We start from the raw sequence: 225,798 nt of genomic DNA on the forward strand, positions 1-225,798 counted from the left end.
CGCTCAATCCGCAGAAGAAAAAGCGTGATGGGCGAGGGTGGGGATTTAGGAAGAGGTAGATTTACTATCAGACGGATTTCATTCCTCGAGGGTTTAGGCTTTCCAAGCAATCCTATTACCAAAGTCAAATGTGATTTAGGATCTTGGCCTTACGCCGCTCACCGTGAAACACCATGGGCGTTTCGTATCTCCTCGGGACAGATACCAACCGCGGTGCACCGGAGTTCTCCAACCAGCCGCCACTATGGGCGTTTTCAGGACCGTAGAAGGGATTAAATTTTCAAAGCACTCGCCGATACCAGTCCGTTCCATTTTAACCGCGGACGATATGGAGAACCGGAGTTGGAGCCAGTTTTCGAGAAAATGGCGACGCAGCTTCTACCATGGAAACCAGTGAAATATGATTTTCGATACGAGAGAAATTATTTATGGTTCTAGCTCGCCGTGGTCTTGGCCGAGGACGATGCTTTTTCTTTTTCTTTTTCGAAGCTGAACAGGGAACGACGTCCGTTTGGGGGACTACATCGGCATACGGAGAAGCACCTAGTTTTCGAGAATCAGGAGATTTTGAAATTTACAGTGATCGTGCTAGGAGAAAAGACATAAACGTTAAAACGAATTATCGATGGCATTAATGGACTATTACCGGTCCATAAAGCTATCAAGTTCTCGAGAATCAGGGAATTTTTAAATTTCCAACAAGCATAATAAAACGGAAGAATACGGAATGTCAAATGGAATCGACGATGGAGACAACGAAAGGATAGAATTAAGGAAACGCGTCTTGGAACAGAGTTTTTTTTTCAATTTATAGCGTCAGCGTATATATAGATCGAAGTAAAGTAAATGTATCGATGTATATTCATCGTGGAATCGTTCTCGCTACGGCCCTGCTGCCTTCGTCTCGTTTCAAGACGCGAGAGAGCTCGAGAGCACGAGAATGATCGTGCGTCAGGTTCGAGAGCCTCGCTTATCCGTATTCGCCATACCCGCTATTATGTAGACGATAATGGTCCCCGCATAAATATTCACGCTGGCGATGCCCATAAATGCTACCGCTGTATCGTGTTGCTCGTATACTATATGCACGATGCAGCGACGTACGCGTCGACGATCCTCGAGGACTTGCAGCGTGTATCGGGCATCCTGGATTCGACGATCAGGACCATCGATCGCGCGGTCGGAAATGGTATCCCTGTCTCGTTGTCGCGTTCTTTATACCGTTAATCAAAGACGTTTACGCGTTTCCAGACATCTAATTAGTTCTAATTAGTCCCAGCTTGAGTTTTACGTAGTGAGACTTTTTTTTAATGAAAATGATTCTTTTCTTAATAGATACGACCGCGCTTAAATTGAAATTACCGGACGACAGAGTGAAAAAATGTTTAACGATCGAATAAAGAACAGATATTCCTGGTTTCTGTCGCGTTAGTTCATATGCAGATTCTTTTTGGAGGAAAAATTTATCGGACGTGGCGGAGGATCTGGCTATAATTTATGGCGGATCATTTCGCGGAGATTTGTTCGTCAACTCCACGGGTACCTTGGACGAACGATCGGCGACGATCCCTCGACAGTTTTCGCGTTTCGTCCGATCTTCCACGGGGAGTAATCCCTCGGCCGATTGTCAGAGCCGCCCTCGAGCTGCCTCGCCACAGGAACACGGGCAACGGGATCCACTTACACAATTATCTACTCGCGGGATCTCCTTGACGGCCAGTCGCTCATCGTTTTACTGCTCGCTGCTCTTTCGCCTCCTCTTTTTTTAAGATTCCTTTTTTCAACCGGCTTTTTAACGTCTCGTCCATCCTACTTCTTCGCGCGCGCCTTTTTCATCCGCCCCGTTTACCGTTTTCTTTTCTCCGATGCTCCTTCATTTTCTCCGGAACGTTCTTAACTTTTCCACCGATTCTCCGAGTTAGCTTCGAATTCGGGCGACTCGATCGACCAGAACGAGCGTCGAAGGATATTTCGAGTCGCAGAGACTTTAAAACTCGTCGATTGTCTTCCGCGATTAAAAATCGTAGCTCTTCTCGTCTCATAAGAGCGGACTGTTGCTTTTCCTCTGCACAATTTTGAAAGGAAACGGAGGAGCCAGAAAGTCGAAGCAAAGATTCAATTACGCAGCCCCGTCTCTCGTCGAGTGGGTCGTCTTTCAATGGAATCTCTCAACCGTAGATAAGGAGCTTTAACGATCTTATTCCGTCTAGGAACACCGCGCTCTCCGTTCGAGTGAAACGAGCATTAAAGCGACACACCCGGCAAAAGCGATTCGTGGTCCTCGATGAGAACTGGTTTCGAATAATTTGTAATGGCGACCGAGACCGAGTAGAGTGGGTGGGATTTCGACTTTTCCATTGCCCCTTGGCCCTCTTATCCCGTGGGAGTGGCGAACTATTTTACCCGTAGAAGCTACTTTGTCGACGACGTTCCAGCGTTCTGTTTCCTCTCTTCTTTCCATTGCTTTTTTTCAAACTTCAAAAGTGGCGGCAGGAAGACACATATGGCTTTGGTAATTCCTTTTCTCACGGACGATTTACTTTGAAATATTTACTATACATTTTTATGATCGAATACGTCACGGAGATACGGGCTGCCTCGAATGCTCCAACACCCGAGACGTTCTCCTTCTTTTTCATGGTGCGAGCATTAGGAAACAGAATGTCCGATTAGAAAGATATTCCTGTACGAGTGAAATTGTTTCAGTTTTCTAACGAATTTCGAGCGATTAGGCACTCTTTACTGTTGCACTTGCACGCAACAGATGTCATACTGTAGTGAAGAGATCGAAGAAGAAACGGATGAAAGGTAGGGTTAGTTGAATTTCGAGCAAAGGAAATAATAATAATAATTGATCGATAATCAAAATGATTCCATATACCAAAGATACCGACGATTACAAGGCGCGAAGATGGAAAGAAATTAAAAGGAAGGAACTTTTCGCGTTAGCGTTGATATTCGTATCGCGACGATGTCTTTTTAGATCGATCTTATAAAAATCGGTTTCTCAGAATGTAAAGGGACGTTGCGTGAGATTCTTTCAACGAGTCTTTCAACGCGGAGACGCTGTTGTCGAGCCTTTTATTTCACCGCGTTTGAATGCGAGTGAAACTGTCTCGACCACCGAGAAAATCCCAAACAACCGACAAAAAGGGTACGAGGAAATGCTGCAGCCTTTGATGCTGGAAAGGAGGGAAAAAAAGGAAGGCTTTTCACCGACCGACCAGAACGTAATCCCCAGCAATAAACTAATTAAGGTCATCGGGAACCTTTCGACTACCTATTTTACTGCCGAATGGTCTTCGGGCTGACGGATGCTTCGAAATATTTCCGGGTTAACCTCAAAAATCCCATCCCTTGCCTCCGCGCAAACATTTTAGAAGAAGAAAACGAGGACTGACGTACAGTGGTACTTAAAATTCGAAAGTTGTGATCGTTTCTTAATAGAACTTCTTCTTGCAACTACGAATTCCCATGACTCTTATGAGATACGCTTCTGGCAAATTTTTCTCGGTATGTTAAACTCGATAAAACGATTGGGGATCGTCTATAAAATCTTCCTATTTCGAACGGTTGGGCAAAAACTTGCACGTGGAAATACGCTGCTAGTAATAAGAACGTATTTCATTCCGAGAGTTAAATAGGGATTCATATGGATGCTCCTAACGCGGCCGAGCAATTAAAGATCTTGTTTAATTCATTTGTACTTCTCATTAGTGTGCTAATGATATCGACACGTACAGCATTCTTTTCTTTCGTAACGTTTGAAAGATTCAAAGTCTTTTAAAAATTCGACTCAATTATCGTGGATTAATATATCGACGAGGTTTCATCTGCTATTCGTGTCCACCTCTTTACCTTTAATTTCAACTTAGGAGAAAGCTTGACATTAAAAAGAAATCTTTACAAAATCGAAACGAGAAATCACTCGTATCGATATCGACTGATTCTTTCCTAAGGATTTCTCATTAATGGCAAAGTGCGATTCGATCGAAAATTAGCTTACCGAGTGAGTCGGTTCGAACACGCGTGGATGCATTCAACTTGAATATAGAACGTAAGGACGACAAAGGTGCAGGAAATGTAGGAAGAAAAAAAAAGGGTAGAAACTCGAGAGAAAACGAGGTGAAATCGGGCATCGGTGGTTCGACGGCCGGTCGATTATTTCGCCGAACGAAGAAGGGTAGCCAGTCGTTTCCACGCAGCGCAGAGAAGCGAAACGAGAACAGGTAAAACGTTCGCGGTTAACACGGAAACCGGCGAAACTCGAATCGGTCGTGTGGAAAGACATCGTCGTCGCGTCGAACGTCGTCTTCGTCGCCGTCGTCGCTGAAACGATGGCTAGGAAGGACTAAGTGAGACATCAACGAGAGGCGATAGTCGTCGGGGGAGACGTAGCTAGGTGTGGACATACGTGGAAGATCGAGAAGAGTGGCGCGTTTAAAAGGATTTACGACGACAACAAAAATAATCGTTTAACAGGAAGAGAGGGAGAAAGAGAGGCGGTCGTCCGGCGCTGGATGACCGGTCGAACGGTCACCGAGTGTCTATTGCCCATCAAACGACCAGTTGAACGAGCACGCTTCGGTTGGATCGACTTCCGTGAAACAATACTCGGATTGTCATTATGTTGGTGATTTAAAGGGCTGTTCGCTGCGTTCGTCAATCAGAATCTAAGGATGCACCGGACGTTTCCTTTCGTTTGTTCGATGGACGTTGGAACAAAATGTCGAGGTTTGTTAGTCGCTACTCGTGGTTTCGTTGTAAATTAAAAAGCTTGGCGCGTTGATTCGCGATTCGACGATATAGCATCCGTGGCGTCCGGTTTCTCGAACGAACACGGTTTATCGCGATCCTTGCTTATCGAATCAGAGCAGATCGAAACGTTTGATATTCTTTATTTCTTTAATAAAATTGAGGAACGAGGATAGAAGTATGTACAGAGTTATTCTTTGACACGATCTGGTCGTATAATTGCTATGCTTGTATGATCGGTTACGTATTACGCTCGCCTATTCAGTAGTTAATTTGGATAACCATAGCGTCTATGGGTGATTAGAATAGAAGGGTAAAATTTCTGTATGTCGTTCCATGTCGATTGCCAGAGACTGTAATATTATTTTCGAATGCGCGAAATCGACTAAGATTCTCTTTCCTCAAAAATGGTCGCATAGTTTGGACATCGTTTATTCCAATCAAAGGAAGCATTCGATATCTCTCTTCTTCGATAGAACGATAAAATCGATCGCTGCAAACGGTCGAACGATTCCCGGGGTAAGGCGAACGTTATGGTGATGGTAAAATATTCTGGAATGCGGACGAGCGATCATGGCTGTCGTTTCCTCGATTTTGCGATCTTCGTGTTCGACACGAAGGGATGCAACGACGAGACGTAAGTACCAACGACGAGGTATTCAAGGGGTTGAATTGCGGCGACATTTCCTCGAGTGTTGTCCACGATTCTCCCTTAGCAATCTCCGTTTTAACAGTCGAGGCCGTTCGCTACGTGGCCCTGCTATAGCACTCTAAAAGGGCTGTTCCATATCGGAAAGTTGCGTTTCTGCGGAATAAAAAAATATATCGTTACGCCTGATTTGATGTGACAATTCGTCGCGATCTAACGTCGTTTAACGTGCCCATTCGCGGCTCTTCACCGCGATTTTTAACGCGTCAACGCGTCGCGTTTCCCCGATGCTTTCTCGAAATTCTCGAAACTATCGTTGCACGATGGTTGAATTACATTACCTTATAAACTGATAACGCTGCGGGTGTTTCGGTTATTTCGTTTCATCTGAAAGCGACAAGGATAATCGCGTTGTAAAGCAACGTGTAAAGTTACCCTTTAAGACAGCGCGTTATCTTTGCTCTTCGAGATTAGTTTCACCATTGTTGAGAAATTCTGAATACGAAGTAAAACGTAACGATTTGCATTTTAGAATCTGTAATTTTTAATTAATTAAACTTTCGTAGTATTTTTATTCCGCGGTGTAGCAATTTCCGACACGAGCCTTTCTTCCAAACGAGAAATTTTCTCTCCAGATAATAGGAAACATATTTTAGTACGGAGAACAGACGACGTTAAATCTTATTTCGCAAAGATCTGATCAAACACGAACGGAATATAAAAGAGATGTAGCGGGTCCCTGCGAAATCTGGCGCGATCTTTCTACCAGACTTAATACGCGCAATGTTGGTACAAACGGGAAATATCGCGTAGCCAAGAGGCAAGATTTACGAGAGGAAATAGAAGTTACGAAGCAACCCTTATAGGTCGCATGTGGTCCCGGTTTTGCGTGTGCGTTTCTAATATCCGGAGTGTTCCCTCGGTTCGTGGAGCTAGCTTTTCGTCTTCCAGGCCCGGACATTACTCGTCTCGCCCTATTTTATTCCCCCGGTCGTTACCGCCCTTAAGAATACAAATCCCACCCCTGCGTGGGATTGTTAAGACAAATCTTCCATCTCTTATTTGACGTAACAATCCAGTCCTAACTGAAACCGTACCCGTCTCTCAGCAATGCACGACGATATCTTTTCCGGAACGTTTTAAAAGTTCTAACGTTCCGCCAGGAAATTCTGTACCGATCGTTTCGGAAAACGTTTCGATGTAATTTTGTTATCTTTCTTCGGCTCTTTTTCAAGAAATCTTGCCAATTCGTCTTTCACTTGGGAGATCGTTTTTGTTTAAAGGTAAACGAATCAATTTCACTGTTCCTCGTCATACGCTACGTAACTGTGGTTTTATAGTGAAAATCTCGGTAGAAGATGTTCCGAACGGAGAAAAACGCAAGCTAGAGCGTGGATAAACGATCTTTCTCTCGGATCGGAAAATGGATATCGCTGGATACATCTAGCGGGCCTAATTGGCGTCAGTCATCCCCTATCGTCGGAAGGGGGACGAAAAAGAACGTGGCCGGAGTTATAACTATAAAACCAAGCGTCAAGCATAATAAACCCGACTCGTTAATGGTATCGCTAATAGAATCATTTCGTTCGTTCCGTACGAAGTAGGTCCTCGAGCGTGGAACGTCGTTTTCGCCTTATCTTTCGCTTCGTTCCTCCTGTTTTCGTGATAAGATGAAAGCTACTTCGCTATGGAATTCGCTGACGGTTCTCTCGGTTCGGTGTTCTCTCTTCCTTTTTCTCTCGTATGACGAACAGATTTCGAAATCCGTTTGATAATATAGTACATACCTTCGCGGACGATTAAAATACTCGATACGTTTCCAAGTATTTCATTCAGATCGAATGTAACGTATTTCGGCGTACTTGGCGCGAATTTTACAACCTTTTTCTCAAGTACACGCCGAAGAGTAAATATTTTACCTAATTATTCCACAGCGTTCGGACCGGCCGCGGACACGGCGACTCGATAATTCTACATTATGCAAAACGTTCGCCGCTGCTTGGCGAATTTGTCACCAAGCAAAGTTACGAAAATAGATAAAGAGACAAAGTGTTCGGAGAATGGGACATCGGTCAAAGGGCGGTCGTCGGAAATGGACGTAAATATCCGTAGCCTGTTACCGAGAGAAACGTATCGAGCAATTCGAAAAAGGAATAATATCGGCGAAAGCAGAAATAAAAAACGGAGGACAATGTCGGCAGGGGAACTATGAAACCGAGAGGAACCGAAGAAGATACTCCTGGTGAAAAGAAGTACAAAGGGTGGAAGGAACACAAAGAGGAGAAGTTGCAACTTGCGGCTATTCAATGTCGGTGGTTAAGCGTTATTATAAGCGTCGTGATCTGTACGAACGACGTGGCTCCTTCTCGAGAGAAACGCGTAGACGGCTCTTCTGCTCGTATACTCAGCAATGATTTTACGTTTACGCCCTGGCTATCTACGCTGGCAACATTCTGAAAACGCTGATGGTAGGAGGAAGTCGGAAAGAGGAGGTTCAGAGAGCGGAAAGGAGAGGTTAGGAAACGTGAGCTGCTGCGGCGACGTGGCGAGGAGAAGACAGAATCGCCGAACGGACGGCAAAATAGAGAATAAGAAGAGAAAAAAAAAGAGAAAAAAAAGGAACGGATGTGGGATGGGGTGAAAGGGAGAGACGGGGTGGAGAAGAAGCAGCGGCGGGTGCGAGTTGGAAGGCAGAGGAAGGCTTTATTTTATTTTAATGGCGCCGTAAGCTGGGCAGCGCGTACCAAAACCAAGCCTCCGCTTCGTCCGGCTACGTTCGTCATTCAAACTCCTCCGTTTGACACGACTACTACGGGATTTTGTCTCATCCCTTATTCATGAGAGATTTTTCTTATCCGTCCTTTTTCTCCTCTCTCCTCTCTTTTCCCTTATTCAGCGGCAAACCTCGGGGGGTGGATCCGGGATTACTCTACTTGCGCGGATTATTGCGTTTTTTATCACCGAGATTAGAGGAGGATCGTGATGCACGTCTTGAGGGTACCTATGTGGTACCGCCAGTGCTTAGAGGAAGTTTGGTAGCTTTCTTTGGGTTATCAGGTTGTATCCTAAACCGACGCGAAGATTAACTTATCTACGCGTACACTGGAAAACGCGTAGAACTTTAAGCTGATACGCTCGATACATATACGAGCCAACTCAGAAGCTGTACCGATCGACTATGCGATGTTCCTGCGATGGATAAGCAAAGTTGTGGACGTTTTGGAGAAATCAAGGATCGATTATATTCTTCTGACCTATAAGGTCCAGCGAAAGTGCAAGGAAGATCGAAGGAAACGGAACTGCGTTATTCGATAGAAAGAATCGTCGAGAGAAAAGATCTTAGTGTCGTTATCCTGCATGTTCGACGTTTCGCTAGGCTCGGTAGAATCGTTAACAGTTTCATCTGGTACGTGTAAACGTAGCACGGTATTCGACGAGTTCTTTGTCCTCGCGTTGGCGCACAGCGGAGGCGAGTATACGAGATTTTCAATTAATGTTACTTTATGGGACGGGTCGAGTCGAACCGTGTCTTCCTCGATTTTTGTCGCGTTCGTTTTCTACCGACGCGTCGGGGGAATAAGGAGATACTGCCAACTCGTGGAGATAACTAAGATGGCCATGAATTAAGGCTGGCTGACACGAGGCTATCCGAGGGCGGACTGGATCCACGTTGTTCGTGAGGAGGAACGAAAATGATTCTGAAAGCGACGCCAACGAGAAACTAAGGGGGATAAGAAGAAATACAGCGGTGCTGTTAAAAGAACACCGTACTGCATAGGACGTCCCACGGAACGATAAACGTAATTCTACAACGTCCACATAAAGGATTATATTGATTACCGAGCTCGGATTCGCCGTAACGACCGTGTGTTTTTCGACGTCGCGCGTTAATTGGAGGTCCTTCAGAACCTTCGCTACTTTCCTTTTGTCTTCGCGTACGGTAAGATAAAGTTATTTCAGTCGCTTTCTCGTTTCCGACGTTTTTTCTTGCTGGCTGTGTAACGCACGCTATTTTCTTATTTTTCCCTTATTATATTGCAGACTGATAGCGGCTTATAGCGTACGAGAAATATGATTATTTTACGCAAAGTTCCAGTATGAATTTTATGTTGTGGCTTAACCCACTCAGGCGACAAAAGCGCATTGTTCGCTGTTTCGCTCGAAAAATTGTTCCGCGACTTGAAAATAACGTTTAATCGGGAACATTTGGAATTTAATATCGAGCGAAATGAAGTCTAAGTGTCGCTTGAATTATTAGGTACCGTACATTTACAGCGATCTGTTTATATAACGAAGACCTCGCAGGTCAGGATTATGCAGCGAGTTTGGTTATTTTTCCAGTTTCCCGAGCGTCGCATACCGATATCAGCTGCCGGTTCGGCTGGAAGCACTTAGAGTTTCAGTAAGCGGTAGTTTATGAGATCTTAAACAAGCTATGAAAAAGGTATACCGCGAGGACGGCTCGGCCGCGAGTAGATAATCGTGGAATATAGTCCCGCGCTCGTGATAAACCATACGTTATTATCATACGAATTACCATAGTTCCTTTGATTACGATCACGAAGAAATCAATTCCACAGTTTTTGCTATAACATCTAGCGATATCGCTTCTCGGTATTACCTCTCACGATCTTTCATAAACGTTATTTCTTTCAATAATATTTACCACGCTGAGAGATTAATCATTTTCTCTAAATATCACATTCACCTATCATAAACTCGTCCAAGAAATACGAAGATCACGGTACATTTGTGTATTGATCCTCCGATGTAATGTCGCTTTACGATTAAACGGGAGGATTTTAAATACGAAACGATCGAAAATGAAAACAACTGTTGGTCCAAAGAGGCAAGATCTTTTAAAATTACCCGATAAGTTCTATTTCTAATATTTTAATATTACAACGAGCCATATTAAAAAAATTTTAGATGGCTGAAAAAAACAATGTGCGAATTTGAAAAACTGCTATCCTGAAAAAGATAGAAAACGTGAGTTATAACCACCGTAGTCCTCGCGTACAACGTTTAATTATATATTCATTACGAGAGAGAATCGCTGCGATCTGTCCATTGTCTCGCCCACGTTGGTAAATTCAAGCATGCTGGGTAGCTCTGCCATACTCACGATCGAGTATCCCCCTGGTAGGGGTTGACGTGTCGTTATTTATGCTTCGCGGCTCTCAATCCAGCCTCCGACGACAGGCACAGCGGCATAAATCCCCCCGTTCCCTTGTCCTGCCTTGCCACGCTCTCCGCCATCATTGGCTGTTCCTCCGTTGGTTCTCCGTGTTTCTGGCCTGCGATACAGCCTTACGGACTCTCACCCTTAGCTCTCCTCCCCCTGGCTGGTTTCCCTGTCGTCTCCGGCCATGCTGGCGTTAAACAGAGACACCAAGAGAGAGAGAGAAAGAGAGAGAGAGAGAGAGAGAGAGGAATGAGGGAGGAAGAGAAACAGAGAGAGAGCAGGGAAGCGAACGCAAAATCGACCCAACTTCAGCCAACCTTCGCCTACGACCACAACGACCTCGTGGAACTGCAACGCCCGTTGAAGGTTCACCCTGAACGATTCGCGAGCCTCGCCTCTATCCAGCGGAAATTTATAGCGAGCTTCACGAGTCCCGATATCGATCGGTGCAATATTAATAAATTGAAATCGGTGGAAGCAGCACCGTACATACAGGAGAATATAAGGCGAATATCGCAGGTGAAATTTTCGTTTATACGCTCGCTCGGACGCTCCTCTTTATATTGGGTGCGAATGATATTCGAGTTTGTACCAACGAGGACGATAAAAAGGTTTACACGCCGATTTATGGCGGCTAGTCCGCGGGGCCGGAATTATCGTCGCTCATTAACCCATTAAACGCCGCCGTTTCGTGTTCGAGAGCGGGAGAAAAAAAAAATTCGTTTAGAGTAACGCTCCTTCTGTTGCCTTCTCCGCGTTCCAACTCTAAATGGTTTGATCTTCGAACGAGGGTTGAATTCGATTTAAGCTCTGTATCGGAAACATCGTTCGACGGATATTTTCAACGGAGAATTCGGCGAAAGTCGTTGCCTCTCGTTCGTTTATTCGACGTTTAATTCTTCGCGGGCAAATGGACGCGAACGGGGTGTCGGTATCTCAGCCACGTGACCTTTGCCTTCGTCGTTATTTCGCTATCTCGTTTCCATGGTCTGTTAATTAAACGGCGGCAGTATACGGGGTTGAACCGTGGGACGAGGTTCGATACGGAAATTGCTTGAATTCTCATCGCGTTCGGCGATAGGAACGATAGGGTGGGACGAGGAAATGGACGGGGAGAAAACGAAGAGAAAAAGAACAATCCAGATCGCAAATACGATGGCTATGTGAACCCGCTAGGAAATAGTAAAAGCAAGGATACGATGTCAGTCGCGAACGAGATAACTCTTTTATGCTTCTTCGGTTCGTAGCGCGGTAAAGTTTTTACTTTGAACGACCAGACTCGACGCGTGGAATTTCCGCGGTGGCGAAGTCGAATTTTGCTTTCTTTTCCATCGTCGTTCCATGGACCAGGAATACTTGGACCTAGGAACGAGCGGAAAGATATCTTGTAAAAGTAGCAAGAAAATGAAATCCTCGTATTTACGACGGGAATACTGTATCGCAACGCGGACGATAAATATTTTTGCAGCAGGACTCGATGAAATACGCGCTCGCGAGGCGTTGGAAAAGGGGGTCGGTGACCGTGAAATTGAAAAAGTTGCCAAGGCCCTGGAACACCAAGAGTGTCAGCGTTGGCAGGAGGCGGCCATCGAGCTCTGTAATTTACGTTCATAAAACCCCACGAAGGCTCGGCCGAAGCCTGTCGAAGGGAATACCATTAGTCGGTCGTGAATTTATTTTCATTTAGTTACGAGAAAATTGCGCGCCACTTTTATACCCTACGTACCTTCTTTTGTACGCTCGAAACGTGTCTATCGATACCTATGCTCGTGCCTTCCGTTTGCAAGAATCCTGATTTTCCCCCGAAACGATCGATACGAGCAAATGTGAAGAAATTCTTCGAACATCCAAATATACTTCCGATACATACTCTCTTCTCTTAGAAATTATAAACGATATACGGTTGAAACAACGATTCGAATGTTTCAGAGGCGTCTGTTTAATCGAAAGAGAAGAAAAGAGAGAAAGAGGCATCGTGATATCGGAGGGTTGATTCGAAGCGGTCCTGTATGACGCACGCAACGCACACAGGATCACGATGGAGCGACGGTGGTGGAAATAGAGGCAAGATGGTATCGCGAGAGGGGCGACAGAGGAGGATCAGGGCGGACGTCCATCGGGACGAGGTGGGTGAGAAAGGGGAATGGGATGAATTTGCGCCGTGACAGCCGCGCAAGGGTGCAACGACGCCGACGCAGGATCCACGGAAACCCGGAACCGCGGCTGGGATGCCCGTACACCATTTTCGCTCGATTCGAGAAGCGAAGACACTTTTACTTATGTCCGATCGCTTGTTCCGAACCTATCGCCGTCTATCCTCGGTAACGTCATAAACTTCGCTAGTTATTTGCCAGCGGTTCTCGTGTCGTTGTGTCGCGTTGTTCAAGAGGATCGTTCGTTCCCCGAGTTGCTGCGGCGAAATCCGGCGATCGACGCTTTCTGCTGTTCAAACGGTGAGTGTTTCGAGTTTCGTTTCTTATTTGGCTAATATCGGGTCTCGAACATTTTCCGCTCGTATGTATCCACGCGGTAAAAGGGAATTTTGGCTATCGAATGAATGAAAATAATATTCTGCTTGTTGCAGAGTAAAAGAAAAGTAATAGATGGCAGAGATAAATCCGAATAGACTTTTATTACGTACGTTAACTGTCCATCGACAAATTTATACAAACAGAGCTCTTATCAATATTTATTTCGAGAATTTTAAGCCTTAGATCTTCTCAAATAAAGGTTTAAAACATCGTTCCATACTGTGATAACACTGTAAATTAGCGAATAACGCGAGTAAGCAGTGCTCGATGACATAGACGCATACAACAACAGTTCGGTTCGTGATTAACGATAATGACTATACAGGAGAGAAGACGTCGCCACGATACGATCGTCTGCGCTGAATTTTTTAGACGTAACTGTACTTGACCGTCGCGTCGGCGTCCATTACTTATGGTAGTTGCTGGAGGAGAGGTTACTGCTCGAATGTGCTCGCCTGGAATCGTTTTGACGCAAAGAAATACGTAATCGTTTGAGCTGGTAGATTTCAATCCCGCGCCTGCAACTCTTCGATTCGTTATTTTTGTTTCTCAACCGGTGCAAGCTCCGAGGACGCGGACGCGAGTGTGTTTCTTCTCATTCGACCGAAATTTATGTCACAGTAAAGGGAAATTTATCTGCCGTCAAATTCGTACGCATTAAACGCGTGTACGGTGTCCTTAGCAAAGACTACTTAATAATTTTTTTACAACCAGTCGCCGGGTATTTTGAAATAAAGTTTTTAGAAGAGCCACGTTGCTTTCGAACGATTTTACTTCGTTGTTTCTTATAAATATTTAGTATACACTGATCGAAGAGATCAACACCTTTCAACGTCGATAGATACTCTACCGAACGTTCATTCGTAGTCGCAATTACGTTTGATCGATCGTGATGCTATTATAACAGATTATGCAAATATACGATACATCTAACAGAGATTAATGCCGCGCGTAAGAGGACGGATGGATCGTAAAGTTTAAGATGCTTGCAAAATGAGCAAATATTCCAGATTCGTCACATTTCAACGATATTCAGCGTCGTCTTGTGCCATCGAACGCTACGTAAGCTCAGGTTAAGGGGCAAATATCGTAACTCGATTTAACTACATGTATCAATAACTCGAGAGTTTCCCGCGTAAAGCGAGTCTACTAAACGTTGTTCGCTCTGCGAATGTGCTTGCAAACTGTTATGGAATTATAGGTGTTAAATAATTCAGTTTCTACCACACCGACGCGATCGAAATATCTCGAGTTCAACGTTGAATTCAAGTTTCTATATTTATCTACGGTAGTATCCAATTTCTACTGGATCGCAGAAATCTGTAATAGTCGATCGAATATCTTTAAACGCCTGTCGAAGCATCGCGCTTGATATCGATCGACAAGTAGCGTATTTAATTTTTACAAGGTATCGCAAGTTTTCTTAAAGAATCCGAACGTTCAACATTCGCTTATTTTTTACGACGTTAATAATGTTGGGTCACGTGATGTTCTATATGCGGATACATCACACAACAGGTGTGATAAAACTTAACACTGTGCACAATGGTATTTGACAACGTTCTTTCACCCGCTGCATCGGACGACAGTGCCGCGGCAAGAAAGCAAAAGTACGCGCGTTGAAGTTCGGCGAATGATACATGAGCATCGTTATCTTTTACAGTGACAATAACTTTGCTTCTAGCACCTGTTCCGCCGCAGTCACGACCGTTTAATCGACCAGATTACGTACGCACGAAACGACCGGCCGCTATCGAAGCAAATCGTGCAATAACATGTCGTAAAAACAATGCGCGTTCAATGATACCCATTGTCCCTTCGCGAACATTTTATAAATCAGCGGAAAAGGTTTTACGAAGCTCCGAGCTGAATAAAAGTTTTGAAAAATTCGTATTTTCGCTGTGGGTACGGTGCACGATCATTCGCACGTTTTTCCTAAAACTGTGGGACGTTTCACCGAGAATCGACGTGGCCGGATTTCACTTTCCGTCGTGAAAACTGTAGCATTTCGGGCCGCAGTCTTTTTTTCTTCCTTTTTTTTTTTCCACAAAGGCGGAAGCACTCGCACGACGAAGGCTTGTCTAAATTTCTACAAGGTCGTTCTTTATTCTTTCGCCTCGAATCTCGGTTTCTCTCGAAATCCGTGACCGTTTCCGGCAACAGTTCAACCGCAATCCTTTCCTAGGTAGCAGACAATCCATTCGGTTTGGCCACTGTTCAAGAACGTTTTATCGAATGTATCGAGGATAGTTTCACGGAGAAACCTCGAAGCAACGCGAACCGTTCAGAATCTATACCAATCAGTTCCATAAAGTATGACATTTCTTTGCTTAAAATTTATGATTATTCGTGGAATTTTTCGCGATAGGTAGATCGCGTATCTTTATATAAATTTACATTACCGCGAATAAAATTGAAGCGATGGATCCTAAGCAGAGATTTCTTTCGCGTATTAAGCGTTACAACGAGTTACTTTGTCTATTTTACTTTCAAATTTCCTATAAATGCGTACATATCTTCATACTTGTAGCAAGTAACCGTATAAGTGTAGCTAAATAATTTATTTCTTGAGCAGTCGGACCAATAATCCGAATAATAACATTGCAGGCTTATAAAAAGATCTTTGAAACGACAAAGACGCGTCTACTCGTGATAATAAATGTCTCGGAAAAGTGAGTCACGCGTCAAGAGTTACAGAGACACCGAGGATTTGCTATTGCATTCCAAAGTACTTGACTCGACATAATGCTAATGATAAAGCCGTTCGAGATCGTTCACGTATTTCGAGCAACGTATGTAACGTTGAAAAGTGCCTGGAAACGCAAGAATACATCGGAAGAGAGCAAAGAAACGGCACGTGCTCATTATGCCAGGCACTAGGCGTCAGGTGAGCGACGACTTCGAACAGCAGGTGCAGGAGACGCAGGCGCTACAAAGGCTTCGCGTTTTCCATTCAACGTGAATAGGCTCGCGTGTGACGGCAATAATGAAGTTGCGCGCTTATGTTAATTAAGAAGTTAAATAGAAATAGGCGCATAAGCGCGTTCGCTCGCGGGCTTCGTCGCTATCTCCGCCGGTACGGTTAATGTTCCTTCGGTTAGACGCGATAAGTTACGCTCGCCAAGTGATAATCTACCGCTTTAAATCAACCCATTTATATTTCATGTCTCGTTTTTATGCAGTCCGCGATCGCTGAATTGTCGCGAATCGATTCCTTTTGACGTCTCAATCGCCCACTCTTTCGCACGAATCTATCGTAAATAATTGAAATTACCATTCATTTTTTGTTTCTCCCATTTAACGTACCTGTCGTGAAAAATCGAGTGTACGTAAAATTCAAGTTAATACGGCGAATGACTCTCCTTATTTACAGCGGAATAAATATTCGACAACCTATTAGATACTTACACGTTACTATCGATAAAGAATATTTGCCGAGATCCACTAAGTGATCGCTCTGAAAGATGAAAGCGGCTACGGTCCGGCACGGAGAACTAGAAAGAGTTTGGGGCACGGCGCGACCATAATCGCGCGTTTGAATGCAATACCTCCAGAAAAGATCCGCTGTCGTAGACCCGACACGTAACGTTTGACGCGGTGCTTAATAGATCGTAAAGAGGGGTTGAGTATCACGATAAATATAACAACTCTCGCTGTTTGTATCTTAACGTTTCATGCTTGACCGCTCGTACCTACGCAATGCCAAGCGATCTACCTAATTCGCGAATAACCCGAGCATTTCCGCATAGAGCGTATCCACGCCGCGAGTGATCTTCTTTCTTTCGTCCGGCTGAAATCTTGTCGACTCTGTGCAGACTCTGGTTTTCTGCAAAAACCATGGCGACTTTGCGCGTTCGTCGAAGAACTTCCGAACCAACTACGCACCCCTCTTATTTGTTTATCAATTAATTTCAGGTACGTCTGCGATCCTAATCGTCTTTGGAGTTGTTAAAGCTTCCATTAACCGGATAAGACACAATAATCGTAAGAAAGATTGGCGCGATTCTACCGTCTTCTTCCAGCGAACGTTTTCCCGAGACGCGACTAAAGTCGATACGCAAACATCGCGAATTTCGAACTTTAGTGCCGTGTAATGCCCGTTTGAGGAAGCGCAACGATCGACTACTTGTAAATTATAGCGTAGAGAAGAGGTTGTGCACGCGTGTCTCGCGTATCCTGCACGTCTGCGTGCAAGATGAGCAACGAAGAGGAATAAGAGGGGATGCGAGTTGTACCCGGGGCTTTGGCTGGCTCCGAGAGATCGATTCGGTACCCAGCACGAGGTAACCTCCGCAGCTTGCTTTCCCGTATCGTCGCTTCCCCCTCTTTTTCCTCGAATCTCCCTTTTTCTCTTCTCCGTATCAGCACTCTGTCCTCTCCACGACCAACGTCGCGGTATTCGCTGTCTTTTTCGACCACTCCAATGTTTTTCTCCGATAGATCGGAGCTTTTTCACGACAGTTTTAACGATCGACGGCGTGTCGCAATGTCTAATATTTTTTTTTAAACATGCTATGATAACATACGAACTTTTATTTTCGATGTAATCATTAGGACGATTTATAACACGATCGAGAATCGAAAACATCGGTAATCCTATTAACGAACTATTTTCGGTATTGTAGTCACGACCGTAGAAGATTTAAATCTTTATCCTTATGGATTCTTAGGTCAAAATAGCGTCGGATATATTTACAAAGAAATTTCCGTGTGTACGAACGATACGTGTATATGACTCCTTTGTATTTCGCATCCAACTCTACTGGATATGTAGGCGCGGCCCGTGACATGAGACAGAACTGGCTCGTATTTTATTTCAAGTGTCAAACCCCCTCGCGAGCTCGAACTCTGCGTGAGAGCGTTCCGTTCGTTCGAACGTTGAGAAAGAAAGAAAAAAAAAAAAAAAGGAAAAACAGCAACGCCGACATCAGCGATGGCGCGAATAATAAAACCGATGAATGTGTCCGAGACAATGTGTTCTTCCTAGTGCAGTCGATTTAACATCAAAAATAGAACGCGATACGACGAGAAAATACGCTGTTTAAAAGAGATTGTCGCTTTCCTCGACCGATTAATGATCGAAGGTTTTTTTATTAGAAAGAATTTCAAGTTTTAGACGAATGGCTCGCGAGTAGAAATAGAATTCGTTAGCCGAGGATATAAATATCCACCCTGGTCGAAAGTCGATTCTAGAGAAACCACACCCTGTGGAATAGACATTTGCGTCGCCTTCGATCGGGGTTGGGTCGACGTTTTAAGCCCAACCTCGAGGTAGTTAGAAAACAGGTTTGACTTTTTTAAAATTAGTCGAGCGTGGAAAAGGTCGCCATTCCAATCACGGACGTCCGCTTTCGAGCGTGAGCAGGGATCCACAGGATCTAGACGAATTTTAATGGCGTCGATTAAGGGTCGTCCACTTGCGCGCGTTAAAAATACATCTATCTTTTGGTTACAGAAAATCTATGTCTTTATTTAACGTTGACACGTGAATATCTCTACTCTTCTACCCTTAAAATCGGGTGATTCATTCCCAAAATACAAAAGGACGGAATTACGTTCTACATCTGTCGTTCCGTCATTTACGTTTAAACGAAAATCGCCGTCCGTACAACAACACTATTTTCGAAATCTCCTATTTCTGCCATTTACGTTTTCCATAATTATCAATCTTCGATCGATCGCTTAATTCTTTACACCGAATCGATTATTAATAATCGATCATTTATAAACCTTCAAACGTACTTTTCATTACATACCAAGTACCTGTGTACCTACTTGAATTACCTTGTGGAATCGATTATCAAGATCGCATTTGTCATGTCTATAAACTTTCAAGCTCGCGTTTATATCGACTTGGGAAAAGAAGCAAGTTAGGATCGACGGATGCTCGATCGATATTCGATCGATTTAATTTTCCAGGATGGGTTTTTAAGATCGGATACATTCCATACGCGTACAAACGTTCGACTTAATTTTCAATTCTTTGAAGATGTTTCAGAATCGCTACGTAATCGAACACGCACGTACTTGGTCGTTTTCGCACACCCGGTATACAGAGCCGATGGAACAGCAATCGGTGTATCGGTGGTGGGGTGGATTCCGGTCGGTCGTAGCGATGCGACGCGATGCGTCGAAGCAAAAGGTTGCTGATCCAAGGAGCGAGTAGCGCCAGTGGTAGGGTGAAACGTAACGCAAATGGTGGGGATCGGTATTCGAAGTTGTTCATCGGTTGTTCGGTCGTGGTGGTAGGGAGAAACACTCCGGAATATCGCGTAGAAAATGGAAGAGAGAGGGGAAGTTGAAAGAGTGGGGCGTAGAATCTGCGCGACCGAACAACTGGTTCAGTGCGCGGTACGTCCCATCCAGAAACCATGAGTCCCGTTTCACCAACGTGGTCCATTGTTATGCGCTCGAAAAGTAACAGCGGAGTACATTGTTGGCGACACGCAGGCGCGCACCTCTTCCTTTTGTAATTCACGTTCTCGTAGACGCGCTGCGGTACCTTTGGCAAATTTCTTTTTCCCGCGCCGATCCACCGACGAACGATAGCGGAAAGCGCATCTCTAGCGACCGCGATATCGCCGCTTCTGCCTTGCCCCTCTTTCTCCTTTCTTTTCTTCCACTCTCTGGCTCTGTCTTTTATACTCTATATCGGGTCCTTGATCGTCGACCATTCCGATAACCGTAATCGTTCTTTTCGACGAAAATCGGAGTGGCCTTCGTTACGACGATACCTTGTTCTTTCGCGTGAGTGGCGGCAAGTTGAGTGACAACGACATGGAAAAGGTAGTTGGACGATAACTGACATTTCGGACGAAGGATCCGCCGTGTAATGTAGGTTTACGAAGCAGATAACGCGCGGGTTCGCTCATCGTCGATTCGTTGTTTCGAGAAATGGCCGGGACAGAAGTGTGAGTGAGAAACACGCTGTTTGCAGTGATACGTCGGCCCGGCTGTGATCTTCTTGGAATATCGACGTTCGTCCGTTTGACACGTGGTCCGATGGTTCGTCCAGCAACTCAGGGCTGAGGTAATCGTTCAAAAATAGTATATACCGCCTTTAAGATAAGAAATGTATATCGCATCAAAGCTTTCTCCATGCTCGAATTTAATCGAATCTTTACGGATTACAGCCTTTCGTACAATAAACTGGCCGTAACTAAACGTTCCTTCGCGTTGCGTACGACAACATCGTGCGACGATAATCCCGCGGCAAGAGCAAACGAACGGCAACGTTGTTTCACGCTCGAGGTGTTAACGTGGAAACAACGCTCTGTCGCGTAAGACCGCCGCGAAGAACCGGTCAAACTGGTGACAAACATCGAGAGGACGATCGTAGGTGCTCCGCGTGTACGCGCCACGTGTCTCTCTTTCGTAACATGTAATCGTATTATTAACGGATTCGCCGCTGATAATTTCCACGAAGGTGCGAATTCTAACGCCAACATCGCCGGATGTGACCGCGTGCGGCCAGCGAGAAACGAAATTGACCGATCCCAGGCGTCGCTCGTCGCTGCACCTCTGCGTTAGACTTTCTCATCCGCGTGTTTGCTTTAGCAATTAGGCAACAGTTCCGGAGATAGGATAGAGTCACTGTGTAAACCGCCGTCGTCGAATCTCTACGCATAACGGAACGTGCTTTTTCGTCGATCGCCACGCATCTCTTGCATATTCCTTGTCCTTTGTTTCTTCCATTCGCGCGATCGAACTTCGACCACGGAAAAAATAACGTAGCATCGAAGTACGCGATACCGCGAGTTTTCTTAAAAGCGGGCTATTCAAACAGAATTATTTGGAATTACTTTCACGACCTCTGGTTCTCGACTCGAAGCGTTCCTTGGTAGCTGTCTTCTTAACGATGGATGGCCAGGTCGCTTATAAGGCTAGCTGTTATTTTCGCTATACAGATCCACTCTCAAACAGAGTTGGACTTCATACTCTCACTCGGCTCTTCAAATTGCCAATTTCTCTTTACGCTTAATTCTTGATCTTCGATATTTATAACATTTCTCTGCCGTATCTAAGTAAGTTACGTCGCACGTTAGGTAGAACGTTCGCAGGATGAACGAATCTCCATCCACGTTCGATTTCTTCGGTTCCGTTTACGAAGATGTAAGATATAAATCCGCGGTCTATTAACAATGTGCAGAAATATGACATAATTGAATTCGCAGCGCTTTGATTTACTGGACGGTGTCGATTACGCATTGTTTAAATCGTATACCAATTATCGCGAATTCTATCGTCGATTTATAGCCAAGCGGTCTGCTCGGCTCGCGATAGCGATTAATCGGCGCAGATCGAAAAATATTATCGCTCGACCTTCCTTTGAAATTACATTCAGCGTCGATTCGAATCGCGTTTCGCGATACTCGTTGCTATCCCGGATTTTTATTGCCGTCTGACGTCATCCGTTCGCGTCCGCATATCTCAAAAACCGTATTTTTCTTTCTCTTCTTCCTTCCAGCGTATTATCGATGCACACGGCCGCCGATAGATTCGGCCGATCGCCTGCGCGTTTAAACGAGAATGCATGAAATCTTTATTGCCGTATGGCAATAAATGATATATCTACGTGCTTCGTGACGGAAATTATCTTCGATCGTTGCACGCAAGACCGTCTGATACGCCAACCTTGCTTCGTTTCCATGCCCGAGCGTCTTCGATCTTTCTCTTCTTCGAGTATTTTTCGAAACGTCCGACGCTACGGCTAATTTTTCCAGACTCGCGATCGACGTGGTTTGCGCTGTGGGTACGTTTTCGTTACAGGAAGAACGTCGTTGATCTCTGGCAGGGTCTACGAAAACGATGATTCCATCGTTTCCGTTTTATCCAAACCGACGTATCCCCTGACACCGGACCTCTGAATTATCGTAGGAAACTATTAGCGTTCTTTCTCATAGCAGAGCCCGGTGTAGTTACGTTTTCGGTTAAACGGTTCAACGAAACTGAGCTCGATGAAATTGTCCATTTTACAGCGTGGAAGGTCGAACGCGTATTCATCCAGCTCGCAATGACGCGCCACGCTTTGTATGAATGTTTCACGAGATCGTTTTATCGGATATCGCGATCTCCGTTTCGTTTCGTTTCGTATAACGACCACTGTAACGAATCTAGTCGCAGTTTCTCGCTAATTTATATTAATTTAACGGTGGATAGCGGCATTGGGATCGTTTCGCACGAAGCTTCTTTTATAGGAAAGTAAAGGACGAAAGGCGGATAATTGGAACGGGTTGTTGGCCGATTAACGCGATTAAGACTAGTTTAAAGGAGCCGGTTATACGACGGTGTATAGGAGAGATGCCAAGACGATTTGTTTATTTGCACATTTTTCCGACGTTAAGTGGTAAAATGATTTGTGTATGCAAGCGGCGCACGCGACCGCGGCGTTAGGCCGGCTGGTATCGGTAATATATTTGTAGCTTCAATCTCCTATAGGGTCATTCGTGAGGATTTAAAGTCAATAATCTCGTTACAACTCACTACCGTTCACTTTTAAGAGAACGGTATACATAACTCGGTGGTAAGAGACACGATAAACCTTAAGTGTCGGTTTGCACGGTAATTCCTTCGTCCGTAACCATTATGAACGGTCGTTATCACATTACCTATTGACCTTATGAACAGGTGAACGATGATTCTTGTTTCTCGTCCCGCGGAACTCCAGCGTCGCGTAAATGAAATTGTTTGGTTCGGGTCGCGCCAACCTTCCCTTTCGCTGGCTACCGCCAATTCCTTTTTCCAAATTTATTTTTGCAATATACCGCGCTAAATGTAAAATCGAAATGTGGCACCGTAGCGTTAGCCATCGAATTTTTCTATGGCTTTTCTATTTCGATCTTGCCATCTCGGTTTGGCAAAGAGACGCGAAACGTTTTACGAAGACGTTCGACGCAAAATAGACACGGGGCACCAGGTATACCGATAAACAGTCTTTTTATATTTTATAAATTTAGAAATTAGATCAGGGATATTTTTGAACGTTAGGGAAACGTAATTGGGCGAATCCTTTTTGCATTACCCGTGCCTGTTGCCTATGCGAGTAAGGACGAAACAGGGTCTTAAAAAATTGTCTTAAATGATCGTCGTTGGAAGTAGAGTGGAAATTTGTTGACCAAATAGTTAACGGGAACATGGTGAATGAATTAAGTATTGACCGAGCAAATGCAGCAGGCGATACTAAAAATTTACGACTGTTGTCTTTGCGTTTAGGATGCACGAATCATTCGGCTTGTGTAAAGATCTTACAATTTTTACGGCGGCCAACAAACAGGTGCAGGCTTGGTTTACCCGTTTTCTTACGGCAGTTCACGAGTTTACCGATCTAAACCTGTGTTTTTCAGTGATATACCTAACCGTTTCGTTAATTGCTCGTAAATCGTATATGAGACCATAGGTGACGCGCGAACGAAACGAGCCGTTTCCTAAAACGACGATGCGATTATCGCGCTGATAATTTCCAACTTTGCTCCATTTTCGTCCAAACATTTCGAATCAAAATTCGTGAAAAGTTATACGCGTCTTTACTCTCTGACGGAGATATAGGTTGCGTTGTTCGATTCGATTTGTTTTCCGCGATGGAGAAACGATCGAACGAGGTTAGGGCACGCTCTATTCGAGGTGGCAACGGCCATGTTGAAATCCATGATGGCCGCCCTTATTTTTCGTGCGGCAGAGCTTAGGTCCATGGAAGTGCTGCCAATAGCTTTCACGATGGTATCGTTACTCACCCCTTCCTGCAACCTATCGTTTCTTCGCTAGCGAATCCTTTCCTACTTCTCTTCTCCCCACTTACTTACTTCCCCACCAACGGAATCGAACGCGGCGGCCATCATGCATCGTCTGCGCGCGCACGCCACGTCCGCCGTTCTACGACGTCGCGTCCATTCTACGGTCGAAGGATTACGCTTAAAACTCGCGGCAGAAAAGCTCGTTATTCATAATTTTCTTCCTTGTTAGAAAGGCTGTTTTAACGAGTTCGAGGATTCAGAAAATTGGTGCTTGTTATTGGAAATCTTTATACAGGTTTATGTTCGTAGAGTCTGTATAGCATTCGTTAATTATATTTGCTCGCGTTATATTATGTATAAACAAACGCGTAGATATAAATCATTATCGTTCGCGCGTTAAAATTTCCATTTCGCGTTGTCAACATAGTTTCCTTGATTAATCACGGTAGGTTATATTTTCTACAAAAGTACTGCTTGATCGATATAACAGGTCGCTGATATATCGATGCTAGGAAGCCTAAACACCGCGTTATCTTGGATCTTTTCTTCGATGAATTCGTCTTTGTCCCACTCGATCGACGTTTAGCGGAATGTTTATTTAGACGCGTTCGTACAATGGAAAGTAGCATGTCGGATACTTAACTTTCGTCGATAATACCAGTTTGCGCAAGTAAGAAAACAGTTTATTCAAGACGCGATTGTTTTCCAAGATACCGACGATTTCGAATATATGTAGACAAAACAATTTCAGCTGTTTTCCGCATTTACGTAACGTAAATTTATCCACGGTTGGCAAAATTTCTGTAACATTTTTCTGTACGACGATGGTAAAGCAGATCAAATTCCCTGCATCGACTGTACAGTCGTTCGAGATACCGGCGGCAAAGTTGGAAACGGTTGGAGCAGACTCCGCTAGGAGTGCTGCCAGAGAATCGTATCGTTCTCCGTAAATCGATAGCGATTTTTATACATACTTTTGTACAAAGCATCGTATCTCGTAAATAAAAATTCGTACGATGCAACGTACGTCGAACGTGCCTCTGGTCGATCCTTTTTATTAAATGGCAAATATTTTTAACGAAAGAACGACACGAGTTTTTGCGAACAACAGTTTCTCGTGGAATACGTCTTTCGCGTTTCAAATTATTCCCTGTTAATGCCGCGATAAAACACGCGAGGTCAGAGTTTTACTCGCAGGTGCAATTACCCTCGAAGGTCACGATCTCACCCTCGCGTGCCCTTCCATTTAGCAGGTCGCGACGAAAGTAATCTCGTCTTCCGACTTCTTTTTCAGAAAGGCCCCTCGGCTATTTTTTTCACAATTTTTTTTTTTTTTTTAGTAAGCCAACGCGCGCACAGTCGTCGTGGCCGGGTGCATCGCAAAAACCTGCCGACGTTCGCATTGATCGTAAAACGCGGTGACCATGGGATAGCGGAGGCGGGACCGCGAAACAGAATCGTCCGGGTGCTCGTTCGTTTACGCTTCGCGATATCTCCGAGTCGTTCGGTCGATCGCAACGTGACAAATTCGAGGTGGATGATTGGCGCCGCGAACGTGACTCCGATTGCATACGCTGTAATCGCGCGATGTCGTTCTAGACGCACATTACGATTAAAACATCGTGGCTGAAACGTCGCATAGAGACGACCTTGTCCATGAACCGGTACGATCCGGACATCGGACCGTTTGCCATTTACCTTCGCCCCAGGCCTCTTTCCGACGTCGACGTTAATTTTCATCCGAGCTACTTGACGATCGGCTCTCCTCTCGCGTAATTACGCTTCGTCCTCCTTGTCTCCGTTTCCTCCACTATGATCCGGCCTCGACGTTTTTACGCCGATTCTCCGCTAGTTAAGCCGCACCGAATAAGATCGATCGAAGAAAACGCAGATTTGGTTCGTCGGATCGCAAACGTTCAGCGTTGTTTGCATCGATCGTAATTAGCAGTGATTTCCTATACTAGTTTAGTAGTATACAGTTTCGTATACTACTTCGATGTAGAAAATTCACTTGGAATTATCTCGGGCTTCGTCCTCGCGCATTCTTCCGGATTTTGGAATAACTCTATAAGAGGAGATTCCTTCAGCGTCGATTTGCATAGATAGATACTCGAGGCAGAGTTTAATCGTATGATTTCACGTGACTCGGTGAACAATCGGCGTTGAAAGTTGCCAGGATCCGGATAGCGGGACGCGAGTTTCGAGAATTCGAAATGCGCCGCGTCGTATCCCATGACTTTCCACCCTATTTCATTCTATAGCGGTCTGGCTACGTGTTTACCGTCGACATTCGCTACGTGCATACTATACACGTACGAAGGTAAAGAGTAGCGGCCATCGATTTCTGCTTGCTTTAGAGACGCATGCGTGGTTAACGTCGGCTCTGCACTCGCGAGCGGTCGTCGGGTCCTCGTTCCGCCAGCTTCTTTTCTCGCTAGACGGCTAGACGATCGTTCCAAGATCCTGTACCGTGCTATCGGCTGAAAGACACGATACGAGTTTTTAAATATGTAGATGCGTGCTTGTTCTCCGATATCGAGGGGAATTTTTATCATTCAAACGTTAAAGTGCTTTCTAGCATTCGTTTTAATGGCTGTTTTCAAGGACCGAGACTTTTACGAAGCAGCCGATCGGCGGATCAGCGTGTAACTCAAGATCGCATTTCTTCATAGCGCGCCAAAGAAGGGATCGGCGACTTAAAAACTCCCCATCATGTTCCATCGGAGATGAAACTTCTCCTCCAATTGGTGGTTCAGTGTCCGACGCGACAGCTCGCTGTAAATCGGCTGGCCAAAAATTTAGACTCGTACTTTTTCAGATTTCACCTTGTCGAATTTAAAGAGTTCCACGGTTGACAATTTTCTCTTCGTTTATACTCTGTCCTCTCTGAATATCCTATCAAGAGAGAAAGAAAGAAAGAAAGGAAAGATATACAACCCTCGTAATTTACCAAATCGAGATTTCTACCTAAATCGGTAAAAATGTTGGAATTAGGTTGAGATTAGGCGAGGGTTAGGGAGGGTGGAAAATTTCCGACACTTATTTAAACCGAGAACCCGTTCCCGCTGACTGGATAAGAGTAATCCCGTTCCCCAGCCAGTCGGTCGTTCGTATTATCTGGCCATCTTTATTCACCCCCATAGCCAGGCGGATCTAATGGTGGAATCGGAGGGAGGAGGACCAACGGAGGAGACTAGGTTGAGGAGAGTTTTATGAACGGGCACGAATCTCCTCATCAGGCTCTCGCAGAATCCCGGTTACCTAGGGGTTGGCAATTGTAGGGCGGGTTTCTCCGTTGTTCAGCGATCGGAAAGGGAGGGGCGAGGAGGAGGGAGGGCGGCACACAAATGAGGCAGCTTGATTCCAATTATTCAGTAAATTAAATACGCAGGGGGTTGGCCTTTACGGGCGTTCCCGCGAGTTCCAGCGTTATTGTACGCAAGGGTGAATTTCACGACAGGGTGGTACAGAGCGACGGAGGAGGGAGCAGGAGAGAGACCGAGGGAGAGCGAAAGGGTTGAAACCACGCGATACCATCGCATCGTACGACAGGCGCTCGCAGCACACCGGTCACCCCTATGTTATCTACGGTTAATACCCTCTTTCGGGGGCGGACGAGCAGAGGATCCGCGACATTTTCGGTGAAACAACCAGCTCGATCCCTTCGATAGCGGCTCGCTACGTGTAACCGGAGTCACGAGGCTTTAAAGTTAAATGCCACTCGCCGGAGGGACCGTGTCCCCTTTCTTCCATGCAAGTTTTAACCAAGCTTCGAACGAAAACAGTCGGAAGCAGCAAACTCGCGCGAGTTTCTATTTCGATTAACGACGTTGTCTACAAATTTTCATATTTTTACTAACTGTTTTACTGGTTTCTTCCGGTTATCGTTTCAGCTACCGGATATTAACGATGCGGATGTCACGCAAACATCTCGGGCAAGTTTCTCCATTTACACGTTGTTCGAGTTGTTCTCGCGGTACGCGCTAACGATTTGTTAAAAGATATTTCGAAGACGACGATCGCTCGCGCGGAACGTCGACTGTGAGATAAAATGGACAGAAAAATGCAATTCGTTGGATTCGCTGGATACGTTCGTTTCCAGGCGAACGGGCATCGGTTCGCTGACGTCTCTGTTCGATTATACAGAAGTTTCTCGGATCACCGGTTAGCGGCTTTAATTCGTATTTTCTTTGGGGACTGCGCTTCGTATTTTACGACCACGTATTTCTCCTCCCTATCTTACGGTTAGAGACCAGCCGGGTTTTCCATCTCCCTCGCCGTCGCTCTTTCTCTCCGACCTACCGCTCCTACGTCTCCTTTTCCTTCTCTTTTTCCTATCTTTCCTTCTCCTCCCTTCGTCCTTCGGTCACGATCCCTCTTCTTCCCTTTTTTTTATTTTTTCTTCAGGGTTTCGTTCGATGTTCGCTCCACCTTCTCATGCCGCGCGCTCTTTTTCGGTTCCACCCAGGTCCTCGTCGTCTTTATACGTCCCCCCTACTGCACGATTCCACGATCAGGTATCCGGACGAAGGCGAGGCTGGCTCGCCGTGCTTGGAAGGGGTTGAAGATGCGGACGAGATACGAATACGATTCGGACGTTGCGTCGTTCAGATGTTCCCTGTGATACTGGAGACGTTGTTCGTGCTATTTGTCTTTACGTCGCTTCGTATAGCTGACATAGCGATACAGTGAATGTGCGAATGTACGATATATCGTTGATGGATACCATTAAGATCCTCTTCGTCGTGATCAGAGCTCGCGAGGTTAATTAAAGCGGCACGTGCTCCTTAAGCGCAACGGGCGGCAAGTTTCGTTTGGAAAAAGCTGTTTGCCTATCTGAATTTATTATCGAGAGATAATAAATCCGTTCGTCTTTGTGAAAATTCGGCATACCGGTTTATCGATCAAATTTTATTAATCAAAAATACGAGAATTTCTTAATTAAATTTATCGATCAAACTCGTTACGCGACGAACCAGCGACATAAAGCAGATATTTAAATGTCTTTTTCTAGAGCACCTCTCGTAACGTTCTCTCCACTCTGTATTCCATGTTTCCTAGCATTTCTCGTGGAAATCGTGCAGAGACCATCGCGTTCGAGAGGAACAGGAAGCGAGGCGGATCCGATAGTTGTAAAATATGATCTAGAAGCGGAGACAGTATCCCGGTTGCCACGTCCGGAGGGTGTGTTTACCGACCTAAGTTTTCACGTAATTGTACTCTCGTGGCATTCGGTCCATCGCGTTTTTTTTAGGGGAGGATGCGATCATCGGTATCGGGGAGTTCGAGGGTAGGCGGGATCCAACGGACGAAGGAAAGAAGTTTATAATCCATAACGTATCCGGTTTGTGGACGGAGGCCGAGGAACGAATGCGTGCAGAAGGCGAGACCGCGTCTTACGTCCCTTGGAACGAGGAATGAACAACGACGCCATCAAAATATCTCGCGAACAATGTACAATGGATGGTGACATTCTCCGAAAGTTGGAATCAAAGTTGGAAATTCTTAAAAATACTCGTGAATTTTCTCCAACTGTAACTCGCGTATTTATTTTTAGATTATTATCGGTCGAGATGTAAAGTACGAAGCGGAGAGTCACGACTTTACTCTCTGCCATCGTACGTTTCCATGGCTTGAGAAATATAATCGATCCCTTTTACCAATGACGTAGATAGAAACGTAGTAAACGTAGAACGCTGTTTTATGAAAAACACCAGAGCCGTACGTTAAGCGTCGCGAGTTAGGGACAGATATCGTGTAACAATTGTTCGTTAGCATACAGGTAATACGTTACAGGTGATAAAACTTGGATGCACAGCGAACGTGTTAAATTATAAAAAATTTACGATAGAAGCATCATCGTCGAATGGCAGAACGTTCGAAGCGCGAACCCCCTGTTCGCGATCGCGAGGCAAACAGACGCGCTTACGTATAAGCGGAAGGTTCTCCATTAAAAATGGTGACCAAGCCGCGAGGAACGTTCACCAGGATTTCGTGGCTGGTCGAGCGATAAACTCTCAGATTATCTCGGTTCTGCCTCTTTTACGTTGCCTCTCCGTGGATAGGCTCTCAGCCCGAAGATACGTTGCATTCCAAGGGACAGTTAGCTCGTGCGTACCAACACGAGCGTGACGGAAACAGACTCGGCACCGTCGTATATTCGAAAGAATATCTCCCAGGTTGTACGCTTATATCGGTTGTTATACGCCCACAAGTCGACCTACGTGTGTACGCGCGAGCGTGGAGCCGCTTCCTCCGTTAAAATACGCGTCGCGTTGCAGATAAGAGGAGATTTTGGTAGGCTGGCTCCGGTCATCGAGAACCCGATTCAGCGGTCGTCGGCTGATTTTTCTTTTTCGCAATGGCCTCGGGTCGAGCAACTCAATCCGTAACGATGCGTTTGTTTCTCTTCGCGGGGCTGATATCGCGATTATTCCGCGAATCGTTCTCCGTTCTTCGCTCTGTTTCTTACTCCACGCACCTTCCGGCTTGCTTAAGAAATTACCGGCTTCTCAATTGGTTTGTTCAACGAGTTATCGAGACGTTTAAGGCTGCCGATGTTTGATCAACGACGGACGATAGGTGTGCAAACGTTTGTTTAGCGAAAGGTACGTCGAAAGATCTCACGTTAGAACGGCAGAAGTGCGAAAGAAGGTAATAAAGGAGAGCTGCTAGTTTCTGGAAAATTCATGGCGGATTTGTCGGAGCATAGACGGTCCAAAGTTCGCGCTCGACGATTCGTTAGATCGTCGATGCTCTTGGAAACGAGATTGCGGAACACGGCTGTCCGCCGGTTCACGACCGCACACGTAGCAAAATCCTCGTCCCTGGTGTTTCCATACTTTTATCACCGACGGCCTCTCGGATTTTTCGAATATTCCATCAACGTACGGAAGTCGTATATTACGAGCCGAGAATGTACGCGCTGCGAAGGCTGCCGAGCGTGCCTCGCATGCTACCGATTACTTTTTTCTTTGCTCTTTCGTCCTACCCCGAGTAAACGAGCTACCCAAAGAAATTCTCTCTTCGCGGCGCCCTTCCTACCGGCGAAGCCCTCCATTCCCATTCCTCCCTCCGCCCAACCGGATCCTTCCCATTCCTTTCTCGATTTTCGTCTACCTGAATTTTAATGCCAAATCGCTCTTCTTTTTCAGTTTCCTCCCCCGTTCCTTCCTTCCTTTTTCTCTTTCCATTGCTTTGGCGAATTCGCGGCACGAGCAAACATGGCCAACCCTCGGCTCGATCTCTCACCCGCGATATTCTTAAATCGTACGCCTGCGTTTCTAGGCTTCTGTATCTTTGAACGAGCAGACAATCCATCCTTAAGCGTTACCCTTGATCTTTAATAAATCTATCTTCGATTCGCTTGATTTTCGCAAGGATTGATCTTCCTATTGCTGCGTTACCGTGTTAATTAATTAGACGCAAGCATAGTAGTAACTTTCTTTGCCTCTTATCGTTCAGTAAGCACGACTGTAAAAGTTTCATACTACCTATCAAGATGAACTTAGCTATAGATGAAACTAATAAATAGAACAGTTTATTGCATTTATGCATTTCTGAGTATATAAGATCACAGTTTCGACAGAGCAAACAAACGGATCTTTGCTACCGAAGATCTATTTTTGTGCGATTACTCGATCTCCAGTGATTAAGCTTCTCGCCAGAATCAACTAATCGATAAATTGAAGCCTTCGATCGACTAGACTTTGCGGAATTGGTGAATTTCTTTCGCAGAATTGGTTTCGGATGGACTCCGAGGTCGTCCTGCAAATTGCTTCGCTTATAATTAGCCAAAATGTTTTGCTCCTTTTATGTCCGGTCGATGGTCATCGCCGCTGCGGGAAGCAAACGAGGAAATGGAAAATTAGACGATGTTTTCGTTCGAGACGCCTCTTTCGTCTCCCCCGTCGAATCCACAGGGTAGATTCCTAACTCTGACTAATCTGGACGGCAAAGGGGTTGCAGAGTGAAAGTAAACCGAAAGGGGGGGAATCGATATCGAGGAAAAGACGCCGGGCGCCGCCTACCGTCTCGATGAAATGACGTTCGACCGATGAAATCGCGCGGAAACCTGATTACTTCCGAGATCACCTGTTAAGAATCGGGTGAAATTCCGCTTTTTCGAGCGTGCTCGAAAAATTCGGTTTACTTTATTTCCGAATTGCGCTTTAAATTTATTCCGGCCATGATTTTCTTTCTAACTTTAAAGAATAATCGTAAAAAACTAGCGGTCGTGAAATTCATGAAATATGTTTTTTAACGAAAGTAACATTATGATCTTCTTGGAAGCCAAGGTTTAAGAATCCGGTTTATAAACATTTCTTTCGCAGCTTCTAAAGAATCAATCGTATCGTGTCTTTTGTAATTCCGAAAATATTAATCGCCATATATTTCCCTGCTGCATTTAGCGAAAACTTGCACGGTAACAAGAATATTCCATTGGAAGAAATAATTTGCAGTCTTTGTTATCGCAATTGATCTAAACGATGTTGCGTTCTTCGGACAATCGAATAACATTGCACGTGACAAAAGAATTATTTTTAAAAGCCAATATCATTTGGGAATACAAACTTTTGATTAAAAATATGACGATTTCAGTTCCTCTTACTACTTTTTATCGTTTCCAAATTTTTCATTGATAATACTTCAACGATTTACCGTTTCGTCGATAAATATTCTGCCAACCGTGGTCCATCGTAGGACAAAAATCTTGAAGAGGAATGCCATCGAGTCGTTCCGTCGGCATCGAACAAGAGGACGTCTCGGTACCGGCGGTAAAATTTCCCTGAACGCAGGATCCGTTTCGAATATCCCCTTCGAAGGCCAAATGAACAATCGAAACGGGGCCCAGTGTCCGTCCAATTTTTTTTTCTCCGCAGAAGGTCTTCTTCCGTCAATACTCCAATTTTTTCCAAACGTCGGATATCAGCCGGGACTAACGAAGATCCAAGGCCGTGTCGTAACGATCTCCTTTGATTTTTTTTTTTCCCTTTCGTGCCCCGGCACGTATTTCGTGTCCTAAGAAACGAGGTCTGCTCAGTTTTCGTCTCGTCGCCACGATGAGCTGACGCGATCGCGAATCCACCCACGCAAGAATCAAGAGACAGTTTCGCGTCTTCGATCTCTGTAAGTCATCCGACGGACTCGGTGCCACGCCATTTTACTTTCTTCGTGCTTGGTGCGCTCATAGCGATGGCGACTCGGTCGAAGGTAACTTTTATTAGCTGAATATTTTGCAAGCTGAATATTTTACCGTGTTCTCTAAATCGATCTTCTTATCGAAACATTTTTTTCAATCGACGATCTATGCTTGTCATCAGCTGCGAGGTAGTCGTTTTATTTTTAACGTGTAACGAAAAACGAGGAATAGTTATCTCAGACAGCTAGAATATATTATTCAACTAGTTTTTATCCCTCCACTTAACTTTTACGCGATACGCCGGCTATCTAAAACTTCTCGCGCTGCTCGATCGAGTTGGAACAACGTTTTAAAGAAACCATGATTAAGGGGAATTAAGACAACGACTATATTGCTTCACCCTCGTTAGTTTTATGCGAACTTTCTCCTCAAAGCATCGATATACAGCACCAAGTAAAAATAAATCCAGGATGGCGATTCGTCCACTTGAAATTGCCTTTGTCTCCGTGTAAAGTAATTTCTTAATAAAGTTTACGAGAATTTTTCTGATAACAACTTACGGTTCTCAAAGTACGTAAGAACGAACGTAATTTACTCTTCTCAAGTGCATAAAAACTTAAGCGATTGATTTACTTTAAGTTTATTCCGCGATTAACCACGTACAAATAAATACAATACGTCGTTTATGGTTACGCGAAACCTGCCCCGTTCGTTTCTTCCATTGGAATCAATTCTCGATCGTTATTTCTTTTTTTTCCTAACGTAACAATCTGTACTAGTTCGAGGTGAATTATTCGCTGGCTATTTTCGTTCCGATTCAAAGGGCCTTCGTTATTTTCTTGATTTATCGCTCGAGAACGTCCGTTTCTAGTTCAAGGCTCGGAATAGACCGTGGTCCGCCGTAATCCGGCGATCGGCCAGCAGCCAGACAGCATTGCGCGGCCGCTCGTTGATAACATTACGGCAGAAGTTAACTTGGACGTTGTCCGGTTACATCGCGGTCGCTCGTGAAAATGTTTGCGTACGTTTGCCGAACCACGGTTTACGATGTGTCGTCGCACATCGCGTAACGCCCGTTAGCTCGGTATCGCTAATAAACCCGCTTAACTGAACGCGAATATGTCGCGTTATCGAGGGAACATTATGTCCGCGTTAACAGCGGCTGCGCAATGTGTCGCTGGTTGCATTAATCTCTTATCGACCCGTCTCTTTCTGGCAAATCTCGTCAGTTTGCACCGCCAACTTTGTCTTAACGATTCTTGATTAACAGCGATGACGCGTATTGGTATGAAAGTTAAGAAAATACAGTGACTACACAATGTATTACATAGCGATACACCATCGTGTTTATTATAGCATTTGTATACTAATTAGTCAGATCCAAGCGTAGTAAATTTCGTATCGCTTTAATAGCTATTTTATATTCGCCGCTGTTACATCCTGTCAGGTGTAAAATATTCAACTACTGTGCATAACTTATATTTGATAACCCAATCGATCGAATAATTCCAGATTTAGTGGATAATTTCAAGTTTATCGAAGAATCGAATCTTAGATTTTGTTACGAATATATCTACGTTGAATGTTCGTTAAATATTCGTATCACGAGCGTTGTATGGCTTGATAATTATGTATAGGGTTATGGTCACGGTGTATGCGTATTTTTAACCAACTGTCGCTTCGAATCCAAACACCCAAATGCACATATTAAGAACCTGTACGTCGAATCTTGTTCCTGTTCTTCTTCAGAACCGCGGTTTATCGCAACTTGCACGCACTGTAACCATAGCCTTGGATAAGGGATTAAGAAAAATGTCGATTAACGCGGTGAAAAATCTAATCGTTGGTCACTTGTGCGGCGCAGGTTTCCCCATGTGGCGAAGAAGAGTTATCGCTGTTCGTTCACCGCCTCACCTACGGCCCATCAAAGGTGAGTGTGTACGATAAAGAATAATTTATAACTGGCGCGGAAGAAGGATACTTAATTGCAACGGAACCAGTCGAATACGAATCGCGTGTCTGGTAACGAACTTGGTTTAACGCTAACGAGTGAAAAACGCATCTCTCTTGGAAGTACGAAGCAGATCGCCGTTTGACAAAACGTCTGCTATACGATGTAACTTTTCCATTCCCGATCGAGGGATAAATTGCGAGTATTAAAACGAACGTCGATCGAAATCTGGATTATGCTGATCACGCGTGGCGAATTCTGTTATCTGTCGCAGATCGGTTCGCGCGTTTCGTCGCGTGTCATTCGTTAAACGCAAATTTGTCGACGTTGTTCGCCGTAAATCTGTTTCGACGTAAACGCACTGCTTGGTCGACTCGTGCATTACGTCGTCCGACATGATTAATACGCGTATCGTAAAATTCTAGCGGCGTGCTCGCGCGACGACAGCGTTCGAGGCTGCCTCCGTTTCGCCTCTTCCGACGGTCTAGGATCTCACCAAGAGCGAATAGAAGCACAGGATTAACCGGGCTGAGCGTAATTTACTGCTCGAGCTTTCCTCGTCCAACTAGCGCGCTATTGGAAAAGAATTACAATCGCAAGCGTATGTTTATAGTGGTAAATTGTTGGAATATCGATGGAGGATCGAAACAATTTTCCGGAAGAATGAATGGGTTGCACTCGGAAGTCTTAGACGGCAGTAACTTCGACGCATTAAATGCGCAGGCTATTTTCTGGTGCACCGGTTAACTAGATTTTGTACCTGGCGAGTAAAACCGGCAAAATGTTTGGAAAGTATCGTATCGTGCGCAATTTACTCGAACACGCATCCGGCGAAAGTTATGCAGGGAAAGAATACATAGGACGCGAGGCTCGTCCAAATCGATGCTTCCTGGTGATTATAGTAATCTAGGAAACGAAGATGCGAGCTTGCGTGCAACGAAGCTTCTTCTAACGTTGGAAAATTCCTTCGAGGAATCGCCCGACGCTGAAAGCCTTTCCTCGATCGAAACGAAAATGAAATTAAACGTTGAAACGTTTGAATTAAAATTCTAGATTTCCTCGATAAAGAGTTCTCCGTTTCGTAATCGTAATCGTAAGGCTTTTCATGTTTGCCGTCGTTATTCCTATCGAGTAAAAAGATATATAAATGTTGTATCAAGTTCGGGCAGATGCGAGAATATGCTTGCAGGGTAAATTTGCGAGAGACGCCACAGGCAAAAAGTCGACACACTTGTAATATCTTGTGATGAGAGAAAGAGCGTTGGATATATCGCGTCTTGTTATAACCCTGCATGTGTGCCTGGGAAAACAAGTTAGTGGCTGCTGGGCTGTCGCTGCGCGTGTCGTCTGTGGAGCATTAAGGCAACAACTGTACGAAAAATTACGTTAAAATGTTATATCGATGATACGTTAATTCTTATAAGCGCAATGGAAACAGGATAAGGTACGTGCCTATCTACTTTATAGTTTAACGTGGTTTCTAATTAATTAGTAAACGCAGAATAGAATATAAGAAAGAGAAACTATTATATATGGCGCGGAGAAGACGCCACTTTACTAACGTGTCATTTTTAAACATTTTGCTTGATTTCGCGCAACGAAAGCATAGGAACTCTCTCTGTTTTTTCGTAGTATACGAGTGTGTTCTTATAATAAAAAGATAAATCGTTTTTAATTAATACGAGACCAAATGTGTTATTAGCTGGTAACCAAAAATGATGGCGTCTCTCCAAGAAACTCGCGGCGTTCCTGTTATTGTTTCTCGGCGGTTGGCGTTTATTAAAGTTGCATTTTACTAGCCGTAACTAACGACAGATATTAACGGAATTTTCACACGTAGCTGTTTCGATGCCGCCGTGACATTTACGCGGCCTCCGCTTCCAACTGTTAATTCGTCTAATACATGCCTTCTCTCACTTTCCTCGTTTCGTTCTTTCATCTTTCAACGAGGTTTCAGTTTACCTTCTCAGCATCACGAAGTAATCTTCAAATTTCGTCACGCGTTCGCGTCGGATAATTTCGAATCTTCGATCGAGCTATGAATATTCACAAGTACGACTTAATTTAAAGTTGAAGCTACTTCAAGAGCGCTGCTCGATCGTTGGCTGTAAAAATATGGATTGAGTTTTTGCGGCAAGAATATAAAAAAAGAGAGGGAAAGTCGTACAGGCATTTCGTTTTTAAACATTTATACAGATTCGAAGGAGGACTCCTCCCCTCCGAGGTCGAAGGAGTGGAACAAACAGGTCCGCGAAATTGAACACATGTGCCTACCCGTAAATTTGCAGGGACACACCTTCAAGGGTTTAGGGCTTCAAATAAGGGCTGCTGGAATATGGTATTAGTCAGTGCGTTATATTCTCCGCCGGCGTCAGGTTGTGTCACGCGTGCCGGGATTTCGTGCTTCTGCGTGTGTGCCCGCTCGTACTCGAGGATCTGGATTTCTATCTGTGACGATGCGATCGAACAAACTCCTGTGACATTCTCAGATCGTACATCTTGACTGGAAGATACAACGAGCGAGCTAACGATGTCCAACGATGGAAAACGCGACTGCGAAGGTAACAAGAACGTTACGTATTATCGTTGATCGACAAAAACCGGTAACGGTGATCTTGAGCTCGTACGACTAAAGTCTTTTTACTCTCATCCCATTTGTTATTCGACTTCTTATCGTGGAAATCTCGACCGTAAACTTGCGTTTAAGTAAAGTAAACTATACATCGAGCAAAGTCTAATAATTTGAAGTTGCACGCGCCAACTTGAATGAAATTTATACGAGGGACAGTTTTTGGAGATCTATTTTTTTATCTGCAATCGTCCATCGAAAGACGAAACGAGCAAAGTTAAGAGTCGAAACTATATTTCGTGCAACGTTTCGCAAACTATAGAATACATACACTGGTTACAAAAAGGATTTTCCGCGAAAAACGAAGGTGCGTGGAAATACTTTCTGCAAGCACCGTTGATCTATTTTTTCAAACTCGCTCGAGATCGCTGTACGAATCGGCGAACAGGGAAAAGAACGTCGATACTATGGATAAACTTTTGTTTATCCTTAAATCATCGCGACCTGCACGTACGTGGTAATATCATCGAGGTAGTTGGAAAGTATCGTGATAAGCTGACGTGGTTTATTTATAGCCAGTCGTATCTTCTTCCCTTGATGCCAGATTCATTAAATTAATCCGAGGCCCTCCGGCGCTATGACGCATCGTCGTATTATTCGCGTCACAAAAGCACGCGCGTCTTAAAGAATCCTGCGAGTTACTCGCGTCGCAAGGAAATTGTTTCCCATAAATGCATCGTTATCCATCGTTGTCGACAGTGCAATTATCCGGACTCATCCGAGATGGAGTAGATAACGCGAAGTTAATAATAATAAAAAAGGAAAGATTCGCGCAATCTGCATGTTTATTCCGAAGCTGGGTTCCAGGTTCGTGGACTCGGATGGATCGCGATGCGATTGCAAAACTACCGATTTGTTGCATGCGTTGCATCGTAAAACCGAGCAGAAAAAATCCACTGGCCGCTGCCTTGCGATATTTACGAGCTAACGCGCGCGCGATTGTATAAAATCCCGGTTTCGCGTACGCTGCAAATTACATTTTTTTTTTCCACTCGCCGACGGAATACCGTGTATTGTCTGACTTTCGGAGAACTGTTACCGTAACCCTTCTTTCTTGTCTGCTGCTCCGAGTTTTCGGTATTTTTTTAAATGGAAGGTTAGAAAGGTAACTGGGCTCGTATGCTTATATAGCGTTTGTAAGCTGTACGATATTAAGATTCGACGTGTTACCTTTGTTACACGCGCTGCAAAATATTTCACGGGTCTTCTTTATTCTTACGTAGCGGCATACGCGTTATTCGTGAATTAAGATGCACATCTCGTTTATCGTCCAGTTCGCGTAACATTCCGCCATCCGAAGCTTGGCAAATAGGTTTGCTCGTTATCAGCACAGATTTCCACGGTTCGCGAGCAGAGAAATCGGAAGGAGAGCCGAGTTACGTGGCACGGCGTAGACAGGATTTGCAGGTTTTCGCGTGCGTACACGCATAAGGAAAAGAAGAGAGAATGTCAAGAATCGCCAACCGTTATTTACGGTCGCGTGCGCGTGCGAGAGACGTTCGTTTTATAAGGCGATAAAGACGAAACTCGAGGTGCGTTGTCGCCGCGTGAGAAAAGGATATATCTATATAACGTGGTTGAAAGTAGTCTGGAACGTGCGAGCTCTCGATGGTTGCTCTTAACCTGGAATTTCTTATTAATAGACTGCGAATGCGTTTATACGAATTCATAGTTTTATGATCATAATTGAAAGAAATGAAATCTAAGCAGAGATTCGTTTCGCCTACTCGGTATTATTTGGAATGTGTTATACGAAGACTATAGGGGGATAAACGCAGTAAATAATTTTAATATCCAATACTATCGTACTAACGAATTCTATCAAAATTGTCTTTTTGTTTGATTTCAAAATCGAATTTGCATTTTTTCCATCCTATTACATATTTGAGAAACGATCGGAATATTCTTCGAAATTTCGGTCAAATCATTTGACGTTCGACTTCGAGTCGCTTGAATTCCGGCAGATCGAATTAATCCGATCGAAGCTTTATTCCACTTTTAGAAGTGCTTCCGTTTGCTCGCGAGCCGTACTCGCGCGATACGTACGCTAACAGCGCATTCATCGCGGGTATTCGAGCGTGTCTCCGCGACGGTCGTCGCCACGGTCTCGCGCTGTCCCACGAGACGGCTATCATAAAGCCATTAACTTTATTATACCGAGTCATTAACTTAAATATTACGACTCACGTGTCGCAGAGTTTCGGCCCAGCTGATTTATCGCAGCAAGGATTTCATGACGTAACGGAACGGCGCGGACTCTCTCCAATCGCGTAAAACGTTCACCTGGAGCGAAACATTCTTCGCGGATGGAAAGGAATCTCGATAAAACGAGGAGACCAGCGTGTCAAGGAAACTCGCAATACGTGCCCAAATGTGATTTGTATCTTTTTTTCAAATAGCCTCACGCTTTATGTCCGTTGCTTGTTTCGTTTTGTTACTTCAAACGATTCTTTTTATTAAATGGTTTGACATTATGAGCGGAATTTAATCGAAGGATTTATTTTACTTAATGTTTATAGTCTTCGGCTCGTTTATCGTTGATTAATGGTGTCTTTCTAACTGCACATTCCACCATCCTGTGTTCTATTCAGACCACCATATTATACTTAGCCTAAGTGGTTTTCTGACTGGTCGTTTATTCTATAAATCTCAACCCTCGTCGTGATTCGATCTTCCTTCGTATCGTCCTCTGCATGAATAACGTCGTTTTACGATACATTTCGCGGATATTTTTCCATCCTACCTATTACCAGCGAACTTGCCATTAAACGAGATTAAGTCTTCTCATCCACCGTCGTCTCTCGAACTTTTTCTTGCCACATTTGTTCGACTCCGTTCTGTCATCATTGCCAATCGTTCTACTTGTTCGTTGCAATACGCTCGTCGCTCGGAGACAAAGATCGGGCATAGTTTTCTTCGAGAGAGGCAAGGAGCCGTGTGCAAAGTCGGTACAGCGTGGCCACGTTTCACAAAAACGATATATCAAAGGAGAAACGAAGCGAAATGGACGATGCCGGTCGGAGAGAGCCGTGGAATCGGACGAAGGTCATGGCGAGGGTCGAGGAGGAACGACTAACAGAAAGGGTTCGGACCTGGCGCAGCGAGATTTTATATGAGTTTCGGGATTTGAAATGAGAATTTACGGGCGAGTGAGGAACATTGTTTCGAATAAGATGTCTCGACCTGTGCGGCGTCTATTCACCACGGAGGTAGCTCGCAGCTCGAGCGGAAAGGATGGCTTCTCCAAAAGTAAAGGAGGATACGACGAGAAGTTGCGAGGAAAGACGAGTCGGAGGAAGGAAGGCGAGAGTTAACAAAGTGTAATGAAACGTTGCTAAAGATCGGAGAGGAGGGAATAAGCGCACCGGTGAGATTGAGACAGTTGAAGCCACCAAGGACGAGGGAAGACTTGGAAGCAGGGAGAAAAAGAAGGCGAACGAAATGAACAGGAAGACGAACGGAGAAGAATATCGCGATGGTTTTGCTCGTCCAAAGGATTCTTTTTCGATTCGTGGTTATGCGGCCTCATAAACGTATGATAGAGATTAAAGACGAAATAAGACCGAGAAAAGAGCTTGCTCGGTCGAAAGAAGCGAGGATGAAAGACGAAGAGGATCGAGAGGGAAGAGGCAGACGAGAGGAGTTCGACTCGTTTACCACGAGCAAGGGAGAATACGGCTCGAGAGTAGAATCTGGAGGGGATTCCGAGAGGGAGAAATAAGAAAAAATGGTGGTTCAGGGTAGAGGGAGAGAGAGAGAGAGAGAGAGAGAGATCTAGGGGGAGAACACGCTGGTGAGAACGAAAAGAGACGAGGGAATGGAAGAGCGGAGTAAACCGACAGAGTAAGCTTCTCGGTAGGAGGGTTCTACTTCGATTCACGACTGTGTGAGCCTATAAGTATGTAAATGGGGAATATTATTTCGATGCGTGTGAGTGCTCTCCAAGTTGAGGCACGAAAGAACGCGGTCTGCCAGGGAAAGAGAGGAAGAGAGATCGGCCGATTGCACGCGCATGCGCCTCAACATCTTTATGAACTCGTTATTATAGCAAGCAGCGGATAATCAAAGAGCGGTTCCTACGCACGGTCGCTGCTCGTTGTTAGAGGCATCTTCTCGTTTCTTCGTCCCTGTTTCTTCTTCCTTCGTCCTATCTATCGATTCTTCCTTGCTTCAACGGCGAACTCAGTTACATATCGTAGGCATTTCTAATTTTCAGACTCCTTCGTCGGTACAAAGTTTGCGAAACTTTAAATAAATATAGCTCGGAATCTGTCGGTCTCGAACTACGTAACTGAATATTCGCGGTATGCTTCTGACACCAGTACGATCCAATCGCCGACTAAATTCCCTAGTCCGAGTAAAGCTCGCGCGTTCTGCGAAACTGCCAAACTCTTGTCTCGCATTTAGCAGCAAGATGGCGGACAAACATTAAGGGAGCCCTTAACGAGGAAAGTTTTCATTACGCGAACCGTTTGAAATTAAGACGATCCGCCTTGTTTCGCCGTAGTTTCTTGCGTCTTCTTGGTTCGCCCCTCTGCTCCCCTCGGTTTGCAACCTTTCGCCCTGTTAACCACCACCCCTTCGTTTCCACATAGCACGTCTCGCAAGGCAACGTGGTCGTCGGTTGATGCTTCTGCGGCGGCGTTCGTGGAAGCGGTCGCCATGTTCCCGCGCGAGGTCGCGCGAAGGTAGGAGGGTGTTGGATGCTGACGGAATTCCATTTCAAAGCAAAAAGGTCCCACGCGGGGGAACGTGCGACCAGCGTTGTCGGTATTCCGTATGCCGTGTATTCGAAATACCACGGGGTGTCGTTGCTACATACACGCCAACACCCCGCCACGTCGGCCATGCATTTTTCAAGCGAACGTCGCCCACTTGGTTTCCCATCAGATACAAACCGCCTCTGGATAGATACGATCTTATTAAGGGGAGAATTTCTAGCTGCGAACGGTCGACACCAGTTCCGAACTTAAAATAAATATTTTCATTCATCGAAATGCAGGCTTGAACGAAGACGCGAGATGCTGTTTGTGAGAGAATACTCTCGTTTTTAAAGTAGGGAGAGCTCGTTTCGAACATCTTTCGAGGAAAAGTCATTTCTCAAGTTGTCTGCTCTATTCTCGCTCGTATAGACCGACGAATATTAAACAAACCACTGCTCCGCTATTTGTTATTCTACCGTTACCCTTCAACCCACTTTCGATCTATTCCTACCGCCGTCTTATCTACGACTTTACGGTCATCCCTTGGACGACGACGGTGGTATCCATTTATCGAGTGGAGGCTCGGCGAGTTGCAGTTAAATAGCGGTAAAAAAACGAGCAGCTGTGCTTAAACAACGACGTTTCCTCGAAGCGGTACAATCTCCAGCCAAGCGAACGCATTTTAAAGTCAGCTTGCAGGCTTTCTTCCCTTCGAAACGGTTAGGAAACGACGCGGATAGTCTGTAGCGTTGCTCCGACGGCGTGTTCCGGGGGATACGGTGGAGCGGGGGTTGCAGCTCTCTATTGATCCGTCGGAGAAACGTTCCCGAGGGGTGGAGCTCCACTGGCCGTAGGGTTGTTTCAGCCCTTCTACGAAAGCAGCCAGCCGATTGGCCGAGCCGGGGGAAACATGGCCGTCGGATGTACGTACCGGAAACGTGACCGCCTCGCCACGCTCTCGTTCGACCGCTTTCCTTCGGCTTTTCTTCGTCGTTCCTCCTTGTTCGCGCAAGAACCATGCTCTTAGGCCGCTCTGCCGCGAAACTGGCCGACCGAGCAAACCCCTGCTCGTCCTCTCTTCCCCCTTTCGGGTTTTTGCGAAATTTATTACAGCGATATATTCGCATCCATTAGATAGCTCGGTTCCTGCGCCTGCATTCTGCTCACCCTTGCCTCCCGTTTTCTCTCTACCTCGCCTTTTTTTCGCCTGTCTTCTTCTTCTTCTTCTGTCTCGACTCGTGTAATCAATTACCCTCTCGTGGATTCGGATCGTACGGTTTTTCTACCCGCTACGTGCGTTCAATGTTCTCCTCGAGATGAGTGGCATTCTAACTCGATTCGCCGAGGACGCGAGAGAAAAAATTCGCAAGTTGTAATGTGATATTTGTCTGCCATAAGAATTTGTCATATATTGTTAGGATATGAAATATGGGCGATTAAAGTCCAGACGCTCGGAGTTGTGAATGTAACACTTTCTTACGTGATCTGAACGTATTTTTCTTTTACGTATCCTTCCTGTCCAGCGTCAAACATTCTCTTCGAACAAAAGCGTCGTACTATCACAAGGATAGAGCGCGAGGCATTGCAACGATTATCATAATTCAAATGTTAATTCGTCTCAGGAAGATATATCGTTTATTTTATCAAGTTTCTTTACCAGAGTTTTTTGAATTATTTTCCTATTTTTGATACTTTTCCTTCTAAGTATTAGATACTTGATTGTCTTATTTGCTCGTTACTACATGAAAGATTAACGGTGTCTCGCAATATGTAACGAACTTGGTTATTCTGTGTAAAATCGAATTTTAAGATTATCGACCCGTCCAATCGAACTTCTGCAGTTCGTGAATTCGTCGTTGGACGAAGCATCGAACGAAAGTTCTGCGGCTGTTAACGAGCAACTGATCCGACCCGGTGAATCGTCCGCATAATTTCTGGCGGTTAAGCGTGTCCGCGGCACGGCAGGCACGCCATGCAATCGGAACTAATGGCGAAAGCATTAGCGACGAATTGTCAGAGATATACACAGACGATATAACGTTGAGAGACCATAAACTGGTCGTAGAGTCTTCTCGTTGCGTACTTACGTACGTGTGCACGAGTGTCGTTCGTACAACGGTTTCGTGCACGGATACAGTCGTGCACGTCGAATATTCGTGAACACCTGTGCACGCGTCTTATCTACTTTACAAGTTGTCACGGATTACATCGTCGTGAAGGTGTTTAACGCTTTCCCTGCGAATAACGCGTAATTTAGAATGCGACGTGCCGTTCGTTGTCTCGACATAATTAAACGCTACGTTGAAACTCTGGAAACGGCGATGAAAGTGCTAGAAAATGTGGATTCTTTTAGAATACGTAAAACAGAATTTAAAAATCGTTGGCTGTAAGTGTACGATAGGAAAGTAAGCGAACATTTTGATCGTATTTGCCGAAACATACCTATTGGAGGAATTTCCGTTAAAATTGCTGGCAAAGATCGTGATAAATGGACAAACGAAGTAGTCTATAGGCAAAATGTTGTCCAAAAGTCGCAGAATGATAAGCGTTTAATTCGCTTTAATTATTCGATGGAATTCAGTCGTCTTGTTTGCCGCGGAGGCCGTAAAAGGGTGAAGGGGTCGAGGATCCTGGAGGTTGCTCAGACAGCAGAAGGAAGGAGAAACTCGGAGGTTGAGATGCTTTAGCCTTTGGGGGCCGCGGTCGATACTGCGTCTCTGCGAGGAAAGCAGTGTTGCCAACTGGCTTGCCTGGAATTTGCACTTTCTTACCAGGCTACGTTACTCGCCACGTCTATCCTTTCTCAAACTGTATAAAAATTGTGTTCGACCAAACACCAAGATATATTTCGTATTGTGTAATTTTTCCAAATTTTATCTGATAAAGATTCGCATTGGAAAACGCGGATATCTCGTTAACGTTACCTGCAAAATTGCCAGATAGTAGAAAATTAGAGCGCCGTGTAAATCATTCGTGACATTACTACAATAGCGATCGTTCAGGGTCGATTTTAGATAAGCAGCGCATTTTATAACGTCTCGAGAGTGGTGTTCGTTCGAGGTCGGCCGCAGAAAAAACCGCATCGTGACAAATCCAAGGCTAAACATAGTTTCGACAAAGGTAAACAGTCGTAAGGGTTGAGCTTTTCCCTGTGACGTTTTTTGCATAACGTCGAGTCGACGAAAGTGAAAACGCATTAGTCGGGCTTTTACGAGGTGATCGTGGCCCTGTTCGCGTTCAAACGGCCTGTTTCGACCGGAACACAAGAATATGCGGATTATGGCTTTCCGAAATATCCCGGTCGACATTGAGCGAGTTTAGGGTGCGAATGACCCTCCAGCGGGGGTTGTAAAGCGATCCTTTCGTTTCGCTCGTCGTTGGAATCTTGCATTTCGTAGCCAACAGCGATTATACGATACTTTTGAACGATACGATGGTTTATAATGGAAGACGATGCGATTGATTAAAGAATACAGCGAGCATAAAGCAAGCAGAGAACGGGGGACGACGATGTGTTTCCTAAACATTTCGAATATCAGGAAACGAGAGAATCTTACGGTGGGAGCACGTGCTCTAGCTCGTTCACTCTCAATTTCAATGTGTTTTTATTGCGCCTCTTAAATTCACATTTATGAGCTCTTATGTTCTCCCTGCTTCTCTGGTCTGCAACAGCATGCCAGGAGTGGACCGAGTCGCGAACACCGTCTAGCGTATCCTCGTGTACCGAACAGGAATCAGCCGGCGTCGATTTAAACAGCCGATAATCGCGACGAATACCCTCGACGGTAAACATAAATATCGTAACGCGCCAACAACAAACTCCTGTCGACCTTTTCCGTGACTCGTAACATCGAATTGACACCTATTGACCATTGATCCATTAAATGGCCATTGATGCATCGTCAACGTCCATCTCCAGCTCATTTTCAATTGCCTGGAGCGTCTTGCGCACACGTAGACACTGTCGTTTCGACGCAACGATGAGAATGTTTTCGAAACGTAGTAGACGTTTCTAGTATACCATGAAATATATTTAGTCTAGATACATTTTAATTCCATGCTTTTGGCTGTTTCACATTTTCGAGGGATTTACGTAAAACGTTTGGCTGTTTCGGTATACGAAGAGATTAGCGATGGGTTTCTTGGGTACGTGCCCGGTATTCTCGCCAGGTATACCGTGGTTTTATGATTTCCTTCCTAAGGTTGTAAATTTATCAAATCCATAGCCTCGAACTTTGTATTTGAACGGTTGCTTTGACGAACGATGATCAACGATAAATCCTGACTTTACAAACCTGCCGAGTGCCATTATTTAAACGCGGTGGCCGTCTATTTAAGCCTAACCGTCCACAGATTACACTGCTATAAAATAATAAACATAAAACACGCGGCGGATCGACGTTAAAGCGAGTAGGCCACTTCTCGCGCACAATTAAGCGGTCAATTTTTTATCGTTCTCTGCCGTTTGTTTCTTTCAAACGCGACAAAAAAGAAGGCTGTCTACTCGATTTGCATATACATATCTTTATCGAGTCCCTGAGAGTCTTTAAATAGCACACAGTTTAAATTGTACCAAGCTCGTAACGTATTGAATTATTTATAACAGCGAACGATTGAATTTTACCTTAATCTCTTGAAAGAAGACAACGTGTATTGGGTTTCTCGTAATCGTTCGATGTTGCGCTATCCATATAAAAAATACAAACGAGATGGATATTGAGATTTAATAGTCGCTATTATAGACTGACGATCTTTAGGCAAATTTATTCTCTTTGTTAATACGATTGAAGAAGTATCGCTAAATATCATAACGGGGAGGTATTTTTACAATGAATCGCGAATATTCATAGAATTGAAAAACGAGGAGACTCCTGTCGCAGAATGAAGTATTCATGGTTTATGTTTTCCAAAGTCCGAAGCAGGGAATTTTCTTGATAATGACGTTATTCGACGAAAACATTATCGCTATCGTGTTCTCGCTTTTCTTCTTGATAACGGTAACAGATCCTCGTGGTTAATAATTTCGTTGAATAGAAGCCTTGTCGGAGAGCGAAGCAGGCGATCGAAAATAAACGAGCGGCCATCATGCGACTGGAGTAGCAGGGAACCTATTAAGATATCGTGGGTTGGACCTGAAATCTCGACACAGCCAGGGCGAGCCAATCGCTGGAATTAACATTAAAATCCGCACACGGTCCGTGCCAGTGATTCTTTCGAAATTCCTCTTCACAGAGAGCTCCGTTTTCCTTTTCAACCGTGTTAATTGTACGCCGGTCTGGGAAGGGCAACGAATATATTTGACACTTTTATCGTTTGGCCGATAGCCTCGATACGAACGAGGAGTGTTCCTGTATGCTTTCGTTAGAAAGAAACAAGTCGTCGAACATTCTCCGATGTTCTCTTCTTTTACAAATATCGGAGGAGAATGCGAGACCAACGAGGGAAATTCTACTTTATATTCTAAAAGATCAAATTCAATGCAAATCGAAAAATCAAATGCAAATTCTTGGAATCACGAATTTGGGGATGAAAGTTAGATGATCCACAAAATTGAACGTCTGGTTCTCCTAAAATTATTATAGCGCCAAATAGATAGAACGAATTTGTTTAATTTGAGAGAAGAACTCTCGTTTCTTATCGATCACTATGTATTGGCAGCTTTTGCCGTCACTATAAGGCTATGTAAAAAAAAATTAAGAATTCGGCGATGAGAGTTAAGTAACTGACGAAAGCGCGTGTATTATGCCAGGAATAAGAACAATACACGTATCCAGGATAAACGCTGACATTCCATGTGCTTTGCGGACCGTTTATGCCCGTTCGAAGCGTTCCGCAAACGGCCTCGGATATTTTTACGAGCAACGCGGAGGCATCGGAGAACGGGTGGCGCGTTCGCGGTCCGATTCGCCACGATACCGATGATGATTACGATGCCCGTGACGATGAAGAAGATGACGATGATGATAGAGATAATGAGCGGTCTCTGGGAGCCGGCATCGCGGCGAGAAAGCGCCAAAGCACCGCCAATTTCGACCGCTAAACGTTTCCGAGAGACAAGCGAGTTCAATCAATGGCGAGAGAGCCTTTGTTTCGCATTTGCGGCCTCCAGGCTGGGTAATAGGCAACGAAATAAAAGCGACTAGTGACTCAATCAAGCGACGTTCTACGCTGCGACTCGCGCACTGGCCACTCGTTTCCCTTCGCAATTAGTTCGATTCTCGAGATCTTCCGTCCTCGCGATCGTGGAGGTGGATTGGAAGTCTCTCGTTTTCCGAGAAATCCTGGCAAACGCGTTCTTCATCTTGGTAAAAGGTTGGCAAACTCTTGGCAACGTTCGGCAGGTATCGCGATAAAGGTTAATCTTGGCAGATTCGAAAAACCTTGCTTCACAGATAAGTAATCTTAATCGTAATTATAAATTAATTACCAAAGAAACGTGTAACCGATAAAACGAAATAAAAATTGAGATCGACTATGGAAAATCACGGCAATTGATCGTGGTTCGATATTTTCTCTTCGGCATTAACATAGAGAACAGAAACGTTAATAACGCGAGTCTCGGTAAATAGGATATAAAACTTTTAGTAAGATTATACGAGAAAGCGAAAGGGAAAGGGAGAGAGGGAGAAAGGTGAAGGGCTCGGTTAGTATCGCCAGAAGGGAAAGAGACGGGCTAGGGGTTAGTGGAGGCCGAGGTGATCTGTCATCGACGGTCGCCGGCATTTTACAAAGTACCTACAAGGCCTGGCCACGTTGGCCGCAGGTGCTACACAGAAGGCAGTCCGCAGGTAGATACGGTGGCTGCCTGATTGGCCTGCTTCGACCGTGTTCCATCCTACGGTTTTGCGACGCTAGCGTGTGCGAGGCAAAGAGAGGCGGTCGTTATTACGTGTCGCTCGCAACAAATCCGCTCTCGGCCTGTGTTCTGTCGGCTTGGCGAGAGATCCGACCGTCGCGAGACGCGGCGACCAGCGAGAGAAAGCGAGAGGAAAATAGAGGAGAAAGGGAGATAGAAAAGGCCGGTACAGTTGAAGCATAGTAGTAGATCCCGTTGGCCGCGGTACCTACCGGCGATCTGGCCTGGGCTGCACGCATAGTGTAGACCTGCCAAGCTTTGGCAGCGAGCTAACTCGTTCGCCTGGCTCGCCTCGCGTGTATTTCCGTTCCGTTACGTTCGCCAATGCGTGTATAGAGCTGTAACGTCTGTTCGCTTCGCTACTCGCCGCCGCGCCGGCAGCCGCAGTCGGAACTCAGCCAACGCGATGCATCGCCAGATTCGCTAACGTCAGGTTCGCGCGTTTTCATCGCTCTTCGCCTCGATTCCAGTCTCGCGGCTCTTCGTCTTGTTCGCTTTTCTTATCGCGAATCGACGCCACTTTGTGCTTCGTCCTGCTTGGTTCGGCGAACGATCATTCGCGGGACATGGGTCGTTGCTTCGCGAGTTGCACGTTTCACGAGTATACGGTCCGTATAGACGATCTAGACGATCTATACGATCCTTAGATCAAGCAGCGACAGCGAGGGCCGCGGTTCGCGAACCTCGATCGTGCCAGCGTATCGCGTTACAGTGAGTGCAACGCGGAAAGCGCTACCGGCCCGACCACCGCCTAGGTTATCGCGTGTAAAAAGTTGAACACGAGTGTCCGAGTATAATCGGTAGGAAGGGGAGGAAGAAACGATGAAAGGAAGCGTTTCTCTCGGGATTGGATCGTGATTCGAGGCTGGTTCTTCTGCTTTGGAGCGCGGCGAACGAGAGAAAAAGAGAAAGAGAAAGAGAGAGAGAGAGAGAGAGAGAGAGAAGCATCGGTGGACGAGCAAAGTCGAGGAACGAGCGGCACTGTCCGATGTGTTTGGCCGGCGGCCACGTTACGAATCGCTTGAACGTGCATTGGATGTTTCAGCAGCTGGAAAACGAGACGGCATGGACTAGCCGCTCGGGCCGTGGAAACCCTTGGAAGGGAAAAGGGCAGCGGCATCCCCTCCCTCGGCCCTGCAACCGTCGCGACGCTCGACGACGCTGCACCGTCGTCGCTTCGCAACCATCTCATCGCCCTTGTCGTTTCAGCCGGAAGGTGAGTCGATTTCTCATTTCGTTTCACCTTGTTTCTTCTGGATCGTATCGCGAGAATTACAGGGATCTACGTGATACGCTTTTCTCTTCCGTTGCACGACATTCTTAAAGGCGTGCATTACGCGTTTTTACTCTTTCACGACTCGAATTACGCGAGCTATCGCTTTCTCCTCGAGCCGGGCATTACCGATTCTATCCTTCTTAAAGTCACGAAAATAATTGAACTGCTCGAGAGAAGCAGAGTCGTAGGTACGTAGGAAAATAGCTTGGAATCTCTGTCGAATTTTTCGACTGTCTAAACGGAACCCCTATAACCATCATAATCCCATCGAAACGCGAGATTTATCTCCTTGGAGGGCAAAGTACGCATCCGGAAGCTTCGAGCGGTTCGTTTTTCCCGCGACAGCGCAGCGTTAAGAAAAAGAAATCCCACGTCACGTTTCTAGAAGGCGGTCGTCGTAATCCGAAGATTAACGGTCGGACACGTCCGCGTCGTCGATGTCGTGGCGTCTTTTCTTCGTCCATCCTCCTCCTAGGATGGATTTAATGCGATCCAGCGGGGCTTTGTTTTATCATCGGCTATCAGCGGCTATATTTCAGCGAGGTTAGCCGTATGATCTTCATTAGGGCCCCGGAATTCCCGCCACGAAAAGGCAATTTCATTAAACGCGGCCGAAAGAAAACCGTATGTGTAGGAACTATCAACGCGTACAGTTCGTTCCGGTCCCTCTGCTTTTACGATCGGCCGATGGTGCGCGCATGTTCAGCGTTATTTTACTCCTTTTCACGCACGCACCGCACACGCCATCCTGTTCCACGTGCACGCGCGGCCATGCCCCTGAAACTTCGCGAATCAACCGTCCAATAGATGGATAGTTTTACGCAAAAGCTCAATCAAAGTTTCCCGCAAATTACGTTCCTTTGTGTCTGCCGTTTCGACTTTACCTTCTCTTCTTGTCTTTTGAAATTTATGAAATAAACGTACAAGAACCTTGTTCATGGAGTCCATGGAGTAAGAGTCCATGGTTAGAGCCGTATGACTGACGGTAAACTTGTCTATTCGTTGGGAAGAATTACGCCTTAACCGTTAGTCGTACTATTCGTAGAGATGTCACTTTCCACGATTCATATAGACCATCTTCAGATACGTATTTACAAAATAATCAAATTTGGCGAATTACAATATCGGCGAGTCGCATGGTTAACTTGACTCAAATAAGTCTACTTTACACTGTCTATAATTTCCAAGATAAAATCTTTCCTCCTCCACGTGTACCCGCAAAATTTCACGATCTCGATAATTTCGATCGTTATTTCACCAATTACATACTAACTTCGGAGCCGATCGGCGAGACCTTGATCGACGAAGCAGAATTTCGAACCCACAGAAAACTCTGGCAATCCGTTGGTCCAAAGTCTGGTGCCCGGTACGAGAATAAAGACGCGATACAGCGACGTTGCAACCGGGTAGACTAGATAAAATACAAAATTTATGGAAAACGAGGGGAAGAGAAAGGTGAACGTTGCAGGTCGGAGAAGCGAGATGGAATCAGAGGGAGAGGACCAGCCTGTAAACTGGCGAACCGGCCAGCACTCCCTCGACCGACGCTCAGAGGAGCTCCCAGATGAATTTGAATAAAAATGGGACGCGTGACGAGATGGAATAGCCAAGGGGCGCAGGAGTAGGGGGATGAAGGTTGGAGAAGGAGACAGAGAGTGTTCCAGGGGTGGTCGAATGGGTAGGCGGTTACGGCGCGTTGTGTTTCTGTTTGTACGAGAAAAATGGATATTCCGATGTACACCGTTGCCATGTATGACTAACGTGTTTTTACAACGTTGGTTTATGTCGTCGCGATGAAAACACCGATTCGGACCAAGCTGACTCTTCTCTTACCTTTTTGTATTATTTGCCGACAGCAAGCTTTGCTTTCTATCCGCTGTATAGATAGATGGAAGAGGTCCGACAAGTTCGTCGAACATTCTCCGCTATCGCATCGACAAAAATTCTATATCGTTCGATTTCCTTCTCTTTTTTACGGACACCCGATTCCTACACGATAGTTTCATTCGAACAGCAACGGAATAGAGCAACGCATTCATCGACGCGGGTGGTGGTCTAATTTGCTTGTAACAAAGTAGATTGGAATTTTCTACAAATTTCGATACAAGTCGAACGCGTGTTACCGCTTCGATGGATCGCGTACAATGCCTGCTGCGTAACTACGAAGGAGAATTTGCCGTTTTTTCGAAGCTTTTCTAATTTTCCTTTCATTTATACGACGCTTGGTTCTGGTCACCGCGAATTTGACCGTGTGCGGGCGTGTGTCGTCGCAAAAACTTATCGATTTCTCGTTTTTATATCGTTCGCTATACCGTTTCGATTTTATCGTGAACGGGTTGTCCGATCGAGGAGGTCATGGGAAACGTGTTCAAAGATGGAAACGATTTTGCGGCGCGCGTTGAGAAGCATGGCCGCCGTCGGACTATGGCGTTCTCCCGCTTTCGATCCGTTCGTTCCTCTCTCGGTTCTACCTCCTTCGGCTGTTCCTTTCACTCGACATCCCCACTTCGGGCAATCACGATTTGGTGCGAACCTACGAGCGTGCACCAGGGAATCCAGAACCCAGCCCAGGCCCGACCTAACCTGATCAACAGCCTCGTACAGCAGTACCTGTAACGCTGGATCCTGTCCAACTTATTCTTCGGCCAATTCCCTTACCGAGCTACGCGTCTTTTAAGCTTTCCGAGGGAAACTGCTTGGTTTCTCTCGGATTCGATAAAAGTTACACGAATCACAGCCAACTTACGTATTCGTAGAACCTGCAAACATCTTATTCCTTGGAACAAACGAAACATCGTTTGTCTATGACGGAGACTCGGCCTATGGCCACGGTAGATGCGCGTTTTGACAGATACGTCGAAGAAACGAGGTATTTATATACTGGCTATGGAAAGTATCGAGACACGTCCTTATTTTCCAACGACGCGGTATAATAAAATATTTTTATTTTCGCGGTATGAAAGTCTCGCGGTCGTACGAGATCGCGCAACTCAGACACCAAATCGTATGACGTTTAACGACATATTGGCACTCAATCGATCGGTATGCAAACGTTACGGTGTGTCGATACTCTTCGTAGCCGCTGTATACAGACTCTTACAAGCGTAGCATCTCTGTCTTTGGGTGTTTCGTTCGTCGGAACAGGAATTCACTGCGACCATCGCTTTCCACTTTATGCAGGACTCTATATTCCATAGAATGGTATAGTCGTATCGGAATTGAGAAAGCAGGATCGATGCGAAGAAGGCGTTCGTGAAACGCGATGCCAACGCGGAGAAATAGAAACGTTTCGGCCAAAGGAGAGACACATGTGCGAGAGAACGAGCACGGTGTTACCGGGTTGCCCACGCACGCTGCAAGCCGAGCCAGCCATTTTGAATTCCAGCAGGCTTTCTGCAGCGGCCGAGTCGGAAAGGGAGGGAGCCTGCGGATACGGTGTCCTCGTCTTATTTTTCAGATGTCAAAGGACCGAGGCCACGAGGCAATATTGTTGATACTTGATGTTGCAGCTATATTCGAGGGCTCGACTGCTGCGCGCTCTTCTTGGCGGGAGAGCCGTTTTCTTTTCTCCCGTCGATTCTTTTTCTGCCAGCTTGCTTCGCGCTTTCCTCCGATCTTCTTCCCAGACTTCTCCGCTCTTTGTCCTCCTCCAATTCCTCGAATCGTGGCTTTGAAATCCAACCAAGTAGCTACTGGCTCGAAGAAGACTCGTCGCTCGATGACCGATCCACTCGATACGATAATTCCTTTCTCGAGATTATCAAAGTTTCTATCATTAGAGGAGCGGAAATGAAAGCCCGGCTGACCGAAACTGTGCTTTGTCCATGTAGAAATTTGGTTACTCCGAGCAAAGTCGAAGATCGAATTTTAAGACGTGGAAGTTTAGCCGAAGTAACTCTTCACTTCTGATTCTGTGATCGCACAAAACAAACGATAAGAACCCGGTTAACAGGTCGATGGAAGCCGCCTCGTCTACCGAGTCCCTAAATATCTGTTGTTTTACGATGAAGAAAACGCTGCTAGATGACAGAGATTCAGAGACGAGCATAAACGTAGAGACGCGTTTAATCGTGCCGCATACGGAGGATGCTAGATCGTTTCCCGTTAGCCTCGATAATGTAATGGCAGCTAGATGCACGGGTGTGAGAAAGAGAGAGCTTTGGACGCGTCTAGAGCACAGCGTCGCCAGAGGTGTCGGATATCTTCCACTTAATGGCGGCTGCGATTTGGCGGAGATAGAGAGCAGCCCGAGTACGAAAGCTCGCCGCTCGCGCTCGTCCACTTAATCAACCGTACGAGCCGCAATATTCATAACTTACGGGGTATAATGTCGTAAAGTTTATCCCACGTCCGTGTTTTTACGCAACGACCTCGAATTTATTCGAATTCCCCGTGCTTCTTCGGCCACCATTTTCTGCACGAACCGCGCGCGTATTCCGCTTCCACGCAGCGACTCTTTATCACGAGCTGTGGCCTCTCGCGCTTTCCACGGTACGATTGGTTAGTCCTTCCTCTCCTTTTCTCTTCCTCTTCGCTCCTTAACGTCGTTTCTCTTGTTTCTTCCATGGTTTCGTGTCTAATAAGCCGCGGAATTTATTTTCCTCGCGACGAACCTTCCTCGCCGTGCTGAGCTTATTACGCGTCTCGCGTCTTCCACCGGTTCGTTTATCAGAGCCGTTCGAATTTTTCCTCCTTCGGCTTCCTCCGTCCACCACCTCGCTCGATCCTCGATACTCGTAATTTGTCGTTCGCGTAATTTATCGTCCTTCCAATATTAATATCGCTGGAACCTGTGTCTAAAAGAGATCTTCGGGAATCGATCGACCGAAGCGTCAAGGTTATCTCCGTATCGATATACTCCATAGGGTAGTTTTTCCTAACCCTTGTAAATTTCAATCCGCTGCCTCCCCCTCCTCCCCGGTTTCTTTCTTCAGAACGACCCTACTTCGTGGAACTTTCCTATTTCGTCCTTGGAGAGATCCTCGCGAACAGATGCCATCATTTAGGCCATAGATGCTCCTAGCGAAACCAGACAATTCTTCCAGTTCTTTTCTACGAACTCGCCGTCAGAATAACGAATTCTAGTCCATTTAGTGAAAAATTACGAGAGCAACGGAGCCAATAATCTTTAAACGCATCTATATCTTAACACCGTTGCTCGAATACTTTTTAATAATATTTTTCGCACTCGTCGCTAACGATTCTTTCGCTTCTCCCAATTTCTTTGGAACTAAAATGATCGGCGAGGAAGAGGAAATTGAGTCGAGGGTGGTCCGAAGAACGTAGGATTAATACGTACGAATTATCGTCGCACAGCGTTTTTCTTTTTTTCGATACCAAACAACGCCTTGCCGGGATTGTCTTGAAATAAAAGTTCCCGCAAGCAGACTCGTCAGCAGTCATCCATGGTTCCGTTCATCCTCCATGAGGTGGAGGATGTTCGGAAAAAACGGGGGCGGTGCGAAGATCGTCGGAGAGGCTTGGGGTCTGGTGGAAATCGCACGGCTGCCACGAGAGGCCGTGTGTTCCCGACCGTCGACTGATTATTTACTCAACGAGAATAGACTTCTATATCAACTTCCTATGTTTGGGATCGCGCGCGCGCGCGCATAAAACCGGCGGATCGACCGGCCGATCTGTAAACGTTGAATTTTACGAGCGACGACAAGTTTACGCGAATCGCTCGTTACCCGCGCAACTTCTCGGCTCATCCTCGCGATACGATCGAAGGAAAACGCCGACTATCTCTTTATCTGACAAACTTCGGAGATTTCCCATCGATATCGTTCGTTTTCTACAGGAACTGATTCGATGTGCCTCTAATTGATTTGTAATTGTAAATGTGATTTCCAATTTTATATACAAGTCTTATCGGCTGTCGTTGCGTTTACGAGTTACAGAGATATATAACTTTTTAAGATCGACATCGTGCGATATCCACGGTATAGCGAATAAATTAAATTAATCTCGACACGAATCCGTGTAAAGAGATCGATTTAATTTCTACGATTAAAATTCTCGATAGAACGATAGGGTTACGCGTGGATTACAGAGGATCACGAAGGATCTGCTTGGAATTAGAAATGAGATAAACGGGGGGTAGAAAGCTTTCCGTGCGCGCGTTGTAAATATACAGAATTTACGTTCATGCAGCGTGCTTAAGGTTGATTTACACTGGACAGGGTATAAGGCAGAGCGCAGCGTATATACTACTATCGTCGCTGGACGCGTTGCGAAGGAGATTAGAAATATTTGGGAGCGTTCCATTTAAACGGAGGGCTCACCGATGGCTGACCGAAAAACGCTAGAGTGTCGTGCATTGGACAGTTAGTCGCGAGGTCAATTAACGGGGGGAATACTAACGTTTAACGATCGTAAGGATTTTAGATGCTTCACATTAGCTCGATTAACGTGGACGTTCGATTTAAGCGCGCAGAGAACGACGAGGGAGGCCAACGTGGAAATGCCGATCTCTCGCGGAGTTGTAAAACAAAATTCAACGAGGTTACAGCTGTGAGATGTTCGGAGGAACAAAAGTTGGCACGACAGCTTGAAAACCACTGTTTCAGCTGGTCGAGCGCCGGATGCTTCTAACTCGAAGCTACATCTCGTACTCGGCCGTAATTGATCGCGAAATTAACTCCGAGCCAGATGCCAGTTCCTCGAAAGAGCCAACCGCATTATCAGCGACAATTATCGCGCTGAGAATTCTTCCACCTGTTTTTCTTACCGCGTTAAGGGAACCTATTATCGTCGAGTTTCAAACTTTGCGGCTCTAACCATGGTTGTTCTGGCGTTTAACCGGTTTAACTTTGACGAATTATAATTTGACGTAAAAATAGAAAAAATATCGTATGAATATATAAAAGTATACGCATCTTTGTCTATAAGGTATCGACAGGAAAATTGGATTTCTTTCCTTCTTCGCCTCTTTTGTTTGTCTTTTCTAGAAGCCTCGTTTATTTGCTTCTCTCGAAGAACGTTTATGCGTCCGCCTATTTTCTTCGCCGGGAAAATAACTTTTCATCTTCGTGGAACAGGCCTTTTATTTATATTACCTCACCCTTTGCCGTCGCAATACGGGTAATGAAACGGGGTTGTTTTCTTTCGGCCGACCTTATCGACCCACCCTTCCCTGCCTTATCGATTCTTGGCTAATGACCTTTCACGTGCTTCGTACGATGGCGCTACGATCGAATCTCAGCTTCGAACCCTCCCTTTCACTCTGCTCTCGCCACCCCGTAGTATCGAAAATATACAATTTATTTAGCTCGAGAAACACAAACCTTTATAGTTTATTCTGCATTAAACGGAACCTTCGCTCCTTGTTCTACAAAGAATATAAAGAATATAAAAGTTATGGATAAAACGCATTTCCCCCAAATACTTTCATTTACTTAATCTATTGCCCCTCGAGGGGACTGTCCATTCAGGGCGACAAATCTAACCTTCTAATCTCGATAAAATATTTTCGGAAGGTGACAAAAGCATTACGCCTAGACACACGGTATAACGCGCAAGGAGAAAAAGAAACATAATAAATCGCCCTGTATTAAACAAACGACCTAATTGATGAACGGTCGTAATCAGAGTATAGCTATATCTTATTAAAACGAGACGTAAGAAGGAAAACGAAGTAGGATCGATGATATCGCAGGATCGAGCTGGCTTCGCGAGATTCCATCAACGTTGAACGAATCGTAATTCGAGCGAACGCACGTCGACACGGTCGAGATTCAGCGGTGCATATAGGTACACGCGGTTCGCAATCGCGTCGTTCGTCTTTTATGCCCCGACTTCCATCTCCGTTCCATTTACCTTTCAGAAAAGATTTCATCGCGGATCTCCATCCATTTTCCGTAACAATGATTCCGCCCTTTGATTCCCCCTTCTCGCCCAACCGATCCCTTCTTTCGTCCCGCAGCCAGTTCCAATGACTCGGCTACGTTCCCATCTTCCTCGCTTCGACTAACTTACCGGCGGAAAAAATGCAAAGTAGCCGATCTCAAGGTTATTTATCGCCTGCCCTATCCCTCTCCGCTTCTACCTTAAATCTTAACCCCTTGGCGCGCTTTCGTATAATCACGTCGTTCCGGACGAGGCACGTTTTTCCCATTTAAATCTGCTTGCGTTTGACGGCGGATTTTTGCAATTCCATTCGCAATTGCATCGTCGAGCGAAATACCTAGTTGTATTATTTTATAACGTTCTCAATTATTTCGTAAACACAGAAAAAACAGAGTTCTTTCGCGGCTATTGTTATTATTAATTCAAGCTAATATTAAAAATTAACATGAAAGGGACAGAGTAGAATCCCCGATGCTATTCGCCGTTTCATCCTACGAGCCTTTCTTCCTCCGAAGCTCCTCGATCGTTCGTTAAACGATGTATCGCTTGTGTAGTTATGACATTTGGTAATTTATTTGCTTTGATAATGGGTATCGCATAGAAACGTTCGTTTATCGAAAACCATAACGATAAATATATCGTCGTGGCCAAGATAAAATATAGCCAAACGTTACCTATTTTGCGATAAAGGCGAAGGGCATCGAATGCAACAAGTGCGAAGATACGACACTCCCTGCACTCGTGATCTCTGCCGATAATCCTGCGAACGTTTCATCGACCACACAGCCTTGCAAAAGACCATACTCCTCGATAGCGTTTCGAAGAACCGGATACTCCGCAAAGTACCTTCGTAAGAATTCTTCTCAGCGTGCATATTGTACAGCAAGCATGAACGACGATGTCTCTTCGCTTAACCAAAGCTTATTCCGTCAGTCCGAGATAAGTTTCCCTAGATAATTTGACATTTTCCGAACTACATAAATCACACGTGTATTTTACCCACGTTCTGCCTGCCCATCTCTTTTTCTTTTTTTTTTTTTTTTTAAGAGTCAGGGTTTCGTTTTACGATGAACGATCTCTCGAAGGATACAAAACGGGCGGTCGAGTGGTCGAAGAGCTCCTTCTCCGCGTTTCCTAGTCGCGTCTGGAGTTTTATCGAATATGATCGATCGAAGCGAGCAGAGACCAATAACGCGAGACGTTTTCAAGCGGTCGACACCCGAATTCGAGGAGTCGCGCGTTTCCGTTCGTCTTGGGCGCTTCACACCCTTTGGAAACGCAACTAATCGTCTCTGTTCCCTGTCGTTGCAGTTATCTCCAACCTGGAAATTCGTTCACGCAACGAAAGAACGTTCACGCGGTTGCTCGAACGTTTTCAAAGTTCCTAGGATTATTTTTAAACGACCGTGAGATGATTAATTAAGAGAAGCTGAATTCCGTTGTACGAAGGCGAGGTATTTCCGATGAGAGATAAACGTCAAATTAGTTAAGATGTCTCGAGAATTAAGAATCGAAATTAATGTCAACGAATGAAACTCTTCGATATCTTCTGCATAATGATGAACTCTGCTTAATATTTATGAGATTAAATTACGTAATATAAAATATTTTCTCCACGTCGGTGTATATATTTTTAACAACCATAGATACGTACGTATTTTCGTTGAGATTTAGAATTCGACGTTTCATTCAACGGTTGCTCGTCAGTTTTGCTTTTATGAATTAAATTCGATGGAAAATTAAACGAGTTCTCTTTCTCTTGGCGGCTGGACGTTCGCATTTCGTATTTCAGGCGCACTATCTATTCTCTGATCCGTCTGCGGCGACTACGATCGAGTAAACTTTCGCGAGCGGTACAGCTGAACGGCAAATGTAGCGATCTAAACACAAATTCCTGGTATGTAAACGCAGGCTTTTCTACGGTCTGATGCAACGAATTCCGTATATAAAAAGCCTACTGTCCAATTGTCGACGATCAAGCGTTTACCGTGGCCTGAAAAAAGTTTCTCCGTTTAAAAAATGTTATAACGAAATTCGTAAATGCGCCTTGTGCGACAATTTGCAGCAACCAGTGACGTAACGAATTGGAAATTTCGAGGGAAAATTTCTCCTTCGTTATCCGATCCAATCTCTGCATCTAAAATAAAGTTGCTTAAAAATTGTTTGAAACAATTGTACGGATTAAAACCGTATAGGTAAATTGTACGTATCGGACGTCATATCCATTTCTCGACGTAAATGGAAACGGTGGGACGAAGAAACGGAAGAGAAGCGAAGTAGCTGGCGCGCTGGCATAAAATAAAGTCTTATCTAAATTCTTGGACGGATTGCGAGGTGAGATACAGAGGAAAAAGGAAAAAGGGGCGGACGTCTGGAAAGTAGACATTTTACTTCCAAGATGGACGAGCGTTGGAAAGGGGAAACTACGAACGAGAAAACAGAGGGTAAAGCTGGATGGATTGAGATAGAATAAGAGAAAGATAGGAGAGGGGACGGAGGATGGAAGGAGATCCGCAGGAGTTGGGCGAGATAGCTAGGGTGGAACTGGCTGACTCTCATTAAGTTAAATTGTCTCTGAGGATGAGCTTCCTTAATTACTTAGCCCGGCTCGCCATCCTGCTGCCTCCCCTCGTCCGATGTCTCGCCTTTTATTCGCGCATACCGGCGCGGATACAAATTTTATTCGCCGGACTGGATCCTCGTACGCGCTCTTCGTCGAATGCCTTCTCGCTGGTCCGCAAATACCTGAGGTCGAATCGCAATTAAGAAGGAATGAAAATTCACGGACGTGCTTTTTGGGAGGTCGTTCCACCTTCGTGTTTTCTTCTCTTTTTCTTTTTGCTTGCAATTTATGCTCGTTATTTTCTGTAGAATTTATTTTAAAAAACGTTCTCTCCTTTTGAAAATTCCTTATTACGACAATCTAAAAACAAAGAGGAAAAGAAAAAGAAGATAGAAAGACAAAGTTTGGACAGTTACTAAAGAAGATACTAGAATTATTCTTCGTTATTTTTTGGTCGATGAGATCGGATGCACCGGATCTTAGTTTCAACGCGGAGGAAAGGGGATGCGGCAGGGCGAGGCAAAAGAGGAGAAGAAAGAGCTGGAGGTTGGGGAATGAGCAGCAGACGGAGGTAGGGAGGTTTGATAAGAGGTGGAAACGCGGAGACGAGGAAGGAGAGCTGCCTCTAAATATGCTAATACCCTCGACGCAGGGTAATGAGTTCCTCGCGCCACCACGATTCGCCGGACTGCTATGCATATATATTCAGCCATAAACACAACTTAGATTACTATATGTAACGTACCAACCGCCGTAGGGTGCACGACTTATTGGTTGCTCGACGGTATTTTCTCCTTCCTTTTTGTTCCCGCGACAAAGCGTCGTGGAATCCTCTTTGCGATTTGCCTTTGACAACAAAGGGGAGCAGCAAAATATTCGTTTTGTTACGATACCGAGAATCGTGTTTTATCCAAGGCGTTAAGTCGTAACTCCGTCGTTGGTAGGTTGCGGCAGATGTTGATACTGAAATTGAAGAAAAATTTAATGGTTAACACGATTGAAATTAACTCTCGATCGAAAAGTAGTCCCGCAGTTGCTTACCAAAGTCTCTACCCATGTAATCGATCTTTTGGTCGAGTTTTTGAAAAGTATTTCACGAAAAAATGGAAATCCGCTTCGAAGAAATCACAGGTGAAATATCGAGGAGCATAAACGGACTCAGCTTGCCTACGGAGGGTTAAAAATTCGTTTGAATTGTAAGGAATTATTCGCGATATATTGCATGCAGACGTTGTTAGATACCGGACTTACAATGTTCGTATGTAGCTAGTAAAGTAATGTCCATGCGATCGATTTCGGAAATCGATCCGTGGGTCACGTCCACGAAAATTGTAGGGGCTTGAAAGCGGATCACGTAATTTCCGCAGACTTTTAGTTCTGTTCCTATATCCGGGCCGCCATCTGTCCCTCATGCCTAGTCGTCCATCCCATTTTCAATTTCCACCACGTTCCTCGTTTCCTGCTTCTGGCCTAGCCGAACTCGCTTTCGTCATAGTGGAAGCTCGTTCTATTGGCTCTGCCGGAGATAACTGCTTTATGGTCGTTTATACAGCCTCCAAGGACAAACAAGAAACATTCCGTTCACGGAAAGGAAAAATTGCCGCTTAATAGGCCCCGATTCATCGAGCCTGTCCTTTTAGTCCTGTCGAACAATTAAAATTTGTAGAATTTGTAAACCTGTACAGGAACAGACGGTATTGTTCAAAAGAAAGAACTTTATGGCGTATTTACGGTATAATTGCAATTCCAATTTACTTCGTTTCTTTGAAACTGCTCGTACTTGTCCAGCAAAACACAAGTATACGTATCTTCGATTTAACTAAATTTCGATCTAGGCACGGCACATTTCAATTTGAGAATCGGTTGGTCGAAAGCGACGCGACCATCGATCGGCCGGTTCATCGACTACAAAGAGATTCTATTTCCAAAGCGTATGAGGAAAGATCTGAAGCGATGGTAAATTCGAAACGTCGCCTCGACTTTCAACGCGAAACGCAGTTGGCTAGGACGAAAGCGAATCGCAAACCGCGCCAAGTCCGCGACCGAGAAAAGGTTGACGCTGAAGCGAGGATCGAGTAATCTAGGCCACGCATCTACCGGCTTAATGGAGGTTAAGGAGGAATAAATCCGTGAGCGACGGAACGAAGAAGTCAGGGACACGAGGTGGCGCGTGGCCCGTGCCACGACGATGGATCACGATGCCCCGGGAAAAACTAGACTAGGCGTTTTTATGGGCCATCAAATTACGCCGACCACCTCATAAAATGTTTAAGCGGGCTTCTGTGCAAGACATTCAACCAGTGACTGGGCTAATGTCCTTTGGCAAAAGTGCATCTTTCCGTTTTCTACCTGCTACGTGTCCTTTGAGTCGATTCGCTTTTGTCGTATGGCTTTATTCCATCGCTTTGACATTTTCTTCCGTTTCTGTGTACTTTGACGAATTACAGTCTGGCACGTCAAAATCTACGGATACTGTTACGGAAAATTGAGGAAAATCCTTGCGTATGTATGCATAGGATGTTGAGCAAGAAAAAAGACAATCGGTATCCCAAAGAATACTTTCTACGGACAAAACGTACACAGCCTTGTCTATTGTGTTGCGAGGCTATTAATAGAAACATGTCATAAAAGGAAAATCGAGCCTTAACGATGCCAGTACGAAGGGATGTGTAAATGCAATTCTTGTATTGGAAAGAGAAATAGGGTGTATTAGAAGAAGAGAATCGGTTCCACGACGATAAACAGGTAAACTTATGTATCGTCGTAATAAATAATACGGATTATCCCTAAACAGAGAACAGTCCAACGCGTATTACAGTTAGTGTCGCAATTTCTCTTGTTCGTTCGATATGCTTACCGCTTGACTCACGAACCCGAGTCTCTTCTCGAGGTACGCGTTGCATCGATAATCGACGACACGGCGAGAACGAAGAAACGAACGAGGCGGCGGACGCTTTTACGAACTGCTACGTGATGGTCGAGGGCCATCACTGGCAACGCGCCGCCATTAAACGCGCCAGAAGAAATCGGGAAGTCGTTCCGCGAAGCGGTACCAGTTTGTCAAGTTCCGTGGACATTGAAATAGAGACATCAGCGCGGCCAATGAATCCGGCAGTAACAAAGAGAACCAGCGACGAGAAGAAGGGACAGAAATGGTTGAAGAAAGATAGAAACGAGGGAATGGCCGGGAAAAGAGGGGCTTGTGGGTGGAAGACAAGTCTCTCACTTGACTTTTGCTAATCCAGTGTCCGCGAGGTTGTGAATGAACGCATAAACGACAACGGCCTGCGTGAGCAACGGCGCCGTTAATATCGCGTGACAAGAATAAACGTCGGCCATAATTCAATATTGTAATTATACCCTCGTAACAGGCTTTATTGTGCCGATTAATATGCGTCGTTAAAGTAATTGCCAGTAGCGCGGACTACTCTCGCACCTATAATAGCCCGTTTAGCCATCTTAGACGCGGACATAGAGGATTGCGACACGCGATTCCCAATTTGCGGACGTTCTTCGCAGTTGTAACGCCGATTAATCGATTCGAACAGAGAGGCATTCGCGCGTGCTGCACGCACCCGGAACGTCTTTATTTACAACCAGTTATATATTTCGTTCATGGCCTTCTTAACGTCCTCTTGTACGTACGCAGACTCGCGAACGTATTTGGTCGCTTGTAGAAAACTTTTCTGCGAATATCTACAGCAGGATATAAGGCGAGACGGGAATTTCCTTCAGTTGCAGAATTCGCATGTTCTTTATTCGCGAAAGATCGAGGCGAATCCTATCGCACAGCCGATTAGATCGCCAATTAGATATTTCCAGTTTATAGTTGTTACGTCGCTGTTGTTTCGAGTCGTTGATACGATTTGCCGAGGTCCACCCTATTCTTTCGACAAGCATGTTTAATGGGCGTAAGTTGCAAATGAGTATCACATAGCTGACTGTGTCTAGAGGTTGAAAGAATCTCGGCACTTTGATAACTTTATATAGTATCGTTTGAATCGAGCTATAGGCGACTGTCGACGATCGTCTCGAAAATCGGAAAGTCTTCGGAGTCACGAGATCCGAATAATTCTGCGGTTTTTCCAAGGCAAACGAGAGATTTCCGAAAGAGAGGAAAAGAAGACGCTTATCGTTGATTAATCACGATCGTCCACTCTTTACCTTGTTACTCGTGAAATCGACTACTTTGTCGGACGGTTAATGGGACACCGTGCCAGTTTCACGCCTGTTCGTGGAAAAGGCGGTCGTGGAGCAAAGAAGGCTGGGCGGATCGCCGTTTCGAAAATGTCGCATCGAAAGAAATTTATCTTTATAGAAATTCTTTTCAGCCCGTCGACAAATGGAAATTAATCGGCCGCGAACGCTTCGAGAAATGTTCTTTTAATCTTACTGTGCGTTGTAAATAATAAACTTTATCGCTTCGATAAAGGTAGTTAAACTCGCGTGGTCCAACCGACTACGGTTACAATGATTTCTTTAACTCTCGCAGGATGATTATGGAACATGGTAAAACCTTTCGAACACACTTAAAATAGAGATTATTAGATAGAGCAAACCATATAACGTCGAAATTAGTATACCAGACAGTTTTCAAACTTCTGTTACGTAATTCTCCTAGAATCCTTCCGTCCTTCGACCATCATCATCCGCTCCGTGCTCAAAGAAAAATCGAAGAACCGACTAAAGATGGGATATAGGAAGATACACGAGAAATTCGCGGCGCTGAACATCCGCAATTATCGACTGCCCCCGAAGACACGCGGCACGGAAAAGGCAAGAAAGCAGAAGAGGAAGAGGTCGGTGCGGATCCTCTTCACGTTCTCATGACGCGGCGGTCGTTTTAAACGAGGTTCGCGCGTCGGGACCACCCACCTCATGGAGCTGGCTGATTATATATACCTCAATTTCGGTCGTTCTCGACGTTCCAACTTCGTGGCTCTCGCGGCATTTCATCGGGTAAAAATCCGAAAAGCGAGAACGGTCGTGAGACTTTGGGCTTGGAACGCGTTTTAAGAGATTACCACAAACTTCTTCCCCTTCTACCTTTTTCTGGGTGCTCATCTTCCTCGTTTTTTTTTTCTCCCTCCTCGGCCATCGAATGGCGTAGATGTATTTCTGGATCTACTAATTGGTCGTAAAGGAAATTATGTTCCAGCCTCGTCCTTTCGAGCGAACTGCGCTACTCGCTGCTGCGCGGGAAGGACTTTGACTGGATCCACGAATTAGATTCTTTGTCGAGATTTCTTCGCGTTCGACAATCCCGTTCAAGTATTGTTCGCTAAACGAAGGTTCCACGTTCGAGACAGGGATTTCGGCAATGAGATTTCCACCGATAATTTAAAATCTGGCTATTTCAACTTGTAGAATCGGTCGACAAATTAAGATCGCTGCCAAGATTATGAATTAATGCCAAGACCTTTCTTGTCGCGAATCGAATTTAGGTAAAAGACGCGAGACTATAAATAAAAGTTTTTAGATCTTGAAAACCAGTGATAAAATAAACTCAAAGAAAACAGAATACGAGATAAAATTCCTTCTAAGCGAGCTCAAAGAAACTGTCTGATCTCAATAGGATTTTCAAACTCTTGGTCGTGAGTTGCAGAAAGAGGTGTCTTGTTTTAGAGAAAAAATCATTTCCTTCGAAGAATTCCATCGAATTCGTTGGTCGCGCGTGCCGCGAGTTCGTCTACGAAATTCTACCCCGGCGCTGGTTAACCGTTTGTTGTTGGGCGGCTATGGTGCTGCCGGTGGTGGCGGCGACGGCGCTGGTGGTGGCAAATATATTATGCCTCTCGTAAAATTAAGTTTTTACGATCATTTTATGGTCGCGCGCGGTCCGTCGATGCTTAGTACCTATAGGTGTGCATTTCTCGCAGCTGTGCTTTGCGCGACTCGGCTCGTGTCGACTCGTCACAGACCTCTTTCATCATACGCGTCACCGAAACATTGTAATCGTTTTCCGAAACTCGGTTGCCTCGTCCCGTGAAATCCTCGGTTTATTCGATGCCGAAAATATCATTCTCATAGTCAGCTAGATCGTGGTTGTTTATCTGGGCACGAACTTGATGCAGAATTAGACCAAGCACTATTTCCTAGTTTCCCCACCAAGAATTAAAAACATATGATTTCTGTTACGTTCTTGGAAAAACTCGATTTCTAAAAGTTCGATATCTCCGAATATTTAGAGAATAGAAAGGTAGGAAAATGAACGATTAAAGAAATATCCAGAGAAAGATATAGGCTTCAACGGTCGTCGTAGCGTTAATAAAAAGGCTGTACCTCTTTCTGCGTGCAATATTCGAAATATTCTAAAATTACGTAACGCCGGAAGTTTCGAAACGTTAAAAAATTGCATACTTACAAGATAAGACAATTTTCAAGAAAGAATTACTATCCACTGCACTATTCGAGCCAATACTAAGGCTTTTCAACGAGTTCTTCTATAAAATCGAGAACACACAAGCCACCTTTACCCCGTAGCAATCTTCCAGTCCAGCTTTTATCGTCGTAGACACGTCGAACGTTGAAAGATGCGAGCTACCGTTTAACGAACGAACGTGTCGTCGAGAAACACGGTAAACTGTTTGATCGGGCAAACGGTCCGAGCGACAAGGGTCAAATGAAACCGGTGGAACGCGTCGGGCGCCTCTCTCTCTCGAGGTTTTGGGGTTGCAGCTTTCTCTTCGTATGAAAAAATTCTTGGGTCCCGATCGGAGAGGATTTCACTGAAAATTCGGGTCACCACCGGTACGTACAAGTCTTGGATCAATGGAAATTCTTCGTTTGTGAAAGTTTCGAACGACTGCCGGTCAACGGAGAAGCAAAGGGAGCAACGTACTTATAGTTTGTCCATTATAAGAGCCGAGCTGCGGAACTCTTGGTTGAAGTTATGCAACGCTTCCAGACGAATGTTAAACAATATAACGATAATAGGAAATAATTTTGGATTCCAACAAAATTGATTTATGAAGTAATAACAACGATAAATGCTGTCGTAAAATATTACGTATGAACTGCTCGAAACAATTAGGCGATCTGTATATTCTCTTTCAACTATTATCTTAAAGTCGTGCAAATAACAATTTTAGGATATTTCGTTGCTGTTATTCATTTAATTTATACAACGAAATTCTCTAATTTCCTCGGGCAATGTAGTTTCCTATATCTTTTGTTTTTCTTGGAACGGACAGACGGTTGTTATCTGATATTAACACTTTGAAGACCAGAGACGCGAATTCGCGTCTTTCATTTTCCAACGGCTGGGGACCGGAGACGCGAATTCGCGTCTTACATATTTCATGCGGTATCCTATAAAAATGTTAACTAGCGTTAAATAAAACAGTAAAAGGAGCAATACACGCTATAAACAAAATGTTACGAATGTGTTTTTAAAATAATAATACGAATAATATGAAATCGTTATCGATACATTAGATGTAATATCGGTCGCTTTGAATCTTTCCGATCGCTCGGAAAACACGCGGCAATTTAAGCTACAAGCCGGTTGTCAGGGTGTTAAGGAACCGGTAATGTCAACGAAATGTCAACTGAACTTTTGACAAAGATGAACGACGCTCGAATCCTCGAATCCGAAGATAATGAAAATTTCACGGTTTATAATGTCCTTTATCGCGTCAGAAAGAATTATTTTTCAAAATTTGAATGAATAGATCTTCTTTGCATCGGAAGAGAAAATAAAAGGAATAAAAACGACTAAACTTGGAAGGATAAAGCGGCCACGTATCCTCGCGTGCACCTTTCGAGTAATTCCACGACGGTTATGGTGTTTACGCACGGCGGTGAAAGCCAGGATTGAATGCTAAAGAAAGGCTAGGACCAAGCGAGGGGATCATATTATTTTAGTTGAATTATTTATAGAACGTTGCAGGAAAGAGGCACGCGCTTCGTTGCCCGAGAAGATTTCACCTGAAGAAAAATATACTCGCGCGAAGGGGCGAGATAGAAAGAGAGGAAGAAAGCGGAAATAGATGTGTCCTCGCGAAACGAGAATAGAACTTGAGACAAAATTGTGGCTGATCCAACCTTCAGATTTAAGGGAATACTCTCGGAGAGACACGAGGGCCGTTACGAAATCTCGAGGGTTCTTCTCCCGCAGGATAAACGTTCGTTCGATCGGTGGCCGAGTTTCCCAGTGTTGCGGTATTTTCGCGTATCTCTTGAAAAGCTGGCCGAGACACGAAGGAATTCGCCGATAAATTCGAGCGAAAGGGTGGAGAAAACCGGCCGGGGCTGGAAGCGAGATCGAAGGCTTGGCATCTGGATATCTTTCGAGGCGTGGTTGCGATATAACCTTCTCCATCTATGGCATCGCTTCCGTGCCTGATCCTACGATAGCGATATCAGTCTGAAAGTGTCTCGAAATCTTTTCCACCCGATATACGACTTAATCTTATTTAACGCTGTATCGACTATCTCTCAAGCTATCAAGACAAGTTTCGTTTATTTTTGTATAACGAAAGTAAGAGGAGGAAGAAGAAGAAGAAGATTCGACTTACTTGAGAGAAATCTGACAGTGGAAGAATATCAGAATTCTGGAATGCAAATTCCACGATGTTCGAAAGGTTGCCCTAACCGAACAAAGTCTAAATATAGCGTGCCCGAATAAAGATAAAAACCAAGACGCCAAGAGCTTAAAACTCGGACGATTAGGTTGCAAGAACGCGATACATTGTAAAGTTGACGGTCGGAGCAACCCTTGTTTCCATCAGCGTTATCATTGGGTCTTCGTCCGAGTCTGGAAACATCGAGGCGGTTTCTCCATCACGGAGGACTTTATCTCGGGCCAGCCGACGATAGAATGCAAAACAGTGTCGCAAAAACAAGCTGCAGGGGAAATCGACGAGTAGCCTGAGGAGGAGTTAAAGGTGGAGAAGGAGGAGACGGAGTAAGGTAAAGGAAAGTTGGCGGACAGAAGAGGGAAGAAAGATCTTGGGAGACTTTGCCTGATGAGGACGGTTCCCATGACGACGCAACCCCAGGAACACGAAACGGTCTAGCCATCCTTGACTCAATACCGGCTCGCCATATACTCACGTAGCTCGCATCGAACCTCACCACCACTTCTTCGGTCTTCAAACCCTCTTAAGCTCTGGCTGGTCCCCTGCCCCGTCCCTCACCCCCTGCCCCCTCCGCCCACTTTCACCGCCACGTCCCTGGCCAAATGGAATATCCCACGCTTATACTTTGTTCCATCTGCGGGTCCATATCGTCCGTTCGCGTGTACAACGTACACGTGTGTACGTGGTTATTCGTGTGAGCGACGGGCCGAGCACGGAATACAAACGATCGAGCGTGCTAACGGAAAAAGAAAAAAGAAAAGGAAAAGCGCGAGCAGACTCGGAATTGCGGCATTAAGGGAGTCGCCGAACTTGGACGTGTTCGCCTTTTGCCGATTCGAACACGTTTCCTGGGAAAAGAGCGAACGTGAGCGAGATAAATCGGCCATCACTGGGATAATTAGCTTCTGGTTCTTTGTTATTCCTTTCGGAATTTGCGAGTAGCGATTGCATCCGTTTGAAAGGTTCGATTTAGGAGAAATACATAAGCCGTTTCTCGAACATTGTCCTCCTTAGATCGCATGCTTCATGGCCCTATTTTTCTTTGCTTCGTCTTATCTCGATAAACTTGCTTGACTTTTCACCGAGAATCGATATCGAGTAATCCATCGTTTTATCGCTTTGTTTGAAATATCGTGTGACTTTTCGCCGTCGAAAATATCACACAACGGCGTAAAAAAGTTTCTTATCTGGAGAGGGCGGTTCCTTTCTAAGGTACTCGGGAAAAAGTTCTATGACGAGGGTAGATATTTCGATCGATATTAAAGAAACACGCCGTTTCGAAATACCAATCTACGAATGCTCCACCCTCTAATACATCTTAAACCCAGAAACCGTTCAAGCATAGAGAAATTATCGAACAAAATCGCCAATAATATCGATCTGTCAAACGATTTAAAAAACAGCTCGAGACTATTCTTGACTCGCATCGAATATTTTTCTCTTCGAAAATTCGAAAATCTAGATTCCATCTTCGAAAACATCAATTCGCGAGTATATGACGGGTTCTGGAGATAATTGAGCACAAGAAGGTCAGTCGACGTTAACTCGGGTCAGCGTGGCTCGGCTAGTGAATCGCAGGGAGAAACCCAGACTGGGAATTGGAGGTCTGGTCGGTCTCGTAGAGCGCACGCCACTGCCATGTTGGAGGCGAATGTCGGAAGCGGCGTTCGGGATTGGTCGCGCGGCCATATCGTCTGCCTGTGGAAACGAGAGGGCGTCCCGGTGCTGGCGGCGTTCCACGCGGAAGGCGTCCCGACGCCCTGCTAAAAACGGCACGCGTCACGTCACATGGTTATGGGACTCAACCCCTTTTCCGCCCCTCCTGCCAGACGACCGCCAGAACCAGTTCACCGAGTCGCGGAGACGACGGGTTTCGACCCCTCGCGGCCAACGCGATATATTCCAATTCTCTCGACAGCGATTAACGAGCATTTTGCACGCTGCACCTTATGGCACGGTTGACTACCATAAACGATCTATGTCGAGTTTCAGGTTGCAATTTTTGAAGAGGCAAAGAGGCGATTTTAGGGGTAGCAGAAGGCTGAGTAGCTGTACGTACGATCGATGAACATTTGCACGTTCGTTAGGATCCGTGGAAGGGTTGATTTTTATAGATAATCTCAGCCTTGAATTTTTGAAGGAAAGCGAAGATGCTAAAATAAAGGGGTAGACGGGTGGGTCATTGTATTGAAAATACGATGAAGTGCGATGTTTCGGAGGTTGAAAAGGCGATGAAGAAGCACATGTTCAACACGAGATACAATTGAATATAAAAATTGCTTTCTTACAAGAGAGAAAGAAAAATGGAAAATATGATTTCTTCCCCTATAGTTCTCGTAAAATATATCGAGGTCGTTGAAGTTTAATGCGAAATGAGGTTGAATAATGTTCGAGCAGAAAAAAGAGAATATACTTTGCGGATGAGTTATTATTAAAATGTATTCGAGCGAGGGATTTCTGCTTGAATGATTTAATATATAATACATATTTAAAACATGTCAAAGTCTATTGGAGTTTTCAGTCATATAATCCAATGGAATTAGATTAAGTAAAATAAAAGTTGAAGCGTAATCTCGGTCATTTTCAAGATACCCTTCTAAAAGCCGGAGTTTCCCCGTCGAGTGTAATTTTGCAAGAAACTTTTTTCATGATTCGAGTTTCGTAATCTCTCGTAAGGGGTTTCCGCGTAATGAGTGCAACCCTTTCTGTTGAACTTTTAGTACCGTTGCCTGGCGTGAATTAAGACTGCCATTGGCTCCTTTGGGATCGGATTTTTTTTAATTATCTTAGCTGCGTTATGCCTCTTTTTTTTTTGAGTGGAGCCTCGGCTCCTCCTACCATCTCAGAACGATAAATGACACGCAGCTGGTGCCCATCGTTCGAATAATCTTTTTTCTGGAATATTTAAGATTTGATAAAAAGAAATCTTTGTATACGTTTTGAATCGGCATGGAAGTGTTGTATCTGCACAAGTCTGTATTTATTGGAAAATCTATCTGCTCCGTATAAAACACCCCTATAGGATAACGAGGCGATAAATATCGACCCATTACAGCGACAGAGGGTGTTATCGAAAACGTGCGTTTGAGAGCAATAAACTTTGAGGGTAATAAATTTCATTGTAATCCACCGGTCAAGGTTAAGAATCCTATATTTTTAACAGCCGCTCGATAATTCTTAACTATCATCGCACTAAAGAACGTAAATCTTACGAGGGTTTGTTTAGTTTTCTGTCCGTTACTCTTTCCAACTAAATATCTAAAGAATCCTTACCCTCTTCTTACCCTCTTTACAATAAAAATATACTACCTAAAACCTCTGTCTTTTGCCTTTTTCGATTTCGTTTAAGCTTCTCGCATGGACTACTCTAAAATTTGCATAAAGCCGGCAACATTTCGTTCGACTTGCGATCGTTGTGACAGCGATGGCGCGTAATCGTCGAGAATCATGGGATTTTTAATTCGATTACACAGCGAAATGCGTGCTCAGGGCTGAACTGGACGACGTAAATGGTAAATGGACGGCTTCTGCGAAGCGTTTCATAGAAATGGCATAACACAGCTACCCCTCGCTGGGGTTAGATACGGCAGGGAAGCAAGAGCTTTCTCGTGTCCGGCTGTTGCGCACCCTCGACCAATCTCTTCTGTACACACCGATGTTGGCTAGCGTGTTTTTCACGCGACCACCCCTTCTCTTCGCCCTTACTTCGCTCCACGACGATAATATTCCTCGTGGCACGTCCTGCCCACATTTCGCCAAGCTTTACCATTACCATCTCTCTCGCTTTCTCCGTAGATCCGTGTCGTTCTACCTATCGTTTCAAGAAACTGGTCGACCTTTTGTATCGCATAAATGGTCCGGATTTGTGTATCAACCGTGGGGATAAGATGTTTGGCTTTCGAGAAGGAAGATCGTGACACGGTAGTTTGTTGGGAATCATTGTGTAGATACGTGTCGAACAAGTCGTTTTCGGAATACGAATATAATTACAAGCTTTTCTGCTACTTTCTTACAATTTATTATTTTATATACCGGGTAATTCCTTTTATCTGAATTTATCGGGAGATAAACAGTTCATACAATAAGAATTCAATGATTTTCCCTGTTACGTACTCTCCTACTATTATATCTACGTAACTAGATTCAATTCCAGTTTGACCAGACACTAGCTGTAATCTGGTTCGAATTTTTATGTGATAATTTAGATATCTATTAATTTATCGAACGGTATCTGATTAAGATTCAAAACATACGGACTTGTTTTGATTTCAAACGATAAAGATTGAATCGATATGGAAATGCTTAAAGTACTTCGTTGCGAAAATATTTTCCTTTACGTCTCATGGTCTCTCTTTTGCACGCTGAATCGACGTGTTTCCTCTCTCGCTTCAAGCGTCGTTCACAGGTCCGCCGTAAACTCACCCCCAGAGATTTGGCTCCGCAGACACCTCCAGAGAGCATTTCCACGTTTTCCACCTGCAGTCTCGATTTCGATATTTACGTTCAGCGCGGCGAATCGAAATTCATAGGCACGCCCATGATTGAATTTGCCCACCTGAGAAAAGGACCGTGATGGACTGGATCTCTTCAAAATGTTTCCGTGCATTCGACTTTTTGTCGAAAAAATGAATTTAACAATAAAAACATCACCCAGTTGCTTTGACCAAAATGACGAGAAACGTCATCGATATAGGAACGCAAACATGTTTTCGAAAGTAGCAAGCTAACAGACCGTGTTATGAGTCCGTTAATGTCGGTACAAGGTACCGAGCTTTATACCTGGAGCGATATATATTAAAAATATTTACATAGAGTAACCTTAACGGGATATAGGTATCACAATATCAATATGTGTTTCCTTATTTTCTGTTTCAGGCTGATGTTTTTCTTTGTAAACCTGTAAATAAAAGGCCTCAAAGTGTACGGCGCCGTGGAGAAGACGTTTCACCCGTTCGAGCTGTGCAGCAGGTCAGTCAAATATTTCTGGAAGCGTCGATTGTTTCGTATAATCTCGATCCTAACAGAAATTGGACGACTTATTGAAAAATGTTCTCTAGATTTAAAAGATATATGTATCATACGTAGTTACGTATAATACTTCGATAAAGTTGATCGAATTCCTCATTCGATTCGTGTTTGATTTAAATTGAGTCTACGATACTAGCCATAAAATTATAAGATCGTCGCGAAATATTATTATTGAAATTTGCGAGAAGAAAGTGGCACAGATAACGCGTTCAGGACGAAGGTAAGACGCGTGGGAGTAACGTAACGTGGCAATCGATCCGAGAGACGCGATATCTATAAAACACTTTCGATTGGATGTGTCACCATTTCATGGTGTTTGTTAATGTTTCAGGCTTTCCCGCGTGTTCCAGCCGGGAACACTGGCCGGTATACAAGGTGAGTTGCGCACGCGTCTATTTCTGTTATATTCCTTTCTTTTCTTCTTGTTTAAATGAAACCATTACTCGCCCACGGTACGTTCGATAAACGTTTCAATCCTCTTAACATCGATCTCTAAAATTCGTTTTATCGAATTTACGAACTCGTTGCACCTGGAAAATGTCCGATCGCAGTGACACTTGGCAATCGACTATAAAACGATTTCTAAACGAAGCGACAAATACGCTTGGATATTAAAAACAAAGGGAATCGACGCGCGAAACGACGAAAAGGAGCGAGGGGCACGAAGAAAACAGCGATATCGTGAATTTTTAAAGCGATACCATCACCTCCGACGCCTCGTTCAGACTAGACGAGTTAATTCGTCGCTTGTAGCCGACCTCGAAACCTCGAACTAAAAAGTCGACGATAACGTACTGTTTCCTGGCTACGTACTTGCCGTAAACAGAGGATTGTATACAACTGCGTCGCACTAAAAGCTACTAAACCGCGCATACTACCTATAAATGGGCGGGTTGCTATAAAGCCCATTCATGATCGCGTCGTCTGTACAACAAACGTCAGGTGGCTCGCGCCTCCCCCGCGATTTATCGCACTTCTATTCGAACGAGAGTCTCGTGCTTCCTATGTACTTCCTACGCAAGCACAATAACACACGACCCCGATATCGGTGCAGACAGTGATTCAATATATTCTACTTCAAGTAGTGCATTATTTAAGCAAGAATAAGCGAAGCAACGATATTATTGACTATTATACGAAGGGAATTGATTTTGTTGGTAATCTTATAAAATTAGATTCGCCAATTGGCTAGTTTTTATAGCGAAAGTTTTAATTTTCTAATAGATATTGACGCAAGGAGAAGAATAGAATCCTAATTGTATGGCTCAATACTAAAATTATTTAGGAATAGTACGGACAATGTTATTACGGGAAATAGAAAAGTATCTTACATTTTCTTTCTGGAGTTTCATCTCTGTCAACACGAACTCAGGACAGTGATATACAACATATACAGCTTACAATGTTCTCTTCGACTCTTATTTCTGTTCTCGGTAAAATTTTCTTTTATTATTCGTTACGTTACTCTAATCCGCTGAAATTCTCTAGCAACCCTCGCAATTGCTTAACTGTTATCTTTTTTTCCATGATTTTGTGTGCAAACAGTTAGGACAACTCGTAGTCAAACACACCTTTCCTAATTACCCTCATGTCGTAAAAGTCTTCGTATATTGAACTTATATTGTTCTTTTTCCCTACATATATGGGAATATTCCCTGGTGTATATTCTTCCAGAAATGTTGCCCCGGTACTACATTTTGGATATCCCTTACTGTAAACAGGATTATTCCTAAATTTACTTCGGTAAGGCTTGGAAATGAAAAGCTTTGACAGTAAAGGTTCCGATTTTACGTATTGTGAAACTCAATTGCATAATTAAGAAAACTCGGAAAATTCCGATTCATAATTGTTTTACGTACTCTTCTCGTAAAGTTTATGTTTATGCTTATGCTGGTGGATGCTTATGGACGATCGTGACCGTTTAGAAACGAAATCAGCGTGAACACGTCATAGTCGTGTGAACGTTGGAACTCAAAAGAGAAATTTATAGATTTCTCGCGAGTTATTGCATCAATAATAAACTCTCGCTAATGGATCAATTACGTAACCGAAGGCTATCATCCATTTGTAGGTATTCATATCGGAGTCAAGTTCAATCACCTTTTAACGCCATCGTTTATTACTAGTTTCAAGTTCAATCTGTTCATAAATAGTCGGAAGAAACTTCTAATGTCAAGTTTACTCGCGTCGAGTATCCTATTCAAATATATTCATGTGCCTTCTGTCGCATAACTTGACTCAGGATTTTTTTATCTACACCTTTGTTGCTACGCAATGTTAAGACCTTTCCCCTTCCGTCATTAAAAAATGCAAATCGTATAGTGTAGTATACACGAAATGTCCATCCGTGAGAATCAACTCTTTCTCATTGGCTCTACTTATCTAAACGCTATAAACCATATGTATTCCAGTTACACGAACAGCTTACTCCTCGATGGATTCAGATAGACGAACAGGTTCTAAAGCGCAAAGTTTTGCTCGATCGCAACTTAAAATTGACACGGTTGCCTTAAAAAGGCTCGATGATAGACACCGGCGTATAGATTTGCCGATAAACCTAATGGGCGTTCGAATAATTTGATAATTTGTTTGCCGATTAAGAAGGCGAGGAGCGATCTAGCGGCGCGCGAGCCTGATGGACAGATGGAAGGCGTATGTGCCACCGGAGTTGTTGTCAGACCGTTTTACTTTACTGCCCCATAAAAGTACCGAGATTTAGACTGCAATACTGCCATGACGTATTGCCGGCACTTGTGTGCGTGTGCACGTACACGTGTCGTTACAACGTGTGCGTCGATTCACGCACCGTAGTGAGATCGTGGCGGTCGCGAGACATCATCCATTGCTCCTTTCGCGCGTGACGTCACGCGTGCAGAACAGCGGAAAACGGTCGAAGACTCGGTCATTCGACCGCGCGACTCCTTGAATCAATTCTCAGTGTGCTTATGTCGGAGAACGTGGCCATTAGGATAATTATGTTCGCGCGTCTACGAGGATTTCGTGGACGTTGATTTACCTATATGGAACTGTAACATATTACGATTACGATATCTTTACTACTTTTCGCGTCTTATCGCGGCAATTCTCTCGTTGTTGTTGAGTTTAGATTCGATGCATTGGAAAATATAAAGTTCGAACTAAAATGAATAGGTGCGGTGACTATTTGGAGTAAAAATCAAGACGATAGATAACTCGGGCAATTCGAACGATTACTCGGTGTGGAAGCGACATGATTGTAAACAAATAATTTAACAACGATAACGGCTAGTCGTTATTCCACCAGATAATGGGTATCGTAAAAGACGCAGTGTTCGATGACGGAACTTGCCGAGGATCGACAAAAGTTGCGACCACGAACGACCGCGATATAAACATAACAATCGAAATAACGTTAGTCCTCGAAAATTGAATTATTTCGATTTAAAATATCGGACAGAAGCAAACGATGGAGAAAGAGAAAGACGAAACCTACTTCTTCGGTTAAGGACGAAATTTTACGAGCTGCCGTGTTTTGTTTATCGCGCGTCGGAGGCGCGAAAATTTTGATTCGTGGTAACCCGAGGGACGCGAAAATTGTAAGCGGAATAGTCGAAGAAGCACCTGCTGTTCGACAATTGGATTACGACCCGGTTCGAATCGTTCCTCTCGTTTTATTTTCGTTCCTTCCTTTAGCCAAGAGTCGTGTTCGCAGCGGAGAAAACGTTTGGAAGTGCGAGAGAAGTCGCTCGCGCGATATCGAGATTTTCGTGAAGAGGCCCGCGTGTATGCGTGTTTCGCTGCGTTTATGCAGGCTGATTCTCGCGCGATGCAGAGAAGGAAGAGAGGCAGATTAGAGTGCGATGGGCGAGGGTAGGAAAGGGGTTCGGGGCTAACGGCTTGGCAGAGCGCAAAGTGGTAGGGAGAAGAGAGACGTGTCCGTCCAGGGTTTGGTTGTCAAACGATCCGAGAGATCGCGCTGGTGTCGCTTTCAGCCCGTTTACGCGTCGAGCCGCGGGCAGAGCTCTCAGTTGACGCTCAGTTCGGCTCAGCGAGGCCAGAGAGAAGAAAGGGAGTCTTTTCATGTGTGTAAACACCGCGCGTGTGTGTATCATCATAGTTTGCCACGGTTTCACGGCGACTGTGTGCCTCTCTACCTGAGATATTTAAACCCACGATACTTCTCCAGGGATCTGATACCTGACTTTTCGGGACAGAGGAAAAAAAAAGGAAAGAGCGCTGAGAGAGATACTCGGTCCGATCACGAACGTACCGTTTCTCCTGGCCGTGGTGATCCTTGACGCGAGTACGTCTACTGGGACTTCTGCGATTCGTGGATAGCGCGCCTCTCGCCTCGAGAACGGCCGGATAGAAGAAGAAAACACGTCGAATCGAGATCGAAGGATATTTAAGGATATTAAGGATAGGGTGAAAAGGCGAGAACAAGTGACTGGTGGAGACGAAGTGCGCGCTGAAGTGGACGTCGCGTGTGTATTCGAAGAGAGTAATGAGCAGCGTGACAGTTTCCTTTGAGGAAGGAGAAGGGACGACATGCGGCTCGAGCATGGTCCGGACCGAGACGACGATAGCAAGATCGGTCGAGCAGTGAAAGAAACGTGCTCGTGCCGTACGGACGACGTGACGTGCTCGGTCCCGAGAAGACTACGATTGCCAAGTGTCCTGGTCGCGATATGTTTCAGCCGCGTACCGCTCGTTGATCGTTTCGAGCATCCATCGTCGCCGGTGACGTCCGGCGATCGCGAAATTACGTGGAACGCGCGAAACGAGATCGACTGATCGCAAGAAAAAGAGACCGAATTAAAATTGCAGTTTCACGCCCACTGCGCATATTGTTACGCGTTAATAAAATAAGAAAGCTGCAACGACTTATCGGCTAGATATATCTCCGAACGATCGTTTCTAAAGGAGTGTTGTGTCATTTTTTGTTTTTGTTCGTTCCAACGTCGCGCGTGGCGCACCATCGTTGGACCTGATCATCGTCATCGTCATCGCTGTTCGATCACTGGATCGTTCGAACATCGATATCGGAATTCGACCCGCTGACCGATCCTCATCGACGACGTTTCCGCACGTGGCTCGACCTGCTTGCCGCCCGTCAACTTCGATCAACCTCGGTCGTCGTCTTGGACGCGTTGTCGCGGTGGTGGTGGCGGTGGTGGTGGTGGTGCATGGACCTTTTCTCGACGGATTTTCTACGCATTTTATCGCACCCCTGGGCGCCTCCTTCTCTGTCTATCCCTGTCTCGCTCCGTCCTCCTCTTTCGTTGTTCTCGCTCTCGCGCCTTCTCTTCGTCTCTCCTTCCCTCGGTTTCTCTCTTTCTGGATTGCCGTGTGCCGTCTCCCTCCGCCCCACGCTTACCTACCCCTCCACCTGTCTGCCGCGCCGCTGCACACCCTCTCTTCCCTCCGCAAACCCTACTCACACGATCACGTACACCCGTACGATTTTCCCTATCCCCACCTACCGCGCGTCTTCTCTACCTTCCGCACGCGTTTTCTTTATTTATTCCGCGATTCCACGGAGCAACGCAACGCTTCGCACACGATGATACGCGCGACTCTTCCGTCCTCGCCTTTTTGAAATCGCCGTCTCGCGTGCCAATTCGTGCACGGGACTCGCCGCGGTATTTCCAACTGGTCCCGCTCCCTGACCATCGGTTACATTTGTTGCCGATTTCGTCGGCCACGCTCGACGAGACCGTCTCGTAAAATCGACGCGAATAACTACCGCTCTGCTGCTTCTCTCTCTCCCCCACCTCCCGCGTCGCCGTCATTCTCGCGGCCTCTGCCGTTTTCTTCTCTTTCTTCCCCTCGTTCGCCCCCTACTCCTCTTCCTCCCCCTTCTCCCCTCTGCCTCCTCTACCTGCTGCTCTTTCATCGCGCACGGTGTCTCGTTTTGTCGGACTAACGTTACTCGGAACGTCATATCGGCTGGCTCGTGTCCGTCCTTGGATCGCATATGCACGTCGTAAACGCAACCGCGTGAAACGACGATGCGATCGCGTTTGCCGGTCGACTGGTGAAAAATCGATTCGGTATTCCCGCGCTTGGTCTGCCACCGCCTCCCGAACAACGCCGACGATCGCGAACGGATCGGCCACGGAATCGACCGCGTCGCGACCCTCGTTCCACGTCGACATCGCCACCGTCCCGGGCGTCATCGTTATAACACCGGCAATCACCTGTCATCATCTGCACCATCGCCGATCACGTGGCTTGCTCGACGGCGACGCTGTACGACAATGTTCACGCCGCGCCGCTATGCGGCACCGGCGTGGGCCACCCTGGCTCCGTCACGCCGATGGGGTCAGCCACCGGAGCGGGGAATTCCACCGGGGTGACCTGGTGGGCCATGATGAACGGTTCCCTCTACGAGGACAGCCCGCCACCGGTCCCGCCAACAGCCTCCAGCCTCGTATCGATCCAACAACAACAGCAAGCAACATCGACACCAGCTTCCCATCAGCAAGCCACTACACCGACCTCACCAGCTGCACCGGCTTCCTCAGCTACGAGCGCGCCTTCGGCTCCAACAGCCAGCGCCAGTTCGACATCGCCGAGCGCCTCCTCGGTGGCGAGCAACAGCGCGCCAGGCCCGCTCCATATACCCGCCAAGAGGTTGACCGCCACACCAGCCGCTTCCTCTTACGGCGAAGTCGGCTGCGTCGAGTCCACCGCCGCGCCCGCCGCTGGACCAGCGGGTGTCATACGTCATTCGCATTCGTCATCGGCTGGCTCCCAAGGAGGTTGGAGTTACAGTCCCCATCATCCCCAGGACTCTCATTACTCGTCTGCCGCAGCCGCGGCTGACTCCCTCAATCATCACCAAACCTACGGGGGTAACAATCCCCCGACCTATTACAATCTGGCGGCCGACCCTACCTCCACTTCCGGATCCTCCAGGGACAACCGGAAAGCCAGCACGCTCAGCTTTTGGTCGCCAGCCGCGGCGACAGCGGGTTCCGCCGTCACCGCCGGCTCCACTTCCGACTACAAGTCTTATAATTCGGCCGGTGTCGCGACCACCAGTTCCTCGACCGGGGCTGGCTCTTCCTCCGTGGCTACGGGCGCCACAGATCCGGCCGTTTCTTCCTGTCATCAGAGCTTCTCTCAGAGCTGGTGCAATTACGCACCGTACACCACGGCTAGGCATCATCATCCGGTCGACACGGCTGGCCATCATCATCCTCACTCGCAAGCCGGGGTCCCGTATTTGGCGCCGTCCGCGGCGGACGACCGAGGAAGGGTCACTGCCGCGATGGTAGCCGCCGAAGGCGCTTTCCCGCATGACGGATACGGCGGCCTTAGGAATTACGGAGCGCCCGAACCTGTTACCTCCAGTCCGTACCCACCTCCAGGTAAGCATCGACTCTGTCCTCTTTTTCATCTTTAATCTATCTTGTTTCCTTCCAGTAAGATCTGCCACTCAGGTAACGTATACGCGTATGTTCTACATACGCGGAAGATTTTACTTTTCATTCGATAGAAGTAGGTTCTAACGTAACCCGTGAACCGCGTAAAATTTGTTTGCTCGTAAACGCAAGGTCATCCACTGTACGTGCTCCGGCGAGTCCGCAGGGAAACGAAACGTCGTCCAAAAGTCACGAGATCGTGCTTCGAATCTCTTCTAGCTCGACCTTGAAACGAATCAGCGAGAAAGAGAGAGAGAGAGAGAGAGAAACGAAAAAAGGAAGATCGAGAGGGATGTAGAGAAAATTTAAATGGTCGAGATTCGCGAAGATCCTGACCTGTCACACTAGCGATTCAGTCATCGTTCATTCACGTATTTGGTCATTCTCTTTCGTCCCCACTCGACGTCCTTTCCTCGAGATCCTGGAACCCATGAAACGTCGCATGAGCAACAACGAACCACGGCAGGTTTATTGGCGGCCGTAACTCGTAAACTCTGGCGTGCGCCTCCGATCAGCTGATCCGTTCCATGACCCGTGCAGCCGTTCATTCTTCTCCTACTAACGGCCATTCTCGCTTTCCTTCTTACAAATGCTATCGCCAATTTCTTTTCTCGTATCCATCCATCTTTCAATTCGCCCTGTTTCAGCTTTTAATCCGTTTGGATACTTTTTGCCCGCTGTATATCTACGGAATGTCCGTAGGTCCTTACTCGGCTACTTGCATAACCAGTCAGAAGTCTGTCGGCGTTGAAAACACATGCAAACGTACTGCTGACATATTCAATGCCACGACCGAATCGTATTTTCCTCGTCGCCAAAGAGTCGTAGCAGAACGAAAAGATTGGCTCGGTTTAAAGCTACGAGCTGGAGATTTTGATCGGCAATAGGATATTATAGAGGTCGGTGGAATGTACGCGCGTCGCTCTTCGAAATCGTAAAGAATAGGAAAATACGAGACACGGTAGTTGGTCATACGGGCAAGCTCGGCCCGATAAACGAGATAACGTTCGCGTGATCCTCTCGACTCTCGGCCCCGAAGTTAATCGTATGCGTGGTAGGGAGGTGCACGCGCAGGCGTGCGATCCATACAAAGTAACAGAATACGAGCGCCGCGTATAGTTTAACCGTCACCCAATAGATGGCAGCTCCATTATCTTTGTTCGTCTGTCTGGTATACGAGAACGCGTCGTCGCGGCATCGTCTTCAACGCAACTTTTCCCGAATGCCTCCGACCAAACGCGGTTTTTGGACAAGTTGCACGGACCACGGCAGCTGCCGCTGTTCACGATCCGCCGTTCGCAACCGACCAGATAACATCTTCCTGGTTGGGTAACGTTATCTTCGTAAGAAGACCGGTTGCAACGAAACGACGTGCGCTCGTCGTTTAAAAGCCACTTTGCAACTTTAAACGACGTCCTATGTTTCGCTTTTTAATTTATCGCGCGCTTTTCGATCCTCTTGGCCGTGTCTAATTAGGGATATTTCAAGTTACGATCTGATCGCGCGAGCCATCATTAATCGTACACCGTCCTCGATGTTTTATCTTTCCAGTTTGTATTCGCTTAATTTCTGATCGAGAACTCGATTCGTCCTCCTTCGAGATTAACGCTTTGTCTTTCGCGTTAAACCGTTCTCCTAAATTGATTACAGCAGACAGTCGTATCTAGATGGTCAGGGAGGGAAGCTTTCGTCGCGTTGATATCAGTAAATCGTGGACAGCGGTTGTTTCGAGGGTTGGCGCGATAACCGTAACACGCTCGTTGCTGGCAGCACGCCTGCCGCAAATCGATACGTCATTTATCCCGCAGTTCCGCGTGCCCCTTTACAAGTCCCTACTGTGCATCGACATTCGTAAGAGTTCCGACCTTTGTTAGAACGACCGGCATATTCGGCGATACATATTTTTCTCCCGCTTATGCAATCACGTTCGCGAAACAAAACGAACGAAAGCAAAAGTACATTAAACGAAATACGAGAGAACGGGAACGGAAACGGAAGAAACTAGCATCGGGAAACGATAGAAACTACGGGGCATGGGACAATAAGAATTAGGACGGGAGAAACGTATATAGAAGAGGATAGGCGAATGGCTAGAGGGAGGATATTACGTGCTCTAATAAGATAGGAAGAAAAGACGTAACTCGGATCAGCTCTCGAATCCTCTATAAAAAAAAAAAGGAGAGTCGAGAGTGTTTGGTACATTTTTCCCGATCTTGCTATGTTTTAATCAACCGTTTACGATAAGACGTTTCTAAAGTTATGGCCGAGGAGAAGGATGAAAGATTTTCTCAAAAAAACGATAACAAAGAGCAAGTCTTTAAGTTCGACCGCCGCACGTTAAAATTTATTCGTCTCTCGACGATCGCGCTATTTCAGTTGTAAATAAACTCACCTATTTTCGGTTGCTTTAATAAAATTCCTGGTTGGAACGTGTTTGTTAGGAAATAACAATCCCGAGGAGGACATAGGGGCGTTTTGAGAATCGAGACACGGTTGTGAATAACGTCGATGAGATTCAACAAGGGGAATAGCAGGTGGGAAAGTGCAATTTAGTTGCGCTCACGAGCGTGTAACGTTGCCAGGCTCACGAGGCTGTTGCATTCGTAGCTTTGCAACGATTACTCGCCATCGTTGTCCGTACTTGGGTTAAAGATAGACGGACAGGCCGACCGCTTTCGTAATCCCTTCGTTTCATGCACGCTACGTTCGAGTATTGGGCGACCTCTTCCAAAAAGACGTTATTTATATCTCACCTTTGCTACGCACCTAATTTACAAGGACTTTTAACATCGGCAATCTTTTTTTATAATAGATCTATGTCGAAGAACGAACGATAAGACAATGTTTCGATCGTACAGTAACTTTTATATCGCGAATCGAGAAAGACGGAACGTATTGTACAAATGAGATTATTACTTTTGACTGAAACACAATATTCAAATTAAAAACAAAAATTAAAAAGAGAAAATTATTTACGAGAGAAACGAAACTCTTTTTCTTAAATTGGAATTTATCCTCGATTCCTGGAAATCGTTAGACGTTTTAATTAGCAAATAGAAAAATCCGCGAGGCAAACGATCGTGCGATTCGTGCACGGTCTTGAACCACCGCTGCACCGGCTACGACGAGAAATGTACTAACAGTAGCATGTTTCGCGTTTCCATTTCATGTTTTCCGCCCGGTTAGTATGCCCGGTCCAATTATATCGGCTGCTCGGGCCGTCGCGTCGCGTCGCGGCGAACCCTTTGTGTAAGTATGTGCCTCACGTATTTACACGATACACGCATTCGTCAAACGTACGATGTAGCCGCCAGGAAACGCTTCGGCTGTGAGTTTCACGATTTCCTCACCTCGCATCCTCTTAATCCTTTTATTTTCTGGAATTGTTATATTTGTTGCGTCGATATTCGTCATACGAATTTCAAATCACAATTTTCTTTCTTCTTGCGTTTTCGATATTTTAAAAATCGAATTAGCGTCACTTCCACGTTTACGATGCTGTACTCGGAAACCAGTTTAAAACTCGTACCTAGTAAATGCAATTATTATCCTCTCACGGAAAATTTAATATCGACTATAACTGTACCAGTTTTCCCTCTCCTCGACCGGAGCACGATCGTGAAGAGATAATTTTAAATTAATTAACCCCTTCGAGACTATTGGAAAAATACATGCCAACGCGAACTTCAGTTCTTACCGAATAAGTTATTTATGACCGCTATTCGGAACGTATTTCGCGTAGATAGCGTCAGGTTCATAACATAACGTGAAAAATTGTGTAAACAGTGTGTACTATAAAAGACACATGGGATTATATATCCCAACTTCAAAAATACGCTTGGCCTTATCTTTTTTAACCGCCCAACATACTACATTGAATATTATTATATCGCGTTTCTTATTGATTATTGACGGGAAAAGGAAAATGGTTCGTTTCGAAAGGGTTAATTCTGAAAGCCTATATAAATATCAATAAAGCATCACTCACGATATTGGAATATACATACGTTAATTAATACGATCACTCGAGTATTACGCTTATCGATTTAAATGCGATTTTTTCCTCTCTTGTTAATGTCAGCATATTCAGGGTACTAATTCCAAATAGTAAACAGATCAGTTTATCCGATGAGAAATCGGGAGACGGTATTAGAGTATCGATCGGTCTGTTTGATTCGGTTTATAAGACGTAACTAGTGTCAATAGGAATCTCGTTCGGAACAAAGACTAACGGTGTTATATAGTTACGCGCCGATACGTCGACCAACGAACCGATGTATTTGCTCTCGTTTCTGTCGGCTTGTACGGATCTAATAATTCCACGAGCCGCAGAAAAAGGGAACGGGTATGGTCATTTTCTTTGTCCGAGGCACATTGGCGCGCAAAACCGAGAATATGGTAGTTGCTAACGAGTAGCAACGGATCAAGTGGAAGATACTTTGATCTCATATAAATATATTATTCTGAAAATTTGATTACTTTCGATGAGCGGAATCTCAATATCGAAGCAAATTTATTCATCGGCTATATTCCTAGCTAGCAACTAGGTTGTTTGTTACCGGCAAACTAATTGTGTTAAGTGATGTGGGGTTCCTCCCCATCTTCGTTGTTTCCCGCAGGTTCCCTGGCGGGAGTCGGCGTCGGTGTCGGCGTACCCGGGATGGGCGTTGGTTGCGGAAGTTCGAACCCCCTGGAATGGACCGGTCAAGTGACGGTACGAAAGAAACGCAAGCCGTACTCCAAGTTCCAGACGCTCGAGCTTGAAAAGGAGTTCCTGTTCAACGCGTACGTGTCGAAGCAGAAGCGATGGGAGCTCGCGCGCAACCTAAACCTAACCGAGCGACAGGTGAAGATTTGGTTCCAGAACCGACGCATGAAGAATAAAAAGAACAGTCAACGGCAGTCGCAGCAACAGAATAACAACAACAGTAACGCTAACAACGCGAATCATCACACGGCGACCGGTAGCCACCACCATCCGAGCGCCGCACATGCGCCACCCTCGAGTCACCACGTGGTCGCGCAGGCGCACCACGCAAACGGTTCCGCGAAGCATCATCAGTGACCCGTGGCCTTCTCTGGGGTCGTCTTTGGCCATCATCATCATAGCCATGGCTCAACGAACGGTTGTGTCGGAAATGGGACTGGAACCGCGACCGGGACCACGACCGGGACCGGAACCGGGACTGCGAACGGCACTGGTCATTCCGGTGGCCACGCGAGTCTGGTTACAGGTCACAGCCACACGCTTCACGCGCCCCAACCTCAAACGCCTCTGCCGACCCACGCTGCCGGTGCCTCCAACACCGTCACGCCCCCCACCGCTGTCGTTCATCCTCACATTCACGCACATGCTCATCATCATCAGTTGGCGCACGTGGCTCAGCAGTATCCTGCGCTTCTTCATCAGACGCCTCATGGCCTGGCTGCCTGAAAGCGAGATCTTTCAAGTTTTGACGCCCCAGAGAAATCGTGGATCGGTCGTGCCGTCGTACATGGCGCGACTCTGCAACGCAACTTTTCACCACCACCGTCGTCGTCGTCAACACTGGAAATCGGCATCCACGATAACGTCGGTTAGATAGATATATACCAGCACATTTATCTAAATTCATTTAGCAGCTATGCAAAGACTGCCTATCACTTGTAGGGAAAGATAATGTTTCGCGAGTAGTATATTATTATTATTATATTTTATTATTATTATTATTATTATTATTATTATTATTATTATTATTATTGCCGATCATCGTCATCTTTATCGTCACCCATGTTTATTATCCAACGAAAGGAATACTGTTGTATAGAATAGCATGAGTAATTACGGCGTCCTTGAAACGTCAACCATCAGACTCTTTTCCCGCATGTCGGTATCAGGTGTTGGTCTTCTTCGAATAGTGCGCATTACCATATGCGGCACCAAGCAATCTGTCCAATTCGTAATTCGGTAGTACTTCCTCCAATTATATATATATATATATATTATATATATAGTAAAGCAAATTAGTGTCAGTGTCTGTCCTTCCCCATCTCATCAACCTTTATCTCTAACTGGATGAACACCTTCTGTCCTCCTTACTCCCAAGCTCCTCCTCTTTCAACACCGGTCTCCACCACTTGCTCGAAACACTCGATCGTACGTTTGCTTTGTCTTGTATTGTTCAGCTCACGCGGTCCATCGGGAACGATTTAAAGAAAACATCGATCGGTGACGATTACGCAAGGACGGTTCAAGAAACGACGACATTGGATCCCATGGTTACGACACTACGATTCGCCTAGGATCACAGCTGGGAAGGACCTCTTCCTAGAGGTAAGTCTATCGAAAGATCTATCGAAAGATGTATCGAAAGGTGTATCGGTTATTCGTTTCGTTAAATTTTACATTTATTTGTTCGACACGTGAAATGTCTACTGTCGCTACTGTCTGTGATCTCGCGGAAAATACTAATATTTGCAGAGACGACCTTGATCGAACTATGGTTATCGTGTTTCTCGACGCGATGTTTGTCGCGTATTAGCTTAATTCGTCAGTGTACTTTGTCGTTTCATGGGATTCAATGCGCTTCTCTTTTTCGACATTTCAGCCGAACAGTGGGACGTAGGCCGATTTCCGATTCTCTACTATCCCGATAAAGATTAGCGAATTCGATTTGCGCATGTTCGCTCGATCGCTGACAACTTGCAACAGGGTGAAACGATTTAGATCTAAACTTTAGATCTTTGTAGATAACTTCTGTACTTCCTGTTCGTTTCGTCCTGCGGGAGGCCATCAGCTAGGAAATCGTTAATAGAAATCAGAAAGATCAAAGTGAGAAATTAAGACTGGGCCCGTTCGTAATTCTCGATGCAGCGACTTGCGAGGACAAAAGCGACGAAAGTCACGGCTGTCTCGCAAACAATTAGGTCGAGGATGCGTCTGAGGCGGACCTAGTCCAAAGCAACCATGCGTTCGAAGAATTAGTCTAATTATGTCCAGAGTGTTGTATTCGCCTACCAAGGATTGCAAACTAGTACCTATAATTCTTATATTATATGTAAAAAAATCGATTTAGATTTAAAGACATACATTAGTGGACTGTGGAGTACTATTCCGAGACTGAGTTTAGGATATCCGTTGTGTAACTGGCGATAGGCCAATGAGCCCCCGCGATTCATAAGAAATCGCGATGCTCGATCGATGGTAAGTTTCCATTTTTCCCCAAAAAAGGAAAAGGGATCGTAAGATTGAACAATGTTTTCATCGAGCCAAAAACAATTTGTTTGTTAGTCATTTCGATATTATTTATTTGTTGAATGCGAAATTACTGTTTTGTTTGGAAAAATTCCAGAGTTTTCATAAATATGTAGATATATAATACATCTATCAAAGAATCGATTTATCAAAAGTCCAAATTTAAATATTTTCCTCATCGAGCGTTTGAAATAATATCCGTCCTTGTATCTACATATAGCTATCGTAACTCGGATTTATCGAACGTTCGAAAAGTCGACGACACTGAAGAAAATTTAACGTGGAAAAGCTATCGTGCCAGGTGCCGAAATTCCACTTTCCAGATTCGGGGACGGATGTTATCTCGGCCAGCCGAATGGAAAGGGAGCGACTGACTCGCGAGACGAGCGAACCAGACGGGCCAACAAACGAAGTCCTAAACGCGGTCTTTAACTATAAGAGCGAAGAAGACGTAGGGTTTACCTTTTAATTGGTACGTCAGCGAGTAAGTAGGTAATTTAATCGGATGTTAAATGAAAATAAATATCCCAATGGATCTCTATTCTCTAAGGTGCAACATTATCTAAATTATAAGGACCGCTGAATGAGTGTGCATGCCTACGGTATATTACATATACATACACGCGTATTTTCCGAATGTTTTGCGCGAGTGTGCGAGCGCGCTCACGCACCTATATCCCTATATACACTTGTGTGCGAGTTTGTGTATGTGTGAGCGAGTAAGTATGTGTGTATGCATGTGTAGCGTAGGACAAAACCGACGAAATGTAAGCGCGGGCTTTACATCGAAGAGAAAAATCGATGAAGAGAAAGTAGGACCGGCGAAGATCGGAATTTCTTTAGAAGTGTAGGAGCGCGCGCGCGCGCGCGTTGTGTACTTGCGAGCGTGTAGAGAGGGAGAGCGTGAGCGCGGCGCGTGAGTGGAATGTGTGCGAGAGAAGAGAACGACGAGACGCAGAGCGATAGAGATTGAGAGGAAGAGAAGATGCAGAGAGCGGTAAAGTGAAAAACAATGTTATAAATAACGATAAATAGATGCGTGTCGCGAAGAGGATGGAAGCAACGAAACAGCGAAAAATATGTATTGTAATAATTAGAGTAACTTTTAAACGAAGGAAAAAATGGAGAAATGAAATGTACTTACACACACAGAGACATAGATCTGCGCACGGAAATACACGCGAAACACACTGTGAGATTGGATCTTTTATAGATGATATATAGGTTCCGCCGCGACTACTATTAATACATTAATTATGTAACGACGAATAAAGTATTGAATACACGAGTATAGATAAGATGGAAATAGAGATCGTATAAAAAGAAAAACAGAAGACAGAACAGGAAAATTTCGCAAGGGTCGACGTCAAGATAAATATTGTAATCGGCGCATCATTAGGATTTCAACGTGAATTATTGATTGTAATTAGTTACTAATTGTTTTCCCGCTGACGATCTTCAACGCGATTACTACGATTATTATTATTATTATTATTATTATCATTATTACATCATTATTATTATATTATATTATTATATTAATTATTATTATTGTGAGCGTCACGTTAATATTATGTTATTGTTTTTATTGTGTGTTGTTTTGTATGTACCTATCAGCCAATTACGATCATGATATTATTATTACAAAATGGTAACGAAACGAATGGGCCTACAGGTATACATGTACGCGGAAGCGCACAGCTCGACAAGTATACAGAGGAACACGGTTTTATTAAATCTGACTAATTTTTATTTTCTGCGGGATAATCCTCGAATCTGCATCGAATAGGCTACTTCGACTAACGAAACAGTCGATATTCCGATTTTTCGACTAAGTTTCCCAATTATTTTCCCCTCTGTTATGTTTTATGTTACCTTTTTTCAAATTTTTCCTTTTTGCTCAAACCCGCCGCGGGAAGGTTTATATTAAATTTGACTTGTTTCGGAAGCTTTAAGACGCGTTTAAACGAGAATCGACGAGCTTTCCATCGAATTCATTTTTGCGAGAACGATCGACGAGGATGTTTCAATGGAGACAATTTGTTAAGTCCTCGAGTAATCGAGGAGATGGGAACGAGAGAGAGAGAGAAAAAAAAGGAGAGAATGAGAAAGTGTGTGTGTGCGTGTTTGTGTGCGCGAGAATGGAACGCCAGGCAATCTCGTTTGCTCGAAGGGGAAAAAGAGGAAGAAAATGTTATACATTGCGAGAACGCGAATTTATTTTTTTTATATTCAAGTTAGAAAATGAAAAAAAAAGGAAAAGAAGCGACAAATTGTTCTTGTGTTATTACGTTTCTTTTTTTTTTTTATATCGACGTCCAAGTGATCAAGTCACGTTTATAATTTCTCCTGGATGAAAGGAAATGTGAAGAGAATTATAATTATATTATTGTTTCATGCTCAATATTGTTACATTTACTATATCAACGAATGCCGGACCTTGAACACGAAAAATTAACGTCCTTCCACTTCTACGAATATCCATTGTAACTTTACGAAGCTCATTTACATATTCCGCGTTTACTCTGTATATCTGTCACGAACCCTCACCAACTCCTAATTTTTAAGTGATTCATCCTCCGTTGCATATTTCTTAACGGCGTATTCTCATGAATTCCTGGTATAAAATAACAAGCAACGCTACAGAGACTTTGTTTCCTTTGCAAACCTCGCGAGAATTCATGGCTCAAATAATCTTGGAACGTACACGATTCGCGACGTACTGGTAAGGTTTGCGGTCGTTTGTACCTGTAATCGACCAGTACGATAACGAGCTGTTCGCTGTGAGGTAAGTAATCGAGTTGGAGTTGGGATAAGCGTGTTCTATTCTTCCTTTTATGCTTGCAATTTGACACGTGTTCTGTATAAGTATGCTCGTACACGTGCCAATCGTTAATCAATACAAAGGCATACGTTCTCGACAAAGATTAACATATTCTGTGGTGAAAAACGAAACGAACGAACCGCGTTCGATCTATATAATTAGAACGTACGTGTCGCTTTATTTCGCGTTGAAGTCCATGTAATCGTCCGTTGGTATTATTTTAGCCATGATAGTCGAGCCGTACGAAGTTCTCCGGGGGAATTGTTTCGATACTTTTAGGAAGAACGAGTTTCATTAAACGAAAGATACAAATGTTCGCCCCTCGTGATCGGATCTGTCTGGTTTTAGTTGTATTTGTACGATATTAATTATGGTCGTAAGTGAGATATTATACGCTACTTGTAAATAAAAACACAAGATTTATCCTGTATTGAAGTGCAATAATAAAAACATGTTTAATTAGTGCCAAAGTAATTGCAGAGATAAGAAGATAACACACGATCTCCTCCTGCGGTCGGAATCTCGTGGCGTCCGCCGAGGAAACGGCGAACAAGTACCTTTATAAAGTACGCCACTTTATCGCGGAAGTAACGGGAAAAGATAAACGGTTTTCCATGAAACTTCAGCCACTTTGGCGTACGTACGTAATTTCAGAAGTTTAATCATGCCCCCGTCTTAAGCGACGATTTAGCAATCATCGTATATTAAACGAAAGTTGTAAAAATACGCCGTGTCAGAGTAGGGACGCGAGGAAAGTTTTTAAATCATTCTTAATGTCACGATCGTCTGTGAGTTTGCACTTAAATGGAACCTGTTCTCCTTCGATTTCATATCGACGTATATGCATGTTAATTAACCGGTTACTATGAGCCGATGTGTTTACGGTCATTCATAATAAACTGAAAAGTACCTGCTACGCTATTCGCGTGACATTCGATTCACGGGCCGCTCGAGGATAAGCGAGCATGTTGGATCTTATTGAAAATTCATAGATTAGTATCGTATCGCGCCTTGCTTACTATTCTGGTCGTTTAAACGTATGTAAGTTAAACGTACGAGGAATGTAACGATAAGCGTATCGATAAATTTCTTTTTATTTCTCAATCTAATCGGTCTTAAATAATAAATCTTTCTACAGTGGAGGAAACCGAGACCACCAGCTCGCAGTAAGTAGGTATAAATTAACTTTGAATAGTCCAGTCTTGTTATATAGATAATTCTTTAATCGCTTCTATAATACTAATAATATTTCTCTAGAAATTAATAATTAATCAACTAATTAGTAAAGTGTACAATGAAAAGGATAGAACGAATGGCGGTGGGTATAAACGTCGAGACGAGATATTACAAAAGAAACTGTGGAACCGCATGCTGGAAACTTCGACATGGTGCCTGGGTCAAATGACCAACTTTCTATCGATAAAAAAAATTGACCGGTCTCTGCTTGCGCTATTACTTTCTATGGGAACGGCGCAGCCCTTGAATATCCGGACGGGGAAGCAAAAAAAAAAATTGGAAACTTCTTCCCCAACTTTCTAACCCGCTTTTCGTTTCACCTACATCTTCAGTTCTGCAAAACGCTTTCCTCGATCACCACGCGACTTTCGAATCTAGTCACGCGATACAAAATGTTCCTATTCTGTATAGAAAATTAGCAAGAATAGCGACGTTAATTGGAATCCGATCTTTTACGAATTTCGTGTTTGTGAGTTTAAAGACATACTTTGCTGACACGTACAGGAAAATTGGTGCATTGGTGTTTGTGAAAATCATATTAGATAATAATATTAGGTGTTTAATAATCAGCGTGATGAAGATACGAAACATAAGAGTAATGTGTACCTAGTGCGCTGTGGTGTAGGTGAATTTGTTTCGTTACTTTAATAGATCTTATATTTAATCTGAAAGCAGCAAGTTTAATCTTCGAATTGATCGGTTTACTCTGAATTAAACAAATTCTTTATTTCTGACTTCACATTTGAGATTTAGTCTTGCGTATCCATGCAGCGTATAATTTATTTTTCATTCAAAATTGTTATTTGTTCAACGTAGTCGTAGCGAACTATCGAACGATATTAAACACGTACAATGCATACATGTGCAGAAACATTGAACCAGAGTAACGGAAGGTCTAATAACGAGAACTGATTGAGTAGGTGTAATTTGTAGGACAATATTTCATGATTACCACTCCCACGTTGATATGCAAGTAAGTCTTAAATGAAATCTCATAGGCGTTCTTACATAACCCACTTCTCTCTTGAATCCAATATCTCTAGAATTCGTACAATATTATTTCTATAAAGCTACTTCAACTAAATTCGTCCGTCAAAAATTTTCGAAATAAAATACTCCGAGCTTTCTTACACGTTGGAGGTATCGTGTACATTCTTTTGGTCTTGAAATATTCGCAACAAAGTTTAGACAGCTACGTAATATCAAAAATAAGCTCTTGACGAAAACGTAACCGATAATTACGAGAGAAATACCTTTGCGCAAAGTTCTCACATTTTTGTCGCAATGCATACACGTCATCCGGCACGCGAAATGCATGCGAAGGACACCATAACCTTCTTATCTGGCTGTCGTAACGGAGGTCGATTGTTCGCCTCGTTATTCGAAACGAGGAACGTTCAAGCAGAACGTAATGCCTTCTTAGCGCAACTTTTGTGGAAAATATCACGTCAGAGAGCAGCCAATCGGCAACGTCGATCGTAACAGCTTATTTCCAACTACGAAAGATGCAAAAATACGATCTTTCTCGATTGCTTTGTATCGACATAGAAAATGGCCCTGTTTCCAGAAAGCTATAGGATTACGTATCGAACTTTACCGCAAGATTCCATATTATTATATTCCTCTGAAATTTCATCGCGAGCACAATCAGTCGGTTGCGGGATGAAAGTCGATCTCCTCGCCAGTGTAAGTCGTTAATGTCGAGGGAAGAAATGGTTCATCGTCTCCACGGCTATATTTCAACGAAATAAAAATTGGGAATCGGCGAGTCGGCGGGATTGGAATCTGCAACATTGTGCGGAAAATGACCAAGAAGAGGCGTTCGGCCGGCGGACTAATAAAAGGTTGACCAAACGTCCTTCTCAGGCGGAATGGAGGAGCCAGTTTTTCGAGGCAACGAAGACACCCGCCCACCGTGTTCCACCTATTCGACTCGAACTCGCCACGACCGCCGGCACCGGGTATCTTCCAGTCGAAGACGAACGCCCACTCATTCGTATGACCACTGCGAATTTTATTCTTCTTTTCTCGAATTGAATTTCATATAAGGATAGTTGGCCCCTCGAGGGTTGCTTGCGTAGAAACGATAGAAAAATATTGTTCGTTTTTGCGGAATATTTGAATATCATATATCGGTCTGAACAAAATATTCAAGATGGAAGTCAACGTTGAACCGAGAAAGAGATACGTGCCTTATATACCTATTGTAACTTTTCTACATTATTCGATATTACTTACTTCGGACAAACTTTTACGATAGTAATAACTCGATGTTCATCATAATTATGAAAAGTTTCACGGGACGAACGATTAACTGAGAAACAATCGAACGCGAGATTAATATTAATTTAACGAATGACCGACGAAAGGACACGACAACGGAAGGGATGAAATGATGTTATTGCCTCGCGGCTGGAGGCAATAACATCGGAGAAGAGTTTCATTTTTGTTTCAGCTAATCCTATTCGCGTATAACAGAGCGATGCTATTAAGAGGCGGGCGAGAGTCCGATGACTCGACGAGGGTCAGAGAGTAATTCGACCGAGTCGCGAACCCAGTTCGATCGGGCTAGGGTTTTCTGCGTGTATCCGATTGAGACGTTATTCAAGGATTCTCCGATTCTCTGCCGCTATTTCCGACCAATAGTCATGGCGGAGAAGATGAAATCCCCCTAACGATTCGAGTTTCAAACTCCTAGCCATAAATTATAGAATTTAAAGTCTGTTTCGAGTGAAATTTTTCAATCTGTTTACATCAATTCTTTGTCTTAGTCGAAATTCATATTCGACTTATTCGCGTTCGTCCAAATTGCTCGCAGTTAGTTTCTAAAAATAAGAGAGCATCCAGTACCTACGTATGTTAAAATGTAGACCTTCGAAACATTCGAAGAAACCGAAGTTTTATTACCTTTTTGCGTCGTCTTTGCTTATTTTTCTATGTTCGATTTAAAGCACTCGGTCCGTACGATATTACTTATAAAGTAAAAACGTGAACACGAGATATTATATTTCTACGTATGTGAAAAATTAACAAGTACTAGGATATTTCAACAAAGAAGGGTGCCGGTATAGTTTGCTTGATTAATAGTTTCCTGAAAGATGGAACGTTTCAAGAGGAAGGAGCAAAGTAACGTTGGAATGCGTTAAAAAGAGTGGCTCGTCGGTCATTAATTCAATTAAGATTGCGGTTTCGTTTGAACATTATGCGCGTCATTCGTCACCTGAGTCTGATAATTTTGTAACGACAATAAAACGATCGTTTTAACGACTAGCTGAAAACATACTTGCATCGCGGCACTGTCGACCGTTTTTATCACGATCGCGAAAGAAGAAGGCTCAGAAGCACTTACGATCGAGCTCGTTATCTCAGAACTTCGCTCTGGTTGCCTCATAAATAATTCATTCGGCGAGCAGGTTTCTTGGCGGGACATTTTTTCGTGCGGTGCCACACTCAGCGTCCAATGAATTACTGGTATATTCAGTGTAACGACGCTTCTCCGCGAATGCGACAGACTTTTTATCGTACGTCCGCCGCGAACTCCTCGGTCATCTAAAAATAATCTGTTCGGATTGGCGTTTCGCTCAACCACGTGCAACTTCGTTTTACCGTATATAGACGGGAGCCTTTTTCAGGTGAACGGGCAAGTTGAAGTCCGAATCAAAGTTAGATTTGCGAAGCATTGACTCTCCTGTTTGATTTTAGTAAATTCCACCTGGCGATCGTTTATCTTGTTCATGGCTAGAGCTGTGTTATCGAGTTGCATCGTTTGAGAAAAGTCGAAATCAAAGCTAAGAGAAGGATTGGGCTCGTTTCGACAAACCAAAGAGACGTAGATGGAAGAAATCACCGATCGTTGGTAAAATTTCGATGAATTTTTCCTCGATGTCGGACCTTTTTTGGAATAAGTAGAAAATGAGTAGAATTTCTCTCGTTTCCTGAAGGTGATGGAATAAAAATGAAAGGTTTCAACGACCATCCAGAGTTTCAATTAATTTCTGTACGCATGCTGCGTGTTTTCAAATAAATTAAAAAGCGGAATTCAATGGCCATTGACAGAATCTCGATCGATCGTTCTACCGCCGAATTTGTTCAAATAACCGAGAAACTAAGAGGAATGAGGAAGAACATGGACGATATTAAAAGAGGAGCAAACAGTGGACCCGACCAAGAAGCAAGGAGGCGTGATTTTTGCGCCTACAGCCGTGGTTCTTTGCGCTGTCTGAATGTTGCGAGCGACTCTATTCTTAGAAAAGGATCGCTCGAGAACAGCCGTATTTACAATGTAGGTGTACCGCATTTAAAATATTGCCTTTAATATATAGTGACCGTCGTGGCTGGAACCATACGCAGCCAAGAAGATTGCACACGTAGTGGGGGGCAGGAAGGTATTTAATACGTTTCGGCGCATAAATTGCCGAGTATATGGGGCGTTATGGGGTGGGACGTGACCATCGTCGAGCGTTCGGCTCTCTCGCCAGAGCGAAATCATCGCTGTCACGGCCACCATGTTGCCCGTTGTAACCTGGGACATCGTTTTCTCCCTGCCTTTCTCGATTCGTTGATTTCTCTGCTCTTCGCCTCGCATTCTTCCCCTGCACGTTTGCCCGTACCTGACTACGGCCAAAAACGTTCGAATTAGGAAAAAGGATCGTTTCTCGCAACTGCCAATTTCTTTGGATATTGTAACGCGGTCGAGTCGAAAGATGTCCCTTGGTCAACAAAACTGTACAATTCCATGGGGTAACTTTTGGTCTAGAAGATTTACGAATACGAGAAGGGATCATTGGATTCCATGGCAATGGCCTCGTCGTTCGATTTCGGGATAGATCTCCATTCAAAAGAGACTTAAAATCGCGCGAGGTGTATCACCGGTTCCGGGAAAACAGTCGCGGGACACGTCCAATTTATTTACTTGTCCGCGAAATTCACCGTTCCGATTGGTCGATGCCTAGGGTCCGCGATATAAACTCGGACCGTCGTTGAAGCCGAGAGCCGCTTCTGCCGTAGGGTTCTTCATATTAGACTTTTTCGTATTCCTTCGGCGCATTTAACCGGCTATTTTATGCTCCTCGTGTAGGATACAGTCTCCCTCATGGCCGGTGCTCTTGCCAGCAACCGGATAATAACGCCGAGAGACGGTCGGTGCCGTCATTTTGAGATTTTATTATATCGCCGTTTGTCCTCCCCCCGTGGACGCGGTTTAAGCATGCACCTCTGGTATCCTTAATTGGGATTAATACGAACGGCGATCGCGACATGTGTTGCGACCGAATCGTTCACCTGTATGCGTGCATCGGGTGCTTAAAGCTTCTTCACGTTTTAATTCGAACCGGTGCCCGAGCTACCGCTTGACGTTTAACGTTTTTCGCGATTCGCCCGCGAAACACCATCCGCCAGCCACTCCACGCCGACTTTGCAAGTTTGTAATTGGACGATACCTCGAGCGCCGATGGTTTCCGAGCGCTCGAGCTTCCCACGAGGCCTCAGCCGTTTCCTTCCAGCGTTTCACGCCGCTTGTTCCAGACTTTGGAACGCAAAGCCGGCTTTACTCGCGAGACAGGGCTCGCTTATATTGCTGCATCTTCGTACAAATTTATACAGACAGGCGAGCTCTTGGTTATTGGGGATCAGATTTAATTTCGCTGTATTCAAGAAGGAATCTGAGATGATGTTAAACCGGTGTTAAGGCTATGGTTACAATGGATACGCGTTCTGAGGAACACAAATGTGCGTTGGGGCAATCAGCTAAAACCATTAACCGTAGTCGTTACACGATAATACGACCGATAATTTGGAGATGCAAATTGACGCGAAAAGATATTAATTGAGATCAGCTATATAATTAACGAGCTCGCGAATCGTACTAAACGGTGTATCGTCTTCGTCCGAAGAAAAATGTTTGTAAAAAGACAACTCTTGTTGAGAGAGAGAGAGAGAGAGAGAGAGAGGAGAGGACAAGAAGAATGAACGGAATGAGAAAATAACGTTTCTTTCGTCCGTTGTTCCACAGGAGAGCACCATTACCAGGAATAACGCGGTTCGAAGAAACACAACGATGCGATCGATTCAGACAATGCCTATGAAGTCGCGGTACATTAATTTCCTTCTTGGAATCGTACTGGGTCATACGCTGGGACAAACTTTATACGTCATAGGAAATCTATGCTACGATCTCACAATTTTCTGGAAATATATTTCGCATTAACGTCATGGTGTTATTTTGAAAATTAGCGTAAGTAATTAGCGACTATCATATTCTCAGAGATCTTGAAATGGCAATAGGGCGATGGTATCACGCGAGCAATGCCTTATAAAATTATATTTTCATTTATAAAACGGTAAAACGGGCAAGATGGATGCACACGTTTGTGCTGCACGCGTAATTAGGATATTAATCACGCGCAGACATTCGCATTCCATATAGGTAATTAAAAGTAGCTTTAATTTCATACTGGAGATTAAATAGTTCGACTCGAGTGTCATAAAGCGAAAGAAATAACATTCTTACGAATCGTAAATTCGTTATCGCTCGTACCAATTTGTCCGCGATTATCCGCGTGAAAGTCGATTCCGAAAATTCGTGACTACTTCATCGTGCATTACTTTGAAATTTATCAGAGCACGAAGACACGGTCGAGTAAGCCGGTCGGACGGCATGCTACACAATTTCCATTTTGCGAAGAAATTTCAGCGGTAGAAGCAAGCTGCGTCCACTTATTGTTCTTCGTCCTCGTGCAGATCGGCAAATTTTATTCTACAGAAAATGATTTCTAATCAAAGACATTTTACCCTGCTTACGACAAATATTTATACCTCGTACGTAGATCTCAAATTTTGGACACTTCCAGAGAGACATTAACAAGAGTTAAGATTTAGAAAATGGAAAATACACTGTGCGTCGCAAGAATCGGACGCGGATCGAGCGCAGCTGTCGTACGGTTTGCAGCATTCAAGGATCTTCGTCCAGATATTAGCGAAATATCAGAGACGTTGGAAAAGGAGGTATTTTAAAAAAATGCTTACTAGTTACACGTGTTTGAAAAGGAATAGCGGAGGGCGCCACCGCACAGTGACAAGAAACACCTCCACCGAAGAAACATTTTCTCTTTGTCTTTGGTTGCTATCGTCTCTTTCTGAACCCTTCTCGCCTCCGTACAAACGATGGACAGAGAGGCGCTCTTCACGCGACGTCTCTCTCGGCTTCGCGATTCTCTATCCAGCGTAATCCCCTTCTCTGGCCATTTCTCGAATATCTCTTCTTCCACCGCCTCACCTTTGCCATTTCAGTCGGTTACTCTCCTCTTGCGATCGAGCGCCGCGCCCATGTCGACGACCACGACGTCGACGCGACGTGGACAAATACAAACGCTGCACTCTCTGCATCTCGTTCGCGTACCCCTTCGAGGCATCCCCTTTCGTCGCGTCCTTGTTCATCCGGCGGAGAACGCGCTAACGCGTCCTCTTTGTCTAACGTCGGAGGAAGAGCAACGAGGGAGGTCATGGCGACACATAATTTTCTCTTCTCGGTCTGTTGTCTTCATTCGGGCGCAGCGTCGAGGCCCGGCGTCATCCTGCTCCGTATCGAACGAACGAAACAAGAGACGAGGTATCTCGGTCCTTGTTGGTTCGGCTTGTCTATGGTGGCTGGCAAGCCGAAACGAGGCAACCAGCAGCACCGGCCAGAGAAGCGAGCATCATCATTTTCTCCGGATCCTATCTCGCTTTTGCCTCCGGCTTCGCCATCTTCCTCCAGCGGTGGCCAACGCCAGCCGCTCGGAGAAGGGAGAACGAGGGTTGGGCGGGCGGCTATTTGGACGGGGGGCGACCGTCTCTGTTTTCGAAGTTGCTTTCCAGCGTAGTTTCTCTTCGTCTCGCTCGCGTTCCCACGTATATACATTTGCGATCGGCTTGGGGTGTGCGGGGTGAGAGAACCGGGGCGCGGCTCCGTACACTCGTAGAGGGAGACAGAGAGGAGAGGAGCGAGCGGGGAGGAATAAAGAGAGAAGAGCGACGTGGAAAGAAGAGGAAGAGAAGAGGCGACGAGGGACGAGAGCGGAACGGAGTGCAGCGGTGAGAGAGAGGAGAGTAGCCGAAGCCGTTCCAGTACAGACGGCAGGGTAGGGTGAGAGGGGAGAGCGTTCGCAAAGTGTCCCTAAAACTTTTACAATCGCTCGGCTTGGCTCGCTCGCTCTCGCGTTCTCGCTAGGGCTATGCTTGATGGCGTATCTTCCAATGTGAGTTGCCCATAATACTAAGATGTACGGCTGCGCCGGTAGGGGTCCCGCTTGGTCTCTCACTCACTTACTACCTTATAGTATAGCAAAGCCAAAGGCGTATAGCGCGCCGAACGTACGGCTGTTCCATCGCGTTAGCCAACAGTATTTCGCCGGTATTTTCGGTTTCTAGTCGCGGAACGATCGCCCTTTCCGTCAGGGCCGGCCGCGTTCCTCTCGCGTTTTCGCCAGGGCGCTGCTCCAGAGCACGCTCGCGCGGTTCGCCAGCACTACGCTTCCTCTCGCTCGAGTACCGCGCCAGCCCTTTTACCGTCTCCCTTCTCGTCGTCTCCTAGCTTGGCTCGCAGCTAGCGAATCGCTGGCGAAAACCGACTGCGGAAACCGACTCGTAGGCAACTTCCGTACGTGCGCGTCTCGTGGTACACGATCCACTTCCCTATCGAGTTTCGCGAACACGAACCGTGTTACGTTAGTGATGTGCCAGGGAAAGTTCAACGTTCCTCCAGTTGCCTTGCGAAGTAACCCGAGTCACGTGATTGTCCGCTATTATCGTGGATCAGTTGTTGGCCCGTTGCATGCTGTTGGGTGCGTGCCGCGTCGCGACGAGCGTGGCCAACGCCGCCGTCGGAGCAACGGGATGCCAACCAGCTTATTACCACCCTCACGGTAAGCTTTCTAACAACGATCACGTATCTTTTGCAGCGTGGAACGCCTTTCGCTCGATTCTACCTTTATCATTCGCTAGTCCGGTATTTGCTAAACGTATCGAGACAGTTATCATTAAATGAATTTGATAGCCGATGTCGAGCGGTACTCGGACAAGGTTAACGTAACCAAACAGTCTCGCTGTTTACCACGTCCCTCCCTTCTTTCTTCGTACCACAACAAATAAAGAAGATCAGTCCTACCATAGAATACATACGTCCGTCTTGTAAGATTTCCGCGCCTTTGTTTACGAAAGATCAAAGTTCTCCTTTGATCGACTAAATCGAACAGACTCGATTATTTAACATTCTCATTCGTTCGTCTAACCGAACCGTGCATGCGTAAACGTCTAAACAAACATATCGAGTTCTCGCAGATCGATAGCCGAGAATTTCTTAATTCGATCGGTACCCACGGATTACCTCGGCTGCTTGTTCCGCAACGAACGACCGTCGGCGCGTTCGGTGTCTCTGTTTTCGAAGAGAATTTCGCCGCGGCAGATAAACAAACGCTGCCACCCAAATACTCAATTAGCGGAGTTTTTTCGCGGTCGGGAAACCTGGCGTCCCGGGCTAGAACGGCAACGAGGAAGATCGCAACGCGAGAGGGGAACACGGCGAATTCCTCGTGAAACGGTGCATCGTTGTCGCGGCGGTGGCAGCAAAAGTGGGGATAGCCGGTTATCGATTGGAGGAACGGTCGTATCGCGGTTGGCCACGCCCAATCGGCTGCCGCCGTCAGCCGTTTTCCTGTATCGCGACCATGCGCCATGTGACTCCCGTGTGCATTTTCTCGATGCAGGAAAATACTCGCGCAGGTCGGGATCACCGCGTTATCGACCACCGGATGCAAAGTCCTCGTAAATGTTAAGCAATGCCTTCATCCTCCCCACGCGTTCTCCATCCGACTCCCTTAGTCCTCGATCAGATCGAGCTCCTCGTCGATACACCACCCTCTGCTCCTTTGCAAATCAACTTGGTTGCCGATCGTATAACTGCAACGTTTCGTTCGTCGAACGACCTCGACGCATCATCCAGGGAAGGTACGTGAACCCTCGAGGCGATCCGAACGCCGTCGCTGATCACCTTGCTCGGACAAACCGACAGAGGTTTATATAATATTGCTTTTTGCCAAGATTCGTAAATTGCGTAGAGTTTTTCTGTGAATCTGTTTGTCTGTTGCTGTATAAAAATACTCGTATCCATTCGCGTAATATACGAGCCATAAGTTATAATATTACAGTTAACTTCAACTTTGGAAATCTCTGAAATTTTACTATCAAAGTATTTTATCGATTCTTCTATAATTTCATCGATTTTGTCTACTTTTTATTTCGTGGAATTAACGGCGAATAAGTGGCTCGTATAATTCCTCCCATATTTCTTTTCCTTCTTTATCAAGGAATCCGCATAAAGGAATTTCAATTCGTTGGTTTGATAAACAACTGGAATCCAGATGCGAGTTTGTTTTCGCGCGTAATCTTTTACGCAAGCTTGTCTTTCGACCAGCCACGCGTTCCGACAGAGTAAACAAAGTTTACAAAACGGTAGCTTGTTAGCACGAAATAACATAGCAGGCAATACGATTGTTTTCGCGTAGCAGGAAGAATCGAAACGGATTTGGATAGTGTCGCGCGCCGTTGACACCGCGATAAATAACGCCCACCACCGTTTAACTCCGAATTTAACATCGTAATTTACCTAGCGTTATCGCCGTTGTCCAATTTGTATGGAAATTCGAGTCCTTATTTTATCCGAATCGGCACAAAAGATCTGGATAAAGCGAAGCGAGCACGGCGCGCGATAAAAACAATGGCTCGTCATTGTCGGTCGAATGCGATATAAATCCGTGTGGTGTTAAATGAGGGCGACATTTAGATGCGTTAAATTACGCGGGAATTCTGGTACCAAGGGTTTCAGCCGCGCGTGTTACAGATTTTATCTGACACTAAATTCCCCGACGTATGTTATATTCTTCTCCGAATTAATTTCCATGGCCGCTTTTTAAATCTTACCTTTTGAATTTATCGGTAGATTATTTTTTCTAAGTAAAAAATGGTATACGCGTAAGTCAACGGGCTGTCTAAATGTTTGTAAAAATTTGGTAACAGTAAGAAAAGTGGCGGCTATAAAAAATAGATGTTTATTAAAGCTTCAACAGCAGCGCGTTAAAGAGAATCGCAAATTATGCTCGCCGAACGTTTTCCATAGGTTCGCGAGTTTTCAAGAAAAGTTATTTCCTTGGAACCTGTTTCTTAATCCCGAGTTATGTACGTTCTTGAGATCGGCATCGATAGTTTCCTTTGGTTTCTGAAGCATGCACGCAGGTACCGTACTTTCTCCTTGTTCTCCCTTGTTTCGTCTAGTCGGGGTTCTATGCTGTTGTCCCTCCCTCCCCCCCTTTTTTCTTTTTTGTTTCTCTTCATGGAACGCTCGTCTGGCATGCAGCTGAATCCTTAGAAGTGAAAGTAGGTTATGTTTTCGATTTCGACCTGGGTTTTTATACGCGTCAATCCTTCCGAAAGCTACACGAATTGCGGACAATGAGCTTCGCCTTGCGCTTTCCTTTTCTATGTTCCGCGAATTCTAGAACATTTACGCGTCGAAAGTTCCGAAGAAATATAAAAGTACAACACGCTTGGAAGAATATAATTTCATACGAAATTTTCTACCAATTACGATGGAACGTTGGATTCCTCTCGTTGCAAACTTTCTGAAATACAAATTATAGTTATCGAGAGTGTGAAAACCGAGCCGGAAGTGCGATTTCTTGGAACGAAGTTTAGTCATCGCGTAACCACATTGTTCCTAGGTAACAATTTCTTATCGCGATCGGGAGAAACGTTTAAATTGTTGGTTTTTAGGATCGGTGTCACCGTTTGCGTCGGTAAGTGGCCGTGTTCGCGTTGTTCGACGGACAAAGTAACTACAAAGGCGTGTTCTATTCCCCCGACACGAACATATCAATGGCAATAACACGCAACGATTTGCATCAAAGATCGTTCATGACAACAGGTTTATAACGCGTATGAAGCAATCAGGATTTTATGCTCTTATCGTGTAATTTATAACGCATGCAAATCACAAATTTTACGAGACGACTTCCCGTCTGTGTGTATTTTTTCATTTGTACGAGTTTCTTGGTCGCTATCCGTTCGCAAACGTGCGGTTCCCAGGAATATAATCTTTGAACAAATGTCTACGATGTTTGCCCATCCTGCAGCCAACCGTTCCAACATCTTCGATCGATTTCGCCCGCTAAATTGTCTCCATTTCGCGAACCTTGAGTATTCGAAATAGGATCTAAGGAAATATCCGTATCCCCGTCGTCTTCCCAAGACTATTCTCACTTTGTTCGTATGCAGAAACATTTTTAGAAGCTGGAAATTAGCCAAATGGCTAATCTGTTGATCCACGAAACTATAGAACGCCATGTTTATCTTAATGTCTACGTCTGGAGAATTCTGTCGGTTCAAAGAAAACTCGCGTAAGTTATTGGCGTCGCGAGGTCGAAGAACGAGTTTCAAATTGCAAGCATTAGGGTCTTCTTTCAGGTTATTTTTATCACGAATTCTTCGCGCGTGTAATCTACGAATACTTAGCACCAGTTTCGTAATCCCTCGACGAAGAAGAGAAGGGAAGATAAATGAGAAATAAAAAATCGATTATACCATCGAGATGTTTATCTCGCGATCTACAAGAGTAGAATCGTACGAATTTCGAATTTTATGAATGAATTCGATAAATAATTCAAAGACACGGATCGTCCCGTTCTAATGTAATAAATACACGTTCCCAGTTAATTACCAAGGAGATAACGAAGGAATCGATTAAAAGGAACGCGAGAGTAAAACGAGGACGTGGCTACTTCTTGGAAAATTTAATTGATAGTCGGCGGACTCGCGGAAAATGAACATCTTGCTGATTTAATAGACAGAAAGAGAGGCATCGCGTAAACGCCCATTCGTCGCCATTGGTTCGTAACCTTTCGTGTTTGTGACCGCTGGCTTCCTACTGACTACCAACGTGACGCGAATGTTCGATACACGAATAAGCTTCACCTTCTTCGACGATGCTGCCTCTTTCGTTTTTCGTGCAGTGCGCATGGGTATACCTGGAAGGAAGTACGCCGGCAGCCGGAGCAAGTGCGTAAAAGGGGGTGCATCGGGTGCACAGGATGCGCCTCGAGCGCAGTGGAAGGGTCGCCACAAGTATCCAGTGTTGGTGTTGTCCGCGACTTCGATCGCGCACCATCATGATATGTACCAGAAAGTACGGGAGATAGGTTCGACGAGTACATCGATGGAGATAGCAACATTGAGCTTTCATTCGAAAGACGTCAGTCGCTCTAAGCAGAGATAAAGACAACGCGATCGTGGTGGTGGTGCTCGTTCGCGATATTAGCTCAATTACGACGTTTCGTTTTCCAATAATTCGGCTTCACCGACGATTAAATGGCAGAACGAGGGTAAACGAAAGTTAGTGTTGGTGTTATCGATAAATTTGATAGAATTATCGTTGGCAGACAGAACTATCTCGTCCCTGTCGCCATGATTCCGAGTCTAATCTATTTATTTTTGATGTCTTCGTCTAGAACGCGATCCATTAAATAACGCCCACTCGAACGGTTACCCTTCGCTTGCTGTCCTTTCGAATCAGTTACGAGGACGCGCGGTGAAGTGCCTGACGCGCGAAGAAGTCTTAGCCACGGTAAACGCGGTATGCGAGCACGAGAGCAGCGATTAAAGTGGACAGTGAACGAGTCGTCTTGACGAGAGGAAGAAATACAGTCATCCGACGACGAGTACGCGTGTAGGTAAGTACGTTACCTCGGACAACCGCAGCCACGTCAGCCACCCCTTTTCTTCTCGAAGGCCGCAACGCTTAGACGACTGACACGGTAGCCGTAACAGTTCACTCGACGTATGCTTTTACAGCATATCCATCTCCTGTAGCCAGCGCGAAGAATGCCAACCAAAGGACGAGGACGTGGACGAGAACGAGCAGAGGACGGGGGGGAAAAAGAGCGTTCGAAAGAGCTTGTGTGACGTTTGCAGGGGTCAGTCATAGGGAAGGGGCGCAAGCGCAGTTATGTTCGTGAGACTCGCGAAGCACATGGTCGCCCTGACTCCTCTTCCACGGTCCTGTCTCGATTTCCTATCTTTCCTCTGGGGTTCAACCGTCTAAATAATTACTTTGCCTAGTCGCAGCTCTATTTACAAGAGTGTTTGTTTATCTTACACGGCCTACCGTGACGAAAGGGACGCCTCGAGGAATAATCCTTCGAATTCCATTTAGAAACCGCGATGGCCAAGGATCGTTGTTTATTCAAAGTTCGATCAGATTGTTATATTCTTGGATAAGGTTACGAGGTTTGTAAGTAAATACGTTGTTCGGGACTCGACGATGAGTAATCAGTGAATGACACTTGTTTTGAAAGTGAGGAACGCGCAAAAGGATCCATCAGGACTTTGATCGAAGTGGTTTATATTAAGTGTTTGGAGAGAATGTTCTTCGAAGAAGCGAGAGAAGAGAAAAGGAGCAACAATCGTTGAAGAGTAGATGGTCGTTCAGTGCATAAACCCGATAGATGTTGTGATGTTATAAATATAGAGCGCTAATGGAAACGCACTATGCTGCCCGTTAGGCTCCAGGAAAAATAAATAGAGTTATGGAATGCACCGTCGCTCACTTTGACCCAATGTCTTTTCCAGAAGGTTATCCGGTTATAAAAATACTTAATTCTTGAAATAATGGACGCTACGAACGTACGAACAAAATTTGTGCAAGAAGAGAACATCTTCAATTTCCAAAAATTAAGGAATACGATATTTATTGCGTATATCTAATTTTTTAAAAAAGTAGAAAGGTCAAATTAACGAGTGTATTTTCAAGAAAATAGAGAGGCAAGCTTCGTTTGCCCTCTCCCCCCAAAAAAGACGAGTTGACCGAAGAAACACGCCGTAGGAGTTATGGGAAGTCGCAAACTAAACGTCCTTGACCCAGGGCAAAAAGTCATCAATGAAGTCTCCTTGTGCCGGCACGACTCGTAAATAAACATTATCGTTTCTTAAGATTTATGGACGAACTTTGCGATATTGGAAAAAGACCGTAGTGCGGTAGTGATCTATTATTGAACATTCGCGTGCTGACTGTAATAGAGTGCAGTGTCCTAAGACCACAAGATCGGAGTTCATCGATCGAAACCAAGGGTGAGTAAACTGATATACGCCTGTTGATCTTCGTAATCGTTCACCGAATTACTAAATAATTTTCTTTAGTCTATTTTTACTGTTATATAGGATACTTCATTTATTATGTAGATAGGTGACTATAAATTCGTTTAACTATCTATATAGCGACGTTTTATTTTCGAGTAACTGTCTGTTACAGCGAGTAGTATTAAAAATTCTAAATTATTTCACGTATATGACATTGCTTAAAACTTCGACGAATAAAAAAATAAATAAATTGTAATGGTAGGTGAAATTGTTAGTTGATTGTACGATATATGCATAGAACTCATTAAACAAGTGAGCTGGTTAGATATAACGTCTGGTGCACTACTTATACCCGCCATACCATTTAACCCTGACCTACCATCGGTGGCTTTATAGTATTATAGTATTATAGTATTTATAGCAGAAATGGACAATTAATACCCATATAATTAATAACTTGAGCATACGTACATACAATGTCCATTCGAGCTACTTGCAGCGATACGATGTAATTATATAACAGATATTAAACAAACGTTCGATGAGATTAGATTTTCTACGCGTGCATTTTACTGGTTTTCTAGCTGTCTGTTATTGAACCTTCTTATTATTGTAATATGCATAGTTCTAGTATCTAATGTCTGCGAATTTATCAAACCTACCTGCTATGTCAACAACATTACAATCCATGATATAAACGTGAAATCAATAACAGAAGGTTGCTCGCTTTTTATCCGCTGTCGACATAAACACGACTGGGTCGTAAGATTATTAAGATACAGATTCCGAACACGTTACGTTGAATTCGTTAGCTCTGGATAGTCTAACTGATGTTACGTAAGCCAAGCCGCATGTGTAGTAGTTTCGTTATAGGTATTCCACTCGTGTCAATGATAACGTTAAACAAAGGAAAGTAAAAGAAACATTAGAGCTTTCGTATCTTTAAAAAAAATCAAAATGGTATAGTTACAAAATTGCTACAAACAAAATTATTCGACTGCTGTCGGAATTTAAATTTCGCGTACGACTTTGATTAGAGGGAGAATGATGGAAAAGTAACTAGAAAATGGAGTTTCCAAATAACATGAAGCACAGTTCATAGGGCGTAGCCCAGGGGGCATTCTCAGTCATACAGGGTTTTCCAGAATATCCGCGGCTACGACAGATCCGCACCTTGGTTTTTACGATTTAAGGGAGAAAGACGAGCGTGGCGGGGTTTGAAATGCGGGGTGTAACTGTCAGTCATGCAATAAAACTTTTAACGCCTTCGTGTCCAATAAGCGTATCGTCCACGGAGTTTTACATTGGGCGGCGTCCCGCGGCCATTACGCCGTAACGGGACGATGCGGCACGCTGAATGGTCGCCTGAACCATCATGGCCGCTCTCTATCCAGGATTCTCCCCACCATTCCACTACCTACAGCGTTTTCCATCCCTCCGGCGAGACACTCTATCCTTGCGTATGTTGAATGTTCGAGGGTAAAGTAAGACGATACCAAGTTGAGCTTCGCTCGTGGGCAGGTAACATTTTGTAATTTTTACGATCGATGCATATAGTTTTCGCAATTTATATTTTACATAAATGCGATGACGACAGCTATCGTAATAGCGTTAAGTATAATTATCCAACGATACGATTTTTAAATCGAGTCGTGCTTCGATATAAATAATAATGTTTATGGTAATTTAGTATTATATTTCCTATTTTATGTACGTGATTCCAATGCAAACCGATAGAAACGATTTCTTTTTGCAGAGCTTATATTTTTTAAATTATATCATGAAACCGAAATTTAGTTTGACGTAAGAATTTTATATAAAATTACTTAGTTTATCTCTTATTTTCTTTATGTACGTATATATATTCATACTATTGCATAAGTATGCACATACATATGTATAGTTGTGGAGTTGCTCAGTTATGTACGATATGGGTCGATAACTTGTACCGCATCCTACTTTACCGATCGTATAAGTATTGCCTGCTAGATTTGCATTGAAGCAAAACATAACCAAACAATCCACTGTATATGTACTGACTTGAAAACTTTGCAACTTTTTTCATATTGCACGTTGCAGTTTTAGTAAACAATGATTTTGTATATTTCATGGATTTAATCAAGATCTTAATACAGATTAAGTAAGAAACTTATAAAAACTTTTTCGTTATATTTCCTTATTTTGCCTGCTTTTTGTATGCATAAACGATAATAAGATATAGCTCTCGGGATGCTTTTCAGTCTTAAAAAAAATCTCGGTTGATCGTCAAGCTTCGCATTAAAATTTTTATCTAAGATAGAAGATCCGGGTAGAAAGAAAAAATAAACTATGTACCTGGAGATGCGAAAGCTTCGAGGGAAAAAAATGAGCTTCAATTTCACCTCCTCTTGATGACGACGAGCATATTGGCGTCAACGTAGAATACGCGCCAGAGGCGAGTAAGGCTTACTTCGGAAATAGGCTGGGTGGGGAAACTCAATTTTACTAAAATCCTCTCGTGGCAACGGAGACGTGTATACATATTGTATATATCATATATACCTGTACGTTGTTACTTTCTGCCAGACAGTCTTCCTGCTTCGTCTCGCTTTCGTGTCAGCCGCCATGTCAAACAAACTACATTCATACCTATAATACGTATTCCATATGTTGCATCTATACGTTTGTGTTGCATCTATATAAGTGTATGTAGATCGACATTGGCTCGTACATTCGATACACATAGTAATGTCGCGAAGTTACATAGGTGGGTTTTGTCGTGGAGCCATAACTAGAAATACGATGTAGTACATAGGTTGCAAACCCATAAACCCCCACCTCGTCCGGGTCTTCTCGAGGCTTCTTCAGACAGCGTTACGTTTACCTAGGGCCGAAACGACCGCGCACCACCTACGGCAGCAACACCTTCGACGACGAAAGTGACGTAGGTTGGAACGTTGACTCGTCGACGTCGACGGCAGCGCCAATAAACAGGGCTCCCGCGCCCGCCTGACTTTCGATTATGTCATAGACTACATATTTCATCGGGATGTGACCCTGCGAAAGCGCGCGCTCATCCATTAACTTTCGCGACATTAGCGTGTGTTCTGAGAAAATATCACATCGATCTGTCGAAGTCGAAAGCTATATGAGAATATAGCATCGGAGCGTAAGTGAGTGACTGGAAATACGTACGTTGATTAATCGTAAGAGTAGGATTAAGAAAACGTCGCGACATGAGATCGGGGACATTTCTTGGTTAGAATAAACCCGCGCGCGCGCGCCTAAACTTGACGGGTAATCAAGCTATGATTCCCTTCGTCATGTATATTGGGGGATACGCGACTGTTCTTTGGTATTCTATGCGTACATGTATGCGAGGACAGAAGAGGAGGAACTCTGCAGGGATTAACTGTGACCAGTTCGTGCCACGACACGCAGCCGGGTCGATCGTGAGATTCATTAAATCTTATCCGACGGACTGTAAAGCTATCCGTAGCTATAGTATTACCGGAAAATTCGTTTGCTCGGACTCTATCGGCTTTATGCACGTCGCGAACGCCAGTGAACGTACTTGTTAATGCGCATGCGTCCGGTTGTAATATGGTATCCTTCTCTCGGAGTGGCAACATGCGTGTTATACAACCACGTGACCGCTTTAGTTTTGGAGCTGAATAATGCACAGTTTATATCGGAATTTTCTACCAACACGCTTTAATACAGGTCAGTACCGTCTTTATGCTTTAACATAGATTCTCTCACGCCCTAAGCTCTCTTCGGAACTTGTCTCCTACTGACGAACTGCCGAATGTCATTCACGTAGGTTGTCACGTATTTCGATAGTCCATAAGAGACAAACAAACTTTCGCATGCCAACTTTTCAGGCGGTCGTCATTAACATAGGCAACAAGTTAACGAAGACGATGCAATGTGCGGAACGGGCAGAAAAGTCATGTTAAATCATTGTAATGTATACGTTGACAAGTGTCAAAATATATTACACGTTCTAACCTATACTATCTTCTTTGTCTCTTGACGTTCATTTCTCGTTCCGAGTAGTCATAATACAGTTAAACGCATGATCTTCGAACATAACACTATCTCAAACCGTGATTTTAGTCTTCTTTAACATTATTGCAATAATATTGTTAAGATGTAAGTTTTACCGGTACTAAAATGACGTCAGAGTTTCTTATGTTCCGTTTATTGTCATATGATTGTTTTCACGTTTAACATCGTGAATATCAAATAGAATACCGCCGTTCTCGTTCGTTGTTGTCCATCGTTTGTCAAAGGGGCTTTTGCATTCATTACCAATCGTTCATCAAACGCAATTGTAATTACATTCCGCGAACGTAACGCGTACTTAGACAATCATAGCTTAACAAGCTACTATATATTCTCATGAACAGCTGAGAACACGTTAGTAGTTAGGATAAATTCCTGACGATGGCGCGCCAAGATATTCGATCGGGGTATCTTTACGACAGTATATAAATCTTTTTGCTCCTGTTGAATCATTACTCCGTAGTCGCGATTAATTCCAAATCAGTGGGGATGTTGCAAATCGTTTAAATCTTCGTAAAGCACGCCTTTCGGATTTATACGAGATAATGAATCATTCGTTGACAGACTGAAATCAAAGTGACAGCTATCTAAAATGTATTCAAAGATTCGGGTTACATATTTTCAAAGGAAAGGCGCGTGTCAATAGGAAAATGGTATTTTTCATGGTTTACTATATTTTCATACAAATCATTAAGTTATCTTGGTTCAACGTTATTTCGAACAATTTTAGATATATTCTTTGTAGGTATATATAAGCATGTTTCAATGCATAGGTATACAATCTTACGATGAAAATGGCGAAAAAGCAATCGGGATGCAGACGAGCTTGCCTTATACGCGAACATTTTGTTTAGGCTTAATAAGAGGTAGGGAACGTTGGATACGCAGTTTTACCGTAATATTCATAAGCTATAAGCTATTACATTTTATGATTCTACGTCCTTACATTTGATTTATCATTGTCCACATACGGGTAATTACGGCCTCCCGCTGATCGTTTGATTTATCACAATTGTACAATTAACCACGCATCCTGGCTGATTTATGTTTGAGAATGTCATACGAAGCGTGTACATCCAACGTTGCAGCAGCTGACATTCAGGGCCAGTTGGTACGTAAAGTAAAGTCCGAGTAAGGTTCTTTTCTTCATTCTTTGGATTTTCTCTTTTTTGCCTTTTTCTCGTGTTAACGCTATGTAGATTACGCGGCCGCAATACAAAATAGCCTCAGCTTTCGTCTCACGCGTACATGCCTTTATTTCGCTCATTTCGTATCTCGTGTTATCTCAACAAGATTGCCTGTTTACGCAATTACGAATTTCGAAGGTCGTGAATTTTGCAAGAGAAAATAGGAAGTCGCGATAACGCTGCAATTTCGTTAACACTCGCTCGCATACCATGCTTATTCGTAATTAAACGTAATTAAAATATGTCCTAATTTATCGTTAAGCCTTATTTCGAAGGATAGTTTTTATACCAGCAGGTGAAAATAATAAATCGACGCGATAAAAACGTATATAGCGCTTCGAAGATTATAGTCGTAATAATTTAAAAATATCAATCGCGATACAATATGTGAAGTTTGATCGTTTTATTTATCTTCCTTTCTACCTGCACGACCGAAAGACGTTCGAGCAAAGATACAAAATTGAGACAGAAGAACCAAAACACAAATGACACGTGATGGTAGAACGTAATCGAACGGAACGGAAGCTCGGTGATGCGAAGACGTGATAGAAATTGAAAACCAAATTCTTCTATCGTTCCATCCTTCTTCATCCTCCTTCCTCGCGTCTCGAATTCAGCCTTGAGATACAGCCCACAACAGCCAAACTAAAAATACGTTAAATATTAATACGTTATAAATATTAAACGTTTATTTGCTGTTATTTTTAATAAAAATACATATTAACGCATAATACGAGAGAATAAGAGATTATTTATTTCGCGAAGATGTATATTATTTACCATTATCCAAAAAATTAAAATCATGCCGGTAGATAATATTATAGTTGTTCCTAAAACTGTATAAATCGATACAAACATACACACAGCTTATTAACACCGACACAAGCAAAGTAGAATTCCAAGAACTACGTTCTACCGATTCCTGAAATCAATAAACCTGAAAGGGTTACGTGTCCAGTCCGAAATGGCGTTAGATAAAAGAGGCAGGTTCGGTCAAACATAGTCGAGCGCGACAATAGCACTCAGCTAACGTCCGCGATAAAACAACTAGCGTTTGCCGGAGGGATGCGAAATCCTGATGCAGCGTTCTTTTGGTAGGTCGTCGAGCCTTCTAACGTTCGTGGATCACGCGAATGTTTGTCAACGTACGAAAGGGTAAGAGAGATGGATAAAGATCTGCAGGGTGTGTCTTCCTGTAGATTCGCGTCGGTGACGCGGTGTACATGGCAGAAGCGGCGAGAGTACGGTGAAAGGAGGCAAGGTTGATAGCCGGACGATTTTAGCTAGTACAATGTCCCCGGTGCATAATCCAACGAAAACCGCAGGCGCTCGGCGCAGCCACGAAATATTTTGCCGGGCATGAATAAATTCGGAGCTGCAGCGTTGCCGCAGTGACCAGAACCGTAGTTCCATCATAATGCAGTCGTTGTAGCGGTTTCACGAGGCTCGTCCATACGAAGCGTCTATCCACCTTCGTCGCCTGCGTATCCGTGCTTTCTCATTTGTTTGCCGAACTCGCTCGTCACGCATCCTCCGCATTTGATCCTCCTCTGCGAAGCCAGCCTGGCCGAGCAATAACGTACCTACTTGCCTTTAACTGCGAACTGCACTCTCGACGTTCGTCTATTGCTACATGCATGGATTAAATCGGTTCGAACGAACAGCGGGATGTAACGCATCGATATTTAACGTTCATAGATACATACGAGTTACTCGCGACTATAACATTTTCTTTATCTTGTTAATTAATCTTGTAACTTTAGACTATACGCGCGCGTATGCAATGTGCGTGAATTACTCGTGGCTGTGAGTCAATGAACGCTAAATAATCGAGATTGAAATACAACGAGGATAAATGCGATTTAGTAGAACTATCTCGTCAGATCGTATCTTCTCCGTTGAATAGGTGCCACGGTCTCTGTCGTTAACGCGAGATGGTAAAGTACCGGTTCGCTGAACGTGGAAGCCAACGTTTGCCATTTATAATCGCGAACTAATTGGAAACCGTGAGCATTTTTTACCTAATTGGACGTTTTTTTTTCTAATCGATCTTCGTATCGATCATTTACGATGTAGCACCCGACATAGTATAGAACCGTTTCGGATTATTTGACAAATAGGTATACTTCGCGATAAACTTACCGAAAGGCCACGGCGTGCTTGTACGTACGTCCAGGCATCGATACGAAAGATTCCAAGTGCTCGTTAACGTTTTCACCGGAGGAGAATTCTTCAAAGATCTTATCGATCCTTCGTCGTAGCGTAACCGTTTGAGTGGCCTTCGTTGACAATGCTCGAATATCGTAACATTCTCACGAGAGATTGAACGAAACTTTCCGTCGGTCTACCCGCCTACGCTGACATTCTGTGCTCCCCACTTTTTCTTCCCAGTCTTCCAACCAGGAGGTTGCGCCTTTTTTTTCTCTTCCATCCCTCCCTTAAGGCTACCTTTTACGTTTCTTCCAATAGGAAGTCTCACCTTTGCCAAATTACCGTGGATGCACGGGTTCCTTTGGAGTTTCTTCTTGCGATGCCACTCTTCTTCGCTCGTAGCATTTGTGTACCCTCGTTCTCTCGCTTCTCTTTCCACCAACCTCTTCGCCGCTTCCGCTTCGATAAGCTACAATACGTGGAGAGATCAGCGTTGTACGTAAAATTTAGTGCGAATATAACGAAAGAATTCCCGCTGCAGCGTTTCTCCGTAGCGTGGAACTATGTAACAAGCGAGCCTTACCTGGCAGCAACTATAAGAGCAAAGGGGTATGTGAAAAAGTTTGCATGAAAAAATTCTTCCGCATCGACCGGCTCACGGCTGGGTTACGTCCTTCCTGGAGAACGGCCAACGAGCAAAAAAATTGGCCAGCCCTTTTTTATACCTCGACTAGCCATTTAACCGGGAAGGATACCGTTGGTCTTCTCCAACGATACCGCTAGATTGCTTTCCTGTTAGAAACGAGATCATGGTCATCTCTCACGAAACTAACCTGCAACCAAGACCGTATGACCGGCAAGCCTGTGGTTTTCGTTTCACGGCTTCAATATCCGCGTGTAAAGTCTCCTACTTGCGTGAAAAATATTTCGTTCCAAACCACACGTCGAATGCTGTATTCGTTTGAAATAGTTCAATATTTCTTGGCCAAAGGTAGTCTGAATATTTGCTGGTAATGTAAAAATTTTGACGATTAGGTGTATGTACGATGTTTGCAGTTGTAAGCGTGATATAAATTGGTATTCTCCCACGTAGTCAGATACAATTACAATTCGTTGTGATATGATATTTAGATATACCTACTACTGGGTTATGGCAGAGATAAACCAAACTCATAATACAATCATACGCGGATTGTAAATTAAATTGGTCTTCGTTATCCTATCTTACGTTGTGTTATACAAAGACGATCACGCGCGGAGACGTAAAATGTTGTAATTAAGGAATACCAACGACGTTTATGAAATTATGTATTCGTGAAATACACCTGTACAGTCAGTTCGCCGGCTATTGTACACACGGTCGTCCTACCGCAAAAAAATTACATCTGCACACAACGATGTATCTTTTTGCATTTGCAAATGACTCTTCCGTTTTGCAACGTGCATATGTATGAGCGATCATTACAGGTAATTATCTTCACCTGCGCGCATAGAAGTTTGTAGTTCTCTAGAATTATATCATATAAAGGATAATTGTACGTGTGTGGGTTCGTGGAATGTTGATTCATGCGGCCGGCGGGACCAAGGGCTGCGAGTATAACGTGTACTTGGACTCGGTTTTGTTTGATTTGCCTAACTATATTCAGGCCTCCGTTCTAGACCTTCTCCCGGAACTTATTGCATCGATGCCAGCGAGGATATTTCGTTCCAGTTACGATCGTATTTCCATCGTGCATCAATCGCTCATCTTATCGATTTCCTGCCTGCTTATTTCCTTTTCTTTTTTTTAGTTCGCAGCTTTCCGCTTCCCCATTCATTTTTCTTTACGATCCACGTATAACGAATTGTAGAATCTGTAGCTGACAAAAATCTATGGCGATGAAAAGTTAAGATCAGATTTAGAGAAAGTTTGTTTATATGTATAGATAGATTTCCAAGTACCAGAAACACGATATGCGAGTAATTGGAAAAGTAGAAATAAATAAACGTGAAATGTAAAGGTAGAAATTAAATATATCGATCTTCGAACAAGCAAAAAGCGAAGAAATTCGATAACTCGAACAAAAACAAAATGAATTTTTATCTTTTACTTAAGTATCATTCGAGAGGCATACACAAGCTTTCAGAAATATATATTCGTTTAAAGATTTTGTTCGTCGAGGACTCTCGGTCAACTCGAACCTCAGAGTCAAAATATTGCCCAAGTATCGCACGAGTTGCTCTCTGTAGACAACCTCTTCGAATTATTTAATACCAATTTCTCAGAGCGTAGTACGCGAAAATAACGCGGGCAAGCCTGGCGGACTGTGCCTCCCCCCGTTTGAACCAGTCTTACTCCGAGGATTATTTAGTACAGCTTTTATCGAGCCGTGCCAGCAACAGTGTTCTCTCGAGCCCTCGGCCAATGGCAGACTCGGATTCACGAACCATAGGAGTCTCGAAGATCCGTATACGTAAATTGAAGTCGTCGTTGAACCAAGAGGGCGTCTAGGACTTCTCAATTAACCGTCTGGGCCAGCTGGTCTCAAGTATAACCAGAGTCGAGCGTTCAAAACGCAGGCGGCGATATCGTAAAGAGGATTCTTTACGCTCATTCGCGGTTGATTGGCCTGGCAGTCGCAATGTCCGGTGTTTATGCTTGTACAGGGAAGCCTCGGTTCAGCTGTTGATCACTATTTTCGCCCATTATTCTCCTCATTATTTTTAGGGATGTCTAACTTGTTGCAATGCTGGCGTCATGAAACGATGCCATGAATTGACGATGTTTTCGAGGCATATCTTTCCAACCGCGTCAAGACGGGATCACACTCCCGTGATTTCACCTTTTTTCTTCCTCCGTCATTCTTGGAATATCGTTGACTGTAGCTTCGCCGGCCGATTTTACGACACTCATCATCGAGTACGCCTCCAAACGAATATTTTCCTTGTTGACAAATTGTACGGGATCTGCAAAATCCTCGCTTTGATATTTTACACGCGAACCAGCAGCGTTTCTTTCGATATTTTCGTTCGGACGATATCTCTCGATTTTTGCGAAATTTCTTCTACTCTGTGATATAGATCGTCGTTCGAAATGAAACAAAGGAAGGTAGCTTTCCTCGTGACGATTGGAAAAGTGGAGGGGCTGGTTTAAAGTTCCTTCATCAAGAACGGGTTTCGTTCGCGAAATTTTATTCGCTCTCAACGAGATGTAAAGCGTATTACATTGTTGACGCGAAGATTGGCTACGTAAAACTAAGACGATGTAAGAAGGGCGACGGTGGAGCTAGAAACGGCGAGGCGAGGACATCGGCAGGAATGTCGTCGACGAATTTTCAGGGTAACGTAAGAACGCGGTGAACGCGAATGTGTGCGGAACACTCGGTCCTGTGTGTCCGAGTGTTTCATCGCTATGTAACCTACGGCTTTATATAAAGCCATGTACTCGAGGGATTAGGGACGGGTTATATATACATATATCTATCTATGCGTCTACCTCGATGGCGACGGTGGAGAAGTCTCATTAGACCAAAGTCTTGCGGAACGAGACGAGGAAACTTGAGGCGACACGGATATTCGAAGGAAGACATGAAAACTTGGAGATTGTGAAAATGCAAGAATTTCACCGACGGTTGGTGAAGAAACGGGCATGGACGGAGAGATAGAAAAGCGAGCAATGGGAGGAAAACGATAAACGGATAGTCGAGAGGGACGATAGGTAAAAGGAAAGAAGAAAGATATTCCTGGAGAGAATCAGCGGAGATTCTGGCCGCTGTATTCTTACCTTAACTCCCTTCGGACGTACTTTATGCCGTCTTTAAACGCTCATTATCTTCTATACTGTTGCGAGTAAAGTGTAGGGGAAGTTTCGATCGAAACGACATAGCCACCAGGACGATTCAATTATTTTTCGTCGAGGCAAAAATAAAGAACAAGAAAGTTTATACACTACTATGTAGATATAAATATCTGGATACTTCTGAATTATCGATACAGATAGATTACAAATGAAATTCTTTATAGAAAATATAGCTGGGAATCTTGTCGGATGAAACTCTGTAATCAAAATTTAGTCTCTCATCTTATATCAGACAACCATACAGCTATTGCTAGTAGATGTCGATAAAACATACTATTAATATTAACTAGAACAAATAAGGAAGCAATAATAAGTGTGAGTTAGTAAGATACGCGTTTCTGCATAGCCACATTCTAAATATTTATGTAGATTTTACGAAACGCCAGCTATTTGTTAGAAGCAATTGTGGAATTTACACGATGCAGGTGTATCGCTTGTTTCAGTTTATATTTACTAGAACGTTTAATCCCAATAAATAACAAAAGCTAAAGAATTGACGATAGAGAAACTTTCCTGGATCATAATCTTGAAAATATTAAATAATTCTGATCGAATTGCACCAGGTACCCAAATATTTACGAATGATATTGATATGTATAATATATAGTTTTCGCTAATTTCTACTCGGACGAATAAGAAAATATATTTGTCCGTTCAAAACTGTCGATCGAGTCTGTCGAAGGGCGGAAAGAGTTGACGAATTCGTAGCCGCGTGATAAAATTTGGCATCCTGTGGCTGGTTAGTCCGGCGATGCTTGCGAAAAAAGGTCGCATCAACGGGACGACTGTCTAGACAGTGATCAACACACGGGACTGTAAAACTTTGTAGCCACGTGATCCCGTATCGGCAACGAGTGTTCTTGCTTTCGCATACATATATATTACAGCACAGTGCTGGCCGGGAGAAGGCAATGGCGTAATATATTTAACAATGTCTCACGATATGAGACGTTTTTACGGAAAGTCGTTGGCATAGGAATTGCTTCTTGGATCTGGTAGAGCGGAGTTCGAGGCGAACACATTGGAAATGAGTTTGCTCCTCTAGGTACCTAAACTTCGGGGTTACGCTTACACTTGCACATGCATGTGGCTCCGCAGGGCGAAGCTCGGCCCTGCGCCCGCGCACAGACCAACCTAGCTGCATGAAATTCGAACTTTTATAACCGATCTGGTCATTGCGTTGGATCTAACTACGCCACGGCGTCTTCCACTTTAATCCGCCTCTATAGAACGAAAACTCGGGCGAGCTTATTGCAAAGTTTCAATTTTTTCGAAGCAAAATCGCGATGTCTTTGACTCATTTGTCTCATTTGACAGCGTTACGAAAGAAGCGTTACCTTTTTATTTCGACGTTATTTTTTTCTATCGGCGTTTTAAAATTTTGTGGTATCGCGTAACGTACCATCCAATTTTATCGTGAAACGTTTGACACCATAACAAGGTGTTGTTATAGCAAAAATATACTATTACTATCGATCGTTTGAATTATATAGAAAAATAATGTTTTCCTTAGGAAAAAGGGGAAAGAGGTATTCGCCAGGAAGTAAAATAAAGAATTCAAGAAATATGTGAAAATGTTATAAAAAGTATTATTGGAAAGGCATAAATTTATAAAACTGCTAGGTGCTAGGTAGTCGTTTGTTTGGTATTATATTTAGCACATACTTAATAGGGATGATTCCGTTTAAAAATTATTCAACAACAAGGTGATAAAACTTCTTTTATGACACGCTGTGCGAAGAAGGATCGGAGTGATTCCTTCGAAAAGAATGGAAAATATCTCTATCCTCTTTATCCTTCGCAAAAATTCTTCCGCGCATCCGTACAAAGTAGCGAAAGGGTTGCGAGGAAAAACGCATGGCTGCTTGACCGGACAAACAGATTTCGTTAACCACTCCCTTTTGGGTTGGCAAAAACAGTGGGATTCCTTTCTTGCGCGACCGGCCATGGTTCCTGAAAGCTTGGAAGAAAATGGAAGGCGCGCGGGGATGGAAAAAAGAAAACCGAAAAGCTCTGGAAGAGGGCAAAGACTGGAAGGGTGGGAGGATCGACGTATTCCGGGAAGGTTGGGTTAGGTTGCAACGACGTTTTGCTAGAAACGTCGACGTGGGAGGTGGGCGAAGAGGGCAGGGACGAGAGGGGACGAGAAAGGTTGGGAATGAGGTTGATTCTCGAGCGAGGTCACGTATTTCGAAGCCAATCTAATACACTTCGAGAAAGATGAGAGCTGGAAGCCGGGACGAATGTCTGCCTCTGAATTGAACGGTCTCAAATACTGGCCAACCAATGCGCAGGGTCTTCACCTTCCAGGCAAATTCACGGTCTGGTCGAGAGAACGCGTAATTCCATTCCTTGTGCGCAATTAATTAAGTATCGGTGTACTCGAGCCAGCTACGCGTTCATCGACGATCCTTCGATTAATCACAGCATTTCGTTTCATTTTCCAATCATTTTTAGGAGCGATTCTCTTTGGCGATGTTTCATCGCTGATAATATACATGGTTAGAGGGAAATATAGATGAACAGAACGTATTAAACGTAGCTGTGTTTCTATGGAAAGTCTGATTCGCGTATTAACGGAGTGAGATACCTGTACCACGGTATATACATACGTATGTAGTTGGTATATAGGTAATTTTCTAGATGTCAGAATCGTCGAAACGTGTAGATATTCTCGTGTGATTATATCGCTGGGATTAATTACAAAGTCCTTTACTCGAATGAGTTAATCAATGCTCGGAAACCTTATGCTCCTATAAATCGAATACGTAGAAATTTTAGGATTCGCGATTATGTATTAGGATCGAGGTAAATTTGGTATCTGAAGGAAAAGAACTACGTAACGGTAGAACGATCGTTCGACGAAACTTTTAATTGCGACATCGACCGATAGAAGGTAAGGTACAGAATCTCGGTAGTTTCGAAAGCCCTACGGAATTGAAGGATCCTACAATTTCGTGGACCGTTGACCCGTAATGATAACCATCGGGAAGCTAGGAGTCTTGCGTAATAGGTGAACGTAAGGAAGCTCATAAAACTGCATACCCCGATAGGGTTTCTTCGTAGACGACTTTAATTCGTTTCCCTTTTTGCTATCTTCTTTCGCTTCGTTTTATATCGCTAAGAAATATATTAATTTCGCGAATACAGCGTGAGAGTAGAAGAATAACGTAAAACCAGATAAAGGGAAGAAGAAGGCGGATGAGAGAAAAAAAGGAAAGGTAGCGCGAAAAAAAATAGAATGGGGAAAAATGCATAAACTTTTTTGCTCGTAAAGCGGCCAATTCTATTTTTGAAATCCTCGAGCTCTCTGGCATTTAACCGTGCCATACGGTTTTTTTTCCTTTTTATTATTTGGCACTCGTGAGTCGGCAAATATATACGTAAAATGTTTTATGTAGCCGTGGCCTTTTCAGTTTCTGTGTTGCACAATATACATTCTAGATATATCTAGGTGGAACAATGCGTGCATGCGCGCTATGGGCGAACCAGTGAAATGCGCAGAAACTGCAGCATCCAGGGCGACGCCGACGCCGCTCGCCAACGGTGAATTCACTTATCTGCGTTATACATGGGGCCGTTGCATGTAAAATACTTATATATTCGCCACTCGGAATCCAGTTTTCTTGTCATATTTTTTACAGACGAAAAGGTACGCGATGACAGCGGCGAAAAGCGAAGTTAATTGTCTGCGTGTTACACGCGCGAGCACTGTACATTAAATACACAGAAAAGGTGATGTAGAATGCATACAGCTTCGTGACGTAACCACGACCGTTCTACGAGGAAATGTCGACGCCAAGATTTCACGTTGTATCGCCTAAAATGTTGCAATAATTTAAGGCTACACGGCGCCGAGCTGCGCCGCGTTATCTCGAATACCTTCGAAACTTTCTTTTTCGTTCCATTCCACCCTCGTCCCACCCCCTTCTCCGCATCGCCCTCTCTCTCTTTCTTTCTTTCTCCTTCTCGGTGTCGCATTGCGAGAAACGACCGAAGAATTTATGCCCTCTTGAGGAAAATTAATTTAAGCCTGGAATATTGAAAAGTGATAAAACAGCGTGTTTAAAAACAGCGCCGCCAGATAACGAGCGACTATCGTAAATGTAGATTGAAGCGAATGGTCGCAGCTGGGACAATCGAGAACAAGGGGAGTAAAAATGTATTACTCGAAACATATCGAATTTTATCACGAGCTGCGTAAGAAGACGAAAGATCATTAATGCATAGGCATGCAACGTTAGCTTTAACGTATTCGTCTTGATATCGCAAAATTATACGAACGAGATATCGTATCGTTGTTTTCGAAATTCCGTAGGTCTTTTTATTGCAAACGAGATATAAACAGATTTAGGTCTGATCCGAGCAAAATATAAATACTCGAAGATTTCGACTGGAATTTTCGCGGAAATTTAATGGATCTCGTTGTCGAACGAAACTAGAGAGCGAATAACCGAATAACGTTTACGATACGACATTTCGTACGAAGTACGAGAATATTTTGAGTTCAATGTAGAGAATTTGGGTAGATTCGCAGTGCGCCGCCGCCATCATCCTCTTCCTGACAAAGCAAACGAGAAGACGTGCGCGCGTCGCACGACGGGTCGATAAAATGGACAGCCTTCTGCGTGTCTTCCTTTATCCTGAACTTTCGAATGCATCTCCAGTGGTTTTATCTATGCACAATCAAGAAAACTATCGGCCAAGAACATGAGAGGCGTGAAACAGCGTCAGCAGGCAAAGCATAAATTCTCTTACGATTATTTTGTAGCACGAGCTCACGAAAAATCAACACTGAAACAAGCATATTTCCATAGTTTTTGTCGAATAACAAGAGTAAACTCTTTGAAACTCGTCGCAACGATCCTATTTTCCGACGATTTCGTTATTTCATCAACGGCTGAATCGCATCGCGATCGCTTTCGATATTCATCCAGCAATCTGCCATTTCTTTAAAGTTTTTACCATACTTTTTTGCTACAAACGTCTAATTATCTAGAAAGTTACAATTAGTTTTACATGCGAGAGAATCGGCACATAAATACACTTTGTATTTAACTAGAGAGAAAGAACGCGTTGTAGGTGTTTAACTAAAGAGAAACAACGCTCCGTATTTAACTAGAGAGAAGCAGCGCGACGGCTGAAACGGTTTCAAGCTGCGGGCAGTTTCTATGAAATTCAAACGAAGTTTTTGCAAACCGATAATCATTTCTGCCTGCTAGTTTTTATAATCGTAATTTTCATCGAATTTTAGCGAATTCTAGGAATAATATTTTCGAAAGGAAATTGGCCAGCAGCGGAGAATTTCGAGGAGCCATGGCGCCGCCCGCCAATTCCCGCTGCTTTCTGCTTCATTGGTCCGTCGCTTCGGTTCACTGCAGATTAACCCTCTCGCGGAATTTACGAGCGTCCTTCCCGCGGCTGATATATTTTTAAACAGTATCGTCGCGGTTCCATCGTTGATTGCCGAGGGTGATCTTTCACCAATTAACCCTCTGTTCCACGATAGAACTATGCCATCGAACGATATCGCCGTTGCAATTTGTTTTCTACGAATAGAAAAAGTATTCTCGTTCGTGGAAACCCGTTGGCGTATCTTTGGAAAATTCTTCGTTCGATTCTACCCTAATTGGTCACTGTCGCACAGCAAATCGCACGAATTTCTTCGTTCTTCGTTGAAATTCCGTTGTTATTTAAAGGACACACGGAATAAACGTGATAACGTCATCTTCGACGTAGCCAAAAAGAAGAAAACGAGTTAGATCCAAAGATATACCTAAACATTTTGAAATAAACAGCAACAACAAATAAGAAGCGATGCCTTGAAATACGAACTTGGATTTAAAAATTACTCTCTCATAAAATACGAAACTGCATCTTATATCTTCCTCTAGGGTCTTCATTTGTGATTGAGCAAGATAGTTACCTAACGAGTGTTACCTATAGCTTGGTGTTTTAACCATCGTGTTAAAATTAGTCTCTGTTACGGTGTCAATAACACCGTTAATCTATCATGTACAACAGGATTTCGTGGCGTCTGTTTTCTTAATGGATGGAATGGGACGTAATTCATAATAAAGATCTTCTAATCATTTTGGGCAATCTGTTATAGTAGAACAGACACGTTGACAACGGCAATGATACTTCTACTTGGCTTTCGATTTTAACATTGTCACGTAACATCGTTAAGAGATGTCACATCCTAAAACACGGGCTGTACATCATCCTAGACTTTCACAACGCAAATCCGTAAATCGCCGTTTCTATTTAAAGGAATTGGACTGTGTGTAACGCGTTTATCAATGCGAACGAATGATTTTCACGAACGTGCATAAAGTTTCGCGTTGGTAATTCCTTCGGATTAAACTTATCGAACTCCGAATCTCTCTTGGTAACTTTAACGATACTGTACAGTTGGGAAAAAGTTCTGTTGGAAATTTAGCGGCAACATGCTGCAAGCATCGCATGGTAGAAGCTATTTCCCGGTAGCAAAACTTTCCGCTCGGTCGTAAGAGCTTTCGCGCGGTTTCAAACTTTCAAGATCCAGGCCAGCGACAATTTGGGTCCTTCTCCGTTCGCGTTGAGCTTAAAAACGAGCCAGTGTCGTCGAAGAAGTATGTGCAACGAAGTCTGAGCAAGATTTTGAAGTTTGCGATAAACAACAAAGACCGCTTCGACGTTGCAAGAATTTCTCCAGCAAAGTGACAAATGAAATTACAAGCGAAACTACATAGAATACTACTAATTAATTCTACTCGAGGAAAATGCTAGAAAACATTACAGAGATGGCTGGTAGGTATCAGGACGGCCATGTTGAAAGTTGAATGCCGCAGGCGAGATGTAAGTTCTTAACTAATTTCGGATTCCGTCTCGTTTTTACGATAAAGCGGGTAATATCGCGCGGCTGCGTGGAAAAAAGGGGGGAAAAATTTTTCACGCGAGTTGCGCAAGAGCTGCTCGCTGTCTCGAGTTGAAAGTTTTCGAGATCGGAGTCGGCGACATTCTGCTTCTTTCTTGGAACTTGTAAAGCTTAAAAGCACTTGGAGGATTTATGCTCAAGCGCGTATCAGGGAGGGAATGAAGGAAGGAAGGAAGCAAGGTTGGGAGAAAAGAAAGAAAGAAGGACTGCATCCTTCGGGCTAGGATATCAAGCGAGCAAGGAAAAGCCTTTAAATTCGTAAAAGTTTAGAGCATGCCGGAGTGCAAGGAAGTAAATTTAGAAATGAGAAGTTTGGATCCGTCGTGAGGAAGCAAGACAAAGCTGGCCGCACAGAGGCTGCAGCGTGTTTCCCTTGGAAAATTTAATTTCAACCTTAACCCTTCTCCCGCTTTTCGCTTGTAAGTTCGCGATAAATTTTTACGTCGACGCGATCCGCTCGACTGAGATGTTTCCTCCGAAACAGCCGTGAGGAAATCGAGCGCGGCTTGTCCATAAGAGAGAGAGAGAAAAAAAGAAAAGGAATAATAGAAACGGGTACGACTAATTAAAATAACTCTCTCGTCCGTCTATAACAGAAAAACGAGTGCTGGGTTATTCGACGAATATCTGTGGAATATTTCGAAATGTATATAAAGAACATCTGAAGTGAAAGAGAGGAACGAGCAACGAGGGACAAACGTGAAAATATCGTCGAATAACGATTCTACCGGAGGTTTATTTAAATGACGATCCGAGGATACGATGTTACGCGGCGATACGATTCGGCGGGGCTTACTCGATCGAATGGCGAGCCACCCAAAAATAATGAAGCCAGCCTCGCAACCAGAAAAACGACGGAATCGAAAAGAAACGAGATTCCGAAGGCATCGCGACGATCCCTCCGAACGGTGGATTCCATGGCGTAGCGAAGACATAAGTTCCGAACTAATTTCAGGTTTTACTCCTTTTAGGGGAATAGCTTGTAATAACCGGCAGCGAGAGGTGGATCAAGGTAACCCTGAATGGGGAGGGGAAAAAGAGATGCGGCGGCAACGAGAAGAAGGGATGGGTTCCATGTGGTGAGAGTTGATTGGATACGATAGGTCAGAGAGAAATCGGGGTATAAGAAGCAGAGAGGTAACCGGATCAAGGTAGCAAAACCAGATCCATTAACGAGCTTCGGGGCACCGCCCTCTTTATCGCGAACGTCCTCGGCCCAACAAATGGGCCACCTGTATCTGTTCCGTGTAATATTCGCGTGTAATTGCCGACAAAGTTATAGCGCGCGCTCCTTTACCCGATATCCGATCACGGTTCCTTTGTTTTATCAGCGTTATCATAATTATTGAATTAACGCGCGTCCCCTACACGCTGAATTCCACCTGACTCGCCTTTTGCGGATCTGACTTTGTTCCGCTTAATCGCCGCGTAAACCAGCGTCGAATGGCGAACGAGATATCGACCGCTCGTCGTTTCTGTTATTGAAACGTATAAATGTTTTAAGGACGAGTTAACCACGGGAATATCAACGAATTTGAAGACATTGCTACACATAGTGTTTCATGCCTGTTCATCGAGAGAGACGGAAGATCGGTACTCGTGGAAATATTTTTCTACCGCAACTCGATTCACGATTACGTTGATACAACCGAATTAAGAATACGCGTAACGCGTAACGCCGATTCTTCAATTCGTTGAAGAAGCGTGACTCGCGAATTCGATATTCGCGAATCTGCACTCTTTGTCGGAATACGATCGACGGGGAGTTTCGAGAGCCCGAGGGCTAACAACCAGGATCGTATCGACGAAGAAGGCCATCAATGCAAATGAAGATATTACCACCGTTCACCCTCCTCCTACGTCACCTGCCAACATCGATCTCCAGCCTCCGCTTCGAGGTATCAGCCCTGAAATCGACTGCTTCCCATTCGAATCTGGTTGCACGTGATTTTTTTCGAAAATTACGACATCCAGTTAGTAATCGATTCGGTCTCGACCTGGCAAATAAAAAAGGATCGTAGACAACCGTAGAGAACGTTTAAACATCCGCGCTACTCTAACTGGATTCCATTGCGTCATCTCGTGTAATTAATCCTCGCGCTTTTTGCTCGTTATTCCTGGCAAAGATAATTTAGAAAAACGAAGACTACATGGGAGAATAGTCGGTATCCTATAGAAACAAAGAAATTCGTTAAGATCTTTTTTCAACGGTGGTATGATTCAATTCCTAGCGACTCTTAGGATCGTTTGAATTTTTTTTAGGGTACTCGGAACTCATTTATACGCGATTTCCACGAAGCGATCCACTTTCAGCAGCTAGCGGCGAGCTGCGTCGGGTTCACACAGCTTCGAAACGCAAGGGGAAACCACCCAGAAATAAACGTTCAACTTAGAAACGGTTTAAGAGAACACCGACAGAAATCTTCCCCTGCTGCATGGAAAACACCGTAAACATTAAGGGTTGGTGAACACGTGTTACATCCAACGTTAGAGGCGATCGAGGTCGTGTCGAAAGCGCATATCAGTTCTCGCGAAAATTTACGTGGTTACTCGATCGTTCCATTTAGAAGACATCACAAGCCAATACTTTGTTCTAAATTGATGCATTAAATTGTCATATCAAGAATATGGTTTGGACGAACGGAACGGATTTTTGAAGTTGATTCGAGAAAGGAAAACACGCTAATTGAAGTAGATATTTTCGTACTTGGTGGATATTTCAATCAGTCGATGTAAGAAGCGTATCTCCTTCTTTGATCCTTTTAAAGTGGATTAGATCGCCAACGTAGATATCTGAAAATAAGCTTTTACCTTTTAAACAACGCGTACATGTAAATTGAAATCGATCAACCGAGAGACGAAGTCGGTTATAGAGGAAATGAGAAATGGAACGTCTCTAAGATTACATTAGACGCGGTATAGAAGTTTAATCTTGCCAAAGAATTTCACACGGATATTACTCGTACTTCGGGCAGAAGTAGTAAAGCTTCGAGGAAAATTTACTGCTCGGCTCGATCGGGTAGATTGAACTGGAGGGAACAATGAATCTCTCTATTAAAAGACGAAGGACGTTGGCTAATTACCGCGTCTGGCAGTTCTCCTTAGCACTTCTCGGCCCTTAACTCATCGTCGAGGGGGGAGGATCCGATCGTCGTGCGAGAAACCAATGCAATTTGTGACGTTCTCTGAAAGGTGTTCTTTGTCGAACCAATCTCGATAAGAGTATCCAAACATTGAGACACTCGACGGTCTGCGTCGTACACATACGCGTACGCGTGCACACACGGATACACGAGCACACCCTTATCTTATATACCCACCCACCGTTTTCTCGTTCGTCGTCGCTTTCATCAACCACCATTTTCACTATTAATCACCATTTTCACTGTCACTATGGAACGAGACGCGAAGTAATGGAGCACGCGTGAAAACAATAGAACGAACGACATCGCGAGGATACAAACGAGCTTTCACGGCAAACGATGGGGTAGCGTTGCTCTCGAAAGTCCGAACTTGAGTGAGCAACAGACGAAAAACATTTTGCATTCGTATAATAACGGTAACCCTCGAAGCAGCGAGACCTTTAGGGCGTCTGTATACGTACGAGGAAGTTTAACCCTTTTTTTGCACCGGTGCACCATAAAGCTCGAACGACGGAGGGGAAGCTGAGAAGTGTCCAGCCCAGAGTCGGTGGCTTTCGTGTGCTCGAATTCATAACGGTGTAGCTCTCGTTTTCCTTTCGTCCTTCCGTCTCCGTTCATCTCCATCGCGCGTTGCTCCTCCGCGTCATAAAGCACTGTAAACAGCGACAGGAATTCGTTCGGCTGCTCGCTCGTGTTTCTTCTGCCCGTCCTTTTTTTTTCGCGGTCAGCTTCGAGCAGGAAATTACATATAAAAAAAGGGCCAGGTAACGGGTTGCGGGCAGCCGTGGTCAATTGCGAGCGACAGCTTTAGGAACACATTGGCCAATTACCGTTTTCTTTGGCTCGTGGATAGGACGTGCTCTGCTAAAAATTCTTCCTCCCGATTTGAACACTTGAACTTTTCTGATCTTTGATTAGGTAGAATGGAGATGTTTAAGAGACTGAAGTTTATATCGTTGTAAAATTTAATTGTACGGTGAAGGTCTGCTTCTCGATCGGAACAAATGTCTATCGATTATTGGTTATTACAATTATGCGCGTTAGTTTAAACGAAAAACAATTGCAATAACAGAATATTCGCACGTAAAAGAAGTGTTAGAATGTTCTTGTATTTCGGAGGCGACTGTTCAAAGTCGTTTAGATTTTCTGCTTTAAGAAGCGCAAGACCATAGCAACCACGCATGGAAAAAACAAGCTCTTTCACAAAGAGAAGCGAAAGAAAAGAAGGAGGTTCGTTTAGCAAAAAAATTGGACGAAAAAATGCAGGTAACTGGTCGAACCGACGAAATGCAGAAGGTACACAGCGATAGAAAAACCGTGTTCCGTCGCATCTATTAGAAACAGACTTTGCATTCTTCCTTGAACGGTGGTGGACGAAACGGGGAATCGAAGATCATTTCTAGAAAAGTAGGAAAAAGTTCAAATGGTCAAGAAGATCCTATCCAAACGTAACGTATTTATAATTAAAATTTGATCTTTAAATTAAAAATTTCAAACTTCAAGTTTCAATTTTCTATTGAAAATTCAAAAATTATCAAAAATTCAAAAATTTCGCTAATCATTCTATTTAAAAATCTGGTTTACCGATTGATAAACTTATTATGTCATCGCTCATCCAAACTGTCACGATATATTATACCGGATTTTATAACAACGTATCGTTGTGAAAATATATGTCGCTATTACATTATGATTGGCGTTTCATGTTCGAATTCCAATGGAACGTCGAAAGAAAAAGAGAAAATACAGAAGCGGAAGCTTCCATTTAGCAATCTTTCTCCAGGCCAATTCCTCCAATTACCTAAAATTGCTTAATTATCCAAGATTTACACGGATCGCCTCAAAATTCTTCCGAAATGATTTTTATCCGGAATGCAATATCCGATGACGTTCCGTGCGTTCATTACGAGTCAGGGGCCAAGAAATAACATTTCCAATAATCACGCAGCGTGCGGTCTGATCGTCTTGTGTGGTCGGCTCTTTATTATTTCAAGCCGACTCTTTTTTCCGTTCTCGTGGTAATGTTCGTCGCGGCGCATCAGCTGTAACGTGGCTTGGATTAACGAAAGCCGATTTCCTTTTCGGCCTTTCGCGCGATCCTTCGAGCCCGGCTATTGGGCGTCGTTAATTAACGCGATATTACGCGTGCAACGTTTACAGCGGAAAGAATCGATTACACCGGTGATACGTTTCGGACAATGAGTTATTATGATCGATACGTTTAAACGAACGATTGCTTCTTTATAACGTCTGACACTTTTATAATCGCAACAACGCGAATCCCGCGTCACTTCCGCGAGGTCCGAGCCAATTCCCCAGGTGTGTAACACTATCTGTATTCATATTCGTTTTGAATTATGGTATACGACCGACGGTTGTAACAAAATCGCAAGCGTCGACCCGATACCATGGTACGTTCGTAAAATATTTTTACAAGTACGTGAATTCCGACGAGAAAACGCGATATTTCAATCGGCAGCTTATGGCTATTGGTTGGAATTGTCTCTTTAAGGCACGGATCTACGTTTCTAATAAATTCCTTTTGTTTCCTGATCCCGTTGTTACACGTTAAATTATCGCCCGTTGTAAAGCGAACGCTACCGTCGCGCGATACACGTTAAACCGTACTATTTTCGAAAAGAAATCGTAGAATTAGGCGATAAGGGTGTATCGAAGCTACGGGAAACGCGTTCTTGTCCCTCGATTTCCTGTTCCATTCGTCGTTAACACAGCGTTGCGTATATAGGTAGGTCTTAGATTAGAATGATACGAGCGCGCCTAATCGCACTTGATTTGCCAGCTTTTCCGCGTTCACAGTGCCGCGAACATTTTTCCCGGCGGAATGGAATCGCGTCACGCCCCCGCGTTCAGGGGCCTCGTTTACAGCTGCAGTTACAGGGACTCGAGCAACGTATTTCAAACGATCGATGTAAAGCTCGTCGTACCAACTGCTCTTTATAGCTGGCCGCGATGGTGGTACGATGATGTTCCGAGTTAGAACATAATCGCTGCCTCATAAACGGCCGCGATGCGTTTTTAAAAGGTGCTTTCCCGCGGCGATAAACTTTTTACGCACTTGCGTGTAACCTTCGGTGTTCTACCTGATGGAACGGTTGTCTTCGTGTACCGATAGCATCTTCTACCGAGTTACGTTTAATCGGGCTTCGATTGCTCCAAACTGCCACACGTATTTCTCATTCATTTTATACCATTCCTATGGAAATTCCATCGTATCGCAAGGATCATTAGACAGCATATAGCTATTTCTCTGCTTATCTTTTATTAAGCGTTACATTTGTTATTGGTGTACCGTTTCTGTAAACTTCCACTACGTTCGAACTGCTTAATTCAGCGGATAACATCGATCGACGAGTGGTTCTTCGGAAATGTAAATTAATCTTGAAGTATTTATCCACGTAGATATGTATTCGTACTCGTCTTCGTCGTCCGGAAGATGATAAATGTGAATCTTTCGACCAATACGCATGCCTATTTTTCTATCTCGTCTATCGGAAATAATCGATCAAAGCCGTATCGTTTCAAAGTTCAATCCTCTAAACGACGAGTAACGGAAGAAGGATAGTATTAGATATACGAACATACAACAAGTAGTTACACTCCATTGCGTTTATTTATGGCATTTATATACTATCCAATTAGGTTCGGACGTAATTAAATTTCGTATCGTGTGATTGGGAAAATTTGATACTTTATATGATAATGATATGTAGAACTCGATAAAAATACACCTCGCTGGAAAATAAGAGTAGATATATGCAAATACTGTTTCTAATCGCTTCGTACGACGCGACGAATACAAAAATCGATAAAAAGTTTCCCAGTTATTTTATTCTTGGTATGTACGTAAAATGTAGGTATTCAGGACGTGTGTGAACGCAACTTAATCCCCTAGTCGAGGGGAGTTCCGATTAGTATTGAAAATCTGCAATTACTTGGTCCAGGATTTCCAGTATCTACCTTCCATCCTCGCTCTCTGTCAATCACGTCAGAATCAGTTTGCTCCTCTCTTCTGGTCGGCTAGCTACTGGAATTTTACTGTAATCGTTCAAGTTGGACAGTTCCCGCGAACTTGGCGCGGATTACGCTTCTCTCTCGGATATGGAATAACTCGTAAAACCGCATCGCGATCCTCCTTGCCGTTCTTTCTCCCCCGGCTGGGCTGCGCCGACGAGCGCATAGAAATATGCGAAAATAGCGACTCGGCCGCCGAAGCACGCAAACCTTTGCGAACACCCCGCCTTCTCTTTCGCATCCTGTTTGCTGTTATTTCCCTTTTCACGTTCCCCTGCCTCGCCTTGCCCCTCTTACCGGCCTCCACCGACCAATCACTTATCTCAACAGTCACGGAACACTTATTCGCGAATATGAATTTAGAGGGCTTACATAGTGCGCTACACTTTCCCGCGTCGGTGTGCGCGCGCACAAATATCGCTCGCGATTTCAACCGCGGGAAACTCGAAAAGACCACGCCCTTCCACTGCGTTTCTCCCTCGTGATTTATCGATCAAGATTTCTGGACGCACGAAAACTTCCAATTAGTTAAATCAGCAAAGACTACATATGACTTACTGCTGAAATATCGATACCAGAGGAGCAAGATGTTTCGGGAGGTTATAGATTCGAACAACCAAATTCGATTACGAACAATTTTACAGCGATTCGCATAGATATGAAAACGGCTCCGTGTACACGGTTTTCCGTATAGGTATCGCGACACAGAATAAAACGACAACCCAACCCACGAAGGTAACTCTTGTAAGCGTCATTTCTTTTTAACGAGTTAATTAATTATGAAACTTTCATGATAATTAACAGGATGATGCTTTTAGGGGCTGAAAAATATATGGCGATATAAATACAAATTGCCAAAAGCTTCGTTTACACCACTATGATTTCAGCCCGTGTAACATTGTTAGCGTTTAGTGATGTTTAGGTTGTTATCGATAGCCTCTCCTCTGGTAAACACGTCAGTTTACCCTCCACGATCCAATTCTTCGTCGACGTTTCTAAATAAACGATCGACTTGTCTATATAACATCGGGGGTGACGAGGGATGAATATGGTTCGAGACAATGTTTCTCAGATACTTGGAGCGGGTTCTTCGTAAGTAGTTCGAGAGGCGGAGAATCACGCTCCAATCGAGTGCGACGATCGTGTAACAGGCTACGAAGTAAAATATTAGGTTACGTTCAGTCACATTTACAGTAGAGGAATCTCGGGACACTCGACTTTCCCCGCTGGGGAACCATGGGCATAAGGAATCCAAGTTGGGCGTTTCATCAGACCTGACCGGCAGGGATAGGTTCCAGCAAAAAATGGTGTTGGCTCGGATGGTTATAAAAAAGAATATGCTGGAACTGGCCGGTGAGGTACGCTGTACAGTCGAGGACCGAAATCTGGAAGGGTGTGGTCCGCGAGGAAAAGAGGATCGTTGAAGCGTAGAACGCTTGTAGGAATATTATATTTTTATCGTTTCTCTGTTTGACGATTCTCGAATGATCGCATTCATTAAACGTCCTCTCTGCTTTGCCCAGAGATTTCTACGTTCGAAGATCACGCGGAAAAGTTGCGATAACTTCATTCTTGTTTTATGGTATTTTATGGTTAAAAAAAAAGTACATGCGACGAAAAATATGAATTATCGTTGCGTTTCGCGATACGGACTTCGTTTAATGCAGAAACTTTAAGTAATTACTTGGCGTAAAGAGAAACTTATTTTTCAATACGATCGGTAATTGAGTTATTTCAATTTCACTGTAATCGTTTATCGTAGAATTTTATTACCATGTTACAAACATCACGGAATGATAGGAAACGATATAATCTAATTAGCTCGTGTTCGTATTTACAATTTGAAATGTCTCTATAATAAAATTAACGCCGAAACACGTCCGATTGTTACTACGTCAGCGAAGTAAGAGATATCTCGTTGTTAATGTATCGTTGCCAATATGCCCGCTAGTTAATAGTACATACAAATTATTACTTAGTGCATACTGCTCGACGATAGTTCTGCCGCTCGTATAAACGTTTATTACTTGACTGAAGTCTGCAAAAAATAGTATACGAATTATTAATACGTACTTGTGTCCATTCAAGAACTTTGTTTTATATTGCCGTGAATATGAAACTATACCAACGTTAAATATATTAGCGCGTTTAATTTTCGTTTAGCCTCGCGATAAGCATTTTGTATTACGGTACATTGTAGCAGAGATACCTACGTACTCTTATTGGATGATTATCGCGTGAAACCTTCTCCTAAATCGTCGTCTGCCGCCTGAGATACGCTAGAACCTTAATAGTCATTTGTAAGCGTAAACAAAATTGAAAAAAGAGCGGGGAATAGCATTATACACGTATAAAGAGTGGAGAGAATATTTTAAGAATAATATGTTGCCGTGATGTCACGCATCTGGGTGTTAAAAGTCGGCCATAAATTTGAACCGGCTTCAGGGATTAAGATATTTGTTCAAAATTGTATACTTTGTTACAAAAAGAGGCAAAGTTGGAGAGAACCAGGCGACGTCTACCATTTTCGTTTCGGTCAGATGCATTTAACGAAGTCCAATCCTAATCCTAGCTGCTCCACCCTCGTTCAGCCAGCGTCTCCACCCTCTTGACCTTCCGTTAGCTTTTCCTTTTAGTTTTTTCCTTGTTTCTTTCTGGTCGCTTTCTGTCTCGCTGTGCCTCTCGGTTGACTTAACGCCAAGGTTCGTTACACGCGGTAACTAATTTCCCAAAGTAGAAGTTATTAACGTTTTCACGTTGCCATGTTTTCGTTTTCGTTGAACGAGAGAAACGTATAAGCAAGTTTCGAGTGTATCAACCTCTTCGCTTAATGATGCTGTGTTTAACTTAAAATTCCAATCGCGAGAGACGTACAGTATCTCATTCCTCTACTGTTCGTCTGCCATACGAATATTCTTAAACGTTCGTTGGTTGTCAGTGGTTGCAATTTTTCAAGGACCCAGGATCATAAGCCCTTGACGCATATTGAACGTAAGTCGGAAGAGATACACACGATGGTCGTCAATGTTTAAAGTGGCTTTTCAAAAAATGTCTACGCGTCGCGTTAGGCAACTAGGAGGTCCGTGTATGCGCGCATTCCTGCATTTCATGCTGCGTGTGCTTTCTACATCGCTTTCCAGGGGCTGACTTTCAGCCAAATGATGTAAGATCTGCTCGCACGCGAGCCGATATTATCCAGCAGGATACATAATAATGTCCAGACGCAAGAGTTATTGCATCCACGTTTTTTTCCAATGCACCACTCCTCTCGTGTAGGAAATTTGCAAACTCATTGGTTTTTCGTCTGCCAACCCTAAAAGATAGCATCGTCGACTACGGTAAATTTATACAGTTCGCTGACGTATCACTTTGAATCTTTGATCGATAAGTTTTCGTACAAAACGTAATTGTTTTGATTATTCTAGAAATATTGTATTAGTCCCAGCGATGTATAATTGCAAATAGAAACTTTTTTATGGTAAAATCCAAACGTTTTAATACGTTGATGCATCGTGGAACACATAGCTGCACGTGGCAAGGTTAGCGTATAGAAATATTAAATGCAAATATATTTCTAGTAAAGTCTATTAATAGAGTTCGTTAATATCCACATAAACTCCATTGATAACCAACGATTGCAATTAGTTATTAAGCGCAATGGAGATGTGGCTAATAGACGCTGATAGACGAATGCATAAATAAATAAATAACGTATAAATAAAACTGATCAAACTTACTAGATGCTATTTAGCAAGAAATTATGTTACCAGTTGGCCTTCGCTTCACTTTCACGAAGGTTACTTATCGACAAATTAAAACGGATTGAAGAGATCAAAAGAATCTTATAACAACATACCGCTGACGAAGTTAATCTAATTTGGTAAAAGAATACATCCGCGTCTCACGAGATATCATCGTCGTGCAGCAATTAACAACAATGTATTTTGAAGTAGGGAAAATATATTGAATGAAGATTCGCAAGAAATGTTGGTAAATTAATATCTTCCAGCTATCTCAGATTGATTATGATATTTTTTAATTGGATATAAAGACAAGGGAAGTAAAATGTTACGTACAATTACTAGTCATCTACGTACGATCTGTTTGAATGTGAGTTCTGATCTGTTTGTCTGTGCTAATTAATTTGAATCATCATTTGTAGTTTATATTTTATTTGTTTATCCTTTTCCCTATTTCGTTCGTACAAACGTTTTAAACTATTCGACGCATTAATAATTATACCTCGTATCTTTGCGTGAGATTATGATATTCATTAGTGTGTATTGACGGTCAAAGCTGATAACGCCAGCGACTTGGGTACGATAACATGCTATAGAAAAGAAACTACAGAAAACGCGAAAGAAATTTCTGTTTTTCTTTCTCGCTCGTATTTTTTTATATATTACGCGATATTTTCTTAAAGCATAATATTTACGTCTTACGTTTCGAACAAAAATATTGTTACTAATTCGTTAATATATCATTAATGTTTCAATTAAAAAAAAAATACCGCTATTCATTGTAAAATTATAGTTTTAATAGATCGTTCAAATGGAATATTGTTTGGTAAGAGCTACGGAGAATGCACAAATTAATTTGTAACATTTCTGGCGAATGGCTCATTAACAGGATCGAGAGCGCTTGAGTGGTCGAATCGATCGCCACGTCGGTAATAAAGTGCACCTAGTGGATGTCCGTAAAAGCCACTGGATGTTACCGGCAGGGTCGCTATAGTTTTCCAATTTCTACGTCCTTAAGACCAATTGCTTACTCGCATAATTCGATTACATCGATCTAGCAGAACAGTTCGATTAAATTAAAATGTTTTCGATGCAAAGCGGTTAAGTAATTTCAGAACTTTGAACAACGATCCTTTAAGAAGGACACTGATCGCTTCTGTATATTTAATGTTGTATTAATTTGAAAAATTAAAAAGAATTATTCGTACAAACTATAGCATTTGTAGGATTTCGTTTTACGTCTCTTTTATCATCATCGTACTTTTCGTATCATATCAAAATGAAGGAGATACGATCCTATATTGGAAGCGCATAGTCGTGACGGAAAGTAGAAAATCTTCGATTCTGCTCACGATGCAATTCATTCCCACCTTCTGTTGTTCGTGCTCTCTTTCTCTTTCTGTTTCTCTTGTGTCTCTTCGATCTATCTTGGAATTTCGTGGAGAATGCGCATGCGCGCTGATACGGTATACCGATGGACTGGGTCGCGGAGCGAGAGGGAAAAAATCGAGCGGAACACCGCCATGATGGCTCGATTCATTTTCGAGCTTAGCCGAGACTCGAACCAACGGGTCGGTCGTTACCGTTAGCGGAATGGGCCCGGGCTAACCGTCTTATGCGCTTCTCTCTACGACCTATTTCAATGATCGCCATACAGATGCCGCTGCGATAATTGTCGCTCCCGAAGATCGTCATCAAAACTTCGTGTCTCGAATGTGCATCGTAATGGCGGATCATAAGCATTCAAATGACAGATCAAAATTAAATACATTGTACTAACGAGATACAGCGAATCAACTATATACGAACGCCAACTACTTTCAGTAAATCTCACGATGGTACGCATAACAATGAGAAACAGGTAAATATGCACTTTTGTAATTGTAATCAAGGTTCGAGCGCCAAGCGAAAGATCACGCGATACTTCAAACGATTATAGAGGTTAATTGAACGTGTATTTGGCTCGACTTTGCTATAAGGGACACAAATTGCATTTATCGTTGATCGTTACACGTATTGATACGCATAGGTACGCTGACATTGAATATATTCGAAGTTGAATAGTTTATGTTAGGTTACTTTTTCTCCCGATGAATCTATGATATCGCATATAACCAACGACGAACTTTAAAAATACACGTGCTATTGGAAGTGGTTTCAGCGCTGTGTACTCTTTGCACGGAAGCAGTTGATGACTCGATATCGCGTTAAAGCGATTCTCTTCAACTACTTCTTGCCATTCGTACATACATCAATGGAAATACTAGAATACCGTTTTAGGTCGTCGTAAAGCTATAAGCTCGCGGTCCAATAGCGGCCACCTGTTGGCACGAAACATTAACCCATTTACCACCTTCCCTCATAAAGGTAGATAACTACTACCCTTGAAACGTGCACCTCTGCCTACGACTGTGACCTATTTAACATCTCAAACGACGAATTTTGTCTATCGCGAGTTCGTGGTTTTTCTTTGGTAAGCCATTAACATTTACTTATGGTAATACATATGTAATCAACACATGATGTAGATTATGTTATAAATGAAACTATTGGAGGAAATAGTTTGTTAATGAACGGATGATGATAAAATTATTTCTATCAAAATGAGAATAACTACGATAATATATTTATGCAAACTACTCTCAGTGAGCGTGATAAGACTATTAAAGATACGGAAATATTAGCATAGTGTTATGGTCGTCATTCAGGAGAACGGTCGTAGGTAATATTTCACTTTCGTTCGCTAACGTTCGGTCGTTATATCTCGCCGTTATCAGACTCGCCTTTGCAATTTTGTCGTCCATCCAACAAAAATATAATATATTCAAATAGATCGAAAAAAAAAAGAACGGAACGAGGCGGGCAAGTTAGAGCCAGACGGGCATTGGGATAAAGCAGAATATAACGGAGACGTCGGCTTCGGCCATGATATTTCGAGTTATTTGTTCGATGTCAGAGCCGCGGATTTTATTCTTTCGCTGGTGACATTACTCCGAGTCATGTTTGCACCCGTATACGAAGACGAAGGCGGTAGGCTGGCAGATGCTTCGCTAAAGGATAGAGGATTACGTAGAAAGATGGAAGAAAAATCGGCGAGGCGGGAGCGGGCGTAGCCGCGGCAGAAGAAAAATGAAGAAACGGAAGACTGGGCTTGCCGAGATGTTGCCTTTTTTATTTCCGTAAGGGGTCTGTGTGTCTGGAGAGAAAGACGGAACGATGCAGCAGCGCACGAGGAGGATCGAGAACCGGAGATTGCGAGCCACGTCTTCGCCCCTCTTCGACCCTTCTGGCCAGCGATGTTGCGATCCTCGAGTCTCTATTCTCTGGTATCTCCGCGAAACGAGTGGCCGCAAGTCTAACCACTACTATATACCCATTGCGATGACGACTACAACGAAGACGACGCGACGATGAGTTTGTAGCTAAAATGTATTTCACAAACGACATCGACTCGGTGGCATCGAACTCGATGTCGCGGTGGTAGGGACGATATCAGTGGGACGGCCATACGAAGAAGGGGATCGTGGAATCGGCAATGGTGGCGCGGAGGGGGCACGGGGAATCGTTCGTTTCATTTTCAGACCGAGAGTGGATTTTCTGTGTTGGGATATTCATTTATTTTTGTCTGAGACTGTTTCGTTTTCTCCTCGCGATCTTCCTCCCACTGGTTCGGCTCGTTCTTTCTTCGTCGTCCCAGTCGCGTTTTTCTGTCCGAGGAGTCGAAGCCTCGGTATTACCCCTTCCACCGTTCCTTCGTACTCTTTCTTTCTCTGTTTCGTGAGGCGTGCGCGGAGAGACCAGGTTCGAGCAACCTAATTTATCGAGCAGATGGCTCGGCGAGCGCGCAGCGACGGAGAAAGGGGATAGGACCAGTCAGACACTCGGCCACGTAGCATATAAAATGTAGATGTTCTTTGCCATCAGAGATATTGCTACATCATTGTATATCTCCGCGAGCTCGGCGCCGAGACCAGCCTCGCCGTGGTGGTTCGTCGTTCTCTTTCAGTCAATCCCAATTAACGACAATTCCCTCTGCCTGTTCCATCCCTCTACTCATCTTCCACCGCCTTTTCCTCCATGTTCCTTCTTTCCTCCGTAACGAATAACCAAGTCGGACTTGTCACCGGCGATATTTACGAGTTTGCTACTGTGAGCGTAGTAAAAACGATCGCGTAATTTTCGACGCGGCCCGACTCACGCCGAAGCTTCCTCTCAACACGAACAGGCACCAGTTCCGCCGGAATATAAACGCGGCTTAAGCTTCTCCGATTCTTTCGCCCATGAATTTCCAAACCGTTACTCGCCGTTTGTATTTGTCCCTATACATAGCCACGTTTCATCCTATCCGTTAAGATTTTCTTTTCCGTTTGCGCGGAAACGCAACCGTTTCCTAACTCGTGGGCGGTTAATTGGCGGTCTAATTTCTGTTAGAAATTTTCCGTGCAAATGATTCATAAGGAAAGAGGAGACAAAGGTAAAAAGAAGCCCGTACATGGAAAATAAGACTGCTGGCGAAGGATGTTCGAATAGTTTTTGAAATAAAGAGGGAGCGTGACTACCGGGTGGAGCCACCCTTCGGCAATTTACAAGGCATTACTTTTACGATGGAAGGACAAAGTGTTTCTTCCGTGATAAGTGGTGCAATGGACGGACAGACTGTGCTCGTCGTTAGGATAGGTAGAGAAAGGGAGGAGATAGGCGAAAGAGAGAAGAGTCTGCGGTTGGACGAGTCTTCTAGCAGGGGTATATAGTCGCTCGTAAACTACGATCATTGCTTTATTACGTGCTCCCTGATGTGTACCCGCTAATTGTTAGGTGCGAACACATTTATAGACAGGTTGTTCATCCGTTTCTTTAGCTTCCAATCGGTGAACACAATGGCCATCGTTCTCACGCGTTAATCGATTCCAATGATGACATTTACTGCGACGTATCTAATAGTGTCTAATAGAACGTACACACGGATAACGATAACCGTGGCTGAATCGACACCTCGTTATCGGACGTTTCGCTCCCTTTTTTCACCAATTTCGACAATACGCGCGCCTATAAGTTTTCCACTTGGAGTCGTTACACAGCGATGACATTTTATCGTACTCGTTGAAATTTCGATGGTTTCTCGAGGTTTCTCGAAGCGTGTATATTGGTAGAGTACACAGCACCTGTTACAGTCTGTAATCCAAGTTTTATGTCGCTGCTAACACTCAAGCTTGCTCTCTAATTGGTCTTTACGTATCCCATTAAGCGTTAAGTGTTTTATGAACATCGAGATGTTCCGAAAACTATTTGGACGGAACGACTTCTTCCCGCGTTTTCATTGCCTCCGTGCTTTTGCAACTTCTTCCCTTTTTGTTCGTAAAACAGACCGGAATTTTGCGTTTTACCTACTAAGCCTGTGAAACTTTATCGTTCCTCGATACGTAGATACGTAAATGGGAATTAATGAAATAGCAGCCAGAGAATAACCGGATCGCAAGTACTCGATTCAATTTTAATTAACAACTAGCCACTTCGTTCCGATGCGATTCTTATTCGTTCTTTCCATATATGCACATTTATAAGTTTTCACGGAAGACATTAATATACTATTCTCCGTGGATGGTTATGCTGCACGACTTACTTAATTAAAGATCGAGTATTTAAAATAATTGGCAGTGAATGGTCGTCCTTTATCGATCCGCTGTTTTACTCTCAATGAAAACACCTTTGCATTTTCATTGCGTTCCAAAGTATGTAGACCGTTCACACACCTGATACTTACGACCTTTTAATTACGATATTTAACGATTTCTCCTTGCTTCTAATAACGCTTATCTACGTTTTCTGTCCCGGATAATCGATGGACTAATATCTATTTTAGAGAGATCGAAGAAAACGTAGGCTTTTTTTTCTACGTCCTTAACCGATTGTTTTTTATTTAACTTATCTTCCGATTTTGTTGATTTTGCTCGTGTATCACGCGAAAGCTCTTTTTGTTTTATTTAAAAGTAATATTCATAAATAGGAATTACATCTGTTAAAACAAACTTGGAGATATTTAAAATGAATTTACGACGAGATATTGAGCGTTACTGTGACTTTCTTGCTTTCGTCCTCAGGCATAAATATGTATGAAAGGAACCACGATGCATTGAACTGCGTAATTTGTGGCTTCGAGAGGCTCAGGCTGGGGACCATAGCGCTCGTAGCCACGAAAATTTTCAATGAATATTTAATATATCAAGTAACAACGGACCGCGTATAAATAAAAATTCTCATCGACGAATGTGCAATGCCACAGATTATTCCAAGGCGGGTCGTTCACGAAATTTTCGTCGGTTTTTAAGTTAAATTGCTCGTAAAGTACGTACATAATTTACACAGTAACGCTCGCACAGTTCTGACTTTTGTTACGCAAATCAAAATATTATATTTGTATTAGACAACTGAGTAGTTCTCATAAAATTAGATAAAAATGCAAGTCAGAAATCATCGTCGTACGAATCGGACAAAATCGGGATACTACAAAGTATTCTGGAAAGCTGGAAAAAGTAGTTTGTTCACGGATTTAATTACGTGGCGGTTTGAAAGGAGGAAGGAAGATGAACGAAAGGCGTCGTAAGGACAAGGGACAGGTGTATATATATATATATATATATATATATATATATATATAATAGATATAAATCACGCTGCTTGGTCGACGATGTCTCGCCACATTCGCCGAAGAATTCGTAGCTTATGAGCTCCGTTCGTTCGAGGAACCTAAAAAGGATTTTTTCCCGCAGACATTTAATCAACCATCGTCGGTTTTATCCTACACCGTCTTCGTTGAGACGAAGATCGCGGACCTCCCGGTAAAACCCTTTAATTAAATTTAATTAAATTTGTACACAGCGTAGGTATCCTTTTTTACGCGGCGCCGTACACCGCGGAAATATTTCTGGAATGAAAGCGAGAAGAGGTTCCTCTCGCGGTTCTCCGATGTTTATCGAAGCCGGTTTCTCCGAATATCGATCGAATATGTAATGCTGCCCTATGGTAAAATACTCTTTATTCGATCAACTTACAAGGGACACGCAGGATATCGAAGATATTCGAGTATTTTTGCTGTACGTAACGACGCTTTACTCCAATCTGGAGAAAGAGAATTTGGAAAAACGGGATAATACCGTCGGTCGTGAAATCGTAGGAACAAGTAAAAGACGCAAAGATAATAACGTGGAAGAGCCGACAGAGGAAAGAGAAGAAAAAGAGGAGTTGGAACGGAAAGAGAAAAATGGATCTGCGGACCTTTTATTTGCGAGAGTACGTCGAGTTGGTCGAGCGGAGGAAAACGACGTTATTAGCGTGGGCAGTCGGATACCAGAACTTGCTCGTCATATTTCCTACCTGAGTCCTCCCACGGTTCCGCCCGCATCGTATCTTGCTTCGTTCCATCAGTCTCTTCGGGAAAATATCGAACAAGCCACTCGTATACACTGCAGCCACGTACGAATTTTCGTATTTGTCTGGGATCACGTTTGGATAAAATGGCAGTACGGATCCCCTGCTGACGCCGATATATAGACGACTTCTCTACGTGGTCTAGCCAAACACACAGTTTCTATTCCAGCAGCTGGTCGTACACGTACATTCGCTAAACCCAATCCGTATAAACACACACGTACACCAGTAGAAAAGAAGACGATACTACGTGGGTTACCTGCGCGTATATCTCACGATATGCTTTTCTTCATTACTCTGGCGTCACGTAATGCCAGCGACACGGCTGGAAACGGGCGGACGGGCTTTCCAGTCGAATAGAAACTTCGCTGCAACCAGATAAATTACCTTTCTGCTCATTAACTAGAAAATACTCGCGACAAATTGATGGAAATTGTAAACGAAGAACAGCGAACGAGGAGTTGAAAGACATAGGAAGTGAATAAAATGGTACTCGTCCGAGGAAACGTTATCGAGGATATTTAAATAAAACAACCTACTATTTGCATAGTATCTCTTTTTCTTTTAATTGGCGGAAAAATTTGTGTATCCGGAGAACAACGTTGTGCTTACTACGTACGAACTACGTGTGTACGTTTTATATGTCCATCCTGTGTTAACAACGTTGGCGCGGAAGAGAAGGAAGGGAAGGGAAAGGAATCGTATGTCGAGGAAAGTATACCGAAAGTGAGGGGCTAAAGCGCAAGTTTGAAGTTTTACGCGCGCAAAAAAAAAATAGTATTTGGCGCAGCCTGTATTCGCGCGAAATTGGCCCGTAAACAAGGTTGCTCGTCAAACTCGTGATGCGGATACGTCGAGAATGGCCAAAAGTCATATCATCCCTTCGTTCGTTCGACGTAGAAAGAATCTCTGTTCCTCCTTCAAACGAGACCAGGGAGTATTCCGAACAGATTTTCTATGTTGAGACTTTTTCTTTCTCATTTTCCGAAACGCTAAATAAGGCAAAAAATTCATCGAATAACGCTAATTCATCGAAACGCTAGAATCGTAATTCTACTTTTGGTCAACTGAGAAACGTAGGCACTGGAACGTTTAATATCGCGAAACGGTAGCAAAATACAATTTTCATTGCTGTTTATACAACGCTGTTGTATCCCGACGGCAAGTACGAGGAAGTTTGCAAGTGTGAAACGATAACCGTAGTCGGTGAATGGAAATGCCTGTTGCCAACAAGCGAGCCGGAGGTCATATAAATAGATATACACGCATAGATATCGATGTTATAGGTCGAGATAAAAGGAACTTGCATGTTTTACACCGTTACCTCGAGCGTCGCTCGAAGCCCATGCAAAAATGGCACATTTACGGTCGACGGAAACTTCGACCGCGTCTTGACTAATTCGCCGCGAAATTTTCATCCTGCGGATTTCCTTCGGCATCGGCGACGTTATGTACCGATTTTATGCCATCCACTGGTCGTATTTAGAGTCGCTGGGAGTTTCAATGGCGTCAAAAAGACGAGGGGGAACGAAGAATCTCGACACCTTTCTATCTCGATATCCACTTAATGAAAATAACCTTTTCTTTCTCTTTTTAACAAAATCTGAAATTCACAAAGGAATGCTACATTCGTTGGGATTATTTGTAGGTCCATTAACGTTATCGATATCTGTAATCATCGATCGATATTGAAAAATATGATATCGCGATGTCACAACTCTTTGCCAGAGTTAAGACATAAAAATGGAGAAAGTTTCCTGCAAAAATTCGATCCGGATTCTTCGTTTGATTATCTGCTGGTATATTTTGGTCTATACTAATCACTTTGAGCGTAATATAACGTCTACTCTCAGAGGAACGTTAACCAGCATGATCCAACATCAACAGCGTTGCAGTTACGAAAGTTCTATGTTATTGCCTGGTGGTTGGCCAGCTGAACGTGTCATAAATCCTAGCAGAATCGCCGAAAGAGTACTCTCACTGTCGGTACTCTTACCGTGTCACGGCTTTTCAGCAAAGATAGAGGTTGAAAACAGTAGAGACTCGTTAGAAAAATTGACGGTACTTGTGATAGACAATGACAGATACGTAGCTAGTCCCCGGATCCGGAGAGAGAGATTCAGGTCAGTAAACAAAGGTCAACAACTCGCTGTAACCGCATACACATTCTAGTCAGAGTTACAATTGCGCTCGATGAGCCTAACAAGATCAACGACGCCTTGCGGCGGTCGCGCAACGATTTTATAATTCGTCTTCGGTGTGCATTGGCCGACGATCCAGGTAGGGTTTTATCAGCTTCGTAGAATGTCGTTGCCGAATGTAAATGCTCCGGGAAGTTGGACGGTTCGATAAATGCGACAAAGTAAACCGATATATATTTATATTGCGTCTATGCACGTAATAACAGTACATAAGAAGAAAGTATGGCAAATGTTCATGGAATGTGGATTTTTAAGAACGCACAGGTGTATGGATTACGCGAACGAAACGTCTAAGCAAATAGGATGGACGTTCGGTACGGACGAAAATACAATCTCGTTCTGGCAGAGCGCTGGCTTCTTCGTCTTCGTTTCTCCGACTGGTCAGTTTGTCTTTCCTTCTTCTGTACGTTGGTTGGCTCGTAGCTGACATTGCTTCGCATTTCCCAAAGGATACCAGGCAATTTCATATCTGAGAACAAAAATGACAAGCAGTATATAGAAAGAGATAGGGAGAGAAAAAGACAGACGCACGCTGTTGTCCATTTTCCTCGTAGCCACGAAAGGGCGGGGTCAGCGAGGACCAAAGGGAAACGACCATCGTGCATTCCAATCTCCACAAAGTAGAAGATCCGAAAGATCTTTGGAGCAAACGTGACCTATACAGACTAGTTCTCGTAAATTTACCAGTTTCCTCAGAAATTTCTTTGCTTTCTGCCGATTACGCTCTTCTATTCCCTCGCCATCTGCAAAGCGAAGACTCCTGTAAGCACAGTTGCTTCGCTGTTTCATCGAACGATGATTGGAAATGAAACGAACATCGTACAAAGCGAAACTGATAAAATCCAACGAATGCTCGCAGAATAATATTTGTTTAACATACTTACGTATATTTTTACGCTGTAATGTTATTGCATAGATAAGGTTACTGAATGGACTTGAATCTATAAATGTGGATAATTATCGCGTATCGAAATTGAATCAATCTGAAGTTCTTGGCGTATAAAATTAAATCGGTCGATTGTAATTGCATTCGCGAGACGGGAATCGATAAGAGATAATCACGTCGCGAACAAACATATAACGCGAATAATTAATTAAATGCAAACTCGATAAAAAGTATTGTATTCTCCTATCTCAGAGTTGATGGACGCTGGCAATCGTAAACACAGACACTTCTAATGGCGGTGTGTTATGCGTGTTAATACATTTTGTCAGTGTGCAAAACATTTTAATTGAATTTCATTCGATAAAAGATAACTTTTTGCGACATTGAATTAATCATCATCATCGGCTATCTTATTAGTAATGAAATCGTATATTATGGGGCTATAAACGTTGAACGTTATCGTTTCACTTACGTCGAATATTCATTCCCTTCTTTGCATTTGTTGAAGTAAATTGTATAACTCATTTTTTTTAAGATTACCACACTTACAAATGTTTTTCCCTGTAAGACGAAAGGGGAGACGAAACTTATCTAAATAGGTAACAACTAAAAAGCTATAAACGCTATTCCGATTGAAATATCGTTTATTGTCTCGCATCTTTTAATTTATATCTGGTTAAAAAGGTCAGAATGAAGATGTATTAACGCAAAGTTTCAAATACGTTTCTACGTGGTGCGTTTTAAACGTTACGTAAACATCTCGTTTTAGTTCATTTTTTTGACCTACTTTGCCTTTTCTTACCACGATGGTTTCATAATTTCCATTACCGATTTACATTTCCAATAGAAGCTGTCGTTTTTTCCCGACGTAGCGTGCATGATAACAAAGTTGTGCAACAGTTCGCGGTTAACATTTTCCACTCGAAGCTAAACAAAAATACTCCCGTAGCCGTTCGATAAGGTGGTATAAAGATCTTGAACCGGTAGCAGCTGGCAATAAAGCTAGCACATGGAATAGTAAACTAGCGCGGTGTACGGAAAAATTGCTACGCAACATGAAAGGGCTGCGTCGCTATCTATCGATTTCAAGAGTGACGATGTTCGAAAAATAGGAAAGTTAAGAGACTCGTCCTATGATCGTTCGACATGGGCGCTCTCCGGTCCATCGTATGGGTAGCTTTATTTTACACTTGGTACGCTTTAAACGCCAATCATTATGCTCGGTAAAGAAGAAAGGAAATTTCACGCTATAGAAACAGATCAAATAACATTTTACTGGAAATTAATCGCGTATGTAATTTCCTACGAACGACAAATAATTTTGAGAACAGTCGTTGAATTATCGGGGTTTTAATCAGATGTAAAAACACCGACTACTTTCTTTACAATTAAAGGAATTCTTTTTTAACCGTGTTGCAAGTACTTTCTCGTTCTCGCGATTTCTCGTAAACTCAGCGGCACTTGGACTCTGTCGTGCTGCGCTACAAAGAAATAGATTTAAAAAGTTGAAAAGTTTGATCGCGTGAATTGCGTCCCGAGCACGAGCACCACTCGGGGAGAACTTCTTGAAACTAGTTTCCCGGACTTTGGCAGAAAATTCTTCCAGTAGCTCGACATGGCAGCAGAAAGTAACGAAAAAAGAATAAAAGAGAATAAAGAGGAAAGAGCGAAAGTTAGCGACCTAACGGGATCAATTTTCAAATACCAGACAGGTATGGTTTCCTTTGGCGTGAGTAGAAAGGATTATTCGTCGCGTGGTTTTCTCCATTCCGTCGATCGGAGCCGGTCGAGAAACTTTTCCCAGCCAGGTATTCCTCGGACGAAAGGGTTACGCTGTGTTTTTTTCTCATAATTTTTTCTGGTTTCCGGCAAACTCGCGGTCAATAGCACCCTTCCATTCGTTCTAGGTAGCAATTTTTTTTGGTCAGTTAGGAAAAAAAAAATATTTTCCTGTCGGACAGTTGTAAATCTTTGCGCGTTTCTCGCGAGTCGTACACATTGTCGTCTTACTACTCCGGGAACAGCGGGCAAGTTAGGATTTACGATGAGAATTGCTTTAGGAAATCAGCGTGACTTTAAAGAACGAAATGTTCGCGAAATGTATAAACAAATATCATTAGTTTCGAAGTTGTAACGTGCTGTTAACAGGGAGCCTGTAATAGAATAGCGGACTTTATCGCTTGTTTATCTGCCATATATGTGTTATAACTTATTACGTAACTCATTGAATGGATCATAAAACGAAGCACGGTAAGCAGATTTCTTGCGTAATAATTATAGCAGGGTCGTTCAGTAACAGTAACAGAACCGTGTAGCGTTTTTATCCCCCAACTTTGTGCTATTTAAATAACAATTCTACGGGGCGAAACATGTTCAAGTGTTTGTTGAAGTAAGCGGCGGTCAGATTGGACGTATAATAACTTGGAAACTAACGATATTTGGGTCCATGTTTACTAAGACTTTCTTGATTCTTTTGGTAGCATCGAAATAGTTTATTACAAGGGGGAATCGAACTTAAGTTATATATCCAAATCGAAGTTAATTTGGAAAAATAAGTTCTATCGGGTTACATAATGCGCGTTTATAGCCGTCGAGATACGCGCATAAACGGCCCGTTGACGTTCATGGCTGCTCGTCTTATCCTTTTATAGGCGTAGAACGTAGCGAATATTTTTACTTTCGAGTCGCTCCGATAGCCGCAAATTATATCACGTGTGCTTGTGGTTAGACCACGGCTACGCGAGGCTTAGGTATTTATTCCGCGAGTATCGTAGACTCTAGGATATAACGTTCGATCCTGCGTAAAATATCCCGCAATGGATAGCTCGGTCTTTGCGGAAAGCCGGTGTCTGAGCATTTCGACGCGCGAGCTATCAACCTATCGAGAGACCGGACTCTTTCATTCCGTTTTATGCATTCCTTTTGATCCTCTAGTAATACGTTTTTATTTCTCCGCCACGTTGTCATCCTGTTATCTCGGAATAGGACTTTGTATGGGAATAGGAACGCCAGTATTATACATCGTGGCTAATTCCGAGTCTTCATTTTTCACATTACCTTCCTTTCATTCGTTCAGGAAACTTCGTATGCCTCTCCATACAATTTTCTTGGAATTTGCTTCTTCCGTTATTGCTAAATATTAAATAACAATTACGAATTCCAAATATATAATGTATTCGCGATGATAATGTACGTGATGAATAATCGATAATAAATTTCGAATAGGTAAAATACGTTTTCCAAAAATATTAGACGGTATTTTGCAACGAATGCAATCGTGCACGTCACTTTTGTTACCGAATTTTCACGATCGAGGTTATCCTGCGGACGTTAGTGAACGTCGGTCGTAATTCAAGCGAAGTGTTCGAAACGCGCGGGAATTAAGACTAATTCGAGAAGAAGATTGAGAGAGATGGAGAAACTGAATATGTGAGCGAGCTTTCACACAGAGAAACACGAAGAACGAAGCGCAGCGATTCCACGATAATTAAATTATTCGTCGTGGCGCGCGCTAAATTATTCCGCGGAGATTTCATTCGAGGCGCACGGCTATCTGCGTCTCTTCGATCCGCGAATAAAAGTATTTCTTTGCAATTAAAGGATAAAGGACATTTTAGCCACTCTCATTAGGAATCCTGCGTTTGGTCGGGCTCCTATCAAACAGAAACTACACGATGTTTTAAATTCGCCAGCCGGAGATGCTTTCTACAGGAACATCGGTGAATGTTTTAAAAAATTTTGAAAGATTCAGATAAGTGGACCGACGTAATGCTTTCTTCTTGACTTTCGAAGAATATATCTCACACTCGATGCTGTGTATAAACATCGTATTTTATAACATTGTATTTATTTTCAGTAAAACTGGCATTAATTTCAGCGCATTTAAGTTCGTTTGCGAAGAGATCGGAAAAATGTATTCCCACGATCGATAATTTAAAGGAACATTCGCTCGTAAAGGAGTCGGAATAATAGACGCGAGTTAATCTGCTTTTTGAGAAACTATTTGCGCTAAAATTATTTGATCAAACAAATATATAGTATGCAAACGTTTGGCCTTAAATGCAACTGTACATGCATACACAGAAATTGGTCTGTTGGCGGATAGGCGTATAGAGTCCGCTCGTAAAATCGACAAAACGTGGTTGACGAAAAAAGGAATACGAGGCGCGAAACGCGGCGATTCCGCGGTGTAACGCAGAACAGCGGCAGAGTAATTTCAGGATGATAAATAGTCGCAACAAGATTGAAGGTAGAAAATGCAACGCTCGCCGGGCCGTGGATCGATATAGCACCGGTGGATTCTCTCTTATCGATGCTTTTGTACATAGATGCATAGATACGCGTCGCTACGACAACATCACGCGAATCGCCACGTTGAATTTCCAATTTATAAATTTTGCATGCGCAATATTGCGTGAGATTGCTGCGCGCGCGGTTTGCTACACACATCCAGTTGATTACACCAATTTACTTTCACGCAGTTGTTGCAAACTCCCACCTGTGAAATACTATTTCGAGCTACAATATACAAGGTGTCCCATCCCGTTTTTCGACTCTTCCTTGGATCGAAGATTCTGGCTAGAACCAAAGACAATAAGATAATGGAATTAGATTACTTCTTGAAAAAAGGATCCATGGACGTAAACCCATAAAGGACCCATAAAGTAATTGAATTAATAACATATACAATATTTTTATTTAGTTTGTAAATGCAAAGAATTCAAAGTTAGAAGTTCAATGAGAGCAGCAAGGAAAATTGCGTAAATATTTGGCTCATTTAGCCTTGTTCCCAAGCCGTGAATTTCTAGTGTTTTTGAAAAGCTGTTCTCATATTTTCTTTCTGAAAATCGCATAAAGATTCTCAAAGCTCGAAATTCAGTTCATTCGTCCCGTTGCTTTCCACCGATAGATTTCAGCGCACCTTGAAATAATTTGTGTACAGGTGGAAAAACTATAAGCATGAAATTATTCCTCTCTCATCAACAAGGACATCTCGTTGCTCGTTTGAGCGCTCATTTTGAAGGACAAGTTGACTCGTGATTATCGTAACACCGTGTATGTATGTACCTATCGGCCGTACGAAATGCAGGCAGCTCGAAGCATGCGCCAAGGTGCAGTCGTTTCGTCTTGCACTTTGCGGACGTGTGTGCGCCCGGCACGAATAACGCGCTCGTTGTCACGCGTGGAAAATTCGTCGTCGTTGGAAATGCACGGTATGTAGGAAAGTTAGCGGAAAATGCGTCAAACTACTGACCGCGGTTGTCAGTTTGATGGCGCGCGGAAAACACCGAAGGAAATATACGCTGCAACTCGATGCCAAATTATGAAAGTCCCCCGCGTAATTACGCGTCCCTTCCAACAATTTATCTTGGCCAAATTTCCGCCAGATTTTCCGAGAAAACCTTGACCCTTTATATAGAAATAGGGAGCCCTGTTTTCCCCTCTTTTTCTTTTAATCATACGGTATATAGTTCGCTATATAGTAATATATAAAATGGCAAGTTTTTTTATTATATTGCAGCTGCTAATGATCTTGCACTTTGACGTTACGTTTTCCACCACATGCGCGTTAATTTGTGGATGAATATTGGTGCCGGTTTCAAGGTAAAAAGTCTTAATGAAACATGTACCGCTGTAACAATCTTTTCCCGAGCCGGCCGATAGCATCGTTACATCCGTGAGTCGCATGTAGGTAAGTTGCTGAATGCGTGCAGATCCAGCAAATTTTGTTTTATTATTCCACGAAGAGAGTAAAACCGCCGCGCCGTGCACGATTCTTACGTATTATACATTTCCGTACCGACGTCGATAAGCGCTGATAATTAAAACGATTAATTAAAAGGGGATAAAGCCCGGTTATTGCGCAAAGTTATCGCGAACGTTGCAAACTCTAGATGATGCACGGGTAGCTATATTTCGAACGTCTCGTCCTAAACGAAAGGAAGAAGAATAAAAAGGTAGAGATGATCTATAACACGTTCTACGAAGCTAGAAAAATGCAGGTAGGAGAAGCAACAGCTCGAAAATAAACATGGCGGCACCTAGCGTGGTCGAACGATGGCTGCCTTAGCTAGCTTTTCCGTACTTTTACTCGTCCCTGCACTCGGCCCATTCCTATTCCCCCACCAACGCCGACATTCGGCTCTCTTGGCCCGGATAGTCGACTTAAGGGTGGGTTGCCGATGAAGAGCGGCCGGAGGTGGGGTTTTGGAAGGCAATTGACCCGCTCGGATGATACATCTTAGCTATGACTGTTTCTCGGTCGAAGCAACGAGGATCTTGGGGCTCGTGGCTCGACCTGTAAACACTGGAAACCCATCTTCCTCTATTACAGCTCGAAACCTAACGAAAAAACCGGAACGCGTTTCTCGTAAAGCGAACGCGAGAAAGCAACATCCATCTGTAAGCCTGTATCCATCCACCAACTTCTTTCGTAGGTACCGGATACCAGAAACTCGGCAGAAACCGGCGGATCTATGTCGGCACACGAACGTGTATGCACACAGCGTATATATTTTCGGGCTTGTTTTTATAGGGATCGGTCGGTCGGGCTACGTGATTCCGTAGCGATGACGGGAAATGTTTTTCGAAGCAACCGGCAAGCGCTGGAAAACGGAATTAACGAGAACGGATGGCAGGGATGCGAGAATATTTTTAATAAGTCAAAGTTCAGGTCGTTTCGTCGTTGACGCCAGGTTACGGATGAACTTAAACTTCAGCTTTCTCCGAGGGCCCTGTTTCCACCTTATTAAAATCCACGGGGTGGGAGTCTCGGTTCAGCCTGTCCGTATATTACAAGCTCACAACCGAGTACCCGGTACTCTGTGAAAACTCTCGACCCTAGCTCCTAGCAACTCTTGCTACTTTTTTACTTCGTCCTTTGATATTTTTCTTGTTGGCCGATGCGTGTCACCATTGGCAGCTGGAAAATTGCGACAAATTTTACAGAAGAAGTATTACCTCGGGCAAAGACGTCCCAGTTCGAGATTAGGAGCTTTTTATCCGCATTTAAATATGCAGCTTCTGCAGTCCATCTCTCCGGCTGCGCATTTACATCTATTTTACATTCGCCGGATTCGCGTACACTTCTGGCTACGTTTCCTGGCTCGCACGGAAATTTCCTGCTTAGATATTGCGGCCGTGGCCGTTGCACGGGGCGAATTCTAGTGGTTGCTGTTCTCTGATGCTCGCCTCCCTTGCCCTGGCCGTTTCACCGCCGACCCGGCGGGAACTTCTCGAGCAGTAAAGCGGCTCGTGCACTTTCGCAGGGTGCATAAAGCGAAACGGCCAAAGAGGTAAAAGAATCGCCGATATATGTGTTACTATGTTCGGTACGTCTGCGCGGTTAAATACGCTGGCTGTTTGGCCGACCTGCATATCAAAGTGATCCGCTACTCTCCAGCCGTTCCACGCTGGCTCTCCGCTCGAATATCGAACCAATTGAAACGAAATAGAACGACCGACTGAAAATAAATTAGTCCTTTAATCCTTTTCCTCGCGAGTCGCGCCATGGCAAAACGGCTGGATCCATTGTCGATCGATTTTTATGAGCTTCCAAATGGAGACACATTTTTTTTTTCAATTTTTTAACAGGAGAAGACAAGTTAATTTGTCTCGCTCGGATTCCTAGCCTCTTAATCATTATTATATAATACCTACATGTGCAAAACGATTTATCTTCGTTAACTTTTACTTTCAACAATACCTGTATATATATATAATTTTGATCGATAGATGATCGACAAACTTTTACAATGTAATGTATTACGATTCTCCTAACATCTCGACGTTGTAGTTTCTGCTGTTGTAAGTTTCTGATATTACAACGAGACAAAAATCGACTCGATTCGAAACCGATCGATGGAAACGGTGTTTTCTATTAGCCGCGCGAGAAAGTTAATGACACGAGACGCGTCTGAATCACCGTTCGTCCTAGTTTATACTCCCTCGACGGGACTGCCTACCCGCACCTTTTCTAGAAAAAGCAAAATCTCGATTTGACTGGCGTTTTAAATGAACTTGTTAGCGGCGCTATTCGCTTTTTTCATTGCATCGGGAGAGAACTGGACGAAAACGATCGACTCGTGTTCCCTTTTGACGCGATGGCCGCCTTAACGAGCTGGCACGCTGTCTCGTCGTTGCTCGTTTCTCTGTTTTCTTAATGCCCCGTTTCCTGGCGTAGGCGTACGTACTCTTTTTTTATCGCGAGCCAAATTGTGCCAGAGTTTGCTCGACTGCTTGTTAATACACATATTTTACGCCGCTTATAAATGTTAAATTGCACAGGGTTGCGTTACGCACTTTCTCCCATGTACTTACAGTCCGTAGAGATTGTTTCTCCAAGTTGCCAAGCTTTCCCAGTCGTAGCATCTAACGTGAGATTACTTGAAAAGTTTCTGGTTACGTAGTATCGTCATATCGTAATAGATACATGGTCGGAGACATGAATCGTTTGCAAGAGACGCACACCGAGCCTTCGGATTAAATGACTCGCGTAATTACAGCGAGAGATAAAATTTACTGTATCCACAGCATTTCATTGCTGCATCTTCCTTCATTCGTGAGACCAGTTCTATTAGCTTGTCTGCATTATTAACCGAACCTCGAACAAACGTTTATCATATCTCGTTTGTTATCTGAATAGAAAACAAGCTATCAAAGCTATTACTTAACTTTGATTATCTTTCGTTTCTAAATATAGCTGAAAAATAGATAATTTTACGTACGAACAAAATACGTACTAAATTTCCAGTAAAATTTTTGCGCCACCTCTATGCAACGTTGCGTCACAGGTCGTAATTTTTACTCTTAGCCGGTGCAGTTTTCCTGCATGAAAATTTGAACATTCTCGCCGCTGCGCGACCGTTTCGCAGGAAATCGAAATTCTTGCTCGATATCATCCGCGGGAAGCTGGCCGCCCGACGAATCAGAATTCCAAGGTTAACGAAAGGGTGCGTCGTCCATGCAACAACCGGCACGCGTACTAAATATTCATGGTGCGTATGGCGCGGCTGAGTGGCTGGGTGTAACACAGTTTGGTAACAGTTGGCAGCGGACAGAGTAGGGATAGAAAAAGTGGCAAAGTCGCCATGCTGAATCAGAGTAATGAACGGGCCGATGTACGCGTGCGCATGGTGTTTCGTGTGGCCTATGCGATATCGTGATGTATCGAGTTGGCCAACATCGATCGATGCTTGGTATTCGACCCAGTTGCTTCTCCCCGCGCCGATTTCCCGCGTATCCAAGTAAATAATACTTTTCGTTTGTGTCGATCGGCCGATCATTAACATTCGTTTGTTCGACCGCATGAGGGCGAGCTTCCGGTGCATCGAACTTCGTAAGTTTCCATTAAAAAGACGTTTCAACTAGATCTCAAAATAGAAATTGCAGATTGCTGAATTTTTCGGTTCTCGTATCTGAAAGCAATCCGATTAGAATATGCTCGTATTTTGGCACACGCGCGTCCAATTTCATCGTGCGTATGCACAAGATCTACTTATTTACAATATATAAAAATAACACGTGTCGATGATGGTCGAGGAACATCGCTCCAGATGGCTTCAGATAATCGTACGAATGATGGAAATCTGCTTGATGACGATCGCAAATATTTTCTTGTCGAGTGGAGATTCCAGATAATACGGAGAAGGATCGTGATAGAATCCAGTTTATTCCTATTCGGAAAAGATGCTCGTTTTGTTCAGCTTGGTCCTATGGTTACCGCCATGGAATTCGCTTTCTCTGGTCCTTCTTTTCGTCGAACGAATAGATATATTGTTTAAATCTTAAGCCATAAAAATTTGACCTTTTCTTTCTTTTAACTAAGATATTATACATACAAGTTTATATTAGCATATTGTTTATTTTGCGAAAGATTTCTATTAATAAAATTGAAATAAACATCAAGATTTATTTTAGACTTGAACGTTAACGTTTTCTTTCCTTGTCCTGTGTTTCAGATGTGGAACGTGACGAGGTTGTTGGAGACGAGGATTCGACGGCTCAGCATCCAATGGGTAAGTTATCAAATCCGTATTAATCAGGTGGAGCAGACGCGATAACTATTTTATCGTGTATACGAAGCTAAATAAACGCAATAATATTTGGCGTAAATTCGCGAAAACGAATCTTATTTCTGGCAAGCTTTTGCTACAGTTTTTCAATTTAATCCAAAGTCTTGCGCTGAAACGTGAAGCACGGCGTGTTGAAGCAAAGGAATTCGAAACGAAGCAACACTCTGTTTTTGGAAACGCATTATTTCTCTTTCACACGATAATATCTCTCCTTGATATCTGCGATGAACTTTTTCCTCGTCTCGACTTTAAGTTACGCTGTCCTCCCACGAACAACGAAATTTATTCAAGTTACAAATAGCAAGAATACCGTCGAAAAGTCGAAGTACGATATCCGCGACGAGTTTCGAAACTTTCCAACACGGTTCAATCTCGAAAATTGCAAATGCAAATAAAACTGCGCGTCTCAAGAAGCATGAAAACCTTATATAACGAGAGAGAAGCGTAGAGAACAAGAGGAAGAGCCCTGTTCGAATTAATGGAGTCGGTTATCAGGCGTAGCACGAAGACGTTCGGCTACTTTAGGAACAGTTTCATCGAGGAACAATCGAGAGGAAGGAAGGAGGCTATCTCCGTGGAACAGATAGGTCAGGAAGTTGCAAGACCAGCCACGTCAAGGTAGAGGTGCACGCGTGTATAAAAGACCGGTCCAGGGGGCTGGTGAAACGCCGACTTTCTATATAGATAGGTCATCGCTGGTGCGAGGCAGAGAGAGAAAGAGAGTCGGTTATCTGTACGAACCATCGCGCTGAAAATATTCTTCGCGAAATAGCTTTTCGGAAATTGCTTTACGATAGCTATAGAAATAATCGTCCGACGGAATCGGTTCGCGACCGATCGCTGGAACTCCGCGAAACATGGAAAAGAAGGAATAAAAGAAATGTCTCGTATAACAATGTTGGAGGAGGAAGGAAAGGGAGAAAGGGGCGGAGATATAGAAAACGCGAAAGGATCTCATTATCTTCGTTGGTTTCGAACTCGCGAGATCCGCTTCGGTCTATTCGACAAGGTAGGGAATAAGATCGCGGCCACTTTCGGAACTCTTCGTTTAATTAAGCTGAAAGCGGAAGCTGTTATACCGTTTCAGCTTTCAGCGTTATGAGTACGTTTGTTTAGGAAGCACATGGAATATCCGTTGAGACCGCGCGCTGTCCCGCTCGATGCATTCTATAGCATAACACAGTCGAGTCACGCCGATAACAACTCGGTCCGATATCCAATTTAGATGGATACAGAGTTGCCTGGAAAGGTCACGTATTCCGAACGACGCTGCCGCTGCGTATTACCCGGAATAAAATTTGATGGAGCCACGGTAAAGGACTGCGGAATTTTCGAACATGACGAATGGATCGGCGCGATGGTTTCCTGTAATCTTTGGTCCCCTTGTTTTACGGACTGGTCGTTCACGATGCCGCGATATTCTTCGACTTCCGAACGACGCCCGGGTTAAAGATGTAACTCGAAAATTACCGTGAAGAATCGTCATTTACCTTTGATGATCATTGTAAGTACACGGTGTCCATATTAGGCAAGATACCAGACCTTTACTGCGATCATTCCAATCCCCTTCGATCGTCGAAATCCACTTATTTTCCGACGCGACAGTTATTCCTCGTCCATTCGGAAATTTACACTTCTTACTAAAGCGAAGACTTCCCGCCGAGCAGAGAACGAGGAACACAAAATTCAACGCGGCTTTCGACGCATTCCTCCATGTACTTGGAAACGCTTGCAAGCCAAGAATCGCATCGGCGTTCCTATCACGTAAGTGAACAAGAAAGAACGGGAAACGCGAAAGGGTGTATATAGCCGAGGCTGGGATCCGCTTACACGAGCGAGTGAATACACCGACGTATCGCGATCGCGAGGATCGACAGAGAAAAAGGAACGAGGAGAACGAGAAAGGGAGGACGCGGTTCGGCGAAAAAGGGAAAAAATATTTGCCCGGCACGACGTGGTCGAACGACAATACAAAGTGACATGGTGGATGCATCGGACAGCGTGTCGAAATGTAGGAGCGCCGCTTCCGCTGGCCGGAGGAGCCAGAGGTTGGGCTGGGTTTCTCTCCCGACAAAGAGCACGGATACACCCTGTGCACGTCGGTACAGAGGGGTTTCGCATTGATCGGCGGCCAGGAGAACAGCCTTGCTCTGATTGGCTATCCCAGACCGCGCGTCCTTGTCGCGCCGACAGCTTTCTCGCAAGGTGGAACGAAGAGAGCCGAACTTCCGAGCCGTCTAGCTGGCTTCCGCTGGTTGAACAGCAACCACGAGCCCGGCCAAAACGGACGATCGACGAGGAGGGAGTCTGCTCTCGGATAGACAAAGACGATAGACAGACACACGCGCAAGAGGGAGAAAGAGGGAAGTGGTAAAACGAAAATGTCGAACTGACTCGAACTTGCGAGAGAGATAGACGGACGAGTCGTTTCGTGGCGAGACACGGAGGATACATAGTAAACAAAATGGAAAACCAGTGGATTGCTTCAGTGCGTAGGTCGTGTACCAAGATGGGTCAGAGATGGAATTACTTTCGACGAGCGAGAGAGGAAAAGAGAGAGAGAGAGAGAGAGGAATGGTTTATCAGTTACTTTGGAACGAGTCTATCCCTTATCACCATCCGATCGCCTTTGGCTACCACCTCTGGTTCACTCGCTACACCTCGTTTATCCGCGTTTATTTCCTTCGTTTCTTTTGTTCGTCCTTGTCGTTATTGTATTCTTTGGAACTATATGAGAACATAATTCGAGGAATAATCGAGAGCAGATTAAAAGGTTAAAGCTTCTCGATAGATCAAGAACACAGTTGAAGAAGAAATCGTCAAAAGTTGCAGTGGAGTACCAATGATCATAGAGAACAGGCATTCCTTTTTTTTTTTCTCGGGAAAGCTCTTATCGAGACGCCCTTTTGATGATTGACAAGGAGGCGTCGAAGGGAAAGAAAGAAACCAGAGCTGTTTAGTGGAACGATTTGATGGAAATAGAAGCGTAGGGAAGTCGAAAGGATCGCGTATCGACGATGACAGGAAATTGTTTCTTATCTGCGTTTCTCGAGTCGCTGTTTCGCTCGTGAAAAAGGATTCCCTCGAGACATTTTTTTTTTTTTTTTTTTTTTTTAGAGGAACGTTCAAGCGTCTGTCGTCACTCAGTGAACCGATTTTACGCGGTCACTTTCTTCGGCCGATTTGTTGGGAATTCTTTTCGAATTTATTGCTCGTTCTTTCCGTCGCCTCGATTGAATACTGAAAAGGTTAAAAAATCAAAATCCTACCATTGAAGACATTCTCTTTTCAAAATTTCGCCTCTTTTACGTATATTCTGGCGAATTTCAAATTGTTACATAACGTTATATAAAGTTGAAACTTCGTTAATACAGCGTTGAGTGCTTTTTTCGGAAAATACCTAAATTATTCTACGTAAAGGAAATATCTAGAAGGTAATAATCGAAATTTTCATTCTGTTCGTCTTATTAGACAGGATATTTTATATCCTTGCGAAGGGAAGCGCACGAAAAAGATGGAGAAAATCAGCATTTCAGTTAACTCTGGTAACCTTCTGTTATCTCCGCCCAATGAAACTCGTGCACCGGTAGAACTTCATCCCTACTCCGACTCGACCAGCTTTTCAAACAACTCCTCCCCCTCGTTCGCTATTCTTGCTAGTTTTATCTTTTCCTGTATACTTCGGCATTGTCTTTTTTCTTTTAAGATCTATGGTATTTACAGCACGAATGCTACACGTCCCTATTATGCTCTAAAGAACACTGTCTTAACGGTACATCTTAATTAGTATACTTCTCAGTAGACTTTTAAAACCAAAAAAAGAACGGAATTCGGGAAGGGAGAGATCGAAAATGTCGATCGGTTTGCTTATCAACGGCTACCGCGACCAAATGTTTATAATACGAAGATGCGAATAAGGATGTATGATACCGAACGCGATTGCTTTTGCATCGAACTCCGCGAAATTCCGTCCACAGGGCTGAGAATTCTAATTAGATCGATCCTGCAAACCTGTTCCGACGAATTAATCGCAATGAATCGTCGTTTAAATTCCTGCCACCGATTGGACAACACGCGAAACGTTAATTGGATACGGCTTCGTCTTCTATTCCGTTCTCGTTTTTGCTCCGCACCCTCTTTCTACTCTGCTCCGTCTCTTTATTTCTTCTGATCGCGGTCTGGTTGAACAACCACGCGACGACGCGACTGCGTTTATTATTACACCACCCCGGACCGGTTAATCGCGGAGCTTTATCGAAGGATCGGTGCTGTCGGGCAGTTCATAAAAAGGCTTGTTCATAACGCGCGGCAGATCAATTTCCAACGCAACTAATCCTTTATACCGCGGCTATTGCAGTCGGCAGCGGCGTCTTATAATTCTTTATGTGGCTCGCGATTAAGATTTTTCGATGGTCGCGTCCGAACGCCCGCTTTAAGAAATCGTAAACTGTTTCGAGCCTGAACGATTTTATTAGTATTCGAACGGAGCGTCGAACGGAGCAACGAGCAGATTAGCGACTCTTCCCTCCGTGTGTGAGACGAAGCGATCGGCCTGCGGAAAGGCAGGAAATTGGATTCACTTCGCAAATTGGATTCTATCGATGCTGCATTGCCAACGTGGACTAGTCCTATCGCTTTTTCGATTTACCAAAAATCTAAAAACTGTTCGCGACTACCTGTAACGACTCGTCATTCCTGATTAATTATTTTCATTCGTCGTTTCGATCTAGCAGAAAAACTGCGAGTTTAAACAACTTGATTTCACCACGTGTTTTCTTTACAAAAGATTTTGAAACGAAAGCCAATCTTTCATATCTTTGGTGCGTAAACCGAAGCCAGGAACAGTAGACAAATTCCAAAACCAAAATCAAAAGCTCGTTCGATCAGCTTCGGGACTGACAACAGATAATCGCCGGGACCGTCTGAACGGCCTTGACTCGCAATAACGACAACAGGGAATCGTGCCGAAAATCTTGAAAGTTCTACATGGCCATTCACGCCCTTGCCAGGACCTTTTATTGATTAGCTACCGAAAAGCTTTTGCCGGCCGGAGCACGTGGCGCCATCTTTGGACGGGCTCTCTAGTCAATTTTCAAGGAAGCTTTCCGGGGTGGTGGTGACGGAACGAAAGGGGTGGTGACGGCCAGCCGGAGGGTAGGAGACTCGGAATCAGGGTGAAGTGGGTTGAGACGTGGCGAGACGGGTCAACCAGTCGAGACCAGTCGGTCGCGCCCCGACAACCCCTGCCCAACCCTTACGATCCCACTACTATGACCCGAGAGGTGTCGGGGAAGCGCGTCAGTATCGATCCCTTGTGTCCATGTTACACGAAATCGTCGTCCCAAAATTCAGCTTCCAGACGCACGAACGATCGAGAAACTATGCCGTCTCTCCTCCTCGTCGCGACGATAGTTTCCATTAACCTATTGGCTCAATAACTAATTATCTGATAATAACGTCAATGTACTGTTATTAAGAAACGTTTCAACAGACTTTTTCTGAGATCCGTTACAACCAGTTCTCGCTTTAAGATTCGTTATCTGCCAGGAGGAATAAATTAGAAAGACGGACGATTTAAAAAATACCTAAATTAATAAGAGGCCATAGTGTTTCGAACGATGAAAGGGTCTGAGCATATCAATGACTCGACCAAACACCGACGAGATTTTCCTAACGAACTTGGAATAATTTGGTAGGGGCTGAAGCAACCAGGCTACTTGCTGCGGTCTTCCTCGGAGATTGCATCGCCCGAAACCGTATTAATATCGATGCTAGCGAAGTTTTTTAGTGGAACCTCCAACGTTGAGTGGTAATGAGATCCAACTAGACTTTGCTATGGTTTGGGTGTTGAGCCGAGCATAGTGGCTTTTAATTTATTCTTTGAAATTACTTTACTAGATGTATCTTTGAAATTAATAATATCATGCCTGCGTTTGTTACGCCGGATAGCTACCAGATTTAATAAAACCATGGAAATTTAATTCCATGAAATGCTTGTCGCGAGATCCTTCGCAAATCATCTCTAGGATCTCTCGTCAGAGAATAAACATAACCAACGATCCGCAATGCTTATCGACCCTACCATTTAGCCCGATTATTGGATCGAATATCTTGTAGCTAGAAACGCGAGACTCCTGGCCCTTCGTAATTCTACTTCAATATCGCGGATTTGAAATTCTTCCAGTTTCCTATCCCAGCCATTTAAATCATCCCTTAGCAAAAATGTCAGTTCGTCCCTTCGTATTATCCGACCTGGATTCTTCGAATAAGGAATCCCTGGATCCCGCGGAGAAATTCCATCGATCCAGTCGGGGCTGGTTTGGTCCGACGGCCGCAGTAAAGTTGCCACGATATATCAGAGCGAAAGGGTGAAAAATGGAAGGGAAAAGTATTCCTCGGGCGTGCTCGCTGGTAAGTCTCTGAGGAAAAAGATTGGCGGATCGATCCGCGGCCGAATTGCAGCGAGTTTATATAGAAGCGCTCGGCCTCGTGTGACAGAGGCTCGACTACGAAGTTGGCCGCTTGGCTGTTAGATGGCGACACAAATCAGTCGACGTCTGGGAGCCGAGTGGTCCAGCCGCAGCTCGAATCGCGTGCTCCGTGATCGAGGACATGGCGCACGGACATGGCGTCGAGAGAGCAGTCCTCCTCTCCGCTCGTTTTGTCCGCCTTCGTAACGTTCCATCGAATTTTTCGTGTTCCTCTGGTCCCTCCGTCCTCTAACTGTAACCGGTCCACGTCGAGTATTTATAAACGGCTCGAAATAGGACCGCTTTCACCTCTGGCGATTCGCAAACACGGCTCAGGGTAGTTGCATTCGCCTGGGTCAGCTTTGATTTTAGGTTTAACGCGTGCCTGGCCCGCGTTTAACGACCTCGTCTGTACGAACGAACTGTGCGAGCTACAAAAACCTCTCCGCCTTATCACGCACGCTGATTACGTACTTTATCGCTACGTTCGAATTTCTGCCGGTTAATAATCTCGGTTAATCGATCTAAGCTATGCAACAGCCAGATGTCGCGTTGCCTTGGCACTTGAAACGAACTTTCTACTCTCCTCGTGTGTCCTTTCGATGGAATTATTCGACCAGCGTTAGGTAACGAAGGGATCATCGAGGAATTCTGACGTCGTAGGAAAGACACGAATGGTAAACGCTTTGCGTAACGCGTCCCTACTCTTTTCGAAGGTTCTCTCTCACGGGATTAAACATCCTCGCGGTGAAGTTCTTTCCGAGATGGATATTAAGGGCTGTCACCGTTAATTTAATTATTGCGAGTCTGGACGAATCGTTTGAAATCGAAACGAAGGGTCGTCGATTCTTAGCTTTTAAACGAGTACGATATATACCTACTAATGTGTAATTAATTCAAAGACATTCCGTTCGGTTCGGTACACGCGCTAATTTCAGTACAACCTGGTAAACATTAGAAGCTGTCGGACTAAATAGCTGAAATAGCTACGTAAATATAGTTTCGTCCATTTCGAAGATACCTATAAATCTTTCTCGCAAGATAGATATGTATAAGTCCTGTAATACCTAAGAACATCCAACTTGCAGATTCGAAACGGCCTGTAAACAAATCATTTCTTAATCACCATCTTCTGTTTTCTTGTTCTTAAAATAAAAAAGGAAGATAAGAAAAAAAAAATGATAGAAGACAAAAATACCTGCGACCAGGAACGTTAAAGAAAATGAACTTGGTATCCGGCTTCTGGCGAAGCTCGGTCGAAAAGATCATGTTGGCGAGGGTAAATTCTTGTTAAAAAGAAAACTGTACGGTATCGTGACGGTGAAAAGAATTCCTTCGGTACGAAATAGCCCGCATAGCTTACCCCTAATTCAACCCGTTATTAGTTTCGACCGCCTTTATTGCGCTGCTCGGCGACCGCTGTATCCTTTCAGTCTCCCGAAACCTGAATGCAATTACCCTAACGTCCAGTGGGGTCATCTACGTGCCGTGCGGCATAAACACTAGTAACATAAAAAATAATAAAAACGGAGAAAAAAGTAGAAGAGTATCGTTTAAAACATTTTTCAGGACAATTTCGCCGTTATAAAAGGATCCATAATAAAAAACGAGGCCCGACCGGATAACTTTCTAAATATACCGGACAATTCCGAAGTCGAATCCTCTAGTTTTCGAACACCCGGCGTGTTGTTCTTGGAAATCGTAAGAAGCCTGCAATTTACATTTTTCCCTACATTGTTACTAATTAGACGATGGAACAAGGTTAAGATATGTTTATGGTGTAATGACCTGAATACTAAAATCATTTAGTTCCGATGCTGTTTTTTTTTTCCTATTCGCACAGTGATTCGTAGTATCTCGAGGCAGAATCGCTAATTAACGTTCTCTGATTACATGTACTCGGTTAAAGAGATACGCTTTCGCGTTATTTACGAGTGCGTTACTCTTCTTACGATTGCCAGTGTAATCCTATTTATAAATAGCCGTTCGACCGAAGACGGAGACAAAGCTGTATCGTCGTATTAACGCAAATTGTAACTCGCTCGTACAGAGAGTTTCAAATCTACGATGAAACGCACGTCTGCCGCTAATTTGTTGCAGCGGTGTATCTCGTTTCGCTGGTTTTAAAAACTCGTACGCGTCCATGCACTTTTCGTGCCGGTTCGCCGGTAGAATACGCGTAATTAGGCGAAAGCGGCGCCCAACGACAAAGAAGAAATTACTATTCCGCGTCCAACGTAAATTACTCGCTTTGAACGAACTGCGCGCGAGTCACAGATTCATTCGCAGTCTCGTTGCGTACTTTCAGCGGTTTTAGAATACTTGTCTGAGGATTCGCGCTTGAAAACGAGTAATAGAACCCAAAGGACGTGCGTCGGAGGACCAAGTGGTGGATGGATCAAGCGGTGATTGCTTGAATTTACGCCTGCGCTAATGACTTTCGCCGAGAATTTCTTTCCTAGAGTTCTTAGAACAAGACATCCTAAGAGAACCTTACGGATTAATCGTCGGTTACTTGCAACAGAAGCGTGCAACTGTCGATGTAATATCTAAACGAATCCGGTTATTTAGTCCATATACTATCGACGTATTTCTCTCGTATTTATAAAACTGCCCCTAAAGTAAGCGATAAAACGAATCGTGCGTGCAAAATAATGGAATTTTGAGAAAGCGCGAATTTCCCAACACCGGTCAACGAAGCATCGATGATCCGTTGATCAACGCGGACGGATTAACTCGTCGCTGAATTTCTTGCACCTCGCTGCATAATCCAATCTGGCCTAAAAATAAATGCCGAGGTAGAAACGCTACCTCGAGCAGCCGAGTATTTCTGGAAGAAAATTCGATAGAAAGAGGTCAAGCTCGTCGCAAGGGAATCGCCTTTAATTAATTTCCAGCGGCGGAGCCAACTATCCGGAAGCAAGCGGAGGAAAAGATTTCGCTGGCGGTGTGGCAGATGTCGCGGCAGCTTTACTTCGTTATATACGTCCGATTACGCGACGCCCTCGAAGAAAAATTTGCTCGCCGAGAAATATAATCCTCGCAGCTGTGCGCCGCGCATCAGCTATGCGCTACGCATATCCTATATCCTGCCTGGCAACCGGATTTCAAGCATCAGCCCGAAATATAGAAAATTCCACGTCGACTAGCCCCTCTCCTTCCTCACCCCACCTCGTGTACACCTGCGTCCTTTTTTTTCTCTCGCTAAAGATGGCAGTCGCCTCCGAACCGCGCCATTTGCATTCTTAATCCAGAAGATTTTGAAATCTGGCAAAAGTGGTGAATTTCTTTCGGCGTCGGATCGGAGAACACCTGCCGTTGCATCGCTGCGAGGTTCTCTCGGCGAGCAGAAACTTTTCAGCTAGGAGACTCGGCAAGGAGAACGTATTCTACGAGTACCAAACGGTTTTGCATCCCGGGAGAATCTTGTCGAAGAAATTTTCAACGTAGCGTTCGGAGATTCTTCTCTTCTTTTGTTTTTCGCGCGATCGCGGCCTCGACACTTTGGACGCTAGTTTCCCCGATCGAATTTTCTTTTACACTCAGCTGTTTCATCTCCATAGGCGATTCAGGCTGTGCAACGGAAAGGTAATTAGAAGGGTTGATCGAGGCAAACGTTGAAGGAAAGTTATTGCACCCGGGAGTGAATAGCGTCCGACGGATGACGCGAGTTAATAAAACGAAGGTAGAAGTAAAAGGAAACCCGCGGAAAAATAAAAATTCCTCCATTTGTTGAAACAAGGCGACAGCTTACCGTAACATCTACCGTCACCTAACGTAATTTTTTTACGGAATATTATACTTTTTCACTTCATAATATCTTGCCCTTTTAAACCCTTAAACCTTAAAACGGAAAATTAACATATTTACTCGATGACTATTTTCTATTTTGTTCTCGGAGACCTTCTAGCAATTTTCCAACTTACTTTTCCATCTACTATCGACAAAAAACGCCGGCGTTCAAAGAGCAACGGAGCTCACAGCGTCCAGAGACTTACCGTCGGATTCCAGTTATACTCGACGCGAAGGAAATCGAGGTCGAAACCTACGGAGGAAAAAACGAGAAAATAGTTTCTCGGGATAATACACGAAGCAGTATTCAAAATCCGGTTGAATCTTCTCAGTTCGTCCAACGATCTCAATGTCTTTCAGTTCTTTTTTTTTTTTTTCTCTCCTTCTCCTAACAGTATCGCGTCAAAATACCGCGCGGATGATACGTTCTTCGAGATTCCTCGCCGTCGCGCGTATAGAATTCTTAGCCGCCGTAACTCTCGGGCGAAGCTGTCGAGACGCGAATTCCAGCCGAAAATCCAGGAGCTGAGAATTCCGGTCTATGCTATGCTTCCTGTCTAAAACGGAAAACTGAGAAAACGCCGTGTTATCGGCGAACGTACACAGCTGTCAAATTATTTTCCAAGGTATTCTCGTAGGTCGATGGAATCTCGTTTCTGCGTCGTTCCTCACGATCTCTCTACACGCGCCCCTTTATAGCTCGATACTAGAGAAATATTGTTCCAACCACGGCGTACGCAAATAACAACGCTGCCTCTCGCTAAATTTTAGCCGAATCCCGCTTATGCATCCCCTTTGTCTCGGCGTTTCAAAAAATTCGTAGAACGTGCTCTATATCCCGTCGTTGATATAAACAGAAAGAAGTAGACATTTAGTTTCCTTTTGGGATAGAGAAGTTTTATAGCTTAAAGCAACTCAATTCTGCGTGAAAAGAAGATCACAATCGTCACGGAGACGTTGCAAGGGCTAAGAATGGAAGATTACGAAAATAATATTCGACCGTCATTTCCTGCAGGCCGCCTTTAAATAATTGTTTGTAATCTTTTAAATAATTTGTCGTCTTCCTAACAAAATTAGAGTTGTCACACTTTCGAGATAGTGGCGCGAATTGCATTAAGAAGAGAAAGGAAAATTTGCTCTTTCCATCGCGTAACCGTATTAGTATATTCACTGATTCTTGGATATAAGAAATGGGGAGAGGGGCTCCTCTTTTTAAATATTTATATCAATCTCGTGACGATCGAGTTCCAATATCTTGCAGAGAAAGGGCCGAGGCGATTTCCGTCTAGAGGAGAGCGGATTACAGACACGGGTGACACAGCCGGAGAAGAGAAAATGCAATCACGGGAAAGATTTTTCTCCGTCGTTCCTCGGAATTGAACTTTTGTTGTCTCACCCCATCGCACCGAGTCACACTCGACGCCATATCTTCCTCTCACCTTTGCTTTTCCCTCCTCTTTCATCCTCAATGGTAGAATGTCCTTTAATGCTTCCGTCTCAGCCTGTGTCACCCTGGCGTACGTACTCGTGTGCGCGAATCATCGTCTTTTCTCGCTAGCGTCAGCCTCGCCCTAAATTCTACGAGAACAAGCGGAGAACTGTGAAAATTTTTCGCTCTTCTTTCGTCAGCCGAGTTATGAAAAGTTGGCGGCTTACGTCGCTGATCGACGCTTTGAAAACTTTCTTGCTATTTCCGCGCTCTTAAAAAGGCACGTGTGTTTCGCGAGAATTCGAGAAGTCGCGCAATCGCCGCTTCGGATATTTTTAGGCAAACGGACAAAGAGATATCGCGGAATGTTTCTGCCGCAAGATTCTAACACGTGATTAATTTACGTTTGTTAAGACGCTGGAAGATACGTCTGGTTTTTGTACTTTTTCATAGATGTTTCGAAGACTTTGAATTTTAGAAATATTTTAGGCATTTTAATAGAATACGGACAAACCTCGGCTTCTACGCTGATTCCATTTCGAGGAATATAAATTACAAACTTCCATTTCGTGCCTCTATTTATACACTGCAACACCTAACTTCCACTTTAACGTTGCAACATTGCAGCTCTTCAAAACGATTCCAAAGTGTCTATTCAACTCGTAAAATAAAGTTCCATCGGATCTAAAAGAAAATTTACAAAAGACTAAAAACAATCGGCGATAACACCCACTTCTTGATGAAACTCGTCGAACGTCCGAACGCTCCGTCGATGCGGACGTCCAAGTGGAAACAAAGTGAGATAGCCCGAGGAACTTATCGTTGGACGAGCGCCGTAACAAAGGGAATTTACAAATTTCGCCGGCGTGATCCGCGCCAATGGCTGCCCACGCGTGGAATTGCAATTTACGAGGATCCTCGTGTCCCGTGTTCTCCGCACGGACGTGCAACTTTGAATATCCATGGCGATAACGAGTTTCCCTAGTCCCTAGATAGGCTGCCGCGTGCGGTGTAGCTTGTACAAGCCACGTTATAATAAACTCTGCATTATATTCTGAACATTAGAGACCGTGTAACGCAACACAACTGCAACGGCTACGTGTAATTTACCTACGAGTACGGCAACAGCCAGCAGCTTCGAGATCCAGCTGTCGGACAGAGTATGACGTAAGGAGGCTAATGGTGGTTAGATAACTGGCAGGCATGCTCTCTGTTTTAGAGCTTCGAGTGCTCGCGGTATCGTAAACGTCCATAGTAGCGTGGTTTTCCGTTTTTGGGAAAATATCTCCTTGCTTTTCCGCCATAATGCGCCTTTCGACAGATATTCTTCGACAGACGAGATTGGAAACGAACAGACACGAGAAAACGATTCGAATTTTTTACTTGTTAGGATACAGACTAGCTATCCACTTATCTGTTTTATCTTCTCTTTTGAGTTTTCTGATTCTGATTGGGCACTAGTAAGAACGTATACAGTAATTGCAAACAATATTTGCACACTATTACATTAATTAGTCCGGACAAAATAAATTAAATTTCGTATCATTGGATAATTTACTTAATTAATACTACTTTGATGATAAAATTACGCTTCGCTGGGAAATAAGGGCATCTATGTATATGCAAATTTCGTAAGAGTATCGAACTTACCTCGAACGGAAGCGCGTCGCAGCCAAAAAATATCGAGCAACCTTGATACGTAATATATCACTTTGAACGAGCACGGATAGAGATTTTCGCGTAGTCGCGTCTCAAGACCTTGAGCAAAGACTGTCTCCGAAGCCTTCACCTGTCATCCCGATGGCTTTGCAGTCCATCGTGATTCGTCAGGCAGATAACAGTAAAATGGTCATCGTACCCCTTTCGTTGCTTCGTTTCGAAAGGATGGCTATTTTTTTCATCTAAAAAAAAACGTCCTTCCTGGTCAGCCTTCGTGTTGTGGTCCGGTTAAATTCGTTTATTATACCTCGCGTGTTCAGGCTGAACCCTTTCGACGATGTTTTATTGTCAAGGTGAGCATCAGGTAAACAACAGTCGTTGCATTGCTATTTCCAACGGCGCGGCGTGCCGTGGAAAGGGTTATAAAAGTTTGCCTCTTCTGTCTACCCCTTTTTCCGGAGACCTTCGACTCGCCCGAGCCTTTTTTTTCCTTTCCTTCCTCCTTGTCTTTTTTTTTTCTTTTTTTTTTTTCTTTTCTCTTAAATTGCCGTTCGTCAACGCGTCAACGTTTAGCTGGCCTCGCTTGTTTTATAAGCGTTTTTAAACCCTTTGCACCCGAGACACGTGTCGAGGTAATACTGCAACGGTAGGCAGATATATTTCCAGTGGAAATTCGACGACGAACGCTGTACAAAAGGGCGGAATATAAAAGCTAACGAAAATATAGCGGGGCATCGGGAAATAGAGACATAGGTGGATGTGACTACAGTCTTCTGAAACGACATTAATATTTCGTAGGGTAGAAAGCCGTTTCGCCAACGAGATTCCGCTTATGAAGCGGAAGATCCACATAAAAATGGAGATCGCAATAAACGAACGACGTGCCCTGAAGAATACCGATACTCCGTCCTTGGCTACCCTCTCGTTAGAGCAACAGAGAAAATATCTCTCGTCAAAATCCATACACGTATCCCTTTTTAATACGAATCGGTAGCTACTAAAGTTTCGGCCCGTGTGTATCCATCCCGACTGATAAATACATATTACGAATAACCTTACGATATTAAGAATAAAAAGGAGATATCACGTTGGCTATCAATTTCTCGCTTATACGTCGAGCTGCGTCTGGATTCCATTCTTCGCACGGCGAACGACCTTGAAGCAGGCGATCGAACGCACGCGAAATGCATAAGCGACGCAATGGGGCGGACGGCCGTGTGCCTCGAGATCGAGACGATGGTCGCCCCCGTGAGGTTTCGGGGTTGAAAAGGAGGCAGAGTGCGCGCGCACCGGCTCAATACCATCCGCTGCTCTAACCCAGCCTCCTGTTCGTTGCTCGACCACGTGTGTGCATGCCATCCACCAGCGTGGATTGCCCCCGAACCTCCTATCCACGAAAATGCATCCCGTCTATTCTTCTGCTCGATGCTGGTTCTTCCGCCCGGATGCCCCTCGTCGGCCTTTCTTCCATCATCAGACCGCCCTACCAAGTTTCCTCACGTTCAGCCCAGGGAAGGCATTCTATCTGCACTCGATGGATCCCTCTCGTCGCTCGAATAATACGCTTCTCTCTACCTCTCTGTCTTCCCCGTTCTTTCCTTCCTGCTTCTGTACGTTTCTTCGTTACGCCACAGCGCGAGGATTTCCCACGGACCGCTTCGAATTTCATCGAGAAGAAACTGAACCGCGAGGATGGACGTTGTTCGCTCCGCGGGACATGTGATATTTTACCTTCGTTTGGTAAACGAATCTGGTAGTGATTGCTCATGAATATATGCCGCATTTTTCTAAAACTCGTTCGACCGACGACTTTCCATCAATCTGAATTTAGATTGGCAGGTAAATATTTCAAGCGCTGGCTGAAAAGCTGGACGAATCCGAAATGAAAACGGCGCAGTGATTTCAAGGGGTGGAATTGTGCAACGGGAATAACGCGAAACGAGGCGAACTCCCCAGTGAATAATTACATAGGTATCTCGTTCGAGTCTCTGTCTCTTGGCGGTTGCTCTACCACCATGGCAGTCACCATATAGATATGTATACATATACATACTTACTTACTTTCTTCCTCTTCGACCTCCGAAAGAGACCATTTTTCAAGATTAGGAGAAGATGAGAAAAGTTTTAATGTCCTCGTGATAGAGACACTGCTGGGAAGGAGACGAAGACGAAGAGAAAGAGACGGCCATTCGGTTTTCCAACGTCCATGGTATCTATACGCGAGTTGCATTAAAGCAAAATGGATTCCGCGACGAGAGACCTTAACGCGGAACGAATATTACCGCCAGACCAAGGATATAGCCGTGAGGAACTTGTTCTCCGTGACGAATCCTTTTCCTTTCTTTTTTAATTGCGATTCGAACTGACGATCGTCGTGGATCGATTTAAAGATTACAGAGGATTCGCACATTTGTGCGATATCCTCCGGTTACTTTGATAAATGAAACGATACGAATTCAAAGGTGAGTATATGAAGAGACCGCAAATACTCTGATATGTACACGTTGAAAAGGGCGCGAGTGCGTAACTTGATGGAATAAAGCGTTGCAAAGATCTTTCTCCCTCGTCGAGGAAAGCACGTTCCTCGTGAGTAAATTGCGTCGCGTAGGTATATTATTTATTTTTTGAACTCACTCAAGCAGGTGTACTTTCGTATGCACTAGCTGATAGGTTGTTCGTCTATGCACACGGTCGGGCAAACGACTAGCTACGCCAGATAAGAGAAATCTGTAGTGGTCGCGACCGCTATGCGACGTTAAGCGTCGTTCATGGTGCCGTGCTACCGTAAATCTCGCCCTTTCTGTCACGTTCCATATTTTCCTGGTACGCGGCGTGAATATCCGACAGAGGAATAGAGATCGAACGGAGAAACGAGCGAATGATGGAGAGCAAGCGAGATGTGTTCTCGTCGGATATTTTTGCCTTCGGCTTCGACGTGACATGGGTCGATACGACAATCTGGTCTTTATGAGAGGATCGATGACGGAAAAGGAGACTTTGAAAAACGAGAGACAGCACACGAAAACACCAAGCCTAGACATTTTTAGGTAGCTTATTTAGAACTCGAGTCATTCAGCTCCTCGGGTTTTCTCCGAGATATTTCCACGTCGGTGTTTTGTACCGGCATTTGAAATTTTATTCCATCGTTTCATTAAATTCTCTGTTTGCATTTGCGAGAAAGAATTCCAAGAATTCGCACACAGAAACTAGAATTCTATTGCTTTGTTCTTTCTGGGTTAAATATCTTCCTAATATCGTCATAGTAAAGAACTATAAAATCTACTCTTTGTCATCACATTCAAAATCCAGTGATGAGATCACTGTTATTATCGCGATGGTTACATGGTCTACCTCGAGTTTTTAATTGAAAACACCTGACGAGTAGAGATATCATCTCTGTTACTAAGATTTATTATTGAGATAATCTTTATTTAATACCAATAATAAAATATTGAGTCGAGCTATTTTTATGGATGACACAATATTGATACATGCGGAAGAAATCTAATTTTAAGTTTTGCTCATTCGATAATCCCGCGCAACGATCGTTATTCGATATGAAAGATATCGTTTCGGATAATATTGGCTCGGTCCTCTAACACGGAAACAAAATTTCGTAATGCTCCGTGCCAATTCCTTGCATCTGCAGCCAATTTGAACTTCTGGGAAAATCCGATTTGAAAATCTGTGCACTCCGCTCTCATTTGGTGCAGCAATTTCCAATATGTCACTCGAGACGTCACATCCTAAAAATATGCATATATATTCGTCAAAATTTATTCATTTTCTTAAATTAAATTAAAAACTTTAAATTACCATGTATATTTTCACGTACCGAAGGTTAGGCAAATCGAAAAATTTCTGCTCGATAAAGTTGCACGTATCAGGAACGGAGAGCCGTAGCTCACCGAAATTTCTTTTTTCGCCGAGAGATGTAGGTTCGTCTTAGCTCTATAAGTTTCCATCGGGCACGAGTCTCTTCGCGAATTTCAATGAAATTGGCCCCGTCGGAAATCCGTGGAAAGAGCGAGAAGAACCGAAGACGGAGGTGAAACTTTCTTTCAAAACTACGAACATGTAGCTTCTCTCTTACAACTGATCGATATAATCAATCGAAGTAACCAAAGTCGATATAAAAGAAGCTTCTTCGTTGTGCGAATGAAATCATGCCGAGTCGTTGAACCCGATGGCCAAACGCAGCGCGTCGAGTAGCTAAGCGTCGGCCAATAAAACGATCAAACGGCAGAGGAAAGAAACGGTCAACGATGAAATATCTCAGGAAATAATCCCCCGGGAGCGGCCCGGGTGGAAACAGCCTCCCCCGTTACTGGCCACGGTATTCGAATGCGGCGCGGTGCGCCAACCTACAAAGGGGGTTCGTCGAATTTACGTACACGGCCACGGGGAAATTATACAAATTAACCGCGGGCCAAATTGCCGAGTAAATTATACAATTATACACGAGACCGGAGCGAGCTACACCGCGCCGATGGCCTCTTCGTGATGGGAGGCCGGTTACAGGGGGAGGCGAGAAGAGGCAAGAAGAAGAAGAAGAGAGGAAGAGAGACGAGTCGCACGAAGAAGGCAGGGAATACGAAGGGTAAGCGAAGAGAAAATAGGTTGATGGTTTCTAACGGCTGTGTTCTGGCGCGGCAGTGGCGGGGATGAGTGCCAATCAAGTCCTAATTAGCTGGTGCGCCAGTTCCGCCGGTAACTGGTCTACCTCTCCATAGTGCCTGTCCTTGGAGAGAATGCGAGAGTCCATCGTGTAGAACGGTTCACCCCATCCGAGACTGTTTCCAACCAAACCATCGGATCAAAGTGACAACCCGGTTAGTTGCTCGTTCGGTTCACCTTTTCCACGATCTATAGCCTGAAATGGCCCTCCTCTGGGCGGGAATTACTTTGATCTGTCGAGGAATGTCAGCCGAGGAGAGCGAAAAATAACGATAAGCTTATAACGGTGGATGTTATTTATATGGTTAGGTAAATCTGGTAATTCGATATGGCAGAGTGTTAGAATTTTGATGATTAGGTTAACGGTCGTGTTAAATTCATATTGGAGGAATTTTACATTTCAAAAGCAATAGTTCAAAATAACGGTCAGCTTAAATTTCCAGGAAACAGATACTCGATCACTGTGTTTTCTCGCTCTCGTCCACGTTGAATTTTTATCAGAACGGGTTCTTCTTCGCCGAAGTTACGAGCTTATTTTGCCTAATGGCTAATTTTTATTGATTTCTGATTGATTCAAAAACTACTGCCAGTATAGATCAAAGTAAATCATACACGTCTTTTATGTAAGATCAAGATATGAGCATTTACGCGTACATTAAATTTTGATTTAAATATGCAAAATAATTAATAACTATCGTATAGAATAAAATATAGGGATCGATATCAGACACGGTGGGCTATTTGGAAAATATTTGAGCATTTAAATGAAAAGTGAAACAGGAGCCCTGCAGCAATTCTAAAAGGAATCTTGAAATCGCAGGAATCCACGATCTCTCAGATTTCAGCTTAGATATTGGAAGACTTATCGCAAGATAAAACACAGACTCGCTGATTAAAAAAACAGGAAATATATATAGACTACTTGGCCAAATTTTCTGTCTCCCTTCTTTCCAATCAAACTTATCTCTCGCGACTGTACGAACTGGAAGCTTTTCTTCGACAAAGTAATATCCAATGATATGAAAAGTTTTCGACGCTGAGAAAAAGGCATCGTCGGAAACATAAGCAGAAATGGGAGTTGACATTCCTTTCAGGGCTCCATTTTGTATGCCTTTGCTCCCTTCTCGCGCCAGTCTCCATGTCTATAATTCATTTCCCATAACTCCCCAGGGATTACATCGCGCGACGTGGTTTCCACAAGGGTCCAGTGTGGCCGTACTTTTCGTCTGTTCAACGGAAAAGAGTAAAAAAATAAAAATATTCCTCCGGCGTCAAAATTCGTCGACCCTTGGTGCTTTGTAAATTTTCCATCGCGGAGTCGATTGCAACGCGTTACGCGTGTGCGACGGTCAATTCGCGAGATGAAAGTTTTCGAGCGTTGTCATCGTGTCCGCGATATCCTTGTTTCCCGTCGGTACCGTAAAAATAGCCGGAGAGATTAAGAGAGCAACGATCGGGACGTATTTCACTGCGAAATTCGGCGTCCCGATCAAATGTTTCATTTTGCTGCAATCGCACGGAAATTAACTTGCAAATACAATGGCTCGCATCGTATCGCGATATTTTGCGCGCAAATAACAGGCATAAATAACAAATATTCTCGTACGTTTGTTTCCTTTTACAAAATATCGACCAGGAGATACGTCATGATGCAGTTTAAAAATCGTGTGATTCGTGCGTTATCTCTAGAGAGAGAAAATAAGAGAGAAACTGTTTAAGTGGCAAAATATTCCGCTTGCATATCGATTAATGCCCGTGATTTTTTTCGAATTTAAACACTCGAATCTCCCGCTGTTTCTCCAAACTCTCCATTCGTTGTTTACGATGCTCCTTTGAAGTTTACTTTTTCATATAATGTTCTTCTCTCTTTTTTTTTTTTATTTTTTTTTTTTTATGTTTTGCGTTGCTTATACGCAAGTCGAAAAAGAAAAAAAAAAAATTAAATTCACGAGGGGTGTTCCACTTTCGTGATTTCCATCGTGTAAGAGAAATGTAAACGTAAAAGGTGAAATTAGCATCAGTAATGAACGAAAACTCACCGTGATGCTAATTGCAAGAAGGGCAATTTCTTTCGAAAAATTCGTGGAATTCGCCTTCGCGTTGCCGTGTGTGTCCGAGTTCCAGCGGGGTATTTTTGGCCCGAGAGTTCATCATTAACACAGCGAAGGTTTTCTGAAACGCGACGAGTGTAAAATCGCGCGAGGCTGCATTCGCTAAGTGGAGGATCTCTTTACCACGGGGTTCCGCGTAATAAGAATTCCCGTGTTAACAAGAATGCCAGACCTGGGTAATTTTCCTTTCCGGTTTACTTGGAAACTCAGTCAGCCGTTCAATTATTTCAGTGTTCCATCCCACGGAATAAGTTAGCCCGTGAACGACGTGTGTTTTTAGATCACAATCGATCGCCTGATCCACTTGTACTTATAAAGAAAGAATATCAGATTGAAAATGTCTTTATCCGCTATTTCCTCTATTTCCTGCATCGAACGATTCACACAATTTGCTCGAAGGTTGGCTATAATTAGATGAAGTCTGAAGCAACTGTTCGCCATCTTGAAGCGTTGCGGGTATGACGCCATCGTCCGGTCCTATTTCCAGGACAGGGTCGAATGTCAGCGATCGAATCGAGGGATTTGTGCAAACCCCACGTATCCCAACGAGCCATCCCATCGACGGTAGCCTCGAGAGGCCTCGGTTTTTCGATGACGTGAGCAAGCCGCGTGGAAGTTATCGTTATCGCCGCGCGAGAAAAGAAAGTACGACCACGATCCAATGGAATATTTCGAACCGTTCCGCTTTCCAAAGAATCCAACTTCTTCCCTCGTTTCTTTTCTCTTGGTATCGACTCGCCGTGGAATTCGTTTAAAAACACCCGAGTTTCCGCTACGCTAGCCTACGCTCCGTTTATGATCGCGCAATCGAAGAGAAACGGTGAAATTTGGAAGCGAGCCGCGCGCGTTTCGTTCGCTATTTTCAATGGTGTTCCGCGTATATCTGTGCACCCTTCTTTCTAGTTGCTCGACTACTGACTGAGTTTTCGAGCGTATCTCGGCACAGGATCCTTCAAGGACTTGCGTTGAAAAGCAATTCAGAAATAAATGGAATTAGCGCAGGTCGAAACGAGGTGCGCGACCCCGGCTATTCTCAACCCTTCCGTTGCTGGCTAGCTACTTTTATAGTTTTATAGCTTTTTCGGACACCTCGACGCGAGGTAGTTTAACCGAAGGTCCTATTTTAACTCTTTAGCCCGAGAAGCCGAAGGACATGTATCCTTCCACGAATCCTTTTTACCCGATTGAACAGATAGAGCGTAGTCGAACTTTCCGCATTATCCTCTCACTGCTGTACGCAATGTACTTTCCGTGGTACATGCAGATAGAACGTTTACATTGTATCGCGTTTACAAAACTGTATGTAACCTGTACGCGTATTCGTACACTGTTAGCCATGTATATTAGGATAATTACATACTTGTCCGCGACATTTATCAGAAAACGTTAACAAAGTCTGTTCTATTTAATATCTTATTTTGTAAGGAAATTTTATGTTAGAATAAAACAACCAAATAACAGAAGCAGCGAAGAAACACCTAAATGTCAGTGGATATCCCGATACTTTTGATTTCTGGAATCTATAAGTTTGGAGAAAATTAATTAAAGTTGGATAAAGTGGAAATCTAGAAAATCGCGAATAAGATATACGAAAGATAAGGGGCCTTCAAGTTCTAAATATAAATATGAAAGACGGAACGATCGCGAGTTGCTGATTATTCGTGATAGTTGGATGGACGTTATTGAGGTGAAGGAGGTTGAGCAGCATGGCTTCCTTCTAATCGAGGAAGATTCCTGTTCCCATCTCTCGACTGCAATCGCGAATTCTGAGAGCGCTGTACAAGTTGCAGATAACAACTTGGCTGGATTTCGTGTTATGATGTCGGACGGTTTAACATAAGTCCGTCAAAGTTTCAAAGTTTGATGAATACCCGCAGCTTAGTCGGCAGTTGGCTGTTTAGGGGACCCGCTGCGCCGTTGCTGTAACTTTCCTCGAGATAGTCGCATATTACACAGCGATATATATATAATCCTGCGGCGAAAAGTTTGCATCGAATGTTGTAACATCCTATGCAACTCGCGCGGTCATTTCTCTATTACGACCTCCCGTCGGTTTAATCAAGCGATTAGGTCGACACATATGAAACGCCGAGGGACGATTCCGATAATGAAAATATCTGTGAATGATTTTCTAGTGATTTCGGTAACTGCCGAATTGTCGATATCTGCGTCTATAGAAAGAAACCTCTATGAACTTTAAATGATTTTGGTTTAAAAGAAAAATGCGTGATATAATAAACGAAAATCGGGACTTAGAAATTTATTTCACCCATGTTGTCGATACTTTACGTATTTTTTCCTGTTATTCCGCGCACATCTCTTTCTTCGAGTTTCGCATAAATACATAAACATTCGCAGTTTATCGAAGATCGATGAGAAGAGGGATAATAAAATACACCATGTAATCGCTTCCTGTTCGAGCTGCTTTCTCAGATTCGTTACAGTCGCGGTCGACTTTGAATTTTCGGAAAAATCAACGAGACATAGAAAATGGTCGGAGTGACGTGTCTGTTGACTGGCGCACGGCAGCAGCGTGTCGCATATTTAAGAACGTAACTCTGAATACGATGAAACAATGTGGTGCGAGCGTGCGCGGCTTTCGCAGGCCACTCGCAGCGCGAACTATAAAGACTCGCTTTAGTGGTCGTAAAGTCAATGAAGCCGGTCACGTTTGCCCTTCGAGCGTCTTCCAGAATCGTCTAGGCGCCCGGTCGCGGTACCACCTAGCCAGCCTAGGAAATTGTTCCGAAGCCTCGTGAATATTTACACAACGAACCGTCGTTAACGTTTCTCATCGCGTGCGATTAACATCATTTGCTGGGTGACCGCGTAATCCTTTGACTATGTTTCTCCGTGAGATTCTACTTGCTGATGAAAATTTCAGCTGCTCGATACCAATCGAAAAGGAAAAATATCTATTAGATATTAATGCTTCCGTTATATGAGAAGAAGATACATAATTCGATATCGTATTACTAATTAATTTCGGTAGTTAATTAGATACGTTAGTTTAACTTGAAAATTATCGGAATAAATCTTAAAATCTTATGGTCTTCTAAAAATGTATTTTTAGAGATTTGGATGGTTTTTTGTCAATTTTATGGGTAAAGTCTTGTATGTATCTTTTAATCTAGCATTCATCTCAATTCCTCTGATACGAACTTTATACCTTTAATTTGCTTTTCACTTCGATAGTTACTTCTATTATACCGATCAACAGGATCTAGGCTTCAAGTATATCTATGTCTACATATATCATCACATCCTATGTTGTGATCACGAGCAATGGAAAAGTGAGTCAGAGCCACACGTAATTATATCGCCATTATTTTAAGATAGCGACAGAATCTTGCAGAATTTAAACCCTAAGTGAAGCGGGAAATACGGCCGAGAGCTCGTCAAACATCGAGCATGGCAGAGATAACGTCAGGCCAACGTGACAGATAGCAAAGTTCGATAAGATGATCGAGCGAATGAGGTCGCGTCAAGGGATTCATACGGTTTAATTACAGCCACCGCGATCGATAGACTTAATTAGATCTTTCCATTCCTCTTACTTACCTTCAGAGTGGAGATCTATACGATATTCTTGAAGCGATTGTAATGGAAATACATTCGGGACCGATGAAGCTCGAGAAGCCTCGGTCTGAGGCTAATTAGTAGACAGAAGCCGAACGTTGGAATTCACCGAGCGAAACCAACCAAGCTCTTCCTTCTTCTCTCTCGATATTTCTTTTTTTTTTCTCCCCTCTCCGAAACTCGATCCGGCCCAGGATCTCGAGCCGATGGTGCTTCACTCTCGACATTGGTCCACTCTTTCCAGCTTCCTTTCTTTAGAAAATTATTTTCACCCCGCATCCTCGATTCTTCGCCAGCTCTATTTCATTTCACAGGGCAGTTTCTCGATCGTCGCGTTCCAATTCCGCTGAAAGACTTCTTCTCACCGCGCTTCTACTTCATTCTCTCTCTCTCTCTTTCTCTCTATTTCTTTCTTTCCCTTGGTCCGAGGACAAGCGAAGCGCATTTTCAAGCGTGCACCAAGCGAATCCGTGTGAGTGCTGCAACCCTTTTAATCCTGCCGTGACCAGCCGTATAAACGAACAGCAAGGCCTTTTGTCCTTCCTCGGTTATTACCTCAGAGAGTGGTTACCTCCTTCGGACAGCGAGACCGACTTCTTTTCTTCTCCTTCCACGTCCCCTCTTTCGCTTCTGACCGAAGAAAAAATCAACCCTTTCGAGGCCCGCGAGCGGTTTCTTTATGGGTCTTACTCCGAAGGAATATTTATGAGCGTTCACGGACTCTGCGGGCCTGGGTGCACAGCGACGTGACTACTTCCCTCTGAGATCCGAAAACCAGCGAAGGAACGGTGCACAGAGTGTCCGGTGGCATTCTGTATTTTACGTATCACTCTTCAATTTTGATCTAAATCTACCAATGTGACGCGAGGTTCAACGTAATTTTTAGTATTTGTTAGTATTCGAAGGATGATGATTTAGCAATTATAGGAACAATAATAGCGATTATAATAATCGTATTAGTGAGTTAAAAAAGGCTAGATAATTATAGATTACTTTTTGTAAACTTACAGCATTGCACCAAATACGATATTCAGCTGAATTGTGAAATTTAACCGAATGTACGCTTTCATTTGTTTTATTGCCAAACTTTACCAAGTTGTTACCTTTACTTGAAAGAATTTCTTAGTATGGACGATTTGTAAAATTTCATTAGTAGTGTCGGTTCAATTGTGCAAGAGGACTCTGATTTATAAAAATAATCGACCGAATGTCATAGAGAGCTATTTCTATAAAAGGGAAAGGAAGAAATGCTCTTGGACCAATGTTGGTTTCAAGCCTCGATAAAGAGATACTGCTATAAAAATCACTATCAGAATTGAGTGTACTGTTCAATAAATATTTTCATGTATGATACGGAATTTTTGGGGGACGCGAAATAATCGTATCACAGGAATGACCAAGATGTACATTTCTAGGAGTAATATAATTTGTGGCCGTCGTGAAACAAGGACATTTGCCTGAGAGGCCATCGTGCTTGTCGGTCTCTAGAAATATATTTGGTCCATTCGAACTACAAACATAGGTACTCGTGTGGTTTATACTTAGATGCACATACAATGGTCCTTCGATAGGATCCATTTCGCGAGGCTGATAAGACCTGCTAGCTTTATGGGCTACGATATTCAGTACCAATGTTACGATACAATCTTGTTCGAATAAATTACGATACATTCTAAGAATGTGTCGTTTCGCATCGTTTCTTGATTAAAAGATGCATATATCATAAAGAGAAAAGCGTAAAGGTGACACATGTGGCACAGAGTGTTCGATAGTGCAGGAATATATTTACATTGACGCTTCTCCTTTATTTATAAATGATAGCGATTTTAAAATGCATCATTTCGCTAAATGGAATCGTTAATGGTATTCGAGATTAGCATACTTAAATTTATTTATGAAAATCACCTGTTTAACCAGGTCGATAAGAGAGAAAGACCAAAGTGTGTAGCTTGGAAGACTACAGAGTTTCACAAGCAGGGGATATTAAACGACAAGAAAAAGATCCAAAGCGACCAGTATCTGGAAGAAACGTCTACCGTGCGACATAAAACTGCACACCATCGTGAATTCGAATCGTAGCTGTCCTCCGGAGCAATTAGCACGTCGAACGAAGGAAGGATTCGACGACGATCGAAACGAGTTGAACGTAACTCTCTCGTCACGACGCTCGTTGACATTCCTCGCTTCCTGGTGATTTGCCCGACAAAAGTAGAAGCTCGAGAGTAAATGGAGTTCCTGTCTTCCAATAAAATCACAGCGTCGTTTCACTATTTCGAGGCTTCGTTATTCCAAACGAACTGGCGATCTAGTCGAGGAAAAGGAACAAGTATCTCTGCTCGAGCAGTTAGCCGTGTTTCCTTTTTTTCCAACGTTCAAGCAGTTAGCATGCGTAACGAAAAGAATCGTAGAAGCGGTCGAAATCAAAGTAGTTGATTCTTATCCTGCGAATCGTGGCGAAATCCGCAGACTCGAAGGCCAGTCGCGTGAGCGCTTTTAACTCGGATGGCGAGGGAATATCCGACGTGGTGTGCATTCGGGGCAAATCTTCGCGTAAAATTGTTATTCACGGTTCGACGTCTCGGCGTTTCGATGGAGAATCCGGCCCTGGAAAACGAACCGGCCAATAAACGTTCTGTCCACTTGGGCGAGGAACGAACGAAAGGATCGAAGGAAAGTCCGAGGGCAGATTCTGGCCCCGTAATAGACACCCGGATAAAATACCATGTCATCCAGTAAGCTTGGCATAGACATCGATGTTATCACCATCGTGTGATTTTTTCCTTTAATTTATTAATATCGAATAAGAATTTCGCGAGTCTCAGAAAAGTCTCGACAACATTACGTATATAGAAATTCGTGTTCTTTATATTTGGCTTGTGAAAAGATACGGCGAATTTTAATCGAGGGAGAAAGAAAAGCGGAAAATTTCTCTCACTTCTTCTCATTCTCTGCGTTTCGTATCGCGACTCTAAAGGTATCAACAGTCTACCAAAGCATCGGAAATATGTATAGATCAATCGGAACGTAGATTATAGTCCGAACGAATACTTACATATTCCATTAGTAAATCTTGCCTTATTAAAAAAGTTCGATCGCAACATCCGAAAAAGACGCTCGATCAACGCTTAATTAATATCGACCAGGCTGGTATATCGTGGCCGAACGTGTGCGGCTTTTTTTCACAAAAGATATCTGTTGCAGCGCGTACGGTTACAGCTCTTGGGAGCATAAATTGTGCAATATTACGGCGAGTAATGCATTTAAACGCGCAAAGTAAAGTTTCTAATTAAGGGTGCTCGCGGCAGAGAACCTTCGGGAGAGAAAAAGAGAGGAAGAGAAGCTGAGAAGGATGAGGACAAGGGAATCACAAAATATTACGAGGCACCGAACGGATAACGAGCGTGCTGGCTCCGCGAATAAACGTTCGCCTCTCCCCTCTACTCTCTCTCTCTCTTCTCTTTTCTCTCTTCTGCCTCTCATCGATGCTTTCCTCTTTCCCTCTCTGTCCACCAACTTCGAGTAGACTAATGAACCGTACACGACGCAATTACGTAGACGCTTCCACGAGAATCTTTGCGCGTCCTCTTCCGCGCGGTTTCGCCCCTCTTCCTCTTGCTTCGATTCCCTTCTTGGCTCGAGAACTGGCCGAAGCATACACGACCGTTCGACAGGGCTCGTAAATTCAACGACATCGCAACTAACGACCGTCGTTATCGATATCGCGTTATCTCGCCGAGAACAGTTTTCAGAGTCGCGTTACATCGCCGACCGAGGCGTGGATTACGCAGCACCACGGAAAATAAGAATTGTAAAAAGGGCGCTTTACGAGCTGAATGTAGTATCCGAAAACTCTGTTAACTATATTATATAGAACATGAAAATAACACGACTGTGCGCGATTATATATTACCGTGAATTTAAAGGATCGAGATTGATATAGGATCGTTTAGATATGGAGAAACCATGCAATGTTTCTTCGTAAGAAGATCCGATAGAATTTCGCGATCCTGATCCTACTCGCGTTATAATTGAGCAGCTGTGTGGAAAAATGACTCGTAGGATAAGATCGAAGCGAATCGAATTGAGAAAATTCAAGGATTTGTAGCTGTAGTCTGAATCGATACTTACAGTGGCTGTCGAAGGACTTTATTCTTTTTATACGTAGAAAACGAAGGAGCATTCCGTAGCAATTTCCGCCAGTCCGTAAATTGAGCTACAAAATTGACATAAAGATCGTGGAAACGAGTTTATTAAATTCTTTAGACTACAAAGTTCCCTTATTCTAAAACGTACCGCGTATATAAGTCAGTTTTCTAGCGGACGAATTCTTTATCCGTTAATGTACGAAAATTTCGAGACATTGGAACGATCGATTTCTGATTTTTCTTTTTCGAGTATTTTATCCGATCGACCGGTCGGAGATCGGGCGATTTTTACGCATTCCATGCAGAGAATATTCCATCAACCCAATTTGATTTTTCTAGAGAACAAAGTGACCGTGGGGCAAACCAGTCGCCTTATCATCGATTCACCTTGAAAAGGAAACCCTTTTATACGCAATGCGGTATCGCGCTGCCGGTTCTTGCTGCTCGCTATCTCTATCGACGCGCTTCTCAGCTCGATCGAAAGTACCTCTTCCCCTCTGTTCCTCCGGCTCTTCTATTTCAAGTTCCATTCCGGACTTATCAGCACTCGAATTTGCATGTACGTCTGCTACGTTCGCGAGCCTTCGAGTTCTGGTTATTCTCATCGGCGCGATAGACGCATCCCTCGGGTTGTTGATCTCCCTCTAAGGACACGGTGATACGCTCGGCGATTTGCCGCGGTCCTTCGCTGCTCGGCCTTCGACTCGTCCAAACCTTTTCGCAGACACTAAAACAACGTTCGTCAATTGCAAAGCTCCTCGGTTGGAAACAGTCGAGCGTATACGATCCAGCGGTTATTCGAACGATCTGGAGGACGAGTACGTTGGAATTCGTTATTAATTAAATTTTCTTTGCAACAACTAGAAACGTCGACGTTATTCGTTTACATCGTCATTGTTCGTGCTCCGCAAGTACTTCTCATCCTCGACGAGGCCTTGCAAAACTTCCTGCTGCCTGTATTTGATATTTCTAAATACGAACGAATCCGCGTTTTGCTCGCAGGCAAAAACGAGACGCATACACGCGGGGGAAAAGTAAGCCAGAGAAATGAAAAGCCAGTTTTCCTCCCAGTCGGTAACAAAGCTGTTCCTCCACCGATCGATCGGTGGATGTATCTCTTCCACGACTTTCACATTGTTACCATAGACAATTACTGTAATATATGCTTATACATATAGCGGTTGACTTTTTCGACCAATAACGTCATGGTAAAAGTATGGCGTATCGTCCGATCATGGACGAATTATACGCAGCGAATTCTCTCGTGACAAGGATTATCGGGGTGTCGAGGTCATTGCGTTGGCCCGTGTCTGATCGTCTGCTGGCTGTCTCGCTGTTCCGGGAGATAGCATTTCGCGATTGCTCGTAAAGCTTGCGTAATCGCTCGTTTCCTCGGTCGCACGGCTCACTGCCGTTTCTACGATCCTACGTATCCGGGCTTCATTCATGGCCAGCCGTCGTTCCATGGGAGATTTCTCGTCACCATTGCGAACAAGATACAGAAATTTCTCGAACGCTTACGTCAAACCTTGGAAGATCGTCCGAAGATAAGGAAGAAGCGAGCAAAGTATTTAAGGATCTGCCTGCGCGTCTTTGGCAATGAAAGCTCGAGCAATTTCTGACGTTTAAATACCTCTCGATCACGGCCAGCGCAACCGACACGTCTTAATTACTTTCGGCTCGTTAAACACAATCGCAAATAAATTTGCGCGTTTTAATGGAAAATGATGATTGATAGAAACTCTCGATACGACATTATACTTAACGGAGAATAAACAGATTGGCGAATTTCTGAATGTACGATCTTTGTTTTTCTCATTTTAGCGAACGAAACACGTGGATATTAAATTGCTAAACGTCGAAAACTACAAAAGTATATACGTAACTACGTGGTAACTATAATAACCGATATAGACCGAAGGAAAAGAAAAATCTTTGTCAATGACGAAACGCGTACGATTCTCTTCAACTCGGAGCTCGGAGCAAAACAAACGGCTTCACGGTAGGTCGTTTTTACGAGCAATAACATTTAGACATAGACAGTGGCCAGACGACGGCTGCGATGGCCCAGTTAACGAACGCAAAAAGGAAAATAAGCTTGGCCGAAGATGGTGATTCATCGATGAGATCAGCGATTTGATCGGAGCTGCTACTTGTTTCGTTGGTAGGGTCGCGAAGCTACGAGCGGATCCTGAATGGCAATCGCATCGGTCTACTTTCGATCGGTCATTACTGTCGTTACGTGACGGCTTTAGAATGCGCCGCGGCGATTTACGATCACCGGCTTTACGATCGTCGTAGATCATTCTTGCTGCGCCGCTCCAACCGCGGCAATAATTCACGTCGTTCAACGGTGATTCGATCGCTGGAACGAGCTCGTGCGCTCGTCCTTAAACGCCGCGGTTTAGGCTCGATCGACGCGGCTATTTACCAAACGAGCCACAGCCTCGCCGAGAACCGACAGTTTTCGGACACGGATACTCCGACCTTTCGAAATTCACGTTCGCCTTATGTGAATCTTAATATACTATACGACAAACGCGTTGCGTTAGGTAGAGTCGATAGACGAACGCTTCTTATTTGTTTTATTTAGGGCAGATTTTACGGTCGTTGGCGATCTCGCCAACTAATCGAACGACACGTTGCCCCGATTGGGATCGAAGGCTAATTCTAATACGAAATACGACAAACGAGTTATGTCGATCGAGGTAAAGGTACCGGAGAGGCGAAGCAAAGGGAATTTCTATCAACTCGCCACGCCGATTAAATCGATCGAACGACGCGTTACTCGAAGTAGATTTCGGGCAATCGGAACGTGGTAGAAATCTTCGTAAGTTACTAGCGAGACGAGATAAAGCGAGTTTATAGATACTCGGTGACACTGGTCGGACCGATTAAACGACACGCGGTAACATCGCGGAATAACGTTCTACGTATTGACACGAGCGAGGCGAACGTTTTTCTTGGCACCGTCTTTCGCGTTACGTTCCACGTTGCGACGTAAACTTCGCGCCACGCTATATCAGCTCCGTTAGACGAAATCATCTCGTTCCGCGTTTCGATGTGTGCGATACCGCGCTATGAGCCATCCTCCGTCATTTTCACACCTCTTTAGATACATCGTTAACGAGACAGCGGGTCGCTAATTACGCGTTTAACGATCCTTCGTTCGTTTGCCGCTAGCGCGCGCGCTCGTTGTTCCAACGATATCTGAAGATCTAGTTCCGTGAAAGACAGGTGGATGGATGCGGCGTTAATACGGTAGAAACGTATAATCGTAGGATAGTTGGCGCGCGAAGGAAGAGAGCAGCGTCCGCGGAAGGATGGAAAGACGCGATGCTCGTGGCTGCTCGCGAACGAGTCGTTCGCTCGACCGAGAAGCGGCGAAATAAAGGTAAACGCCGCCGTTTATTGCCGCCTATAAACTTTTAAGCGTTCGTAAAACGAGCGGTCGCGCTAACGCGGCTTCTCGTCGTAGCGTGAATCACGCGTGGCCCGTCTTACCTATGCAAGTGGATCGATGTCAAGGTCGCCGACGGCTACGCCGCAAAACGTTACGCAAGCAATCGTAAAACGGGCTGCCGCTCGGTCGGCCGTCGTTCGTCGCTTTCGCGGCCAGCCACGTCGACCACGTGTTCTCGAGGCGAGAATTCTTCGTCGCCGACGAGACGTCCGGTCTCGCAACGTCGACGTACGTTTTGCGCGTGTCCAGCGTCGATGCGAGATACCACGGCGATGAAGATCATGGTCCGGGACGTCGCTGAATCTATCGAATTTCCACGCACACATTTACCCGGAATTCGCGTTTCTACGTGCGAGAGCGAAGACAGCGTCGCGCGGCTAACGAGGTCGACGATGAGCCCGGTCTCGTTCGCCGGACTTTCATCGAGGTTTCGCTGGAAGGTCAAGGCCGCGTCGGTAGACGACCGACGAAACGCTGCTCGCTCCGTCGCGATAACGCTTACGAGGCGGACGGAATCGTTGCAGCGAAGCGGTTCTGCCTCGTGCTCGCTATCGCGCTACTCGCGTAACCGCGTTCGTACACCGTGTGTCTCACGTTCGTCTTACGTGACGTCGGAACGGTACACCGGATGCCGGGAGCGGGAGAGAACGATGCCGTAACCTATCCCAATCCGGGCGAGCGTAAAGGCAGGCCGATATAAACGAACGTTTACAGGCTCGTTACATTTTTATGGGCTCGACGCCGCAACTACGCCACTACGGCCATCAACGGAATGTCGTAAACCATCGACCAGCTCTCTCTCTCTCTCTCTCCTCCTCTCTTTTTCCGTCTGTCTGTCGCGCGTTCTTTCTCTCTCGCTCTTTGTCCCGCGAGGCAACCCATTTTCTCCGTCTCTCCGCCGAAGCGACTCTCTTTACCGCGTTCTTCTTCGCTCCACGGTCACCCTTAACCGCTCTCTGCCGGTCCCTCGTTCTCCTCGTTGACGCGCCGCTCTCCACCCACCCCGTGCGGAAGCCCGCTCCGCGTCTGCCTCCGCGCGGCTGGTGTCGCGGCGGGACCGAGGCGCGTGGCGTTTACGCGCGCCACTTCCGGTCGTCCCTGACGTCACGACACCACCGCTCGTACAACGCTCCGGTTGCGTCACTTTATTGACCGCGATCATAAAAGTTTTTACACGCGTCCCTGCCGGTCGCTCGCCGTTTCTTGGCCAAGCTCGAGGTCGACCGAGTCTCTCGCGTCCTTTACGAGCCGATTCTCCCTCGTCTTTGTTTACGCGTATCCGTTCCCTCGCTTTCATCGTTTTCCCTATCGTCGGTGGCCACCGGAACAGTCGTTCGCTCGTTATCGTTATTTGGTAATTTTCTAGCGCGATTCTCGAGGCAACAAAACAGGTTCGTTTTCGTAAAGGTTTCGTCCGTCGGGGCGAACCTGCGCGTAATTTATTCTTCGCCGAGAATTTTCCTCTTTTCGAACGGTTAACGAAGTAGGTCGATTCTCGTTCGGATCGCTCGGCCATTTTCCATTTTCCCCGTCGTATTCCCGAACGGCCGATCGCTTTCCCCCACGAACGCGTCGCTCGGCGAAGGGACGCCATTTTTCCAGCGACTTTCACCGAGCGCCACCCTCGTCGCGTCATTGGCCGGCCGAGTCGGCCATCATGATTTTCATTATGTAATTCGTGGCCGAAATTCGCGATGGCCGCCACGCTCTCCACCAATAGCGGCAACCCTGGCGGCAGCCATTACGAGGAGAGACGAACCTGCGCTCTAGCGGCCGTATCCGCAACTCCCAGCTTCCTTCTCTCACCGACAGATGCCTCTAGCGCTCTGAACGCGGAGCTTACGCTTTCCTTCGAAAATTTACGATATTTTCCCGTAATATACGCGCTATATAATATAATATCAATAAGAAATTTATCGCTCTTCCCGCATATGCTACACGAACTTTACAAGCTTTCCATCCTACGACGTTTCACATTTTTTTAATTACTCTCGCGCGTGTAACTCGCTTTCGTCCTTTAAACCACGCCAGTCATCCAATTTGAGGTTATTTCACCGAGCTAACGTTGTAGTTAACGCGAAGCTATCTCTGCTAAAATAAACTGCTCTTTGAAATGACTGGCCTTTCAAAAAATATGTAATAATACAATATTTGCGTGTTTGTCCATCTATTACTTTCTCGCAGAAGCAGTTCCACGTTACAGTGCTGAATGCTCGCGCCCCATGCGGTGCGTACGGACAGCGCGCGTCTAGCGCGACGATCGCCGCGGACGGAATACTTTTTCGTTAGACCGAACTCTATTGATCGACCATCCAAAGCGCAAATCGTAATAAATTATAGTAATTCCTTTGCACAGGATTAAACGATCCAAGAGTGTTATTTTTTAGTTATTTTTAATTATTTATTATACACATTGAAATTTACAGTTAACTGGAATTTGGGTAATAAACTAGAAAACTAAATTTAGTAAATATAAAACAAGTTGATAATTCAATTGTGCGTGCAAAATTTCAAAACAATTATCCATACAAAATCCTTATTTTTCACACAAACGACACATTTCCTTCTTGATAATTAGATGCGACTGTCCGCGAAGCAGCTAGACAACTGTCATAACGAGGCATTATTGGCATGTGTTCGCCGTTACTAAGCAATGCGTTTATATTTATCTCACGCGAACGTAATAGTGTTACTTCTGCGTAGGTGTTTGGGAAAAATTGACAAACGCATATACGCGTCCTTGGTCCATGCCGGACACTTACAGGAAACGCATATATGCGTCCTTAGTCCACGATGTCTCCCCGAACTGTCCTGTTTTTGCGTCCAGGCTTTCAGGACATAAATTAAAATATCGTACATAAGCACAGCGCAACAGCGGCTTAATTTTATTTTATTTAACAATAATAATCTTAAAAAAAAAAGAGAGAAAAGAATGTAATAATGCATGGCTACGTCGTACCGTCGCGTATCGGTACTCTTGCCTGTACCACCCTACAATTAGAATTCAGCGTTTATTCTGGAAAAAAAATGATGTAAAAAAATATGTAAATAACCTGGAACTAATAAACAAAGATAAAGAAAAAAAAAAAAAAAAAAAGCGTCCTTAGTCCACCCCGATAGCTTTCGCCAGACGCGTATACGCGCCCATAGCGGTCTAAGGGCTGATCCATGTGGGACCATGATCGACCTAAGGGAGGGTTTACATTCGTAAAATAGCAGAACCGGTCGTTTCCACTGCCGTGGTATTTTTAACGTCGGCACGGCGATCCGGCGATCGATCCGCGATTTTCCTGGTGACAGGTATCGGCGAAAATTTAGAAAACTCGTGGCGAGCTGTACAAGACGCGGAAACTGGTTGATCGGGGTTTTATGCTTTTAAAATTATCTTAAATTTGAATCCACAAAAGAGAGAATAAAATTTTCAAATAAAATTGCAAGACCAGTCAATTCGGTAGTTTTAGCGTTAACAGGTTTTGTCTCTTGCGGACACCTTTTATATTTGTCGAAGTGGTCACCACATCTGCGAGAACTCTACATCCGGTGTTTTTAGTTTTCTCAAGCGCTGAAGCCATCCACGGCACATAGACAAAAGAATAGCAGGGAGGCAGACCATAAACAATGGACAGGCGACGTTGGCTTCGGGCTTTTCAGTTATAAGGTAACGCTGCTGGCGTGTGGATCTGCACCAGCTCAAATTGTATTCCTACTTATTATTACGCTTCTCTATCGAATTAAATATATGTCGGATTTCGTTAGAAATTTTGCGCGTGAAATAATTAATAAGTATAACAAAAGCTATGGACAATGTTCCTGGGCTCAATAACGAATCCACGGTCAACGGGTAAACTCTTTGTACAATGGAATGCATTTTGTAGCACGCAGACGCGTCAACTCAGACGCTGGGTTACTTTCAGACAAACTCCAAGACGATGACCGTAAACTCTCCAAGGAGATTGCAAAATAAAAGACAGATACAGTTACATATATCAAATACAAATACAAGCGCCGTAACTAGGCAGTTCCACGTAAACCAGCATTGCTCCTGATCGAGACTTGATTGTTTATACAGCGTATCCCTTAACACTGGTACCTCCTCTGTAAAACATTTCGTTCATCCCGTGACCGTGGCTGCGTTCGGCGACCAGTTATGTCACTCCGAGCCCAAAAGAAAGGCCCGATGCCCCTACATCTCCGACATATATATGTGTAAGATCGTAAATCTTGGGATAATTCAGGGATCGATTCTGTAGTCTGAAAATCGAGTTTCTTTTATTATAAAGTAATTAGATAAAACACAAAAATAAATAACAATTAATATCCATCTGTAACAATAAATGACAATAATTATATGAATGAGAAATAACAAGTCTTTGGTACAAGGTTTACCTGAAAATCGAGAATCGATTTTCAACGTCCTGAGCTACCGATCTTTCTTCTTCGGTCTTCCAAATCTTAAATAACTATTCCGTAACCTTGTCTGTCTCTTTTTTTTAAACTTTGTTTATTAATTCCAGGATTTTTACATATTTGTTTTTACATGGTTTTTTTCCAGAATAAACGCTGAATTCTAATTGTAGGGTGGTACAGGCAAAAGTACCGATACGCGACGGTACGACGTAGCCATGCATTATTACATTTTTTTTTTTTTTTTTTTTTTAACGCCTATTATAGTAAGTTAAATTTAAGCCGCTGTTGCGCTGAGCTTATGTGCGATGTTTTAATTTATGTCCTGAAAGCCTGGACGCAAAAACAGGACCAGCCTTGTCTGTCTCTAACGCAACTCTCTGTCCGTCCGTTTGGGAAAATGCCTGCCTCTCGAAAATGGTTGTCCGTGAAACAAAAGAAGATCGCTCTGTCCGTGAAACACAGCCTGTCGCGCTAGCCGTAAAACAAAAAGAATCCCTATCCCACGTGAACTCTAGGGAGTTCACATATATTTTCTGCCTTACACTTTATCCACGCCTAATAACCTCAACAATATCAACTTTGCGATTAAATTTTCGAGTACGCGGATGAAGAAATTGAAAGAAGAAGCCTGTCGTTGCCCTAAGATCTTCTCCGTTCTTGGTCGAAGAAGCAGCTTGCTCGAAAGAATTTCACGAATTTCAATTGGGAATTGCCGTAATCGCGTTATACACGGAGTCTCGTTTCTAATCGTCTAATTCGTACGCCTTTATCCCCGGAAAGTGGCGTCCCTGTTTAAACGTTCCGGCCACGAGAACCCGTTTCGCTTTATCTGGCCGCTTAAATCTGCTCGTAAATCTCGGCCGTTAAACGAATAGATTCGGCCGGATAGTTCGTCCAACGCCTCGCATTAAGCTTCGTTAGACTCGATTTATAGCCGTCACGGCGAGCCAAGGCTTCTCGCGTCGGATAGAAAAATATTATCGTCGCATCGGTAACGCGCCTCTGTTTACTTGCTTCTTGCTACGCACCGCCACCGCTTTAATCCTCCATCTCGATGTAATCGCGTCGGAAAATTGAAATTAAAATATCTACCGTATCCAGAACAATTTGATAATGCCGAGTTTATCGCCGACGACCTCGCGGATAACGCAGATAATTCCGACGCGAGATAACATCTACGCGGAGATCTTAAGCATCGCCAAACTCTTTTCTTCCGCTACTTTGCCCCGCGTAATTACAGCCGCCGTACGTTACAAGAAGAAATTGACCGCCGTATATTTTCTCAGAAATATTTATGTCGAGATACGCGTAATTTTCCCTGCTACGCCAGATCGGCCGCGCGCTGCCGAATATTGGCGTGTGGGAAGTTGCGCGCGCGCGGCGTCCGATGAACGTACAAACGGACGAACGAAACCGTTCCTTTGGCAGTGCGGTATGGAAGATGGCGAGACGGAGAGAGTGGCGAGACGCGTGCGAATCGTCGAAGATCCTGGAGATCGTTCGGTGGATAAATCTAAAACTATTTTGATAGGAATTCCAAGCGTAGCCTTGCTGTTCCTTTACTTTTATTTCGCCGATTAAGATCCACGATTCTCGACGATTTAATACGACGATGCTATGCGAGTAAAAGTTTCGCGATTACGTCCTATAGGAATGTACGTACTATTGGTATCCCGATTTATCTCGTTAATTTAGTAGTACGAATGCTACAAATCTGCGTTGTGAAATATTTCTACTTGTCGCTACGAATAACGTTATAGCAACGACCGATCGCGTACAAATCTTGGATATTTACCTGATGCACGAATCTCTAGAAATATTCCACGCTTACTTTCATAGATAAAATATATTATTCGCGTAAACCGTTTCGCTCGTTCGCTTCTATTATATCTATTATCGTTATTATCTCGGTAGAGTTTATAAAACACTCTGCTCGAACGAAGACCGAAATTGCGGAGCAACCGTGCCGAGTGTCGGAACGAGTCGCAGGTACGCGAGTCTTATCCCGTGGCGGGATAATTACGTCGGTGTGTTTATTACGGCCGGTTATGCGACTCTGTTGCTCTCTGGCAAAACGACCAGGCAGAGAGGAAAAGACGCGATTCGCCGGCCGACGACGAAGGGAAGACCGTGCGTGGAATTGCCGATCACCGACCTTCCACTCGACGATTTCGACTGGTTTCGCGGACCACGGATACTCGGCCAGCTTGCGAAGCAGAAAAAATCGACCCACGATCGATCCCTTATTATAATTTCTTGCCACGGTCTTCCCCTCTCCCGTCGCCGTCTTCCACCGTTGTCTCTCGCTAGCTGCTTTTCCCATGCAAATTCCTATCTCTCCGTTCGCATCGCGGACCCGACCGATCGTTCCGAGCCAACGTCGGGCTTCCTCCTCGTTTTCGAACCCTTAGAGCTCGAGCCAGGGTGTGGCCGGCCGAGAAAAATTCATCGTTCGTTGCACTTGGCTGTAGTCTTCGTGCCGTGCGTGCACCGGCAAAATTATTCTCCTCTCCGAGACGACGTCGCGGTCTTCTTGCTTCCTGCGCTGCGACGCGGCTCGATTTATGGCGTTGTCGAGGGAAGATCGTCGAAGGAGGGTGGCTCGTTGCATGTGCAACGTTCGCGTTGCGGATACAGGATCTCGGATCGCCGATGTGAATTTGAAACACGCGCCGATACGATGAGACTAAAAAAGGCAGATCCGAAGAGCAGAAACGTGGCGCGCACGCGTCTCCTACGACCTTAACCCAGACCTAAGTCAAAGTTAATTCGGCCTTAATCCGACCCAGACGTCGATGTCCGACGAAACGAGCCGAAATAGGGCAGACTTTGCCTTTCGCGACTGGTCGATGCCATTTCTCAAGGTCTCGCAGATACTCGAACGCAAATAAAAAATCGATACTATCCTTTTCGAAGGAACGTCGAAGGAAGCGACGTCCTCCGCGTTGCCGGGGCTAAGCTTGCCGATCGAAATTTACGACGAGGAAAAAACCCTTTGCCAGGTAAACGACGCTTACGCGTTAGACAGCACCTTACCTTTTCCTCTTTTTATTACTTAATTTGTACTTTACCATTCGTCCAGCTGGACATTTGGCAAATGCATCTTGGCGACGCTAAAAAATACGCATCGTGAATTTTCTCTGGTAAGGTTGGAAATTTTGTACAACTTTAGAACTGTCGAACCTCGTGCCTCGGATAAAGTAAAACGTCGTGTCTTCGTTTCTTACGAAATTGCCAAGCTTCCGAACGTTTAAAAAACGTATCCATCTACGCGGCGAATGTTCTCGAAGGAATGTCGTTCTCCAAAGAGATTTTCTACGAACTTGGAATCGCCAAAGCTATGAAAATAAGGGATTTTCCAAAGTAACCGTCGATGGGATTTGGTTTTGAGCGGGATGTCCTTTGGACGGAATTGGTAATTCGGCGAGACCTTTATTCCCCCTCGAGGATTGTATGTAAAACGTAGCTCGCGATATAAACTTCGCCTTCCGAGTTAGAATGGCCGTGTACGTTCCTTCATTTACCCCTTTACGAGCTGACTCTATTCGGAATAATTCCGCCCGAGTTTCCTATCTCGCCGAGTCCCCAACGAGGGTCCGGTAAATGGTAATTTTCTCGTTTTAATTTCCCCTTTAATTCCGCGTTATAGCGAATTTTATTGTGCCGCGGTGTAACGATTAAAAATTCTACGGGGGAGAAACTGGACGAGTCGCGTTCTCCTCGATTTGTAAGTCTAACGGTTAGCGTAACGAGCGAGATAAGACGTTCGTCTCGATGTGTGCAGAAAATATAACGACTTTTTTTCACGGGTCAATGCACTGAATACCCTATAGTTCGTTCTTCGAGGTAGCCAATTAATTGAAGCTAATTAACAGGACGTTATAGTCCGAAGAAATTTTTCTTCGGCAGATAACGCACTTTTACGCGTTTGTGGCAAGCTCAACGACGATAAAAATACGGAAAATGAAATATAGCAGCTGTACATTTACTTAGTGCGTAGATAAAACAAATTTTTCCTACAGATTAGCATAAACAAATACTGTGCGCGCTCTTAATTAATTCGAGGCACATCGCGTCAACCTTAAGATACAAAACCGACAGTCTGTAAATTACCTAAAAGGCGGACAAACTTGGCGATCCGCGGCCTGTTAAACCGTCGAATCACGGCATGGAATAAAACGTTCGAAGGGTGCGATAAAGCCGGCCGATTTGTTCGCGGAAATCGGCGAGAGAAGCTTTCGGGTATCGGGGATTGGCGAGTAACGGACGTAAGAATAGATCGGCGGAAGGAACAGAGAGAAAGAGAAAGAAGATGGGGAAGATAGTTGACACGTAACTCAATACGAGCGCGTCTTGTTTACGACGTTATAAAATTACCGACTCGATGCTCGGAACTGAAATCTCTGGGAACGACACGGGGGTGATGCGCGCGAGCCTCTTGGGCGCGTGCAGCCTCTTGGAAATTTCGAAGCGCCCACCTGACCGCCGAATATTTCATGCGAATCCTCGATTTTCGGCTCCGAATCGCAGGACACGCGTTCCATCGCCGCCATTCTCGGGATAAGAGGACCTCGGCGGATTACGGAGACCGAGTCTCCCTGCGTTGTATACTTCTACCAGATTAGGTTTTATCGATAGGTACGTACGTTTATTTGCGATATTTATTCGCGAATATTTCTGCATCCCATTGGTAAAGCGTCCCATTGTCTTCGGAGCTGGCTGGTAATTCTGTTGAGGTTATTAGATGTATAAAGAGAGAAAACGCGTGGCTAAAGTGTAAGGTGGAAGATATATATCAATAGAGAAGTGTAATAATAAGTAGGAATACAATTCGAGCTGGTGCAGATCCGCACGCCAACGTCGCCCGTCTATTGTTTATGGTGCCAGGCTTCAGCGCTTGAGAAAACTAAAAAGACCAAAGAACAAATTCTACTTGGAAAAAGTAGTAAATCCGTAACCTGTAGCTTGTAGCTTGTAAATTTACCGATATCACGTATTTGTCAAATTATCGTGTCAAATTATTATTCGTTACACGTACGTTTATATTTGTCATATTTCACGTTTGTTTGGAGGAGACAGCAACGATAGAGTGGAAGAAATTTTGTATAAATCTTTTGTAACGAGTTGCAATCGTAACTCGGACGATCCAATCGATCATATTAAGTGTCAGCTCGATCGGATCCACGAATCGGTCGCACGTGGCTGCTACCAGACGGTGTTGGCTGGCACGATGCCACTCGCATTCGCTACGCAGATTGGTCGTCTAACGAGGCGCGTCTACCTGCCGTGTCGCTCGTCTAACGTCGAAAGAACGTGCGACGACTTTAACACGTCCTCTTTGCTCGTCCGTGCGCACGATCCAAGAATCGTATCTACTTGCTTCCTTCTTTCTAACGAAATAAACTCCGCTCTTGAAAATTCGCCTTCTAACGCCTTGTACGATTATGCGAAAAATATTCTTGTCGCTGGTATCGGAACATCGACGAAGTTTATAGTCGACGCCTGAATTTCAGCGTACACAATTTGCAAAGAGAACGGGGATCCGATGCATCCTCTTGGCGTGGCGATAGAATCGCAAGGAGAACACGTGTCGTTCCAAGGGATAACGTATCACAGCGCTTCGCCACGAGGGTAAGCAAACGTAGGCGTAACTTTGCCAGTCTTATGAAGACAGGAGGTATCGGTCCCTAGGGTGCTCGTAGACGGGTATATGCATGTTCCCATGGGTCGCTGCGAATCCATGGAAATGCCGGAGGAACGAATTCCAGTCTCTTCGGTCAAGTACGAGCCGATACGTCTTCGAGTAAAGCAAAAATAACATTGCGATAGATGTAAACTGATGAAAGAGACTCGCGCGTTGCGTTGTACAAACACGCGTCATTTGATCGAACGTGTTAAATGATATCGAAAATATTAAATACGCTGTTGGAAGGGAAATGGGTGCAGTTGCGTTTCGTAACGAGTCGATACAAGATTGTTACAGCTGGAGGAACGAAATGGAAGCGATAAATAAATCGTCATGTTGCTGTTAATTGCGTGAATTACATCGTTGTATTTTTGCGTCGAGTATATTTATCATCGTGAGACTCGAATTACGATCTTTTATCGCGTGCGATATATAAAAAAATAGCTGTAAAGAACTCAATTTATTCGTCCATATCGAAAAGCATTTTTCCACTTCTTAAAATAAGACGACCATTCAGCTTCGGATCAGAATTGATTTCACCAACCCCGTAACCAGCTTCGCGAAAATTTAAAGTCTCGCGAATCGTCGAAGAACTCGTTCTCCACGGGATTACAGCGAATCGTTTGATTTTCCATTTTCCAGCCGATTGTTGGAGAAAGAGCTGCAAGCTCGCCTATAAACCTTCTCTCGGAGACGATCCGGGGTTCGTTGCAAGAGGGTTGAATTACGATAACGAGGCACGCGAGTCGAGGTTAGCCGCGTGACGCGGAAGAGCGTGATTTAGAGCGGCGCTCTCTCGAGCATGTGGAACGAACGTCTATTTATATCGAGATCCGACGCTGGAACGCGTAATAATCGTAAAGCAGAGTTTTTGCGGGTCCCACCGTACCGCGAAGGAAATTAGGTCGGCGATTCGCGTCGCCAGGTACGTTCAACTCTCCCTTCTAATCTTTTCTATTTTTAATCTTTTCCTTCCATCGCTCGCGCGGATATCTGGTGACGTAAGGTCTTCCCTTTGAAGAATTTATCCTCGTGCGTCATTATCGTTCGATATTTAGAGACAAATACGAAGCAGTTGTACGCGGACAACGATGTTGAATTCGTTGCGCTTTCGGAATGAATTTCTTTCGTTTAGCCTCCCTGTTATTCGCAAGTACAGCGATTATTTAATAATAAGCAGGTATGAAGCGTTGGATGAACAAATACAAGGGGGTTAAAAATTGCTTTTCGTTCGTGGAATAACCTTCGCTTTCCAAATGCGTAGCCTTTTATGCAAACGACGGATATGTGCGAAAAACCTGCGAATCTAGAATATCTATCGAAACAACTGGTCGCAGTCGTAGCACGACGATCGCTAAAATATCGAAGCCATCTCCGATAACTTTGCCCCGGATAAAACAAAGGCTGTTTATCGCGAGGCTAGGAGAGGAGAAGAACTCGCGAAGGACTCGACGCGTTTCACGTAATCCCGGCATTCCATGGCGCGTTTCGAGGCCTGAATCCGTGGGGCGCACACCGGTATGTATATGGGACAAGTGGAAACGGCCAAGTATCAATAAAGACTCGAGAGGGTTCTAAAGTTATCAGGCTTCGGCGAGAGTCGTTGGCTCGGTTGCTTGCGTTCTCGCGCACTTTTCATCCCCTTTCCCCTCTCGTTCGTTGCTCGCGCGGATAGTCGCTCGAACTGGCTCGTTTTCTTCGTTTTCCCAGTACGTTTCGCCGACGCTCGAACCCGTTCTCCATAAGGAACCATGCCTCGATTCCTGCCGTTTTTCTTTCGCTCTCCCTCTCTCCCTCGCTCCACGCTCCTTCCTCTTCCTTTCCCCCTTTTTTCTTCGTCTTCTTTTTTCTCTTACCTTCTCGTACCTCCACGGTTCTCCGCTGCACGGTCGTTCGATAATCCTGCAGGCTGGTTCCCCCTTTCCGGTTCGCGAAGCCACCCCATTGGACGGACAGGTACGCATAACGCGCACTTTTTATACGCGCGATCCCCTACTCCCTGTGACGGTCGCACAGCGCACCGGTGCGGTGCCAGCTTATCGGATTCCTGGCCAATGCCGTCGGATAAAATTCGTTATTTACTAATTCGTTTATTTACTCCGGGGCCCGCGATGCCGCCCACGTTCCCCATCTGTCGCGTCCGTGGTCCCCGTCGTTTCTGTCTTCGCGATCGGAAATTGTGCGTCGACCACGCTTCGCTCGATTTCTTCTGTTTGCTTGATCTTCGTCGCTCGCCTTTGCCAACAACCCGCTTCTTTTTCTCTTTGTCTATGCTGATTCCTTTGGCCCAAGGTGGACCTGGCCATAGTCGAACGTCGCAGGTGAAAAACGCGATAAGTCGTATTTTCTGTGTTCTATGAATGGGTAACTATTTCTATCGCCTTTTTGAATATTTAAAAAACATCGGTAACGTCGCTTATGCAGATTATTATCGATCCAGTTAAGCTGACACGATACTAAACGTGATATTACCTGTCCTTTAGAAAACATCCTGAAACTATCGTCTGTTTTCAAAAGCTTCGTATTTATTCCGCATTTATTCGTCACCGAATGACATAAAAGTCAGAAAATCGACAAAAATGGGTCCGCCGTACAAAAGTATGTCTTTCGATTAGAAGAAAAATTGTACAGAGAATGTTTAGTCCGTAGAAGTAATTCAAGGTATCAAACGTAGCAGAAAGGATTGGTTTGGAAAGTTGGTGTATCTTCAGGCTGTAAGCTTCAGGTATCGAACGAGTAACTTCAACGTAGAAGTTGATTACGTCATTTTTAACGTTATATCATCGGGAAATATAAGCTGTACTCATCGTCGTAGCATTGCGCATACGTAATTACCATTCGAAAACAGCTAAACGCTTTTAACAGAAACCACTGGAAAGGAAAGAGACGATCTTGATCGTTCGGCGAAATGCTTTGCCATTCCCGTGAAATATAAGACGGCACTTTTCTCGAATGGATTAAACTCGCGATACTTACTTGCCTCTCGATTCTTATGTCCGATCTTTCGCGCAATTCACCGATTTTATTCCGCCGAAAATCGGGCGAATGTTCCACGCGTTCGTTCGAGCTAACATCGAGTTCGATCGACTTTGCATAATTAAATGCGAGACCGTGTGGCCTATCGGAACGATGAAAGAAGGTTGGAAGATCGGAATAAAATTGGCTTCTCGCAATACTCGTAGTAACGTTGATTCCGCCACGTGAAATTTATATGCGATGCTCTCTATTATTAACGATCATTGTGAATCGGAAGATCGGTTGGTCGTTAGAGTGGTAGCGATTTCAGAGTCGAATCGCCGCTCTTATCTGTCCACGAATTAAGTCGGACTTTTTTCACTAGTTCCTTCTCTTTCCTTTTTTCCTTCTCTTGGAGCGTGTGCCCTTTTCTGAGTGTCCGGGGAGCGCTGTCAATTACGCGAGTAATGTTTCCTTTTTACTTGAACCTGTTTTCAGACGGATCAAACCGGCCGTCCGCTTATCCAGCCATCCTCCGATTCTCGTGAATGGAAACCATTCGTTACTTTCTTCGTTTATTTACCCTAATGAGAAAAAAGCAATTTATAGTGGTTCTTGCCTTCGTTCCTTATTTTATCTCGTTAAAGCGACACGTTTTGGGTCCCGTTAAACCTATCAACGTTCGATCGATCGACGCCACGGCACAAATCGAATGGATATCTCAAATTTAACAAAAAAGGAACGCCTCTGGTTTTGTACGAACTTCTTCAGAAGATGCCTCACGCTTTCATTGCGTTATAATTATAATATTATTTACAGTTATGAAGTTTAACTACGGGAGACCCAAGTACCTATATGTATACATTCGGTAACAACTTCAAAATACGATCGATAGCGCGGATCTTCGCTTCGGATTAACCATGAAACTGCACTTCAACTTCGTCTTATATAACGTCGTGTTGTACAACATTTTCTGTCGTGCTGTAACGCTCGTGATTTCGTCTCCATATACTTATATTTCCACTCGTAATTACATATTCGAACGACATCGATACTCGATTCATATTTCTTGAATAATTTACATTTAAGACACGTGCAATTTCTAACCAACGATGCGATCAATGTTCACCGTTGCAAGAAAGGATAATACGCGTTAAAAGTAGCAAGACATTCTTACGTAACTTTTAATAAATCATAAAAAATAAAATGTTGTTCAAATAATTATGGGTAATACTGTCAGGCGTATTAGCACACTTACTCGTTATATTCATTGAAAGACTCTAACAAATTTTAGGTACTTCATTTGATACTCGAAGGCACAGAAATTTTAACTATCCTATACCTATCCAATAATTAATATCGCTATAATAACGAGATGGTGACTCAATCATCGAATTCCTGTTCGAATAGTAGACGTTCCAATGCTAATAACGAGCCTACGAACGCGTTTTTATCTGACGAACAAAGCTTCCAAGCTTAGAAAGAAAGACACAGAAAGAGTAAAAAATTATGCGATCTCGAGAAACGGTACGAAAGCTGCCTCGATTGCCAGCTCTATCAGGATCTTCTTACGAAAGTGGACGGTTCGAATCGCGTCTGGAGGGTTGGTGAAACAATGGCGAGCAGACAGGGTGTGAGAGACGAGTTCCACGAAGCGATTTTGTGCACGACTTACGAGCCACTCCGGCTCCGTGATAAGAAAACAACGCTGGTACGTGTGAAAAATACAAAGTCGAACGACACTGTATCTGAAAGTATAATCGTACACGATTCTGCTTAACGCGTGCAACAAGAACCTGGCCCGTAAAAAAAGACTAACAGTCAGCTTATTTACGAGGCCGCTCGCGTACTTTAATGAATTGCCTTGGTAAATTAACGCGTTTTACCTTTGCTTTCGATTACGTCTGCGGGATTACGCGATTTTCTCCTTTTCCCTTCGTTCTTCTTTTTTCTTTCTTCCTCTTTGCGACTCTCGCGTCGATCGAGAGACGTTAACCCCGATCGTTTTCGTATGCCAGGAATACGAGGCGCGAGTTTAAATTGGAACCATCTGGAACGCGAAAGGAGAAAAATGAAATACGTACGTTTAATTGTACAACGTTGAGTAAGTGCCCCTATATAGCAACGTGATACATTTTCAAGGTCGAATGTAACGAGCGTGTTGACGAGTACGTAATTACATAGTGGCATAGCAAAAACTGTTATCTGGAAAATATCGAAATGAATATGCACAGGCTTGCATTTTTTTTTGTAAACTATGTCCCATTTCTTAACTGCGAGGTCGAACTAAATGTATGTATCATAGAAAACTTTATGTCCTTATCGTACGTGTTGCGCTACCGAGACTCGATTATCAAATTATATTTGTTTTCCTATAACGCGCACGATATATCCATAAAAGATGTTTACAAACCTTCGAATATTTTCCTTTCTGCAGGATTATATTCCACTCGCAGAAGTTGTCCTCCTGTCCTTCGAAACTTTTATCGATACATACATTCGTCTAAATCGAACAATTGAATCTGCGTCGAGGAAATCGACGAACGAAACATCCGTCACGATGCGTCTCGCGCGCTGCAGCTGCCGATAGACCTAAAAATTTCAAATACATTTGCTCGTTTAAACACGCGATCCCGACGAAAGTTCGCACGACTCGTGACGCGACTATGCGGTTATCGCGAAGTAGCTGATAATTTGTTATTACAGTAACCGATTATTGTAACCTGAAACTTTTTAATTTGCATAACTGTTCTTCCTTTTTACCCACTTCGTTATGGAAACAATGCAAATACATTATGCACAGCTGGGAGAACGAGGTGCTGAATCGTCCGCAAGACACGTTGCCAACTATAAAAATAACACATTACAATTGCAAAGATACGATTGAAAGTGAAGAGATTCGTTTCGCGTTGATTTATCAGCCGGATTCGCCAGTTTTCCAGTATCGAGTCATGCGTTATTCATCGATGAAGGTTTAGCGATCGGCAGGCAAGAAAACTGGAAAATCTACGTGACCGATCGTTATCTAGATTTTATACGAGACTAGTTTAAGTCTGTTTAGTGACAGACTACGTTCTGTCACAAAGTATGCGATCATTTAAAGAAATATCCTGGTGAACTTTTGCAATAAATACGAATGTTTTCGACGAATGCCTGACCATAATAAAGAAAACTTTGCGAGCCTTTATCTTCGATGTTTTAATAGCGATTTTTCATTGTCGAGATTCGTTAAATTTCTCAAAGGATATGATTTATCAGCGAATGCTTTTAACGCCGATGTCGAACAAGTGCATAAACGTTCGAGTGTCCTTAACGTTATAACGAGCGGCTCGCTTTTCACTTTTATTTAGTCCGGCCTTATGTGTGGTTTATTTGATCCCGCTTGGAAAGAAAAATACCCTTAAAAGAGGGTGAATTTAAGGAAACTTTTCTCCCTTCTTCCTAGACTACCTGCTGTCTGTAAAGTTTCTTTTTAATGGTTCCGCGGCCTGACGAACTTTAATAACTCGCCTGTTCAGTCGACGGTTGATGACGATAAAACGTAACAAGTTGTGGTCTTGGTTACACGTTAGAATCGTTACTGATACGCATAATTTTTCATTACAATTTCGCGTTAAACATTCCCTTACGATATTGAAAATCCTTTTCTTCGTCGAAACGAAAAGGAGATCAAGACATAAAGAATTTTAATTAAAGTCTTTAAAGACAGCTTTTGTAACATGTACGTATTTCGAATATCATACAGGCAGTGTGAGTAACTGTTACAAAACATTACTTTACGTTCAACGATTTACGAGAAATTGCTTATGAAATGAACTCCTTCGTTCGAACGTGGACATGTGCGACGATGCGAAACGTTTTCAGCCGATTCGATAGCAGATCGTACGAAGAAGTGCGCGTCGTAAAAAATCGATAGCTTATCTCTGGCGAGCGAGCCGCGCTTAACGAAGACACTCGGCAGTTTTTGGTGGAACAGATAACGTCGGTGACTTGTAAATGGAGTTGCACTTCCTGGTGGCCACTGCACTGGTTAGATAAGCAGTCACGAATCACCGGTTCGATAGAGAGAATTGTCTTTTTGCGACCGATATGCATAACACGAGGCTTAATTAAACCAGTGCTTCCTCCCTTTCTTTGCAATTGCGATATAAATGCGTGCCGATCTCCGAGCCTGACTGTACTACTTAATTATTCTCACCGCGAACACCCAGCGAGTTTATTTAACGACGTGTAACCGCATATCGTGGTAATTAGCAAATCGAAGCGTGTGTTGCATTTGCGATGATTTGAACACAATGGAACAACGATATGGATCGTGCCGGTAACAATGAAGTTATCCATTTAGCCTGATTCATCCTTTAGATCTCTTTACATCCAGTCGTATTTTTTTATCGTTATATCTATCAGGGACCAGTTTTGCGCTAACGCAACGTTTCATTTTTTATTTATCTCGCTCAATTTACATCACCGAGTCCTGCTTTTTAGCATTACGACTATGACAAGGAAGTGGGAGGATTCGTTTAATATTTTTCTCCACGTCATTTTATTCGTTCGAGTTTCTATTAGAACAGTTTGAAAAATTAAATTAAAGTCAGACGTTGTTATATAGATAATAATTGGATTGGAAAAATTCGACAACCGCTGCAAATAACGAGCATTTTTTGGTACTTATAACTAGCAGCTTCAGGACAAAATCAGGACACGGCAATCTAGAAACGTAATTTCGTTTCCTTCGTCATTCGCGAGTATTTATTTATTTATTTATTGAGCAAAATAGCACACTGGATAGGAATGTAGAAAAACATTTCTTTTCTTTTCTTTTGTTTCTGTGTCATTCACGGAAGTAGACACTTGTACGACTTTGCGTCACTGATGAAGTGCTCGACATGTGATGCAGCATCTGTTCGAGTTCTTATGGTATGGTAATGGAGATGGAGTGGAAAGAGATTTTTAAGATGAAATCATAAACAAGATGGTTGGTTCGGATTTTATTGCTTCGAGGTTGTTAACTGCAAATGATTCATCTATCGGTAAGCTGCTGTATTGCTGTGTTTTGAAAACAAAGTTGTAATAGCGAAGTAACGAAAGAGTCTCTTCTGACGTCATCGATGACACAGTTACTCCAAAAAGGTAAATCAATCCTTCATCCACGATCTTGCTTCATTTGCAAGCTAAAATCGGACTTCTCCTTTGACAGACAAATGCACGATCCGTCCATTTATCGTCTCTACGATCGAAGTATCTGCACTAATCCGCAGCAACGAGATTCTATATCGATAAATTTTATATTCGAAGGCGCGAAAATTTATTACCACGAATATTAATTGACTACGAATTTATTATTTATTTTCGTCGCTTTATTTTTATCGACATTGATTTGCTATCTATCGCTTTATTAAGATTACGAAAAAGTTAAGTCTCCTTATTTCGGTCTTTTCTATTTACGTTTCGGCAAATAGACTGCCGATTCATTTTTTGAAATTAAGCTCAGCCAAATTAAGTCTCGAAAACTCTACTACCATAAATTTATATCACGTTCGAAAAGATGACTAAATTCTAATCGATTCCGAGTCGATATCTGTCGCTTAAAGTTACCGGAAAATGAATCCACAGCCTCTTCGATTCGCGTCTCAGCGAATAGTCCCCCAATTCATTTTTTAAAGTCGAGACTCAGCCAAATTCATACTCAAACAGTTCAATAACCAACGCCAAGACCCGAAGAAAAGTAGAAATTCCCCGGAGAGAATGCACGTTGATGGAGCAGCTTGGCAGCATCGACCGAGTGATCGGCTGGAGTTTCCGCGCGAAATTCTCCGGGCGTAATTTTCTCGCGCAGCAGCTGGCCTCTCGAAACGATCGTCTGTGCGGAGAGCGGTGGTCGCAATCGATGGAAGAGGCGCGATTACACGAATCGCCGGCATCGAAACCCTCCGCTGGTGGTAGCCAGAGGGAACGCTAGCACCGGGGAGAGTCTGGCGGAATAGGTGAAGCCAACGGCCGCGTATCGATCTGTGCGTGATGCTGCGGAGCAGCCAGTGCCTGACGGAGGGGTGAAGCACCACCACGTTCGACCGACCACCACCACCGCCATTCTCCAGCATCCGCCGTCACCACGGAGATGTAGCATCACCGATGAGAGGTGCTGCGCGTTCGTGTGAAACTGTATGGGTCGTAGACGTTCGAGACCGGACCAGCAGCCCGACGAACAGGAATACACCGTTGGGGGCAACATCGACGTTGCCAGAAAGCGTCGACACGCCAGTGAACGGTGGCCGCATACGGGTAATGGACGTATGAAGAAGGAAGTTCAAAGCATATCGGGAATTTCTTACTTTCTTTTAGAACATATGATAGCTTTTGACAGATGGGAAGAATGGTGGCTTTGGGCCTTGGAGGAGCGCGAATTTCAAAGATTACGCTTTTATGACATTTATGTATCTACAGTTTATTAAATACCCACAGATTTTGATCGCTAAGATTATTATCGTGATACCAACTTCTTTTACGTAGCCAGTTCCTAATGTTCGTGTTCAAACGTATCGTTAAAATTCTCCTGGTTAGTTATACAGCGATGTTAAAATTAGGAAATCAACAAAAATACGATCCTCCGTGATCTTCCATCAGGTTTGTTTGTATATATTTAGCTATGTGTCGGTGTAGAGGTACGTACACGTATGTTGGTCCCCCATCACGGAACGAAAACTCTCGGCGGTGGTTCGAATCGACCCTGGCTCCCTAGCCAAAGCTCGTCGAGCTCCAGGAGAACCTATCCCTGACCATCGACGTCTCGAGGGTGGAAGACGAAAGAGACGAGGGCACAGGGGAGAGATAGGGGCGAGGGGGCGTGTCATTGCAGTTTTCGCACAGCTGTGTCTGCAGTGTTTCGAGGAAAGGCCTAAAAAGCTTTCTCTCCGTTTCTTTCTCTCCTCGTTTCCTGTTGGATCGCCTCCTTTTTCTTTCTGTCTCTCCCTCTTTCAAAGATAGTCTGCTTTCTCTCGCCTCGTCTTTTGCCCTCCGACGCGTACCCGTCGGCTGACAACTTTACCATTTCGCTGTCTGCTCGGATAATCTACTCGACTCCACCTACACTTTCCAAGAGAATCGAGCTTCGTTCGTTGCGATTCTGTCGTTTCCCTCTCGACTTCCCCTTTATCGAACGTTCGCCCATTCGTCCATGGTTTTCCTTTTTTCCTACGAACGCGGGTGCAGGTGCGGCGAAACGGCCGGTCTGGAAATAAGGCAGCAATTCTTTGGAACCTGCACGGGAAATTAAGCAAGCACGCTCGACTTTCTCCCTGAAACAATGCTGGCAGATATAACGCCGGCAGCCTCCGAGTGTCAAGAGCTCCGTCGACGAAATTGAGTTGTCATTTTTCTGCGAGGCGTAGGGCGTTTCATCGCGCAGCCGGAGGAACTTTCTGCGTCTGAAAAAGATTGCATATCGAAAGGTGAATGGAAGGTTGCATCGCTGTATTATTTAAGAAATATACAGCGGAAGAATATTAAGAACTCTCGTATATATTTCTGTCTGAATATTCGACCGTAGATATGTAACCTACTGCAGCCATTTTGGGGACCACCGCTGATCCGTACAATATGAAATATCTTATACAAATACCAAGACACGAAATAATGCCACGGAATAAGCTTCTTATATACGTGCGCTATATGCTCGAACGTGGCGCAAGCGACATCTACATATGGATATCTTTCTGTGCAGGAAAATTACCGAGCAAACAAAATTTCAAATTCTTCCTGTACACTCATAAACCAAATAGAAGTTGTACGAGTACGATACCACGTTCTCTGCACATATTTTATCTATCCTATGTACTATGTTATTCCAAGGAACGTAGCATTCCTCGAATAAAAATAATCGAACGAACGAATTCTCTGTGCGAGCTCGATGATGAAAAACGGCTGAACAATGACGAAGCTTGCGAAATTCCTCCCATGTATCCGTAACGCGTCGCGATACGTGCTTCTGTTCTGCGTGGGCGTGAATGCAGGTGCAGCAGCGGGGAACAAAATCGTCTGCCGGCAAACTCCCAATCATGGACGTTCAGAGTAAATTAGAATGAACGAGACCATCCGTGGCCTCCGGCGCAAATTAACTGCACCCGTCGTCATCTGCATAAAGATAGCGAAAGAAAGAGAAAAGGAGAAGGCGAGGTTCGTCAAGGGGGGACTAGGAATGGAACATTAACGCCGGTGGCTTCGTCGCGTTTATCTGCACCACGTGCACGCGCGAGTCACGAATCGCGCGTGCGACTCGTAAATCATTGTCCTAGGCGATTTCGTGGTACGGCGTCGATAAGCACGGTCAACGAAGTCAATTTTGCTTCGTCTAACGGACCGAACAAATTCCATGGCTTTGGTTAACCACCGGAGAAACGAGGTTCACTGGTTTACCAAGAAAACATCGATTAACCCTGACGCGTTATTAAAAGAGACTCTGTGTACTGTACATTTTGATTGTCGTTAACGACGGTGTTGCGATTTGCATAGAGTGAATTGGCTGAATATAGATTCTTGTAGTTCTGTTTATGAGAGAACGTAAACCTTGCATTATGTAATCGCGACATTTGTGGTTGTAAATTTACATACAACTGATTGACCGTGCAATCTCACGTTTGTTTGTTACAACGCAATGTCCGACACCTTCCTCTTTCTTCCTTTGGATGTCGGACTGTGAACAGGCAATGGGATCGACTGTATTTTTATGAAGTTGATTTGCTTGAACGAAATTTGAGGTACTACTCGAGTAAATGAGTCTCTGTCTGTTGAATTCGCTTGCATAAACGATGCCCAATAGCGGACACAAATTGGACTATTTGTTACAACTTGCTTTGTCACTTCTTTAAAATATTTGTCTTCTGGCAAATTCATGTAAACGATATTCTGCTGTACATTATCGTATACTGTACATATATCTTATAAAATATACTGCCTACAAAATGTATTTGCACATCGCTATATTTACATATTTACATATTTACAATTAGTCAAGTCCAAGTATATTAAATTCCACATCGTTCAACAGTATATAGCTATGGAAATTCGATGTTAAGAAAATGATTAAGTGCTTATAAAAGATACTTTCCGCAGTTGCTGTATATTTCGAAATATATTACTCGAAAGTCACACTTCAAAATCCAAATTACTCTTAATTATGTACCTTGTTTCGATATTGACAATCGACTTGACCTCGTTGCGTAAAACTGTTTGCAAAATACAAAGCGAAGCTGATTCGATGATTTTATTCGGACGCATAACGTCATCTCCTGCGCATAAACTTTCCAGAACCTGTAGCACCACCGTGAAGTAACAATTGCGGAATAACGAATGCTCTACACCTTAGCCTTTGGACGAAAGCGGACAGTGGCAGCGTAGCGGTACGACGTCCTCGAGAAAGCAACGTCCGTCGGGTCCGACGCAGAATGCAATGAAAATTATAAGAAACGGTAATGCCTCATGGACATTTTTACGATAGTAGCAGCGCAATGGCGATTCGAATAATTAAACGGCGCTGGTGGATAATAACTAACGTGCCGCAACGAGGCTGCCTGGCTCCTCTGGTTGGCCCGTCTCGGGGCTAATAAACTGCGCTGCATAAAGAGGCTACTTGTTCAAACCATCCGACGCTGCTCTTCGCGTGCACGTGCGACGAAGACCGACCGATCTTGGCGATGGCGAGGGGTAGGAAAAACGAGAGGAAGACCTGACAAAATCCGAGGTGGCTCGTCGTAAAGACGACATGGTCCCAAGTCGAGCCTCGAGAGCTGAAAGTATGAAATTGCTTATATTTTATAAAAGTCGACGGGGTTCGACGAAGCTATATTCCTCTCTGCAGACCTCGGTATCGTTCGGTATTGGTGCAGAAATAAGAAGGGAAAGGAGTCTCCGGTGACATTATGGGACAACGTGGGAAAGTGAGTGGAACGCGGTGGTGGAGATCGTGAAGGGGAGGAACGCGTTTTCTCGTGAATAAACAACGAGCGTAGTAGCTGCGGAGGCAGCATATCGAAGGCGGAGGGAAGGCGCGCCAGGCGCGCGTGCGACTACGTGGGCTCAAAGAGGAACCCTTGCTTTTCAAGGTGTGGCCTTTTTGTCGCGCCGCCAGTATGGATACCGCTGTCACGAAGTGAATCTCGCTCGGTACCTAGTCTCCGACGACCTGGAGGAACCTAAGCTCCGAGCGTAATTCGATCGATGCAAAGGAAACAAAGAGCCATTCCTTGTAGGTTCGGGTTAGGTCTTCCGACAAATTTACGACGGTTAGGGCGAGCACGGTAGAGATTCCTGGAGCGTAATCAAAGTTTCTGCGGAGATTCGAAACGCGGAGGCGTCCGCGGGACCTCGCCACGAGGCTTATTAGATTCACGGCGCTATTTTCGGATGTTACGCGGCCGGACGGGGCGGCCAGATGTTTTACGTTCGCAGCGATCGTGACGGGACTAGCGAGTCAAGTTCCACTGGCAAGAACTTGGGTAAAGTGGAGATGAAATTTGAAAAAAGATTAAGAAGATAGAGAAGCTCTTCATTTACTAATAGTAACGTGCGATCTCGTATACGTGATTTCATAAGTCAAAGATGAGATCGTATAACTGGTAACAAAAGCCTGATATCGATATTTTTACAGAACGCTACTTACATAATCAAAGAGGAGGAAGTTAACATTACTTGCTTAAAACGAGAAGATAAAAGTTTCCTATCTGTTAATGGTAGCGTGTGGCGAACAACTCAAAGATGAAATCGTATAACTGGAAACAAAAACACGATACTAATATCGATAAAAGGTTAGCCGAACAATCGCATATTCTCCCTTGATCTACGTCCAATCTCGAAATTCCTAATAAAAAGAGTGACTCGATCGATAGGCGTTCCCTCCAGTCGAGGCAATAGTTGTACCTTTCCCAAGAGAAATAAGAAAATATCAAATAAGAAAGGGCACCTATGCTTTTGTCTTCTAATCTTCCGTTGTAGAGAGAAAATAAGCAAACGCTCGGAGCATCCCGCGAAGGTTCGTATTAGCCTCACCGTGACCGTTCTAATATCCACGCAAAGAAGCATAAAGTTACCTTGTAAACAACCAGCCCTGGCTATTTGTCGGAGCGTTCCCCCTGTGATCGTCACGTATCGCCCGTTTACCTCGCGGTAACAAGATGTAGCGGTCACAACTCGGAACCATCCCAATTGTACGTCGGATATCTGTTTCAGGAGATCATCTTTGGAGATTAATCCCTTCCATTTCCGCGATGAGTTCCATTTTCGCTCCTCCAAGTTTCCACTCGCTATACCATCGACTTACATAGCTCCAATTACATATTTTTCAACCACTTTGCTCCCTCTTCTCAACCGTTTCTTCTTACAGTCGTCTAATGCAATTCACTAAGTGATTCACTTAAGAAACCCACCAACTTTACAAATTGTTGCCAACATGTTTATATGTACATCTTCGTTATGCGTATCATAGTATCATTTAAATATTATTGTTCGATCGTATCACACAAATCAAATACACGATATAAAATCTTCTTATTCTAGCTCTAGTTTTTCTATAAACAAGGTACACAGAACCTGATACCATTGAATTATAATTGTACAAAATGCTTCCTACATATCCTCATTATGTATCGTAACATCACTTAGTTATCGTTGTTTCATCGTATCACACAGATCAAATTCACCGGAGCACAAAATAGAAGATCCTTGGTTTAGCTCGTTTTAGCAAACGGTAGAGTGCACGGAATCTGACGGCATCGCAGAGTAAACGTGCACCGCGCCACCCCTGTCTGATATAGTCAATGGCAGGGAAGGAGTTTGAGCGCGGTGACATTAGCTCGATAAGAGAGAGTGCTGGCACAATAACGTGTGCATAATTGCACGCCGTTGCACGCGAGTTCGACCGCGGACGAGCATAATCCAGCGACCGTTTCCACCCCCGCAATCGTTGCGACGGCAGACAAGCCAAAATCACGGAGGGTGAGGGTGGGCGCGCGTATGAATTGCCGCCCCTCGTGTAACCTACGTTGTACCTATCCTTCTCCACTACGAACGTGTGCGTTCGCGAACGAGTTTTCACAGTTGTGTGAGCGAAGGTGGCGGACTGTACGTGCGTCCGGAGGAGTTGCACCGCGAGTTTCCTTTTCCCTTCTATTTGCAACCAACCTCTCTCTCGCCTCTTCCGACCACTCTGGCTGCAGTAGAGTTCAGTTTCCACGTTCTACCGACAATCCAATTTATACGAGGGATTATTCCAGGCACCAGGGGTGGTTTCGAAGCACCCCGCCCCAACGTAGTCGACGTTCTAGCCCCCATCATCCCTGCTCGAGCTTCCCCCTTCCATCCACGCTCGTTGAATCGCGATGCTCGGATCGACGAGAGCCCTACCTTCCCTCGATCGTGCTCTCTCCGGCCAAATATGGCCGATTCCAGCTTCCACTTTGGCCTCCAGCTGCGTCCAGGATTCGCACGGCCTCTTGTTTCTTCGTGCTTGCTGTCTGCAAAGAAAGAGATCCAATGACATCGTTTTTTTTTGTTCGGAAGATGTCGATCTTCCACAGTTATATAGGTAATCGCGATGTTTCTCTTTCCTTCGAAATTCCTTGCAGCGAGATGAAGGAAAGTTTCGCCAGACACGAAGGTGGATAATATTTTTGCGAAAGTCACTGTCGTTTAAATTTTAATTTCCTGAAACTCGAACATAGTTTCGGAGGAGCTAATCAAAGTTTCAGCTAGAAATTCCGTACCTACGTCGAAGCCACCGTAAAAAGTCGCTCGGTTTGGAATATAAATCATGCGATTTAGTAGTTTTTACAACGTTTAACGTAATCAGAGTTTTTACTGATTAAGAGCTTGTTCGAATTCCGATCGGCCTCTATAGAGAAGCTCCTCGTTCAATTTCCGAAATCGCTCGAGTACGAAAGTTTGCTGGAACAAGTTCGCGAAGATCGTTACCGTCGAGCGCCATTCTCGACGTTCTCTTCGTCCCTTGGTGTTACACAGTACCCACAAAATCGTCGTGTTCGCGCGATTTTGTTTAGATTCCTACGATGTTCCCGCAGATAAATTATTTACGATGATACGCGGATGACGCGAGTTATGCTCCCTTATCGGCCATTATCCTATAAAATGTGGATGTTTATGGACTACCCGCGACGCTTACGTATATTATGACACATTGCAGAAACCTGCGCGCTTCTTTCTGCGTATTCGACGCTTCCAATCTCGGTAACGCCCTCCGTTTATCGCTTTTCTACCCGAGTATCCAATTTTCGAGCCTTCTAACCATGTGACGTTTTATAGATGCACCTTTGCCTATTTTAAGCGTTCACGATTATCATTTTTACTTGGTCTTCGAGATTCTCCGTACGTACACGGTCGGTTGAGGAAAAGCTCATGGTACGTCCTCGTCACTGACATTATCTTTTTCCTCCGATCACGCTAGATCGCGGAAATCGATATCGTTCCATCGAGGAACACATCCCGCGGCATACAGCGAGTATTCTGATCAAAACGCCGAGCACGATCTCTATGTAGATAGAAAAGACGCGGATAAGTATCGGATACGATTTCAAGGTGGCCGGTCGAACTCTCGATGATTTTTTCTTGCAGCAGAGGCCAGCCAGCCCAGCCACTCCTGCAGGATTCTCCGATCTGGAGGCGTGTGCAACTTACGATGGTTCGTTCGCGATATCCTCGCCGAGCTTGTATAAATAAGCGGCTCACGACGCTAAAATCCTGAGCCAGCTGAAAAAGGCCGCTCTTCCAGAGGAATTTAGTCGTATAACGTCCGCAGGATGCTCATCGATTCCCGATTAACGCGCCGCGAGGATGCAACCCTCGGTGCACACGCGACGCTGCAATTTTATTCCAGCGATTCCTCGCCTCGGGCCACCGTCCACTTTACGACGCCTCTTCCTTTCTTTCTCGCTTATGGCTATCAGGAGAATAGCATCCTTTGTAAATACGCCTTTTTGCCAGTCTTCTCGTTACCTCGCGATATGTAGAGGAGATGAAGTCGTGTAACAGAGATATTGATCGGTCAGCTTACGGTGCGAGTCTTAACTAGGTTTTCCCCGACTTCGAAACGACCGATGTTGCGCGAGTTTCGAGTCACCGGATGCCCGGGAAATGATTTTCATCCTTTTGCTAAACGAGAATTTTTCGTAATTTCATTGTCTGACTTGATTCTAAGCTTAATTCTGAGCGTAATTTGATTCTAAGCTTTCGATAAATCCGAGAGAATTCTCAGATACTTAACAACGCGTCTTCTACGTTATACCACCATTTGTTAAGTCAAATGTTTGTAACTTTTCCGGTTAGAAATAGTAATTATGAAGAGAAAAATTCAGGGTGAAACTTTGCCCGTTTGCATCAAGTAAAACGTAATCTAATGTTTATTAAAATAAATATTCATTGGAAGCAAGTTCAAGGATGAAGTTTCGCTCGCCTGTCTTAAATGACAGATAAAACTTAATTACCTGGCGCTATGCTTATTTACATGCCCATGTTATCGACATCATTTGTAACCTCGAACAACATTACCAAATAAATTTCATCAGAAGAAACATAGATTCTTTTTTCTATTTGGTAGACTATTTACGATCAATTCTCATTGAGAATTACAAGTAAATTATTTTGGCGCGATACTGTAACTTGGATTATAATAGTTTATAGTATGTTTGATTCTAAAGGGTATCGTCCAAGTAACACAGATGCAAAGAAATTCGTCCAATTTTCCTCTATAAATATAATATCCACCGTTGGAAGGAGGAAAAATCCTTCGGCAGACAAAAGTGACGTTCACCGTGGTTCTAGCATCAAGGTCTGGTACAGAAGGAAAGTGAGCGTGCGTTATCCCAAAGAACAAAGATACGAGGGCGGAAACGGTGGATATGGGTGGTTTCCGAGACACTTTAAAACAGGAATTTACGCGACCCGTCTCAAACGTAAACAATGGCTGAGACGCGGTGATAAATCCGCGGGGGAGCTCCATTGTAGGTTATCTAGGTCTACGAGTGACTCGTTCAGCCCTGTTCCCGTAAATGGGCGTTACATTCAGCACGGCGCATACTTTCGAAGATTTACCAAGCAAATAGTGGAAAAATATAGCGGTGGAAACGCGGCGTCGTGACTCAATGGCACCCGTAAAACCATTCCAGATATCTTTTTTCACGATAACACGGCTATGTAATGCACCGACACGTTCACTGCGGATTCGATTTTCGTTACTTATTAGGCCGCAGATGTTTATGCTATTTTGTATTTTTGTGGGAAAAGATAAAGGAATCGATGGCTGTGCCGGAATTTATCTGGCTTCATAAATATAAAATATTACAGCGAGAACTTTAGTTTGTACGTTTTATATACTTTCGGATATTGCGTATTTTCGCATCTTCGAATTTCCTCTAAATGCTCCATGCTCGTGCGAGTAATTCGTACGCAATACCGTATCTGTATCGCAAAAAGCTTTATATCGGGAACTTGTACGTGTTTAATAAAAGCAGGCTGCCTATCTTTATGGATCTGATGGACTTTTACATTTATGAAAATACAACCGAAGAAATATTTCGTTATTCAAGATTATATAATCGAAATTGGCATTTGTTTCGGCCAACGAATACAGAGAACAGGTAATGTACTTTATTCGGGATATTTTCTATATTTTTGTATAGTATACGAGCCCTTAAATTTCCTGTAATCACAGAAACATCCACAGTCTAGATAGGGATTACCATAAAACGTTTTCTCTCAATTTCGGGTTACGTCGTACTTTCCAACCATACACACAACCTACAAAAGTAAATGCCGATTTGAATTCACGTCATACGCGACGTATGTTAACCCCGATTCCTCGACAATTCTCTATTCCCGTACGTATTTTACAATTCGTTAATTGAACAATTCGAACGGTATGTACATATACTACAGAGATATTAAATAGGTATTTCCGATTCGATGAACGAGATAAGCAACGCATTCCTGTTTTTTAATTAACGAGCAATCGCGGAGACTTTGCCGTTTCGCGAAAACTCAAGGCTGATATCGAAAGGTAAAAATGAAGGGGAAAAAACGCAGCTCGAAGGAATCACCGTCGATCTTTCCATGAAAAATTTACAGAAATTTACAGGCAAGGCAATAATTATGGCGCTGACGAGAACGCAAAGGTGGACCGAGATGCGCTTTGAAAAAGGATAAAGCGAAGACCGAGTCGAATAATGCACGGAGAAATTACAGCAACGTCGCTTACCAACGACTTTTATAACCACGCTAATTATCGCGTTTTATTGGTAAACTACTGGCCGCCGGGTCGTACACGGACATTTTCCATCAAAGAGAACAAGATAACGTACGCTGTGTTCGTTTAATAATCGGCCAGTTCGAGTTCATTAGTCGTATCGTTAAAGGAATGGTGGGGCATGTCGATTATAAATGCGGATGATTTATCGGCCTCGATACGAGAGTTAATTAATTCCATGCACAGATAGCAGTCAGCGATTCTGAAACCTGTATCGCTTTCCGTGTCACGAACTTTAGCTTATATTCGTTGCTGACTATAATCGTTAAGAAAATCACCGATTTTCTGTCTTCTTTTCCTTTATAATTTCGTTTAAAATTGAATTAAATCGTACTCCGTAGCAACCAAGTCTTTAATGAACTTCGTCGTACGATATCACAAATGTTTGCGATTACTAAAATGTTCACGGCAACGACCAGGCGACTTTAATATTTAAATTACGCAGTGGCTATAAAAATTATTTTCCAATCAAGCGTATTTTCTTCGTCAGATTTTACGTTTCATTTTCACGGTACGAAATTTTTGATATTATCGACGCGAAGGTATACACAGTATACAAATATACGAATGCCGTGTTAGATACGATGCAATTAGCTCATTCGTAAGCGAAAACGTTCATTGGTAACGCGTTTCAATTGCCTGGTCGTTGCAGCGGCTCTTTTAATTATCGCTAAATTACGATACGTAATCTTCCGGAGAAAGAAACTCATTTCGTTTAGCTGACATTTTCTGAAAATCTGGAACGTTCGTCTTGAAAGGTCGAAGCTAGGAAACGGAAGGAAGTTTGCAGGCATTGGACATCGCGGTGTACTACGAAAATGGTAGCTGACTCCATCGCGTGGCGACTCGGAACGCGAGGAACGTGCGGCGAAAGAGAAGCGCCTCGTTGGAAACGTTGCCACTCCGGCGACGATGAAAATCGCACGAAAAGGTTCGGTCGCTAGCCACGGACGTATAAATAGTACATGAGACGACGAGAACTAGCAGACTCGGCGGGAATCTCATTCGAGAGGAGCGACGACCCAGTCAACGATAGAGCGAAACTGACGTTTACAATGACGACGAATCGCTGTTAAACGGCCGTTCAGCTTTCGGCCAATTGCTTCTCATTGACACACAATCCCTTGGTAGGACTGTCCGCCGAATGATTTAAACATGTCACCGATTAAAATAAAATCGCTAATGACGGTCATGAGTCGAAGTATAGATCATACTTGTAATATACATCGGCGAGGTGTTCGTAGTGTCGTTAACTTGTTCACGAGGACTCCGTCAGAGGAATTTCTTTCCGTCCGAGTGTCTGTGTCAATCTGTGTCGATTCTAGATTCGTACTTCGCCTGCAGGATCTGCGTATACTTGTCCGTTGAATATTCGACGACGTAGGAAAATTCGCGAAGCCGTGTGAAACGCGGCGAACGGTGTTGAAAATCGTCTTGCGCTTTTCAACCGTGTAATATCGTTAGAGAAGTTTCACAAGTTACTAGTGCTGATAAATCCTCCTGCGTGGTAACAGAATCAGTAAGAGAAATAAAATTGTCTACGAGTAAATTGCAGCGATTACCAGCAGCTGTAAAATTAAAAAATTGTAAAAATATCCTGCAACGAGAGTTTTTAACCTAGAACTTGCCAATTCGCTGAAATGTTCAGTTGGTAAAGTATCGCGACGACGGTTTTAGCCGTAAATCGCTTCTGAAATCGATTACCACGTATCCCAGTTCGCGCAAACAAATTCGTACGCGTTCGCGTTCGTAATCGTGAAGCGTCGTAAAGAGCGGAGCAACGAAACGGTATCGAAACAATCTTTTATCCGGCTCGATCCCGATATCCGAAAATTCCTTTTCACGACTCCATTCCAGTCGCTATTCATCGTTCCTAAATCGTAATTTAAACTCTTCTATTCGGTTAAGCTGGCTATAAAGTTACCTAGCTGGCAGATCAATACCGAAGTCGGTGAAATCCTTCGAAACGAGGTGGATCTGGTCTGACAAGCAGCGGGTCGCGATTAAACGAGACTGCACCCCTTTCTCGGCCGTGTAACGAGTCCACCAGCTAATTACAGGCGAAGTTACAGCCTCGTTTTCGCGCGATTAAGGATCCCTGGTTACGATATTATTTAACCGGCCGAGTCGATTGGCCGTCGCTCTCCGCGAAACCGTCACAATCGCTCGGAATTACGCGGTCAGTGTGTCTTTCGTGGCGCTGTGATATAATAGGAAACGGCTTAAATAAATTATAGCACGGGTCACGATAAAACGCCTTTAATTTATTTTAACGACGCCATATAACGTGCCCGTATAAATTTCGTCTCGAGGATGCCGCTTCCTGCCAGCTTCCCTTTCCGCGCCGTCGCCCGATCGAATAACAATCATCGCCGATTTATTCTCCGGCTCTACGAGTTGCTAATTACCGTACGACGGCCGTCGTTCGATATCACCACCAGCTACTTTATAGCTTTCCTGATTCGCCGCGATGTCTTTCTTCGAATCGTCGAAAGGAACTCGAGGGAAGAGGCGCTCCGTCGGTCACGCCGATGACAGTCTCTTCGTCTTTCAAAGGATCCTCGTTCTCCTCCATTTCCATTTCGTGTCAACTTTTGCGTGCGAATGGGAAATCAGGTAAAAACATGAGGCAGGTTTTGGCGCAAGTATCGGTGCTGGTTTGGAGAAGGAAGCGCGTTTGAAGAGAAGAGCAAACGGCGACGATTCGCGTTGATGAGAGTTCGTGAGAAATAACCAACGACAAATGCGCGATGTTAATTATCGTTAACACGAGCGGTAGGCGGTCTATGGGAAATTCGTCCCCAATTATTACACCCTTTTCTCGTCGCAAATTCACGAAACATTTTAACCTGCCATTCCGACCAGTAGACTCCACTTTATGCATTTTTGATGCAATTTACGGGCGCGGGAATGCGTGGAATGTACATAGCACGCGAGAATAAAATAGCCAAAATATAACATCTACCTGTTGTAATAATTAGTTGATAAAACAAATCTTCTCTCGCGTTCCATTTCTCGAAACATGTTCACGAGGACATGAATTTGTCTAAACATCACCAAACTGTGTATGCTAATTAATCGCTGATCACAATGCACTACGACGTGTAGGAATCGCACTGGCGATGGAAAGAGTCGAGAAAGCTGGCGTTCAACCGAAGATTCGGAACAAACTGAAGAGAATTAGGAAAGAGGAAGCGAGTATCCGCGAGGGAAAGTAAAAAATTGACATTTCGTCTAAAAAGATACCTAGGTGGGACGTCGAGCGCGACGATGGAAAGGGTTCGCTCGGAAGAAAAGGGAACCCTTTCCCATGACGTTTTTACAGCGCAGTAAATAAGCGACTTTCTCCTAACCCTTTTTAACCGAGTCGCGCATCCGCTAGCGCGAACTTTCACTTCTCTCGTGCTGTGTTTTTTTTTTTTTACACCCCCGCGTGCCGAATCTCACGACAACGGTTCACCCTTCCGTCGAGCTGGAACGCGAGGAAACGAAACGAAAAATATCGTGATGTTTGCGAAGATCGCCGGATTTTACGAGACGGCGTAACGAAAGAATTTGTTGTTCCGCGTGACTCATTGCAGCGGTTCGTTGAAAATGGCTGAAGCTCCTAACAAAGCTTCTTTATCCTAAAATTAAACGTTACCGCGAAATAATAGCCGAGCGTGTTCGCTCTTACAACTAGAAGAATTCGCGACTATGTTTAAAATCGACATTGCAAGCAGATCGTTTTTGTTGCAGATTACTGGTGCACGGCTGGGCCGTCGGACTTCGTCCATGCGCAGGTAAGAAACAATCCACGATCGAACATTTTTGATTATTGTTTCAACGATTGTTACTTCTACTCGAGAATACGACAGTATTATAGTTTAGAGAAGTTTCTGTTAATCCTTTCACGCTCGACGTTGCGCAATAACTTCGCGCTTTATGCTACGCTTACGTGTTCCGACGTTCTTACCAATGAAACGTCTAAAGACTCGAATGCATACGTACTTGGAATTTATTTATTTCATCGCTCGTGGCACACTCATCAGAGCACATTATCCTCCGCAACAACCAACTTCGAAAATAAAAACTAGCTGTAACTGTAGCGCGCTGTGTCTTGCTTAGAAAAGTATGAGAAACAACGCGTTTGATCCTGAAAGGGTTAACGATCGTTCGATAGATGTTAATAACGATCAATAACATGGATTGTTAAGAATATAAGAGTAGGAAAAGGGAAATGCTTGGCTCAGAAAGCGAAATGTAGAAGCGACAAGGAACATCGTAGGAAAGGAGGCCGGGCAAACGTTCAAAGGATTTTCGTGTGATTTCTGTAGCGTTTTAAAATCGTCGTTCGATATTTAAAAACAGTGTGTAACGGTAGTCGGGAAAAATATACGAAAACGCGGAACGATCGTGGAGATGCAAGGAGAAACGAGCTTCTTTGTAGCCAGTATCTTAATTCTTAAAATATCCTGGCTGTCGGTTGGTATACGAAGGTCCGTGAAACACGTAATATACAACTTCCTTAAAAGGCAGTTCGTAATAGGTATTCCGCAAAGTACAACGTCATTATAAATTCACGTTTACGTTGGGTATCCCAGCCTCGACGTCGGCGGAGAGTTCGGAAACAGGCATCGAGAACGCGGCACTTTACACTTCGCGACACTCCCTACGCCGTTAATTCGTTACTTTACTTTACCCTTTACGGCGGGTAGTCACGATTTTCTCGGTGATTTATAATAACCGATATCGCGAACGGCCATTCGTATTCGAAAACGAGCCAACGCTCTTCTTATCTGCCTCCCCTTCTTCTCCGTTTTTCTTTTTCGCTTCTCTCGCGCCTCTGCTCGCTCGCTTGTTCGATGAACGAAATTTTTTCCCCCGATCAGAAAGCGAGAAGATGACCGTTCCGAGCAACGTGCACGCCGATTTTACGGCTAACGAAAACTGAGAAAACGTGGACGATGATTAGAATGAGATAGGATTGCTTGAACCGGCCGAGCTTCCACGTCCGAAAACTCAATATCGCACGGAATAATCAGACTGTGTTGTATATTTTGAGATTGCGTTGGTTTCTAACGTAACAACGAAGGAATGAGAAAATATTGCGCGCTTTAGGTTCAGGGGAAAGCATCGAAAAGCGAAAAACAGCTGAAATAATTTGTACTTGCGCGATGGAATTGAGAAATTGGTAAAAAGTGGAATGTTTGGCTTCTAAGCTTTTCGTTCTTGTCCGATCGAAGTTACACGATTTTTCTTATTTAAGAAAGTTTTCCATTTGAGAGGGATCGTGCTGAGAAAATTGTCGAGGAACCGGAAACATAAGGAAGAATGTTCTCTTTACGCTAAGAATTCTGTGTTCTTGTTCGTAGGAAATTTTCACTGTGTACAGTCAAAAATATATTTCCCTGTGGATTGCCGCGTCGATGACGAGACACAAAACTATCCGACGATAAGTGTCTGCCCTAAATATTTGTAGAGTACGTACTGGATCCAAGAACTCGAATAGAAGGCGTGATCTATGTCACAGCGTCGTTTACGCATAGCGCGCGGTAGCTTTAAAGGATAAACAACGTTGAACAAGATTTACAGCGTTGTACGAATACGATGTCTTTGACGATAGCGCGTATAAGTATTCGATAAGTTACATCGTGCGCGAAATTTCACCAACATTTATACATTTTGATAGTTCGATCGATTTCGAGGAAGTCTTAAGAAATGATTTACCTGGGTATTTTAATAGTTTCGAAACTAAAACGTTATATGTTTCAACTGAACTTTTTACCACACTGACACTTTGTATTCGAGACACATTGAACCGTGGTGTGGAATAATTTAAAGAGCAATAAGACGATTAATAATTTTTACGAACGATCCGACACGAGTACAACGATAAAATTATTACAGGGCGTGCGAATGGAGACAAGTAAGTAAATAAGTAGGTGTCAATGAGGACGGATAGACTGCGTTAATTTCCACGTTAATTTCACGCTCTGGCATAACGTTGCTCTGGTCATTTAATACGGAATAAGCTTCTCTCTCGTCGCGCGTTAATCTCATTGCGTGTTATTCTACACAGCCGTGCAACGTTCTCGGTACTCGTATCTTACAACCAACGAGTTTCTCCTTAACGGCTTGTTCTACAAACATACTACTAAGGAAAATCTGTGCAAAGTATGGCGGAGAAGCGACGCGTGTATATAAATAGCTCCAAATAAATGCAAGCGGAGAAGCGGCCGTTTCCTCCGCGAAGAAGCCATTGATCATAGAAAATCTACGAGTCGTTGGATTGCACAACGTTAACCTTTGGTCGATCTTCAACCCCTACGCCTAACCACGTATCTCTATGGATAGTAAAATGCACGATAAGCCAGGAACCTATTAGCTGTCAAGCTGTAGACCGTCGTCGACTCGAATTTCAGATCGGAGAAAACAAGGCCGATAAGGGGAAAAACTGGAACAGGCGTTGATGGCGTCGGGCCAACGATCGTACGGTCGCGAACGTCCCTGGAACGGGTTTCGGCTCGAACGCGGTTCGTCGCGTTGCGAAGCTTCGCGTCGGTCAGGGGACGCGATTAGTCGCGATGCGCGGCTCGCATGTAAACAAGGGAACATAGAGTTCGTTCGCATTATTCGCGGCACGGTAGCGCGGAGCTTGGTTCGATAGGAAAGCACAAAGAGGAGAGGACAACGAGGCTCTCGTATCCCGCAGCATCCCATGATGGCTGACAACGACGCCCACCCCACTCCGCCGCCAATTTCTGGTCCAGCTCGCTCTTTCCCCTCTGCCGGGTCCAGAAGGATCAGCCTGGCCTAACCTAACCCTTACTTAAGCTCCCTTTCGCACGTGGCGGCCATATTTGCCCGAGGGTTGGGCCACCAAAAGAGACGACGACTCATTGGCCGGGAAGAGAGAGATCTCGCCCAGTTTCCTTCTCTCCTGCTGTCCCTCTTTCTCTCGCTTCCTGTCTGACTTCAGCCCCTCTTTATCCCCCGTTCGTTTCGCTGTAAGCCGCTCTCTCTTCCCCTTCGGCGGCATCTTCGTCCTCCTCGTTCGAAATTCCAGGTTTCCCTCTTGGTGTTCCTCGTACGCGAAGCAAGGCGGTCGGGGCTCGTTGAACTTTGCCAAGTCGCTTTCCCAGGTCCCTGTTGAAATTTCAGCTTTTCTCTCTAGGACTGCAGGATATGTGTTTTTCCCTTCTCTTCGT

The 225,798-nt window shown here is 44.1% G+C and overlaps 1 protein-coding gene and 5 long non-coding RNA genes across 8 annotated transcripts; 2 read left to right on the forward strand and 4 right to left on the reverse strand.

Moving 5' to 3' along the window:
• Positions 1–12,528: 12,528 nt before the first annotated feature.
• LOC105666679 (homeobox protein abdominal-B) lies at positions 12,529–92,369 on the forward strand. The gene is made up of 7 exons (XM_020867566.2): positions 12,529–12,715; positions 34,857–34,922; positions 50,177–50,347; positions 74,276–74,368; positions 74,760–74,803; positions 80,807–81,783; positions 86,418–92,369. Exons 1-7 carry the CDS (start codon positions 12,599–12,601, stop codon positions 86,900–86,902), a joined length of 1,953 nt encoding a protein of 650 aa, XP_020723225.2. The 5' UTR covers positions 12,529–12,598; the 3' UTR covers positions 86,903–92,369.
• LOC125386890 lies at positions 57,382–111,189 on the reverse strand. 2 transcript variants are annotated; one of them, XR_007227446.1, is made up of 7 exons: positions 110,832–111,189; positions 110,625–110,751; positions 62,070–62,460; positions 61,860–61,985; positions 61,564–61,781; positions 60,214–61,178; positions 57,382–60,135 (listed from the first exon to the last, which is right to left on the reverse strand). It is a non-coding gene; the product is annotated as an uncharacterized LOC125386890 (long non-coding RNA). The 2 variants fall into 2 exon arrangements; XR_007227445.1 differs by having other exon boundaries at positions 57,382–61,178.
• Positions 111,190–113,037: 1,848 nt separating this feature from the next.
• Positions 113,038–116,120, reverse strand: LOC125386900. The gene is made up of 2 exons (XR_007227457.1): positions 115,667–116,120; positions 113,038–114,169 (listed from the first exon to the last, which is right to left on the reverse strand). It is a non-coding gene; the product is annotated as an uncharacterized LOC125386900 (long non-coding RNA).
• A 22,950-nt stretch (positions 116,121–139,070) lies between these two features.
• LOC125386899 lies at positions 139,071–216,851 on the forward strand. The gene is made up of 3 exons (XR_007227456.1): positions 139,071–139,208; positions 157,819–157,875; positions 215,923–216,851. It is a non-coding gene; the product is annotated as an uncharacterized LOC125386899 (long non-coding RNA).
• Positions 185,883–189,843, reverse strand: LOC125386894. Its single transcript, XR_007227450.1, has 2 exons — positions 189,299–189,843; positions 185,883–186,521 (listed from the first exon to the last, which is right to left on the reverse strand). It is a non-coding gene; the product is annotated as an uncharacterized LOC125386894 (long non-coding RNA).
• LOC125386896 lies at positions 208,730–214,799 on the reverse strand. 2 transcript variants are annotated; one of them, XR_007227453.1, is made up of 2 exons: positions 213,387–214,799; positions 208,730–209,729 (listed from the first exon to the last, which is right to left on the reverse strand). It is a non-coding gene; the product is annotated as an uncharacterized LOC125386896 (long non-coding RNA). The 2 variants fall into 2 exon arrangements; XR_007227452.1 differs by lacking the exon at positions 213,387–214,799 and adding an exon at positions 209,865–210,156.
• Positions 216,852–225,798: the final 8,947 nt, after the last annotated feature.

Source organism: Bombus terrestris, chromosome 18 (genome assembly GCF_910591885.1).
Source record: "Bombus terrestris chromosome 18, iyBomTerr1.2, whole genome shotgun sequence".
Lineage (NCBI taxonomy): Eukaryota > Metazoa > Arthropoda > Insecta > Hymenoptera > Apidae > Bombus > Bombus terrestris.

Coding starts and splice junctions, on each gene's coding strand:
- LOC105666679 (XM_020867566.2), top strand. CDS start 12,599: ATGACGCACGCAACGCACACAGGATCACGATGGAGCGACGGTGGTGGA. Junction 12,716..34,856: donor CGGACGTCCATCGGGACGAG/GTGGGTGAGAAA, acceptor TGTGCGGCGCAG/GTTTCCCCATGTGGCGAAGA. Junction 34,923..50,176: donor TCACCTACGGCCCATCAAAG/GTGAGTGTGTAC, acceptor TGGATGTTTCAG/CAGCTGGAAAACGAGACGGC.